The sequence below is a fragment of the Cyrtonyx montezumae genome, unplaced genomic scaffold (genome assembly GCF_038088225.1).
Source record: "Cyrtonyx montezumae isolate F1298 unplaced genomic scaffold, pur_monq_1.0 scaffold_23, whole genome shotgun sequence".
Classification (NCBI taxonomy): Eukaryota; Metazoa; Chordata; class Aves; order Galliformes; family Odontophoridae; genus Cyrtonyx; species Cyrtonyx montezumae.
The window spans coordinates 10,130,794-10,382,077 of record NW_027071970.1 but is presented as its reverse complement, the minus strand read 5'-3'; the positions used below and the strand labels follow the sequence as shown (position 1 = coordinate 10,382,077).

The following is a 251,284-nucleotide window of genomic DNA, read 5'->3' as shown; positions in this document are numbered from 1 at the left end:
GACGTGTCCCAAGGATGTGCAAGGCTGGAATCAGGCCAGATCAAGCCCTGCCGGGATGCGATTAACTCTGCAAAGGCATCAAAAGACTTGACATATAATGAGGTTACGCCGTAACTATTAAAAACCAAACATGGTCAGGATTTCTGGCCCCATGCTTCCGAGTCCTGAAGAACTAGGTTTTCTAACTTCTTACAGCAATGACTTCCCATAACTCATCTAACTGTTCAGCTCTGTAAGTAAGGTTTGTCACATCCTCAGATTTAGGTAAGTGCCACTGCCTCAAAGTATTCAATCACTGGTTTGGTTTACCAAGCTGCTCCTACAAAATGACATGAGTTGATCTTACCCTACTGAAGTACTTGGCTGACATTTCAAATGAGATAATTCCTAAAACATGAACTATATATTACAGAAAGATGACATGCCTATATATGGGCATTTACTCATATTAAGCTTTACATAAGCACAAGACTCTTTTTAGAAAATACTTTTATTCCATAACTCCACAAATAAAACTCCTTTTTTAGGATTTAGGAAAGGTTTATAAATACTTGGACAGGACTAGCAGAAAAACATCCTCCAATTCAGCTGAAAGTAGCTAACGAATTGGACTAATACATTTTAGGAGAAGCAATGAAAAATATTTTGAAACACTTCACAATCCAGGAACATTCTGTACTTATAAAAGAACTATGAACAGTAATATAGCTCACTACATTCTGTCATAAACTGTAATACAGCTCACTTTTCACTAGAAATGTTAGTTATCTTAAAGGCAAAACATCAAATAAATATGTTTGCGTAGTGGTGGATGTTTGGTTTCTTTAAGATACACAAGCAAGGTATTTTCTTCCTCTTTCCCAAAACTTGCTTCTTACTCATTCACGTGATCTTGAAAATACTCATCCACAAGTGCAGATTTATCCTCTTCATATTCCTGCCAAAAAGAAAACAAAAAATGTAAAACCTGACTTCTCTAGTGGCTATTGAACGTTGCCTGTTCTACGATGCTTTAATTTAGAAACAACGTCCAACTTGTTCTATAAAACAAGCAGCATAACTTTCTGAAAAGCAGCTTGTTTCTAGACCTATCAAAAATGTATACATCAAAATCTAGATGCAGTTATTCCACATATTCAGAGAGTAGAAAACTGAATTAAAAAAAAAACCACATTATAGATTACTGGTCTTATTCCTCAGGATTTATGAGCTGAATGATAAAACTAAACAGAGCTTTGAACTGATTTTAACCCAGTGATGTTCCGTCATGCATTTTACATGACAGATGTATGAGAGATATAAATTAGGAACAGTTTTACAACACATGGACTCAAAGCAGACATTTTTAGGGGAGGCCTGAACAGACATGCAGGTAGAGATCTCAGTAGTATATCATCATCTTTTCTGATCTTTAAAATTCAAAGAACATATTTATACTATGATTTGTATTATGGATTCTTTCTAATTTTTCATCTTCAGAAGAACCTTACCTTTGGTTCTTTAAATTCAAGATCTTCTCCATACTGGATGGTAGTGTCTATGTGCTGCAGAACTATGTTTATACTTTCCTCATCAGAGCGATCAAAAGGTAGAAATCGAACCATACCATAGTCATCAATCTACAGCGAGGATTCAAAAGACATCAGTAGGGAAATACGTTGTCTCACTGCACCACTGCTGCAACCTACACTCAGCACTCTGGACAAGGAAAATCTAAGGCTGCTTAAAGCCAAACTGCAAGCTAATGGCAATTCCCCACTCTGAACTCCTGCTTATCAGTCCAAAGTTCTACCCAGTCAATAAAGCTGTCCCCCAGAATTGCTAATAGAACATGAGTCACATGAATTTTACTGGCTACAGTCCCAATGGTAGTATCAAGAATCTTACACTAACCAGAAACATCAAAAGCAGGCAAAAAGTAAAATGTTCAAGTGCCCGATAATCTTTCAGATTTGGGCTTTGCTAATAAATCTGTGTGGCTTCCTGGGGCAGGAGGAGAATGTTATAGTACACACAGTATCTTCACAGCAATGAAGTCAGTAACCACACAGTATGGTTTACAAGTATGCAGCTGACTTTAAGAATACCAGTTAAAAAGAAGTACACATACCAATCCACATATGGACTTAGTCAGTTTTTTAAACCTTTTGCTTTTCAATATATTGGTAGAATCTTCAATCATAGAATACATATCTGGATCTAAGTACCTGGGAGAAACAAAGCCATTGTCAACAATGAAATACAGAACAAATGAGTCACTCTGCTTTTACACAGCTACCAGAACCACCCATCATTCCGTGACTTTGAGTTTACATCACGATATTACACTACAGAGTAAGTAATGTTTGGGAACTTACTTTTCTATTTCCTTCTTAGCTTTCTTGCTCAACAAATCCATTTTAGTCATGATGTTAATCTGTGGAATCTCTAAAGAGATCATTGCACTGAGTGCTGCCAGAATTCCAGATATAAACTTAAGGAATATGAAAAATGTAGTTAAGTACAGAAAAGCACAAAATCATCATACAGGACACTCTACCACAGACCAAGCCTAACTTATGTATATATTGCATACGGGCACGAGGAATCCTTATCTCTGTTGGAAAAGGGAGGTGCTAAGGTTCCTGTGAAGGTTCCTGAGCTGTGAAGCATGATCTCCCACTGAAAAGGACATTAAGAAAACTCAAAGCCCTTCTCAGAATTCTTATTGCTAGACAGGAAAAGAGTCATTCTCTCTCTAATCTAAGAAAGCTCTTACAGGATAACAGAACAATTTAGGCTGAAATAGACTTTCAGAGATTATCTGGTCTGAGGCATCTGAAGACAGCAATTGGATCTCCCCCCACTCAGCATTCCTTCTTCTGGACTAAACAAACCAAGCTCCCTTTCTTGTTCTATACCAATATGATTATAAAAGTTTCTAAGAATTCATAGATTTCAAACGGATACCTTAAAGGATTCCACCATGAACTGAGAATCAACGAGAAACACTCCACAGACACGGAATTCCCACTGCTGAAGCTGTTCCACCAGCTGTTTCATCACTGGCAAATGCGTATAGAGTTCGATCTGACCTACGACACACTTTGCGTATCAGTATGCAGAAATGTAAAGCTAACAGAAACAGCTCAGTTATTAGTTATAGAAATATTGGTATTAAGCTTAATATGAATAACAGCTGACAAAGAAAGCAGTCTCTTTTCTACTCTGCCTGTATTTGGATGGAATCATACTGTCAAACTGGAGAAAAAAAAAAAAGCTACGTTTTCCTCTCTTGATCTCCAGTTACCATTTATTAGCAGTTGTCATAGACTTCCCCCAATGTATGATGCTACCAAAAGTCTGTGCTGTCACCCAAGTTCAACTGGAGCCAAGTTCGCTTCTGAAACATCTGGAAGTGACTCTTGACAACCATTAATAATACAAGAAATGTGAAAATGAGGCTGAGACCTCACCACTCTCTAACATGAGGAAATGGCCTTAAGCTGCATAAAGCAAGGTTCAGACTGGATGTCAAGATGAATTCCTTCATGGAATTAGAAGCTAGACACTGGATTGGGCTGCCCTGGGAAGCAGTGCAGCTTTCACTCTGGGACTGAGGGAGCACAGAGGCAGCACTGTGTTCTGCTCTCTGGTAACAGTGACACAGCCTGAGGTAACTGCATGGCCTTGTGTTAGGGGAGAGTCATCAGGCTGGTTATTAGGGAAACATTCTGCACCAGAACCAGAGTGTGGTGGGCATGGAACAGCTCCCCAGAGCAGTGTGCACAGCCCCAGGTTCAAGAAGCATTTGGTTTAAACACTCTCAGACATGGTTTGGATTTCAGGTGGTGCTGTGAGGAGCTCAGGATTGGACGTGGCGATCCTTACGGGTCTCTTCCAGCAGAGGATATTCTATGATTTGGTATTTTGGGTCACGATTTTGTGTTGGAACCAGCAGCATTTTGTAGTGTTTGGACCTGACCGCTTCATGGCTCTTTTCCAACCTCTGCGAGTAAAGTGTGACATCAAAACACACACATCTGTTCACCTGGGCAGTCAAACAGTATATAATCATCTTCCACGTGCCCGAGGCTCTCCTCCAGCCAGTTGAAGTTATTGGCAAAGTACTCCATGCAGAACACCAGGCCGCCATTGGGTCCGAACCGTAAGGAATCATCTTCCATAACATCATCCACCTCTATGAGCTCCCGTATATCTGCAACAACATCATGTTTATGGACGCGGGTAGCTCAAGGCTGCCACGATAAGCTCCTATCCCCCCAGCTCTCTCCGAACTCCATGCTAGGGCAGAGGACGCTCACCTGCCATGACGGGATAGCTGAAGAGCTCAGCGGCCGGGTCCAGGTTAACCACCTGCACGGCGCGGCCCAGCGCCTCGCAGTGCTGCAGCATGGTGGAGCAATACGTGCTCTGCAAGGCACACACACGCTGTCAGCGCCCGCTCGCCGCCATTCCCCCCTCCTCTCCGACCCTTCTCACCTTGCCGCTGCCCGCCGGGCCCATCACCAGCTGCGCGTATCGCGGCATGCCGCCCTCCGCGCGATTGGCGGCGCTTGGCCCCTCCGCCGCTCCGTAGCACGAAGGCCCAGCGGGCGCCTCCCGACTACGGGGCGGCTGAGGGTTCAAAACGCGGAGCTTCCGGACGTCTCGCTGTTCTCGCGAGATTTCAGGGGCGGCGTCGTGAGTGCGCGCGTGCCGCGCGGTGCGTGCAGCTGCAGCCGCCGCCTGAGGAGGAGCCGCGGCCTGAGCGGCCGCCCGGGTAACGCCGCGCCGCTGCGGCCTCCCTGCCTCATTTCACCCCTCCCGCGCTCCTCATGGCACCCTTCTCCACCCCGCCTGTCGCCCCTCGGACCCCCTGCTCCCTCCCGCTCCTTGCCGGATCCCAGCAGGCTGCCTGCCCCCCTCGCTGCTCAGGGCCCATCGCCGCCTCTCGGGGGGTCCCTGCCCCTCCCCCGGCCTCGGTGTCCCGGGTCTGTCCTTTCGGGTTTGTCACGGCTCCTCGTGGCTCTGAGTCTTCCACAAACGCAGTCCTGGTGGTCCCGGGGTTCCCCCGTGCGCTGAGCCCCGCTGTTGGCTCCTGTTTTCAAACCCCCTTATCTGGACACGTGTGTGTCTATAAACCGCTGCTGAGGGTATCGGTTGAGTTTGGTTGGTTTGTGTTTTTGTTTTTGTTTCCAATTTTTTACCATTGTCCCGAGGTCAGGTCTGGACTTTTCTGATGCTGATTTAAATGACCTGTCTTGTTTCCAAGTGCATCCTTTCCACACTGTGCTGCTATTACTCATCTATCACATAAAATACCTCGCGTTTCGCTTAAGTTAATGTAGTCTGTAACTCTGTGTTGTTTATGTGTGTCTTCTTTCTTTTTACATTGGATTTTCTTCCAATTTTTTTCTCCTTTATGTACTACAGTTCCAGACTTCTTGATATCTTTTGCATCCTCTTACCCCTTTTCATTATTTCTTAGCACCTATTTTTTTACTCCTTGATTTCTTTTGCTCTTTCAGTTGCATCTCTTTTCTCTAGGCTTTGTAGTTTGGTCAGTCTCTGGGGGTTTGTTACGTAGAGAATGATGTAAATAACTGTAATACAAAACACAAGCCCATACTCTTTGATTTTGTGACCTCCAGACTCGTGACATGGCCACAGATGTAGCTGAGCCTGTGGTCCCTGACTGCAGAGGAGACATAAGGACTGGTGCCAGGTCGGATGCTGACTACCCTCTTCGGGTCCTCTACTGTGGAGGCAAGTTCTGAAAGGGCAGTTGCCTATGGCAGTTCTTACGGTGGGGTGTTAGTAAGGGCAACCAAGCAGAAAAAGGGAGACAGTTGGAGGTTTTCTTCTGGTCAGCTTTGAGTGAGATAAACCATGGTCAGGATGGCCTTATAATCTCTCTGAAGTAGTTTGTGTGTTCTATCTAAAGCATTTCTGATGAAATACAAGGGTCTTCCCTCTGAGAGATGGAGGTGCTAATGGCCTTCTGTATATGAAAGCTTTGTTAGAGGAGTGGCACTCAGGCTTTTTGAGCAAAGATTTGTTCCTGCAGAAAGCTTGTAAAACATTTATTGCAGAATATCCATCTGAATATTAGTATGATAACGGGCAATAAGGGAAGTAATTGATGCTGTGTTTGGAATTATGCTTTACTCATATTTGTAGTTGCGTGGCTGAATTTTTAGAAGGAAATAAATAATCTTGAGGTCTGTGCATTAGATAAGTATGTTATTTTGCACTGGGTTTGAGTATTGTTGTAGGATTCCTATTGTGAGTGAGTCTGTGTTGTTGGTTTGGGTGTGTCCTGTAGGATAAAGGCCACCCAAGAAGATGGGCATCTATTGTAGCTGCTGTTCTGATAGATTTATCTTAATGCACAGCTTGAAAGCAAATGACTGAGAGAGGAAAAAATACAGAATGGGTATTAGTTGTCATCTTTTTGAATCAGCATGTATTTATTACAAGATGATGTGATGAAAGAAAACTTCAAAATAGCAGTTTAAATAGAACACTTAGGCTGTAAGTTGAGAACTCAGTCATAATTTCTTTTCTTTTCCCCTTCTTCTCCAGTCTGTTCACTGCCAACAGAGGTGAGTTAGTTTGTTTTGTTTCTTCTTTCCATTGTATGACTTCCATGATGATTCTTCTGATCTTTTCTGGCTTTCAGTTGTGGTGATTCTGTGCTTTTATCCACAGTCATCTTTAGGATGGCATGTGTCTTCCTGTGTGCTGGTGAAGCATTGGTGTTTGCTCACCTTAAGGAGAAATGACTGAGCTAAATAAATAGCAAATGGATTTTGTTGTATTTGTCTGTGATGTGTCTTGTGATTACTTTGCTAACAGTGTTCTTGTGGTCTTTCTTGTCTAGTACTGTGAATATATGCCTGATGTGACTAAATGCAGACAGTGGTTAGAGAAGAATTTTCCGGATGAGTTTGCAAAACTTACAGTAGGTGAGAATCTTCCTTTAGTCCCTGGCGAATATGTGTACTTGGACATATTTGGAAATTTTTGAGCTTGTACATTTCTCATTTCTTCCATCTATGTCAGAATTTAATCAGAACTTAGCCTGCTTTTGGATGCTGTGAGAAGAAGTCTGATTCTGTCAGAATAAAAAAACAGGAATAATTTTTGGCCTGTGTTAAGGTTCTTGCTGTGTCCACTCATCCATGCAGTTGCTTCTCGTCCAAGTGAATGTATCCATTTTTATGTCTTTGCAGTTTGCTGGAGGACAGGTCATTAGTGCTATGGTACTTGTTGATTTGCAGTTGCAGTGTCAGTAATTTCTGTCTCTTTCTGGAAATTGCACAGAGACTATTAAAGCTGTAACTGTATCCTTGATCTGAAGGTCACGAGCCTAATTGGACCAAGGACTTTAAGGAAGATGTAATATGCATCAGTTAGGGAATGCTGCACTAGAGCAGGCTACTTAGGGATCTAGTGAAATGTCACTGTACCTGATTTCTGATTTCTTTAAGAGCGAGTGTTAGTCACTGCTGACTTTGTTCTTTTTTTTCCCTCTCATTGTTCCTCTCTGATGTGTTTAAGAAAATTCACCGAAACAAGAAGCTGGGGTTGGAGAAGGCCAAGGAAATGCAGGAGAAGAAGAAGAGAAGAAGAAGCAAAAGAGAGGCAAGGTCTAAATAATTGTTTGTGGTATTGATTTATAAGCTGCTGGGGGCATCTTTTCCTGATCTAGGGGCTTAGGCTGTGACTCAGCTTCCTTGCTTTTTTGTTTTAGTTATGCTTTGACTCTGCAGAAAAAGTACCAAGTAAGTTCCTTTCAGTTAGCAGGAGAGTTTGCACAGAGGTATATGCTAACAAAAGGAATGAATAGTAGTAGCAGTAAGTGAAAAGAGACCTACATCTTTTATGTGTTCCTGTCATTGCTGTGGCACTTATTCAGACTGTACTTATTCTCAACTTAAAATCAGCTGGTGTGCCTCTCAAAATGCTCATTTCTGCCACTCTGCAGCTGTTCGTAGGTTGTTTGCAGAGTAGAACAGATTGCTTTCCTCTCTTAATGCCCCATAACCCCACTCTTGCCTTTTTTTCCTTCTCTCTCTCCAGTATTCACATAACAGAATGTGGTTTTACACTTCAGTACTACAACCTGTGCATTAACAGCTATCTCTTCTAGACCTGTGCTCTATCGAAGCACGGAAATGGTTTTTCTATTGTTTGATTTATGATGGAAAACTATGTTAGTTAAAAACCTGAATACGGTGGTTGTTAATACATGTTTGCCTGTTCGTTGTCACTTGTACTGTAGTGCTTCATAAGTGATGGTTAGTAGCCCACTAAGGTTCAGATTTTAAGCCACATATTCCTGCAGTTATGTTTATCTTTGTCCATGGGATATGTGTACAGACAAAAGTAACTTTAAATTTTCTATCTTGGGTGCTTTTTTCCAGACACTTGAGAACATTTTCTTTAAACATTAATTTATTTGTGTGGCACACTGTGGGTAGTTTTCAGCTTGGTTTTGGTTAGAGAATGTGTTTAAAATATTTGTGGATGAAAATGGAAATCCAGAAATGGAATCTTAAGTTTTGTGATAATTTAAAGTATAATATAAAATAGGATGGTACAAGATTCTTAAGAGAGAGGATGAGGATGAAAAGAAAGCAAACAAGCAAAAACTTAGTGCAGGTACTGACTGAAGAAACTTTGAGATACAAATTTACCATCTTAAATTATTATGTACCAATTTATAGTAATGTAGAATTGAAAGTGCTGCATATTTGGGAGGGGCGGGGAGTCACAAGAGGGTAGTCTGCTTGAAGTAAATTCTTACAGTTTTCTTGGTGAGAAAGCTCTAAAACAGAACTTCAGTTACCCTGAGGTAACTTGATGAGTATATACAAAGTTAGCTGAGATCGTAATCTGATTTGAAGAATCCTAATGAGTGAAATAAATCTTCTGCATGCCTTACTCTGACTAATGTCTGCCTAATATGTAAAGCATTCCTTCAGGTTGATCTAGAAACAGACAGTAAATAAGAAATTAAATCATGTGCAAGTTTGGCAGCCAACTGCTGTAGCTGGCTTCTGTTTGAGGTGTGGTGTTTTGATGTATTTGGGTTTTTTTCCTGCTAGCCTTTATATAAATCTGTTTTGTACTGAAGTCCTGTGTTAAACAGCAGATGAAGTTTGAAGTGTCAACATAGCAGCCTAAGTAGGCAGGGCTTCTTACTCTTACTAAAGAGACAAAAGTAATTTTCTTTGCCTTGGACAAAAACAAGTAACAATTCATTCTTAAAATCAATACCAAAGAAAAATCCTTGAGAGAGGGGTTAAATGTAGACCAAATGCAGTGGTTAGTGAGATGTGGGAAACACACATCAGGGTTCTGATGTGTACTTTGATGCACATTTGACATGTGTATGTTGTTACTTCTTGTAACATTAAGTTTTGACCTGGGATCTTTATAAGAAAAAAAATAGTAAATTAAAAGGTTCTGAGTGGGAGATGACTGACATACAGAATACATTTTTGTTTGCCTACACAGACTGGGAGATCTTTGTTTACAGGACTGAAATGCAGTCTTACAGTCTTTCTTCCTTTAATGTCATTTAACTAATCATGTAATATATTCTCTCTTAAAGGTGGAAGAGGTCAGATAAAACAGAAAAAGAAGACTGTACCACAGAAAGTTACAATAGCTAAAATTCCCAGAGCAAAGAAAAAATATGTCACAAGAGTATGTGGCCTTGCAACGTTTGGTGAGTTGACTTTTGTTAGGTGCATTTTCAGATGTGCTTGCCCTTCACCTCACCTTACGTAGTCTTAGCTTGTTTAATGTGAGTAGAAAATGTAACCTCTAAGATATTTCTTCTGATTGTATTACCTTGGGTGGTTTGCAGAATGTCACTTTCAATGGAAATTGATAAAGTTTGAACTTTAAGGTACCAGTGGTTGAAACAGGATGTGAAGTTTAGTTTTAAACAGGAGTAAACCTGGTACAATGGTGACTGTGCTTGAACTGTCCACTTTCCCATACGCAGAAATCGATCTTAAGGAAGCACAAAGGTTTTTTGCTCAGAAATTTTCCTGCGGTGCCTCAGTAACAGGAGAAGATGAAATCATCATTCAGGGCGACTTCACAGATGACATTATTGATGTAATCCAGGAGAAGTGGCCTGAGGTAATCAGCAGTTTCTTTTGGAGCAGCTCTTGGTTTTCAGTAATAGTCTGCGACATTTCCAGTGTTTTCAGGAGCAGATGCACTCTTTGGCAGCACAGGCTGTTGTGAAAATTCAGTGGTTGTCCTCCTACCTATGAACAGTTAGGTTAAGGAGTGATTAAAGTTGAGTGCTGTGTCAACTGTCCAGAAAACACTGGCTCCCTGAATGCAGAGTGCTCTAAATGTCTCCGTTACATGTACAGTGATGAGACATGCAGGAAGACATATATTTAATACACTTTTGTTGGGTTTTTTTTTCCCCCTAGGTTGATGATGATAGCATTGAAGATCTTGGAGAAGTCAAGAAGTGATGGTTGAAGACTACCTTTATTTAATTATACGGTTGTAAATGACATAGCCAAAGTGAGGCTTCTAAACCCTTTGGTTCTGCAGTGGCACTGTGGAGAGCCCATATCCTTGGCATCTTCATTCTGTATAGGCTGCTTGGATTTCTTTTGTTGTGATATTTGCCAAAGTTAAACTGGGGTCTGTCATGCTTACGCATGAAGCAGGTTTAAATAAAAATTTTGTTCTTCACTGAACACTGTTTCTGTTTTCTGTGGAGTTGCTTTCAATCCCAATCTTACAGGGAAATAATTAAGTTTTCTGCTGAGTTATGTATTGTATTTAAAGCACACGTCTGAGGTACAGCAGCATGCTCCTCTGACTCAACAACATAATGTCTGAGAAATAGAGTGGGGCAAATGCTCTCAAGATTTGCTTGCAGGAAAATACATTTAAAAAGATCGCGTCTTTGACGAGACAATGAATCTCTGTAGCTGTTCCATTATAAAGCTGAGCGGGGCGGTTATTTCCATTCGCTGACCTCCAGTTGGATTCACACGTGCCCACTTAACGCTATTAATTGTGTTTTTCTCAGCAGCTCCCACGCCGTGACCTCCTGGCCGGCGCGGGATTCGAACCGGCGGTCCCTCCCGTGGGATGGGCGGGGTTTGTACCCAACAGGGGAGATCCCAGAGGGGGGGGGTCATGCTGACCCGGAGTTTATTATCAGCGGTGTCAGAGTGTGTTCTGCTTGTTGTCCTGTGTAGAAGGGTCGAGCCAGCCTCAGGAGCTGCAGAGGCAGTATGGTCAGCTTGAGGAGTGTGGCAGGAAGCTGAACGACGTGGTGGCTGTGCACCAGTGCCAGCTCCTGGAGTGGATCATTGACCGGCAAGAAATGCTGAACTGAACAGTAAGCACCGTGTGGAGAAGTGCAAAGCATCCTTCAAAGTTCCTCTGGGTGCTTAGAACCACGGGTAACAGCACTGTGTTGGAGATGAAGAGCTACTTCCTACGCTTTGGCCTTAATGTTTGGCTTACAGTTGGCTTTCTGAGATAGGAACTTGAACAGTGGTACTGAAATGGTCTGATCTTGAAGTGGACAAGATAACAAGCACAGTTTAACTGGAGTTTGTGAATGGCTTCTGTGGCTTCTTTAAAACAAAAACATTATTAATCTAGTAAAATAAATATCTAGGGAGAGAGCTGTGTGCCCTGAGGTTCCGTTGCAGAGCTTTGATGTCATCCATGGGCCACCTCAGCTGGTGACTCTGTATGGTTTTGCCTGACAGCTGTGCTACTGAGGTCATAACAGAATTTGTATTCCTGGAATCCTGATTCAGAGTATGATCATTCATTTCTGAATCACATGGTTTTAAATTACTGTCCATCCAGTCATTAAGATCTCAGACATATTTGAGCTGTTTCCTCACAAGTACCTTCTGTCTTTTTTTCAGATGAGCTGAAGGAGAAGTGTGAAGTTGAAAAATCCCTAATCCAAAAGTTAAAGCTCTTAGAATCTCAGAATAGTGACAGTAAGGCAGCACTTGAAAATGCACAACAGAACTTGGAAGAGCTGGCTCAGAAAGTAACATGTGCAACTCTCCACTGTCAGGGTGTGGAGTCGGAGTTAAATAATGGTCTGATTTTGCACGTGTGGAATATTAGCAGGAGTTATTTGTTGGTTTCACTGACGAATAAGCATTTCAGATTAATGCTCCTGAGTTGTGTTTGTCTTTCAGTGTAGTAATCTTAAAGATCTGATTCATTAAAATAAAAGCTTTCCTAAGCTAGCATTTGGTGTTCACTTTCTGCTTGCTTAGTTTTGGAGAACACTGCTCAGTGCTCCAACTTGCTTCCAGAAGACACAGTGACAGCAGAAGGCAGCAGTGGCCCCTAAGACTGCACTGGTATTTCTCAGGTAGTTCCAGAAAATATTTCTTACAGCACTGATTACTATTAAGAGCTCTTAAATGTTCTGTAACCGTTTTAAGATTATGAAAATAAGGGTTCTAGGATATTTTTGTTTGCTTGCTGTAAATGGTTTGGTGATGATGTGCTTACTGGGACAAAGTTTTCTCCTTTCATGATATTTTAAATAAAGTTATCCATCCACTTGCTGGAGAAATCGTAGCTTTGAATCACAGAATTAGTAGTTGACACTTTTATTTCTGTTCCCTAGGAGGAAAATCGAAGTCTGCACTCCTCCATTTTGGAATCATCTGCTAGAATAGACCAGCTGCAAGCTAGGGAACAGGAGCTGCTTACAAAGCTTAAGCTGAGGGTAACATCTGTTATCTGTGGTCAGAATGCAGTGCAGTTATTAGTAACTATACCACGGTGTTTTATTCTCTGTTGATTCCACTGCTCTGTAATTCTTAGGCTTGACTGAGAAGGAAAAAAGTGCTCAAAAAATAATAAATTAACTTATTTTCATTAAAAAAATAATAATCTTGTTTTCTGGCTTTGGCTTTTCCCCCTTCTCTCCTGCCTCCCCCCAAAAAAGAAGAAAATCTGTGAATTAGCTTTGTCTACTGCCATAACGTGTTCTATTTTATTGATATTCATAGATGAAGATAAAACAGTTATCAAGGATATGTTCTCTATTTAATATTTCAGGATGAGATTATGCTTGAAGCAGCGGATTACATTACTGAGTTTACATCTGAATTCATAAAGCTGGAGAATGCACTGCATGCATCCATGGCAGAAGAGCTCAGTCTCAACGAAGAAAAGAAAGACCTCACGCTGAGACTGAAAGAATTGATACTTGAAAGAAATAAGCTAAAAGGGAAATGTTTATACCAGGCACATAATTCAGTGTAAACCAACGTGATTTCCTTTCATTCTGGGAAATACTATGTTTTCTTTTAAAGATGACCTCTGTGAACAGAATAAAGAAAATAATAAGCAGCAAGAGGAAATCATCCACCTCAAACGAGAAAATGTCTCCTTGAAGAAAGAGCTTGCACTTAATGGTAAGTGTGGGCAGTTGGCTTCAAGCCTTAGCTTTCAGAGGATCAGAGCCTTCAGAAGGATCTGTGAAGGATTTGGTTTTGCTGCTTTTTTTTTTTGATGGAAAAAAGATCACAAGAAAATGCTTTTGTTTAGTTTTAGGTATTTAATTCTACTGCTATAGATGTGCATAAGCAAATGTACTTGATTTGTGTCAAGTGATTCGTTTCAAGTGAGTAATTTGAAAACTATATGATGTGTTTTGAAACAGTTGAGAGTTTAAACAGAAAAGATTGACTTCTTCAGCTTGTCAAGTCTACACAAGTACAGACTGACATAGAACTGTCAACCTTGCAACAGGTATGACCCTAATTGTGTTATGAAGGCATTTTTCAACTGTATTGGAATGGTATAAAAAAGTAGAACTGTCCGGTCTTAATTATGAAAAAAGTCTTTTTTTCTGTTGCTATCTTGTTAAGATCACTTCAGATTGATGATTTGTTTGTTATTAAAATTAAAACCCACAATCCTTGTTTACACATGCTTTTGTCCATTCCTGTATAATTGTATCTGCTTAGTTCTGAAGTGAGTAAGCATTACCCTCATGGCAATGAAGTGGGGCACCTTGATGAGGTAACAGTTTGTCAGTGCTTGTGTTTGAACAGAAAGTGCTGAGAAGTCATGTGAAAGGCAGCAGGAGTTGGGTACACTGGTGCACATGTGCCCAAGGTGACTTGTACAGAATAAAGGAGCATGGTATAAAACAAAAAGGTTTTCACGAGACTTCAAACGAGACTTTTGACCTGTGTTCGTTTGAGCTTTGCAAGACATGTTCAGTTTTCCTATTGCAAATAATTAGTATGTTATCTTTCATGTTATCTTTGTAAAATACTCAATTAGCATTCCTTGTTCTAGAGTTCTGCAACATTTGGAATGACATAATAACACTATGCTGAGCATCAAATAGAAATAATGATACTCTGGTTTTGGTTTGGGGTGGTTTGCTTTTAGAAGACCACTGCAGTCCTGTAATAGAAATCCTGTCTGTTGCTACCCAGTGTTTTCCTAAATACATGCAGAGGTGGCCTTGTAGATTTGGAAGCTTTGACTACAGTTAGACTGCAAACATATAAAACTAGTTATTTAGGGGAAAAAAACACCAAAACAATAACAACAACAAAAAAAACACATCAGTACAGGTACATAAAAGCAGTTTATAAGAGTATTTCAGTGATATTTCTGAAAGACAGGTAGTGTGTTAGTACCTGATGACATATTATTGCATTCCAGAATATGAAACAGCACCATAACTTGCAGCTTCTTCACGTCTGCTTGGAGAACCCTCAGGAATTAAGGCAAAAGCATAGAAAGGAGGCACATGAGAGGAGGTACAGAAGTCTGTCGTTTTGTTTTTACACTGATTTAGTCTCTTAGAGAGACTACTTTTCAGCCACAATTAGCTTTCTAGTGTAGGTGTGTGCTTTGTCAAGGTGGCTTTGCCGGATTCAACCACAAATTTCCACCGTGGTTGTCAAGTACCTTTTTAACATGAGCAGACCACTGTGAGCATCAGATGCAGAACAGAGCATCGTAGGGAGGTCAGGCAGTTTCTGATTTGTTTATCAATTTACCAGTTTTCTGGTGTTTAGGCTGTAAAATCTGGCCCACCACTTATCCTTTAAAAAACAAAGTTTAGTTTGTTTCCAGATTAGGAAATGGTTGCGCACCCTGGAGGTTCAAATAAATTTACCAAGTGAGATAAAACACAAAGGAGCTCTCAGACTGATGTTGCAAAATAATACTCAGGTATGTGCAAAATTCTGTTGGGTTTTGTTGGGATGCAGCCACCTGTTAACATATGGGCTTCTGTAGAGCCATGGCTACAGCCTCTAGTTAGTTTATAGCTTTTCCCAGGATAATTGTCTATGCTCTTTAAATACACTCTTTCTGATGGTTTCTTTGTCATGCTTTTTGTAGTGTGTGTATGGCATTCCCTGATAGTGAGACAGACTCAGTTAGGACTGAGGGCACCCACGGGATGTGTGAGGAACGTGGAACTGCACAGGTTCTGAAAAGTGGGGTAAGAATCACCTGTGAGGTGTGTGAAGTAGATAACACGCTGCTACTGGATGCATCAGACTTGGAGAAAACTACCTCAGCACACATACCTCAGTGTCAGAAAGTTGTGAAAGGCTTGGCTGGCTGTGTGGAAGAAGAAGAAAAGCAGGATGTTGCATCAAGTTCTGATGAGCTAGACAGCAAACTATTTAATGAGGCAAACAACACAAGGCCATTGAGAAACAGAGAGATATCTGAGAACAAAGAAGAAAGCAGAGACCAGCAAAGTTTCGAGTCATCTTCACCTGAACATTGGCTTAACATCAGTTACAGTGCAGATTTGCGAAATACCTTGGTCCAGAACAGCATCACATCTGACAAAACTGGTCATGAAAATAAAACCTGGGAAGAGAGGACTGGAACTCAGTTTAGCCAAAAAGTCAAAGAGACTCCTATTGCAACTCACAAATGTAATGCCATTAGTAATAACCGTAACGTGAATGAAGATGCAAGGTGGGAGGTAATATCAGATTCAGAATGGCTGAAGATTTTCAAACCCCAAAGGGGAAATGGAAATAAGTGGCAGAGAAATAAGTGCAACTCTTTCAAGACTGCAGAAGAGATGGAGAGTGCCAGTTCTAAAAGGTTATGTACTTGTTACGTTTAAGAAATAGGTACAAGCTAGAAACTAATGGGCACAAGTAATATTTCAAGGAATGTTTAGTGTAACTGCTGTATTAAGATTATAGACTACCAGGTTGAAAAGCAGTAAAGTTACAATAAGTTAAAATAGCTCTAAGGTATAATTATTCTGTTTATTCATTTAATCTGTTACCCACAGGAGCTGTGTGGGTAGGAAAAGCAGCAATGCTCTGTTACTTGCCAAGTAAACTAAGTGAAGAGAAAAATGCAGATTGTAAAAATCTTATGATTTTTGGAAATCTCGGATGTTGCTTATAAATCCAGTGGGTAATATCTATTCAAACCAGAGCTGGCCTTCTAGGTTTATGTCTTGCCTTACAGAAGCATCATCGTAGAAGTCCAATGATGTTTCTGTAATGCCAGAAAGAAGCCCAGATTTTGTGGGATGATGTAGTAGTGAGTGTTGAGAAATCACACTGTGGCTGGGTGAGAATGTAGGGCAGGGCTCTTTGCACACACTGCTTTCCTCACTCAGGGCAAGAAAATGAGAGGGCAAGATTTAAAGGGCAGCACTCTGTCCACTCCAGTGCATCTTTGTGGCTCTCTCCCTGTGTTTGGACTGGGGAAGGGAAGAGGGACACGTGGTCAGGGATGAGCAGAATGAGGTTTCTAATGTGAAGTAGTGTCAGAAAAATACTGAAGTGTCTCAGTGGTACTGGAAGGTGTTGGAAATGCAAATGCTGCTTCACATTTATAGAAGTTGTTTTTATGCCTGCACAAGCAAGGGCATTCAGAGCTGTGCCAGTTTCTGTGGATTTGTTGTGCTAGTTCCTCTTTGGTCCTGTTGAAAAATTGACTAGCTTTCCAGTTACCACCTCTATTTTAGAAGGATTTCTGGAGTTTTACAGAACAATTTCATGCTGTTCTGTATTTAGACAAAGAGGAGAAGAGATATCGTGATGGGTACAGTAAAGGCACAGCAGTTTAACCTGCTAAGAGTTGTGGAAGGGTGTACGAATGCTTTTGTTCTACATTGCTTTAAAAACAAAAATACACAGCACTGAGACAGACCTGTTCAGAAACAAGGTGAGTGGGCAGCCTTTGGCAAAAGAATGCTGTCCTGGCACATTTCCATGTGGCTCAGCTGAGCTTCACCTTGAACGTGGACTGTCTTTAGTTTCCACTGTCCCTAAGCCATGAAACAAGACTCCATTCCCCTTTCTTCCACCCTCACCTTTCTGTATCTGCTTCCTCCAGCAGCACAGATAACACACTACTTTCCCCCCCTAAATCTCTTTTGAGGTCAAATCATGAAAACTACTTTCATCTTTTGTCTTTTCCTTTGGGGAGTTTTAGAAGGGAAGGAAGACTCAGTGCAGGCAGAGCAGACACCTGCCAGCAAGGGAGGGCTGCTCTGCCCTTTTGGGGTTTGCTGAGCTATCAGGCTTTGTTCCTAGGAGCTCGACTAATTGGAAGTGGGTTGACTCAGTGCCTGACAGCTCCTCAGCCATTGGTGACTCTCCTTTGCCACTGAATACGTTCTCACCCTATAAATGGGACGGAGACTGTGGTATCACAGTGTGGGCATCTTGTTGGGCTACTGCCATTAATGCCTTAACACAACATTCCTCTGGGACTTGAATCTGGATCCTCCAGTTTTCCATTGCGGGCTTCATAGTGCTGATGTTGTATTTTGTGTGTGGGGAAGGGTGCTGGCACCTCCCTGTCAGCCCAGCAAATACCTTTGACACGAGCTCTTGAATTCTGAATCCACCAAGAAGGCTTTTCTCAAACTAACTAACTCTCAAACCCCTCACCCACTGCAGGAGCGATTGTGAAACGCAATAATGCAGGAATCATTTCTCCATGCTCCGACCTATGTGACTTCACTTGTGTTGGACCAACATTTACTGGCTTGGGATTTTGATCTCAGTTCTGTTTTTAAAGCTGGAGCGTCAGCAATTACTTGCTCAGCGTGCTCCTGCTGGGCCAGCTCCCTGCCTCAACATCAGACCTGTTCCTTCCCTCTCCCTCCCCTCTGTGTAATTCTCCAGACCTGGCAGTGCTCTCGTGCCCTGCTTCAGCTGCTGCAGTTTGTTCCTTCACATCTCGCAGTGCCTGCTCTTGTCAGCAGCTCACAAACGTGAGCTCCTCTCTGAAAAGCCTATTGTATCCTGCTGTTTTACAGGGGAGGAGAAATGGGACACAGCACAGTTCTCAGCTGCTATCTCTCACAAGGGCTTTTTCTTAGATTGAGTGTCATTTAAAAATAAACCTTTTTGTAACAGCCTTGCCAGGTTTGGAATGCAGTGTCCCGCTGAAATAAGTATCTAAAGAGTATGTAAGGAAGCATGGAGATTTGAACACTTCGTGATTTATATGTTATCTAACAGATACAGGCAGTGCAGGTAAATCTTCTGTTCAGAAGAGCAAGGAATAAAAAGATGTGTTTGGGGAGACAGCTGCCATTTTGTTTCTAGTACAAAGCAGAAATTAGCAGCTGACAGTGACATTCACTGCATAGCTTGAACCTGTGAGCAGAAAGCAGGGCACACCTTTTACAGCCTGCAGACTGCATGTAGTGCTGCAGGCACAGCAGATGTCAGGACAGGAGGGCTTACGTGCTCTTGGGTTCTGTACTGCTCGAGTAGATGGCCCGAGATAAAAGCTGTAGCACGTTAGCAATTATGAGCTCTAGGCTTAATCTGCAGTTGGTTGCTGCTGGAGCTGAGGGAGGGATGTGCTTTGTTTTGGTAAAATCCTCACTGAAGCAATTGAAATAGCTTTTTCTGAAGGGAAAGCTTTTGATATGAGAAAGATGTGAGGGAGAAGTTTCAGTTCCTTTGTACATATGAAGAGCTGAAGACCTTCTGTAGCAGAAGGTTATTTGTGACTGTTTGGACAGTAATAATGTGCTGGGCTTGATTTGTTGATTAGCTGTCATTTAAATAGCTTCTCAGATACTTCTGAATATGCTTGAGAGTACCCAGTGCTAATTAATATTTTGTTTTGCTTTAAAAGCCATGGGAGGACATATGCCAATAGATCATGTGCTTCAACTCCACACTGAAGCTGCAGTCAGACAGCTGAGTTCTGGGTTTAATCACAGTTGACTCAAACTTTGGATGTTCTGCTTGCTGATGTTTCAAAAATGAATAAGATAAAGCTTCTTTGGGAGAGCTCTCCTCTGATGTCCAAAGTGAGATAATAAATAAATACTAATACTAAATAAATACTCCAGTACACGGCAGTATCCCTGTTCTTGAAACTGGGTGAATGTCAGACCGTGGTCCTCAGAGGAGGAAGCTGGGAGAGTGAAGATGTTGAACGTGAGGACAGCTGTGAGGAGCAGAGCTATCTCAGATGCTTGATGGTCTTCTTGGCTCAGGGCCCAGAAGTATTGATGTTGCCCAGTGTGATTTTCTCTGAAAGCTTTAAAAAAAAAATAATAATGTTATCATTTCTGGCAATGTCTTAATTTTATTTCTTAACAGTGAAGAAAATGTGAATCTGAATTCTTTTCACTTGGATTCTCCCTGCTGTTTGACTTCCACCCACAAAGGAGACAGGCCTCAAAAATCTGAGAATTTCTCTGATGCACACTCCCCTCTGGATTCTGGTAACCTTTCAGTGATTGAGCCAAGGAATAGATGTTGAAATCCCACCGTCACCAAAGTCAGTACTTCATTGCAGAATGTGTTTTATTCATTATATGGAGAATTGTAACTGATGGTAGGAAGGTGAATTTCTGCTGCTGTTATGGAAGAACTAGGGACTCAGTGTTGAGACATTTAAATATGTTTCAAGGTATCTTGAACAGCATAAGGATAAATGGGTTTAGAAAAAAGGATAAAGAAGATGAGCTTTTGAAATGAAAGGCAGTAGTAGAAACTGACTGATCTGTGTTAATTCCAGTAAAACACAACATCTGAATATGCTTGGGCACAGCTATTAGAAGCTATTGGGCACTTCCTTTCTTGTTATGCCTGTTCTTCCCTCTTTCTTATGTCTTTGTTCGTTCTCCCCTTTAACACTGAAGAACTGCTGTTATGTGCTGTGCATAGGCATGTGGACAGAAAGATCACTTCCTAACTTTGGCTCACTTTCTGTCTCCTCCAGGATGCCAGTTCCCCTGTAAGTAAGCTGAGGTGTGCGTTGGCTGAATCTCAACAGATGGTTCCTGGCCTGAAGCTTAGAAATCACCACACGAGCTCTTGCTGCAGTCCAAACAGCAGCAGCATTAACATGGTATTTACAGCTTGTCTACAGCTAGGTCTAGGTGGCTGGGAAAGTTGTGAATGTGATGCTTGACCTGTGCAGTGACATTATGTACAATGCACTCTCCATGCTTTGCTGTAGAGAGTGTTTCTGCGTGGTTTAGCATGAAATACTTGAATATTTCTGTAGGATTCTTTATGGCACGTCAAGGTTGTGACAGGATTTGACTTCTTTGTGCAACCAAACAGATGGGAGGAAGAAGTCCTTTTAGAGCAAGCTGTAGGAGGTCTAGAAAAAAGTGAACACAAGTATGACTGTTGCTCAGAACTAGTTTATTATCTGGCTGTATTTGTGGAAAGAAGGACAGTGTGGGAAATGGTGGTATGTAGAAGAGTTTTCTATGAATTTAAGCCTTACTCTCTGTAAATCACCTTAGAATTTATGTGGGTTAATAGGTTCTTTCATTACAGGATCAGAGAACATACTGAAGGGGCAAAGAACCTGTGTATAGCTGTCATGGCAGTGCATATTATCAGTGTGAACTCTGATTGGGAGTTTCTATCCCGTACGTGTGGGCAATAGAAGTAATCTGAGAAAGTGGCACTTGTTTATTTTCATAAATATCCTCATGAATTTTGCTTTATTTGATGTTATTTGTAACCATTGTACCACTAGAAATGAGTAGACTAATACATATCACAAAGATAGGATTTGGGCTTTTGGTTTTAAGTCAGGCTCCTAAGTCAGGCTCGGGCTGAATCCTCAGCTCTGCTTTCCTCTGAAAGGTATTATTTCACCCTAAAAACGGTGCCCTCCTTATTGCCTTAGATGAACTTGAGCAGAACAATGTTACTGTAAGTACCAGGCAAACAAAAGCAACTCTGATAACATTCAGAACGAGAAAACCTTAGTTGTGCTGGGACTGACAGAGGGAGTGTAAAGATTGCGTGCCAGCATTTGCATAAACTGATGAAAGGATATTTTGTTCAGAAGTTCATCAGCAGGATTTCATGCAGTGTGAAAGAGCAGCAGCGTAGTGCTTTGCAAAGACTGTCTGGTGGGTTGGATTCCTGAAAAGCCCTCTGCAAAACAGAGGTTGCTTGTGGCTCTGGCCCAGCCCCATCAGATGCCTGGCTCCTGCTGGCTGGTGGGCACCTCACAGCTCAGCTCAGCACACTGCCAGAGCTCTACAACCTGATGCTGCAGTGGAAATGAGTTTCTCCTTCAGAATGGTTGTGTTAGCAGGTAGAAAATGAAGCACCCCTGTGTTTAATGGCAGGGGTAGCTTCTGAACCACATCTGTACAACTTTGATCTACTTTCAGAGCAGCTCTGGGTAGAAACTTGTCAAGCATGTTTTGGTTAATCTATGCAGGCTAACTAATCTCTGCTTAAATCCAACTCTACCTGCAGCTGTTTTAAACTCAGCTTTAAAACACAACGTGTATCAAAATTAACCCTTGCAATGTAATCAGTTAGGATTTGTACCTGGTGAATTCCCTGACCTATCTGGAAAAGGGAGGAGAAAAGCAAATTAAAAAGTGTGTCATTGCTGCCTGCCAGTTTGAACGGGGCAGCTCTGTAGTTCTTAATTGTCTGAGTTCATTCATTTCCATGTTTTTGCATTACAATACAGACAACAGAACATGTAGAAGCTCTTCACAGGATGCAGTTATCTGCTTCAGAAGATGCTGAGCTCCCGTGCTTTTCTCTCTGATGTTTTGTATGTTTGTTTGCTTTCCCTCTCGATTTTTTTGTGTGTTCCCTTTCTTATAAATGCATCTGCAGTATCAGTAGAAACCAATGGATTTCTGAGATGACCTCTCCGAATTCCAGGTGCCCTGCTCTGATTGCATTTCCAATAAAACTCCTGTTTGTTGTAACAGCAGATAGATACAAAAGCAGCCAGTAATGCCTTTAGTCCAACAACTAAACTTTTCTCAGTTCCTCGTGCTCCCTGCCCAGAGGAGGTGCGGCCAATCCCATCTTGCTGCTCTGTTCCTGAGCTGCAGTGCTTCTTGTACCTGCACACAGCTCATTGTAACTAGAGTCCTTCTGTGTGCTGCAGATAACACAGCTGAGGATACAAACATTGTTGGATATGAGATTGGTTGGGAAGTGTTTTTCAATGCCACTGCCAAGGGTTGTGTTAGCATATATTGTTCTGGGCCTCAGAGCTCCAAAAGTAGAATGTATTGAATAGAGCTGTTTCAGAAAGCAGCCTTGACCTTAGCAGATTGTTGGGTTTTTTTCTTTCTTATACATCCTGGAAGTTTCTCACTGATTATTTGCTCCACTAACATCTATGGGATGCTTGCAACAGGCACCATGTTGTCTGGGTTTGTGAACAAAGGGGTAACTACATGTGGGTAAAGTCCAGAAAACCACGTGAAATTGAATTAGAACCAGCAACAATGAGGGAAAAATTAACAGAAAGAAAATCTTCCACTGCTACCAGCACAACCCAAGAGTGTGTCTGCAAAGGGAAGTGGGTACACATTGTGCTGCAGTGCCAGGCTGTGTGGCACTCTCATGCTCGTTCTTCATGGGGACGCCAGGGATGCTTTTGTGCCACCTCAGAGCAGCAGGGAGCTGCTGCTGCTGTGTGAATCTCTGCAGTGGGGCTCAACCCTTGGTGCCCCTGGGAGTGGTGTTAGCTCACAGCCCTGCTCTGCTGCTGCTGCTGCAGATATGCATTGCATTACGTCCGGAGACGCTCGGTCTTCCTTCCAAATCAGTTGGGTTTGCTTAGGGCACACTAATGGGGTTCTGGAAGGAAATGGATGCTGAGTAGTCAGAATGCCATCCCTTACTTTGCTTTAAATACTCCTGTGTGGAGGTCTCTCCTTTCCCTGCAGAGATGAGCTCCAGGCCAAAAGAAGCAGGTTGTGTAGATCAAAACCAGTGCTGTGAATTGCATCCTGAAACCACTGACGTTTAAATGTTTCGGGAGCAAATCCCCAAAGTTGCTGAGCACCATGCTGATGCAGCACAGTGGTAAGCACACGCTTAGCCTACAGAAATAATCTCATTTGCCTCAAGTGAGAAAGAACTGATGGCACAACCACAACTCTGTAAATCCACGACGAGATTTAGTGGCTCTGGCTGCTGAGTAAAGTCTCAGTTTCTTCTCTTAACAATGGGTGCTGGATCAGCTGTGATCTGCTCAGTCATAGCAGGTGCAAAAGGAAGTATGTTTCAGACAGAAAAGTGATTGGTTTGTTATTGCTTTTAAGTCACTTGCTGGCAGGTGCAGTGACAAACACCGGGTTAATTGCCTACTGGTGGCCATGGAGCCACTTTAATTGGTCAATCATTTTTCCTTTAGAGAGAGATTGAGCTGGGGAGAGAGTGCTGATGATCCACACAAAGGAGAAAAGCAATGGGAAGAAAGGATCTGCTTGCTTTTGGGTGGCAAAGCATGTGCCACTGCTGTGAGCTGTGACTCAGGAGGTGGCCAAGGGCACAAAGATTGCTGGCTTGTGAAACAAACTGGGATGATTTTTGTTTTGTAACACACAAGTGGTGTCCCTGAGCTTGTCTGACTGCACAGTGCTTGGTCTGCCTGTCTCCTGTTTCTGTTTTTTGGTCTGTCTGCAGGGTGAAAATGTATAGTAAATGGACGTGGATGTCATTGCTTAATGTATTTTAGAGGAAATGTTCCTGTCTTTCCATACAGATCTTTAACTTTCTGGAGGGGATGAAGACATTTCCATTATAGAATTGTTCCTGAGTGCTGAAGATCATCAGCCCATCAGCTGCAATGGAAACTTACCTGATTTCTTCCAGAATGCTTGAAAGACTCTCAAGCAATAAAAGATGAGACTGTGCTGCAATACATTTCAACTTGAAATAAAACCCAGAATTACACCACGATAAGCAAAACTATTTTTATAGCGGAGAGAGCGGGTTAAACACTGCCTTATTTTTTTAAGACTCTTAAATGTGTAATTGTTACAACGTAGAACTAACTTTATTTTTTTACGGTGACACATAAATATTTTTAGGGTATGACACAGCCAAGCATTCATTTTTTGTTATTGTTTCTGTTCTGGACATCTTGCCACAGAGAGGGATGAATAATGTTTATAGGAAGTTCCCAATGAGTGCTGTGACCAGGAAATGCCTCCCACCATTGTTGGAAATGGACAGTGGTGGGCAGAGCTGCTCTTCCCCAGTCAGCAGCTATTTATTTTAACAAAAGCTTGCAGCCAGGTCAGGTGTTTGCAGGGGCTGTTTGAGGCCTGGATGGTGGCAGCCAAGCACAGTGTGAGCAGCTTTTGAGCACGGCCGTTCCCTGGTATGGGGCACCTCTGCATTTTTGCTGGGAGTGCAGCTGAGCACTCGTCCCAACTGCTGCCCTGAATTAATTGCAGTGAAATACAACACTTGCACCATGGTTTCACCTTGTTACCTCTTTCACATACGTTTCCACTTCCTCTTTAATTACCTCGTTGCCAGCCTGCGACTGGCCTCAAAACCAGGGGAATCATTTTGATCACAGCTGCTCAGAGGGAGTTTCTGCTTCTCGTGTGTTTCCAGGACACGATGGCTGCTCCCCACGATAACACTGATAACCTGAGGAGAGCATTCCCAGGCTCCGTCCACGCTGAAGTCCCGCAGGAGCAGAGCCTGCTGGTGGCACAGTGCTCACCTGCAGCCATCCCGGTGCCACCACCGCGTTCAACCGCGCTGTGCTTTCTGTGCCCCCCCTAAATTGCGAATTCACACCGGCGTTTGGATGGGGGTGCGAGAGCGCGCTCGGGTGCTGCCCGGGGTTCGTATTGCTGCGTCCTGGGGTGGAGTTTGTGGCTGCAGGAGGCGGAACCCCCCCCCCGCGGTGCCCTCCTGGCTCTGCTTTTGACCCATGGCGGTGGGGGGGCTGTGAAGCTCCGGACGGAGCCGCCCCGAGGCCGCAGGAGCGGGCGCTGCCGCCAGGGGGCGCTGCGGAGCGCGGCCGGGAGGAGCTGCGGGCGGCGCCGGAGCGTTCGGTGCCCGCGGTGCGCGTGGGGTGCGCGGCCATGAACAGCATCAAGAGCGTTCCCGCACGGGTGCTGAGCCGGCGGGCCGGGCACAGCCTGGAGGCGGAGAGGGAGCAGTTCGATAAGAACCAGGTGAGGGAGCGTTCCCACCCGGCTGCCGGTGGCGGCGGTGTTTGTCCCCGGGGAGCGGCCCGGGATCTCCCGCGTGGGGCCTTCCCCGGGGACGGAGCGCCGGGAAGCGGTTTCCTCGCGGGTCCCACCGGCGGGAGCGGGAGGGGAGAGTTGTACGGATGTGTCAACGAGAGCGCGGCCAAAACCCCGCGGTGCCCCGCGTGTCCGTTCCCCGCGTGTCCGCGCCGCGCGGTGGGAGCCGCTCCGCAGCCGTCGGGGATGCGCGGCTCAAAGACGCCTCTCCCCTGAGGGACGGCGATGCTGCCCACTCCGCTCCCTCCCTCCGCTCCGCCGCTCGTCGCCGGCAATGAGCCGCGCTGCCCCGCGGCTCCGCCGATCCCTCCCCGTCCCCTCGGCCGCCGTGGGCCCGCAGAGCCCCATCCGAGAGCCGGCCACGCCGTTCGGGGCTTGGTGCGGCCGCGGTGCCGGGTGGGAAGCGGAGCTGTCGGGTTTGGGGAGCAGCGCGAGGAAACCTGCAATTCCGGTTCCTTCGGGACGCGTCTCCTTCAGCCGTCCCGTCGGGCAGCGCCGGTGGGGAACCGCGGTGCGGAGAGCGCTGCCCCGGACGGGTGTGCGTCCCCTCCGCCCGTCCGTCCCTTCGGGCTTTGCCCCGTTCTGCCCGAAGCGGGAGAGCCGCGTTATAGGGCCGCGGTGCTCTCGTGCATTGCTGCAGATGTCCTAAAAGAGCTCCGTCCTAAGAGGAACCTTCCCGTGGGTCTGCCCCGCTGTGAGCCGCTGCTCGCGGGAGACGTGAGCTTTGGTCTGAACCGTTCGACGTCCGCGATGTAGTTTGCCTCAGAGTGCTTTTGGGGGTCACGTTGCGACAGTACCAGCGTGCCTCGTGGAGGTGAGACCCTGCTGTCCCCTCCGGGCCCTCGCTCTCTCAGTGTCACTGGTTTTGGTGCCCAACTTTTGCTTTTCTTGGATACGTCTGCCTGAAAGTTCAGACCCAACGCACCGAGCATCCCCCAGGAGCACGGCACAGTGTGTGCGCCGAGCAGTACTGCCGCGGTCCACACGGGGTGTCCTCATCACCCAGACCTGCTGGAGCACATCTGAGCACAGCCCCAGAAGTGATCCCAGGGATGGAGCACCTCCTGGGGCCGGGGGGGGCGGGGGGGGGCTGGGGGTGGAGAGGATCGTGCCCTAATTAGGGCGGCCTGGGAAGAAGGGGTGGATGTAGCCCGCACTCCTTCCTTTGGACGCTTTGATCCCGGTTTAGTCACCAGCCCGGTATGCTGGGGCTGTGAGTAAGGTGCTCCGGGCAGTGCCTGTGGTGGGTCTGTAGGTTTCGGGGTCTGACCTGCAGCCATTGGTGCTGGGGTGGTGCTGGGGAAACCATCTGCAGCTGTGTGGAGGGTTCAGCACCAGGATGTCCCCCTCCTCTGGATGTGTCCCCATTTATGCCCCTTTTTGGGGGGGATCCTTTTGGCTCGGGGTTTGGAGCCAGCCTGGTAGCGGGACCAGTGTTGGATATGACATCTCCCGTCACAGACGTAAAGTGGCTCAGATCAAACCTCAGCACTGAGTCGCCCCATAGGAAAGCACTCTCTGGAGCTCCCAGGCTGCATTTTGTCTGGAGAGGTTCATGGGCAATAAACACAGCGAAATCCCAAAGGGGATCACAGGTCTGTGGACGGGTCCCAGGCCGTGGTGCCCAGCAGCGGGGACGTGGGATAGGGTTTGCTTTGTCCCAGCCCCATGGGACTCACACTGGTGATTTGGGATGAGCACTCTGTCACTCCTGTGCCCATCAGGAGATGGCTCAGCCCTACTGCCCCTCACGGCAGTGCCATTTTCCGGGCACTTCAGGCTCATTAACCTTTGAGTTAAGAGGATTACAAGTCGCTGGCTTAACTGTGCTGCTGCTATACTGACCCACATGGCAGGGTAACACCAGCGCTTCCCTGAGTGCCCAAGAAGCAGAATCAGCACCCGCCAACCCACACAGCCTCCCTGGGGATGCACGGCCACGTGGGGCACCCACACCTCCAGCATCACCCCTTGGGCTGAGCAGCAGTGACATGAACTCAGCCTGTACCCGAGTCCTGGGGCTGCTCACCCCAAAACAATGCTGGGGACGAGGATCCCCATGTGGGACCAGCTCTGTGTGGTGAGTCCCTGCTCCTGGCTGATGCTCAGGGGCACAGCACTGTGTTGGGTTCCCCTCACCCTGGTGACACAAAACCGGTGCCGTGCGTGCTGCTCAGGACTTGGGCTCTGTGAGGTTTTACAACCTGTGTGCAGGGAGGGACCGTGTTTTTCTTCCGGCACGAGCGCTGGCAGCCTGGCTGCTTCCTGCCCTTCTGGTCCGCTGGTTTTTGCTCCACAAAAGGGCTCCCAGCTGTGGGCACGGCCCCAGTGCTTGTGCAAAGGTGAAGCAGCAAAGGGAAGTCCTCGTGGTCTCAGCAGCTCAAATGGAGAACTGGGGGAAGCAACTGGAAGCAAACTATTCCTGTTTTTGGAATAAAACCGTAATGAAATGCATTTATATACAGGTAATCCTCTTGATAAAGGCACTCATCTCTGTGAACTGCACTGCTGTGGATTGTGGCATCGTGGCCACTGCTCCCTCTGAGCTCAGGGGCCATTTTCCTCTGCCCCGTGTGCTGTTCTCACACAGGGACGCCTTCAAAGCCGTGGAAAAACACCCGGTTCAAAGGCTCCTTGTGATTGCACAAACAGCCCAGGAATGTGGCATCGCTGTGTGCCGCCGGCTCAGGCTGCAAAGTGCCACTTGTTCCATGGGACAGCGGGGGACATCCGTGGCTCCGAGGGCAGCCCGGCCCCGGCTGCTTTGTTCTGCATCAAAAAGCCTAATTTTGCAGTGCTGGTCTTTGGATAAATGGAAAATTCAGAATATTTTCCAAAAGCCCCCGAGTGCTTGGGTTGTTCCCAGCTGGCAGTGCTGGGTTGGGGATGGGGGCGGGGGGGGAAAGTGTGTCCCAGGGGTTGCAGCACTGCTGACGCCGCTGTCTTCCTCCCATAGGCCATCAGCATCAGCAAAGCCATCAACACTCAGGAGGCACCAGTGAAGGAGAAGCATGCACGCCGTATCCTTTCCCTCAGTCATCCAGGTGGTGCAGGAGCTCTGTCCTCACCTGCAGGGGAGATCTGGTGCCTGCGGGGCCGGGGAAGGATAGGGGATTTGGGATAGGGGAGAGCCTGACTGGGTTGGGTTTAGAATTACAATCCTAAGTTGGAAGGGACCCATAGGGATCATTGAATCCAGCTCCTGGCTGCATGCAGCACCATGCACTGGTGTAGGAGTGCACCAGGAAAAATAAATGGGGTTTTTGTCTGTGGGTTCGACTCCGTGCTCGTTGCTCACACCGGGTTGGCCTTGACTGCTGGGTAGGGATCATTCTGGGGACACACCACGAGAAGGGTGCCTTCACCTTCTGGTCCTATGCCATTGGACTGCCCCTGCCCAGCAGCTCCATCCTCAGCTGGAAGTTCTGCCATGTCCTGCACAAAGTCCTGCGTGACGGCCACCCCAACGTGAGTGTCCCCTCCCAGACGCTGTGTCCTTTCTGTAAGCTTTCAGATGGCACCGAATTGAGAGGAAGTATCGGTGTGACTGAGGGAAGGAGGGCCCTGCAAAGGGGATCTGTATAGGCTGGATCGATGGGCTAAGGCCAATGGGATGAGCTTCAACAAAACCAGGGAGGGAACGGGGCCACCGTCCCTGGAGGTGTTTGTGACCCATGGAGGTGCAGCACTGAGGGACGTGGGCAGTGGGCATGGTGGGGGTGGGTCAGTGGTTGGACTTGGTGGTCCTAGAGATCTTTTCCAGCCTTCGTGGTGCTGTGATTCCTAAAGCAGCCCGTTCTCTCACAACCTCAGAACCTCCCCCTGCACAGCCCCACGTTGGGGGCTGACCTGTCCCCTCGAGCTTCGAGGGGATGGGTCCCCACTGCCCTGTTGTGCCTGCAGGTCCTGCAGGACTGCCAGCGGTACCGCAGCAACATCCGCGAGGTGGGAGACCTGTGGGTAAGCATCTGGGGGAGCAGAGGTCGGTGCTGTGCTGGAGGTGGGGTTTCCCTGGGTGATGGGCATTGGGATTTCTGCAAAGCATTTCTGACATCGCTCTGGATTCAACATATTTCCCCCACGTCTCCTCCAGGGACACTTGCACGACCGCTACGGGCAGCTGGTGAGCATCTACACGCGGCTGCTCCTCACCAAGATCTCCTTCCATGCCAAGGTGAGACCCCGTGCTGCATCTGCCCCACCGAGACCTGTTGCACGAGCAGTTAGCAGCAGCTGCTGTTCTGCTTTCCTTTGGCACAGCACCCCGAGTTCCCTGCAGGCCTCGAGGTCTCGGATGAGGTCCTGGAAAAGACAGCAGGGACGGACGTGAATAACATGTGAGTGTCCTCATGGGGTGGGGAAAAAGGTCTCAACGTGGGGAAAAACGTCCAGGAAGAGCAGAGTCCCCCAGGGGCACGTGGAAGCAGTTGTCTGGAGCAGTGTGCTGATGGTGTTGATTTTTGGCAGCTTCCAGCTGACAGTGGAGCTCTTCGACTACCTGGACTGCGAGCTGAAGCTGTCGGAGTCAGGTGAGGAGTGGCAGCAGCTCCTTCCTGGCTGCCCCATGGCTCTTGAGCAATAGTTTCGCTCTTTGGTCAGGAGGAGAGTTTGTCTGCATCCTTCCTCCTCTTCCTCTTCCTCCTCCTTGGTTAAGGCGTGGAGTTTTTTGCTCTGTAGAAGTGGTTTTAGGACAGTGTTTAAAAACGTGGCTATTTTTAGCACACCTGAGCCGTGCAGGGCGTGTGGTGCTGCTCTGAAATGCCTTTTCATTTCTTTTCAGTGCATTACCCAAATCCTTTCCACCCACCGGGGGAGAGGATGGGGACTGTGCTACCGTATAAATATTCATTGCCCCATGTTGAAATACCTCTGGCAGCTGCCCCTGACCGTGTTTGCTTCCCTTGCCTCATTCTCTAGGAATTTCTCAATGGCTTAAAAACGTGCCATTCCTTTCCCTCTGCTGTCAGCCAAGAGTGCAGAGCTGCCCCTGGAAGTTGGGTGTGGGGAAGGGGCTCCGTTAGCCCACCCGCATCTCCTCCTGACCCGGTTGTACAGGGAACTGATATTGAGAGATACTTGAAAGCTGAGCAGGGAAGGAGTCAGCCGATGCACTGGCTGGATGCCTGCCCAGGGAAGGGATCTATTTCTGCACCGGGGCAGGTGAGGCTGGGGTGATCCTGTCCCAGCTCTTTGCAGGATTAAACAGACCAGAGCGAAAACCCGTTGCTTTTCCCATTTGCATCGTGTGCTGGCAGCTCTGGTTACACTCCTCCTGTTTGGGGTTGGGGTGCTCATGGCAGAGCTGAGCACCCTTGCTTGCAACGGCCCCAATGTCCTTTTAGGTGTTTTTCTTGCTCGGAGCGGGCTTGTTCCCAGCTCAGCGGGACCGGACGGTGTTTGGTAAAGCCACGTCTGTCCTGGTTAATGATCAAGCTGGCTTGGCTGCAGCTGGGCAGCTCTGCAAACACGTTCCTGGTGCTCAGTGCTCTCTCCCCTCCAGTTTTCCGGCAGCTCAACACCTCCATGGCGGTGTCGCAGATGTCGGCGGTGCAGTGCCGCCTGGCCCCCCTCATCCAGGTCATCCAGGACTGCAGCCACCTCTACCACTACGCCGTCAAGCTCATGTTCAAGCTGCACTCCTGTGAGTCCCCACTCTCTGCAATTCCACATAGGGATCACATAGGGATGCCCTGCTCCCAGCCCGGTCCCACCTTGAAGCTGGAGGGACGTGGGTGCACGGGGATAAATTTGGGGCTGAGTTTGCAGCCCGGCTCCATCCCTGCTGTCCCCATTGCCACAGGTCTGACGGCTGACACGCTGCAGGGCCACCGAGACCGCTTTCATGAGCAGTTCCGCAGGTACCCGGGGCTGACGCAGGGCAGGGGGATCTGCTCCATCCCCTCTGCCTCCTCTTTGAGCCATTTTTCTTCTCCCCTCCCCTCCAGCCTCAAAAACTTCTTTAAGAAGGCCTCTGACATGCTGTACTTCAAGCGGCTCATCCAGATCCCCCGACTGCCCGAGGTGTGTGATGCTTGGGGAGCCTGTGGCTTTGGGATACACGGAGGTGTCCCAGCAGCCAGGAGGGTCCAAAACCCATAGAGATGGGTTGCTGTGATGCTGTTGTCCCCACAGAGTCCCCCGAACTTCTTGCGGGCCTCGGCGCTGGCAGAGCACGTGAAACCCGTGGTTGTCATCCCCGAGGAGGCCCCCGAGGACGAGGAGCCAGAGAACCTCATTGAGATCAGCACAACCTCCACCACAGAGCCACAGGTAGAGACACAAGGATGGGACGGGGAGGAGACCTGTGGTGGGGGGGAGGACTCATCCTGGCACCCTCTGTCCTCCCCAGGTCACCTCGGATATCTTTGAGCAAACGTTCGGGCCGCCCAATGGCATTCGGGATGACAGGTAAGGGAGGGACAGTGGCAGTGGGAAGGGATGGGCACAGCGCGGTGCCAGCCTGCTGGCTCTGCAGGGATGCACAGATCGAGAGCCTGAAGAGGGAGGTGGACACGCTCCGTGCCGAGATGGAAAAGATCAAGCTGGAGGTAAGGCTGGGCACCATGCTGTAGAGCTATGTGGTGGAAATCCGGATGGGGCACAATGGAATTGGGGTGTGCAGAGGTGGTACACCATTTTGGGCCTGCTCCCAGTGTCAGCACCCAGCTCTTGAGGAAGGGTGGGGACACGTGAGACCCATCCCTTGGGGATCCAGCTGCCAGGGGGGTGCTTTCAGGGCATCTTGCCCCAATCACAGCCTGGGGGGTGGGGGTTTTGGGGGTCGCCCGCAGGCGCAGCGCTACATCACACAGCTCAAGGCACAGGTGAACAGCCTGGAGGGAGAAGTGGAGGAGCAGCGCAAGCAGAAGCAGAAGGCACTGGTGGACAACGAGCAGCTCCGGGATGAGCTGGAGAGGCTCCAGAGAGCAAAGCAGGACAGCGAGCGGTCCCTGCGGCTCTGTGCTGAGGCAGAAAGTGGGTGCCTGGCCCATTGGCCACATGAAGGCCGTGAGAAAGCCCCGTGGCCGTGGGAGGAAGGCACAGCATTGGGCACTGATGTGTTCTCATCCTGTCCAGAGAAAGCCAACGCCACTGAGATCCGCTACACAAAGCTGAAGGAGAAGCACAGTGAGCTCATCAACACTCACGCGGAGCTCCTGAGGAAGGTAATGCTGCCGTCAGAGCTTCACAGGTGATCCCTTTGTTCCCCCTGTCACCATTCCCAACCCCACACTGATCCATCCTCCTGCTCCCGGAGCCCCTCAGCATCCCTCACATCGATGTCAGCATTTTGGATGCATCTCCCACTCTGTCCCAGCCAGAATTTGGGCAGGAAGAGGGAGGGTGGAGTAGCACTGTGCTGAGGGTCACCTCTCTGCCATCCCCCTGAGCCTTCCATCCCTGTGCAGAACGCTGACACGGCCAAGCAGCTGACGGTGACACAGCAGAGCCAAGAGGAGGTGGCACGTGTCAAGGAGCAGCTGGCCTTTCAGGTTGAGCAGGTCAAGCGGGAAGCGGAGCTGAAGGTGAGCCCGCGGGTGGTGGCAGTCCCAACTCTGAGACCCCGAGTTTCCTGCAAACCGTGTCTGAGCTCACTCCTGCTGAGCCTGGGGGGGCGATGGCTTGCAGCTGGAGGACCAGAGCGTGCAGATGGAGCAGCTGCGGCAGGAGCTGGAGGCGAGGCGGGATGAGCTGGACCAGGCCCAGCGCTCGCTCGGCCATGCCAAGCAGGTACGCACCGCAGCCGGGGATACAAACCCCACTGAGCCCCGTGCTGAGCCTGCTGGGGTCCCTGCAGGCGGGGTTGGTGGGTGATGGGGGTTTCTGGCCCCGCTGGCAGGCAGGCACGGAGCTCAGCGCCCAGCTGGAGACCCTGCAGGCTGAGAAGGAGCAGCTGAGGAGGTCGGTGAGCGAGAAGGAGCGCGAGCTGCTCTCAGTGAACAGCCTCGTCCAGGAGAAGGAGCTGCAGCTGAGCCAGGAGGCTGACAGGGCCTCCAGGGAGATCTGCGAGCTGCAGGGCAGGCTGCTGGAGAAGGTGAGGGGCTTGTTCAGGGGAGGGGATGCTGAGCACTCCAGCTGTGTGCCTATGCCTCCTTCTCCTGTCCCGCAGAGCAACCAGGAGCAGAGCCTGCAGCAGAAGCTGCTGGATGAGCAGTTCAGCATCCTGCAGGAGACAGTACGGGAGGCCGAGGGCATCCTCCGCGACGCCACGGCCAAGCTGGACGACCCGCTGCACGTCCGCTGCACCAGCTCCCCAGGTATGCCCCCAGACTGAAAATATTGCATCTCCCACCAACCATCAAGCCTGAGTTCTGACTTCCAGGAGGTGAATTTCCACCTCTGGACTCAGCGTTGTTTTGCCGTAATGACACAGATTTTGGTGGGGCCATGAGGACAGATGTCTCAGCTGCCATTCAGGGGCATCTCATGGGGACAGCCCTTGTGCTTGTTCAGGTGCTTGGCAGCCTGACCCTGCTGATGTTGGGATATAAGGAGCAGGAACCCTTCCTGATGAGGGTGGGGAGGCACTGGCACAGTCTTCCTAGAGAAGCTGTGGATGCCCCATCCCTGGAGGCGTTCAGACATTGAACTGGGTGGGGTTTTAAGCACCCTGATCTGGTGGAAGATCTCCCTGCTCATTGCATTGTGGTCTTTAAAGGGTCCCTTTCAACTCAAACCATTCTGTAATCCTAATGAGGTGACATTTGTTGCAGATTACCTGCTCAGCCGGGCAGAGGCAGCGCTGGAGTCCACGGACGCCCTGGAGAGCGGGCACGCGCAGTACGTGGCCTCCATGGCAGGTACCTGGGGCTTGGGACCAGCAGAATTGCTGAAACACTGCAGTCATTTCTGTGTATCCAGCAGCCCCCAGAGGTCCTGGGGCTGTGCAGTGCCCGTAGGGGTGGGAGGACATGGACTGGAGTTGGTGTGTCCCCATCGTGCTCATTCCTGGAGCCACCTGCCAGCTGGAGGGGATGCTACCAAGCTGTTGGGTGTGTTTGGGGGCTGGTGATGCCCCGGGCTGTCTTTGCCTGACCGTGTTCCCCTGGCAGATGCTGCAGCACTGGTGGGGGCTCTGGCCCTCTTTGCTCACATGACTGCTGACACCATTGTCAACGGCAGTGCCACATCTCACCTGGCTCCCACCGACCACGCCGACCGTGAGTGAGCGCAGCGGGGGCTGGAGGGGATGGTGCTCAGTTTTGGGGCTGGATGTGGGGCAGGCCTTCCGTGGGGTCTTCAAGCTCCATTCCCTGTGGTAGCACTTCCTGGGCTAAGAGTGTTGCTTTGCTTCTTGGGCACCACGTGGTCTTCTGCAAGACATTTGCTGAGTGCCCGAGTTGAGGATGTCCCATCTCTGGAGGCATTCAAGGCCAGGTTGGATGGAGCCCTGGGCAGCCTGACCTAGTGGGGGACAACCAGCCCACAGCAGGGGTTTGAGCTTGGTGGTCTTTAAGATCACCTCCAACTTGCACCGTTTTATGGTATGATTCTATAATACGATCAGTTCCACAGCTGGGAGGAGGGTGACAAGGGTGGGACATGGGGCATCAGGGCCATGGGGCCCATTGCTGACCTGTCCTCTCTCCAGGGCTGACAGAGACGTGCCGGGACTGCGGGCAGCGCAGCCTGGACTACCTGGATGAGCTGAAGGACAAGCAGACCCTGGGGCACGCTGAGCTGGGGGACGTGCGGCGAGCGCTGCGGGGAGTCCTGGGACTGGCCCAGGTAGGAGCTGGGGCCCAGTGCTCCTTGGGGTTGGCAGGGCAGGTGGCTTCATAGGGATTTCCTAAGGGAAGTGTCATAGCGGGTGGTTAAGGCAGTAGGGTCCTTTCCAATTAAGTGCTGAGCATTCAGAGAATTCAGAGGCCACCAGCTGCCTGGAGCCCTGCCACGTTAGCTGTGCCAGAACTACACCTGTTGTTGAGTTTTGGTTTGGGACATTTCTCTGAGGTCCCTGTGCTGTGTTTGCTTCAAGGTGGTGACGTGTGCCTCTGCCCTTGCTGTCTTCATATACTGTCTTGCAACAGTATTAATATAGGGGAAAAAAAATAAGTAAAATGCCTTTTTTTGGGGGGGGGATGGGTTATTCATTATGAATACTTTCTTCTTTTGTCTGTTGAAAACCTTCTGTCTGCTGCTCCCTCCTCTGGCAGGAACTGAGGCCGAAAAGCTTGGACATCAAGCAGGAGGAGCTGGGGGACATGGTTGAGAAGGAGATGGCTTCCACCTCTGCAGCTATTGAAGACGCTGTCCGACGGATAGAGGTGAGGATGAAGCCATGGAAGGGGCCCTTAGGGCAGCAAACCTTTCATTTTCTCCTAGTTCTTCCTCCCCTCCTGCAGCCCCTGTGGCTGCAGCGTGGTGTCCCACCTCTCCTTTCCCATGTCCCAACAGGACATGATGAGCCGGGCCAGGAACGAAAGCTCCGGCATCAAACTCGAAGTGAACGAGCGGTGAGTGCTGGGGGTTCCCATTTGGGAACTGTAGCTGGGAGCTGCTGCAAAGCTCCACATGCACTCAGGAGGTGCATCTTTGTGATGTGGTGCATTTTCCTTGGAGGGTGGGCCTTTGTATCGTGCAGCTAAGCAAGAATTGGGTTCTGGAGGACACAACTAAGTCCAAAGAGGGCTGTCCTGGGTGCTGTGGCAGAGGATGCTCAGTGCTTTTTCTTGTTTCCCTACAGGATTCTGAACTCCTGCACAGACTTAATGAAGGTCAGTGCTGCAGGAGCTGAGCTTCTTTTAAGGGGGTCAGAAACCATGCAAAAATATCACTTAAAATCTCTGGCAAAATCAATCCCTCTGTTCTTCCTCATTCCAGGCTATTAGGCTTCTTGTATTGACATCCACGAACTTACAGAAGGAGATTGTCGAGAGTGGCCGGGTAAGTCCTCCCCTGCATTCATCTCTGTGCACCAGTGTGAAATATTTAATTGCCCACAATTTGTAGAAAGAACAGCTGAATGTTGCATTTTCCCATCTTAATGCCATGTTTGCAGTCCTGCTGGTTGGAGAGGGGCTGCTCAGCCCGCTGCTCTTTGCACACCTCGCTATTGCCTTTGTGCATTGAAAGATGATGACCCAAGTGTGGCTGTGTTGTACCCAGGCCATGTTGGGAGCACCAAGCCTGTAGTGTTTGGGTTTTAGCAGCTCAGTAAGAGCATCCTGAAGGGCACAGAGCCTTGACTTACGGGTATATGCATACATATACGGTGTTCTGTATTGTTATATGTGGGGTTTTTAATAGATTTTAATAGGAAGAATTGATGTTTTTATGATTCCAAAGCAGCATAGAATTGTTTGAACTGGAAAGGGCCCATAAAGGCCATCTAGTCCATCTCAGCTGCAAAAACCAGGGACACCTGCAGCTCGATTAGGGATGTATTATATGCTTCAGTAGTGGAAAGAAGCTGACGTAGGCCATAATATTCTCGTAACAACAGGGGGCAGCAACAACTCAGGAGTTTTATGCCAAGAACTCCCGCTGGACTGAAGGGCTGATCTCTGCCTCCAAAGCCGTGGGCTGGGGAGCCACACAGCTCGTGTAGGTACCTGGCATCGCACACAGGTAGTGCCTGGCCGGGGCTGCTGGGGTCAGGGCACAACATCCCTGAGCTGTGTGAGTGTGGAAAGTGTGGGGTTGGTTTGGAGGTCGGCATCTGAGCGCTGTCGGTTGATGTTGAATCAGTGCTGATTCAGTCAATCTGTGCTGATCTCTAAGGGCATAGCAGGAGGCAAATAACCCACACTTGTAGTGCATCTCTGATGTGAATCTCCCTTTTGACTGCAGGGAGTCTGCAGACAGAGTTGTCTTGCAGACAGGCAAATATGAGGAGCTGATCGTCTGCTCGCATGAAATTGCTGCCAGCACGGCCCAGCTGGTGGCTGCCTCCAAGGTGAGCTCAGCCCTTCTGTTCCCATGGTTGGTGAGCAGTGAGTGATGAGCTTTGGTCCTTAGCACCTTCCTGTTCATGGTGAAAGGGATGTGTGGAGGTTACAGCGAGCAGGGAGATGCAGGGTTGGAGGGAGGAGGGCCGAGGCTGTTTCTGATCCAGATGATGTTAACAGGAAAAGCTCTGGAAAACAATTCTGTCTGCCTGTTCCTGTGCTGCTGGTTCATCCTTGGCTCAGACAGGAGCAGAGGTGGTTTGGTGTCCCCAGGCTGAAGGGGGTCACCTTGTTCCTGATGGGCTCAGCAGATCTGTCCCTCTTTGCATCGTGCCCACAGGCTGCTCTGATGTGGTGTGATGTGTCCCTGCTCTGATGTGGTGTGATGTGTCCCTGCTCTGAGCCATTTTTTGGTGGTAATGGCCCGTCCCGTGGTGGGGACCTGCAGCCATCAGAGTGCTTGTTGCAGGTGAAAGCAGAGAAGAGCAGCAGGAACTTGGGCAAGCTGCAAGAGTGCTCCCGCAACGTCAATGAGATGGCGGCCAACGTGGTGGCCTCCACCAGGTCGGGGCAGGAGCAGATCGAGGAGAAAGGTGGGGTTTGGTAGAGAGGGAAGAGGAAAAAAGTAACCCCCCCCCCCCCCCCACCCGATTTCCTTTATGGCTTGGTGAATACTTTTTTCCACAGACACCATGGACTTCTCAGGCATGTCCCTCATCAAGCTGAAGAAGGAAGAAATGGAGACACAGGTAAGGCCTCACAGTATCGCTGAGGTTGGAAAAGAGCTCTGAGATCACAGAGCCCAGTGCAGCCCGCCCTCTGCATCCCTCAGTGCCTCGTGTCCCTGCGGCGGACCAGGGACGTGGGGACCCAGGCGGGCTCTTGTGGTGCAGGTGAAGGTGCTGGAGCTGGAGAAGCGCCTGGAGGGTGAGCGGGTGCGCCTGGGAGAGCTGAGGAAGCAGCACTACGCCTTGGCCGGGCCCTACGATGCAGCAGAGGATGAGGAGGCCAGGCCAGCACCGGCCCCCAGGAGAGGCATCCTCAAGAAGCCGGCCCTCGCCCAGAAACCCGGCTACGTCCCGGGGCCGGGGGGGGAGGTAGGGGCTGTGGGGTTCGGGTACGGCCCGGGGCCCAAAGCTGTGCCACAGGAGCTGTGAGATGTGTCCCCTCTCGTTGCAGTCCCAGCAAGATGCCAGCCTGCACCGGGCACACGCCGTCAACTTCTAGCAGGGACGGGGCCAGGCCCACGCCATCAGCACTCTTACGTCTGTGTTTTAAACAGATCGCCTTGCCTCTGGCGTGCCTTCCTGCGCGGGGGTCTCCTCCTCTCTCAGCCTGAGAAACTGGAATTATTTTTTTTCTTTTCAACCGAAAAAAAAAGATTTTTATTTTATTTTTTCCTCTTCGAAGAGCAGCTGGGCTCTCAGGCCCCACGGGATGCCAGCCCTGCAGCTCGCTTGGGTTAATTTAATTTGGGATTTATTCGGGTCGTTTTATTTTTGTTTTTTTTAACTTTATCAGCGCTAGTCGTCTTCAGTAAATGTAGCTCTACTGTACTGCTCGGACCCTTTTGAAGGATGGGAGATGGTTTTGAAGTAGGAAGCTGTTGAGCTTTTCTTCCACCTGTGTTTGTTTTAACTTCCCCTTCTTCAGGAATGTTTTGACCTCGTTTTTGGTGTGGGATCAGCGCTCAGCAAAGAGTGGAACGGCGCTTTAACAGCTTCAGAAGGGGAAAAGCAGTTACTGGCACACACTGGCAATAAGGATACAAGCATCTTTTTATTTCCTTTTCTATTTTTTATTACTGCAGCAACACCAGAGGAGCAGTTGCATTATGTTTTGTATTTAAGATGATTAGCAGAATTAAATCTCAATGCAGGAGCCCAGGGCCATTAGATGTGGCAAATTCTGCAGCAATAAGGAAACTGATGTGAGGCAACGTGGGGTGCAGAGGAAACGTAGCTGGCTTATCTTGTCTTTGAACTGCTACTGGATGTAGATTATTAAAGCAGCAATATTTGAACTGTGCACAGTGCTCGTTCAGCAGTGGGGGGGGTTGGCATTAACGGGTCGGGGCTTCAGAGTGAAGGCCTTTGGGAAGCATGGGAAGCTGCTGGGAGACAAGGGGGAGGGGAATGGTACGGTCAGTGAGGTTGGAAAAGAGCTCTGAGAAAACCATGCCCAACCCCAGTGTGCTCACTGACCACCACAGCCCTACAGTTCTTGAGCATCCCCAGGGCTGATGACACCACCTGCCTGGAAAAATGCACCTATGTAATATGTACTACGGAAGGATATACAGAGAGGGTGAGCACAGTGCCCAAGGCAGTGGGAGGGTCCCTTTAAAATAGCAATAATCATCATCATAATGCAGAATCAACATTGCCATCCTGTTCTCCACAGCACCACCGTGTTATGATCCTGATTCAGGCAAGCCCAAGTTAAAACAAACAAAAAAACCCACCCGTGACTCAGTTCCCACGGCCAACACAGGAGGCCATAAAGCTGTTGGTTAGAATCACAAGAATCACTTCTTATAAGGCATTTTATTATTTATTTCAGGCCCTCTCAGCCTCCTGGCAGGACAAGCCTTCTCAGTTCTGCACCACAAACCAGGATACAGGGTTATGAGCAACCACGGGGTGCCACGCACACGGCTCCGTTTCGTTTCTGAAACAACCTCTGCCCACGAGGAAATGCTTTCTGCAGCAGTTTGGTCTCTATTTATAGGCAGTGATAAAGGTGTATTTGCTGAGAGGTCGGCCCTGTGCTGACCTCTCAAGGCAGTATATTTCATCATGGAAATATTGATTAGCCACGAATGCTAACTTTTTAAAACCTCAGCACTGTGAGTCTACTTAGAGGTTGGAAAAAAACTGAATTAAGGGGAGAGGTGGATTTAAAACAGCACTTAAGGTGAGTGGCATTTTGAGGCACGCTGCTGCTTCATTCTGATTTACTGAAAGCAGTAATTAGGCTGCAGGTAAAGTAATCCACACAGGCACATCCAGCCTGAAAAAAAAAAATAATATGAAACCCAATGCCCAAAGGCCACTCTTTGAGCATCACCTATGCTCTGAAGTAACTTTCTAACAACTCAAGCTTGCTGTGCAGAGTAAGACTTCCTCAATTCCTGTGTTTTTTAGGAAAGTGTTTGTTTGCTTTTTGTAGCAGCCATTAAAAAATACACAGCAAACCATAGTGCAAAGGCGACTCCACCACAAGGCAGCCTGCTGTGCAGGGTCCAATTTGTTAATGACTTCTAAATGCCATTATTACACCTGTGGCAGGATGGAGATGATCCTTCTTAGAACCTACCGAGCAGAAATTGTACTCGGTGCCTGCAAGAAAAGTGGAAACATCACCAAAAGGAAGACCTGAAATATTGTATTCCCTCCCTTCAGCCAAGGTTGGGTCAGTGCAGTTTGTTTTGCCTGAAGCAGTTTTCCAGCAGCCTCTCCCCAGAGCCCTCCTCCCTCCCCACGCACCACTCGGGCTGCAGCCAACCCCCGTGTAACCACAAATTGCTTTGGACACGAGCACACAAAGCAGCTCTGAGTTCAACGCAGAGTGAAGTTTACAAAACACCCATCTCTCTGATCACTGGAAAGTGAAAAAAAAAAGGGGGCACTGAAATGGAGCACAGCCATAGGAAACAGATGCAAAGTGCCACCACCACATCTGATGCACCCTCGTTCAGTCACCTGTGCCTCAGCTGGCAGGCGGGTCCCTCCAGCATCACTTCTCCATTGGGGAAGGAGCGATCCCACCTCATCAGCAGCAGCACGGAGCTTCGTGAAGCTCAGGGCACTCCTCCCAGCCACGCAGTGCCGATCTTGCTGCCGATCCTTGGCAGAGCTGGGAAGGAGCAGTGGCTTTTACATAACAGCACCTCCCTCCCTCCCTGCCTCGCCCACCCGCACTGAGTCAGCACGCTTTGCTGTATCTGCCGTTTCCTATTTCGGCGTTAGCAGAAGGTTTGAGAGCCTCCGCAGCCACCACAAACGGAGCTCATCGAGAGACACATTTTGGAAGGGATTTTCTTCCATACGTTAACGTTCCTCTGCAGTCAGATTTCTGTTGCACACTGCTATCAAAGGGACAGGTAATACAGCAAATCACAGCGTGTTCCTGCTGCACTCTGACTCATACTCCTAAATAACTCTGGTTGACTCATGTCTCCTAACTTGCCTTGGCCGAGACCTAACTTCTTCCTCCGTTAACAAAAGCAGGCTTCCCCCTTTTCTCAGCTCTTCCAGGGCAAGAACTGAGATGCGTTCCCACCCTTGTAGGTAATGGTGGGAAAGAGAAATGCAGTGATTCCAAGTTTGCTGTGATGGAGATGTGCAGAAGCTGAGTACACCTGTCCTGTACCAGCAGCACGCTGAGTGGACTGGCTGCAAACAATTAACAACACGAGCAATGGATTTATTGTGAAGTTATGTTCCTGCTAATTTAAGTTCCAACAGGAGCTGCATCTCTGCCACAATTAAATGAAGCCACCATGGGAACGTGACACCAAGAGAGATACGATGTTTTATTTAAAATCAGACCACAGTAGATTACAGAAAGACTTATTATGCAAACAAAATCCACTGTACATTTCACAACTTGCTAGGCATATAAAACTGCCCCTTTATTTGACTGTCCAGGATTACAGAGAGGAACTGTTCAGGTGCAGGACAGCTCTGCCTCCTCTGAACTCAGCGTTTGCCAAGAAGCTCCCAATTGTCACTGTGAGCTCTACACCATTCCAGTTTGAGAGGGCAAAGAAGTCCAAAAGAGGTGGGAGACTGAGGTTAAGGAAGTGGGAACACCCATGGCCACCCATGAGTGGACTGTGCCCAGGGCCCTGCCTCCTGGAAAACACAAAGCTCTTATCCTAAATAGTCCCTCCAGGGTCACTGGTGCAGCTGTGACCCGCGTGGATCAGCTCAGACCCACCAGCTCCACTGCCTCTGAGAGACAGCGCAGAAGTGCAGAGAACTCCTCCTGGAGTTTGAGCCCTTCAAATGCTGATCAATGTTCAAAAGAACAAATCCAAACCAGAAAAAGCCCCCCCCCCCCCACCCCCCCAAACAAAAAACCAACCAACCAACAACCCCATCCGCATATAACTGAATCAGTCATAACTTACAAAACCTGCATACAAAAAGACTGGCAAAAGTGATGCCATCCACAGAGAGCATTTTCAATGCTACCGACACTCTAAAGCCGTGTTACACTTGTTTAAAAGATTCTTCTCCACTCCAATTGCTTTGGGGAAGTACATGCTATTTGCAGCAGACATTAAGAATCCTCGAGACAACATAATATATATTTTGGCAAGCATACTGAGCTACCCCCCCTCAAGTCTCTGCTTGCCTATGGCATTATAATCTATCTTACCAACAGTGCAAATTAGTACGATCCTAAACATCCTAGCCATAGCAGAACTGATTAGCTCTAACAGAACAGGAGAAGCTGTCAAAGGGCAACAGTTTGAAGCACTGACACACCTCTTGCCCAACTCAATCAGATTAGTGTTTCTGAAAGGTTTTAACAGCCTTCCACAATCATTTTTCTCCTATAATACCCTTAAACATCACCAGCAGTCAAGTATGTATTTACAGTTTGTGCGCATCCACACGCAATTAATGGCAAAACATCTTCTGTGAGCAGCTGGGTTTCAGTTATGGGATTATTATAACTGAAACATCACATTAGTTATATCACCTATGTTCAAACTAACCCATCAGTGAAGGCAACTATAAGCTTACAAATAGCAGATACAGGTTTGTTTTTAATAAAGTACAAGGGTGAGAGTTTTGTAGAAGAAAGTGCTCTCGAAGAGCCCTTAGATCAGTTAAGCAATGGCTATTCAGATGATAAAATATCCCAGTATTACAATCACAAGTAGTGATCCTAAGGCACTCAGCCACATGCATATGCAACAATGCATTGTTTTGCTCTCCCACAGGAAAACTGCATTAGCTTTGTCTGTATTCAGTTAGCACAAGAGTTTGTTTTTAGATAAAGTATCCCTGAAAGGTCTCGTTATCACAAAAGTTACCAAAAGACAGAAAATCTAACAAGTAGTAAAAATACTTTTGGACTACTAACACCAATAAAGTTAGGTACATAAAACGCAGTGCAAATTCACAGTACACTTACCAATCACCTCTGTTACTCCTGAGGGTCTGCAACTCTCAGAAAAAAAGTTGGCACAGGATAAGTGTAAAATATACCTGGCTGTTTCCATTCAGTGTTAGCAAAATTGATTGGAGAGTGTTTGAGAGTTTGTGTTGCAGGCTCAACGTATGGATTTCTGCATTCAGTCACCACCCTGGTAGCTCCCAGCCACCTTCCTTCTTCCTACGACACAAATCCTTGCCACAGCAGGTTCATGTTTAGCATTCAGACACAACAGTTGCCATCCAAATACCAGCACTAATAGCACAGCAAGATTACTTTGAAACATGTCATAATTAACCATGCTTACACAAAGCTTCAGTGATAAAATAATATCAAGAAAAGATGTCACACTATTTTAAAAAACACATCCTGTACCATCACTAGATTACAGAGAAAACACACTTTGCAAATAAATCCAACGCACATTGCTTCACAAATTCCCCCCTCTACAGAAACTTCCCAGATTTACACTCAGGAATGGGTTTAGATGCCAGAAACAGCAACCAGCCTTCTGCCCTTTGTCATCAGAAGGCAAAGCAAGCCAAACAACAGAATTTTCAGAACAGACAGCTTCCTGTTATGAGATTAATTTCAGATTAGTACCTGCTTGCAGCCACCACACTCCAGAGGAAATGATTAAGGGACAAACTAGGACCTTACATAAAAAAAAAAACCAAGATCAGATGTTCTATTTTGACTGAAATTGTTTGTAGTACGGTCTTCCAAAATATGCAGCACATTCCAGGACAATGATAAGAAAGTGTTTTAAATAATAGAGAAGATATATGAGTTCTGGATGATGCCTTCCTTAAACTACCAAGAAGCAGCTGAAGTTTTTTTCGTGGGAATAGCAATTAATTTGTGGACATATTCTGCACGAGCAACAAGTGCTGTGATCTGCCTCCCCTACTGCAGGATTCAATTAGCAGCATGCACCTGCACCTTACGCTTCAAGAGTCATACTGAGAATGAAATGCAACCTGCCCTAGGAAGCCACCCACTCTGGTGGCATAAAAAGCCAAGAACAGATTATGTAAGAGTCAAACAGCAACCACAGAACTCAAAAACCTTCTCTCTGTTTTGACTTCTTGCAGAGAAATATTAACTGCAAATTCCAAATAGATAAGCATGCCAAGAACTGCACAACGAAAATGTGGGCAACTACATGATCCAATACTTAATTAAGAAAATACCCTGCCTAGATTCCTGGAGTCACATGATATCAAAAGTTAAGCACTGGTTTAAAAACAAAACAAAAAAAACCACAAAACCCAATCACTTTCGTATGCAAGGTATGGAAGAGGAAAAAAAAAACAGGTAGAGAAATAAAAACACCTGGTAAAGTCTCTCATAAAACTCTAAACTGGCTGTAGAAACAATTTAGTCAAATTTCAAGAGAGCAGGACTCTCAGGATACCCAGCTATTCAGGAATGGAAAGAGCGTGTACTTTTATTAGGAAAGGTCTAAGGTAACAGCTGAAATGTAGAAATTAAACTCTTGCAGCTTTCAATATTTAAAAAACACAGAACTTTATCTGACAACAGTTTCACCTCAGTGAGCTCACTGTGCACCTGGTCAGAAATGCCACAGTCTGGGCACGCTGCAAAGGCTGCTGCTGAGGCCCATTAAAACTCTTCACCCAAATTCAGATATGGCTGTTACCACGCAAACACTGGCTCTGACAGAATTCTTTAGGGACATAAATAGCTCCTGGTTTGCCACATGCACATCCAGCTGTGACAGGAACACACCAGAACAGAACAGGACACTGATCTGCCATCACTAAAGAATTCAGAGAGATTTATACCATCAGGAAATCCACTGTGTACTGTTTCACATCTAGCCCTACCACCTTCCTAGAAATCCTCCTCGTCGCTGATATTTGAAAACAATCATTTTTACCAGACACGATTTCAAACCTCTGTGCCAGAGCTCAACTTTTATACTCCATTGTGCAAAAAACAGAGGCTTTCCACTGCCTACATTAAGTAAGTCTCTGACAGGGGGAGAAAAAGGAACTATAAGCACCAATACGTAAGTCAGGCGCACCGAAATATTCACTGGAGGATAAAACCAGGATGTGGTGGAAAGCGAGGAGGTCTCTGGGGAAGAGCTGGAGGGTACTGTGGTACAAACTGAGATGGGCATCCTGGCTGTGACAACGGGCTCGCAGCCTGAGCTCCAGCTCGAGGTGGGAGAGGAGGATACGGAGCACCTGGGTAAGAAACAGCTGGTCCTGAACTCACGGCTGCAGTAAACGGAGTAGGGAAGCGTCCTGCTGGGACCGAAGGCGGAGGGGGAGGTATTCGTCGGGGCACAGCTGAAGGAGGAGGGTTTGCATCTGAAGTGAAGGAATCTTGAGGTGCTGGAGCTGTGTCGCCTGCTCTGGGCTGAGGCTGCCCCGGTGGAAGTCTCTGTCCCTTCAGCACCATCTCCTGGAGCTTCTCAATTTTCACTCGCCGCAGGTGAGCCAGTTTACGCTTGCTCTGGTACTCATCAATGAAGGAATCCAGAGCTATTTCACCATCAAGAAATTTTTCCGCCATGTTCTGTCGGATACAGAATCATCTCTTAGAAACAGCACACTCCAAGACAACCTAAAGGGCTCGCAGCCTAAAAATAACATCTTGCCTGTGACTCTCCAGTTTGCGTGTGCACAATGATGAGCAGGCTAAGAATACTGAGCAGAACTTCGAAGCAATTACTCAGAAGCACTGGGAGTTAAATACTGTTGGTGCTGAAATTTATACAGAGGTAACAGCAGTAAGAACATCTGAATTTAGCTCTGAACATTCCCCTGATCATCAGAGACAGGGCTGAATCAAGTGCAACAGCTTTCCAGACTGCCAAGCAAAGCTGAATCACAGTTTAGAACTGCTTGCAATGCCAACAGAAACATGGAGAACTCAGTACAGGGAGGCAGATTATTGCTAAGCCAGGTTTAAGACTCATGGTTACTTAAGGCAAAGCAAACCTTGAGTAAATGATGCTTTAATAATTAAAAGAGATGAGCACACATGTAATCATGAAATTGAAAAAGATGTTCCCAGGACAAGTTGTAATCACAACTCAGGGCCAAGAGGCAGATCTTTTCCCCTGATGCTACGTAGTAACTGAGAATGTCCTACAGGCAGATCTGCAAATAAAACTAACCACTTCCATTGCTCTAAAAACAAACCACCCATCAAACACTTGTATCCCAGCAAGCAGTGACCACTGGCATCTAGACAGAGACACTGGAATCACAATGGAATATTCCACCAGAACTGCTGCAGTCAGCCCTCCCATCCTGCAAACCAGCACAGGCACAGTCTCTCATTAGGTTACTAATTGACATCTGTAATGGATTAATATGTACACCAGACAGACACCATTTCCACATTTGTACGTTATTAGTTTAAAGGCAATGCCAAGGAACTACAAGGATTTGGCTTTCTATCCTGAAAAACAGCACCTTCTTCATCTTCCCAGATCTCAAGAGTAAAAAAACCACTCAGGGAAATCAAACAACAGTTACTGACGTTCAAAGCACAGACCAGGTCACATTCTCAAACCCATCCCTTTAGATTACTACATGCTCAACCAAACTTCATCTGTGCACACCCAAAGTCTTCACCAGTGGTTATAAAGGGACAGAACCGTCGTACCTCTGTGTCTTCCTCGATCTTAGCCCCCTCAGTCTGAAGGAGAGCTAGCAGTGTCTCCAGTGAGGCATTACTGGATTGTCTGTCTGCAATGGCATGAAAAGAAGAATAAATGGCAGCTGTCTGTATGTGACTTCTAAACGAAGCTATCAGCCAGCATAAAAATCTTCTACGGCACGTATGTGCAAGCAGCATACCCTAATGTTTAAGGCAGGGTGATCTACAGTGAGAAAACACAACATTTAAGTAGTTTAAGAGTATAGGCACCATGCTACAAGCTGTGATTTAATTCTAATTTTATGTTTGTAATAATGAAAGAAACTGCTTTCAGAAGTACAGTATCAGATACACAATAAATCAGTACGGAATGAGAACACGAAGTACGTGAATGTTTGATCTATGGTTAATCACAGAGAATTCAAATTGTGTTTTGCTTTTTAGCAAGGTGGAATTTAGCAAATTTAGCAGTTTAGAGAACAATAGCTAGGTAATCACATTAGGAATAGGAAGAATCCACAGCATATGATTCTGGGTGTAACAGATACCTCAGCAAAGATCTAGCTCTGAACTATGTGAGAATGGCATTTCATTTGTTACCCTAACTTACAAAGCTAAAAATGAGAGTGTGCAAAAGTAACAAAGCGCACAACAGCTCTTACATTCACTCACAAAAACAGCAAATCATCGTGATCAACAGAGACATTACCTAATTTTGTTTTCTTTATCTGGTATGCTTCAAAAAGAACCTGCAGCTCTTGATATTTTTGAGTCAAAGTTGCTTTCAAAGACTCCAACTTTGGCTGGTACAGAAGATTGCCTTCTGCCAGACTGCGGTTGCTGGCAAGTGTCATGTCCTTGCTGTGCTGAACATTTTGGGCCTGGAAAAAAGAAAGGTGCATGAAATGACAGCACAAATAGTAAGGAAGATTAACAGTTACATTGACAAATGCAGAATTTCAAAACCCAAAGAGCAGAAGTAAGCTCTCTGTGAAGTCAGTGTACCTGCAACTAGAAAAGATGCCTTTGGACTTCTTGTAGAAACGTCTCTTGCTCTGCTGGTTATGGTCAGCTTCTTGAGCTCATTCCCCAAAATCTCTTTCTCTGCCATGCAAAACCTTTTACAAAAGTGTATTTTACTCACCTGAAGGTCTCTGAAGCAAAGAGCATGCTAAGGACACCTACAGACACAAATCCCTTCTGAGCAGCACAGTTCTCACCTTTCAGCCAGGAACCCCTGGGAATCAATGGCTCTGTGAGCAGGATTTAACACCAACCTGATGGCACTTCTTGCATGTTTTTCCCACACACAGCAGGCATTTCATCAAAGTTTTCCTCTCCAAGCAGGAAATGATAATTACTTCTATTCCAAATAGAGTATCCTTCATCCCCACCTCTACTGCCACAAATGCTGACAGGTAAAGCAGCAGTTGCTCTTTAAGAAAAAATAATCTTTGAACCCCAGCTTTAAGGTGTAATGAGCAGAAGGGTGTAATTCTGTATCTTACTAAAAGGCAAAAAAAAAACCCCACAAGACTGCATCATTACAGTATTTTTTCTCCAGCATACCCTTCCCAAACAACGTTAAATCAAACCTGGATTAGTGACAAAGTCTGTGTTTCAGCTTAACCCTTCTGCTTCATGTATTGTACCCAAAGACACTGTTCTTAAGGAACAAGGGACAATTCTCACCAACCTGCTGACAGCAGTTTGCTCATACCTACACACACAGGCAATTTTATCAAGCCAGCCCTCGTGAGCTTTGAGAAAGCCAAGAGTTTGGAGAATTCTGCTCAGTAGATTCATTAAAAGATTCAGACAACAAAAACAAACAGAATAAAAAGCAAGGGATCTGATTACAGTGTGACTCAACTGGGGGGATAATTTTCCCATGGCACAACAGACATTCCATTAATCCACCCTCAAAATGTTTGGTTCCCTTTTTGTAACCCCCTACGTTAATATGCTCCTCGTACAGGGCAGAACTGGAAAACACAGTGCCTTCCTCCTTTCACACTCACGGGCTGATAGTGCTGAGTGCCACACCTTTGAAAGAGGAAATAGGGGGAAACCTGAGTGAGCTATTGACAGTGAGAGGATCAGAATTCAGGTGTTCTTGGCACTCTGGGTACAAAGGTTAAGTGCAGTAGGTGAAAATATTTCCCAGGTGTACAACAGTGTCTTCAAAAGCACTTACTTTCTCTCGGAACATTTCTATGCTGCTTTAATCTGCTCACTTCAACTTCAGCTTACATACACCTTTGGCCCCAGGTACTAATATCAAAGTTTCACTTTCTTTTCCCCTATTCTCACTAAACAATTAGAAAAAAAAACCCACCAAAACACAAAGGATAATGCCGAGTCCTAAAGGCTGCATCAATCAAAACAAAATCCTGTCCCCAAGTTGTACAAATGAGAGAAGCTGTATTTGAAACACTTTTATCATCCGAGAATTCTCACATCAAGCTTCAGCAGCTTCCAATCCTCTGCCTGTGTTCAACTTGAGCACTTTCCAAGAATAAAAGAGAATTCTCTCTTCTCACTTTTGAATCCAATGCAAAGTAATATATATTAAACCAGTTCCTTTTGTTTGTTCCCACACGATCAACTCTGCTAGACTCGCTTTTCAGAAGCTGAAGTCCCTGTTTTACAGTATTTTCCTAACAATTATATGAACAGAACTAAAAAGCACACTATTTCACAGCTTCATGGGGGAGAACCCTGCTCCTTACCAAACTACCTCCCTCCACCACATGTTTTGTTAACGAGCTGCTTTCTGATCTGCCAAAGACTGCACTAAAAGATGAACATTTTCTGACGCAGCTCCTCTTTCAGCATTTTAATGAGCAAACAATTTCCTTCGAGCGACTCAGATCTGATCTTGTGATTGCATTTTCTCTGCTGGTAAGACTGACATTCTCATTTCAAAGCATCCGTGCAGTCAGCCTGGGAAGACCAGTTTTATGGGCAGACTTTGATCTGTCTTTGGGACGAAGATGATGTTGTGTAGAACTGACTAGAGGAAAAAAGAGTGGAATGAAAGACACACAAATCCACAAACACTTTAAGTACAACTCCCAGGGAAACGATATTGCTCAAATGGTGTGTCATAAAGGAGAGAAGAAAGGCAGAATAACAGAAGAAGCTTCCTGGAGTGAAATGAAGCTGAAGTAACTCTCAAGCACTCTGATGGAAGGCTCCTACCATCCCTCAGTGGGGCTGCAAAGGAGGAAACAAACACACAGCTTTCTACAGGGACTTCCTGAAGGACTTCCACGGCATGATGAAGCTGTAAAGATGAATAAATACTCTCATAATAGGATATATCTTGTAAATATAAGGAACAGTCAGTACCATGACAGCACTTGTAAAGACATATTTACCTGGCTCGATGGCAAACAAACCCAGGTGAGCCACCTAGGTGTAACACTGATTCCCTCTGCTATCCTTACTGCTGACATCTAACTCTGGTGGCCTAATGCACATTTAGGTGAGAGCCTAATAAGGGTTTGTCTGAAACAGAAGACAAGTTGACATAGTCTTAATTTTCTTGAAATTACGTAAGACCTAGTGACTCAGTGCTTTCCACATGCTTCTGAGAAGGGCACACTTTTCTGCAGAAGATGACTGAAACCAGGATTCATACGCCGTGATCAGGTGTCCTCACCTCCAGCATTAGACTCTGTCACATTTCTTTTCTAAAAAATGGACCGTTGAACAGATGAGACACTGATACAGCATCTTGCTCAAAACCATGAGAAGCAGCAAGCCTTCAATCACAAGGCAAACCAAACAGCAACTTCTTTCTAAAGCAAAGGTGAGGACCCATTCGCTTGTATGGGACATCTTAATGCTTCACCTCATAGAAAGAATGTCAAGTTAGTGGAGGGACCAAACTCTATTAATAACAAATAGAACAAATATAATCCCAAAGCAATACAACTTGAATACAATCACAATTAAAAGAAAAACAGAATCCTATCTGGCATGGATGTGGACTCAGTTTAATCAATTTTCCTGCTACACACAGGAGTTAATTCAAGGAATCTGAAAAGCAACCACTTCACTTAGCCTAATGCATGGACTGATTGAAAAACAAACAAGCACACAATTACAAAATAATCCAAGCATCGAAGGTGCAGCACAGCATGAACAGCCCATTAAGATCACCAGTGGAGCACATCCTATGTCCTCCACATTGCTTCACAGCTCCCACGAGCCCAGGACAACAGCTGCAACTGAAGAGGCAAGGAATAAATCCAACACGAGTTGATTTGCTGTCACACCTGTTGTGCAACAAAAGTTGGAATTAGAAGGGAACTGCTGCACTGCATCAGATGTTCACCTGCCCAGCGGAAGCAGAGAGATAACAGCACACAGCTAGCAGAACTGTTAACAAGACTTTGAGGTCACGAGCACTTCAGCAAGCAGGAAACCTTAATCTTCAAACAGGTGAAAAATACCACTCAGAATCATGGGACAGGATGATGTTACTACTTTTTTTTTTCTTCTCTTTTTTATTTTTACTGTTAAAGTCTCCCCACGAATCCTGAATGGGGCAAACAGGGCAGAGGGACTGAGTTGAGCACTCTGAGACCAAACTGCCTATTGATACCTTCAAAAATAAGTCTCATAAGGAGCTACTAATCAAGTAAAAAAACCCAACAAACCAAACAAGCAGTCAAACATTCTGATTGCTTTATAGATGGCATGCACCCACGCTTTACTTTTAGGTTTCTCTGTTGTTTTTTCCAAGCCTTTAACATTCCTGCATTCTTTCATTCATTTTTAGGGATAAAGTTTGCTGTCACACTGTGGAAATGCAACTGTGCATGTCTGGAGTACAAATTAACCCCTGAAATAGGAGCTAACAGGTGCAGAGGAGGAGAACAGACTTCTGGTACAGAAAATCTATGAGAGCTTTTCATCAAGCGTTGATGAATGATAATATGTCCTCTAATGGCATCTGCTTGGTAATAAATATTAACACGTAATCCAGAGTAATTAGATTGGCTAAATTTAGGTCTCCCAATTATGTGCGTACTAGTTTTAAAAATTAGGAAATAAAGGTTAAGGGGTGAGCTTCCATTCCACAGTGTTTGCTGCAGAGGAAAGCACTGCACAGAACTGCACTTGGTGCCACTGCACACAGGCAGGTTATCCTCTGGGTGCTTAGCTGGAATACAAGACATTGTCACCATGTCTAAATCCTAACTCTGGAGCTAAATTTCACGTTCAGCGAACAAGAACATAACCACTTACACAATGTGGTTTTAGGACAGGATGAAGAATCCAAGTCATCCGGGCACGCGTTCACATAGTCCGAACTCGGGACTTTCTGCACTGCCCTTGCTTTTTTAAACAGTTTTTTTGAGAATAGGATAACACTGAACACCCCTCTTGTGCCTGCCAGCATACTCTGAAATGCTGGAACGAGAGGAAGGCAAGACATTTTTGACGACTCCATTTCATATAATTAAGGTCTTGAAAAGCAAACAACTTCTGGCAGCAGAACTCGAGCATGCAGCAACACAATGCTGCACTGTTCCTAAAGCGATGCTCCAGCACAGGTCGAGAGAAAACCAATTCTCACCACAGAAATTCGTCGAAGCACCACCAGTATCACATCACAAACTTGCTTACCATGCTGAGACTCACTTTTATAAACAACGTGCTTTTCTTTCGTGAAGATGAATACTGCTGATGAACAACAGAGATTAACCTCAAAGGATTATCACAAAAACCCCTCCGTTTTAAAAGCCTGGGAGTACCAGACAATTGGCTTCCTTCCTCTTTCCAATAGACAAGATGTTCCTTGTTCAGGAGCTAAAAGCCCAGAGGCTTCAAAAACAACCTTACAGAAAGAAAAAGCAGCTTAGCTCTTTGATGCTCTGTTTTCACATACCTGAGGCTACAGTGCACAGGACAGTGTACGGGCATATTACCCAAGTGAAATATATATATGCACACTGCCACACAGAGATTTTATATATATATATGCATACACCCCCATGATGACACATACAAATACTGCACGCTCCCTTTAGGGCTGGGAAGGAGACTATTTTTAGCTATCAGCAAGAAAGCCAAGAGGTTTTCCAAATCCTCCTCCTTGCGAGCAAAATATCGCTTTTTTGAGCTGGGTTTCCCTTGCAGTAAGGAGTACAAAGGTTTCTTCAATTACGACATCATCAGCTTCAGCCAATTTTGCCACCGAAAATACAAGTGACCTAAGAGGAGTGACTCAGGAATCCCAGTTTAGATAGTTAGAGTCAGATTTAGTTAAGAGTGCCCCATTTAAGTTATTAATTTAAGGACATTGGAATGGCCCTACGACATAAGTACATACAGGCTGAAAATCCAATTTCTACACAAGCAGCAGTGAAGTCACCACAGCTCCTCCTTACTGCTCAGGATTTCCTTCTGTCCCTCTTCCTGCTGCATGCCTCACAGTGAAAAATCAGAACCCAGCAGCACAAAGGACTTCAGTGAAGGCAGAAACAGATGGAGCACTCAAAAATGGCCACTTCCAAGATGGACAAACACTTCTGAGTTGGACAGGCTCTACTAAAAGCCTCCGTGCACAATAAAAGAGGATTACAGCACACAGTAGTGTTGCTGTATTTCCACACAGCTCAAATACCTTCAAAACCTAGCCACACTTTCCAAACACCACAAAATATTCCCTCGGGCCCAGAGAACTTTACTCTACAATTTAGAAGCCTTCTGCTGCCAACTAAAGAGGAAAGCTGGAGGGTCACATTGTGACTGTGCTCTAACTCTGCAGTGAGAGAATTCTTTGCACTAAGGTCATGAGATCTGTTGCTGCTTCTGATCTAGTCTGAAGCATGTATTGACAACAAGCAGACCACTGAGCCACACCATCTACCAATGTACCTGGCCAGAGGTTACGTGAAATCAGTGATACTGCACCCACTGATATCACCACTGAGCTAAGCTCATTACAACCTGCTGACTTTCATTAAATATTTTGTCCTTACACAGAAAGCTTCTCCTGCCCCCCAGTAATCCAGTGACATCTCAAAGGGTCTTTCCACACTCTGCTCTTTTACAGCAGAATCACTTTCTTCAGCAGTTCCTTAAGTTTTCGCACAAGCTTGCATTTCAGGAAGCCGTTACGCTCAGCCCCATCTCTCAGATCTATTTATACAAAGGTCAGAAGACAGACAGGGTGCAGAGAGAACGTCCCTGCAATGCCATCCTGCCCCAGCCCAGCCCTGCAGGGTCTCCCCACCTGCATTTCCTCAGCAGTTTGGTTGGAGGTCACCCAGAACGATTTCCGTGGGAGCACCAAAAGGGCAGAGGTTGTGAGTTTCAGGATTTTTTTTCCCTGGGATTTCTTTACTTGAAAACAAAAGGAATTAATACAAGAGCCCGAGAAGCAAAGTACATTTCTTTCCAAATCTTCACGTAAGCAGCTTCGTTATTTGCTGCTGGCTGATCGCACTGAATCTTTTAGGAGTGTTTGCTAGAAGAAGCTCCTATCAGCACCGTAATACAGCGTCCAGAAGCACACCGAAAAACCCCATAAAGGAGGAGAGCAGCAGCACGAAGCACACAGGCGCCTATTTAACGCGAAGAAGCGCAGCCCCAGACGCATGGCTCGGAGCCTGACATACTGACAAAGACATTCCGAGAGCAGCAGGCCGGGCAGCCCCGCACAGAGCAGCTCTTCTCACGGTCCGAGGGCTGGGACCGAGCCCACAGCCGGGACACCCCGACAGAACCCTTCCTGCTGTCCCAGGCGTGAAAAAAGAGCTGTGATAAAACGGAGGAAATGGGGATAAACAGGAAAAAAAAGGGGGGGGGGAATAATAAAATAAAATAAAATAGGAGGGGGAAACCAAGGGGGGGGGGGGGGAAATACTGGAAGGGGGAAAAAAAAACAACAAAAAAGGCATAAACCCGGTGCCACCCTCACTCCGACAGTGGCTCCTCAGCAGCAGGCGGGCGCTGACAGCCCCCCCCCTACTCCCCGCCGGCTCCGCCGCTCTCACGGCCGCCACACAAAGGCCGGGAGGACGCAGGGGAGAAGGGGGGGAACCGGCGGCCGAGCCCCGGGGCGTCCCGAGAGGACACCGCATCCCGGCCGTGCGACCGCGCAGGGCTCCGCTCACCTCTTCCATCTCTCGGGCCATGCCCTGCAGCCGCTCCTCATCGTCCAGCAGAGCGCTGAGCTCCTGCAGGCTCAGCCCCTCCAGCCGCCCCGCGTCCAGCGCCATGGCGGCGCGGCCCCGCTCCCGCCGACCGGAAGTGCCGCGGCCCCGCCGCCACGGCCCCGCCGGGCACCGCCCTGGGCGCCCCCTGCTGGGGGGGAGGGGCGGTACCCGAAGGGCGGGAAGCGGCGCGGTGTGCGCGGTCGCTTCCGGTGTTCGAGGCCCTGTGCGCGGCCCTCGGGCCTGGTGTGGTGCGGTGCCTCAGGAGCGCGGTGTGGCACGGGGCGGTCTGTGCCGGTGTGCCTGACGGCAGCTGCAAGCGAGGGAGGGAAATCGGCGTGACTGCTGAACTTGACTTCCTCACCGGGCTGCGGCGCGGTCACGGTGAAGCGCGGGAGGGACTGCGTTATTGTTTGAGGCTGAATACCCATTCAAGATAAAAATAGCTAAGAATGGTTTCTTGCCCAGCGTTGGTCCTTTGTTCACTTTAAGCACTTTCTTCAAGCTTGAAGGTCAAGAAGTGATCCAAGGAAGGATCATGTTCAAAGCACAGTCTTATGGCTGTGCTTTGAACAAATATGTGTTTTATAAGAGATTTTTACAGGCTGAGTGCTGGGGCTGTGCGGCCTGGAGAAGAGAGGGCTCCAAGGAGAGCTGGGAGCGGCCTGGTGATGTGTGACAGGGCTGTGAGAATGAAGGGGTGGGCTCCTCAGCAGTGCTCGTTGCCCTAGGACAAGGGGAATGGCTTCAAACTAAAGGGATAAGGTTCAGACTGGGTATAAGGAAGTTTTTACACTGAGGGTGGTGAGGCAGTGGCACAAGGTGCACAGAGAGGTGGTGGTGCCCCATCCCTGCAGATAGCCACAGTCAGGACAGGGCTGTGAGCACTGCTGGAGCTGTGCGTGTCCCTGTGCACTGCGGGCAGTGGGACTACATGACCTTTAAAGGCCCCTTCCAACTCAAATGATCCCATGAATCTACAGCTGCAAAAATGCGTAGCACCGTCACTTCACTGCGTGCTCCGTGGTAACACTTGGGAGCAGCAGCTCTCCAATTACCGCTGATGATAGCATGGCTGATTCATACAATTATGCCTGGAAATAATTAATTGTGTTAGCATAGCTGAGATTGTATGCATCACTGGGCGCGCACCACCTCCCTCCCTGGTTCTGTGGCTGATTGTGGGTGTGGTGTTGGTTTCCGTGTGTGTGTGTGTGACTGCAGAGAGAACAAGAGCAAGCCAAAGCAGCAGGATAGGGAACGGCCACGTAGCATTATCCTTGGTGTCTGTCATTTTTGATCTGACTGATAAATCACACTGTGAACTGAATCAATCTCTGATGTGATCCCATCTAGTTATAATGACACGAGTCTCATTCAGATCCAGTGCTTCCTGATTGTATATTTGGGGTTTGTCCTGCAGCTAAACTCAGGTGTGTGTTATCCCACAGGTCCAAGGACCAGAGGTATGTCACAGTTCATTCACGTGTGTTGCAAGCAGAGTGCACCCAGGTGTAGGTAGGAAAGGTCCGTGCACCCAGCAGCTGCTCAGGGTGGGGAGAACACAATCAGCAATACAGGCCCGTGTCCTCTCCTCCTCTCCTCCACGTCAGTATGCCCATGTGGTGCTGTGCTCCTCCTCGTGTGGGCGCTTTGCTCAGGGCAAAGATGAGTAAGAAGCCATGCCCCTTGGTGGTGACACGGGTTTTCACAGCCTGACCTTGTTACTTAAAACCAGGAGATAGCTGCAATGCTGACACGATGTCATATAGTGTGTTTGCACATGCCCATCAAGAAGGCAGAGTTGCACCCTGATGTTACCCCACTCTGTAAATCTGTGTGCACATGCAAATACACATACACACACATACATCAAAAGGAATTAGTTGAGGGGTTAAAAGAGAGCCCTTTTTCCCAAGGATGATTTTAGCATAGCGTAGCTAGATAATTGGTATGGGGGAGAGTGTGGTTTAGAAGAGTCTGACTCAGCTTCATGTTGTAAGTCTAGTCTTACTGCTGCCTTCCTGTGTGATCCCGAATGCTCCCGGCTTCTCTCAACCACAGGCCTTTTGCTTAAAATGAAGATTAACAATAACTGCTCAGTTCTACACTGAGGGTGGAGAGGGGGAGCTCACACTGAGTAATGCTTATTGAGTGTGAGTTATCTCTGGGGAAGGGTACTGCTCTATTATCATTGTATTGTCAATATGTTGTCAGGAGAATTGGTTCTATATTACAGTGATCTTCTGAGGGCATCTTCTCTGTTGCTGCTTCTATGTTTTACTGCTCTAGTCATCAAGGAATGGGTTATTTGAATCTGTCAATAGCAAGTAGTACTAAATTAGTCTAAAGCCTCATCATGCAGAACAGGGAAGTCCTCACAAAATGTAGCACAAGGAAAACATAATATACTTGTGCTCAAGTACAACGTCTTGAAAATACCACATCTGCCTATGCAGGTAAGTTTGGGTTCTGGAGACATCACAGATGGGTGTCAGTATTAAACATCTGGTGCTTGTTAGTACTTTCATCAGCACCTCTGAGTTTGGCCAGAGAAGCAACTGAAGTTGAGAGACAAAATAAGGGTCAGCTGCTTTGGAATATGTCTTCTATTTGGGCATGTTGGAAGGTGCGACTCAGCAGCCTTCATTAAAGGCTTTGTGACAGCACATCACTTGGGCAGAACGTGAAGAGGAGAAGATAAAGTAGGATTTTTGGCTACAGGGATCATCAAATATTGGAGTACTACAATCTGAGATTTATCAGATTTATCCAAGCCCTGAATCCTCTTTGCTTTTGCTAAAATCCTTTCAAAAGTTGACAGTATTCACAGACATTAAAAATGAAAGCAGGCAAAGTACAGAAGTTGTTATTTCTTATTAGAGGAGAAGTAGAACACAAAACATTCAGAATGCTTCAGTGGAAGGCATGTCATGATGAATAAGGAGTCAGGCTTCAGTCATGGGGAGAACTGGCATTCAGCCCAGTTTAATTTAAATGTTATATATTTTTTAAACCTGATCCTGGATTTTGTTCTGTCATCTCATATTTTTTTACAGTCAGCAGCACTACATGTATGCATATTTATTATGTTTAGACATATTTTGCAAGTCACCTTCACAACAACTCCTTTCCTTTTCCTGGAAAAACTGGTTGGTTGTGTAGAGAATGAATTTGCAAGTCTAATCTTTGGAGTCTATTAACCCTTATTACTCTGGTTGCTTAATAGTTAGATAAGTTCTCAGGCTTATTTGCAATTTAATTTCCTTTTATTTTGAAGTCCACACTTCTGTCTAGATTTTAAGATGTAGACTCTTTCGCATATGAAAAAGACTTGCATATTCAGCGTCCTGGGAGAGAGTAGTTCTGCTGGGAAGAGCAAGAATTAACTGTCAGTGCTGTTTCCATTCAGGGAAACACCACAGGCATGAAAAGTGAGTTTTACACCTGCATCTGGATTCCTTAGGCTCACAGTGAAGCTAGAGCAGACAGGGCAGACCAAGATGCGACTCTGAACACGATCTGGAAGCACACTGTGTATTTGTTTGTGGTATTTCCAGGCCTGTTGTAGAACTAGAAAGCCCGGCCACTGAAATGCACACAACTGCATACTGAGGCAGAGTTTGGTGCACTGGGAGACAAGTTGCTGTAATAAACACAGCTATGTTTTTTCCATCACACTGTATTTCAATTTACAGGGTCAGTTAGCCGCACACCTTGCCTGTGCAAAGGTAGAAAGGTAAATATGTGTCTTTGGGGAATGGCTAAGAATATATGATCTACTACTGAACTTTGTCTTGGATAAGGTTCTTCAATATTTAAATCAAATAAAGCTCTGGTTATACCTATTACAGGATCTTCTCTTGAACTTTGTATTGGATAGGGGTTCTCCAATGCTTAAATCAAATAAAGCACTGGTTAGACCTGTAACAAAGAATGGTTTGAGCTTATTAGCAGTGAGGAAAACAGCCTATTATGGTGTATACAGTCAACCTTTGTAATCACGTGTGCTTTCAGGTGACTCATTGATTCCAGCTCTGCCATGAAGGTCTTCAAGATGCATTCCGCAAGCTGAGGTTTCAGATAAACCCACCCGAGCTCCCTTTGAGAAGAAACTTATCTGCATCACTGTCATCAGTAAATGCCTGAACAGTCTTTTTTTTTGTGTGTGTGTTCCCATGTAAACATCAGCTCTGGGCAAACCCACAGCCACAAAATACTACACTGCAGGCTCTCAGAGGGAACAGTGGCCTTGTTTCCAGTCTGTACAGACTGCCCACAGACAGTGTGGCCCAAGGACAAGCAGCAGTCAGGTTCCAGCACTGAAGGGACTACCACTGCTGCACCACAGTAAGCACATCCTCACTGCTGGGCTTAGCCTGGCTAGTAGGCGCTTCTGACCCCGGTTATCACATCACAGACACGCCCTGAAGTAGTGGCAGGAGGTAAGGTAGGGGAGACCCATCGTAAAAAGAAATCTGGCATGGTTTTGAAAAGCAGGATTTTCAGTATAGTCACAGGGTTTGTAATGGTTCGGATACTGGGCCAGCAGAAATGCCTGCATTAGATTAGTACTGCTGGATTGAAAACCTTCATGGCTTTGGCATGCAAGCAGATCCACTTGTCACGTGCCAACAGCACAATAAAATAACTTGTAAAGCTCAGGGGAAAAGCAGTCTTGAGTTATCTGGATGCAAAAGACAGAATTCAGCACCCATAGCAATGCACAAAATCAGTTCCTGTTATCAGCTTGGCCTGGAGCCACTAGCAGAGACAAGCTGCTCTTTCTGTGTGTCATTTCAGTTGAAGCTTTTGGGATTTTGGAGTACAATGCTGGGATTATTAGAACACCGGGCTTGGGAAGCAGGGATCCCTTCTCAAAAATTCCTGTAGCCTTTGCAATAAAACCAATCCCTGTGTATCCTCCAAATCTCCTTCTTGCAGCACTGCCTGGCAGGGCACACATGACAGGATCTTCCCTTTTCTGCCATCTTAGATAGTCACGAGTACTCTCCTAACAGCACTTTCCCAGGGTGCTGGCTTCCCTTGTTCCCAGGTTAGCTTTTTTTATTTCCAGTTTTTCAATTAAGCAGCTATCAATTCCACTTCTACAAACTGCTGGCCACATTCTGCTCACAGATATTGATAAGAACGCAGAATTAATTGCTTGCCCTCTGGTGCTGGGGGGAATCTCCAAACTCTTCATATCCACAATGAAGATTTTCATCAGGCAGAAACATACTGGCCATTTAGGGAAGTGATGAATGAGGAATGACTTTAATGAGGCTTCGGATTGTGATCCCCTCCTAAATTGAGGGAGATAAGCCAAAGAGAGCTCTCTTTCTGAGGCACAGCTTTTTATCATATTACAAAAGCAAGCAGCTAAAAAGACTCCAGTCACACAGCACTGTGCTTTGACAATGGGTTAGACTGCCTGTCCTTTTTGTGTGAGACTGACTATCAGATGGGATCTGGAAGGAAAGCAAGTTCTTGAACAGGTTATACTTAGTGCAATCGTTCCCAGCTGTTACACACCCAATTCTTGGTAGGAAGTTCTTGTTATTCCCCACGAGGGTGTCTGTCCATCACCCCAGATTAACGTTACCTTGAAGTCCCAGATATTCTGAATGCAAAAACACAGCCCCCACTGAGTTGGCTCAGTATTTTAGTGGCAGAGGTAGTATTTTATTTTTCTTTTGAGCATCCCTCCTCAAGGACACTATAGAGTTTGTAAAACATTACGGAGCGAAAACAAAACATTACCAACAACAAAACTGCCAAAAAGAAAAATACAGCAGCATTCAAATATCGGAAAACATGAGAGCTAAAGTGCTTGAGATCATTTCTTAACTATGCACATTCTGAGTCAATCATTTCCATATAAAATCCAATGCTATTTTTCAGTAGCACCTGCCTGCCTGCATAAGTTTCTCCACTAATCTATGGCAGGATAAGACTACAAAGCCAGAGCCGTTATGCAGAAGGGCTAGGAGCAACCGCTTTCTTTCTTTCACTCTTACTAAAAGTTAATAAATAGTATTCAAAGAAACACATTCTCAACTTCAGGCAGACGAAGTCTGACTTCAAGGAAAGTGACTGTATGAGTTTCCCATGCAGTGAAGTCACTAGGATTGCCTGAAGCTGATCATACCTTTAGTGGGATTTATAAAGTGCTGTCTTTTAGTATTTTATGCCTGTCTTTAGAAGTGTTTTTCAAACCAGCACCAGGGTTGTGAGATATAAAAAATACTGAAGTAACAGACTAAATTTGAGAGGATGCTGGAGCCAGACAGACATTGTGTAGTGCACGCAGAAATATATTAAGAAAAAAAAAAAACACACCCTAACCCAATTATGGTAAAACTCTTCATCCTTAAAAACAAAACCAAATACCCACCAAGCACCAAGAGCAAATCTAAATGCAACACCTGCCTCCTGGTCCCCTGGCTCATTCCAGAAAGGATGGTTACTACATGAAACAAGCTCAGCAGCAATGGTTGTGAACCTGAGCCTGCAGGCACTCAGTGCAAAACTCTCCTGGCGTTCAGCCCCAGGAGAGTGATCCAGTTTTCACTGAAGCCAAAGGGAGTTCCCTACAGACTTCAGACTGGCCCCACAGATTGACAGCAGGAGCAGGACCTTCTTTTCCAGTCGCTGCTTTTCTATCTGGCTACAAGAGCCACCCCCTGAAATTCCGGAGGGGAATTTCCCCTCCATGCATGCATTTTACATCCATTACAGTTAATAGCAGTTACACATGCAGATCAATGGAAGAAAAGTCCCAGTTCAGAGGAGTTACTGGTAGTAAGAAAAGAAACCCAGTAGAAATGCTGGGAATTGCTAAAGACCCAACTCCCAAATCTGTTTCCCTGTTTAACCAGCGGGCATCTGCCCCCTGGGCAGTAATGCAGGAAGCTCTATAGTGTGTGGCTGTGTGTGCACAGGTGTGTGGCGCACGCAGGATGAGTGACTGGGCACGTTGTGTGGTGCACCGGCCCGTCAGCAAGCCACGACCTGCTGCCACGACCCAGCATGCGTCTTGAGTGCCAGCCCTCGCTGCTCTCACTTATGAGTTGTGTTGTTGCAGTCATCCTGTGCCACAGCTGGGAGGGAATGGTCTATCCTGAACTCTCCCTCCGGCCCACCAGGCGCTTTTGCTGAATCCCCCCAGGCTGTGGGCTGGCGGCCGTCCGCGCCACCCGCCTCGAGCCCCAGGATCTGTCTCTGCACCAGCTTGGAATAAAGACCTCCTTCTTCCATGAGCTCCTTGTGTGAGCCCTGCTGCACCACGCGGCCCTTGTCCAGCACAATGATGTTGTGTGCCTTCTCAACAGTGCTCAGCCTGTGAGCTATGACAAGCACTGTGTGGTTCTGCAAGTCGCCATAAATCGCCTGCTGAATCTGTCGTGGGAAGAAAATGTGTTAGTACATGAGCATCACTGGCACCACGTTGGAAAGCAGCTTGGTGGCTCCGTGTTAAGCTCTGGACAGGACATTTGCTCTCCTCTGGTTATACAGGAGACACAAGGGCAGGGCCCCCTGTAGCCCTATGGCCATCCTGTCTCTTACTGTGGAGCCCCAAATTCTCTCAGTGCAGCCATCCTTTACATGGGGAGCGCACACCTCCACTGCTCGTAATGTGGTGGTGAAGGGACAGGCCTGATCTAGTAAGCTGAGGTCTTGCTAGAGCTGGGATGCAAAGCTGGAGGCCACGCAGTGCTGGCCCTGCTGAAGACCCTCACCCCATCCTGCAAACCCACAAACTGTCCTGAGATCAGACACTTGTGCAGTGCTCACCACAGGGAGGCCGGTCCTCATGCACTTTGCATCAGATTTTCCGGTGTTGATGAACCAGCCAGACCAAAGAAGACAACTGGTAAAGCTGTTGGTCATCACATCCCAGCCAGATCAACCATGGCTCAGCCTACAAGCATGGTTTGCTTGGTGCCTCAGTTCAGATTTTAGCTCAGGTGCTCCTATTTTCCCTACTCCATGTTTGTCTATGGACAGGAAATTGAAGCAGTAACCTTTCCTCCAAGCCCAGACTACTTCTTTGACCCAGAGACCTGAGTTACCCGCTCACCGCATGTTCGCTCTCTGCATCCAGTGCACTCGTGGCTTCATCCAGGATTAGGATGGGTGGGGTTCGGATCAAGGCCCTGGCAATAGCCACTCTCTGCTTCTGGCCACCTGATAGCTGAGCTCCTTTTTCACCTGCCTCTGTTGGATCAAGAGCGAGAAGCAGCAGCCAAAATAAAAAATAAAAAGTTGCCATCAAGTTCAGCACCCAGCCAACAACACCAGGACGGTGCCATGCTCTGAAGAAAGACTATTGTGTTAATGCTACTGTGTTTATTCACTTAACAGAGCAGTTTAAATGTACTAAACACCTTCAAGGCTGCAGCCCTTGCCTCCAGCAGAAAGTTCTCCACTGCTGTCCCCGTGTGCGAGGGACTGATGCTCACGGAAATAACCAGAGCAAGAAGTCACTGAGCCTGAGAGATCATCCAAGCCCCAGCTTCTCTCTTGCACTAACCCACATGGCATTAAGATGGGCTCTGAAGGCAGCGCGGCTGAAGCAGCAGCAAAGAGAAGCTACAGCCCTGGCCTTCTCACGGTTCCCTCAGTACAGAAAATGCTTTTGGTGCAAACAGAGGGATGTCAGTACCTGTGTGGTAGCCGTCCTGTAGCTCCGTGATGAAAGAGTGTGCGTTGGCCTTCTGGGCAGCCTGAACAACCGACTCAAAGGAGGCTGAAGGTAAGCCGTAAGAAATATTATCAGCAATAGAACGAGCAAACAGCACTGGCTCTTGGCTCACCAGAGAGATCTGCAGAAAGGAAGAGAAGAAGAGCTGGGAGTTGGGAGCGGAAGACATAATGGCTGACCAGCATCTCAGATTATCAGCATTTGTTTCCACTAAGTAAGGACCAAGGCACAGAAATGCCTCAACATGAGCTTCCACCAACGCTGCTAGGTGTCCAGTGGCAGTCCCAAGTCCACTTTATGTTGTCTGCTGGAAGCTATTGTGCAGAAAAGGAAATGCATGTGATGTTGGTATGTTGGCATCTGGGACGGGCTTTTCACTCCAGGTCCCTGCTGTGGTTTTGCTCTAGACTCAGAACTCCCAGAACTCCTTGCACTTTCCAGTATGGGAAGCCAGTTGCTCGGACAATGCAGGCTGGAGGGAGCTTTGCCCAGAGTCTTACTAATTTTCTGCTCGAGGCAAATTAGGAAGTCAAGAGCTGCTGTAATTCCTTAATAGCTTAGCAACAGCCTCCCTGTCCTACTGTACAGTCATTGCTCCACACTCTCGAATTCAGCCTGCTTTGTTAAACAGTCTATATTGAAATAAATTGAACCCTCCAAATTATTGCCTAGAACTGAACATGAAGAGAGCCAGCAGGATTCAGTCATATTTTAATTGACTTCTCCCCATGCTCCTAGCACGACACCAGGCTTGCTAAGCTGAAAGACTTGCTTGTCTTTTAATTTTCTCTAAGCACTGGCTGAGAATGTCAATTAGTCACACTGACTTTGGCTTTTCAGCCTGCTTCTGATCAATTGTTTTCAGGTTTTCCTGCTGACTTGCGAGGCCATTCACTCTGGGGCAAACAAAGTGGGCAGTTACTTGCAGAGGAGATGGAGGCTGATCTGTGCTGACAGACAGAGCCAAGGGGCCTGGACAAAGCACTCCTCTGCTGCTTCCAGGATTCCAAGTTTAACTCCTCATCATCTGAGAATAATTTTAAGATCTCAAGGTAAAACATTCTGGATGAATGCAAAACACTTTTTCCAAAACCACTTGAGACTATAATTAATCGAACAACCAAAACTGTACTCCTTTTGGGTTAGACAAAAAAATACAAAACCAAACACATTTCTTGTACTGTTTTCAGCAGATTTCCCCCTCCTCCCAGAGCCAGTCACCATCTCTTTCCCTTCCCCCCCCCCCCTCCCCCAAAATGATCTGAATTTGTTTCCTGGACCACCTCCAGCTTTTTTGGGCACTTCAGAGGTTTCCAGATCAAACCCATGTCCACATAAAACACTGCCATCATCCCCTCTGACCACAGCAAGTGATAGCTAGAATACACTTATCAGTCGCTCGTACCACTGAGTGCAGGTACTTGTGATCGTACATGTTAATGGGACGCCCGTCCAGCAGCACCTGCCCGTCTTGCAGAGGGTAGAAGTTCTCCAGGATGTTGACACAGGAACTCTTCCCACTCCCCGAGGGGCCCACCAGTGCCGTCACTTTGCCAGGGTGCAGGGTGAAGGACACGTTCTGCAACACGGATGGGAGAACACGCTCAGGTGCTGGCCTTCACCAGCTCCTGGAGCGGTGGCTTCAGTGCTTCACGGGAGAGGTGACCAAAAGGTGGCCAAGGAGATCCAACCTCTCTGCTGCTTCACCCTGTCCCATGACCTCAACCCCTCTCACATGGAAGCAGCCTGAGACAGCTTGGCAGAATGCCCTACACCATGCTGACGTGTTTAACGTCTGAGCTGGGAACAAGAGTGTTATTAATAAATCTAATTCTCTGTAAGGAAAGCCGGCCCTAAACACGTGCTGTTCACTATGATCTGCTTGCCAGCATGCTGCTGTGGCTGCCCTTATGCATCTCTAGAAGGGCAAACGACCTTCCCCACAGGTTGAGGATTGGTTATGGTCATTATGGAGGAACATCACAAGATGCCTCGTGCTGAGGAGTGCTCTGCACCGGGGGGGCTCACCTGGAGGACCTGCGTGGCGGAACGAGTGCGGTAAGAGAAGGTCACATTTCGGAACTCCACCTTCCCATCCACGTGGTCTGGGGCCAGCGACCCATCGTTGACCATTGTTGGCTTGCGGTCGATGAACTCAAACACCTTCTCAGCAGCACCCACTCCCTGCATCAGGCCGCTGTAGACAGAGCCCACAGACTGGAAGGGAAAAAGCAATGTCAAGGCCCTCCCATTACGGAAAGAGCAATTGGAGCCACTCATAAGGAGAACAGCTGAAGGGTTGTCTGATGTTAACTACGGTCATCAGGCAGAAAAAGAGAGCTCTTGCCCCTAGCTAAGGTAGAGGAAATCTCTCTAAAGGTGCATGGGTAAACGCAGAGGGGATCACAAATAGTTGGACTGGGAAGAGGTGTGCCAAGAGATGCATAATCCAGACTTCTTTCACCCATTTGCTCAAGACCGGCAGCTCCCCAGCTCAACAGTTGAATGCATCCACCCATGGCATTGCACCACACCAACCCGAGAGCAGCTGGCTTGCTCCCTAGCACACACGTTACAACTGGCAAGCAGCATCAAGCTGGATCTTTCCAGACTACCATTAGGCAGCTGATATGGCTGTTCCCCATAGTAATATCGTCCCAGTGGATCTACTGATCTACTCCCACTACAATTGCTACATGCTGACACGAGCTTTGCTGGAATAACCTCCAGCTTGCTGGCTAATCTTAAAGTTAAACCCAGAACTGATGAACAGCCTGTACTGTAAGTGGTTCAAACACACGCCAAAACTGCAGCCTGGAAACACCACCAGAGCCTGCAGCTATCAGCACAGATGGCGAGAGCTGGGTGAGCTGCCTCCAGCTCTGCTGTGCTGCCGCACGAAGGATGAAGCACCCCTGAAACCAAGCTTGGCTGCGAGGAAATCTGGACTTGCTAAATTCTTCCATTGGCCAGGCTTACATCTTTGCAATAGGAAAGCAGCCCTGAGTGGGCTCCCATCCCACTCACAATCCCAACTTGCTAATGCGCTGCCAATGCAGCAGCTAGCAGCCTATTCCAGGGAGAGTTAAAAAATGTAATGTAATTAAGCTCTTAATGAACTCTGAAATTGAACAGGCAGCCACGCAATCTCTGCATCCTACACACTAGAAAACATGCTTGGGAGGCAGCCAGGACTCTCCCCTTCAGCAAGGGCAGCCCAACCCCTTTAATACTGAGCGTCTTATCAGTGATGACGCTTTCAGGTGTCAAGGTGTTAGCAGTGGTTGTATTCACGAGGCCACAGTGGAAACTGAGTGGGAAGCACAGGGGAGAATCAGACTGCAGATGGGCAAAGCCACAGCAGGTGGTAGGGAAGGCAACACTGGTTCCAATCCTGGGACTGCAGGGGTTGAGATCATCTCAAAGATATGTGATATGGGGTCACCCGGAGGGATCAAACAAACTCACCTCCATGCAATCTCCTAAGACGAACTCATAAATGATGAAGGATATCAGGCTTCCACTCGTCATTTGTCCTGAGATCACAAGGTGCCCTCCGTAGTACAGGATGCTGACCTGGACCACCAGAAGGGTGAGCTGAAAGCAAGCAAACACCCCAAAATCAGCAGGGACAGACAACTATGGTGCAACTGCAGTTACTCGTGCAACAGACCACACTTCAGCAGCTGCTATTTATTCTTCGAGCCCCAAACCCAGTATCCCTGACAGCACACAGTATGGGTATGAGAAGAGAAAAACAACTTGGTTATCTGGGCTGACTGGTGGAATTCAACAAAATACATGTCTGGAATGGCAACAGTCAAGGAGGACAGATTTTTCTGAAATAACAGCATCTCATGGACATCTCTTAAACTAGCGTAACCCACACTCAAATTATCCAATGCATGAAGTCACTTCACTGCTAAAATAACCTCTGTGTTATGTGACATGTTTTAATTTAGAGCACAAAACCAAGCCAAGAGCTAATGCACAAAATCCTCCTTGCGTATGCAAGTCCCTGAAGGATAACCTCAACTCTTGCTTGAAATCATTGTATGGGGGCACCAACTAATGCAACCCTGACGTTCGCTCTGTGTAATGCCTGGTCCTCCATGTGACATTTGGCATGCAGGCTGCCTGACACAGGGTGACATGAGTGCCTGGAGTTTGCTGGGATCAAAGTCAGTGGGAAGGGCTGTTGGCTATGAGTTCACACAGAGGGAAAACACAGGGAAAAAGTTCCTCTTCTCTATCCCTGCCAAGATCTGACCTTAAGATCCTGTTTCCTCGGAGACAGACTCCACTATGGCTGTGCTATATCTGTGAGCTTCTTTTTACACAAGCCCCACAGGAGCAGTTTTGATCGGCTTTGCCTTTTCTGACTCAGTGGGATCTGTCCTGTCCCAGTTCCCACTGCTGGCTTCACCTGGATGCTTAGGAACAATGCTAAGAATGCTCAGAATTTGCTTTCAGCCTTGGGAACACATAAGCCTCTTGCTGCTGTATGAAGGCATAACTCACACAACTTTCAGCATCAGCTATTTGGATCCCTAATGCGCAGGGTTAAGGGCAGCCCCACGTGAGGGTTCTGCACAGCTTTAGCTAGCAGCAGATACAAAAGAAGCCCCAAACCATCTGGTCTCAGCAAAGAAAAAGCATTTTGCAAAAAAAACCCCTCAAAAACTAAACCAAACAACAAACCAACAGCCTCCCTTCACCACCGCCTACACGTAGAAAATCTCTGTTTCTGAGCAGAATCTCAACCAACACTGTGGCTGTTTTCCCAGCCGGAACCGCCGGAGATGAGCTGGCACAGGCACGCAATGCAGCAGCCTGAAAACATGGGGTTTTCCACGACCTTGAGCAGTTATCAGATACATTCCTATGTACAAGAGAAAACAGTCTGTTCAGCACCACACTACGATGCTGCCCTTAAGGGGGGATGGAATATATTTCTGACAGAGGGCAGCAAACATCAAGGCTGGGCTCATCCCACAAAGCTCCCTGAGAACAGCACATACACATCAATCCACATGCATTTTGTCACCCAAAGCCATATCCCCTGCCCTTCCCTGGTGTAGGGAACCTACCCCGCTGGACCAAACGTAGTAGGTGTAAGCCAGGGCCTCCCGCTTGTTGAGTTTGTACACCTGCTGCAGCTTCTGCCAGTACACATTTGCCTCCACCTCCTCATTGGCAAAGCTGCGGACGGTCTTCATGGCAGAGATGGTCTCCTCGGCGGTGTTGTTGGCCTTGGCCAGGGCATTCTGCACGTCCTTGGAGAGCTTCTGCAGGAAGCAGAAACAAAGGGTGCTCAGCACACACCCAGCTGCCCACGGCAGCTCTCCCACAGGCCCTGGGGAGAGCACAGTGACATCTTCCAAGGTCATGGGCACCAAAGTTGAGCGATGGGATAAAGCCCTGACCTTGGGACAGTGGGAAGCAGAGCTGTGCTTACTGAAAGCACCAACAACCAGCACAGGGAGCGTGTGGTGTGGAGCTTGCACAGTCCACAGGACACAGCATTGGACACAGGGGACAGCCCTTGGCATAGGGAGGAAGCATTGGGCTGGGTTTAACCCCAACTCAAGTCACTCCAAAGGGAGAGGAGAAGACAGACAGTATGGGAACAAGCAGGCACACACTGGACAGTGCAAGCTACCACGCTCTGAGACACTTCAGCTTCTGAGCCTGGAGGTGATAGCCAAGGTTGTGCCACCTGCCCATGCAGCTATAACGCTGACCTCGTGCCACTACTTGCAGGCACCAAAGCACTCGAGCATCAACCCAAACAACTCCAAAGCCATCTGTAACCCCCACAGTGGGGACAGCCCAGTACTGTGGCACGGCTTCACCAGCTGCTCCTGCCTACCTTGTAGTACTTGCCGTAGATGTCAGACACGAGCATGATGATGGGGAAGCCCATGAAGGTGACAAGCGAGAGCTTCCATGAGAGGCTGAACATGAAGAAGATCACCCCCGTGGCCTTCACCACGTTGCGCAGGAAGATGTTGATGTTCTGGGACACCAGGTCACTCACGATGGTTGTGTCCGACGTCAGGCGGGAGATGACATCCCCTGAAGGAACGAAGGGTTGGGGAAGGGGAGAGCAGGGACACGTCACTGCGGCAGGTCGTCACCTGTCTGTGTCCCACGTCCCGTCCCGCCGACTGTAGAGCAGTCTCCTGGCAGATGGAGCTCCTCATCCAACCCAGCCCCTTCCTGAGGTCTGCAGGGCAGCGTGGAAGAGGATGGCTGCTGTTGGGGACGTGAAGCAAAGCAGAGGAGCTCAAATTGCTGCATGCGCAGAAGACATGAAACCTGTCTGAAAGCAGGAACGACATCCTTGGGTCGCTCAGGCTGGCTGCAGGACAGCACAGGGGACTGGCCCTGCACTGTACCTGGAGGGCACCCATCTGGGTGCACCAGTGGGTGTTTGTTGAGCTGAACACAGCCTCTGGTTCATTTTTAAATGAAGCCAGGAGCCCTCCTCTAGCTGACTGCTGGCACCTCTCCCTGCTGTCCTCACAGGACCAGAAGCACGCCTAGCACAGCATGCCCTGCAGAGTGCCAGGCAGCTTCAGAGAGGGCAGCTTAGGTTTAGCTGTGTCTGCAGCCTGGAGAAAACCCAAGTGACCTGGAGGATGTGAGTGCAGCCACTATGAGCAAAGCTCAAGCAGTGAAGTCAAACACCATCTTGAATTTCTAAGCACTTGGCCTGTGTTCCAGTGCAGCCAGGGCAGAATTTCCATGTTTCTGCATAACTATTAGTCCAGGGTTACCCATATCCCACTTACAGTAACATATCCAGTGTCCTTAGCTAATAGGGCAACAGGCAGTGACAGCTAAATATGGCAACAGCCTCAAAACTAAAAATATTGCTGAGAAGAAATTAAGTAGTATGGGAAAAGTTGCAGTTGACTGGGACCACACCGGAACGACACAGACAGGGACAGGACTGCATGGCAAGGAGGGAAAGCCACAAGCACACACAGCGAGCTTTACACATCTAAGGTTTCCAGTGCCTGGAGCAGAGATGAAGGGCAGCTGATCAGTGGGAACTGGAAGAAATGCAGGAAGGGGGCTGGAAGTGTTTTGGGGATGAGATGACTGGAGACAAATACGCCAGCCCAGGGGCTGCTGGATATGAGGCTGCTTGGTGGCAAAGTGGCAATCCCAAGGTGCTGGGCAATCCTGACCCCATGCCAAGAAAGCAACCAAAAGGAAGGGCTTTCTGCTGCTGTATCTAAACACGAGCATTTGGGTGCCACCTCTAAAAGCCCCTGGAGGGAGAGAGGGCAAACCAAGGGGGAAAAATACCACGTGCTGGGATAGAGCAAACCCAGGGGAAAGAGGAACCCACCTGTGCGATTCTCATCAAAGAAACTCATCTCTTGAGACACCAGGGACCTGAAGAGGCAGTTGCGAAGGCGGATATTCAGTCTTGCAAATATGAGCGTAAAAACGCCGCCCCGGACACCTGCGGCAAATGAGCTAATTGCAGATAAGAAACGTTATAGACCAGTGGACACGAAACCCGCTCCTCAGCAACACAAACACATCAGTGCCCGTACCAAGGGCTTGGGCAATGCCGTGTTGGTATCACTTTCCACCCCAGGTAGGGATGGTTAAACCAGCCCACCCTCCCCTTGGGTGCTACCAGCATGGGGCACTGGTCCTAACCCCTGTAATGACAAGCTTCAGAGGGTCCGCCCTCTGACGTGGCCATCAGGGAACCCATCCCCTGTGCTTGCTTCCGCAGCACTGGCAGAAGGACATGGAAGACATCATGACTGCCACCACTGTAAGAGCACAGAGCAGTCGTAGCTCCTTGCTGGGCTCCAAGCCCTGTGCTTACCTTCCTATGGCGAGCAGCGACATGACCAGCACCGCCGTGGAGAAGCGGTCCATGCTCTTCTGCACCACGATGCCGTCAATGGCCAACCCTGTGTAGTAGGGCAGGAAGGTCTCTCCTGATGCAGAAGCACAGGACAAGGAGTTACAGATCCATCAGGTGAGACTGGCACAGGACCCAACCACAGGTTGGTATTCCCAACCGTGAAGGCCCACGGTCAACCCCCATCCCAACCACGGAGTGATTTGCCCATCGCATGAGATGTACCAGGAGGCAGGAACCTTGGCAACACGTTGAAAAATTTTATTTCCCGTGGCATTTTATCTTCCACTGTTTAATTTTTCCTTCAGCCCACCAGCAAGCCCCCAGCATGGATCCTCCCCTCTCAGTGAAGAGCAGAGCACCCCACAACCCCCTCCAGCCCCTTCACTTACCAAGTGCAGCCACGAGGAGGAAGAAGGAAGCGATGCCCAGGAAGAAGGCGTCTGGCTTGGTGTAGGACAGCAGCTTATGGATGGTGGGCCCTGCTGCCTCCTCTCGCTTGTCCCTTGGGGCATCGCAGCTCTCCTCCGCCTCGGTGCGGGACTCAGATCCGTGCCCCAGCGCCTCGCGGGAAGACGTGACACAGGCCAGCAGCTGCCACTGCCCAAAGGTGGCCACCAACGCCACGTAGGTCCAAGCAAAGAGCCCCCAGAACCAGGGGTCCCTGATGGTCCTCCGCACCTCGGAGTAGAGCAGCAGCTTCACCATCATGTAGATGCCCATGAGGAGGCAGACGACGGCGATGAAGGTCCGCGAGGCCCTGAGGCGCCGGGGGCCATAGGCCGTGTTGGTGGCCACCCCGATGGCGGCCCCCAGCAGCACACAGCTGCGGTAGAGACAGCCCCCCCAGATGTCCAGCAGCGAGTTGAAGATGTTGAAGTGCTGCAGGTCCTGAAGGATGTCCCGGCCACCCCGGCCGTGGGCATAGAGCAGCGTGGTGACCACCACGTCGGCCCCGCTCAGCACCAACGTGCTGGCCACTGCTTTCCAGGCACGCATCCTCAAGGTGGTGGGGGACAGGCCTAGTATGGTGAGAACATGGCCAGAGTCTCTGCACAGGGCAAGAAGAAGGGATGGGGTTGTTACTAACCGTGAGGAGTTAATGGGGTTGCAAATGCCATTGGGGAAAGCCACAACAGTCACCCACTGTCTTGATCCCAAACGCTGCTATCTGTTCCTTCATCCTCTCCTCTTCCCCCTCTATATACACTCCAGGATGTTTTACAAAGTCAAAAGCACAAATGAAGACAAACTCCACCCCTTCCAAGATGTCTCCATCTATCATGAATCTAAAACCTGCTTGTGCAGGCAGGTTGGGCTGGATGATCTCCAGAGGTCCCTTCCAACACCAACCATTCTGGGACTCTCGTGTCTCATCGGAAACCTCATTCTGGCTGGGTGACACTGGCACATGGGCACAGGACATCCACGCAGCCCTCGTGCCCCGTGCTATGGGGCTGCGGAGTTCCTGGGCTCAGATGTCTGTGATCTGAGGGTCCCTCCCTGATTTCCTGGGATGAAGCCAAAATCAAGCACTCAAACCCAGCGTGAAGGTACAGCAGAACATAAAGGAGAGCAGTTCTGCTTCGTAACAGATTCTCCTCTTTGAAAAACAGTACCTAATACCTAAATACAATCCAATAAATCCACAGCGGCCATATCACCCTTTAAAATATTAATTTGGAGCAGCGGTGTCAGCATGCAATAGGGTGGCACCCAATAAATATCCCAAGAGGAGATTACAAAGCAGCTCCGAGTGGGGACTCCGCCCTTGCTATCACGCGGGGGCAGCTCTTCCCCACGCAATGCTTCCCCCTCCCCCGCCCCCCAAACCCCTACCACCGTTCTCCTCTATTTGCCCAGAGGATTACGCAGCAAATCCTAAAGCCGGGAGGGAAAACCCACCCGGGACCTGCCCGCTTCTACCCACGCAGCGAGACGTGACCCCGCTCCTACCTGCAGCGGCTCCGGCCCGGTGCGACCGATGCGGCCGAAGGTCGGTGAGGGGCGGGGCTTCCGCCATGACCACGCCCCCTCACGTAGACCACGCCCCCGCGCTGCGGAGCGGTCCCGGCAGCGCCTCCGTGCGCTGGGAGCGGGGACGAGCGAAAGGGGACGGAGAGGGATCCGGGTCCCGCTGCACCCCAACCCTCAGGCTCCCCCCGCATTGCAAAATGCTGCGGAAGGCCCGAGGCTGCGGGTTTATTTCGTTGCTACAGCACTGGAGCAAGTGGGAAAAATCTTAAGTTGCTCTGAAGCAGCTCGATGGGGGTTTGAGATTAGCCTCTAAAGCAAGGAGTGCAGAGGACTTATTTTCAAGAAATCCAGCTTATACTTTTGTCTTCAAGTGCAGACAAGTGCACATCAACTCCAGAGGGATGGCAACGGGCAGCCCTGCTCAGCATCTGTGCACCGAGGTGGGCAGCACGCGTGACACCAGACCTGTGCTCTCAGATGGGTGACATGTGACACATGTGACACCAGGCTAGCCCAGGTCACCACTGCAACATTCAGGGTTCATCAGTGCTGGACTTCAGCCTCTACCACCCCTCCAGCACAGATCTACACTTCAACCCAGCTCTGGAGAGCAAAGAACAGTGATGCTACTAAGAAAGAAGTCATTTTTCTCTGCCTGGTTAAACAGAAAATAAAAATCTCACGTTCTGTAGTTGATTTTATTTTTGCTAATGAGTGGTTGCAACTAGAAAGCTCACATCGAGCCACCCCACGCCCACTGGGATGCAGACACACCTGGCATGGCTCTTCCCAAGTCGGGCTGACAGTGGGAAGGGCTGTTAGAAACCGTAGGAAACAGACTGCAACTTGGCTCATCTGAGTCTTGTTCCCAGTTCTTTCCTCACCTGCACCCAGAGCCCTCCCCAGCCCTCGATGCAATGACCCCCAGTGGGGCAGTTTCCAAGTCGTGTTCACGGTGGAGCTCTTGCCAAGACCGAGTCCCTTGCTGCCCAAGCATAATGAGGATGGTGCCACTTCACTGTGTTGTAGGGATGGTCCCAGCCTCGACTGGGGTGGGATGGAACAGACCCCACTGTCTGAACCTTCCGCTTCCTTGCCCCCCCTCACTGAGCAGGCTTAACTGTGCCTGGACCCCCAAACAGCAGGGACAAGAACCTCGGGAACAGTTCACACTACTGTCCCCAGCCCCATGGGACACCCAACAAAGCCCCAGAAGCTAGCTGGTTTTCTTCACCTCAGCCATACTCTGCTCATTCGGCAGGACAGTCTCGATTTGGAAGGACACAAACTGGCCCTTCTTCAGCTTCTTCAGGGAAGAGGCAGCGTTGCTCCCAAACACATTTTCTTCCATTTTGAATGCAAGAGAGGGCAGGACCCGATTTTTCCTTTTCATGGTCTTCCGCTCCCGCTTGTAGGCTGAGGTCATGTTGGCGATCACCTGCAAAGCAGATAGCTTCGGTTGGGCTTAAAAGAGAGGTAGCTTAAAGACCAGCTCAACCATGGAACTTCGTTTGCAAAAGCTGTGCCAAGGTCAGCACTGCCAGCTGCACCTCAGGGCAAGGGAGGGACCGAACAGGGACCTTCCAGCCTCATCTCACCAACCCCAAACTTTCAGAAGACCTTGTGTTAAGAAAGCGTTATTTAATGGCTGTGCTCAGAGTTGTCCATCAGTAGAGGGCAGAATGGGATCTAGGCTGAAGCTACTGGAAGCTCTCACCACCTGCTGTTAAACCACTGCTCTGCTTCTCCTGCGAGCAGCATCAGTGACCCAGCCAGGGCAGGACACCTGGGTGCTGCCTAAGCAGGGCTCTCACTGCCACCACGTGCTGCCCGCTGTGCCTGGCGATGGGAGAAAGCCCGCAGGCAAGAGGTTCCTGTGGGATGGCGTTTGTGGACAGATGGGGGACTTAGCTGCAAAACCCCTTCAAGGCACTGCAAGACTTACAATTTCTTTCACCGCATTCTGCTGCTCTTGAACTGCAGCTGTGAATGGTGGGAGGCCGTCTGCCTTAGCGGAGCTGACGCTCTGCTCTTTTGAGTCCTTGACAAAATCCACCTGCAAGGCACAGACACGTGGTTATTACCCTGCAGCAGCGCCAGTGGCAAACCTCACACACAACTCTGCCCCGCGGTGGAGTTACCTCGGACGACAGGCACACGTATCTGTTGAACATGAGGAAGAAAGGGGTGTACTTCGTGGCAGAGTTCACCGAGGTGCGGAAATCGAAGAGCACGGGGTCGAGGTGGGCATCCCATTCGCTGGGCTTCTCGTTCACCACGCTGCAGATGGAGGATTTGAGCACCTCAGCGCTGCGGTGATCCAGGCCCACGCAGTCCGTGGGGTTTGCAGGGGTGAGGATCTGAGAGATGTTCCAGCGCTCACACAGGTGTCGGCTGACCTGCAGAGGCAGGGGGCCATGCCCACAGGAGAACAAGGTGGGTTTGCACCGCAGCAGGGAGCAGCCTCCACAGCATGAGACAGCACTGCCCCACTGGGATGCAGCTGCAGAGTGCAGGAAACAAAGTACTGCTTGTAATGAAACAGACTGAAGCAGAAATCACGCTGGCAGCATGAGGATACTACAGGAGAGGGAGAAAGGTACTACTGGGCACGACAAACTCACTAGAGAAGTCAGAGCCTGAGAAAGTGTTGCAACAAATATTACTGTGCTTGTGGCTTTCCACACTACTGGCAAGCTGGGTTAATCCTGGGGCAGGGCAGAGAGCTCACAGCCATCATCTCACAGGATTTTCCTTCTGGGCAAAGAAGCTGCAGTGTGGCTGGATTCTTTGTAACACACAACCACAGCTTCAAATCCCGACAGCGTGAAAGCACTGGCAAAACATCTACTGCTGGCAACAGGGCTGGGGCAGGGAGTGGGCAGCTTCAGGTCCTTGCACCCCGTATATGGCATGCTGTAACTCTGCCCAAAAGCAAACACCCGAGATCATGCTGCTTCCCCCTGAAACAGCCAGCACCTGACCTACCTCCTCACAAAAGTCCCAGCTCTCACCAGCATAAATGTTCTTGGATGCTCCAAACCTGAACAAGAAGAGGACACACAACTTGTTTTACTCTGTTGGCCACAGGGCAGAGCCAGAGGCATTCAATCCACACAAGAAACAGGATACAAACGGGAGAGAGGCTCTCTAAAGGAGCTGGTGCTAAGGAGGCAAGCATGACCTCACCATCCCAAGAGCAGAGAGAGGTCTGTTGGCTGCATCTGTTTCAAAATAGGCAAGCCTGTTTGCTTTTGAATCACAAGGCATCAGAAGAAACAATCCAAGTTTCCTGCTCTGAATGCGAATTGTCTGCTGGCCACAAGAATTTCCCACAAGGTACAGCAGTGGCAGGCACCACATATCTCTACAAGGGATCAGAGTATGTTTTATAACTCCTGTAGAGAACTGGGGCACCAGCTCTCTTGACCTCAGAGCCACAAAGAGAACCACTTATGTCTCCTCCTTTCCACTGCTAACAAGAGAGTAACATGCTGTTCCCAAGGACTCTGTAAACAATGAGAGAGAGGCACTGCATGGCCTCTCCTGCAGAACAGTTCCTGCTCTTCTGGGGGTACTATCTTGTGGACACATATCTCAACACACTTCCTAGAACACCCCCATATCTCACTGCAGAGGTGCAATTTAATCAATAAGAGAAGAGCCCACCTGTAAAAAATGGTAGCTAGTGCTTTAGCTACTGACAAGGCATCTTTCTTCTGCAGAGGAACAGCCTCGATCCATTTAGTGAAGTAATCGGTCACAATGAGGACATGTGTATTGCTCTGGCTTGTCTCAGGAAAAGGTCCTGCATAAACAAGCATTTAAAAATAAATACATAAATAAATAAATTTAACATCAAATGTAACATCACCCAAACAGGGAAGGTAAAAACCAAGCCCAGAAAACAACTGCTTACAAAAGCCAAAAAAACTTTTAACTCTTTCCAGCTGTCATTTCGACAGTACAGTTCTGTGACCCTTGTTAGCAACAACACACCCATCACAGCCTCAATTCTGAGTAACTCACAGCCACAACTCCTATTGTGTGTGCAGTGGGAACTGTGCCAGTCAGGTCGCACCCTGGTGAGCTGCTACAGCTCCCTTGGCAGCTCTTCACCACAGAGGTAGGCGGCTGTCACTCACGTGTGACCGTAAATCTGCCACGCTCCCTGAGAGCAGGTGCAGAAACCTTGAAGAGCTTGTGAGACAACCACAAACACTCACCGTGAACAGCTAATCCCAGCACTTCCCAGGGGGACTCCACTTTAACAGGTCTGGCTTTCCGTGACATGTTCTTGTTGTGCTCTGCGTTCTGGCACGTTTCGCACATTTTGATCTGGAAAAGGAAAAATGGTATCAAAGGACTTTAAAATATGCTGACAAGCTATGTCAGATTCTGAACAAGTCATGAGTAAGTGGGACAGTACCTCTGTGCAGCTTCCTTCTACCCAATAAAAACAGAGGGACACAAGAAAAAGAGAACACAACAGGCTGACACAACCCATCTGGGACAAAACTCAACTGACAGCTTTCTCTGACACTATAACCAACTTTCTCAACGTGGCCTAAAGCAGTGACGTTTCTCATCCTGGTTTTGGGCAAATATTTATTGCATTTCTTTCCTAATGGCCAGAGAAATTATCAGCCCTAGGAAACCAGAGGGGTACTATCTGGACCACGTAGTGTAGCCACACTTCTCCAAAGCAGGTTGTGCTGCTCAGTCCTGCTGCAGGGGAATTTCAGCAATGCAATGAGGCCAAGCAGGCTGGGAGAGCTGGTGGAAACACAGTGCTCCTCTCTTTCCAGCAGTTCATGGAGCTGAGGAGCTCTGGCAGGAGTCCAGCCTGCTCACAGCCAGACTCAGCAATGCCCTGTCTCAACCAATCCCATCTTCCCACATTGGCCAAAACTGCCCTGCGTGAGGATGCCTACCTGTGCAGGTTTACTGACGCTCAGGGGAAAAGGCATCCAATCTATCCAGCTGCCTGAAGACGCTCCAGCAGTTTCGCCTGCAGAGTGGCCCAGTGCGTGGCCCCAAAGCAACAGCACTAGCAGCAACACCATCCCTGCACCAGGGCTCTGGCAGCTGCTCACTGGGGACTCCTGCCTCAACATCCCGGGAAAGCTGCTCCACACTTACCCAGTCCACCACATCCTTCACAATCCCCAGCCAGTAGTACCGGCTCTGAATGCGGTGCACCGTTTTCTTCTGGCCCAGGTGGTTCCCGATCTCGGTGAAGTGGCTCTCCAGGAAGACCTGCCGCCTGCGCTCGGGGTCCACGATCACCTCGCGTTTCTCCTCCTTCTTGGGCCCCACGTAGTACAGGCAGCCACCTGCGGGCGGGAGGGCTTTTGTTTCTCGCAGCGGTCTCGTTTCCCAACGGCAGCAGGGAGCTGCGAGCGGACCCCACTCGTGCAGCCAACCCTCCCCCAGCAGAGGGTCCCAGCCCGCCCCACGAGCGCCCCAAACCCCCACGTGACGCCCCAAAAGCGACGCCGATGGACCGCCGCTGTACCCCCCACCCCTCCCCCACCCCACAGCCGCTCCGACGGACGCGAGCCTCCCCCCCACCCCCCCTCCGGTTCCCACCATCAACGACGAATTTCTGGGCGTAGCGCTTGAGGTTTTTCCTCTTGATGGAGCAGAAGCTGGGCGGGAAGCAGCCCTCGGCCAGCAGCCGGTAAATGTCCTCGAATTTGCTGCTGGGGACGCACGGTTCGGCCGCCACCACCACCTCCTCTTCGGCCACTTGCAGCGACGACTCCATGACCGCCGCAGGGACCCGGGCCGGGCGCGTGCCCGACGACCGCGGGCCCGACCCCGAAGGGCGGGGAGAGGAGGCGCGGCCACGCGCGGCGCAGGGACCGTCTGCAAAGAGCCGCCCCGTCGGTGCGCGCGTGGAGGGCGCGGCCAGCTCCCTGCCGGGGGCACGGAGAGCGGCGGTGAAGGCGTTGAGATCGCAAGAAGCCGCGGAAAGCGGAGGGAAATAGCGCTCACCGCCGCCTCCTCTGCTCCGCTTTGTCCTCGGTTTGGAATTTTCCGACGGCCCCTCCCGCGCGCACCGGAAGCGCGGCGGCGGCGGCGGATCCGTTGTCGCTATCCCGCGGGAAGCATGGCGGCGGGGCGGCCTTTCCGGGGCTGCGCGTGTTTCTTCTCCTCCAACATCTTCGTGGGGAGCTGCGGGATGCACGTCCGCTACCGCGACGAGCGGCAGTTCCGGAGGGACTACGGGCGGGTAGCGGCGGGGCGGGGCTCGGCGGCGGGATCGGCGGCGGGCTCGGCCGCTGACGGCCGTGTCGTTGCAGGCGCTGATGGAGCGGGGCTGCGGCGGCGGGGAGCAGATGGCGGCAGTGCTGCGGGAGGTGAGCGCCGAGAGTGGGAACCGAGGGCTCCCGCTGCCTGTAAAAACCCGCTTTGGGGGGGGCACCGGAGCCCCCAGCGCGGCGGTGCTGGCGGTGCTGTCAGCCGGCCGTCCCATTTTTAGGGGTCCCTGAGGGTCCCGTCCAGCTCGGGACGCTCTGTGGGTCCGATCCCCGCGGGGTGAGGCGGACGGTGCCTGAACTCGTGGGGGGTGCTGAAGAGGAATTGCTGTGCGGTGATGGACGAGCCTGTCCCGACTCCGCTTAGCGCTAATCCCCGCCTGACGAGCCCCGTCTGCCTCCCAGGAAACGTCTTTATTGTGGACAAAGCTTTTCTTGTCAGGACGTAAGCCAGACCCAGAGCGATTCATGAGGTGTCAGAAATGCCCGAAAGGGCTGAAAACTCACAGTGACACATCCATGGAAAGACTAAAGTTATTTCTTAAGCCATCCATTGTGCAAATGTGTCTCAAATCCCTCTTAGGCATCTGGGTTTTTAAATATTTACTCAACTTGTCTTGACTATGAAAGAGCAAAAGCACACACTCGGGCTCCCAGAAGTGCCCTGAGCAAAAATAACTGCTTTAGAACAATGAGCAGATTCCTGGAATTGTTTTAGTTATCCTTTCTGATTCTCTAGCATGATGCTTTGTTGTTTATTCCTAGATTGAAGCAGAAGTGCAGAGAAGAAAACAGCTGGTTCATCAGTCAGCAGAGCGCAAAGCCATCATCTCACAGTGTTACAAACAAAAACACTCAGAAGTGTACACTCTTCAGGTAGATCCAGCCAGACTCCTTCCCACTGCACTAAGAATAAATTTGTCCAGTTATACTTAGAAATACTCATGAACTACAACAAGACAGAACTTACTGGTAACATTTCCTGCCAGAAAAGTAACACCAAGTGAGACTGTTAGCTTTGCTCCCTAGTCTCTACATGTTTTCCTGTGTGTTTGTGGAAGTCCATGTCCGTCTTGAGCTGTAAAAGACTGTGTAAGCTAATTGTGTTTCTGTTTACATTTATCATCCTTCCCTTGGCACCAGGATTCATTTCTGGCCCCAGATTTTCTAGAAATCGTTAGATACTGCACATCACCAGATGCTAACGTCCACGGCCTCCTGAGCTACACCGAGTCCTTCTCAGGTACAGAAAACAACCCATCATCAACAGAGAACACCCATGTGACCCTTCAGCTCCAGTGATGGCAGCTGTTTCCAAGCCCTGTGTTTGACAGCTCGGTTTTGATGCACAGCTGGGACAAGCAGGATGTTATTTTCTGCTTGATGAGAGTCTCTGGAGAGGCAGTATTGTGCAGCAGTTATGTTGTGGATAAGATCCTGTTTTCTGCTTTTCCAATCCCAGTCTGCTGATGTCTCATCAGAGGCTCTCACTGCAGCAGGGCTGGGGTTTTGTTTGTACCATAATGTCACAGGGGAGCCTGCTGAAGGAACACTGTTAGCTTGAGGGGCTTGGTTTTCCCTCCCCAGTGCTTTCCTGTTTCAGACAATTCCCTTTGGTTAGTCTGAGCTGAAATATTTTCAGTCCAATTTTCATCCTTTTAAAAAGTGACCTGGGCTTTCAGCTTCCCTGGTGGCAGTTTTGAAGATCCCTCCCTGCCAGAAAGACTGGTGAAATGTGGAAGGGGAGCTGCAAAGTTGCCTCTTAAGACAAAAAGAAAAGAGACAAACGTGTGTGTACAAGGCTCTTGTTGGTTATTTTCCCAAGAAGTAGTTTCCAGGCACATCACTTTCTCACAGTCTTTCTCACAGTTCCTATATCCTTAATATTGAGTTCCCCTTAGACCTTTAGGGCTCCCCCTACAGCCCGGCCGTCCCAGAAAGCTGGGCTGGACAAGTAAATTCCCCAACCTTGGAACAACCTTGAGTCCCTTTTTATCCACGGGGACTGCCAGTGATGAGCTGTTGATTTACTGCCCTCCCTCTGCAGCTTCTGGACCCTCTTAGAGCATTTCCTTGGCACCTACAGCAAGCACTTAAATTGGTGCTGGGTCTCACAACTGGATGGGGAAGCCTAGAAGCAAGGGGTCAACATGAAAAATCCATCCCAGAGCCGATCCTGAGGAGCAGTGCCAACTCCTTAACAGCCAGAGCACTGTGAAGTGTGGCTGCTGTGTTCCCCCCAACATAGTCTAGCTAGAAAACACAACAGCCAAGCAGACTTTCCTATTTTCCCCAGCAAACACTGTCTCCCTTTTCTTGACAGATAAGCGGATCTATCGACTCCCAGTGTTCACAGAGGAGTTCTGCCGATCCTTTATTGAGGAGCTGGAGAACTTTGAGCAGTCAGACATGCCTAAAGGCCGGCCCAACAGCATGAATAACTATGGGGTAGGACTCACCAGCTCTTGTGCTTTTCTAGGGGGAGTGTTCACAAACACTGTTTACCTCCTTGCTTCACAATCCTTGCCATTCCAAACTGTCTATCATTTGAGAGCAGATTCTTCAAAATGAAAGGGTGGAAGGAATGCAAGTTATTTGTCCAGAGGCAAAAGGATGGGCAAAAGCAGGGAGAAGGGGTGGGATCTGATATCTCAGAGCAACGAGCACCCTACAGTTAAGCCATGCATGTTTAAATCCAGGAGTCTGTTTTAAAGACGTTCAACTTTTGATCTTACTCTGTTAACCATCACTTTCTACCTTGATCCTCTTTCCTTTCCCTGTACCTGGTGTTTTTTGGTCCTTCCTTTAAGCAAGTAGCAGAGTTGGAAGAAAGCAAGACAGCTCAACAGCTGCTTTGCTGAAGCAGCAGATGTCAGCTGCTGGTCAGCTGTTCCCATCTCCTCTCTTTGGGACAGGTTTTGCTCAACGAGCTAGGGATGGATGAAAATTTCATCACACCTCTGCGTGAAAAATACCTGCGTCCCATCACAGCCCTGCTTTATCCAGACTTGGGAGGTGCCTGTCTGGACAGCCATAAGGCATTTGTTGTCAAGTACTCGCTGCACGAAGATCTGGATCTGGGCTCTCATTATGACAATGCAGAAGTCACCCTAAATGTTTCACTGGGAAAAGACTTCACGGAAGGCAATCTGTACTTCGGGGATTTCAGGCAGGTACTGAGCACATTCCTCATCTGGACCCTGCTCCCGTTCCACTCTGTCCCCCAGTTTCAGAGCACTAACTGTGTTCTAAAAAGCAGTTGCTCGCTTCTAACAGTCAAAACCAGTCCGTCCCTTCCCCTTTTCTAAAATGCAGTGGTTACTTAGGGACCTCTTCTGCTACAAGCAAGTTAGCTGGTTGCAGCTAATTCAAAGAGAGGACAGGCACAGCTATTGTAATAGCAGCTGGAGCAAAGCAAACCAACCCACCTTCCCACAAGGAAATAATGATCAGGGAGGTACTGAGAGGGAGAGACAGAAGTTACTGCAGATGAGATTTAATTGCATAGCTGCTATTATCAGGGGAGACAGAAAAACCCCCACAGTGGTGAAACAGGTTTGGGTTTTTTGATTGAAACTCTGCCTTTAAATTCCCACTGGACCTGGCACTGAAAATCACTTACAGTGGTTGAAGAAGAGGTTGAACTGTGGGTGAAGAAAATTCAACTCCTTGAACATAGTTCTTTTAGGGACTTTCTGGTGTAATGCCGTATCCACCTCCCTCTGTTCCAGGATCCTTCCCCTGTGCCAAAATACATAGAGGTGGAACATGTGGGAACCCAGGGGCTGCTGCACCGAGGAGGGCAGATCCACGGGGCGCTTCCCATCGCCTCAGGGGAACGCTGGAACCTCATCATTTGGCTGAGGTCATCAGCCATCCGCAACCAGCTGTGTCCCATGTGCGACCAGAAACCCCAGCTGGTGGAGGCAGAGGGCTTTGGGGATGGGTTCACAGAAACCAGCGAGGACGACGTGCCCGACACCGTGGATCTCTGCTCGGTGTGGTAGCAGGTGGTGGGGCACACGTCCTGCAGAACACACTGCCTCCAGCTGCTTTCTGCCTTCCCGAATCGCGCAGACAGACTTGGGCGGACGCTGAGTCATTTAAGAAGGAGCTGTCACCTTGGAAGGTGACACGAAACCTTTGGTCCTGCTGGGAAGCCAGCTGCTCCCGCTGCTGCTGGGGTTGGAGGGCGCACAGCCACAGCGGAGTGCTGGGGGAGCGCGGGGACGCGGGCTGACACACTGCACACACGGTTCAGGCGCAGAGGACCACACCCGGCGCTGCTTTTCCTTCGCAGATCCCTCTGTGCCGATGGGCGGTGCGTTCCCTCTGTACGCGGTGCAATAAATCGCCACGTGCACCACTCGGCGCTGTTCGCGGGAGCTCCTGTTTCTGACCGCGCGCTGCCGGCACCGTGAGCTCGCAGGGCCGCTCCTATCCGGCTGCGGACGTTTACCGGGGGGGGACGGCCACCGGAGGGGATCCGGGAGCCGAACCCCGGAACCATGGAGCGCGGCGCGGGACCCTGGCGGCGCCTTGTGAAGGAGGACCGGAAGTGAGCGGAGGAACCGGAAGTGAGCTCCGCTGGCGCGGTGCGGCGCTCTGTACGGACGCGGGAGGCCCGGGGATAACGGGGAGCGCGTGCGCGCGGAATGGCCGGTCAAGGGTCGGGGTGCGCGCTTAAAGGGCGCGCGCACCTCTTAAAGGGGCAGCGCGCCTCTTAGCTGCTCTTGGTATTTCCAGTCGGGGCGCGGCGCTGACCTCTCCCCGCAGGCCTCGGCGCACCATGGCCCGCGGGCGGTCCCGGAAGCGGTCCCGGAGCAGCAGCCGCAGCCCCTCCGGGAGCAGACGGGAGAAGCGAAGCGCGAGGAGCAGCGCGGCCTCCCCAGGGCCCCGGCCGAGCTCTGCTGCCGCCAGGGAAGGTAGGGAGAGCCCTGCTCCGCTTCCCCCCCTCCCCCCGCTTTTGGTGCTGTGCTGAGCCCCCGCTGTGCGTTACAGGAAAGAAGAAGGAGGGAAGGAAGAAAAAGAAGAGAAAGGCAAAAACTTCATCCTCTGACAGGTCTTCCTCCTCCCGCTCCTCGTCGTCCTCCTCCTCCACCTCTTCTAGTGACAGTGACACCAGAGCAAAGCGGCATGGCAGAAGGAAGCAAGGGAAACACAAAGACAAGAAGAAGAGGAAGAGAATAAAGAAGAAATCAAAGAAGAAGTCAAAAGAAAGAGTTAAGGAGGAGAAAGGTGTGGATGAGGTGCCTCCTGGCCCTTCGCTGGAGCTGTGGCAGAAGGAGCTGCAGGCAGACCCCGGGCCAGGTAACTCCGGGCTGAGGAATGGGCACTGTGCCCCTGGTGGGGTTGGGTACAGAGGGACACCTGGCTCTTCTCCCTCTGTGGCCCATGCTGTTAAGTGCAGGCAGCCACGCTTGTGAGTTCATTGATAAATTTCACTCTGATTTGTGGATGTGAGCTGAGAGCAACGATGCTGGATGAAAGGATGTTGTCCATCCGGGCTGCATGGGGCTGTGAGCAGCCTGGTCCAGTGGGAGGTGGCCCTGCCTATAGCAGGGGATTGGAACTACATGGTCTTAAAGGTCCCTTCTAACCCAGACCTTCTATGATAAAGCTGCTGCCTGCATTCATTCAGGACATGAAGCACACCCAGATCATCCTTCTTGTGGTTTATTGTTGAACCACCAGGTGCTGTGTTCCCATCTGCTCACTGCAGGCACAGTGCTGCAGCTGCTGGTCCTGCCAGCATGGCTCTGACTAATGGACATGTTCCAGTTTTGACAGATGAACAGAAGTCCCGGATCCAGGCTATGAAGCCAATGACAAAGGAGGAATGGGATGCAAGGCAGAGTGTCATCAGAAGAGTCGTGGATCCCGAAACAGGGAGAACCAGGTATGGTTGCTTTGGGCAGAAGGGAGGTGCTGGATCTGTCTGTCCCTATCCAGATTGTATAGGATGGAATCCTGGGAGACGAGCAGTACTGCCTAGAGTGATGTCCCCCTTAGTAGCAAGGTCTGCCCTGCAGGTCCTCTCCATCAAACCTGCTGTAACTTATCCTGAAAGTGGCAATTTTACATCGAGTGGAATAAAATTTTCACTGTTCAGAACTGCAAAGTGCCATTCCCAGCCACAGGTGCCTCAGCTCCAGATAGCATCCAGGTGTGAGTGGGGAGGGAGGGGGTCTGTCCCCCTTGGGGTTGCAGGCAACAGACTGAAGTTTGTTTAGCTGCCAATGGGAAATGACCCAGTTTGTAATAAGCTGCATCTTCCAGCAAACAGAAAACATCGCAGTGAGGAGAATTGGGTATGACAAGTCCGGTCTTAAAATAGAAGGCAGCCTGCAGGGCTTAGGGAGGTGTGGAACTAAGGTCAGTTCCCTGTAAAGCATGTAATGAAGACAATTAAATTCCTGTTCATGCCTGGGGGTGTGAGGTGCCTCTGATGCTGCAGGAAATATGCTTGGGTGAGGTGCTATGATCTGGCTGCCTTCCAGGCCAAAACTGGCTCCTGTTTGAATGGCCCTGCAGCTCCCTCAGGCAGTCGGGAGCAGACCTGAATTCAGTGGGGGAAAAAATAAAAGGTTGTGCAGAAGCTGAGTTCACTGCTGTTGACAGTGAAGTTTCTGCAGATGGTGGGGTGGGAGGAGATGTTTTCTATTGCAGATATTTTCTCCTTCAGCGTGCAAATGTGACTAGCTCAGCACATCACAGATGCAGGGCCCATAGCCTTGGACAGGACCACTTGGTCCTGCAGTGGGATGCTGCTTTCTGAGGGGACCACAGTGGTGCTGACTGCAGCTTGCTGATGCTTATCCCATACGAGCAAGGGAAAAACTTGCCTTGCTGTTGTAAGTTTGATATGGCCCAGAAGATGTGTTGTGGTTTAACCTGGAAGGTTGCTGAGCACCACACAGTTGTTCACTCATTTCCCTCCTTCCCAGCGGGAAGGGGGAGAGAATCAGGAAACAAAAAAAACGAAGTAGAACTTGTGGGTTGAGATAGAACTATTTACTAAGATAGAGAAAAGGTTAATAATTAATACATACATATGTATATAAAATATATATAACAAGTGATGCACAAGCAATTGCTCACCACTCCCTGACTGATGACCAGCTAGCCCCCATTAAGCAGTGAAAGAGAGAGAACTCCCATGCCCTTCAGAAGTCCTTCCCCTCGATGTCAGATGGTATGGAATATCCCTTCAGCCAGCTGTCCTAGTTCTGCTCCCTCCCAGCTCCTTGTGCCCTTTGCTGAGAATGGCCTTGGCTCTGTACGACACTGCTTAGCAGAGACTATAAACATCGGTGTGTTAGCACTGTTGTTCTCCTAGAACCAAAATGTAGCATTATACCAGACACTCAGGAAAAATCCATCCCAGATGAAACTCTTTTAAGATGCAGCTTCAGGGGTGGGGCAGTCACTGGGCTTTCACAGAGGTGCACCAGCCCAGCTCTTGGTCCTCGAGTGTCTGTCCCATACACTGCTGGAGCATTTCATTCAGTTTTGTTTTCCTTACACATACTGCATGGGGCAGGGGGGACCAGCGTGGGTCCTCACGCCTCGTGGTCCTGTGCTTGTCTTCCAGGCTTATTAAGGGAGATGGAGAAGTGCTGGAGGAGATTGTCAGCAAGGAGAGACACAAGGAGATTAACAAGGTACTGAGGCTGATGGCCACGTTGTTTTGCCTCTTGGGGGGGCTCCACCAGGGCAAGCTTAGTCCTGGCAGCCCTACAGAGGCCCCAGCCAGTGGGTGCTGTGCTCTTTTGTCCTGGGGAAGGCTGTGTTCTGAATGCTCATCTCTCCCCTTCCAGCAAGCCACCCGTGGGGATGGGCTGGCCTTCCAGGTGAGAACGGGGATGCTGCAGTGAGCCTGTGCTTCAGCTGTGCCAGGGACCTGTCCTGCTGTGGGCACAGCCCTGGTGTGCACCACCTGTGCACTGATGATCTGGACCAGCAGGCAGCGCCGCATTGGTACGCTTCCCCGGGGCAGCATCATTTACTCTGTAAGTTACTGACTGGGAAGGAGAGAGACCTTAATGGTTCATCTCCCTCTAAACAGTTTCTCTCCTTCCTCTCATGACTGGGGCCAGTGTGGCTGTAACACTGCTTGCCCTGGTGCCCCTTTAAGGCCTGAGGAGCTCAGTAGCACAGTGCTGCTGATGCCTTAACTCCGGGCTTTTGTTGGCAGGAGCTGGCAGAGGGTCTGCAGCAGGGCTGCAATGCTGGCAGCTGTGTCTTCCCTTCAGGGGCTGCTCCTGGCTCCTGTGCTCCTCCGTCTGCCCTATGCACTGAGGACCTGGTGGCAGGGGTTTTGTATCCCTTTGTGCAGAGAGGAGCCTTTGCCTTGCTCTCTTCCTGCCCTTCCCTGCAGTGCAGGCCCAGGAAGCAGCAAGGCTTGGAGGCAGCGTGGGCCCACGCCCACAGCAGCTGTGACACATGGCTGTTGTTCTTCCCCCACTGCCAAGTCCACACATCTACAAACCTTAAAGTAAAAAAAAAAAGTGGTTATAGGGCAGATGAGTGCTGCAGACTGCTCTGCACAGGTTTCCATGCTCTGTTTGTTGCTCTAACCCCCATTAAAGTAGCGCCTGCTCACGTCCTGAGCTTTGTGACTTCTGTTTCTAGAGCCTCCCCAATAAGCAGACAGAAACGAGCCTTCCCATTTCTTTAATCTGTGTAACTCACAATGATACTGTACACAAAGCACACCCAGGCATTGGGACGATGCACTAACAGCAAGGAGGAGAAGGAAGTTGTACAGAAGGTTTGTCACACACAAGCAAGTCGTCTGCACGACACCGCACACGCCGTGCCCTGCGGTGGTTCCCCACGCGCCCATCCGTCACCCCCCTTACCCCAGAGCAATTTTTTATAAATATAATTCACATCGTTGAATATAAAATCGAGGGTATCAACAGGCAGAGAGGGTGCCGAGGATGGGGAAGGGACCGTAAGGCTTCTAGAACTAACAGGAAATGCAGCAACGTGGCGATACCTGAAGAAGGGGCTGCTACAGCAAGCACGGCGGCTGCTGGGTGGAGCGGCGGCGGCGGTGACCCTTTGGCTAGTCCCTGCACTCTGCTCGTGGGTTGGACACTGTAAACGTTTTTGGTATGAGAATCTCACCTCGTCTGACGGAGCGAGCAGCCCAGGAAGATGACTCAGAGGGAATGAGCGGGTTATTCTTCTGGTTTTTTCTTTCTTGAAAAAGATTTTGAAGGGACAGCGTCAGGTAGAAAGTTTGGCCCAAGAGTTGAGGGATATACAGAGCTGACGGTTAGAAAAATCTGAGCTCTGCAGCAGAGTTTGGTTCCCATGGAAATGGTTGGGGAAAAAAAAAAAAGAGGAAAAGAAAAGAAAAAGAAAGAAGAGAGAAGCCTAAGGCAGCCTGTGCAGGGCGTGCTGTGTCACGTGAGTGCGAGAGCAACATGGACCAAGGGCTGACCAGACGACAGCCAGGAGGAGGAGGCCAAGGAGCTCTTCGTAATCTTTCATTTCAAAGCAAACAAGTTATTCATAACAGAAATAAATTAGATCTTCAACCTGACAGTGCCCCTTTAGTAAGGATCGAGTATACAGTCGCGTTTCCCTCCCTGCATCCAAATGGATCCTCTTCCAGACACGTGGAAAGGCATCGGGTCACATGCATCGCTCTCCAAAACAGCTCAGAACAAACAGGTTATAAACACAGAGTTAAACTATTGCTATTGTTCTTTGTGAGTAGCACGCTGATCTTTTATTTCGGAGAGATGAGTGCCAGATGGGGGTGGCCGAAGATAGACTGATGTCAACTGTGATGGACTGAATTGGTGGAGAAAACTCACTGGCATATTTCCTGGTAACTACACCCACGTCATCTGGTATTATTGCAGCAATAAAGGTCCTGCTCTACAATTGCTTCTCCATGTTGGATTTGCACAGTGGCAACAGATGGGGGACAAGGAAAGGACGTGGGGGATTTCAAGAACTGAACACAAAGGGTGAGGATGGAGCGCTATGATTGTCAGTCTAACTGGTCAGTAGCTGCTGGGTACATGAAGTGATGGAGAGGTGAGTATAATATTGCACTTCTGCATTCATTGACAGTTACATTAAAGTTGGTCCATGAAGTAATTGCTTTGTACATATAATGCCTGAAACAAAAAGCTACATTTTTAAATATTAATAAACCCTGAAGGCTCCAGTCCCTCCAGACATTACTTCCTCTACATAAATAAATAACTTTCAATTTTATATACCCCACTTTTTATGTTGAACATTTACATTCGCCTCTGTTTTACACTATCTACACGTAAGAGAACGCAAACACCTCATCAGCACTGGGCAGCGCACAGCCTGCACCTCGCCTCCGCTGTGGACTTCGAGGAGAGTGGAATTTTGCAAAGGCCACATCCAGATTCACAGAGATTATTTTGTGACGTGGTTTGGTGACTTCACAGAATGGATTGTGGCTTGGCTTCCTACTCGGATGGCAACGGATGGATCGAATGTTCGACTAGCAAAAAAGCTGGGACAATTCACATTGGTTTTAAACCCAGTAAGCTCCAGATGTACATTCGGAGGGAGCTCAGCTGAGTCCACAGAAAGGGAAGTCAGTTTTCGGTAATAAAAGTCATCGGATACATTCTGGTAATTGAAGAACTATCAAAGAGAAGTGGTGAAGCTGTCTGCAGTCAGGCTGCAGGACGGGGGGAGCTGCACTGTCCCTCGGTCGACCCAGAGTGCCACGAGCACGAGGTCTGCGGGTGCCTGACGCGAGATCTGCCCAGCGTGGCACGGGGCCAATGAGCAGAGCAGTGTTCACAGTGCTGCGTGTCTCAGTGAGGCCGTCCTGCACTTCGTATTGAAACAGATAATAAAATGAAGCAGCCAGTCTAAAAAATTTTGTTATAAATAAGATCGTCGGAAGTAGAAAGTGATATAAATACAAGAAGGTGCGGTGGGGGTTAAGCGGGGTTACACGCAGTCGGGGAGCTCAGTAGGACTATAAAATCTCCACGTGAAGAGGCCAACTGGAGCCTGTAAATGGGCCACGCAGGTGTGTGCAAGGAGGGAACCAGGCCCTGGGCCGGGGGCACGGGGCTCTGCCGAGCCCCCACACCGGGCACTGTTCTCACTGGCAGCACAGAGGGCAGCTCCCTCTGCCACGGATCAGCCCCGGCTCCAGCAGCGCAGCGACCGTCGGCTCAGGCACATCCACTGAGAGACACACCAGGAAAATTAAGATATGGCCTTTTCTTAAGCTTGCCCGACTCTGTTGGCACACTTCCTTCCAGTCTCCTTACTGCTGGAAAAAACTTCTGCACAGAATTATTGTCTTTAAATATATACACATACATATATATATAATGTGTGTGTGCGTATGTATATGCACATGTATATACATACATACACACACACCCTGGTAGCAATATTTAATTGTCATGCACTACAAACAGTTGGGTGTAGCTACATGAGATGGTAACAGGTTTCCATTCTAAAAATCATCAGTGCAAAAAACAATGAGGTTTTACAGTTCAGTTACTACAGGTCAAAGAAGCGAGTCTAGTTCCCACTGAAGCTGCTACTGAGCTTGGAGAGAACCCAGGAAGAAGAAAATGTCTCAGAGGTGGGAGTTGAGAGAGTCAGACCCTGCATCTGGATGAGAAGAACTGCTTGCAAATATATGGTGGTTAGTTTTGGAAATAATATATAGCAATAATATTTGGAGACTTCAACAGCAAATTAAGTGTCTGAGGCTTGCAACAGCTCAAACAGAATAGCTTGTGTTCTTCTTTTCAGAGGTCACTGCATTCAATTCCATTGGCTTCTAAAATGTCTCTTTAAAAAGTAATAGTAGTATCGACCCCGCCTGCTCGGGTGTGACTGCCAACATCCTGCCCCTACCAACAGCATCGACTCCGTTCTGCTTTGCCACTGCACATACTCCTGGAGAACGTGGCTGAACGTGAAGCTCTTGGTACAGGTAAAGCTCCATGCCAATCCCACACCTGGGGCTGTCCATGCTGACCCCAACCCCGGCCCTGCACCGGCACAGCCCCTCCGGCGGCTCCCGGGACAACCACGAGCAAGTTCCCCAACCTCACCCCCTGTTCTGTGGCTCTGAGGACAGCACTCGGTCACACACATCGGAGCGATGGCTAACAAGGTGAGGAGGCACGTATTTACAGTCACAATACCTGGATAAGAGAAGGAGGCAGGAAAGAGCACGATCTTGACCTGGAGACATCCCCCCCCACCCCCCCCAAGTTTCCAGCTGTTCCTTGAGCTCACAAACCCGACGCTCCCTCTTGCAAGGCCTGCACGTTCTGCGTGGGAAACATCCCATCTCTTCCCAGAATACCACGATGTTATGAGAGTAGCACCATATTTACCCTTCCACGTTAACGCCGGCCTCATCCCTCTTTCCTTTTGTTCTCTCCTCCGGTGGCTGCAGCCGACAGTGTCTGGCTCTGGCACGGCTACTTCTGCCCCAGGAGGCCAGACTCCAGGCGGGACGCCGCGCTGCGGCCCCAGCACCCCGTGGCGATGCTCATACTCCTTTGGCTGCGTTCCCTGTCCCTCTCCTTGTCACCATCAGACTGGCTCTGCGTGCGCTCCGGGCGGTGGCCGGCGCTGCCTCCAGCAGCGGAGGGCTGCGAGGAGATGGTCCTCAGCAGGTGATTTCTTTTGCGCAGGAACTCAGTCTGGCTGGGCAGGCCGAAGCTGCCCTTCCGCAGCGCCATGCGCGTGGTGTTCTTGGCGGGGCGCGAGCGGTGGTTGTACTCCAGCTGGGCCAGGTGGGCTGCGTACCCCTCCGTGATGAACTGCAAGGCAAAGAGGGACGGGGGCAAACGCCAAGTCAGAGACAGGTTTTTAGGGGGACCACAATTCCACTGCGTCCCCCCTCCCCACGGGAAGCCCGGGGCGTTTCGGGCAGCACCGGCGGGGCTCAGAGCAGCTGGCTCCTACCTGACACTGGCTCTGCAGCTTCTTGGTGGGTCGGCCAACAATGTAGATGTGTGTGGGTGGGAGGCTGATGGAGCTGTACACAGAGATGTCCTTGGTGGATCCATATGCCGCATGGATCCTCATGTGGAGCTGCGGAGAGAAAAAGCAGCACGCGGTCGGAACATATGGGCGCTCCATGCTGCTCAACAGGCAGGGTTTGTTGTTTTTTAATAGCATTTGTGGGAATCTTGGGTCAATAACTTATGTAAGTTCCCAGCTGGATAATGCATCGCTGAGCAAAGCATTAATTAACAGAGCTGAGGATGTTTACAGGCCAGGACAAGAGGAATAACGGCAACAGCAAAGCAGATCTGCCCTTGCTGCTTTTCACTGAGGTCCACAGGGGGCAAGGGATGGTGTGCACTTGGCTGCCTGCTTGTCACTGGCGGAGAGGAGAGCTTTGCAGCCCCCTGTGCAGCCATGATTAGCATGCTACGTTCCCCCTGGGCGGCCATGCTGCCACATGCAATACCCACTACTCATTGCTGCAAGACAGAGAAGGGACAGGCAGCAAAACTATACAGGTGGTGCGAGGCCACTCCCCATTCCCCTCTGCCCTCCAAAGGACACCTTGGAGCAGCAGGTTACACGATGTGCAGACAGAGAAGCTCTGAACAGGTGACTAAAGCACTTGAGGAGGGAAGGAGAGGCACTGCTCCCTCTGTTTCACTTGGCATTTAGTGTTGGAAGAACCTGCGATGAAATGGGACAGTGCAGAGCAGAAATGACACAATTTAACAGCACGGACACTCATGTAGAGCAATAAAAGGATGGAAATAAAATGAACAGAGATTAATCTTCCACTGCGGGCCGCATTGCTGCCAAGAGACCGGTGCTGACGGGGGCAATTGGATGAGCAGCAGTCTCAACCTGTGCTACGGTCGTATTTCAGCAGACACGGGCTTACGTCTGTGATGAGGGATTTCAGGAAGTTGGCCTTGTGCCGCAGCGGGTCGTGAACGAGCCCATCGCAGAACGAGACGATCCCATGGGGGAAGTTGTGCTGTGCTAACCACGCTACCACCCTCTGCTTCTGCATGTCGGGGCGGCCCGTGACGTAGATAATGAGGTAGCCAAGGTCTTGCCAGTGCCTAGAAGAAAATCCACAGATCCATGCATTACAGATCTAGTGCAATGCCACGGCCAAAACAAACGGACCGTCCCAGCCCCCGCTGCTCACCTTACAACGTCGACTGCTCCAGCACGGACTTTGGGGTCACTGCCCATGATGGACACACTGGCTGCGAAGGAGCCGTCGATGCTGAACACCACAAACTCTGTCCCCTTTGGCAGAACTGTGATGTAGCTGTCTGCATAAGTGTGGTCACCCCTGGAAGGGAAACGGGTGCTTCCAGTCCTCAACATACAGAAGTTCTGAGCAGCATCTGAACCCGTCCCAAAGCCTCCAAGAGCTATGCCACCCTCAGTTGCAGCAGTGATGGACACTGCAGGAAGGGCTGTGTGTCAGAATGTGGCTGGCAATTGTGCTCTGGAGCCCTACAGTCAGTATACTTCAGTGACTCAAAGTGGCTGCAACAGGAGCTCAGCTGGAACCTCTTGGGCTGTAAATAACACTGAGTACAGAGTTCTGTCCTTCAAGGACAAGTCTATGTAATTTAAAATACACTCAGTTGTGCAGTTTTGCAGGAGACAGCAAGGCCATGCCCCTGTGGCTGCAGAAGGCCTGCTCCTGCAACCAGAGCTCAATTACCATCCTACTGATGATACAAGAGGCAGAACAAAACACACGTCTTCCTCGTACAGCTGTAGAGTACAATTTTGTTCCTGTTGCTAGCAGACCAGGCTCTGATCACACTCAGTAATCAGAGCTGCCACACAAGGAGGGATCATATTCTAGTTATCAAATTTCTCTTCTGTTATGGGTAACAGAACAGGTCTACAGCTTTGTCATGCAAGTCCATGTGGCATGTTTACAGCCTATGGTCTCCTGTCACAAGCTAAGCCATGGCCACCCAGGGTACCTCACCTGACCACCATCTTGACGGGGTACACCCCAATGCCCAGGCGTCGATTCTCAGGGATGACATAAGAAATTCTGCCACTGCTGTTGCTGATCTCAGTGTCAAAGTAAACCCACTCCCCTGATGGTGGCTGAGTCATGATGTGAATGTCCACCTGGGAAGAGAGCGAGTCTGAGTCAAACACAGCACTGAAGACACAGACCAGCAGCAGTACAGCAAGCCAAGGGTGAGGACCTTCCATCCAAGCCCCTTTGGCCTGGGTCCTGCTTCCACCCTCTGTGCTTCACGAGATCTGAGCTGGGAAGCAACTGAACACTGCGATGTGGTAACAGAACCTGACCTCTATGCTCAGTTGAAGCAGGGGATCCTGGCCAAGGGCAGCAAACCCACGCAGGCAGTGACTGAGCACTGATCAGTGCTGCCTGTCCCTGTCCCCCTTTCTTTTCACCACGTGGTACACAGCCCCATAGCAGACAGTACCTTTTCTCCTGTGAGTGTGACCATATCTAATGGACCATACATAAACCTTCCAGTCAAGGTTTGAGGCCCATCTTCGTTAGCAATGGTGTCATTTATCCTGTGGTTGGCTGTGACATTCTGTACAAGTCAAGAAGAAAAAAAGAAACAAAAAGCAAAACCAGAGGGTCAGTCCTTCGAGTTCAGTGACGAAAAATCCCACAGGGGAATGCCAAACACAACCAGGCAAATTAGAGTGTGGGTTCCTCTGTGTCATTCCCCTCCAGTTCATCCACAACCCTCAGCCCCTCTCTCCATGAGGGTGCTCCCCACTGCTGCAGCCCCTTACCCGCAGCTTCACGTGCGTCCTCTTGCGCAGCCACTTCTCACGGGGCTTGGAGGGGGTGAAGACAGACACCTCCTTCCCATCCAGCTCCAACACACTTGAGTTCTCGTGCCTCATCACCTGTGGGAGGACGGAGATCACAAACAGATCACTCACTTGCACAGTGCCTCTTCTTCCCGTGCTCTCCTCATCTCCCCAGCCAGCCCTGCGTAAGGATAATGCCTGGACTGAGATGGCCTAAGTTTACCTGCTGGGCATTTGGTTCATCAGCTAGCAGGTTTTAGAAGTTCCTCCCACAAGCAAAGATCAAATTGTTCTCTTTTGAGCTAGCAAAGCCTGTGGCCACCACGGCCTTAATCCTAGCTGAGATGTAGGTAAAAAAGGGGGGTTATGTTATCAGGAGGTAGAAAACTGACTCAACCAGCAGGAAGAGCACTGAACACAGAGACCTGCCCTTCCTCCAGGCACTCACTAGTCCGACCCTAGCATGCTCTTACTCTCCCCTTTCCATTCCAGGGTGTAACACCACAGATCACAAAGTCTAAGAGGTATCTCAAAGACTGGGACCCTGCGAGAGAACTCCACAACTGCCAGTAGTCCTTAGTGATCCTGACCATCCAAAATAGTACAGAGATTCTTACGTGTGGGCTCTTTTACATAGCTAGTGTGGTCAGTAGCTCTACAGCTGGCGCAGGCTGCAGTGGTCTGGCACAAGACAGCTCGCTTTGCAGAGCTGAAGCTGTTTTAATTCCAGGGGAACAGAAAAAAAGACCCTAGGGAGGATGTGCTTGCTGGGAAGGGATTTCATGAAAATATGAGGTAAGCGGAATAACAAATTTTACTGGAAATTATTTAAATCAGGAACCTATTTTGAGTCCTATTTGGGCTTGTTTTAACAAGATTCAGTCATTGAAGGCTGAAACTATTCAACAGTTTTTTTCTGTGCATTGTCCAGAGATTAGAAACAAGTCCTTATTAGGGGGAGAAGTGGCTTGGTGCTCTGTAAGAACAGCAAGAGGACAAGGAACGTTAAAAATGACAGTTTCAAGGCAGAGATGAGTGAGCAGAGACAGGCACCAGAGGAGGAGGGGTGCCACACTACAGAGGCAGTCACCAGCAGGCTGAGAACGGATGGAGAGCTGCAGGATACGAAGTGCCACACTGTGCTACAGACCCTGGTTTGGGCTAAACCCAGTGGGGCATTTTGTGCATGACACTGTGATGACTGTTCCCACTTATGCACAATTACGGGTCTCTTGCTCTCTTCATCCCTGTGAGGATGAGCTCAATGTGAGGCTGTGGTTTCACAGCAGCTGATCCAGCGAGCAGAGATCTCTTGCTGGATTGGATACAGCCAGAGAAGAAAGGGTCTCCCTGGATTACTGCTGCTGCTCTGCTGCCTCCAGCACTGACATCTCTGTTGTTTATGGTTCCCACACAATTTTGAAAACAGCACTGAAAGAAAGTTTGCCAACAGAGTCATAATTAATTGAGAGCTGCAGTGAAGGAGGCTGAGAGAGCAGGGACAGCTTAACAGCTGAGCTAACACAAAGCAAGCCCAAGCACTGTAGTGGGCAACACACTGTTTTAGTTTTCTTTCTCCATTTCTATGCTCTTAAGTACCTTTCTTTGTGGGTGCTCTTACTTTGTAAGGCAAAAACCTCTCCCTCAGCTCCAAGGAACTGAAGAAAAAAATATCTGCTTTAGGAAAAACGTATTTTAAACAGTAAGTTGAAATCTCAGGCCAAATGTAGGTTGACAGAGTCTGAGGTGTCAGACTCCAGAAACCCATTTACCTAACCCCAGGAAAACTGCTTTGTATTGGAGAAATGAAAAATCCCCCACGGTAACTTAGAAAGCCAAAACTGAGAACCCAACCCTATCCATCAACTCATGTTAAATTCATACAAAACTTCTCCTTCAGTTTTACTATATTTGATGCTATTTATATTTACACACTGAAAAAGTTTAGTTTAAGATCAGACTAGAGATCCAAAGTCACAGACACACGACAGCTCCCTTGCAAGAGACAAGTGCCACCATCTTTTACCACTGGGATCTGATGGGAAACAACTCCAGGCTCACTCCAAGGCTCCTTGGTCAGACTGTCTAAAATCTGCTCTGATGACAAAACCTGGGCCCAAATTAAACAGGTGAAACAGCATATATCCAATGATTTTGCATGGCTCTGCTAGCAACACAGGTTAAAGACAAAAAGAAAGGGAAGAAGATGGACCTGAAGCAGCAAGAGTTACAGGTATGATGGTGGAAAAAACAAAGAAGCCCCCTCCCCTTTTTTTTTCCTTTCTTCCCAGAGCAGAAACAGGACCCAAGGGACAGCAGAGGTTAGAGGACCTGTCTCAGCAGGAAGGAGACGACGTCTGTGGACTCCCAGTAGCTGGCATGGAAGAGATGTGGCAAGGCGACCGTAGGGAAAGCTGTCAGAGCGTCGGGGCAGTACAGAGCGTAGTCGATCCTTTTGGTTCCCCACCACTTGGCAGCAACTAGAAGCAAAAGAGCTGTTTAGACAGAGCAGGTTCTGGTGCATGCACGGTCCCTGCTGCAGGGCTCTGGCTCCTGACTCCAGGTATGGGGAGGTTGCTCCCTGGCTGGTCACACTGGGAAGAGGCAGTGACCACCCCAGGGCTCAGTGCCTGCCCAAACCAAGGGAGGAACACGTGGGAGCAGCAGCACTCGAGCTCTCCTTATTTTAAGGAGATAGGAAGGCACCAGAGGGCAGGTATTAACTGGCCACTGTGGGAGAGACCCAAGGCTCCCATGCAGCCTTGTGTCAAAACAGAAGACAAAACACATCTCCTCTGGAGATAGGAGAGGAAGGACGTGTGAATGTTCTGCCCGTTGCAGCATGTGCCCAGATCATCTCCAGCCCTGCTTTAAACTCCTTCACCAAGGTGTGAAAGACTTGAGCATCCAGATTTTGGCCACATCGCACAGGATCAGAATACTGGGAGTCTGTAAGAGAAGTTAAGACCACCACAGGGTGGTACGGCACGCTGCCAGGACTGGCAATCCCCAGCAAGTCCTTGTTGCCCTCCCAGAAAGCATCCAGGTGCTCTGGTACTCCCCTGCACAGAGGACTGAAAAATGCAGTATTTGGGCTGGCATGGTTCAAGAAAATTTAGAAAAAAAGTTTCTTCTCCCAGAGTGAACAGCTCAGGCACAAGTGAGTGAGTGGCAGCTGCCATTCACAGGTGGGACCCCACCACACTTCAGCACTGCCCTGAACTCTGCCCACGTACGCATCCTTTCCAACTCCAAAACAAGCACATTTCAGCCCAAAGCCTGCAACCCTGATGGCAGTGAGGAGTCCTCGACTCCTGCACACTCCAGCCTGGAAGAACAGCCATGGAAAGAGAAGATGGATCTGGCAAAGACAGCAAGAGGAGGAGCCGCATTTGCATGCAGATTGCAAGCTGGGGCTTTGACAGCCTTCTTCCTCAAACTTGGGTTTTCTCTGTGACCAATTTTTATGGACTTCCAGGAAGGCTGCCAGGTATAAGGCACAATCCAACAAAACCCTCTTATTAAAGGAAAGCTAGCTGATGATGAACCCAGATGCTGAACTTAAATAATGGACCCACCAGCCCCTTCCAGAGACGTGCTACATCACAGCAAAGCGTAGAGACGGACAGCATCAGCACATCCCCACACCCAGCTCTGGTGTGCCAAATGCCCAAACCACCATGGGCCATCCTAACAGTCCCTGACTTTCTGAAGAAGCTCCTCCAGGAAGAGAAGGAGGGCACTGCTGGATCAGCATGGCTTTTCCAGATCACAGGGGCACCTCCTCGCAGCCACTTCTGGGCCCCTCTCTCTTCCCAGCTGGCAGCTCCTGGTCATGTCCATGCCTTTCCCTTCTCGTGCAAGCCCCCAGCATGGTAACTTCAGAGTCTTTGCACAAAGCAGAGAGGATTTACGTTTCCATGCTCAAAAGAAAGTATGAGGGCAGTGGAGGCAGAAGCGTTGCCCCAAAGCTCTGCCTAGAAAAGCTCCTGCTCCTGCCAGGTGTTAGCGGTGTTATAACTGTCCTCTGGAGCAAAGTGACAGAAGTTACTTGTTAAAATGCAACCAGAAATTTTAAGTGCCTCAGTGAAAGCAGATAAGATTTCTTGTGAAGTGTGACCACTGCGTGAGAGAGGAGGTTGGTTGGAGCAGGTCTCTCCAGAATACCTTTCTTGAGGTCCATGTCAGGTATCCGAAGAGCACAGTCTGCATCCTGACTCGATGGCCCTTTGCATTTTCTTCCCTTTGAAGGGACTTCGTGTTTATGCTGCCTGTGTCTCTTGGATGAGGTTTGGGTGGGGGATTTGTGAGGGAGTGCGAGTAAGGACAGAAGACTAAACCCTCTACAATGGTTAAGGTGGTGTTTGGTTTCTAAAAAGTAAAATAAATACAAAAACAAACAAAAAAATCAAAGCAGAAATCACACTTAATACGGCACATGTGCTGCAGGCAACACCAGCTCCATCCTCCAGAAGTTCCTGCTGTGAGGAACAAATCTTTGTGAAAGGACAGGTACTTTCTTCCTGCAAATGTCACCTCTAACAGTGCAGAAGCCTCTGCCTGGTGCCCACAGCCCCTCAGCAGCTCACACTTCCCTCGGGGAATGTTATTAAGCTCAGTAATTAATTATGAAGTAAGCTGTTCATAGCCCTGTAACCTAGTGTGTTGGGAATGGAGCATCTCTAAGTTTTCACCACTTTCTGGGATAAAAGTTCAGGCTGAAGTCAGTCTGATTTTTAAATCTGTTTGGTTTTCAGCGGTCCCTTAGGATACGTGCTGTTAATCTCACAGTCCAGCTGAAATAAGAACAGGCTGAACTGATAGCAAAAGCTGCATTCCTTATGGTATTTGCTAGAAAGTTATACAGGTTTTTGTTAAAAATCAAAACCCTTACTCTTCTCACTCTGCTCTGGGACACAGGTCAGAACTCGCTGATTCTTGGAGCTGCCCTCTAGGCTATAAAAGAGCTCAGTTCTCAATGCAGCGTGATAAACAACCTGATCCTTTTCCCCCTTTCAGCGTTACAGAAAGGCTGACTCGTCTCCTACTTCTGTGGATCACATTTACTGATCACCATTAAGCCACACACTACCCTGCATTATAGATCAGAACTGTGTGAGTCAGAAGGGACCACCGAGGGGCACCTGGTCCCACTGCCCTCAGTGCACAGGGACACCCACAGCTCCCTCAGTGCTCCTCTGACTGTGGCTGTCCCAAGGACAAAACATCACCACCTCCATGGGCACCCTGTGCCAGTGCCTCACTGCCCAGTTCTGCCAGACTCAGAACCACCCCTTTGGATTAACCCTCACCACACACAGCAGCCAAAACAGTGCTCAGAGTTATCAGTTATTATTCCTTTGAACCATCTACGCAGCAGCACAGTCCAACATGCATAAGGCAGCACCGGCCCCGGTATCACCGTCAGGTTCTTCCAGGGCAGACGATAACACGCAGCTCTGACTATGACAAAACCAGGTGAACAATTGTTGGTTATCAATGGAAAGCATACCCCAGACAGACAGACGGACGTGTGGACAGAAGCTGCGTGGCCCTGACCCGGCGCGGGCCAGCTCGGGCTGCGGTGCTGAGACAGCAGTATTGTCGGAGGGGGTGAAACACTTACTGTTGGCTATGTTGGAAGCAGTGTAACTGTCTGCCATTCCTGAGACCTGGCTGGCAATGCTGATCTCACTGGCTCTCCGGAAGCCCCTGAACTGAGGGGCTGAAATGGGGGTGGACAGGGACGCGCTTTCCATGAAGACGGCACCATGAGACTGAACAACATCTGCTACAAAGTTGAAACAGGGAAATCAAAATATTAGACCGACACACAGAGACTGGGCAAGATGAACTCGAGAGGAGGAAGGAGAGGAAAACAAGGCCCCATAGGTGCAAAAGCCTTTCGAAACCGATCTGAATGAAAAACATTTCATTGGAGCTCTAGTTTGGAAAGAAAGCAAACACCGCACCAAGCAAAGAGGCATGCGGCTGGGAGAGCAATCTTGGATCGACAGAAGCAAAATAATTAGCTCAAAAAAAAAAAACAACCAACAACCAAAAACCCAACCAAATCCAAAATGACAAAGAAAAAATCCAGGCAGACTTACTTAAGCAGCAATAACAGAAGCGTGTGTCATACATACAGATGTGAATATATATACAACTTATATATCCACAGAGACAAAATAATCAAGGGAAGGAGAACCATTAAAAACAACCTCTGAAAAGGGGTATTTCTTTTCTTGCAACATTTAAATAAACATCTCCAAGACAGAAGTGTTAATGCAAAAAGTATCAAGAAAACGTTTCATGCCTGGAAGGGATTAGGTCTGAACTTGTATTTTACTGCTAATTGATACAGCCAACACTGGTTAAACTGAAGTAAGGGCTATTGAGAGAAAGGAGTCCAGCACTGAAGCACTGAGCACTTACATCTTCAGTCGGTGTTGGTGAATGGGGGAGCACTCAGCCTCTGTGAAAACAGAGCTTCTTTTGAACAGCTTGCAAGCCTGGCTTTTAGACCCTAACCTGAGGTTTACCAAGTGTGGCTTAACCCTCTAGTGCATCAATACAGAGCAAAAGGATTTCAGGTCACGCCCATTCAAACTGTATATGTGTATCAGATGGAAATGGACCTAAAACGTTCAGGACTGGCACACCAAGAGATGAGGGAAGTCAAGGTGAAATCTCTGCGTTTCAGTTTTCCCCCTTCAGCAGTGGTACAAGCACCCACCCCTCTGCAGATGCAACGAGGCCAAATTCAGTGTCTCTGGGATATCCCTTGATCCTGCACTGCAGAGGATTTATTATGCCAGTACCAGGTGTACCCACAGCAGGCAGTGCAGGTGTGGCAGTAACATGCAAAAGCAAAGCTACTCACTACTACTTTAACATTGCCCATCTCTGCTGTACCCAAGTAGCAGCATCTGAACTTTGCAGACAGGGCACAGGTTGGTGCCCTCCTGGCTGGCAGATGCCACGGGGAGCACAATCTCATTCCTCCCCGACACCAACATCCTCCACCTATTTCAGCCACTCCAAACATCCCTGGATCTGATCCCAGCGTGTGATTGACAAAGGGTTTTTTTTTTTTTTTTTTTTTTGGTAACTGGTTTATTTTAACACAGATCTCTTTGCTTGGGGCTACTGATCTGCTTCCTCCAATCTTTCAGCTCACAGCAGCAGTGACTGTGCCCACACAAATCCTGCTGCAGCAGAGGGAAAGAGAACGTTCGAAGCAGAAACCGTGTACCTACATGTAGGTAAGAGAGTTCTGTTCTCTGCAGGGAAAATCAGGCCACAAGCTGCTCTGTGTAAAAGCCTCGTGGACAAGATGATCTGAGCCACAGTGGGAGCCTGCCCTGCTCACGTTGCACCTGAAAGGCCATTACCACCATCACTTCCTCAGCACTTTCCTCCTCTTTTCACCTTGCCTTGAGCTGCTGGCTGTCGAGGATGCTACCAGCACCCATGGGCAGCGTGGCTTCCTTACTGCAGGAAGCACCAGCATGAGGAGACAACTCAAGCACAGGCTGTACCTGGAGATCAAGAGCCAAGCCAGGGGCTGGCTGCATTCACCCACATAGGGCAAAGGGTCCAAACCCCACTGCTGGCATCTACTGGCTGTGTGACTCTGGGACAACCCTCTCAGCTCTCCAGGTTACCCCTTGCCTGTACAGACTGTGAGATTCTTCTGCAATTATCCTCTTCTAACACATCACATGGGTGCCCCAGCACAGCTGTCACACAGATGATAACCATCAACTTCCCTGAACTTGGTCAGACGTGACGAGAAGCTTGGCTTTGTCTGCACTAGGAAAAGTGCCAGGCTCTGGTTTCAGCCAGCACCTATCAGTGAAGCCTAAGCTTCTTTCCTTTCCCTTAGAAATAAACATCTGTGGCCTGAATTAGGAAGCAGCTGGAAGACACACTAAAGAGCAATACAACAATGCTACTCAGGAGGAAAGGCCGGGCCAAACAGGGGCTGCATGGGCTGATGGCAGCTCTAGCTCTGCTGGCATATCTTCACAAAAGAAAACCCAACTTGCACAGCCCCTCCAAACCAGCTAGCTAGTGTCATCACTGCACTGATTTTCACTCATGCAAAGATCCAATCTGTTTTAGTGTCTCTGAACTGCTCAACTCAGCACTGCACTGGAGGCAGGAGCCTGCCTGGCTCTGCAGTTTGCACTGCTCCCATGCTCAGCCTACCTGGGTTGCTTTCAAGTTTCTCCCTTCCTCTCACACTACGTACCTTCTGTCTTTGAAACAGTCAGTTTATGAGGAGAAGGAGGGCCAGGAAACACAGGGCAGGAAGCTGGGGCAGATTGCTGTCCCTGCAGCCAGGCTCCCTCAGCCCAAAGCTGCAGTGACAGTGACTTCCAGATGAAACACTGGGACATGACTCAGAGGAAAACAAACCAACAACAGAAACCTAACAACTTACTTCCTCAACTCTGCATTTTCTCTGTACCAGCTCCCTAGGGCCGCACTGTTCCTGCCTTTCAGGAACCACAGGGGTTCTCTTTGGGGAATACACGAGCAGAGTGAACTGAGATTTTACTGCACTTCCAGAAGGGGTGCCATAAGAAACAGAATGATTTTTTTTTCCCTGGCTACAGATCTTTAACACTCATTTCTGTGCCGTACTTTTTCATTTATGGACTCGTTTGTCAATGTCCTTAGTGATTGTTTTGCACTCAGCAAACGGCACCGGGCCATCCTCCTAATGTACTGCTGGCACGGATGAAGTCCTGGGGCTATCGGAGTGGCAGATTTCAGTACGTGCTATTTACTGTGCCACCAAAGCAGGGAATGCTGAAAGCGCTCAAAAATCTGTAAGGTCCAATCAAACACCAAAACCAACCAGCTGCTCAGCAGGGCCAGGCCCCTGTCTGCATGTCACCAGCCAGCACTAGGCACTGTGCAACTGCTACCCAGAGATCAAGAGCCACACAGAGTGCTGCTGTCCTCATGCTTTCATGGCTGTGGAGCTCCTGCAGACCAGTGGCCACACTTAACTACTGTCAAACCAAGCACTGCTCGGCCACATCGTGCTCCTGAAACACAGGGTAAAGAACCTGAAAACACTGTCCTGACAGCAGCATCTATCAGATGACAGCTAAATGGCACTTGATCAGTGACCTCCAAAGGGATTAATTAATTGTACCAGAACCCTTTCCTCTGCTTTGTTATGGAACATAACAGGCAATACAGCAACTGCACACCTACCATTCACCTACACCTTCAGAAGACACAGGAGAGTCTATCTGGAAGAGCCTGCAATGTTGCCCATCCTGTACGACCACATAACACACTGCACTGCTCATGAACAGCAATGGTCAGCTTGTTAAAAAGAAAATAAATAAATAAAATGACAGCAGAACTGGGTTCTCAATTGGAAATACAAGAAGAAAAAAGTGAGAATGGGCAAGTAACAACATGGGTAAGAAAAAACTGAAAGTCTCATTAAGATCACAGTTGTAGCACCAGCCGCCACCGGAATAAATGAGGCCATGCAGCATTTACCATGGTAGAACAAAGCAAAACAAATGTGCTGAACTTTGCTTTTAAGGCAGAAGTTGAGAAATTAATTTTAAAAAGCCAACACACAGCCACCTTGGGGTCTGAAAGCCTCATTCAGTGTACTCAGCAGAGCCACAAGGACTGTCCAAAAATATGGTCTGATGCAGCATTAATTGCTGGCCACAGCACAGTGTGGCTGAGTGCTGGGAGCTGCACACTGCAGCCAAGCCACTGCTGGGGGATCCTGCACACAAGCAAGGCACCCAGGACTCCATGCTGCTGTGCCAAAGCCTCTTCCAGCAGCACTGCCACTGCAGGAGGAAGAAATGAAGTATGTGCAGCAGCCTTCTCTTCCAAACTCAGCATTGTGGTTCCAACTCGTTCTTTTCCTGGTGGGTCTCCCAGACCCCAAATGGTTATCTCATGTGGCACAGCCTGAGACACAGCATGAAGGCTTCAGCTCCAGGAGGTGACAGAATGATCTCCAAAAAGCACCCCGAGTACCCAACACCATAGACAATACAAAAGTGTAGATTACACACACTCAGCAAAACCGGCACTTTTATTGGAAACATCTTGCCAATTCAGTACGGGAACAGGGATACTTGTTTCCATGAAGCTGTCCTGGTGCTGGGCAGCACCCACAGGGCTACTTTCCATGAGGAGGATGGGATTGTTCTGGATTGTCTCAACTAGAAGCAGATGGGGGAAAAAAATAAAATACAAAAGGACAAAGAACAACAGACACGTGGCCACACAGTGTTAACGTACAAACAATTATAACTGAGCACTTCAACTATGAGGCAAGGGTCTTGAATGAAAGGACAACCTTCAAATAGAGGAAAAGAAACAAAACATGGGTGACTTTCCAAACAGACCCACATCAGAGAGATTAGCTGGTAGCAGTGGAGAGCAAAATGATGGTATTTCAACACCAAAAGAAAAGGGTGCCTCTTCAGCAGCTTCTCCAAATGAGCTAAATCCACAAATAGCCAGCAGATCCAGAGAAGTCTTTTTACTACAAGGAAAAATAATACATGCTCTACGGGAAGATTTACTTGAATCAGACTCACAGCCTACACAGTGCAAAGCACAGGAGTATGCAGGGATGTGAACTGGATTTCACTCTGCGAGTTGGTTGCAATGAAACAGGGACTCAACATCTAGTACAGATGGCACAAGGAAAATGATAATGGAAAAAAGTCTAGGAGCCCCAGATGGGAAAAAAAAAAAGCCAGCTATCTGCACAAGGAAATACACACAAAGAGACATTATGGAACATTTTGTACATAACTAATTGTAATAATTGAGTTTTTGAGTTCCACGTGATCATCAAATCATATACCTTAATTATAGCAACAGTTAACTTTTCTGGAGCATCCTACAATGAACACTTCTGTGTTATTAATGGCTTTGCAAACCATGGTCAGAACAGCCCTTCTAGGTAATGCCTAAATCACAGCCATTTTTGGCTCTAATGGAAAGGAACAGCCTGTTACTTTATGATAAGCAAATGAAGAGGCTTTGTCTTCATCAATCAGAGAATTTAAAGTTGCTTTTTTGGTCAGTTTTATTCATCATGTCAGAGCAGCATCTCTTACAGTAACACAGCTCAAACCTGGGGAGAGTTTTGAAATCACTCTGCCTTCCCTACAGCTGAGCTAATGGCAGTTTAACTCCTCCCCAGTACATCACTTCCAAGTTTCCCTTTCAACTTACACAGCCAACCTAACAGAGGTGTAGGGAGGCACAGTAAATCAGTGAGATCACTGCTGTAGCACAGAATGATAACCAAAAATGCAGGTAGAGGATGTATTGATTTTTTTTTAAAGCTACTTGCAGCTGATACCTAGAATATACACCCCCACAGATTTGCTTTTCAAATTTCCACAGATTCCCCAAACTGTTGTAACTGGACTGAGTACAAATGCAGTTGTGGGTGGATCCATTTTTAAGAAGTGCTGCAGCAAGATCTCTGCTAAATTTGACAAGTGGGATCTGCAGAAAAGTATTTTATTCGCCTTGCTAAATATGGATTTTAGTTTATGCCCATTTAAACAAATCAGACTCCAGATTCAGCAATTAAAACAATCTTTCAAGATACAGATACACAGAAGACCGCTGCTTTCCATTTTCAACTTAAAAGTGATGCAGAGTATTTGCTCACCCCTAGATATATATTTCTCTTCATTTCATCATGCATGATTCAAGTATTTAATAAGTGAAAATTTACCAGAGTTTTAGAGGGGAAAAACAGAAAACCAAACACACAATCCCAGCCTTCCTAGATGGTGGCTTCTGCATTTGACTCCAGTTTGCCAGCATGATTTCTTGTATGCTGCTGAGCTAGTTTTCCACTAGCAACTCTGGGTAGTAGCTACTCTCTTGACTTTAAGTAGTCTTTGATTAAATGTCTCCTAACAAGGGAAAAACTACAGTGAAACTGTCCTTCTTGCTCCTAAGCCCTTACCCTGAAAGGAACTAAAGCTTTTAGAGTTGAAACAGAAAGGTCAAATTTAGTTTTGTGCAGTGGTTAAATTCCTGGAGAACTTGCAATGAGAGCTTGCACTGAAATGGCGACAGACCATGAGAGTCTAGGCACAGAAGTGAAGATGGTAGGAAATGTAACTCATTCTATTAGATCAACTGCAAGAGCACTGATGTAATGGGAGCTGAGGCAGGGCATGGTCAGGACACAACTTGTTTCAGATGAAACCCAGCCAGCCAAAAGGACATGCACACAGCTGTTTGAGACACTGTTACTGCTGCAATTGGGGTAGAGCAAGTGAAAAGGCCACTGCTGGCAGAGGAGTCCTAGGTAGACATAGTGTCTCACTGGCAAGGTGGAAAAGGCAAGGCATGGTCAGCAGCCCACCCATCTGAAGAAGCCAAGTCCCTTGGCTGGTCCATGAAAAAACAAAAGGGTACAATCAAGGAAATTATCTCATTCTCTCACTGTTGACTTTGCTCCTTCCAGTCTTCACTGGCCCCCTGAACAGCAAGGTCCTAAAGCTCAGCCAAGTTAATCACGTCAGTTCATCCCAACAACAAGCACTACCTCGGGTGTGAAACACGGACCTTCAAAGGGAGCTCACTAGATTTTGACTCTCAGCAGCTGACGGCCTCTGTGTGACAGATGACAGGCATCTGAGTCACAGGGCACTGGTTTTGTTGGAAAAAAACCCTACTTTTCTGATAAATCAGGAGTAAAGTTAACGTTACAGGGCCAATTCTCTCTCTTGTCATTCCCAATTGCTTTGATAACTTCACGTAAAGTCTGGAGAGCTGAACAGGGATCCAAAGTGACTTACCCAGGACAGCAGAATTGCCATCACCCAGCGGGAACCTCTGGTAACGGGGAACATTAAAGGGGGGCAAAAGGTAGAACTTCCTCTCCAGAAGGGGTTCGAGGCGCGAAGCAGACGGGTCTGCAGGGTGGAACAGGTTATAGACCTGCTGACAAGCTGGTCTGAGCTGAAAGACTAAAGAGACAGAGAAAAAAAATATTCAAGTATCATGCAGTTATTTGTCTATAAGACAGATAACTGGGTTTTTTTTGGTTTGTTTTTTAAAGTGCTGAAGATTTATTACCTCTTTCATATTTCATTTTAAGCAACTGAAATATTTTATCAGTCCATTTACAGATTCAATAATTTTCCCAGTATTTTTAACACTTGGAAGTATTTGACAAATAAATTGCATTATCAGTATCATCCAGAGCACATGGTGACCTTATTCCTTATGGTGCAATAAACATTTTCTTTAATAAACATTTGTTTTGTTTGTTTTTTTACTAGATTACTCAGGGAGCACAGCAGTTTACAACAGGACTTACTGTCAAGAGCTGGAATGACAGTTTTTCGCAGTGCAAGAACCAGACCCAGGGGAGAACCAAAGAGGAAGAAGTCAGTGATCTCAAATTCAAACTTGCCAATGTTTCCTCCATCCAGCATAGTGGAGCTGCTCGATCTCCTGGATCCTGGGTCGTTTCTCAGAACACTAGAATGTAAACTAGAACAAGACCAGAAAATAACATCAAAATTTCATCCATGCTATTTTGTCATAATTGAAGGCCAAATAAGTGATTGACAGTGAGTATAATTTCTGCCTCTCTAGCAAAGAACTATGCCAGTCAACCCACCATGCCTCTGTACTGTAGATCTACTATCCAGCAAAATGTGCCCCCCAAACAAAGACCCCATTTCATTGGTATACTTTAGACTGCACAAATCCAACCTTCCAAACCTTCATTAACACATTTCAATCACCTCAAAATGTAGGTTTTTTGAGGTGCCAAAACCTTGTCTGCTGCTAGTAAAACAGTCATTTGCAAGCTAAAATAACCAGCAAACCAAAGAACAACAGGGGAAAAAAAGTAGATTTACAGTGATTCACTCCATTACACACATCACTGCTGTGCTTTCTGGTTGTCAGCATTTGACTTCCTTCCATCACCTGACTCTCAAACGTTACAGAGAACTGTGCTTATCCATTTCTTCCTCGTAGAAGTAGATGGACAAACGTGAAAATGTGAGGGGAAAGAGAAAAAGAAAGATCACAATCTGCAGGATGGCTTCTAACATACTTGTGTACCAGGTTTGCACTACAGCTTCCACACGTGTGCACAGCACAAACTGGGAATGGTAATCTGGGGTAATTAACTCAGCGGCCATGATGTAAATTGCATTTATCATGTAACCAGGACTCTCTCACCTCTGTTTTTCCCTTCAGGTCACATATGCCAAGTTATTACCATCCAAATTGCCTCTCAACCTCATCCCAATAGCCCCAGGTAACTGTACTTAAGGCAGAGAAAGATACAGAATGTGTCTAGCTTTTTCCTTTTAGCTGTCAAATCTTGAAAAATTAACTTGTGTACAGTGCAGGCTGGCCAGTACAGAGGTTTACAAGACTTGATGTCACATATCCCTTGGACACTAAGGAAAGGGAAACAGGAATATTTTGACAGCAAGCTCAGGAATCCACCCCCATGGTAGGAAGCAGTCAAGGTCTGGGATAAAAGAGTGAAATGACACTAATAACCTGGTTCAGAAAAGGCTTTCTGGCATTCTTCTATCAGCAGCCTAAAGCAATATGCTTGAATTTCTTTTCCTCTCCATTTCCTACAAGATTCAGACTGCTGCCTTGCTGGGCTATCACCATTACAACTGTCTGCAGCTCTCCAGTTGCAGACTCCCAGCAGTGACTTAACAGGGTGTTTTCAAACACTTTAAAAAAGCATTAGAATGAGGTCTATAAAATATGTAGGATAAACGAATATCACAACAGACAGGCTGGATAATAGGTTTACTGGCCTGGAGTCAGGGATGATGTCAATGCAAGTCTCTACCCAGCCCCAGGACAAAGTCCCAGGTGGCCACCAGCACATGCCACAGCACTTGCTCATCAAGGCCACATCTGAAGGTAGCATGTCCAACTGGGCAGCAATGTCCCAGCACGGCAGTGCTCACAGAAATAGGGCCACTCTCTCCCCACCATCTGCAGACTTGGAACTTTGGCAAGCAGCACATTACCCCAAGGACAACATCTCTGCTGGGTGTCACTCCCAAAGGGTGCTCAATACCTTCTCCTTGTGCCCCACTGCTGTGTATTCTCTGCAGGTGCATTCACAGTGCTATTCTCCTGGTTACCATCCACAGGGAAATAACCAGCTTACTTACAGAGATCACAAAGTCAAAACAGTGATGTCAAAAGCGAGAGGAACAGGAGGTTACAGCAGTGACAGCTAAAATGAGTATGTTCCCATTCCTGTGATGTGAACAAGCCTCCCTGAGATCACACTGCTGGGGTGTGCGATGCTCCAACAGATTTAAAAACAAGCCACCTTCAGCAAAGCTACAGTTATTTTAGCTGTCAAGACTGCAACACATTAAGTTTGCTGCATGTAAGGAATATAAAGTTATTTAGAATAAGTTCAGCTCTGCTGAGGACAGGGCAGCAGCAGCTTGATTCAAACAGGCACACAAGAGAAAGGATCTGATGGCAGACGTGTTACAGCAGGGCAGGTACAAGGCTGTTTGCGTATACACTCATCTTCCCATGGCATCTCTTTGTGGGGAATGGAAGAGAATGAGAACAGTCATGCTGCTAAGCAATTTGGACAGCTCCTCTCATTTTACTGGAATCTTGATAGTCTTCTTCTGCAATCAAAAGAAATGAGAGCCAAGGGAAACTCTGAATCCGTCATGCTCCGAGCAACATACAGTGCCCTGTTCTCCCTTTAAAAAGCAGCAGATGTACTGTGTGCATTAATTAAACAAGAGCTTATGAATTTCAGAAGCAAATCAACTCATTTACAATAATACAAGTACAGCACAGCTAGAAATAATGTAGTTGTGCAGAAGGACTGAATTTAAAAATAAATGTGTGATTGTAATCTCCAGATGCTGCTCTGGCTTGCTGGGCATTATCCCAGAGAAGCGAGTTGGTCTGATATGTGAATAAAAAATTAGTGTCTTTGGCACAAGTTGAAACCTGCAATAGGCACAGAGAGAAAGGCCCCCTTATGCCAGGCTGCCAGAATGCTGCACCCATTAGGAAAACTTGGCTCTGCCCTGCCAGTCTCCTGCACACAGCCACATCAGAGCTTGGTTTTTCAGAGGGGAAGATCATTATTTAGTGACAGAGGGGGCACTGAGCCAATGGCTGGGCTGGTATGATGCCCTGCCAAGGGGAAGGGGTGAGCCCCCATGCCCAGGATCAGAGGGGGAGAGATGCAAATGGAGCTCATGCATTTTTCCTGAATGAATCTTGTTACTGAGCTTTGGGAGAGGCTCATTTTTGACCCAAAGTTTAAAGGTTGATTTTAAAAGATACAGGAACCCAAAAGAAGTAAATGTGCCCTAATCCATCAGCACACACTAAACACTGACAGCCCTTTCCAGGCTCCTCTCAAATGCATTCCAATGGGAGCAGGCACACTCCTTAAGAGATGGAGCAAGAAAGACTGGGACAAAGCTATCTGAAAAGACAGATGGCATTGCACCATCCCAGGCTCACTGCCTCTGCTAAACTAATGCAAAATGCATCAAGATGCCAACCCACTTTCCCTTGCTCAGCTCCTGCTCCTAAGGTCAAGAACATCGAAGAGAAAGCACATTTCTGCATGACTCCTGTAACACAGGAGGCTGTTTCAATAAGGTATGAACAACAGACTGATCATCTTTTATTAACCTGCTGGGAATAGCTGAGAAGCTTACTGTTCTGTTTTGTCTTTTGTACATGCAGTTATCTTTTTTGAATACAGAAACTCTGTGCTCCTATGAATCTTCTGCAAATGGGTCCCTGACATGGCAGAACAACACGAGCTCCTGTGCTGGAGGAACAGCTGCAAGTAACTAAGGGGAAGCAGAAGAGTGGGACAAGATTTCAGCTCAGCAGAGGGCAAAAGAACAGCACTGGACACAGTCACAATGCAGATAATGGTGTCTGCTCGGGCAGACGTTACTCTCCAGTGCTGGGGATGTGGAGGGAAGAGGGATTAAGAGTATGATGCAGTTCCTCTGGTCCCTTAGGAGACAGAGGTATGGGCTGTCCAGTTCCACAGGCTGAGGGAAATGATTCAGACAAAAAAAGGCTCCTGGCTTTCAGAAGTAACCCCCAAATGATCAGCAGCAATGGAAAGACCACTCTGAAAATTTTATCAGTTATGTTAACGGATCTGTTTGTGAAAGCCCATTTGAAGAAGCATTGCAATGTGATACTGAGAGCTTTGATAGCGAATAACAAATCTGAAATACAACCCAGGAACAGGGGAGCAGCTCTGGCAGAGAACAAAATCCAATTCCCTGCCCCTGCTTCATGTAATAGCATGGGTGACTTTGCCAAGTAGTCACACGGGACAGCAGAGATGGACCAAACCACACATGAGTGAGGGCTGCACCCTGAACCAACCAACCAGTGAAGGCTCAGGATGACTTATCCAAAGCATCTGACTGTCCCAGCAGCAGAAACGTGCTCCTGTGACAAGAAAGGGCACTGCAGTTCAATCTCACATTTGAAATAGGCTAAAAGTAAAGGGCACTCCACTCATGCCCATCTGTCCCAACAAGAGGTCAACTTCTGGAGATGCTTTGAAATTAAAACAACACCAGACTCCTAAAATTCTGCTTCACTCTCTTCACTCACACTGTTAATGTATTTGCTGTATGACCTTCATGCTGCCATTGCAGCCCAGAAAAAAGCAGTTACCTGACTGCTTGGGCTGTCAGAACAGGATAAAGAGCTGCTCCATTGTCAGAGTGATGCAGCAGAGCAGCTGGATTCTCACTGCTGAGTAAAGGTGCTGTTAGGTGTTGGGTATGCAACATACTCAATGAAATCTATACTCATCTCTTTCCTCCATCTTCCTTGACACAGGATGACAAAGCAACATTTGAGTTTTGCAGGTGCATTACCTCTGCTCCAGAACACTGCTGGCTTTGTTCCTTAGGAATCTTTACCTTGAAAGGAAGGCTTGATGCTGCTTTATCGTGTCCAGTTCGTAGGTTGACGAATCACTCCTCTTTCGTGGCAGCTGCTTCTTTGGATCCTCTCCGTTGGTACGGGGAATGTCAATGTTGCTCCTGCTGAGGTGCCTGCTGGCTTCCAGATTAGAGCCACTGGAGCAATAGCTGTTGTTCACTGCTATTCCAGGAGACAGCAGGTCGGTATCCTGGGATTTGAAATACTTAGACTTACCACTCTGACAACTGAATCATCCACATTATTATACCCTCCTCCTTCCATCCTCCTAAACCCATCTACATCAAGATCTCATTCAGAACAAAGCCCACCAAGTCCTAGGATACACACACACTAAGACACACCTGCTGGCCATCAATTATAAAGACAGACTTTGCTGCTCTGTGCAAAGATGCTCACTAAAACCAGGGGCTGTGGCCAGCAGACCCACTCCCAGCAGACAAAGGGAGCCAGCATTACCTGGACACTCACAACACTCCCTCTTCGACTGCTGTTTTGGCTCTCAGACACAGTTTGATTGCTGTAGCATAAGGCATCGAATCCCAGAATTCCTCCAACACAGTCTCCAACCAAGCAGACCTGAAAAAGGCAACAGAGGCGGGGCAGGGAAGAGCTCTTTGACTTCAGTTCAGAGATGACAGTTAAAAGGAGTCCTGGATTATACTTGGAAAAGCTGCTGTAACAGGATAACCAGTGCTTCTATCAGTAAGACTATTTTGTCAGAGATCATCCACTCACACCCTGCAGACTCTTGCTAGCTAACAGGCTCTGCCTGTTCCCATCCCATGCCAACCAGAGCAAGGTGAAAGCAACACAGAGACCATCATTGGCCCTAAGTCCAGGGTCAAAAATAAAAAAAGGCAAGATTGAATCCCTCCTCACCAGCTGTCCACACTACCTCGGGCAAGCTTCACTGTGCTTCTGTGTTCCCTGCTGGTGCTGTCAGGAGACAATGCTGTCCTGCCTCCAAGAGCATGCAGCAGGTAGGCACAACACAGCACTGAGACCCCTGAGCAGAAGGAGGCTTTCAGGGACCCTGGGGCTGAAAACAAGCCCAGGGTGGATAAATCCTACTGCATTGATGTGCACAGCCTATTCAATGGTTCAAATTTCACTTGGGCTAGAGAGTCACTTCGCTCACAGAGTGGTCAGTGATAGTATTTTACAGGACACAGGACTTGTGCCATCTCAAAAAAGAAACCCATATTTGTGACAGGCAACTCCAACGAGAGCTGCTGAAGGTCCTATTAAAAAGCAGAACACTCAAACATCCTTGGTTTGCAATGGGAGTAATGTAGTAACAACAGGAAAATTCTTGATTTAGAAAGGTGTGTCACACTGAAACTGATTATCTTCACAGCTTTGTAGCTTCATTTCTCTACACAAGCTCTGACTTTGCTTTGAATCCCAAAGGCTCAAGACAGAGCGCAAGCAATAATCTCTCTTTCAGAAAGAGATGGAAGCACACTTTCTTATTGCAGCTCAACTCTTCTGTGTTTCCATCCTTCCTGAAAGATTAATGGAAGGAGCTTGAGAAGGAAATTGCTTCACTTGCTCTTCCTTTTGCTGTGGCTATGAACAGCTGCTGGCTCACCTGGCCATTGAATGACGTGCCCTCCTGGGATCTGATGAACTCGCTGTAGGCCTGGTTGGCTCTGACAATCACCGTGGCTACTGCTTCTTGGTACTGAGGTGATGATGTTGCTAGCAGAGGGAGGGCAGCAAGGGGAATGTGATCCTGGCTGTTGGACAGGCAGCCTTCATCATAACTATATGGGCTGAGGCTGGACAGGGCAAGAGAGATTGGAAATACTAAGATGCAGAGTGGGGAAAACAGTTCAGGGGCAGTACAGTCAGTAGTGAGGATTGTTAAAAAAAATAAAGCCTCAAGACAGAACAGTCATTTACTCCAATGTGAATGCATAAGAAATTTAATAAATCTTTCCCTCCCATCAAACGTAAATCTTCAAGGACAACAGCCTTACATAGATAGAACAACCCTGAGACAAGGAACTAAAGCCTTAGTATTTATTGGATTAATTAGAGTAAATCAATCACAGAAGTCCTGCTGCATGATTCCTGTGTTCACTGCAGCTAAGTATGAAATCGAGATTGAATGCTTCTCTAATATATTAATAAGAGCACTCTTGAAGCGTGGTTGGAACTTTCAATGTACAGAACACTTCATGAATGCCACAGCAAAACAAAAACCAAAAGCAAGCATGAAATCTTACACGTCTGAAAAAAAGCAGCATCACCTTACCTGGACACCAGTGAAAAGGCTTCGGAGCAGATGGCTGGGCAAGGGACTAGCCTGATGGCAATGTGTCCAAGAGCAGCTGGGTAGTGTACCCTCATCACTGTGTCAAAGACAGTCGTGATGGTGTTGACATCCCCTTGCTTAGAGCTCTGATCACCACTTCCCGAGTCTAGGATGTTCCCTCCATGGAGTACTAAGAGGAGGACATGGATTTTACTTGGCTGCATTAATGGCTGCACTGATTCATCCTAGGTGGGAATGAACAGAGCAAAGTAGAAAGGTTGATTCTGCAAAGAAATTATATGTCTCCCACAAAGATTTTAAGGAAATTTCATCACCTTTTTTCCCCAAAGCTCATGCATGGTACCTATAATACACGCACTAGGTTAAATAAGCTTAAGACTTCAGATTTGCTTGTGCTGTTGGCAAAGAGGAACTGAAGAGAAAAAACTCCCCTGTAAAAAAGATCCCTATAGTCAAAGGGCTGGCCAACAAATGGCTGTGCAGCTGCCACACAGACACACCACGGGTTTTTATAGTGGCCATCCAGGTCATTTGCCTGTGATGTCAAATAAATTCCTTGCCTTAAAAGACGGGTTGCAGTTTGAACTCCAGAAAGGGTTATTGCTAAGTTTCCCACCAGAACAGCTCTACATCTGACCTTGATCCCCTAAAAGCAGATCCAAGAACATCCGTTTGTGTTGGTTACATGTTATAACACAATGGAGCACAAACTATTTTTGGTTATCTCTCCTCTATGAAGGCTCTCTGGGTTAACAGCTCCCTTGCAGACTCAAATCCCCATAACCCAAAACCTCTGACCCATGCAGAAGCAGGTACTGATCCTTTCACCTGTGCCTTACCCCATGAACTAGCAAGCAGAGGCAACCTGAGAGCATCCTGTCTCCTTCTCCAGGGGAAGGCAACTCCCTGCTGAGGCAGTGCAGAAGACACTGGGAGTGGGTGGGGAGAGGGGAGGAGGGGGCAGCAGGATTTTCCATTTGGCAATTTTTTCTCATTTTAACATCCTTAGTCACCCTGCTGCCTTCTGAGCAGTGATTGAGCCCCTGACAAACACACTGGTGGGAGGGAAGCATGCACAGGCACACATTAGCAACCTAACAGCTAGCTTGCATTTTTACCAGAGAACGTTAAAGCATGTGTTAATACGCAGCCCACCAGAAGCATTAAAATTCACATCCAAGTCTGTAATAAAGATTTTCCAGACCTCCTGCACAAGAACAGCCTTTAATTATTTAGCACCATTACATTATATTAACGTCTGCTCTTTAAACTTCCTCCAATTCCAGTTTACAGTGCTTGCAAGGTGAACTTTTCCCTGGCTGGAGGCATCAGAGGACCTCTCTGAGCACTGCTTTCAGACAAATGTTTTAAGTGCTCATTTGGAGAACAACATGAGTCACCAAGCTCAGGTCATCCGGAGGTTTATCAGTCATTTGGAGGCACCGTTCCCTTCCAGTTCATTAACCTCTGCTCTTAAAGGAAGTGGGGAACAAGCAGCTGCTGATTATTTTAGGGGTGGTGGTGGCTGTTTAGAACTTTCCTGTAAGGTCTGGATTCATGTAAGACAACTGAAATCTTGGGCTAGCTTTTGTTGAGGGAGGCTTTTAAGCTGGAAATCCCTGCCACGGTGGCTAGAAATTTCCAATTGTTTCAGTGGACTGTTTGTGAACAACTACAAGTAAAAGGCATTTTCATCTCACTTTCAAGTTTCTTTCTTTCCTAAAATAAAGCCTGAAATGAGAAAGACTTGAGACTATCTGAAGAAGACAGCAACTCCTCTGAACTGATTCAGCCTCTGCATGAAATCTTAGGGCTTTGAGCTGCAGATGGCTTACCTTGAGGTGGCTAGAACCACTCCATCTCCAGCCCCACACTCTCCTTCCCCATAGTCCTCGAGCTCTCAGTCTCTGCAGCAAGTCTTTAACTGCCCATAACGAGGGACTCTGTAAGCAGCAGCCACATCAGCTGTGCAGCACAGGCAGGCAGTGGCTGGGGGGGCAGGATGACTCTAAGAGTCATCTCAGTAGGGTGCTGACTTACACAAACCTGAATACTCCAAGGCTGGAAAACCAGGGGGGGTAATCATTTGTTATTTTATTCAGAGCTCTGATACAGGCTGTGCTATAACTGGTTTCCAAACAAGGCCCTGAGCAGCTCAAATGAGTGGGCTGCAGCACAGCTGTGTCAGTGGGACTATTGCAGCCTGCAGTTACACTGTGCTCCTGTTCCCACTAGCTCACTTGGCATTATCAGGGCAGCTCTACCAGCAATGCCTCAGGCAGCTGTTATCCCCACAGGATCGGTGTTTTTTTCCAGCTGGATACCTGACACTGCCTGCAAACGACAGAAATTTTTCTATCTGATGCTCAAAAGACAGGTGAAATAATCCCTTAAGCCTAGCCAGGGAGTATACAGCATAGCAGTGTGGCTTCAAAAGATACACAAAGACAAGACACCACTCGCAGAGAAGAGAGCAGTTTGCCCCGTTTACCCCACGCAGAGACTTTCCAGCAACAAGGGATCTTGTTATAAGAATCCAAAGTGCTTACTTCAATGATGCTGAGCCTCTCCACACTGGAGCCAACGTGGTACTCTGCTGATGTCTCATGGTACAAGTCACCTGCAAGCACAGAGGTTTAAAATGTCAGCACTGCATGACGCTTTGGCAAAGGCACTCTTTCACAGAGGCAGACTGTGCCAATGCCTCTCAGCCTTTTGCCTCAGATTGCCTTAATTATTTCAACAAATTGCCCTCCCCCCCCCATCCTTTGAGCTGAGAAGCCTGGGCAATGCCAGGTCACTTATATTCCAGCAATTTCTCATAACCTCAGTTAAGCACTTGAGGACACCAGCAACCTCTACAGGAACTCAAGCACCCTTACTGCATCAGGCATTGCAACAGTGGGAAACCTCTGCACAATTCTCAGAAATGATTAATGAGTGGGAAAGTAAAAGGAACCACTGCAACTATGCTGGGGGAGCAGAGATCTGAGGTGCTCTCATGTCTGTGTCTACACAGACAATGCTGTAACATAAAGCCTAAGTGTCATCTTCCACCATGTTGCTACATGAATTAAGTTAGATGAGGAGTCCACCTCCTTCCAAAGTTTGGTAAAGTTGAGCAGAAAAAAAGATTGAAAAAAAATAATTAATTGAGGTGGGTACAGATAAGAACAAAGGATGGAGCAACTGAAAAGAAAAGCCAGGAGAAATTGAAGTAATTGAAGACAGAGCTGGAATGTTTCATCATTAGGTGAATGAGTCCTGGCTGTCACACGAAGGAACCCAACCAACACGGGAAATGAAGAGAATCAAGAGCTTCCTTATCCCATCTCCCACCAGGCAACACTGGGCAGTCATTCCTATGCTCCATCTCAGCTTCTCCATTCATGAGATGAAGGTATCAAGTTTTGCATTCTTCAGAATGGGGCTGTGAAAGTGACCTGGAAAGACTGTGAAATATCACATGCAGTTTGGACTGAAATAAAAATAATAAATAAAAAAAAATTACCCTGGACATCATCACATTCAGGGGTTTCAATTTTATCCATCAGATCATTGGAACTCCATTTGGTTATTTCTTTCGGGAACATTTCCTCATTGTCAGACAAGTCCTCTTTAAAAAACAGATTTTTTTGAGTCACACACATACAATTATGTACACAGACAAGATCACAGAAGAGCATTTTAATCAAAAGACCCCATAGCTATAGGTAACCTTGAAACCATCCTCATGGTTTAAGTCATAATAAAACACAACACTTCATCAGCTTTTGTTATGTAGGAAAAAAAAAAGCCTATTTTGAGAAAGTTAAAAACATGCAGCTAAAAGGTTTTGTTGCCAAACAAAAACCATAAGGTGTGGAAAAAAAAAAAAACCAACACAGATTCTGAGAACAACCATTTGAAGTAGGAAGTTAAGACATTTTTCCTGCCATACTTTCTGCTTGGCATGACCCTGCATGGCTGCTTGGTGATGCTAGAGCAGCCAGCAGGTTCCAGCAGAGGAGAGGACAAAGCAACATTTGCTGCTGGGATCCTCCCTGAGTTATGTGAAAGCCAAGTGAGGTCTTTGGGGGAAGGAGTGATAAGGATCACTATTGTTACAAGAACCAAGTACCTAAAAAGGCAGAAGTAACAAAGGAAACGTGAACTCCTTGGGCTATCTTTGGCCTGATTTCCTTAGGAGACCGACCACATTGCCTCTGTGTCTGCCATTTCCCTCTGACCTCAAGAGCTTCTTCCTTGGCTAATTTCAGCTACAACTGGTAAAGAAGAAAGGTCCCCCAAACACTAAGTTCCTAGAAACGTAATGAAAAGGAAGAGGTATATGAAGGACAGTGCCTAAAAAACACTCCCCAGCAGCATCCAGGAAGGTTAGCAGGGCTCCGAATGAGCTCTCAGCAGGAGGTGTGGGGCCAGAGGGCTGCCAGGAAGGTGACAGGGACAGCAGGTTGTGCTTCATGGCATGTGCATGCAATGCCTCAGCAGACAGCAGTGAGAGTCCCCTTGCAGAGCACCCCACAGCCCCCACACTCAGTGCTTCACCAGGAGCAGAGCCCTAAGGCTGTGCCTGAACCCACAGTGAACAGCAGCAACTGAAGGCTTACAGCAGTGCTTTTCTTAGGAGTTGCTGGTCCCTTCTCTCTCTTTTTTTTTTACTCCTCTGTTAGGGATGTATCCTTTACTGTTACAGAGGTTAATTGGTTTCTAACTTATTTATTGCTCTGTGCTTAATATTCCTTTCCTGAAAATTTTGGTCTCATAAATTTAATAAAGAGATATAAACATAGTAATAACAGCAGCAATTACAGACGTCTTGATCTAAAATCTTTAGAGTCCCAGACGAGGGTTCTCCCTTTCTTGGTGCTGTGCAGTCACTAAGAAAATAATCAGCTAGAAGAATCCTAGGATCAGGAACAAAAAGATTATGACATTTATTATTCTTTTCAGCATATCTGGGCTGGTATCTCAGGTCTAAGCACAGAGCCGGGCAATGACCAAAGACCAATTATTTTTAGGAGTTTCTATTTACACATTGACCACAAAAAAGCAGCAACCTGGAAACTTCATACTGGCATGCCATTTCCTTTTTCAGCCATGGAAAAAACTGAGTAAATCCCCAGTGCCCTGCACAAGGGAGCATGGAGTACCTGTTCCCAGCAAGGGGAAGGATGCGTGTGCAGAACGTGTGCTGGCAGAGAATTAAGAAGATTGCACTCAAAGCTCCTTCAGCAACTTAAGCTTAATATTAAACTTATTTCCTTGAGAGGTTTAATTGCAGCCCTTATTGCTGCCTAAGTGATCACTGAAAGGGATATTACTCCTGTTATTAGCATTTATTACAGGATAGAAATCAGATATTACTGCACTTGTCACCACTTTAACCAGAATCAGTGAATGAGGATGAGTGGGAAGCCCAAGACAAGAAACCTCCCCGAGCTCAGGGTACACCCACTGCACAGGGAGGGAATGTGTGTGGCCATGGGAAGCACTGCTGAGGATCTCTGCTGGGTGCTGACTCGCACCCTGATCAGTTCCACTTCCCACAGCACCCACCCCACATCTCCCAGCAGGATGAGCTTTCCCCACTGCTGCTGGTGTTACTTCTCCCTGCCAGGCACCTTAGGAACACTCCTGGGATTCCCCGTGGGCCTGGATCCCAAACATCTATCTCAATCTATCTCCATTTTATCACTGAGTAATTAAAAAGAAAAAAAAAAAAAGGGGGTGGATAGCAGTGATGCCATTTCAATGACTCACTCCTCTTTCCTTGTTATGTATATTGCTATAATAAATCCCCTTCATAGTTTTTGTAGGTGCTACATAAGTTAACAAATTGAGACACTTCAAGTTCGCCTTTCTCTTTCCAAACAAGATGAATTCAGCACCTTGACTCGCAGGCATCCTGGCCACAATCTATCCCAGCATTTGGGATGCATGCAGAAATCCCTGACGTGGGAACTCCTCTGGTGTGAGATACTATCAGGTTTTTGAGACTGAAGTTTAGCTGAACATCACTGAAATTCTGCTTTTCAAAACTGGGGTGTGATCTTCTCACAACTCCAACTCAGAGAAAGGTCACCAACTCCATCAGCACACACTGCACATGTAACTTAGATTAGCATTACAAGCTGAGAGGACTCCATCTGTTGTCGGCAGAGACAGAGCCTCTCAGGCTCACATACATATTAAGTACAACGTATAAAATGAACGCAGTGGCACAAAGCTTCTTCGTATAGAGAGAAAAAGAAATAACACCAAAGCTTTCACCAAATGCAAGCAGTCAGAATTACTTTGGAAATTCTGGAATCAACACTGATTAATGTTGGCACATGAATTACCTTGTTGCGTTCATTTATTTCCAGGAACAGGAGGATAAGGAGTTAATAAAGGCAAACTTCAGTCTCTTCAGGCCCAGACAGAACAATTAATCATATCTTTTACTGATTAAAAAATGATTGCAACATCAGTCTTACTGAATCAGAATCATTAAGACACACCCACAGACCAGTAAGCATTGCTGAATTTTACCCACACGTTTGCACCAAATGAAATACAGGCTCCAAAAGGTTAAGACTGCTCAAGATCACGTCAGATAGATCACACTGAATCTGAAATGCTGCTGTGTTAAATAGAAGAGTCTGCTGGGTAGTGCTGGGAAGCTCGAAGAAGCTGCACTAACACTGCAGACAGCTTGGTTAGAAAGGAACAGACTTGAAACAAAGCAATGAAGTCTTCCTTCCTTCCCTGCTCACTCCCCACAGCTCGTGCTTTCTGCCCTCTTATCCCACCACTTCAGGTAACGAACAAAGGTGATTAAGGTTCCACATACCATGTGCATCAAAGAATTCATCATCTGAGCTGTCATCTGAATCCCTGGCAATGCTCTGCATCCTCCACTCCGAGATACTATGGCGTGAGGGACTTGCTGGAAGAAGCAGAAAAGCCTTATGCAAAATGCTACTTGGACAAGACAGAGGGTTCCCAACATGATCTCTGCTGGAGGAAGAGTCGTGTTTTCTCTGCAAAAATGCACTGCTGCAATATTAAAAACACAAAACCCTGATGATGCTGGCGTGATGTCAGTGTACCACTTCACGGATCCTGTTTGTTTACTGTTGTTATAACCTGCCAGCAAGATGCTACATTAAAGCAAGCTGTTTGTATCACTCTTATGCTATTTTGAATGGCAGCTATTTATAATTGTTAGTAGGACGTGCAAAATCAGCTGGGTTTTAAAGTTTGCAATTAGGAAGGAAGCAGGCTGATTGGAAGCTTTCTTCGTGCCTCTAATCAGCACACAAGCCATGCCTCTGCTTTGCTAACTTTTGGGTGGGTAGCTAAGCAGAGCAGCCTGGATAGAAATGATCTGTTTTCTGGAAGGAAATTGCTTCCACACAAATTGGATTAGAGATCTATTTAAACTTTAAACTTGAATGATTTAAACAACATGCTATCCAACTACTTCAGAGGGGAGCTGTTGGAGCAGCTGTCCTGCTGCAGCGAGAAGAAAACCCATCAGCCCTCTCAGTCCCTGTCCCTTTTCACCCTCCTTTTCCTCACACCTACCCGCTCCCCTTCTCTTTCCCCTCTAGAGTTCCCTACACTGTATGCAATTACATTACAGCACTATTTTTTCAGGTATATTTCAGCAGTGATGCAGCCTGAACTCATCACAGAAACGCAGCCCAATGAAGGGAACCACAGAAAGAATTAGTTACAGGGTTTTTCTCCTTTCAGTTTCCTCTTGCATGTCACAGAGGGGAGTGCAAACCTCACCTAGCACAGCAAAAACCTGAAGAGATGGGCAAATTCTCATTTAACACGTACAAAGGCACTGAAAGGCTCTGATTCCTGTGAGAGCTGCACGAGCTGCTTCATACTACTGCTGCAACAGCGTTAAACGTGTAAGTCAAACGCTTCCAATTCTAGTCCTGCTACCTGACTGACACATGCAGAGATGAAGGAGACCCAGTGCAGTCATCTAATTGCAGCCTAGCAGGGGTTTGGCAGCCCCCAGCTCCCCCCACCACCCACCCCTCTGGAGCTGGGAGCGAGGAGGTTGGCAGAGCGCAGCTAATTCACGCTGACATGACGTCAAGGCACTCGCATAATAGTTGCTAAAAATAGAGCATATAATAACATATGGGATGGAGACAAGGGTCCTGCTATCACCAGAGGTCTCACTCGCATGGTATAGAAAGGACTGAGATCTTTGGCAGAAAGGCATTGCTTTTTTCTGCTGGAGGGAGCGGTGCGTCGACACAGCCCTCCTTGCTTCCATATGTTAATATGCTGCCAGAAAGATGAAAATATCTGCATGACGTACTTCTCACCACATCACAATCCACTGCTTTTGTTACTTTTTTCCTGCAAAAGCTGAGGAAATCCGCAGTTCAAACGGATTCATGCTTTGCTATTAGTGAAAACCTCCAAGTAAAATCCTAAAGGGTCTGAAACCTACAGCTGCCAATGAACACATCAGCACAGGGGGGTTCATAACAAAGAGAGCAGTGAGAGATGGGCACATTGCTAAAAAAAAAAAACAAAAAACAACCCACCCTGGTGCAAGCAAAGGAGCTAGCATTTTTATCTCTGTACAACGATTTATGAAGCTTCTGCTAGGTTCTTCCCTGGGGCTCACTGGTGAGTCATTGCAAGGTAAAACTGCTGCTTGTATCTCATTCACCATGTGATGAAATCAGTGATGGAGTGGTAAATAAAAATTGGGAATCAACTCCAAGATTTAGTACATGTGAGAGATGGATAAGCTTCACTCACCCAGATGCCTCTCTTCCACTGTCCCTGAAAGAAACGCTGCTTCTTTGGGGTTTTCAGAAAAACCAAGGTTTTTGCCCTCCTGCTTAGAGAGCTATTACCCAGCTATCATCTGTGCTTGACTGAAAGGAGAGAGAGCTGTTGAGGATTCAAGTCCTGTCTCCTTGTAACTTGCATTGTACAGAATGGTCCAAGCAAAGAAAGAGTTTAACACAGCAAAGAAAACCCAGACTGACTGCTGATGGAGAGGTGAGGACTCGAAGCTGAGCCCTACACAGGGTATCCACAAGGGCTTTAAGAGCAAAAAGCCTGAAAGCTTGCTGAATGGTATTTAAATGGGAAGGTAACCATGATTCATGGTCTCAACTGGTTTCAAGCTAGCTATGAGTTCTGGTTCCCAAGCAGACACTGTTCACTACCACTAGTGAAAGGCAGCAAACACCAGCCCCTCATCCTTTCAGAGCACCTGCCTTAGCTCCTCCAGCAGCAGGTGGGGTCCTGGGCTTTGTCAGCTGCACATCATGCAGTACCATGTAACTGCAGCCAAGGGCACAAGGTGCCCATTGGTAATGGTTAACCACTGGGCACCGTGCCCCGGGGCCAGGCACACCACAGCATGCACACAGGGAACTTTGTTGAACGACAAAGGCACGTAAAAGCCACTGGTGGCTCTTGGGTCTCAGAGCCAAAGCCTGCTGCACTGCTTTGTTTGTCATCTCTGACACCCAACACTGCTACCCAGCTGTTTCCTGCTCTTCTACTGCTTTTCCTAATTCCTGTGCTTTTGAGAGTGGAATGAGAGAGCATGAATTCTGTCACATGCCCCTCTGAGGGTCACAGTTAGGGGATAATGATAAGCATTTCCAAACCCACAAGGGGCCACCTCAGAAGGCTGAGCCTGCAACACCAGCAGACATCTCTTAAGAGAGCTGAAAAGGCTCACAGGAGGAATAAGCACTGTCCCAAAGGTTCCAGCCACCATACTCCCCTAAAGCCCAGTCTCCTCCCAGTCCAGAGAAGCAGCACCTTACCTCCTCTCTTTGAAGACCGTGAGGACTTGGAAGAGGTGGACCACTGCTTGGTGAGCGATCTCCCAGAGGCTGTTTCACTGTTACCAGAGGCATCTTCTGGGTCAACAGGTGAAACCGTGTCGGCTTCAACATCCTTCTCACCAGGAGCATCTTTGACTCCATGCTGCTCGGGATCATTTTCGCCGCAGAACTGGGCCATCTTCTGTGCCAGCATCAGCTGTGCCTCTTTCTCCAGCTGCCTGATATCCTCAATGGTGAGCCCATACCATTCATCCTGCCAGCACCAGGCCTGCCGATGAGCACGGACCATCACCTTCCGCAAGCCTGCAAAACCAGAATGCCCCAGTCAGCACTGCTAGAGAACTGCAGGAGGAAGTGTGTCCCCTTTCCCAAAACCTCAAAACTCGGTGGCATTGACATTACAGAAGTGTTGACAATGTAATGACTCAAGCTGTAGAAAAGGATGTTCTTAGAGCAATCAAGGTTGGAAAAATCAGTCATTTCTATACTGAGCCTCCTCGGTTCTTGCTAAACAACCATCCACTGCCAAAGCAGCAGGTCTTCTGCAACTGCTTTTAACTTGGAAAAGCATTGCCTAATTTCAGACCCAAGACTTTGCTCTGCAACTCTGGAAAAGCACCAAATACAGACTTCAGAGATAATGGAATGGGAAGCAAAGAAAGAAAAGGAATAAAGAATACTTCACTTTGCAGATACTATCTTTCTTCCATAACATGAGAAAAATGAAGTGCACAAAGCCAATTTAAAACATTATTTCTATGTGTCACATAACTGAAATGAATAACTATCTCAATACCAACACACAGTGCTCACAACAAGGCAAAAGAAACTCTCCCCAAACTTGCAGATAATGGCTAACGTCACCACAACTTCTAGAACAGAGTGATCACTTTGGATTTTCAACCAATTTTACTCTCAAAGCTCATGTCAGGTCAAAGCTATATGTTACTGAAGGGAACACACAGCAGTGTGACCTCACTACTTCCATGCTTTCTGTGATCTTCTGCCCAATTACCCCCTTTGTTTTCAGCAATTAATTACTTTTTATTTTATTAAGCATATAAAAGCTTTTTATTTATTTATTTATTTCCAGGCCTGGGCACTTTATTTTCTGCTCTGCACTTCAGTTAGTCCTTCATGCCACAAGCTAATGCAAACCACCCTATCAGGAAGAAACAAGCACAGAGATCAGCAGCTAACAGGATGGATCAGCTCAACCTGAACTTCATTTGCACAGTAAGATTAAGCCTATCAGTATTTTATGTAGTTCTCTTCTTGACTTTCAGATGGGAGCTCCACTTAACAGGAGCACATTTGAACCAGCAGACTGTGACCTTCTAGGGGCTGAACAAGGGGCATTGGCCACATCATTCAATTCAACCTTAGCCAAGATTCAGTGTTACTTCCCCCACCAGGTTACTTTTTGTAGTACTGCAAGAGAACCTTTTAGCCTATTTTACCACCTGTTAAGATTGACAATCAGCAGAGCTTAAAAAGCAGAGATTAAACTCTCATCAAATCCAACAGAAGGCCAAGAAAACACTTCCCTTGCTATAGCCCACACCGCAGCCATCCTTTGGGCTCGCTTGCTCCCAGCCCAGCAGAACCCATGGACAACCCCACCAGCACAGTCAGGCTGACTAAACGTCCCAAATCACCCTTTCTCAAAACCTTCTGTTTTGAAAACAAGATGGCATGATTCATCATTTCAGATCAGTTATGAATCTGGAATTCCTAGCCTCTGGTCTTCACCTGGGACACACCAGCAATGCTGCTCTTCTCTTTCTCAAGCACAGTGAGAAGTTTGGAAGAGAGCAAGGCTGTCCAGGTACAGAAGAAACTGAAAAATACACACTGATGGGCCTCTACACAGCCATATGAATTCAAGATCCAGCTACAGATGACTGATGTCACATGTCTGAACAGGTGCAATGGAAAAATGTGAGTCTTACAGCTTTTTCTCAACATGTCAGAGAAAAACAGGCTTATCTGAAAAGTGAAAGGGAGGGCACAGATCAGGAAACAGCACGTAGTTGTGAAAAACTCTTCTTAACAGATCAGACATGCCCAACAGCACAGTGCTGAAGTCTTCCAATCTGAGCCATTCTAAGATTATTCTCCAGAACTGACAGATAACCCCACAGTTTAGGAGGCAAGCCATCCACTGAAGTCAGTCAGAATAACAAGATTTGTATAAGGATGCAGGTGGCAGTGGATTCCAGTAATATCAGCAGTTAACAAGACTTCATCATTTCTCTAGAGTACACAAAGCTCTGGTTAAAAAGCCAAAACAAAACGAACAAGGAAGCCACACATGCACACCGGTACACTTGCAAATTGAGTTCAGAAGTATTCATCATTTTTGTGTTGATTTAATTATAACATTTCCCACTGTGTTGTGCAGAAAGACGATCTGTGAAGAGTCTAGCAGGGTGAAAACATTTAAATCATTCGACTTTCAACTCACCACCTCAACAGCTCTGCCACAGAGACGGGCTGAATCCTTCAAGTGCTGGCTTTTATAAGTGATTTGCCTGCAGATTGTGGTCTTTAACTCAATTTCACAAAAGAAAGTGTAAATGAATACAAGATAAGCCAGGATAGCTGAACTTAGAAAGCATCTGTCTACAGTTTGGGTTTGCTTTTCAATTTGAATTTAAAAGTAGCAACTATAGCAATTAAAATAAGACAAATAAAGACTACCATCAAACCTTGCCCACCAAATCTCCCTCGACCATCTACACAAAGTAACTGGACAGACACCCATTGATTATGCACACAGCGGCAACATCCCAGAGCTTTTTAGAAAGCACTCCCACAGTCTCCTGGCAGCTGATAAAGGATGTCTGATTTTCTCCATGCAACATTATTTCCTTGATGGTCACAACAGAGTTGATAACCTTGTCAGTGCACTTCTGGCTGTCTGACTGTATCTGATCAAAGGTGACTGCAGCCATACTTGCTGACTCCCTACCCTTCCTTTGCTCAGATCTCTCACAAAGAGAGGTGTGTGGTCACACCTGCACAGTGCTAATCTCAACCCACCTTCCCTTCAACAGACCACAGCCCACCTGCAGGTACCAGTGGGTGCTGCCCATCTGGATAACCTTTTGTATTGGAGGGCTTAAATGAAGACGAAGTTCTGCAGAACAGCTTTCTAAAACCTCTTCCACTTCATTGCAGTACAATTTGGGCATATTTAGCCAAAGATAGAGTGGCTTACACAGAGCTCTGGTCTCTGGGATGGGAACACACTTTGCCACGGTGTGTAATCAATAACCCATACACAGTCAACACACTTGTTTAGCAACAAAAGAACTGTAGCTCACATGCACAATTAGGAAGCAAGTGGGAGCAGAACATTATGCAGTGCCAGTCCAATTAAACTTAAATGCCAGGGGAAAGGAGTAAAAAAGCATACAAATATTACAGCCAAGTAGACTAACAGCCCACAATTTTAGTCTGTGTCTCGGACTGTCAAAGCACTGAGTAACTGTCCAATTAGTCATCCAAAGAAAAAATAATGGTTACTGCACTTAGTAAGACTGAGAACATTTCAACACCATCCCCCAGAGTCACACCCTCTGTGCTCAGTAGCCTTTCCACAGATTACAACCCATCCATCTCTTAACTTAGAAGTTTCCTTCTCAATGGTCATTCTCCAGTTTTAGTTTGCACCACTGAAGGACTGCTCTCTGCCTTGGTTTTCTCTCCATTTTGACGGCCCTAGGAAGAGCTAATTCCCCAAGGAATGGATTTGCAGGAGCCAGGAGCAGAGGAACCAGTGAAGAAATGCCAAGGAGGGGCTGTAGGCAAACATCTCTGGCACCTGAGCAGCTCGGTCCACAGCCTAGTACACGAGCCTGGCCCATCTGTCATAGCTCACTTTCTCCCAATTTAAACAATTTAAAGCTCGGACACTTTTCCCACTCACAGAGAGCTCGTCCATGGCCATCCCATTCACAGGAAGGCTACACATCTGTAGACATCCAAAGCTTTTGCTTTCACTTTTACTCACTCAACTTTGTCTTGTCTTAAAGTCTTCTCTGATTTTATGCATCTTAACCACTCTGAAAAACAGTATTTGCCATCACTGTAACAGAGTGGAAAGGCTTTTGAAAGGCAGACAATGAGCTGGCTCGGCTCTCTGCAAAGCCTCAATCAAGAGGAAAATGGCAGGCAATCTTTTATGAAATACAAAAGAGACATTTCTAAGGGACCAGGGTTTAATCTATGCCAAACACCTCTGAACAACTAGAGGAGTCACATGCTTCTTTTTCATTTAGCAGATACAAAGGAGTTGTTATTCTGCCCCCATGTTTTGCAGCACACACTAAATTAACCCATGTCACTGAAGCACCAAGGGAGTTTGTTGCAGAGTACCACTTGTAATGCAGTCTATAGCAGGAAAAACTTCCATCTGCAGAAAAGTAAAACCAAACAAGCTCTAAGGATGGAAGCTGTGACTACTCAGAAATGGTGTGCAGCACTCTCCACTGCTCTATCAGTGTTTTCCACATTAGCTCTCAGGAGCATAGTTTAACTAAGAAGAGTTATAAAATGACTTGCTTCTCCTATCATCAGGTCCTTCAAAGAAGCTTTGCACATGGAAAGAGACTGATGTACAGGAGAACTCACTGCAGACAGAAGGCAGGAAGCATCCTTTACATGGTCTTCCTTGGGACAGCCACAGCTTAGCACTTCTTCTGGGATGGGAATGTTTCTTTAAAACATCCTTTAAGTTATCCACCCAGCCATTGAGTCTGTCTCCTGTGGCAAGGCTCAGAAACTCTATCAGTTGTGTTATAGATTTTCTGCAAGACCAAATTACTGTTGGTATTGCTACCATCTGCACAGTCCCCACTTAGTTTCTTCTGGAACACAAACAACAGGCTACCTCCTTAAAAGCACTGACCTAAGAATGATGCAGCAATCAAAGCAGCAGATTTACTCACAACTGAGAGCTGTCAATGCCCCATCGTGTGTTACAGCACAGTGAGGTGGGGAGTCCAGAACACCAAGATGTATGGCAACATAAAGACCCACCTGCCCCACCACAAGGCAGGTAGGAGCCAGGGATGATCCAAGGGATGGTTTTCTGGGACCAATTAGGACTCACAGTTGAAGCTCATTTCCTTGAGCTGCCCTTGAGGACGTTGTCCGAAATAAAGAAAAATGGCAGATTTTGAAAAGGATCCAGATTTACAGACAAAATCCTTATTTAAAAAATGGAATTAAAATCCTTTAAGTGGCTGCACGTGATTTGGATTCAATCATGCCATGACTATAAATAATATAACATTTTTCTGAATGGTCCAACAGCTCTGCAAAACAGCTATCAGGTCTGAGGATCTCTTCACAGACACATCCTAGGATATCATACACTGCACATACCTCACTATCGTATTTCAGTTCAGAAACAACATTAACGAGTCAACAGTGAACCCTGCAAGTCTATAAATGCTCACCAACATCATGGATAAACCGCTCGATTTTTGACTGCATCCCCCAGTATCTGAACTCGACTTTACAAAGTTTGTATGCACACATGATGGGGTATTTCCCAGGGTTGTTCTTGTACTCCTGAATCCAGTCTTCTGAAAGAGGGCCTCTTTTAGTCTTCACCGATTTATACAGCTTTGGATCCTCCTCAGCTTTGTATTCATGTGGAGGGATAGGATCTTTAACAATATCAATAGGATCTGTAGAAAAACAGAAAGACATTCTCTGAGTAAAAGATGTATTTTTCAGGAGTTATTTCTGTTTTAGTAAGTAGCAGAAGCATCACAGCAATTTAGTTTCTTTTTGACTTCCATGACTGATATTTAAACCGTTCACACACTGCTTCTGGGCAGCAATCAGCTCTGCCAGAGGAACTTGTATGCACAGATCCAGCATACCAAGGCTTTCCTCCAAAGCTTCCTGCCCATTCACTACAGGGCCACAGCAGATCTGCTCACTCCACCTTTCCAGCTCCAAAAAGATTTCTTTTTGCCATTCCATCTCATTCTCATGACTCACTGCAGTACAGCTCTGCTTAATCTGAGACTGTCAAACAACATCCCCCCTTTTATCTCTTTTAGTACTGTTACAGAAAAGGGGCTGCTGATGAATGTTGTATCTTTGAAACCTGTTAAGTGAGGTTACTGTTAACTCCTCAAACCTTATTGTTACACCAGATGTACTACAGAAGGTAGCAGGTACAATGCAAATCCCAACTGTCCTAATTAACACTTGAACAATGGAGAAGTGGAAATCAACATATGCTTGCTCCATTCCCATCACAAAGATCTGCAGCCCCCACCCCAAACCTCACCAGCGGGATCTCCCTTGGTAAGAAACAGCTCTTCCAACGCTGTGAGCACAGCAGCATAACTTAAACCTACGTGCTCAGGACTGAAAGCCCGATGAGACAGGCTTAGGAATTGCAAGCAATCAAATCAAAGTTTAACATGAAGCAGTTGAAATCGAGTAATGCTCAAGTCTAATAGCACAGGGTTACTGCCACGGTCAGCACGTCAAAGGAGCCTAAGGAGCCTAAGGAGCCAGAGCAGCCACTAGGTGTCCTTCCCCGGGGCTCCTGCTGGGCCAGCCTGAGCTCGGATCCCTCCTGCAGCCCCAGGGATGCCTCACATCTGTGGGGCTGAACGTGCCAGCACTCCCCAGCGGGCTCCAGCAGATGCTAGGCACCGTGGACAGCAGGACAGAGGGATGCTCTAACGCTTGCCATTTTCTGCCGTTGGACAAGATGTCCTTTTCTCTTGTTCAGCCCTTATAAATATAAAGCTTATTAACCCAATCTTCACACAGCTGTGAAGCTGAAGTGGTAACCTGCATAAGGGGAAGGGGAAGCAAAAGCAAAATGCACCTTCATTTTCCAGAAACACAGAAAGTTCTTCCTATACACGAAGGAGACACTCGTACAGCACTACTTTCTTCTTCAATGGTTATTTCTCTAAACATTATACGTGCAGCTGAGCTGCACAAATAAGACAGGAAAGCATTAGCTTCCTTGTGTAGACAGGAGGATTCAAATGATTTCTATGTGCTTTACATCAACCTTAGAACAGAACTGAGGTGCCCTCATACCACCTGATGTAACCCTGCCCAGCAGTCGTGCCACTGGTGGGTGTGCATTTCTGTGTTTAGGACAAGGAGATGGGACACACCAAGAAAAATCCTTTACACAGCAAAAAGCAGAATAAAGGAAAAAGTAAAAGAAAAAGGCTCTTCACCTAGAATGGTTTGTCTTTTTTCTGCAGGAGAAAGGTTGAAAACATTGACGTGCTCTCCTGGATCGGTTTTGTAGTATGTCTCAATATCAATAGAGAACTTCTCCACAAAAGGGCACGTATACCTGGAAGTGAGAACAACACAGTTAGAGGAAACTGTTCAGTTTGGCAAGCAGAGAAAATGCTTGCCTAAAATGTACAAAAATCAACTTCAAATCCAAGCCAGTCTTCACTCAGATTGTATTTCAGATACACTTAAAATAAGGACCATACAGATTAAAAAAGATTTTTCTTCAGTAACTTATGACACAAGCTTGCCTTGGAATTATGGCTTCATTGAAACTCCAAACCCAGAGCACAAAGGAGTGTGCTCCCCATGAGGCACTACATGGATTATGAATGAGAGGATTCCACACAGTTACTGATGATTGGGGAAACCAAAACTAAACTAGAAACATCTTCCCAGCCAGCAACAAGCAAATATTGGCAGGATAAAGCCTGAGAGGACCAGAGATGCTGACAAAAGCCTGTGAACTTGGGCAACAATGTCTCCTTCAGATTATTATAAAATCAGACCATATATGAAGGAGCAATTTTCATAAAGGAGGTAACTACTGAGTCTGATGTATCAACAGGTTTTAAATGCATCTCTAGCAAGAAAAACACAGAGTTTTTGCCTGGAATCTACAGCAGAATAAAATGTGGACTGGTTTGGCACGAGGTCAGGTTTCTTGGCCAGATGATTGACTTACAGGTGCTTCAAGAGGATGGATAAAAACAGATTGAAAGTGGATTTTAATCACTTCAAACAGCTCTATTACATTTAGTCACAAACAACTGCCCGTACACAGACGCTGACTCTTCACCTTTCCCAAAATTCACATTACTTGTGTCAAGGCCAGCTAAAACAGATCTATAAAACTTACCTAGATTTATGATAAACACCAGAAGACTCTAAAGCCTTTTTATTATGGAAGATGACAGAAACATCAGATGGAATAGAAGGAATGCTCTAAACGAGAGTAACTGGTACGACAGTTATTTATTCCAGGGTATCTGAAGTCTTCCCAGACAGAAACAGAGGACCCAGATGGCTCCACAGAGCCTCTGACTCTCTTTTCTTCTCAGAGAGAAAACCATAGGGTGTAAGTTTGTTATTTTCTAGCTTGATAACAGTAAGATAGCACCCAGAAAAGGAGTACTAAATTTATTATCAATTTTTAATGATTTTTTCTCTCCTCCCACTTTCTCTCCCAGAACAAGCAAATCCTGTTGTACTTGATAGTGTTCAGCATGACAACTTTCCCATCACTGTGTACATTTATAACTTCGCCGAGCTAGCAGATAACTGCAACAGTAAGTAGAACACACAGTGCAGGAGACCAGACTAAATAAAAACCATTTAAGATTTCCCACGCTTTGATGGACAAACAGCTCACATTTTAGAGCAACCAGCCACAAATTGTCAAGTACTTACGCAGCCAGCCCTGGCAACACTTAAGCTTCTGAGATTAAGCACTGTGTAAGACTTTCAGGACTTGGCACCTCATTTTCTCTGAAGGACATTACTGGAGATCTAAGAGATGCCACTGTCACAGAAAGCGATATCGAATCCTCTCTGTAAAGTAGGCACAGAACTCTGAACATTTTGGTAAATTTTACCTTGTCCTGGTATAAGGATATGCATTCCATGATTCCTCTTCAACTCGCAGAGCTGCCTTGGGCAGTATTGACCGAAACCAGCTGGGTATATGCATACCAATGTGGTATACTTTGTGAGTATACTGCCCGTTCCCTCCTGGCCCATCCATGTACGGCCTGTTCTCCAGGATCTCTACTCCACTGCCTTCCCCACATGTCTCTTCTCTGCTCTTTTTCTGAAAGGGAAAATATACCACAGAGTTAATCATTCCAACATATTGTATGCACCGAGGTCTCAAAGCACAGGAAGATTGGGGATGGTTTCTAGGGCTCCTATCGACCAGTTTCATATAGGCACCAGAACAGCAGCACCCTGGCAGTAAGAGTGCTAGAACTAGAGATTATAAATGAAAGATTTAGATATTCATCTGGTCAACACAGGAAGCAAGACATTATTTATTAAAGATCCAATAAAAACCTGGATGACATCTCTAAAGCTATGAGAGAATTTGAGCTTAAAACAAGTTATACATACTAACCCTTGGCTCCAGCTCTGAATCATCCAACAGCACAGAAAACTACAACATCGGGAGGTAACATGGTGAAGGAGAGCTGGTCTAACTTGCCAAATTCTTGCAGTGCTGTACCAGCACAGCACCTCAATACTAAAAACTATTTTATGACCCGAACCCATAGCATTTGGGGGCTTGCTACTTGTGGTCTGGCAGAGCAGCAGCTCTCCAAGAATAGCTTGGAGACTGAGCTCTGCTAATTAAGATATTTAGAAGAAATAACCCGAATTTGCCAGAATGCACACAGCACCCCCTGGCAGCCTTCACATTTTGGCTTATTTGTAGCAGTGCCCCTCATTGAGGGACCTGGCAGAATTTCCTTCAATCAGAAAATCACTAATTTCAGTGCTCCTAGGAAGAGCTTGAGGGAAACCCAAGCAGTTGTTCATCTATAACACATTTCAGCAGATCAGTTCATACATCACCTTCATCATTTCCAAACAACAGATTCACATTGTTAGAGTTTTGAGATGTTGAGTTTCTTGTTTGTATTTGAGAGGACGGTGCTTTGGAAATTAAGAAAAACATTGGAATTTTATACAAGAATCAACTGTGAAATCTAATACAATAACAACCTCTCACTTCTGGCATAGAAACAATTCAAAGGAAAACAAGGCTTAACAAAAACTGATGAATGAGATGCAAGGGATCAGCTTCTTGTCTTTTCAGGACAGGACGATAAGCCAACATAGCTATTTAAAAAGGGAACTTTGTATTCCTAAGTAACATTCACATGATTTAAAACAGCTGCAAGCAACAAACCCAAATAACTGGCAGTCTAAACAGTCAGTTTTTTTCCTACCCCACAAACTGCAAAGTGCTGAGAAAGAGGAGCACTTTTTTCAAGTCCATATCTAACATTCAGCTGGCAGTTCATTAAAACACACATCCTCTTAAAACAAATCACTGCATTTCAGTTCTTATATAAGCACTGACCAAGTCCTGTACAAATATTTATGACAATAACATTAAATAATCTTGATGACCCCAAAATCTGATTAATTCAAAGGTCTCGGGAAAGGCAGCAACCCAGCAGGCATAGCAAATGTGTCAGACAGAATAGTAGCACAGCATCTGCTCTGAGCAGTTGACACAAATTATGGAGATCTACAGCTTTTTTATAGGGCAGAAGCACGAGGAAATCACGAGCAGAGGAAACACAGATTCTCTTAGTGCCAAGTTATCACACGTGGAATCATAGATCTGCTGGATTTAAAGCTACTAGTCTAGATTGTGCAGTTATCAATGGTGCCAAATCAAACCTGCAGGTCCTTGGTTTGGATCAAAATACACACAGGAGTTTTTTCAATTTCAAAAGAAATCCACAGCACTGAGCTGCCTCAGCACCGCTAGGAGTGCGCAAAGCCACACCACAAGAGTGGTGTCCCCAGATGTACAACTGCTTGCACTGAAATGGAAAACCAAAACAGTGAAGATGTATGTTAATAGCCGAGGTTGAGACTGAAACAGGCTTTCTTTCTCAGAACATGGTTTGATGCTCTTCCTTTCAGAGCTCCTCCTGAGAGATGCCCTGTGCCTTGCTTTCCTCTCAGAGCTCTCCAGCTCTGAACTTCAACAGTCAGCACCTGGTGCTGCTGATTCCAACTCCACTCCCAACAAACAGAGCAGCAACAGGCAGGGATAGATGTCTCCTGCACTGTTTCCTCCTATCAAGGCACCTGGCATTCCCTCAGCAATACCACTTCACATTTTTAAGAGGAGATCAACCCAGTTCTTAATTACAATGCCAGCTTCCTCCTCCAGTCCTTCTAGACAGCCAACTCCAGTCCACAGCCTTTTTTGTCAATTGAAAACATTCAGCAACTCTGGGCCCTGCATGTTCCTCCTGCTTGTCACTTTTCTATGATGGGACAGCAAGAGCATTTTCTTAGATGAAAGTGAAGTAAGAGCTGCACTTTTGAATGACAAAGGGCAGAGCTGCAAAGTCTGCACCTCAATCTACCTTTTGAGCCAGGCCTTCAAGTATGGATAATTTACACTCAAAGCACAGCTTATCACTGGAACAGGGGTACAACCAAAGGAAAACTTGTCACGAGCCTCACAAGGCTGCTTCGCAGTACTGTACGCTCTCCCCTTCCCATTTTTTGTGTGGAGAAGGCTTAAAGCCACAGGGAGGTCAGGAAGGAGCAACCAGGCCAGGTTAGATGGCAAACAGAATGATCACCAACCAGTCATAGAGACAAAAGGAAAATACCTGTCTCAGACAATAAAATAAAGACGAAAGCAACACGCACTCGGTAGACCAGTAAGATGCTCTGAGCCTAAGTGGCACTGTGAAAGTACTTCTGGGAGTGAAGAGCAATCTGCTTTTCAACCACAGCCTCTCCGTGGCTACTGTGACTCAGCTACAGCATGGAGAGGGCTTATCACAAGGAAGTGGTCCGTAAACAACCATTTAGAAAATAACCACTGATGAGGAAAACATTTGGCTTGAAGAGCATTGGGCATCTCCTCTCCAAAGAATACCTATCTGCTGGAAGCCTCAGCTGTGCAGGCATTTGGGGTCAGCAATGGCTTCAGAGACCATGCTCCTACAAAAAGTAGAGATTTTACTTTTGCTACCAACTGACAACACCACCTTCCCTCTAGGTAAGTATCTGAGGAACAGTTCCCAACAATATCAAAGAGTACGGCCCCTGTGCAAGATACCTAAGCTGTAATCACAGTAAACCTTCTTATATTGTATTACAACAGGAAATCCAGTCATCCCTTTAGAAGTCCCTCTCTTCTGCTGATGACACTCAATGTTCTGCACAGCCCCATCAATAGCTTTCCAGGACAGATGGTGACACAGATCCCTTCTAGCTAAAGTAATAGCATTAAATTACTCATAACAGGGAACCCAGAGAAGCAGATGCACCATGATTAGTGAGAATGTCAGTTACTTAAAGGGTTCTATTAAAATAAATCTCTTGGCACAGCAGCATAGCATGGGACACAGCACATGACCTCACCGTAATAATCATAGCATGAATAACTCCAATGAATGTCAGTTAAACATCAGGTGAGCCTAACCCCACTATCATCTGTCCTTCACGATGGGAGACATGAGGCCATAAACAAAGACAGGCTGACCAGCTCCCTGATCCCAGCAAATGCCACGGAGTGTATCCTGAAATGCCACGCCGCAGCAGTCCTGGCCCAGTGGAGTGGGATGAAGTGATGAAGGCAGCCCAGGAGGTTTTTAGCAGGGTCTGCTCAGCAAAGGAACAACGGCTGCTGGCAACAGAACCCTCTGGGTTAAGGATTCAGCTTGTGGAATGTGTAAGTCAGGCTGGGGAAGCTAAACTTGCTTTCTAGGCTTTTGTACATGAACAGAAAAACTAATTCCACTCCTCTTAAGCACTCTGAACATCTCAGCTATTCTGGAGTGACTCAGATGCAGCCTGTCCCTGCAGGCCATGCTGCAGCACACCCAAGCTGTGCCTGTGCTCACAGGCTCCATGCACAATGGGAACACCATCAGGAGGTGTTACAGGTGCTGCATTCTGCAGCTACAGAAGAATCTGTTCCACAGATGGAGATCCACCAGTCAGCTTTTAGGAGGTGTGTGAAAGGTGAAGGAGGTGAAAGTCTATTGCCGAGGAGGCTTAGATTTGAAGAAGGCTGCATCCATTCATGGGCTAGTATCCACTTAGAGACCTGAGAGGGATTACACACACTGGAAAAAGCTTGACAAACATTTACAAAAGATTTTGAATCCAGGCTTTTGTGAACTCCTCCATGCTGAAAGCTGTCACAAATCTCTGCCATCCCCTGCACAGCATTATTTCACGGAGAGAAAATCTGCCTCATTAACTCTATATTGCATTTACTTTGATATTAATACACTCAGCGTGCTCTCAGTACTAATTGCACTGAGTACCACCAGAACATCATAGATCCCTTCTGCAGACTGCAGTGTGCTGCTCAGAGCACTCCACCCTGCACAGCTTGGGGGTCCCAGCCCCCAGAAGGATTATCTGTACCATCCTCTCTTTCTTTATAGTGCTAGCTCTGATAAGCAGCATCTTAGATACTATTTTGATAGTTGATAGGCTTTGAGTGCCTTTTGCACTAGGGTGATAACAGAACAATAACTCCTGGTGCTAAACACAGTAAGAGGAGTATTATCCTGAACTGTCAGGTTTCTGTTCATTGCATTTCACCTCCATGGTAAAGCACAGATGCGTACAAGCTCAGTCCATACACAGAATCTCTGTAAAGTCTTCAGTAGTGCTGCAAACAGTTAAGTGGCTTAATTTCTTCTAAAGTTCTGTTGTATTTTTTTTCCAATTTTAACTTACTACGTTGAACAACTGCAGAGAAGAGTACAGACAGTGCAGTGCATGGCATCAACAGGCACCCCAAGCATTGTTCCAGCTTTATCAAAATAAATTACAGCTATAATCTTACCTTGTTTACCACTGATTATTGTTTATAGTTCAGCTCCTCGATCTAAATAAGTCATACAGTGATTATGAAGAGCTGATATGTTTTAGCATCATGGTGAAGTCTCCTGCTGCTTTACAGCAATGTATTTACACAGTGCCAGTGGCTGACTTCGACGACCCATGACAGTTTTGATTTGAGATTATTCAAATTGCAAAGACTGACAGCGCTACACGGAGTATACCCACTGTCCATGAATAATGAAGACATAAACCATTGCCTGAAAACAAAAACCAGAAGATCTTTTCTCCCTTCCAGCTCCCATTAGGCAATAGGACATTTTGATTAACCAGTCAAATTCTCCTGGGAGAATCCATTAAAATAACACTGAAGTCTCAGCATTTCTCATCCCAGTTAGATACAGATACAAGAAGCTTATTGCTGGTAGATGGTTTCAACTGACAAGGATAGCAAACAAAGGCATCTATGCATCCACTGAAAAAGAACATGACAGCAGATTTCCCCAGAGGATCCTTCTAACATACTTGTATGCACTGTTGAGGCAAAAGAGGCTGAGATAACAATGACCAATTACTGGGTTTTCTTGTTTCAGATCCCAAGGCTACCACAAGTGCCAATGAAGACCCTAAAAACAGTCTGTTCCTTTGGGAAACAGAAAGCCTAAATTGCCTCATGCAACTCACCAGAAAACAAAATGCCCGAAGCTGCTGAGGATGGATGAATCTGGTCTGTCTTTGACAGCCTCTACGACCTGTTTTCTCTAATCACAACTGTTTGGGTGGGTTTTTCTGTTCAGTTATAGAAAGGAAATACAAGTGCTAGTAAGATGTAAAAGGTTGAGAAAAGCAAATAAGAACAAAACAAACAAGAACCCTCGAGAGAGCACACAAAAAGATCCCTCATGGGTTGGTTGGTTTTTTTTTTTTATTATTTTGTTGTTAGGACACAACATTCAAGTATTATGTTTTGGCAGGAAATGAAATTCTCCCCCCTTCACTTCTGTGCTTAAAAATTACCTTTTTTTTTCCCCCTCATCCTTGAGGTCAACAACCCTATCCAGAAATGCTGGGAGAGGTTAGAATCAATGCAGCCCATCAGTCTCAGCCACACATCTGTGCTCAGTGTGGCTATCCCAGCCATCAGGCACCAGAAATGAAAAACAGCATGACAAGAGATGCACAGTTTCAGCCCTAGCTGCTGCAAGCCAGAATTAAACTGCACCTAAAACTAGCAGGCCAATGATAGAGATGCTAGAAAATACCAAAAGGTCCTGAAACTAGCACATGATTTATTCTTAACACATTTTTCCAGAACAGGATTTTCCCACGTGGACAGCGTGCACATGGGTGGATCCTTTCTATCCTCAGCTGTCTCTTGCTGCGGTATGACTTAGCTCTGTGTTCTGTTAACCACTCCTTCTCGATCATCTGAACTGACATCAAATTCATTACGAGTAATCAGCTTTCACCAGCACCAACCTGCAGTCTGCTGGTAGATATCAGACACACCAGGCACTATTTGGGGTCAGTATTTCTGCAGGTAATCAAAACCTTGACTATAAAAATAAAATGCTGCTTTACCCTGAACATATACACTTCTCAAACCATTTTCCCCCAAAGTATAGATCATCAAAATCTTGTAATACTCACTTCAGATGTTATCACCTGATACCAGAGGGGAAAAAAAGAAGAGAGGGATGAAAATAGTACCTATTCTGCTCTTACAGAAGCCAAAGGGAGCTTGTGATCAGATCAAAACTGACATAATTTTTTTTATCAGTGCACAATGCAATCTGAGAGCAAACTGGAAGTTACAGGAACTAAATTAAAAATCACCCACAGTGTTATTAATACATTAGATTGCTAAAGTAGAACAGTAGGCAAAACTTCTGCTGTCAGACAAAGGGCTTTTGCTCTGCACTCCTGATAGCCAAGTGGTGTTAGAGCTGTGCATCAGAGAGCAGGGACTCAGAAAGAAGATCCCTTTTAGAGAGGGAGAAAGTAACCTGAAGAGAGAGATGCTGGCAGGGCTACGTGCAGGACACAGATCTTCCAAGCCCCATTTCAACAAATTATCTATGATGTGACAACCTTCACTGGGTTTGGGCAGGGACCTTAAACAAGATACAGCAAAACAGACTGCAGGCACTCCGCAGCCCCAAAGCAAGGAAGGCAGGTGAGCTTCTCCTGTTCTGCAGGATTTGAGCGTAAGAATAATGGCTATATAGGAAAGGCAGTATTAAAGGAGGCAGGACAGGAACCTCGTTCCTTCAGGGATGGGTTTTAATAGTACTTTTGAACCTGTGCTTTGTGAAGTACAAATCAGAAACAATCAGCATGAAGCAGGACTGACAGTCCTCCAAGAACATTGCTGGAGGACAGCACAGAACCTGTAAGTCGTGTTCGTGTTACTCACATCAAGGCTTACTGCACCTCCTCACACACAGGTTATTTGGCATGAGCTGAATAAGCCTAGCTGAACTGCAATGAGACTTCCCATTCTCTCCAGGTACACTCTTCACTCCTTTTAGAAGTCCTGGACACTGCAGGACCATGTTTTTGTTTACACCATGGGCATCACATTACAAATGCAGGCAACTTTAAGCTGCAACATCTGTTTCCATGGCAATGGGACTGCATCAGCAATCCACTGGGTTTAGTTTAGGCCATCTTCACTTTGGCTTCAGCACTGTGCACAAATCATTACTGTTAATAGCAAACCAAGTGATGTCACTAGTAACCATGGTGCCCACGGCTGAGGTTTCCATGTGCCCTTTGTGCTCCAACATGCATCCTTCACGCATGACAATTATTTTAACCCAATTAGTGCTTGTAAAAAAAAAATACACAAAGGGCCAGTGTCAATACTTATTTAGCAGAGGAAGGTTAGTTTGAGTCAACAAGACAGTGATCAGAACGTGAAGCTTTACACAGTGCCTGGACTTCTTACTGCACTGCACACATAGGAATGACATGAAACTCTTGACGGAGAAGGAAATCTGAATCTCATCAATGGCTTTATTAATGAAGGCAAAAGAGCAACTGCTTTAACCCATCCTCCTCCTAAGCTGGGAAAGGCACAGAGCTTCGTCTCACCTGGGCAATGCCTCTTACCCCAGTATGAAGCTTGTTCTAATGTGTTCCTACCACATATTCAAAAACAAAGGCAGCGCTTAAAGAAGAGAGTGAGCGGTAAAGAGCATGCATAGAGAAATGTGAAGGCAGCCCAGACAGGCAGAAACCAGGCAATAATACCACAGAACAGCACTATCATCTCTCAGGCTCCTGCAGGAGGTGACCACATAGGACAGGTGTGTCAACACGGGGACATCACACAAAGACAGCCTGACCATTAGCCCAGACTCCTCCAGATTCACTTCTTTACAGATCAACAGAGCACCTCCACAGATCCAATCCAACACTGGATTTGGAAGCCATGCTACTTCCTGACATCAGAAATCAGCAGCACTGACTGTCTCAGCAGAGGTGGATGTGCAGAAGGCCCTATCCTGAAGATAGGACCGTTCTCACCCAAGCTATAGCACAGGTTAGCTGTGCCTTCTCTCCCAGTACCATCACTCTGGGCTCCTTTTCTTCCAATGCAAAATATATTCCTAAGAAAAAAAATAAAAAAAATAAAAAATCACCGAAACCCTACAATTAAAGTCAGGACAGGTTGTCATCAGCAGACTCCTGCAAGACAGATCAGATATATATGCAGCATCAATTTGTACCAATACTGTATGCACTGTGTTATTTAGAATCAGGTCTAGAAATTAATGAAGCTGTTTGCACAATACCAGGATATTCTGGGGACAATCAATCGTGTAGGACTATAAATATTTCACAGCATTAAGAGAACTGTCCTCATGGCCACTCGTTAATCACTCCACCTTACAAAGATAGCCAGCCACACTCCTACAGAATCAAGGCTGTATGTGCCAGAGGCACACGAATTAGGAATCACTTTATTATGGAGAAACCTGAAACTTGTTTACCCCACAAGCTTCATCTTTCAAAATGTCTGCTACACTTCCAGCACAATATTTCATCTTACCTTGAGTATTTACTTCCCTGTCTTTGAATGGATTTTTCACCACATTAACTATTCCACAGACACCGTCCATGAGGATTACTGCCCTTACTTTTAATGGGGGGGAGAAAGCAAGCTGCAAGACGAAATTTCAACTCGGTATTCTGGATCAATTCTGATCCTCTGACTGCATCCCTTAGATTTGAGGGACCTAGTGAAACTATTCACTAATGGGCTATATGCTAAAATTACTGGGGGACTGTCTTCAAGGATACTCCTAATACCTAATTTGTAACTTGCCTCCAGGTTTTCCAAGTAAAGACCTAATCCAGATCAATCACCAAGATTGTGCTCACAAGTGGACAGGTCAGAAATTCTCTTTCTTAGGGATAAAAATGAAAAAAAAAAAGGAAAAAGGATTTTTGACAGCCCATACTTTAATAAAACTAGTACAAATCTGAAGTTTAAAATCATGTTTATGTTACATCCTTATCTCAGCATCACTGAGTTTTGTTACAGAGCACACTGTCAAGGCAACTTAGCTGATTACAATCAATCCTTTCTCCGCCAGGTACGGAATAACAGCCAATTTATGGATTCTTTCAAGACAATGGCTACAAAAGAAGAAGAAAAAAAAAGAAAAATAGATGTTTGCTATTTCAGTTGGTTCTTGTGAAATGCTCACCCATATGGGCATCACTGTCTACTTCTGAAAATTAGTCCAAGCCTGGTAGCACTGAACACACCCCTCCCTTATTCCAGAAGCTATGCAACTGTGAGCACGTCCACCTCCCCCTTCATAGGGATGAAAGCTCTGGTGGTCACAAAGAAAACTGGTTATGAAAACCAGAGCAGGAGCAAAGAATTTGAGAGTCACAGGTTTTGAACACTGCAGCATGGAAATTGGCAGACAAGCCTCAAACCAGGACCCTGCTTTTAGGAAACTACGCATCTCCCAAGGTCTCAGGAGCTGTCAGCAGTGTCACCTGCTTTTGAAACCGAAGCATACATGTCTGTCTATCCAGATGGCCAAAGCATCTGCAAACGAAACAAGAAATAATCAGCCATCCTGTTCTTCAGTGTCCAGAGATGAAGGGTTAGTTTGTTTTCACCCACTCAGTCAATCCTTCACCATCTGCTGAGCCTGCTGGCAACTGCTAGGCGTCACTAACAGTTTAAGGGACACGACTTTTGCACCTCACAAATTACCAAATGTGCTCAGTGATGGGGTCTATTCTCAACAGCACCGCCTGAGAGCTACATTCAAGGAGAGCCCAGGTTCATGCAGTGGTCTGAAGCAAGAGCTGGTGACAACATATTACTGTTATTAGTTTATAAGGATGACATAGCAGCTGAAAGTAACTCTCATCCTCAAAAGGCAATCCCTGGGTCCAAACGAGTATCTTTCAAGCTCATTGTCTTTGGAGGAAGGCCACAAACACTGAGAAAACTACTTGGAGCAAGAGAGAACTAAAGTTATTTATAACAGAAAAAGCAAGCTATATACACAAGTATAAAAATAAGATTTAATAACATGAGGGATTCTCTCATCTCATGCAAGAGTCAGAAGGGCAGTGGCCTCCTGGAATCCCATGCCATATGGAACCACAGTAATGAATGGTATTAAGATGACAAATGGGCTGACCTTTGGCTGATAACATGCTGATCTTTCCACAAATGCATATACATCTTGGAATACAAGCTTTTAGGAGACAGAGATTTAGCATTAAGATGCATGCTGTTTCTGGGGTAAGGGGGAGGCACACAGAAAGTACTTTCCCAAAGCATACAAGAAAAGGAAGCAAGGAAAGGACAGCTGCTGAGTCACAAATATGCAGGACACCCAGAAGAAGAAAAATGTAGATAAATCTTATTGAAGGGCCTCTTAAGCATCACAAAATAAAAACAGAACAGCCCTATCCTTCAGGTCCAATAGACTTCACAGTCCTTACACAGACAGAAATATTGCACATGCCATTGACGTGATGCACAGAGAAGACATCCATAGCAGAGTCCTTGGTTCATCATTTCTGCAGGAAGAAAGAAATCCCTGCAAATGCTTCAAGCTGTTCCTTCCATCAATGGCTTGTGCTTCATTTCAGGCCTCCACTGCCAGCACTTACCTCTCCAGTGACTTTCTGCTGACATGGGGATGCAGTTTGTCCAGGTCAGACTGCAGCTCTCCCAGGGACGTGGGCATGTCTGCAGGTCAGGGTTGTCTAGACACCTCTCATCTTTGGAAGCAGGAATGGGATTTTTTCATGTATGCACAGATTTTATGAACGAGGAGTATAAAACTATTGTCTAGAAAAGAGATCCTAATAATGATTTCATTGTTTTGAAGCATTTTGCCTTTTATGCTCCACAACAGCAGCTCTCAGCAGATAGAAAGATCACTGGTTCTGAGTTCAGATATAAGAATTACTATGTTTTAATTGGATAGCAAAAGAGAGAAAAGTGCAGTGAAAAAATGAAATAAAATAATGCACACAGAAGAGCTAAGACCCAGCAGTTCAGTGGCTATTGCAGCAAGGGCTCCCAGCCTGAACACAGTGACTACACTGCATGGGAGGCTACATGTGAAATCTCTGATATTGATAAGACTAAAATTTAATAGAGAAAAAACATTCCGTTCAAACCCACCAGGCTTCAAGCAACTCAAAGTTACATTCACTGCTGTAATGCAAAATTAACTCATTTATGGAAGAACCTAAGTGCTATACTTAAAGTACTGAAACCAGTGTCTCCATAGATAACATTTGAGAAGCTAGCAGTAAGCCAATCTTGAGAGACTTCTTGCTTCTCCCACCTCACTTCCCACAAAAGAAAACAAGGAAGTGGCAGGCCACTCTTCTCAGTTTTTACCAGCCAGGGGAACTTCAAGCATAATGCAATGTGGACACAGACACAATGATTCACTGCATGTCTCGCCTACCAAGTGCCACAGAGCACTAACTACAGATTATATACTGCACAATTTTAAATCTCTCATCCATTAAATACAGTAAATTTAAGTACAGTCTGTTCTGGCTTAATGGGAAGATCCTCTGCTGCCTGGGCTCAAACTGAGTCTGGTGGAAATTTTGTTGTGACTTTGAGTAAGATGGAGGAACTGCTCTCCTATGCAAGAAGATGAAAGGACTACCCATAGCACAGGCAAAAACCTGAACAGAATATAATTTAAATAGAGCCATAATACTACAGCCTGAATCTGAACATCCATGCCAACGTGGCTTGGAGGGACCAATTTCACAGAAAGGGTACCTGGGGCAGCTGCACAAGGCCAGCTGTTTCAAGCCTAAGTGAGAAGGTCTTTTTGGAAAATTTAGTTTGGAGGATGCTAAAATTCAGGACAATGATTTGACTGCTCTTGAAAGAGCAACTTTCTACCAATTGGTTTGGAGTTAATAGGGAGCTTCCCTCGTGGGCTTGAAATTAAATGAGCGATCAACTTCAAGTACATGCTTAAGATTGTATGAAACCCTTGAGGAATACTTCTGACATCTTTTAACACTGTTGGAAAAACAGCTTCTTGTACAGAACTGGGCTGATTGGTGACTCCAGCACTAATCACACTGCACCATACACAACACACATCTCCCAAATGAACTTTTTGCTCTTCAGAATCACTTATCTCCCCAGGAAATACCTTAAATCTGTATATTCTGCATGTTTCACCTAACAGTTTCTAAGGAATGCCTATACACTGCTGTTTTACACAGATATCTCTGCTTGTTCCCCTGAGGAAGTTCAATATACACAACTTGCTTTTCCTGTGGCCTCCCTACACATTTCAGAAGAAAAATAAAAGACAGGCATGAAGCATTTCCTCGTCCTCTGAGAAGAACACAAGTTGTGCTCCCCACTGCCCTCTCCCTGGCATCTGTCTCAAAGACAAAGCCTCCACTTTTAAATCACACTGAAGAAAAAAAGACATCTGATATCATGGTATAGGGAAAGCTCCCATTGAAGCCTGCAGGAACCTTTCCACCTATTTCAAGAAGAGTTGAAACAGATTCTCACCAAAAGCTAAAAAACAGAGCAAAAACTCCATATGCTACTAGAAGAGGGTTTTCTGTATTTGTTGTTTCTTTTAATCTGAGCTAAGACAAATGTAAAGCACAGCTAACAATCTCCCCTTGCACCATTTGTACACACAGCAGTAAAGTCATTTGCTCATTACTCACGTATCCAGTTCAGCTGCAGTGTCTAGGTGGAAGATCAGAGACCTGACATCACCTTCCAGTGCACCCACTACCACACCTGACCTAAGAGGAAACCTTATTTTGCTGCCTATCAAATGCACAAGAAAACGAGATCAGGTATACAGCAGGGCTGGATGGAAGTGCAGTTTCTCAAAATACTTTCCTGGGCCACTGCAGCCTTCATTGCTCATTCAGTCCATTGCCATTAAAATATGGCCAAATTCACACACATGTGAACAATGCAGAGTTCAGTGCCGTGCATCTACATTTTAATTATTAGTACCTGTTTCATAATGGCACGCGTGGAACAAAAAACTATTGCAGCTAGATGTCTTTTCCCTCAATTTGAAGATCTGTTCTTCTGCAGAGAATAAACAAGCATAAGCTTTGGGTCTGCAGCTGGAATTGGCCCAAGCTGGGAAGCAGAGGCTGTGCAAGCCCTACAGCCCTTTCCAGTAAGGTACCAGAGCCCCTGGGCTCAGTGCTTTCCTCCTTTGGAAAAGCATATTTGTTAGCCAATATTTTGCCAGGTCAACCAGAGCTTTTGCGTATTAAGGACAAAAGGAGGCAGATCTTCAGGACTTTAGAACTGAAAGTTCATAAAGAAAAGCAGGGGAGACAAGGAATATAAGTAACCAGAAAACCTCACATTCAAATGATCTCCTTCTGCAGCAAATAGTCCACTCTTACAAATGAATCCCTGTGTTAGCCCATGCCCAAAGATCCCAACTGAAACAGGACTGACCTGTATCATGTAGAGCTGTGCAATTCGATATTCTTCCACGCTCATCGGAAGAGGAATACGATACTCCTTTATAAGCATTTTGAATACAAAATCTTTTGTCCACTTAGAAACACAATCCAGAAGCTTTCAGTAAAGGCTCCTTAAATAACGGCAATGAAATGCATTGAGGATCCCTGAAAAAGAATGTGAAAGAGAAGCAGCAGTTATTTTCCATTCTTGTTGGAAAACATCCCATCAGGAAAAAAAAAAAAGCCCAAATGTTAATTTTTGTAATAGCAATAAGCTTAATAACAGAGACAAGAATCCCTGGAGTGTTACCAGACCCTTAATATCAAATTGAACAGAATCTTTCAGGGAAATTTTGATCTGCTTCATGGTATGCCATCAAAGCTATTACCCTCCCAACCTTTGCCACTGTATCAATCAGACTTTCCTATGCAACAGCATCTCCGTGGCAGAGATGTGACAAAAGCTCAAAATAGGCACTTTTTGTTGCTAGACAGTAACGTAGCTCTCCAATGTCAGCAACACACTAGAGATGCATCTACTCAAAGGTATCAGGTTTTGTCCTCTCACATTCATTCAGCTGCAAGAAAAGGCAGTAATTGGACATCTTCAACCCTCAGAAACACGGTGATGGAGAACGTCATTTGGATTCTAACAGTGAGGATGGCTAAAACACATTTTCCTTCCCATTTTCATTTGGGAATGCTGTCTTGGTAGGAGCCATTCTCTTTCACATCCAAGTAATCTACAGGCAAAATTCTCTTTTCACCTATGTCAATGCCAGACTCATTTTTACACTGCTGCTTAAGAATATAGCCAGAGGTCAAAGAGCAACAAAAAAAAATCCCATCAGACCCAGCCTTGAGGCAATTTAATAAAATTATTGCTTAAGAATACAGGGAGTAGAGCATTTACCACACCAGGGGTCAACACAGTAACTTTTCAAATACCTTTAAAATATCCCCACAGGATCTGGATAAAGGCAGGAAAATAATACAATGGAGGGGAGGGATACTAAGACTGAGGAAGAAGAGGTGACAAAAGAGGTGAAGTTTGCTGCTGTTGGCAAGGCAGCTTCAGGAGGACTTGATGGCCACTGTACCAGCACACAAAGCACTCATCTGGCTCCTTCTCATCACCAAACCTCACCTTTCTGCCTACTGAAAGCCTCCAGATACAGATGTTGCAGCAGATGCAGCCCCAAACCCTACAGCTGCGGAAAAGGTCCAACAATTAAGTGATGGATTAAAGTGGAGCCTGGGAACCAGGAACTCCCCCTGCTATCCATGCTTCTCACTGTTTGCACAGCTCTTCTCTGACTTCTCACAAGGCCTAGAGAGATGAAAACCCAACGCCTGTGATCACAGAGCAACCAGGAACAAAATTCAGTGCTGTAGTCCTGGTCTACTGACTTGGGATTGGCTCCAGCCTCTCTCTCTGCCTTACCTGGCCTGGTGCTGAGCTCACACTGTGGCACAGACCTCAGTGTCCCAGCTGCAGATTTCAACAACTTTGTCAAAAGTTGCTGTGCTCCTAATTCAGCTGCAAATCCAATCCATCCCAGAACAACTCTTCTGGAAGAAGCTATCCGTATGCTGCTGCACCACCTCAACAATTTATTTTCAAATTCAATTCTCTGCTTCATTTTATTGCTGTCAGAGTAATCTGTGTGTATGTATTGTGTGCAGGGAGGAAATAATAAAAAATAATAATGTATCTTTGCCATGCAAACCCTGTAGAAAGTAATTTCGGAGCAGCTGCCCTTCCTGACACTGCCATGCAGGAGTCTGCACGTCCACATGCACGTGCAGGATTTCCTCTAGCAAGTTAATTCTCCAGAACAGGTGGGGATAATCGCATTAGGTGTTTTTAATTAGTGTCATGGCAAAGAACAACGATAATTACCATAAGATGGATCTTAAACACCATCACCGATCTGCACTGGTGCAATGCTGGGATACGAACTCAAGGAGCTAATGGCAGTGGAAGATGTAGCAACATCCTGAGTGGTTTGTTAAACATCAGAGACCTTTGAAAACTGGGTTTAAAAGCTTCTCCCTCTCCCCCAAAATGCTCCAAAAGTGATTCTGCTTCCCCATAAGGACATCAGTCACATCTGCCTGTGCTGCTTGCTAAGAACAGGATATTTCCTATCGATTGGAAGAGATGAATAAAACAAAAATAGAACCTTAAAAGCAATAAAATGGCAGGAAACCAGTACCAACAAGGAAAAAATGTGTTTATAATGAAGTGCCAGAGAGGTAATAATTCAGATGGCCAAGACACAACAGAGACTATTTTATTACAGACTAAAATCCCAGCTGTGTTGGCCTGAAGCACGCACAGCAGCCATCTACAGCTGAGGTTTCTCTTTAGAGTTCCCCCTCCAGGTTTCTACTTTCCTGTGGTCAAGGATCAAAACCCAAGTTCTGGTCCAGCCTGCAAGTCCCCATGATGCACCAGGTCGCAGTGTTGTGCCTGAGGAAAGGCACTGCACCCCAAAGCTGCCCAAAACTCCTCAAAACTGACCACTGCAGCTCCTGCAACCAGCCCCAAACACCAGGTAGAGAACACCTTTTGAATCACACTGGCCAACAGCAAGAACCACATTTTGTAGAATCATAAAGGCTGGAAAAAAACATTAAGATCAAGTCCAACCATCACTTCATCACCACCAAATGATGAGCTGCAAAGCATCAGCTCTACCTTATACCCAAGCAGAGGAGTCCAGGTGGAAAACCACAAAAGATATATACCCAGCACCACACAGGGTCCTCCAGGGGTCCAACAGAGCCCCACAGGAGTGGAAACAGCCCATGGGCTTTGCAGACCCCAACCTGCAGTGCGCAGCCAGCGCTGGTGACGCAGGACACTGCTGTGCTCGCTGCTATTTCTGCCATGGGCAAGAAGCATGCTGGTGCAGGCTGTTATTCAATTCATACACAGAGCTGTAGTAACTGTGAGAGCCAGGCACGTAACTTCATACCTCGATTACTTTAGAATCAGGCTCTCCAAGCATCATCATCGTGCTGCAGAGTCAATATCCCGCCGAGATGAATCACGACCACCTCTGAGCTATTGTTTCAGTGGCCAACTTCTTAAGGAAGCACTTCTCCTTTAAGAGGGGCTCAGCATCAGGATCATCAGCATCTGCTGCAGCTGAGCAGGGAAATCTCTCAGCTCAGCTCAGCTCAGACCACGCGTGTGGTGTCCAGCAGTCACTGTGGGAGGTGAGTGCCAGTCTCATCTTAGTAAATGAGGGAGCAAAGGGCTGGTGACAACTGACAGCTTGTAATTAAGGAATAACAGTGTGCGAAGGGTATTTAAAGGGGAGGCCAAACCCCAGCCAGACTGACAGGCTGGCCATGAGGGGTACAGGAATTAATTATCAAAGCAAACTCCTGGCACTTCTGCATGGCCACAACACGCACTGTGCCAGGGCTGCTAGTTCCTGTGCTCTACAGGGAAGAAATAATGCCCCAGAAGCAGAGAGCCTCACACAGGAGGCTCATTTTACATTGTGATAAAGTTTAAGGACTCCCCTGAGGAAAAAAAGTCATCACAGAGGGTCACGCAGAGCTGTGGCAGAGGAAGGTCACAGCCCCAGGACTGCAGCACCAAGCTCTGCCTTGCACTCAGCAGCTCAGCAGAGAGCAAAAGGGAGAGCAAAGGTATTACCCTGTGATATCACCTACCTTCCCAAAGGCTTCCTTTAGGTTTTCTACATCTGTACCGTGGACAAAGTGCTATTTGTGAGATGTCAGCACTGATCCCACCTGGACAGCCTCTCCTCCTGCAAACACCCTGATGGAGAGAGCACAGTGCCCACCCAGGGCAGGAAGCACGGTGTCCACGCTGCTCTCTGATTTAATGATGCCATTAGAAAAAGCAGCAGAAACAACAAACAGATTCCTAGGACCTAAGTCAGCATTTTTTCAAGGCTGCCTCAACGCTCGCACCTTGATTAATGCAGCACCCTCCTTCCTGGCCCAGAAGCAGCCTCGCTCAGCCTTATCCATGCAGAGTGTCAGCACTGCACAGACCCTTAGCTAACTTTGCTCTCATCACCCCTCTTTCCAGGCACCCCTTTGCCTGAAGGTTAACAAACCCCAACGCTTCTGCTTGGGGCTAGCACTACTTGCTGTAACACTCACCACCGTGCCCCCACACGCATACGGAATATATAAACTGAAGAGACAGAATGAGATGGCTTTTTATAATCTGCAGTGCTCTGTTACTCCGGTCATACCCGCTGACTGACAGCTAGGCAGATTTAAAAATTCATCAGGCCTTGAAAAAAATAAATTAAAAGTTAAAAGTCCCTTCAAAGTTCACGCTATCACTGATGGAAGGATACGATGACAGTAAGTAATGCACTTTGTAATCCTTCATCTTAATCGCACATCTCAGCTGTCACATCTTTTTTTAAGCACAATCCTTATGCAGTGCTTACACACCCAAGTTTTTGGGCTGAGCTTAGAGTGCACCTGGCAGTGAAAGGAGAAAATATCTGTGCACATCCCCATGGCTGCAGCACACAGATGGGGAGCACCCACAGCCCTGGCTGCAGGCAGTGTGAAGGGGAAGGGGGGGATAAGTGACATAAAATGAGGATGGAAAATGCATGGAAAACAACTTTCCTCCTGTGCAAACCTCAGGGCAGGCTGATAGAGATATCTCCAATGCAGATAGCAAAGGGCTTAGGGACAAAGTGCTGCTCAGAAAGGAAGGCACGGAGCGAGCGAGTCGCACTCGCAGTACTTAAATCTTCTTTCCATTATTAGACACTACTTGACGTCACTTATAGAATTTAAGAGCTCACTGTAAAGCAGACGCTTATTACAACAGAAGGATGGAATCAGTCCACGTGCAATACAGCTACACTGGAGCTATTAAATCTTGTTATAGTTCACTGGGCAGCCAAATACCAGCCGCAAGCAACGGGAGGGAAAGAGAAAAAAAACCGTCACACCACATCTACACACCCCCTTTTCTCCTTAAATATTCCACAGCATGGTCCTGTTTCTTCACACTTCCCACTCCTGTTACTTCTTCAACATTTGGGGAGAAGCAATTGCAGCTCCCTCCTGCCCTCCAAGCGATGCTGCGGTGTGAGGCAGCCCACCTGTGCTCATCTCTCGTTTTAAGAGGACCAGGTGAGGTTCCATAGCTGAACTTGGGCTGGAAAATTAACACCTCAAGTCATGCCATGTCTGGAGGTTACATGGTAATGAATGAATAAAGGAGTCGTTAGAAGAACTAGCATGCTTAGTGAACTCACCAATGAGTTTGGAGGGAAAGACAGACCACTAATGTTTTTGCTGACAATGGGGATAGAGCTGAACATCAAAAAGAATGAGACAGAAATTAAAGGTTAAAAGTTTCTGGGCAGTCTCTGGGCTCTCTATTGTTTGGCCACAGAGCTGGTGGCCTCGCACAGACCCAAACGCAAATCCTGCACAGGAACGTGCTGCAAACAGGCTGAGACTGCACATGCACAAATACATAGAAATAAACACAAAGAGATGCATCATATTTTACATTTGTATGTATATAGACACACACGCGCGTGCTTACATACACACGGAAACAAAAAAAAGCATTGCTCATGTGGTAACTGCAGCATATTGGCTGAAAACAGCTTAAAATTGATGGGGATGGGATAAACTAGTGGGGAGGAAAACGTGTGCAATGCTGCAGGCACACAGTGATGGGCAGTGTTTCACTTTTATTTGGGGGATATCCGTTAGCTGAAGGCCAGCACCAAGCAGAAGCCTGCGTGCTCAACGGGCTGCAGCAGCCAGGAGAGGGATGATGGTCAAGTTAAACAGAAGAAACTAAATACTAAACATGCCTGATTTCTGAGAGTACTGCACTTACACTGTGTACTTTCCAGGTGCTAAAGTCATTCTTCCTAAAGGAATGAGGGAAGTGACCGGTGCATGTGGTACACCACCACTGGTCGTTGCTCAAGGCTTCCCTTGGAAGGAACAAACGAAAAGCCAACCAAGGTGCAATGTGACCATGCTCTCCATGGTCTCTGGCACAACCCTTTTACTTTGCTCACAGGAGTGCTGGCAGCAACAAGGCAGGGGAATTTAACCAGCAGCGTGACAAAAGGCAAACCAGAGTCAAGAGATGACCCCACCTGACCAACTCAAGGCACCTCTCCATCCATTTCTCTCCCCATCAGCTGTTGCATTAGAAACTGCATTAATAATACCAAATATCCTCCATTTCCCCTCCCTCCCTTCCTTCGGTTTTTATTACACTGACAAGAGCAGGAAGCCAAGATTACAGAGGAGGAGCTCTCTTATCAGTCACCAAGCACGGAAATAAGAAATTTCATGGGCAGGAAGTTTTGAGAGCATCAAGGCTGTGATGCAGGAGCTCTGTATCTGGGGTTGAGCAACAAACCTTCCACATCCAGACTTCCTTGGAAAACAAATGGTCCCACAGCTGAAGCTCAGGAACCAGGACCATTATAACAAATGAAAAAGACCAAAAAATCCGGGAACAATTCAAGGTGCAAAAGCATAATAACTCTCAGTCTGTATATTATTTGCAGATGCGAAAGACCATTGCTCTCTGACCTATGTTTCCCTCACACAGTCCAAGCCTCTCTTCTTGGGCTAGTCTCAGGAGAGGTGAACCACTCTTCTGCAATTCCCATTTTCCATATTCAAAATCGTTTGCCTTTCTCCCTTGTCTCCTAGACTATAAATCCTGATATGTTTTCTCTCAATTTCAAGGGTCACATTTAGCAGCCCTCTTTCAATCCTTGTTTCTTCATCCCTTCTCCCACTGATCCACCACCAAAGCAATCCTGAAGATAAAGGATAGCTTTGTGTCTCACTCATACTCCCCTGCATGCCATTTGTCACAGGCAGGAGGCAATCCATGGCCACTCAGCCCAGATCCCACTGTAGCCCCATCTCATCTCCTGCACAACGGCACCCACACCGCTCATTCCTCATGTTATAGTTTATCCATGGCTCTCATCACTCACCTTTACCAAATTATAGCTCATTTCAGACTTCTGCCCAAGGTTAGTTTGAATTTTCACCGTGTCCTCAAACACTTGTGAACCCACTGAAGCCGTTTTCGAGACACAAGATGGGTATTTCCTATTCTGAGATTTGAGTCAGCAATGGACAGACTCTGAACTGCTTCCTTAGTAGCACCCTATAAACTGAGACATCAGCTGTTACTCCACTTTTTCAGCAGTTTCAGTGTAGATGGAAATAAAATATTATTACCTCACGCAAGTATACGTGGAAAAGGAAACGAACACTCACATCTGGTTTTAAAAGACTTTCATAGAGGGAAGGAACACTGTACGACTCAAAGTCAATGTTATAGCACCATAATATTTCACACTGGCTTCATTAGGCTGAGATCTGCCTTGCCCAAAGGCAAGACAGATAGAGAAAAGTCCTATTCCATCAGAGGAAACCTGTAACGACAGCAGAAATTCTTGCATGGAAAACAAGACAAACACAGCAATGAAGGCTGATGAATAATGCTGCAATTAAGATAGAAAGTAAGAAGCCATTTTGCATGAGAGGTAAATGTTCAATACCCCCCTTGCTTCTTTCATCCATAACACCAACAGATTAACAACATCTCTCCGGCTGCATTAATCTCTTTGGAGTTTTGAGTTCGGAAATAATTACACCAAATATTTCATAAGTGCCTCTGAAAGTTTTCTGGTTAACAAACAATTGCTTGCAGCTCCCATATTGCAGCAGGATAATGAAAGTGCACAGATAATCAATAACCATTTTCAATTCATTATTCAGCACATTTTGGGCTGGTGCTATTTCTCTCCCTCCACCATTCTGCATCCCACACGCGGAGTGATGAAGCATTTTTAAACCATCCGACCTCACCACTTCTGCTAATTGTCCTCAGTGCTAACCAACACCCCAGCCTCTCATCATGTCTACGGAACTCATAGCTTTCCAGGGCACTTTCAGACTGGTGGAATTCCTCCTTTGGTGTGGATAACAAATTGCTGCATTTCTTCAGCAGCCCCCACGTGCACACCAGCTCAGCCTGGATCTTGCTTTAAGCTTCCTCTCAATTTGCGTAATTCCTGTTGCTCGTCTCTCTAGCTGAAAGGGCAAAGTTTCTGTTCTGCAGTCATTCCACGGGCACCTATATATAGCAAATATACCCAGTACACACTGAACTCATGTAGGCTGCTTGGGGCCATCGTGGGGTTGGGTCCTTCACCCCGCCCCAAATCCATCACCTGCTCTGGGCCCACACCCACAGCTTCAGCATCCTCTGGGCTTCTGAAAGCGCTTCCTGGGCCTAGGGCAATGTCTTCTAGGGAGAAGTTAGGGACCTTCTGGAAGCAGGAGAAAGTCGTGCCAAGAGGAGATCTCTGCCTCCCCATCAGAAAGCACACATTTGCAAAACAGAGGCTGAAGTGGTATTAAAGCCCTAAAGGAGGGCAGCTTTCCCCAAGGACTACACAACGCCGGTCACTGCGAAGTCCAAGCCTTGACTGCTAGCTGCAGCACTAAGAGTTATTTTCCATTACGCACCTTAGGAGCGATACACATCCAGGCAAGTTTCCCTGCAGAGCGTGCATAACGGCAGAGAGCAATTCCTGCTGCTAGCTCTCCCTGTCACAGCGTGGTGACTCACTGCTGGCTGCCAGCACATCGCCTGCAGTGCTGGTGGTGGCTGTCCCAGGCCCAGGGCCACTGTCCTGGAGACCCCCAAGGAGATGAGAAACCACAGGGCAAGGTCAAGTCCTCTATCTCCCTTCCCGCTAGCATGGCAAAGAAATGGAAGTGGACACTAATTGACACAATGCTGGAGGCAAACTGAACAGGTTCTTCGCTGGAGAGACAAAAGACAGAAACGTAGGATGTGCTGCCATATAGCACTGGGAAGGGAAAACATTAGCCACATATCTATTCCTTCGTTGCAAGCAAACTGTAGACATTAAATTTAAAAAGAACCCACACACAACAGATATCTGCAAAGCATCTGAAATGCTAGTTCAAGAAAAGCACAAACCTCACACCCATTTTCACCTATCTGCTAGGTTTTGCTTTTCCAGTCACCTCCCCAATCCCTTCCCTGACCCTGCCAGCCACCTGCTTACCTGCCCCAATGTTTCTCACCATTGCAGCCATCCACCTTCTGATCCCAGCAGCACAGATACATTCAGGAGCCTCAGGCAGAGGACACCTGCAGCAACGCTGCTCATTACAGAGCACGCGGGTGCTGAGACAGAATTGAACCAGAGGAGGCTGATGGCACTGCAGAGTGACACTGTCACTCCCAGGAGGGAAGCCAGCTACACCTCTGTATATTTAACTTCTGTACAAGCATTTCTGAGCACAAAGTACAGTGTGTTTCTAAAGAATACTTATAAACTCTTCTCCAGATTAAACTCGGGGTCAGCTACATCATCTTGTGTTTGTTTGGATTTCTTGAATTGCAATTCGGTTATGACTCCAAACATTTGTGCTGACTTGTGAAATAAAAAAATCACTGGGAAAGGAAATATGCTGTGAAAGGCATGTGAGCACCTGCAGCTTGTCAGGATCCACGGGCTGAGCTGCCCATCAGATTCCTCCTGTGGAGGAAAATGGGAGAAGGGGAGAAAAGCGAGGGACCCACTGCGAGCCTAGGACAGCAAGACCTGCTGTGGGGCTGAATGCAGCTATTAATATAAGTTCTGGCAAGAAAGAAGAGGAAACAATGCCATTCAACTGAGTCACCTAATCCAAGTGTGTGCATGCAGAGTGGAGTGGCAGCTTCAACTCCAAGCAGCAGCAGTGCCTGGTGCCCAGCTGTGCTCCTAGCAGCCACGCACAGCTCCTGGGAGATGCTTTGAAGCTCTGCCCTGGCCTCAGGAGCTAGAGCTAGTATAATTATCCCTCATTTGCTGGAGAAATTGTGGTACAGAGAGAAGTGATCTGGCCCAACATGCAAGACAGAATAAGCGACAGCATCAATTCAGTTTCCAGGTTCAGCTCTTGGCATAAAAACTTTTTTTTTTTCAGTCAAACAGAGAAGGGAGTTGGGGAGCTCAAAGAAATCCAAGTTTTGCTGATATCTGGCAAAATTCTGCAAGAATAAAGCAATCCCCATGCATCTCCCACCAGCATCTCAGGAATAAAGCCAGCTGTCAGCTACAAAATCAAAAGGAATTTTTCTTCTTGTTACCAACTGCCTTTGGAGCTATCAGTAACTCTGCAAAAAAATAAAAAATAAAACGAATCTTGGAAATTAGCACAGCTCATTGATTCCTCCATGCACCCAGGGGTTCTCTGCACACCCCATCTCAGCAGCACACAGGCATGCCCAGGCTGCACCTGGAAGCTTCAGAAGATTTTCCTTTTGAAGTCTCCAGCTCAAAAGCACAACCCACCGACTTGACAAAGGCACTTGGATGCAGCCTCACCCAGCGAGTGGCTTCATGGCTTCAGGACATGCATGGCCACAACCAAACGTGTATCTCCTGTGCATCTCCTGTGCGCTTCTACGAATGACACGGAACAAAAGCTGGGAGCAAAAGGTGGTCAGACCTTCACTTAAAGGAGCATCCTCACCGAGACTTGGGCAAATAATGTTATCAGATGTAATTAAGCTGTGCTCTGAACCCAACAGGGGCATTACCATCCTGGGAAACACAGAACACTGAAGCAGCTCCTGTCCCCTGCTTCAAGCTTTTATTCTGGCTTGATCAGCTGATGAACTCCCTGCAGCCTCTCCAGCTCCCTCGAGTTTCAAAAAACCCAAAGTCTGACTTTACTCAGACTTCTATGAAGGAAACAGTGCTATTTCCTAATGAGAATTTCTGGATGTAACAAAGCGTTCAACTGCCATAGACCACATGTTGTGGTTTCAGTACTACACTATCAGCAGCCTTCCCAAGGGCAGATTTCTCGTGCTCCTCGAGGATGTGTGTGGGATTCTGTTTGGTTTTATCCTTCAAATTAAATTTGACTTCAATTGTCTTCTCCAGCCAAAAAACAAACCTCATGAGTCAATTACAGTGCCCTAAACAAAGGGTCGTTCTGCACCAGGAGATAAAGGGAAGCTACTTAACAAGGACCAAAGCTAAAAATCTGCTTCCTGACCTAGAAGACCAGCTCAAAGGAGGTGTTTTTTTCCTCTGTTTCCCTGTCAAACATCCCATTTGTGTCTGGAATGTCCTCTTTTTAAAGAGTTCTTTATTAGAAAGCCTTACAAAAGCAAGTCCAGAAAAAACAAAGAGCAATTACACTAAATACTCCTTTTCATTAGATGTAGCATAGGATGGAAACGTTGCTCCTACCCACCAACAGTTGATGAGGCAGAGCACAGAGCAGAAAGTGCCAAATCCCATCAGTTCAGATTTCAGCCCTGAAGGCTTTGACCATAGTTGCACAGCTCCTGTGATCCTTAAAGCAGTGAGAACCCTGCCTGGCCCCACTGGGGCAGGTGCACTTCTCAGGTTGTCTCAGCTCCTGCCTCAGCTGTACAACTCTCAGCCCGCTCTGGCTACTGTTCTACATCCTGAGAATTGCTCCAACCTCACCACCGTGGCTCTGTGTGTCAGCTGTCAGACAGCAGGAGTGCCACGCAGCCTTTGCGAGAGCCACACATGCCCTTCATTAAAGGGCATTATGGCTGTATTTATATCTGACATAAATCTGCTTTGTAAACAGTGACCTGATTCGGGATCTGGACTTCCATAGACTATGACATCAGGAGTGCACGTGTGCTGGTCCCTAATGGCAGCATCAGCCATGCCTGGCTGCAGGAGGACACGCTGCTCACCCTCCTCCCTGGCTGATAATACGGTGGGATCAGAGTGGAGGAGCCAAAGGGCTTAAAGACTTCAGCTCTGATCACAACATGGCACAAAGAAAAAGGGAAAGAAAAGAGAGGATGATTACTGTACACGTGATCTACATTTTATTGATAGTGCAAGTGTTCAAGTGAACACCAAGTGTTCACACAGCAAGCACTGCCTCAGCCAAAACCAGAAATCAGTAGCTGAACTGAAAGTCACATCCAAGCTCTCACCCCGGGCACCAGATCATTTTCTCATCACATTTCTATTCACTGACAACTCAAAACACTATGACAAAAATGTCAGCTCATTAGATTTGTTCTTAGAAGTCTGAGGCTCTTGTATATGAATTTGGTGCTATCAACAGAGTCCATAAATTGCAGCAAAGTACATAAAGGAAGCAGGCATGACATAGCCCCAGTTTAATCTGGATGAAGTTGTTACACATTACAGACTTGTTGCAGTGCTTTCCAAAATGGCAATTAATTTTTGAAAGTATGCATGAAAGGGGGTTCTCATAATGGAATAAAGGAGACAGGCTGGAGAGGATTGACCATTTTGCTGATATAGCAACTTAATGGCTATTCAGTATGTATTAATTTTCTCATCAAAAGTCGCCTCCACCTTTTCCTAACAGCTTAGCTACCCATTGGTCAGACACAATACAGCCTCACCAGCCCAAAAGTTCAATTTCTGCATTTCTGCAGTTTATTCTGTTAGTAAGCTAAAATCCTGGATGACAGTGAAGTCCCAAAATCAATAACACAAACTCTGCATTTGTTTTCTGTGAGGTCTGGATGACACTTTGATGTCATGTCAGCAGCAGTCCCAGCTGCAGCAACACACAGGATCAGCTGGAGCAGGAGCCCCGTAGGAAACCCCTGGGTCTACCTACATAGTGCACAAGGCAAAGGCTTGTCCATAACCTCCAGCCCACCTGGAAGAGGACAACACACTGCATTTTCCAACCAAGGACTACCCATTAACACCTCACAGCCTGAACCAGAAGGTTCCCTTCCCATTAACTTGAATTTTCCGATTAAGGATGGTCTTCACATATGTTAACACACAGGCAGACACGTTCTGGGTAGTGATGTGAAGCAGCACTCTGCCTGCACTGAGGCTCCAGACCTCACACTGCAGGATGACTCCCACTGCTCAGAGCTCAGCACCATACACTCAGTGCCTTTAAATCTTTCATCTGTACCTAGATGTCCCATGAACAGAGACAGAAACACATCAGCAGAGAACAGCTCCTGCCTGGACAACCCTAAACTAAGTACAACCACGCACTGTGGCCTCGCTGCTGTGACCTAAGACCTCAGAGCAGAAAGAATCCATCTGCATGGATTTCACTGGACCAGAGCTCCAGGAAGTCCCCATGAAACATAACAAACCAAAAGAGGTTACAACTAAGGCTGATACTACTCAAAAGCTAAACAAAACAGAAATATTCCTGTCTACCAGTTTTATCTGCAAATGCTACTCAGCTGTGTTTAAGCCCATAACAGCCATATGCACAGGCTTCAATAAAAGGGACACCTTTCCCCCAGCTCCTGCTGTTGCAATTCTACAGAACAAATCTGACATCGGCAGAAGGGGAAGTTCAGGATATATACAGCATCGGTTTCCAAGAGAATGTTTCTCGTGTCACGTGAGAGCCAACTCGGCAGAAAATAGACAAGCCACAAAGCTAACCTAAAAATACCAGTCTTGCTAATTACAAGAAAGAAAAACAGAGCATAAGCAATGGCAGCACGAGCAATCCTTACTTTTAGAGACACCCTGCTAATAATTTTTTATTCCCCCTAAGTACGCAGAAGTTTCTGAAAGATTGTCTCTGTTGCTCAGGTGCATAAGTCACGTAACTGAGACAAGCTAAGCTCATTTCAGACTGATTACTTATGGCTTCATCTGTGTGATTTACTCGTGTTTGTCCTTTTCCATCATTCCTTAGCACGGTGCTAAGAAGCGTTCATATTCTGGAAGTCAAATGCACCCAAGAGGCAGCTGCGTAACGCTCCCAGGTATGAGCAGGGCACCAAGCCAACGTGGGATGAAGAAATCTTGGAGGAAGATCAAGAATAAACCAAAAATAAAAAAGACAAATTGTGCAATTTGTCCATTCTCCATGATCCATTTTACCTGGTGTGGTACCTGAGAGCAGCACAACACAGGCTTCAAAGGATGCCAACAGCTCACACAAGCGGTTACTTTATGGTCAATCCCTGTCTCCTCTGGCATAGGTTGATTTTTCTTTTTCCACCATGGCTAAAGAGGAAAAAAGGACACTGGCAGGCTTAGCAAATGGGCGAGCTGCCCCCAAAGCCATGTGTTTTCACCCAGAGCCGAGTGCTGCCTGGGCCCCCAGCACCATCCTGCTCACAGCAGCAACAACAGTCAAAGGTTTCACAAAGATCAAGGCATACAGGCAGGCTCATTAAGCCAGTGGTCACATTTAAGACAACCAGTGCTGCTTCTCAAAGTGCTGAAGTCAGCCAGAATCTTTATTTAGGACTGAAGTGCAGTAGCTTTCCTCTGAAGAGGAGATAACATGGAAACTATTCTTGTGGAGTTTATTTTGAGTTGAAAATATTTTCCAGTTTCACATTGACAAGATTGTAACCACGCTGCGTTACAAAGCGATGCCTGAATTTGCAAGGCCTGACACAGGGAGAAGCACAGAAAGCTGCATTTTCCACTTCACATTGCTTGTTACTGCAAGAATTTTTACACTTTCAAAATAATGTCATGTCATCCTTCAGCATAAAAGGGCCCCAAAACCCAGACCACGGCTACGCTGTCCATCATGCCAGGCAAGCTGTGGTAATAAGATTAGCCAAGCAGTCATAAACTGACCGTATCTGGAGAAGGAAGTAATTTCCTCCTATTCCTCTTCCTGGCAATCACCTCCAAGATTTTCCAAAGATCCGAGCAGCATCAGCCTCCTGAGCACTTCCCAGTGCCGAGCTCCTCTGGGATTTGAGGCAAATTCCTTCAGCCCTGCTGGCAGCGCTGGGTTAGCCTGTCACATTTACTGCTCATTAAAAACAAGGTGGTAAAAGGATGCATTGATGCCTCCTGTCCTATCCACACCTCCTGTGATGCTTTCAGAGAGCACATGGGTACAGGAACCCCCTGGGGAGGCCGCTCTGCACCTCAACCAAAGCAACTTGCTTTGGTGCAGCTCTGACTCAAGCTAAGGAGAGCTGAAAGAAATGCCATCCGTTTTTATTTTAAAATGCAATCAGCTCTGGGTAGAAAGATAGGAATGCTGCCCCAGCCCCCTCCAATGCTTCAGCATCAACCAGTTCTGCAAAAGGTGGCATGGACAAAAGGTAGAAATGCCCCTTCCTGGAGGCAGCACCCCAGTTTGCTTTCCCCTCCCACCCCCAAACCAACAGCCCTGGCACTGCTCTCAGCCTGCACTGTGCATGGCAACCACAGTGACCATCCCCAAATCTGCCCAGCTACGTTGGCTTTGGCCACTTCTTGCCTTCAGCTTCTCAGCTCCAGCGGAGGCAGCATCTGGATTGGGTTGCAGTTTCTGGAGCAGGCACCCCAGGACCTGTGGCTTTAGGCATCCTGAATGTCAAACACCCTCTGCCTCTTTCCCAAAACATGATTCAAGCAAATTTAGCACAAGCTAAGCAATATAAAGTGACTATGCTGCAGTCATGAGGGTTACAACACACCACCCAAACCCATGACATTTCCATAGAAACCACAGCGGGAAAGAGAAAAGCCTAAAAAAGCTGACAAGAGAAGACAACACTTGGTGAAGTAAGTGACTCTGAAGGGAAGTAACACGTGTGCAGGATCCCTCCAGCTCCTCAGCAGGTCAGTGTTCACAGGTAACCGTTCATGTCCAACCTCATGCCAACAAAACCTTGAGACCCACCTGCCCGCACTCCACACACACCCCTCATGAAGGGAGGTGATTAAGAGCAATGCCACGCTTTGTTCAGCATGCCACTCTCTTTCTACAGGCTTCAGTCCCTGAGGTTGTGTGATGGGAATAAGCATGCTTTGGCCCTGGGGATATCTCAGAGGACAATTTGTTAACTTGTTGTTACAAGCACCATTCCCTGCTACCTACTGGGATGTTCTCTGGTCATGCAGAGCCTTCCAGAATTCATTAAAGAAATAAACACTGGAATATGCAAGAGAAGCAAATCATTCTTTTGGTCAATCAACCTCCCTGCTCCACACTTGCCTGCTCCAGAGAAATGTTCAGTGACAAGGGAGAAAAAAGAAAGAAAAAAAAAAAGAAAAAAATCAGTCAAGAGTGCAACAGCTGTTAAATAATTCAGGATGCTCTGCTCTTGCTCTGGAAAACCAGTCACATTCCAGTGTGTGACAGAAGTGAGCTGGCTCTACTCAGAGTGATGCAAACGGGCACAAAGGAGGCTGCTTGCTCCAAAGGGAATCACTCGGTGAGGTACATCTCCAAAGCCCCTCCAGATAGAGGGGTGGCAGCCACTGCTTGCCTGGTGCTGAACTCAGCTGACAGCATGCCACGCAATGTGTGCTGGCATCGTGTGCTGCTCCCAAGCTGCTCTCCCTGCTCCCCTTCCCCAAGCCAACAAGTGGCATTGGTCATCCAACGGGAGCAGGAACGCGATGAGCGCATCTTGCTCTCCTGTTATGGCTGCAATGCTCCAAGCTGACTGCCCCTGCTTTTCCCTTCACTAAGCCAAAGCTTCACCATGGGCATCAGTCAGAGAGAGCAACACAGGACTTTCTGCTCCGGAAAAAAATGTGACTGCTTTTTGGGAGTTGAAAAATATCTCAGCCTGACAGATATGTATTTTCTGGAATAAGTTCCTAACAGTATAGTCCAGCTACCACTCCATCAGAAGCCGAGCGAGATACCAACAGCTCAATACATTAAATGGTCTACCTTGTTAGTGGTTTTACAGCTATTTAATAATGAGTTCTGGTAACTGTATGTTTATTATTGCAAGAGAGCCTTTAAAAAAAGATCTGTGTAATGGCACTACCTTTCCTTTCAGCTGCATAAAAACTCCATGCTCCAATCGATATCATCATCAGCAAGAAACTAAAAAAAACTCAGCAGAAGCTATAAAATACAGTGAATTATCCTCTGAGAACAGTTCTGCTGCCACCATATTTTACAGAAACACTAATTTTAAATTCACGCAAGAAAAAAAGATAATTAAGTACACACGAAAAAGCAGCTCCAGCCAGGAGACAGCAAATATGTTGTGTTCTCTGACAAGTGGGGTAATAAAAGCAGAATGGTAAACTACAACGTGACCTTTAAGGGTCAGTCACATTTTCCATGTGCTGTTAAATATCACTTGCAAGGGGGGGGGGGGGGGAAGGGTGAGAGGGGGGAAATCAACTCATAAAGAAAACAAAATAAAATCTGCTGTGTTTACAGCAGGGAATCACTGAGAAATTATTACGTCACAAATCAGAACAAACCTCCTAGGATTTAGCTGGGCAAGAAGAAAGGTTAGCAGAGCTCTGCAGATATTTGGTGCTTATAGGCTTTACATATCCCAGAGTTTGCACCCCAGAAATCAGCAAGGCACTTCCCCTGAACAAATAACATGCATTCCTCCCTCCCCGAGCACGGAGGCACTGAAGGGCACAGCAGCTGCGTTCACAGAGCACAAGAAGAGCGTAAGCACTGCTCCAGCCAAGAAAAACAAAACTCAAAACAAAAGCCACAGATACAAACCCAACCTGGACCACAAGCCTGCTGCTCCGGGAACAAGTTGTGTGTCCTTCAGTTTTACTCGTCTTCCTGAGCAAAAAAAGGCTTGAGGAGGTGCTGCTGCTGCAAGACCCCCAGCCCTTCCACACCTCATGCCAGGGGGAAATCCAACATTTATCAAGAACTTACAATTCCACCTTAAAATTCAGATACACTTACTACGGCTCTATTCAGCACCACGTGATATGCCAAAAAACAAGAGCAAACAAACAACAAAAAAAAAGGCTCTGCTTTTTCTGGCTGCTCACTTCGCACAAGCCTGGAACATCTGCAGGAGCTGCCTCGCCACGCACAGCTCAGCAGGGCACGCTTACTGCTCGTTCCCAGGCACATCCTGGAGCACCAACTCCACTTTTTCAGAGAGCTCCAGGCAGGTTGGGCAGGGAAGAGGGAAGGAGACAGCCATGGGAAGGGGTAATTGGGATGCTGGAATCCACGTCCTCAGGTTTGGTACTATTACTCTCAGCCTGGATGGATAGCAAGATGTTTCTAACCTACAGATGCTCTTTGATGGAAGAGCTTGGTATTTGATACCGGGAAAAACTTAACTTTATGCTTCACAAGCACTGCTTTCCATTCCCTCAGCCACGCCAGGTAAGATTACCTCTCCTGCACATTACCCTACACGAGTCAAAAATCAGAAGTATCCCTTATTTACAATCAAAATAGGGTTTTGAGACAAAACAGACGATGCTCCCTGTGCACACTAAATACAGCGGGACCGCACTTCTTTTTGATCAGTTGCCTTTTTCAGGATGGCTTTTCCAGGGATTTCTGTTTATCAGCATACATTTTTCTTGTTACCTTTCTGCCAGCTTCTCTAGAAGGAAGCAAGCCTCTGTGACTAATCCTTCGCTTTGCCAGCTGACAGAAACCATTACATTTACCACATCGTAGCTGAAAAAAATAAAATCAAAATGACAATTTATTCTGGGGAGGTGAAAACGTGAGAACGGGCAGCTCTTGCCTCTCTGCCCCCATTCCTGGCACCTTTGAGCTCAGGTTGCCCTGCAGGGCATGGTGATGCACAGGTGGTAGAAAGAGAGGGAGGTGTCTCTGTGCCATGCAGGTAAGCTGCTGTGGATAGAGGGGAACTGCTAAGTGCCCCGAGGTACCCGATGTCCAGATATCACAGCTAAACTAGAGGGACTATGGAAGCAAACAGATGTAAGTGCTCCCACAAACCTGAAGCTTCCAGACAAGAAATTGCCAGTAATTACTAATAATATGATTTCCATGCAGCACTCATTGTGAACCAGCTCTGTCCTCACAACAAAGAGGAACAACAAAAGCCACAAACAGTTACCAAATTAGCTTATTACCATCCCTGGGATTTTTTGAACCTTTGTAACCATCCAAATTGGTCTGAATGCACAAACATGATTACAGTAAAAAGGCACAGCTATTTTCTGGGCAGGGCATGTACATCATGGCACTGTTGGCAGCTGGCACGGCGGCTGCTGCTCACTCCAGCCACTCCACTCCACGAGCTTAGGGAGCTGATGCTGAAGCATCAGGTGCTTCCCCAGCAAAGCAAAGCGAGCCCCAAAGAGGAAAGAGGTGGCCTTCAACAGAACAGCACTTCTCACTGAGTCAGAGCACGTCTCATGAGCACGACCTCAGCAGCAAGAAAAGCATGATGTGGGCTGACTGCACAATTCTCTGCCACTCAGCAGTGCCCCTTTGAGCACAGGCCAAGTGTCTTAAAAGCAGGCTGCCCTCGAGTTCACGCTTTGTGGGCTGCATGCGTGCGTTTTGTCTTCTTCCCCCTCCACTTCTTTCAGGTAGTGATATGAATTGCAGTTTACCCTCCTGTACCAATTGCCAGTTGTGCTGCTGAGGAAGTCCTTGCACCAGAGCAACGCTCACCTCAAACTGAAGCGTGGACACAGGTACTGCTTTGAGCAGGAAGAGCTTCCAGCAGCTTCACCCTACACTAACCAGGTCTGGCACTGCCCAGTCACACTTACTTAAGGCATCTACACGCAGTGGAACAAGGGATTTTCCACCGTGACAGATACTCTGTACAGCTGTCCAACCTAAAATTCCCATCCGACAGTAGATTCAGCTCATCCAACATGAGCAAAACTCTCATGTTCTGAAAGGTTTGTTGTTCTTCTGTGTCCAAATGTTTGTTTCCAATGGAAGAGGGAGACACCCTGGGAGGAAGCAAGCTGTGTATGAAGAGCAGAATTTCTGGCAGATGGGTCAAGAGCAGCAGCTGTGTTCACAGAAACACATGCATCTTTACATACTTAGGGCTGCCATTTGGAAAACATCACAAAAACAGCAGTTTACAGCAAGGGGAAAAAGGGCCACTTGCACAACAGGTGTCAGAATATACTTCTCTCAAACCTCTCCTGTGGATGCTAGAGATGGATGGCCCCTTGGGCAGGAAAAAGGTCAGCATTATTAATGAAGCTCTACTCGTTCGTGACAGCACCAGAAATAGCATGTAGAGTCAAATACCTTAATTACAGCACGACCACCACATGTATGGGCTGTAAGTGATGTTCTCAAGTGGAACTGCTGCTCAGGACCTATGCTGTGCTCCCTGAGCACATCAGGAGTGTGTTTCTCCTCTCCCAGGGCAGAGCAGAATTTACCTACACAATAACAATGGCGAGTGAAAGCAGAGAACAAACAGTTTCCATTAATAAAAGAAGTGACAGGTTTGGTCTGCATCCTTGATGGGAAGCAGGTGGGATGACCAAGGAACACTGATGGCGAGGAGCTATAGACCAGCAAGACCTCAGTGCAAGGACTTGTGTTTAATCTACAAATCATCACAATTTACTGTGCACATTACACACCACTCTCTGCAGCAAAGTCAGAAAAATTGCAGCTCTGCAGAACTCTGTAAGGCAGGCAGGGTGGAGACAAAGGGCTGCTGCTGGATTACTGAACTGTGTCACGGAAAGAGCTACAGATGCCTTATCATCACTGAAATGTTACAGAGATAACACGTGTGTTAGCTGCCTCCTGGAAACACAGTTAAAGGCACTTTTGTGCTCATTCTGCACTGAAACCAGTGCATCACATTTTTTATGCTAACAAAATATTCAGGTGCCCAGAAGAAAATGAGATCTTCAGCATTACCAGCACCTATTTGGAAAGGGCCTGGCCTGAGCCAGCTCTCTCTAGCCCTTCTTTCAAGATGGTATGAATAGGTTATTTTCCCCAAGTAGGGCCAGAATTGTTACAAGCAGGACATAAGTAATGAGTTCACCAAATCCCTTATGCCACTGCCATTTAAAATGCTGCCCTAAACACACTGTTTGGTAACAGCAATTAAATAAGCAACAACATTGTACTCTGGTGACCTTTCAGTTGAAGGATTGGGATGTGCTCTGAGATGTCTTCACTGCACAGGTGCAGCTCGGTTCACATACCCATTTCCAGAGGAGCCCTGCACAGGTTAACAAGTGCTCCTGTCTTCTCCCTTACAGAATTACCATACTGTAGGGGTTGGAAGGGACCTCTAGAGATCACCTAGTCCAAACCCCTGCCAAAGCAGGCTCCTTAGACCAGGTTGCACTGGTAGGCATCCAGCTGGTCTCCACCACCTCTCTGGGCAGCCTGTTCCAGCTCAGAGGAACGTTAAGAGCAGTGCTGACATCTGGCACAGCAAACACATACAGGAGGGCTGCAGTAGGAGGAGAAAGGGTGTTAGAGAGAGGGTGTTAGAGGGAGCTGTGTCAAAGTCACAGCCAGTCCTGCAAAACTTCAGGAGCAATCCTTGGTGAGCCCACCTGTAAAAGGATTAGCCTTCTGCAAAGAAGCAAGCAGGGCAGCTGGAGGAAACATGGAGCATGAAGGAAAACAAATCACTGCTCTACTGCAGGTGTCCTAAGCCACATTTCTAAAGATGACCCTACTGAAAGGGCCTCTCCAGCCTTGAAAGAGCAGTGCTGTGCTCAGCTCTGCATGGCACACTGTAGAATCACCCCAGCCTGGGCCAGCAACGTTAAGAGCTGATAAGCAATGAAGATATTCTCCTCATCAAGCATTCAACAGGGTCAGCCCATCTTGATTGTTATTCCGAGGGCCTGGCCCTTCAACTACTTGCTATTTTTGCACATTGTTCGTCTGAACGCGCCTCATACTCGTAAGCATTCAATGGCTCCAGATAAGACTTGCTATATTAATAAACAGCAGAGCTCAAACAGAGAAAGATCTCAGCGTCAGTCAGAGCTATTGAGAGAAGGGAAATTAGATAGCAGGTACAGAGAGAAAGCCTGAGCATGTGTTCGACATATTAAAACGGAATCAACATTTCTTCAAAGCCCTGCTAGTTTTCTTTAATGGTCTGGAGGATTTCTTTGGCTTTGGTGTTTGATTTTACTCTCCAGAAGGCTGCAGTTCTTACCAAAAATGATCAAACTTGTCACAGTGGGGAAGGACTGGGATAGGGGAGAGATGCTGAATACCTCCTAAGCGATACCCAAGTGGAACAAGAGACAGTAAGGCTAACAGGAGTGGGAAAGTCAAACTAAAAGCAAAACTAAATAAAACCACACACAACGTAGAGAGGTCAGATACTTAATGTGTTGGCACAGGAGACAGATTGCCAAGAACAAAGCAAACACAGATGAGGGCCCACGGAGCGCGTGGTGGACGCACAGAGCAGTTCCCCAGCTGCAGGTGGGGAATGAGGGCCTGCTTGGCACTAAGGCAAGGGGTTTTTCTTTATGAACACAATGAATAATACATACACGGACTGCTCAAGAAATTTACTATTCTACCTTCTTAACTCCTTACCTCGTTAGCTCAGTTACAAACTAGCATTCTTCTCCTCCTCCTATTAAGATTTTTCCCTGGTAACCAGGCAATCCCATCCACTGCTGGCCCAGACTGAAAGCAGCCTCAGCTCAGCTTCTGCAACCCCCCCCCAACACAAACCGATCCACCGTTCTGCATCGTAGGCACTTTTCTTCCAAAACTGCCTACTCCCAATTTTCAACCCTTGTTTTATGTGGACACAATAACCTCTCTTCAGGCTAAAAACCACATCAAGCAGTTGCAGGTTGAAGAACATGCAGGAGCAGCAAAATGAAGCTAGCGTTTCTGACACGGTTGTGCTGGTGAGTCATCAATTAACTCCTGCTTGTCAGCTCCTGCAAAGGCCAAGGGCAGCTGGGGCTGGCGGACCATGGGCTGAGGAGGCAGCCATCCTGGGCCAAGGGGCTGAGACACAAACTCATTTTGTCCTTCTAACAAAAGCAGGAAGGGGTTGCAGGGGAATTTCAAGAGACAACATCCTTCCCTGCAGCCCCCCCCCCCCCCCCTCCAACCACAATTTTCACTGCAAATTCTGCTTCCAGCCCTCCAGGCAAGCAGCTCTTCCACCACGAGAAGCCAGGGCTGGCTGCTGTCCCTGGCAGAGGGTCCCACCGCAGTGCTGCTCTGTGCTCAGAGAAGCCCAGGGCTCATGCAGGAGATCAGAAGGTCCCACCGTGCAGACGCAGCTCGGAGGCAACACAAAAGGCAGCGTGCTTCACACTGGGGCACAAGCATTGTAAGGGACTTCTTCATTCCATTCACCCTTCATTAAAATCCTCCTGATCAGGATGCAGGGGAAAATGAGGGATGTATTTGCATTTAATGGCAGGGAGCACATAGTAATTTGCAGTCTCTATACCCAGTCGCACGAGTACAGCTTGTACTGAACGCGTGTTTCAGTTCTTTCATTGTTGCTTTGGAGTTTTTTCTTTCCTAAGGCGACTCACTGAGTCCTTCCCATGCTTTTGTCTTCTCCCCTACCACGAACTCTGTTTGAGTAAAGTTTAGCAGAATAGAAAAACCTGTCCCCCACTGCACCCAGCTAGATCAGACTACTTTCTCTAAAGGAAACAATTTAAATATAATAGCAATCTTTCACAAGTAGGAGCTAAGAAAGCTGGCAATCAACAATACAAAAAGAAGTCAGCAGGGACATTTCTCACAGCTAAAAACAGTTTGCACATGTCCCGTCATCTTGCAAATTGAGATCAGCCAAAAGAGATCCACCACACAGGGAACAGAGCTTGTTGCTTGGCCAGCACAGCTTCCTACGTGGGATCAATGCAAAGCATTCAAGGGTCCCTCTAAGAATGTAGCAGCCTTGGGATGTTTGAGTGACTTAATGCCTCTGGAAAACATCCCTGAATTCACTGGTGACCCAGTGTGCCACTGGAAAACTGTTTCCAGTGCTTAGAAGCTTGTGGCTCTAGGAAAATTTAAGTTACGGGACAGGTTTTGAGCAATAAAGCCTTGCACTGAGCAACCTGAATTTTCCCAAAGCTAATAATCAAAAGCCTATGTTGGCAAGGAGCACTACGTGCTTATCCAATGGATTCAATCAGAGATTGCTCATCTGTGCACATTCTGAAAGGGCACCCCCTTCTGCCTCGCCTGTCTTCTGTTATATTAAAATACATTAATATTTTAACCTTCTAAAAGCACAAGCAATTTATCTCTTCTTTAAAAATAAATAAGGTGGGGGATGCAATCGTTTTCAGAAAGCAGTAGCTAGAGAAGCATTTTAAATGCAGATAGACACACTCCAACAAACCCAAAGCACAGAGGGTCAGACCCAGAGGCACAGGGGACGAGCAGTTCCAGATGTCCAAACGAACACCCTTCAAAAGGAGCCCAACTTTATAGAGTTAAACCTGCAGCCAGCTCCTCAGTTCTTGAGAAGGCGGAGGAGCAAACTTCTATCACTTCCATGAAATATTTCCGTCCATGTTTTACAATAAAAGAGATAAATAATAATAATGATGATGAAAGAGACAGAAAGAGACAGACATCTGGGTTATGTTCTAGAAGTAATTAGAAGCCTGACAACGGGACAGAATAATGTCAAACAAATTACGAGCAATGTGTTTTCATTCACAGGGTGACAAGTCAACAGGCAGCCGGTTAATTTTAAGACTGATTATGTACCAACTCCTTAAATAAAATAAACACACTCACATACACGGAAAGCAACAGGGAGTCCAAACACACCATCGATTTCCCCTGGGGCAAGGCTGAACATCTCAGCTGTATCTGGGAAATAACGAGCGAGCATTGTAGGGGGTTGGTTTGTTCTGAAAGCAGTTGGCTTTGCTTTCAGGGTACCCAAGCCAACAGGCTTCGTGCACCAGGCCGGGAGCTGCTGAGAGCCCTCAGTATTCAAACACTCACAAGCTGCTCGCACAAAGACACCATGGCACCAACTCATGCTGAGTTCTGTCTGCAGGAACAGCTCTGGGGAGAAAAGCTGCACAACCCTTGCACATCTGGGGGATCCTCACAGCTGTCTGCATCCTTCGTTTCCCTGCTTTGGTTCCCCCCCCCCCCCCCCCAGCCCCTTCAATTCCCCTCTCCCAGCAGGGTGGGAGATGCAGCCCCTCCAGCAGAAGGGAACTGCTGGCTGAGAACTGCACACTTCTGAGCAGATTCACTGTCAAGCCAGGCAATGACAGTGGAAAGAATACTTCTGTCCTAAAGCAGATGGCTCTGACGAACAGCATGGCAGAGTAAACCAAGCTTCAGCACTCAGGATGTTGCCCGCACAGCGCAAAGGACAGAGCAGATGCAAAGGCAGCTCCAATAACTACACTGTACTCCCCTCCCTGAACCAGGGTGGTTCTGTCAGGTGTTAAGAGAACCTGAAAGTGACAGAAGTTCAACCCCAGGGCAAACCATGGTCTGTAATGATGGAGTGATGACTCCAGCCCCCACTGCAGTGCTAGGTCCCCTGTCCAAGGAGCCCACTCTGCTTTGTGCGTCAGCATCTGCAGGGAGCAATTCACACCACGCACCAACCCTGCACCTCCAAGGCACTTGTTCCATTTTTAAACAAACTTCATTTACCTAGCAGCAGAGAGGGAAGCTGTATAGTCGGGGAAGGAGCACTTGCAGAAGGCATCTTTTCATTGTCTTGCAGCAATAAGAGCTGTTTGAATGATGGTGGCTTCACGGGAACACCAGTGCAGAGCCAAAAGACGACAGCTTTGACGTAAGCAAAGGGAAAAGCAAACAGAGACTGTGCTAAGAGCAAAGGCAGCGATGGGACACGGTGGTGGAGACGCCAGGCTGCACAGAGAAACAATGCAGCAAGACAGAATGACAGATGAAGAAAAGAAAGCAGAACAGACTAGAAAGGCACTTATAGGATAATAATCCTTGCCTCTGTTTCTAATTAATATCTGTAATACTTAAAGCTGAAAGGATTTCAGGAGGCCAATTTACTTTTTGTCCTCTGTGCCATTTTCCGTTGGCGTTTGCCCCAAATGCCTGAAGACAAATGGTTAGACCAGCATCTGCTACCACGTGTGAGCAGCTGGGCTGAAGCTTCACAGGGAGCCCTATGAGTGAGAGGGCTGCAGCAGGGCTAGGCATGGCTCGGGCAGCACAGCAGGAAGCAAGCCTGGGCATAGCACTGCAAGGGGATCACTCAGGTTTGGCATCCCCAGCGTCTGAAACAACCTTGAGCTTTGTTGAGGACTTCACAAAATGAAAAGGTTTGTTAGTGGAAGGCAGGCAACAGCTTCCCATCACTCCAGCTCAACAGTCGAGTCTGGCTTGAGTTGCATTCTCTGATCAATAAAGCCTACAGGAAAGGGCTAAAAAAGTCCCCAGAGGGATTAGAAACCCTGCCAGAGGTACACCCATCCTCAAACCTACCCAGGGGATACAAAATCACTGCAGCAGCTCAGGGTGCCTTCTGGCAAAGGCCTTAAATCGGATAACCAAGGAACAGCATCACCTCAAAACCCTGTAAAAACATATAAACATATGTTTTTATACTACAGATGTTGTTTTGAACAGAACGTGCTGAAGTCTGGTGTGCCCAACAGGAACAACAGCCCCACAAAACCACACCCAGGCAGGAGAAGATGATTTGCTAATTTCTTTGCGCTCTCAAGCGGATCTCTCCACGTCACGCTGACTGACTGATGCATCTCCAAGCTTACAACTTCATTTAATTTAGATCCCTGAAGAAAGAGCTGGTTCAACCTACTGAAATGTAAAACAAACAGGAAATACTAGGTATCTGATTATCCACGTAGCTCTACAATTACAGCCCATATCTCTCTACCTCCAGGGTGCTCTGCTGGAAAGAAAGCCATACTCAGCCATCTCCTCAGGAGTAGGAGCACTTGGGTTTAATCCGGGGCGTTGTCGCTGTAAAGAGATGCAGCACTGGGAATTTTAACGCCATATGCTTCGAGTTCTTGACCCAAATTTCAGAACACTGAGGCCTCAACCAACAAGCAATCGGAACAAACTTCGTTAGCTGGAAGAAGCATTTACAATTTGGAACAGCACAAACTTAATGAAAAATGCAGCAGCGCTGCCAGTGCACTCTGAGAATTACCACTGCCATCTGAAGGGAAGCGGAGCATCACTCTGTTCACTGCCACTGCATGATTCACCTGCAGCTCTGCTAATCAGCATTCCCTGCCCACAAATAGTGGGAAGACTTTTGGAAAAGAAAAACAACACCAGAGATGTTGTTACAACAGTTCTGAATACTTCCAGTCAAGCTTGAGATGCTGTGGTGAGAGATCTAACCCAACAGCTTTTGGAAACAAGGCAGTAATATTTACCATCATCACCTTTCCCAGCTCAGTATGCTGAGAGCTGAGCAAAGAAAAAACAGATGGATTTGGAACAGTTAAATGTTTGGAGTTTTGTTTTATTCCTGATAACTCCTTCAAAACAGAAAAGCAGTCTGAGAAGCAGTCTCTGTGCAACGTACTAGACCTTGTCCCACAGTAAAGATAAACACACTTTTACAGAAGGACAAAACTGTTTCAACATACTGAGCGCACATTCTTGAGATTTCTAAAATTATCTTTCTGACTGCAGACTGAAGAGGCTGAATCCCATACCCAGAACAAACTACAGAGCCTGGGACTCACCTCCCTCCAATGCAAAGCAGGACCCCACCGTCCCCACGCTGGGTGTGGTATCTTGGGAACGTACCCACTCTTGGAATGGGTTCTTCTAAGTGCTCTTTTCTTACCCAGGAGCTGATGAACAAAGGCTTGAGCTCTCTGCCAGCAGTTGGACCCCGACCTGGGGGTGGCTGAGAGGCAGAGCCCTTACATGAAAGCAGAACAGAGAGGGGAGCTCTGAGCTGCTGCTCACAGTCGCAGTGAAAAGCTCTGGCACAACCACGCCGCTCTTGCAATTATTTCAAGCAATCAGCTTTAGAAAAACACTAATAAATAAGGTTCATTACTCCTTTCGCATAACAGTACAACTTGTACTTAACCTTCCTGTCACTAAAGAAATATTACATTTAAGAAAGCATCACAGTATCAATTTAACAACTGAGCAAACAATACCTTCAGGCTGTTTGCCTGTTGACCTTTGATTTACTGCTACATTTTTGTCAGGGTGCTTGTTCGTTTTTGTTTTTTTTGTTTTTAATTAAGATGCTCATATCCTAACGGGTAACAAAGTTCACTCTATTAAATTAACATCTGCTATAAATAATGCACTCTGAGGGAGTCGTTTGCAAAGCATCAAAGAAGACCATTACGAATGCTCATCAGCACCTGAAAACTGAACTCAGAGAGACCTGAGCAGGGCACAGGCTCTGCTGTGCTGACCTCAGTGGTAACGCAGAGTGCTAACACACAGACTGAGCTGCCAAGGCCTTTTTTACTAGAATAGTTTCCCAGAGTGGTCCTTCCCCTTCTCTGGACCCAGAGGGAGCTCTGCAAGAGGTTCCTGGAGACTAACACTGCTCTCCTTTCCTTTCCCCAAGGTGGGAGAATCGAGTTGAGCAGTTCCTCAATGCTGCACTGCTGTGGGCATTGGGTCACTCAGCGCCGGATCAGCAGGAGTGAAGAGCTCCATTTATTGCTGTGAATCCTTGTAGCTTACTGCTACCCTATGCGAGTACCCACCATCACTTCTGCACCACTTGAAAAGAGACAAAGGAAACAAAAGGAGAAATTACTCTCTAAAACAAGCCCTTTATATACACACACTAAGGCCTTCAGTGAAGAAATATAAAACACAATTGCAGTCAGAGCTTGGATTGCTGCTTCAGACTCTAATGGCTTCATAACTGTAATTAAGGCTTCTTTCTGACTTCATAACTGCCATAACACATTTACCAAAAGCGCATTACCACAATGGACACATTCTCTCTTCCTGCATTACTCCGACAGCTCCCTTCGGATGTTATCAGTAAATAAAATCTAACGTGGTCCAATTAAAGAAAGCACAAACTCATTTCTCTGTGGCTATTTCATTTGAATGCACTGCTATCACATTTTTTAAAAGGAAAATGTCTGTGAGTTTTGAATGATAGTAAGAAAAGCCCTCGCCAGAACAGCTCTGGGATGTGCAGCCTTTCTGCTGCTCAGAGCCACAGGAAGGAAGGAGCAGTGTTCCTCTGGAGCTTTGTTTTTGCACAAGAGGAGGAGAGGTTTTGACAGCAGAGAGACTACTGTCAAGTGCATTTGGACTCGCATCAAGCCTCTGCCTCGACAAATCAGACTGGGAGCCCTGGAAGTGTATGAGAGAACACAGCATTTCTCCACTCCAATGGAAAGTAGAAGGGAACTGCAGCTCTCCTCCATCCCATTGCTTCTGAGGGCTGCCAGGAGCATGACCCACGTGCATGCAGCATCCCAGCAGCCCCGGCCCACACCAGCCCCACTGCCTTACAGCACAGAGCACACGGTGCTGCTGCCAGCAGAGCTGCAGGGGAAGCACACATGTGCGGGGCTCACACTGTGTGACTGCTGCCAGCAGTTTAAATGCAGGTGGGGGAGTTCTGGCATGAGCTGTGCTGCATGGAGCGACAAGGAGGGCTGGCAATATGGAGAATCCATAATATCCTCTGCACCTGGGTAGCTCGGGGCACTCGAGCCCAAACGTGCTTTAACTGGAGGGAGAGGAAAATAGGGAAGATGCAAAATACCCATCACCCTCAGCACCACTGCATTCCCCCCCAGAGATTTTGCATTAGCCAGCCTGCAGACACGACAGCTTGAGATATTAGAACACATCACCTCCTTAAGCAAATGTAAGACAATTTAAACCAAATTCAGATCTAACAGCAATTCTTCGTCTTTGCCATATTCTTTTTGCCACACGCTTCTCCCCTGTCTCTTTACAGCTACCCCAGGAAAAAAAACTTGGCAGAATTATTACTACTTACAGAATTGTTATTACTATTAGGCAAGCACTCAGGGCAGAACAATAACCCCCCCCCCACACACACCTTACCCATTATGGTGCCAGTTGCTGCTGGGTGGGGGAACGTGCACACTGAGGAGCTCTGAGTGCTTCTCACTGCTGGCACATCTGCAGGCAGGATTCTCACCAGAGCTCTTCACAGCACAGTTCTCCTCCAATTTTAGTACCTTATGCAAAAATCACCACCAGATTTCCCTAATAACTTCTGAGAGATGCAGCAATGTGGCCGGGCAGCATGCAAAGCTGCTCTTGGGGTTTTGCCCCCCAGGTTGTAGGAGGGGGTTGGACACATCCAGAAGCCTTCTAGAGATTCTGGGCTGAGAGCACTAGGACTGGCTGCTGCAAATGGAAAGCATAATACAGACATGGATGTGCATTTCACCAAACTGTTCGGGAAGGAGCTGCACTGAACTCCACACAAATAAAAAAAAATCCTACATACAGTGTTATCCAGGGGCTGCTCCTGAGGCCACCATCCAGAAGCAGACTGACAGGCTTTCATGCAGTAAAGGCACTGCTGCAACAAAACCACCTCCTGGTGCCGATGGGCTCTTTTTAAATGGACAAACAACCTTTTTAAATGAGGAGGGAAAGTGCTTAGGAAGGCATTTCACTCAGATTTCCTCCCTCCAGTCGGCACTTCCCAATAGGAGCTGGTCTACAAATATGATCGGTGACTCCACCAGGGATACAGAAGAACAAAAGAATTTGGACCACACAAATATATCCTTCATCTTGGGAGGAAGTTGTGATGGGGCATCGTGCGTATGCTCCATTAACCGCCTGCAGAAGCGGAAAGGAACAAATGCTGAACACGTAAGGTGCACTCAGGGCTTTTAGCCCTCATTATTGATAGTAACAATTGTTTTATTTTGTTAGTTATATTTATACTAAGTATAACAGGCCCAAAGGCTCCTGGCAAAGCATGGCTGGGGCAGCTGCTTCTGCTGCCATCACGCTGTGCCAGGTATTCCCTTCCTGAATCGCCTACTCTTGGCATAGCCCAGGGGAAAAAAATAAAAAATAAAAGGAATAAAGATTCCTCTCATTTCCCTGAGCTCCTGACAGTTCCTAGCTACTCAGGCTGCTCCCTGCCAGCACCGTGTCGCTGCCAGCCCAGATTTCTTGGCCAGTGCCCTGCTCAGAGCATCTCTCCAGGCAGCCAACCTGCTTTCTAGCTCAGGCAGAGCAGAAACCCAGCAGAACCATCAGCAGCACTACTTAGGTTTCCACCCAGAGCTCAGAGCTCCCTGGGAGAACTCTAGGGAACAGGGAAGAGGCAACAGCAGCAGCACTGAGGTTGCACAAAGAGCAGGTAAGGCAGCAAACATGTTTTTTCCCAAGCAAAGCCCATCCCGAAAAAGCCTGACATTTTTTCCCCACTGCCTTTCGAATGCATAAGCTGATTCCTCATAAAAAGTACACCAAGAATAAAGGACCTAACTCTCCAATAAAGTTTTATTGCTTCCTACACGCAGCCCTCAGAGGAAGACCAGCAAAGCTCAGCAGGCAGCTGCAGAAGGGCTGGCATTTTGCTGCGCCCATCTGAAGGGCAAAACAAAATCCCTGCTGATATGCTGGCAACTGGAAGCATTAAACATAATCGAGATATGTTTAGCCCCAAAGCAGGAAAGCAAATACTTTATCTTGCTGGTAAGCTGGTCACACCCTTGAGCTCTCAGGAGCACCTAAAATCCTCAGGACTCACTGGAAGGAAAGCACAGGCTGCCCTGCAGTGTGGGTTTGCACAGGGAGGGAGGGAATTCCCAATGAACAACCATCCAGGGGTACACAGACAGCACAGCTCCATTTGAGGGCCAACACAAAGGAACAGAAATCAGGAGGGTTTCTGCCCCACATCCGCAAGATACTTTATGCAAAGGAAGGCAGAGCGCTTTACTTACACAGAAATTTTCTTTTCAGCAAGCACCACTTTGCTATCCATTATCAGCCCCAAACAACAGGGCACAGGAGACCACTCTAATGAACAGCACGAGCACGAAATACAGAGATGTGGAGCAAGATTTAAAGCACAAACGATTCAGGCACTTCTCTGTTTTACAGGAGGTCATTCCCTGGGTGTTTATACTTCATTTATCAAATTACAATTGAATTGGTGCAGTCATCCTGATTCGAGAAACCATCACACTTCTTTTCCCTTCAAAAGGGGGGAATAAACACTTGATTTTTTAAAGCAGTTTGTACCAGAGGCTCTCGGTGCCTCCCCAGGCCATGGAGGCAGCCAGCTGCTTGCCCACAGGCAGCCTTCGGCAGCCAGCGCCCAGCTCTGCGCCTTGCCAAGCCAATTACACCTTAACGAGGGGGATTTTATAGCCTGTATTTTTCTACTGCTTTCCCTGTCATCATAAACATCCCAGTGTTTGCTCACAAGTTGTTCCATTAAAAACAAATGGACAGCCCTCCACAGCAGAGGAATTTCTGCAGGAAAGCATCAAGAAGAGCAGTGCTGTCTTGCCAGCCACCTGCACACCTCCCCCTTTAATCCAAACCCAGAGGCACGTTACAATCACATTATTCCGACTAAATAAAATTATTCTCCCCTGTTCCAAGACATAAAACAACCGCATTATTATAGCCATAGACACCGTGATTTAATATTTGAACAAAAAAACACACGCAACGATGGGAGCATATTAAGCAGCAGAGCACTTCATTACAGCTGGAACCAGCATTTATGATCCCCCAAACCAAAGATGGTCCTGAGAATTATACGCCCAAGTGTGTCACTTTGAAACTACAACTTAATCATCTAACGTTCAGCACGGAGCTTTAAAACACACCGCTCACCCTTTGTTTTTTTCCAGGGCGAAGGAAAGCTCTGTGATAATAAATCATTTAAGGCACCGGTGGAAGTGGCTTCCTTAGGAAATGGGATTTGCAATGCAAAAAGTGAAACCTCAAACATCACCTTCATGCTCTGCCCTTCCTTGCACCGTGCATTGGCAGGTCCCCACCTGCCCAGTTTGCCCATGGCAGAGCAGCTCCTGGGAGAGCCACCAGGGCTGCAGGCCACAGCAAGAAGCTCATCTAGTAAAGTGCTCTGGGCACTCAGCTACAGCCCAAACCAGTTCTTCGCCAAGGCTGAGGACAATACGTTACTAACTGGAGCTTAATTATATCCACAAACATATTTCTAGCTGAGGCATACAACTGTGGCTCTGTAGGTTTGTTTGTTCTTCTAGCGGTCCCATTAAGAAATTAGTTCTGTGTTCACTTTCACAGCCCAGCACACACGCTTATCTGGTACTAAATTCACTCCTGCTTTGCTTCCACTGAAATTTTACTGGTTCCATATTAATTAAATTATGTCAGAAACAGACAGTGCTTCACAAAGGACCCTCTAATCAGCAGCTAACAAGAGCAGGCTGCAATACGGCGTTTATGTGAAATGGGGAAGACTGTGCTTTATCTTTTGAAAATAGTTTCAAAGAGCCAGCACCCCACCTATCAAGCATAATAATTAAGATCATCTTAATTTCTAAGTTCGTGATGCTTCAGATTAGGTGAGATTGACTTCCAGCAAGTCTCATTTCCCTATAGAAAGAACTGAGCTACTTGTAACATACAGACGACGTATTTTTCTTTTAGGAGAAAAGCTGCAGGGAGAATGAGTCAGCAGCAGATGCCCAGCCAGGTTCCCAATGCCAGCCCTGCCCAGGAGCTGCACCACCAGGGGAACCCTTATGGCTCTCAAAGACCCAAGCACAAGAAAAAAATAAAATAAAAATCATCCTGTGAGGTGATTTTTTTTCCAACACAGGAACCCAACCTGACCATGAACTCAGGTACCACAAGGCAATGCAAGTGGCTCTGAATGCTTGGCAGCCTCCAGTGCCCTGCCAAGAGCACGGGGCTGTGTGCCAGCAGTGCATGCACGCTGTTCCGATGGTGGGGGCAGAGCCCAATTAACGATGCCCACCCTCAACAGCCAGCAGACACTGCACAAACAGCTCATATGGGAAATTTCTCTTTCTGAGAGCTTCCACGCGCTCTAACAGTAACTACTGCAGGCATTCATTTATTAGTACAGAAGATTTATATTTGAGAGACCCGCAGTCAGCTTAAGCTCTGGAAGTGCAGCTCGATGTAGCTTAGCCCCTGGCCAGAGCTTCTCAGCTGCTGTTACATGGGGAAGCTGTGACCAGCAGCTCCAGGGCCAGCTCAGAGAAGTGTGGGTAACACATGGGCAGGGCTGGGTGCTGGGCTGCAATATGGGGGCCAGAAACACATCAGCTTAAGGTTGTTACCACATCCTGCTCCTCTGAGAGGGGAAGGCTGCCGTCCACAACGCAGGGCTTGCAGCTCCAGCACATCCTCAGTGCCCTGATGGGCACAATGCTTCCAGAGTTACCAGCAAGGGGAGGCTGGGCAGCAATAAAGCCACTTTATTCAAAGCAGCAGTGCTGTTAATACTTAAGATGTAAGCTAGCTTACTTACATCCACAAGAAAGGGAAAGACAGTACTCTGACCACTGCTGTTCATAAATATAAAAAGACCGGCTAAAGCTTTGCTAAACTTCTCACAGAAGTATTTATAACATCACCCCTCTATTTTTTTTTTTAGCAATAATCTAATTCATGCGCCTCTTATCTCAGCTATGAAACAGCATGTTAAATTCAAGATCACAGCTCATTTAGATAAGTGGAACTGGGCGCATCCAGCGAGTCACCCCCGCTGTGACACTGCTTGCTCTTGGCAGAGCTATTTCCAGGCTCGGCGTGGGCAGGGAGCTGGGAGGACTCACACACACCAGCACAGACCCAACCCCTCCATGAGGTCACACGGGAGCAGCCAAACTTCCCAAAGGAGGCTGAATGTACCTGGTGCAGCCACAGCTCCATCAGCATTTCAGCAGCCTTTGCCAGAATCAACCTCCAGCAGTTACCTAGGAGCATAATCCTCACCAAAATAAATTAGAAAAAAAAGATAACTTTATAATCAGTAGATTGCATTCGAGCTATAAACAAGAATTAGTGTACAAACAAGAACCACTGATCAAAGAAATAGCTCACGTTCATTTCAAGGTTATTTTCTTAGACGGTTCTCATAGAAGCACAGAGTGCTATCAGAAAGTTCCTCTCCCATCATCTTTACTTACTCTCCACCAGCTCTCAAGGACATAGCTGAACCCTGGAGGCTTAAAGCACCCAGGCCAAGCACCTAGTGAGCAATGAGCTGAAGTCAGCCTGTTGAGCTTAACACTCAGATCATCCAAAACGGGTTAAGAATTCCAGTCACACAAATGGGAACTTCTCCTCCAGCACTGGACCACTCTCCTTCCCTAGAGCTCTTTCTGCAAGCTCACTCCTGATCTGAATAAACACAGCCTTCAGACCACCCCTCCTTTTATTTATTTTTTTTAATCAAACGTGACTGCTGGGGTGGTTTGCTTCAGATACACACAGCTCCTGGTCTGCATTCTGAGTTTCGTTCATTCTTCCTAAATAAAAAGGACACAAGAGCTTGTCAGTCCATCTGCTGCTGCACCGCTCCTCCTGCCTGCAGGGCCCGGTGCCCAAGCACCCGTGTGCTGCAGAACCCATCACCTTCTGTTACAAGTGACACTTCGGGGCAGTTCCCACTTGTGTGTGTGCATGCACAAGTGCAGCACAGCTGCTGGCACTTACACACCTTCCTGGAAGTCGTGTTTTTTGCCAAATGAAACACCTGAGTGCTAAGGCAACACTAGGACTCATCCCAAGAAAGACTGCTTCCAAAACAAGAACTGCTGCGGACCAGATGAGAAGGCTTTAAGGACTTTTGCACCTCCTCCTCACCCTTTAACGGGGAGCTGTCTTACATCCAAGCCCATTCATGCTGCCTGACTGTCTGGTCAGAGGAGCCATGGCAGCTCCACCTCCCTCAGGTCCCAGGGCAGGTTCTGCTCAAACCCACCACCTTGTGCTTTGGGTCTCGGCAGGATACCACCCCAAACAGGTCCACTGGCAATAACATAAGGGAGCGTGGGAATGAATGGAAGAAAGCAGCACAAGAAAAAAGATGCTCAAAGCAGAACTGTCTCCTCAAATAAGGGCGTATTCTATGTAATAAAAAGTTAACATCACTTATCTGCATACCATCAAACATCTGCTTCCAAAGGTCCTGGAGGCAGCAGGATTTTCAGTCACCTTTCCCCCCCTCTCCCTTAGAAGCCTGCTGGCAGCATCACGAGCTCAGTACCCCACGACCCCATGACTCGTGGACCCCACGAGCTCAGTACTCCTTGTTTCTGACTCTTTCTCAGCTAGAAGGACATTTATCAGGTTAAGCCCAGATTTCCCTCCCCGTCTTACCAGCAGAGTTTTGGACTAATCAGAAAACTGAACATATTTTAAAGATCTAATTCTCCCTTCGCTATTTATACTAGCCAAAGTCACTCTGACACTATTCTGGCTTTCGTCTGCAAAAAACTTTCCAACTTAAAAATCCCTTAAAACAAACAGGCCCTTAAAGCAGACAAATGTGCTGTTCTCTCCATCTCCCCCCCCTCCCAAGCTAGCTTCAGCTGTCACCAAACTCACAGTAAGCATTTTCCTTCTTGGGAACTATATGTTCCTGCAGTTATATTCACTGGACCAGAAGAGCCTGGCATCAGAAAAATAACTGTCTGATTTTGTGGACTAGCTGCAAGAGAACCTGCCTCGGCCAGATACTAAACACCAAGAACAAAATTCAGCTGAGTAAGTTAAAGGTGCCCTCGGCAACAAATATTGGCATTGCAAACAGCCATCAAGCATTCATCCATTACAGATATGTCTTCGGGGCTACAACTGCTCTTCAAAGGTTGTTTCTTCCTGCAGTTATTTATAACTGTGAGCAAAACACTGACTTCAGGTTAGTGCAGAGCTCTGCAGAACTGCCACCCGCGAATCGCTGCACTTATTTTTGTGAAAAGAAACGTAGTCCGCTGCTTTCAAGAACTTATTAAACTCCTATCTGCTCTCAGTTTTTTCAATTCTGAAACTGCAGTTCAGCTTACACAGCACCGAGCATTACAGCTGTTTGAATTTATTATTTTGGCATAGTTTGTACTGCCTTCTTTCATGCACATTCGCTGTAATATCCACCGCTGTGTGATGAAGAGGGCAGGATGGCTGCAGAAGCAGCTGCACCAGAGAGCTGCTTTGAGATGCTGAGCCCAGGAGAGTCCCACACACCAGGGAAGGGAAACAGCAGATCTGCGGGTGCCAGCACTGGGATGGGACCAATGCTACCACTGGGCAGCAGCCAGGACAAAGAACAAACTGTAGGAGACAAAGCTGACACAAACAGCTGACACAAACCATCTTCCTGAAAATCTGCTCAGGGCAACAGTTTTCCCCAGACCATTTCAACCATATTTGCTTTTCCCCAAGAACTGCCCTTGCACGTTAGGAAAGCCCAAAGACAGAAACCACCTCTGAAAACTTCCAGGCAAGCGACGTCTCTACCCTGACCTGCCTCTAAGAGCCCTTCAGTTGCTTCATCAATGGTCCCTTTCCATCCCATTGGTAAGACATCACAAAAGCAAGTCCATGAGCACGTCTTGCCACCCCCTCAGGAAGGGTCCCATCCTATTTCACAGGGAGAGTGCCCATGGGAATTTTATCAGAAGTCACGGTGAATTACATAGCGTCTGCTCTACACTATGCTCAGGACAACCTCTACAGAGGTTTTCCACGAGGGGTTGTTCATCAGGTCTTATTTTTAAAGAATCTGGGCCAAGTCATCCCTGCTGTAGCTTTAATGACGTCAATGAGCTATGGCAAGGGTGAAACTGGGCCAGTGTTGGTTTTTTTTTCATGTCCACATGTCACGTGCCCGTTAAAGAAAAAACACAAAGGAAGACCAAGGAAGAAAAGTTACTCAGGCAAAAGATCATCTGCACAGAGATTAACACCTAGATAGGGAATGTTTCTCTTCTGTATAAATATAACAGCTTATGGAAGGAGAAATACCTCTTAGCATGAAGGTAAATGAGGACGCTGTAGCAGCAAATTATACACACATATTATATATCCTGTTTTGAAAAAGGTAGCAAAAAAAAAAATCTCTGCCAGGAAAAGGTCTCTTCAAAACTCAACAGAAATAGGTGACATGGTTGCCAGTAACTGCTTCCCCCCAGCAAGCCAACACGAATCACGTTGCATAGCACCAGTCGGTAACGAAGCCCACCAGACCTGGCTCTCAGCTCATTTCTCAGTAAATCCAAGACAGGATGCTGCAAGTACCAAAATCAAACGTGTGAAATAGAAGTTTAAACCTGAGCAGTGTTTTCTGTGAGCAACCAAAGCCTCGAACACCAACATGGAAAGAACCACAGCCGAGGAGATGAAGCCTGCCCGACACAGGGCATCAGCCACGACTAACAGCACTAACAGCCATCCCAGCACGGGACCGTGACCTGTGCCACTGCTCTGCACTGTGTGCTTCCCACCAACCATACCCCAGCTCCTGCCTGTCCTGGAAGTGGCAGCTCAGGGGCACTGAACCACGGGATGTATCTCAGCCTGCAAGACCCGCGTGCAGAGCTCAGCTCCACGTTTCAAAGCTCACTTCAGTGACATTTAGGCACATGAGTAACCGTATTAACGAGGCTCACTCATTATGAACGCCAGGTGAAATTACTCACCAGCGTGCTTACAGTCACATCAACATGTCTTTAAAGATCATTTTTCAGAAACCCTCAGGAACAGCACCAGATCACAGGAGCGCGGCGTTCAGAGCCTTCGCTTTGTAGATAGCTGCTCTGTCAAATCTTAATAGTGCGTTCCTGAGAAATCTCTGACTGTAATTCTCCAACTCTCAGCTTTAGTCAAAGACTAAGTCTTCTTTCCCCCCCCCAATTGTTTTTTAATTAGTATTTCCAAGCTGTTTTTCTTGCCATAAACCAGATCAGTTTGGGTTTTTTTGTTTATTTCTTTCTTTCCACCCCTCCCCCCCCCCAACCCATTCCAGCACTGGAATCAAAATAACTTGAGATGGAAAACGTGTGACCTCCCAAGCCTTTATTTACAGTATCACAAACCACAAGGGAAGGATCTGTCCAAGCTCTCCAGCTGGAATGGGGAGGGCAGGGAGAAACACGCTCTCATTTTTGCAGCTGTGATATTTAACACATCACAGGGAAGCAGGATGGGGAGGGGAAGGAGAATCAGAAGCATGCAGTGCTGGGTGAAGAGGTCTCAGTCACACAGGTAGGTTCATGCAATTACATCCCATCTCTCCAGAAACAAAGAAAGCTCTACACATGCAAATGTAATTACAAAAATCAATCTGCCACATGTTTAATGGCTTTGCTTCTCGACTTCTACATTTTACAAGATCAAGAGCTACAGAAGCCTTCTGGACTTCAACAGTCCTGAATTTTTATTAGATCTGTAATGATTTCTCTTCATGCCACCATCCTCAAACAGCTACAACAGAGATTGTCAAAATAAGCAGCCTTGAAGCAGTAGACTCTTCCACAGCTATTTAAACAGCTGCACAGACGCAACGAGTGAGGTTTAGATCTATAGAAAGTTACTTGCAGCAGGAAACCGTCAGTTTGTGGTTAGAGTCACAGCTCTTTCCTCCCACTTAAATACGTATGTCCAAACAGTTCCTCCACTGGTTGTCTAGTGTTTCTATTATAAAAAGGAAGAAAATGACCAAGAGAAAAACCCATCCATCCACACACCAGCAATTTCCTAACATCAAACTGCCTGGCCCCGTAACAAGTGCTATGCCGTTACATGCAGGTGTGGGAACACCACAGTTGTGCTGTCATGTTGCCTAGCAGGGCTGCCCTTCTTGCTGGTGCAACAGCAACCATCACCCACCTCTCTGAAGTGTTATCACCTCGATCTGACTCACTGCACAGTGCTTTGCACAGTGAAGGATCCAACACGACAACAGACGGCGCTGAATTCGGTTTCCTTTATACTATTTACAATAGGTACTATTCTCACATCAGGGTTGTGGAGCAAGTCCCCTGATAAGCCCAGAAAAAGTAAAATTCAGCCCTAGTTTGTGTCCACGTAGAAGGACACAAGGCTCTAGAAGTGGAAAGTTTATCACCTTATGCAACAGGGGCAGAAACACATCCGAGAGTTAGAGCAGTGTCCTGCAGGCAGGTGCTGCCAGCAAGGCAGGGAGTGCTAGGAGCACATCAGGAGCCAAATGCAATGCTAACCTGGGCTTCCACTTGACAGTACATCGATGGTTTACAGAGGTCAGACTTCCCCCAACACACTACAGATACATCAGCCTCCTGCCCAACCTCAGTCTCTGCTTCTTCTTAAAGAGAGGTGATCACTCGCTCCAACCCAGCACCTGCAGCTGCAGAGCAGAACTCAGAGGCAGCAGAGTGTCCCTGGACAGCCAGAAGCAAGGATGCTGAGGGACAGGGCAGCAGGTACCTCCTTATCTGCACCAGCATCACCCACCTCCCCCTGCCACACTGCTCCCACAAGCTGACTTCTTGCTGCGATCCCACAGTCGAGCTCGAGCATCACAGGCACTTACATATGCAACCCCCGTTGCCTGCTCTGCTTTCTGCTTGTGCCAGGGATTCAGGACACCTTCCTAGATTTCAAAATAATCCCATGGAGTAAATCCAGGTACAACTTTCAGAAGACCCTCCTCTCCTTATTCTTCCTTGGTTCAGAGGTCGTGCTGCAAAACCTCAGGGCTGCACAGGGATGCTGATAGGACACAGGAGGAAATTACTCAGTGCCTACAGCACTTCCCTGTGTTCTGGACATTGTTATTCAGCTCTTTGTTTTCGTGAGTGCTGCATTCCCTGACAAGGTTTAAAAGCCATTTTTCTCCCTATGTTCCTTACCTGCCAATCCAGGGACATTACTTGCTCTCCAGTGACGCAAGCTGCATGGATTCATTCTGCTGCAAACACAATACCAAGGCAGTTTCCCCTCACCTGCTCAGGCTCTTAATAACCACTCAGGCACCTCTTGCAGAGAGGAATGTCAGCCTTGAGGAGTGCCAAGTCCTTCAGGCAAGCAAAAAGAGCAGTCCCACAGCCTCAAAAAAGGAAACCCTAAACATGGCTAAGGACAACGCTTCTCTGCTGCTACCACTCAGACAAACTCCCTCTCCTTCATAAGAACACACAGGGAAGCGAGGGGACCTGGAGTGATCTATGGCAAAAGAGAGATGCAGCTTTTGAGACATAACGTTCTCCCTCAGCACAGGAGCACAAATTCTTACAGCAGCACCAATTCAAGAGAAGCTGCTGGGCTCTTCAGAGAAATCTGGGTGTCCCACCAAGGGACAGGCTGCAGCACAGCAAGCAGACTGCCTGAGCTGGCTCTGGGCTCTGCTGATGCTGAAGAGAGGCTTCAGAAAGGGAATCGGCACAGGGAATGGCAATTAATTCATCAGGAGTCAATCTGCTGACAAGAGATAATTAAGGTAGTCAAATAACCCTTAGTTTTCAAGGGCTTCTGGCATTGCACGTCGATACAAAGCTGGTGTCACTGTGGTTTCAGTATAACTACTGCAAGTTGAGCACAAGTCCAGAGGAACTGAAAATACATTTCAGTCTCACACACAAAGAGTTCATCCCCAAACTCATGTACTCTTTCTCTGGTCTTTGCAGCAGTCCATTTGCTCTTAAACCAAAAGGCAGCAATTCTGAGTTTCAGCATCAAACAGCAAAAAAAGAAGAAAAAAAAAGTAAAATTGCTGTATCACCATGTCAACACACAGTGAAACATTTGGTGGATCTAAGAGTTAAAAACACCCCTCTCGACTGGGGGAAAAAAGAAAAAATCAGAGGCAAGGAATATGCTGGAGAAAAACAAAAAAGATGCAAACCTACCCATGCAGGTAAAGGCTGCCATTCCATCTACTGAAAAATTCCAGTTTAGCCAGTAACTGTGTGCACAGAGACATATTTCTAGAACAGAAGAAATTCAGTGGAGCTGGAAAAGCACTCAGCAAACCCACAAGCCACACTCCACAAGCTAGAGCACAAGGGTACATAAAAGTCACAAAATCTCTTAAGATTTGCTTGTTAAAAAACCCACAGGGTGCTCCGTTCCCATCTATACACTTTGCTGTGGAAGTTTTGTGCCTCAATATTCTCTAAAACGTTAAGTAAGTTAGAAGTTCTGATAAGAAAATAAGGTAGAAACCAACAGCAATGTCACGGCAGTACCAGAATGTGCAGACTTGTTTATTTTGGTCCAAACACATTTTTCTGTGGGGGGGAAGGGGTGAGACCAACGGAAGATTTAAACAAAACATATGTTAACTGCACATCCTGTACAACCATTTCCCCTTTTGATTTATTTGAATTCTTTCAAATAGAAGAACACTGACCGAGCAGAAAAAGGTGTGGAGCGTGAGCTTTCTTTATGAAGAGCTCTGCTGCCAATCCACACCTATGCAACGTAAGCCAACCACGTCCTGTGCCTGCAAAGCCCTTCTCTAAGGCAACCCATAGGCCACTCTTTGTGACTCCACTCCATTCACCTTTCCCCTGAGTCTGTTGCAGGGGATCCCAAGCTAAGCTTGATCCCTTCTCTCATCAGCAGCATGCTAGTCTCCATCAAACTCATCACCGTTCTCCCTAGTAACATCTACATGCTTTTTTCTAGTACAGAAGGAAGAGAACAGCCATGCAGCTGAACTGCCAGAACCTACCTTCGGCAAGAAATCTCTCTAGATGCTTCTGAATGCGGGAGGGAGTAAAGACAGCATTGCTGAAGAAGGATGTCACTGTTGGTCCACATGTGTCAACAACCTAGGAAACGATAAAGCACAGCTGCTTAACTGCCTCGCCCGTGGGAAATCAACTGCAAGAATAAAGCTGCATTATTTTCACAGTTACACCATGCTAATGGCTCCTATGCAAACAGCGACGCCGTTTTATAATTGCACATCAGAGTTTCTCTGCAGACATCCCTCTGGTATGTCAGAAATCCAATACGTGATGGTAGGCGGCAGTGAGCACCTCAGGGATTTAAAGCACATCCCGAGCCATGAGTCATCACCATCTCTAACTCATGGAAATTTAAAAAAAAAAAAAGGAAAAAGGGAAAAAAACGGAGAGAAGAAAAACACACACACGCATCACACTGACCGCTCTCATGTGCTCTCGCTGTGTGACAGAACAGCTTCCCCCTAAAGCATTTCCCTTTTAAATACAGTGCTGAAGGATTGCCATGAAGGAGAAACTGCTGCAGACCTCGTTCCACACCAAAATGAATTTAAAAAATAAAATAAAATAAAATAGCAAAAAAAACCAACCAAAAACCCAGCACCTCCTTCCAAAGAGCCCCGGGGACAGCAGCATGGCACGCTGCAGGAGCAGAGCTGCCCTCGGCCCCCCTCGAGCCCCTTGCCACCTGCAGAAGGGCACCAGAAACACTTGGAAGGATGCTTCTGCAGCACCTGGTGAGCATTTCAGGCCACACCTGTGCTCCCCTCCCTGAGCTCCTCCCAAGGATACCCAGGTTCCTTCAGTCTCTTTAATCCCTTGGCCTTTATTTCAGGGGGTGGCCGATGCGGCCACTGAGCAGCGCCTGCAGCCAAAGGCTCACAGGAAAACAGCAACAGAGCTCCCATCTATGCTGTTTCCTGCACCGAAGTGAAAAGATCGGATACTTCCAGCTGGGATACCCTGCTTCAGTGAACAGATAGAGGCCTCACCAAAAAATTTTAAGGACTGGAAGAAAACAAGTGTGATTGCTCTTTATTCTTGTCCCTTCTTGCACAGGCTGATGCATCCTGGAGGAACAGCAAGCCTCGGTAACGTTTCAGGACCATTAATCTCCAAGATCTTGCCAAGAGCAAGCAGCCAGGCAGCTTAAAAATATATTTAGTTCACAAATGCTTATTAACGTCATTTGCTGATTCACAGCTGAGCCAGTTGCATGGAGCCCAAGTGCCACTTCTGCTTCACCAGCCTGGGTGAAAGACCATCACAACAGCTGGACATCAGGTGGCTGAGCCCACCTCAGAGCCAGCCACGATACAGCCAGGACCTGTCAGTTCTGAAGCAAAGCATTGTGTAACACGAAGAATAGCAAGGCTTGCTCAGATGTGTGCTGGGCTATGATGGGCTCAGCCCAACAGATGTCCATTCCACGTTTCTTTTCACAAGGTAGATGCAGACGCTGGCTGTGCTAGGCAAAGGAATGTGAATCACACTCAGATACATAAACCCTTGGAAATGGAGTGAGCACAGAGCTCCATCTCCTCTCGCCAGGCAGGGACTCGAGGGCTCAGAGAAAGCGTCAACGTTCAGCTGAGCCATCATGGGGGGACCTCAAAGGTTTTATGTACTGATATCACCATGCAAGGTAGACACGAAGCCTCTTCAGTCTCTGAGGAGAGCCATCTTTCTACCTGCTTCAGGTATCAGGGCTGGGTTTTCCTTTTTTGTTGACTGGAGAAAGATGACAAACTTTCTTATCGTCAGCGACAGCAAGTCTGAAATGATTATTCCAAATATGATGGGTCTCTATCTGCTTGCTAGTCAGACTGAAATCAAAAGCAATTAAAGGCTGCTGCTTTTATGAGCAACAGAAACTGAAAGTACTCCCATCGGAAAAATGTAAAGACCAGCATTTTCTGTGTGGTAAGCAGCAGGTAATGAACACAGCCCAGGACACTGACACGTTTATACAACCTGTTTGCTGCAGTACCACACAATTCACCTTTGCTGTGTGCCCAGCTCAGCACATCACTGCAGTCTGCAGAGGTCTCATTGATGCCACGGTTGCTTTTATTGATAGCTCTCAGAACAGCTTATCAGTTCTAAATTTAAACTTCAGTATTGTGTTCCAATCCTAAGTATCAAAATAAAAATTAAATCTGTTTCAGAGTAATAATAACTAACCCTTCAAGTATGTTTTATGGTAAGTGGTAATCAAACACACAGTTACCACTGCTAGTTCTGTAACTGCATTGCTGAAACCTGGGGGAACGTTTGTCCAAAGCAAACCACCAGGACAAATCAACCCAACAAAAACAATTATAAATTCTGAGTTAATGCAAGAATTCCCAGAGGAGCACTTTTATAATGGGTCATTAGCAGGTGCTGCACTTCAGCTATCAGCCCTCCCTCCCAGGAGGGCATTTACAGCCCCCATTAAGGCACTTCCCACCGGCAGGACAGGCAGAGCTCCCACCTAGCTGCACCCTGAGCACGCACCATGGTGACAGCCACAAAGCAGCACACAGTAGCCCTGCACCCAAGAGCAGAGCCCTACATAACCCAGATGCATCCACATGCACACCAGGTCCCGTCCTAGGAAACACCCAGGCTCAAAATTGTTCCTAGCAAGCACCACAGATGTTTCAGCTCAGCACACTGCACTAAGTACTCAGCCCTGACAAGTCTCAGCTGCAGTCACACACTCGTGCCCTGGTCTGTAGGCATCAGCTTCAGCCTCCAGGTAGTCACACAAGTCCTCCATCCTCAGGGAAGGTGTTTTCCATTCCCACAACAGTTGCTCGCCCTAAAACAATAAGGGGATATAAATGAGCAACTAAAAAGCAACGAACCAGAGAGAAATAATATCAGAACCCTGAATAGCTCTGCAATCAATTGAAAAGGCTCCAGGATGTGCCAGGCAGCAGAGGGAATTAATGAACACAAGATAAACAGAGCAGTTAACGAGAAAATCGGATCGGCTCAGGAAGGCACCTGGATAAATCTGGCCCTGCCTGATGCTACAGCACCTGAACCTCCGGAGCACCTCTGCTCCCTGAGGAGCACTGGGTCTGGGGCTCACTGCAAGGAGGCCACTTCCATCAGTGGGTACAGAAGCAAAGGAGGAGAAAAGGCCTCTCCTGGTGGGTTCAGCACTTATTTATGCTGAAGGCACTGCATGTTTAATACACAAGAATGCTACCACCCCTGTAAAACGTTTCTAAGCGACTCAGCCAGATTCAAACCTCTACAGCCTGCTTTCAGGAGGACCTTCCCCCCCAAAAAAATATATTTTAATTCAACCAATCTCATTTCTATTACTTCCCTTATCAACGTGGTAGTTAACCAAGCAAAGTCCATCGCCTATGCAGCATTTCACCTTAAATAAAACAGCTCAAGAAATAATATACCACTTAATCCATACTTGACAGCCAGAAAAGAAACCGCATCAGTAACACGCTTCAAGAGGGTTCAAAATCCATTCTGCAGACCTTGATGGAAGGCTGTCCTTGTCAATGAAGCCCACAATCCATAATAATTCTCAGCATCGTGCTTTTATCCTCCGTTTTATGAGAGCTCATCTGCTGATCAATGAGGAGCCCCATGGAATAGCACTTTGAATTTCAATGTCAACACAGCAGTACTGTGGTAATGATTGAAAATATTTACATATTGCCTCATTGATCGCGGGGAGCTCTTTTCCAACCATCTGGCTACTGGGCACTCTCGTTTTTATTTTTTTTTTCCAGGGTTTTAAATTGTTATCTGAACATCTCCAGAGCTCGCATCCAGCATCCCACCTGAACCACGTTCTCCTGTCATTTTTAAGATGCGGCATTAGGGATAGTGATAATCAATTTAACTGCATGTCAAGGAGGGAAGGGGATTCTCTTACCAAGGACAAAAAAAAAGCAACCAGCAGACACCTGCTCCACTGCCACCAGAGCCATGTGCCAATCCAGCCACAAGGTCTCGCATTAAATGTGACTCAAGGGTGTCACCGTTCTGACAGCAGATGAGTCGAATGGAGACGTGTCACTCACTCATTGCTCTCTGCCTGCCTCCAGATGAAGCAACCCATAAGGGCTGTTTTTTCCCCCTCCACATGGAGTACCTTCTGATAGCTGCAGTGCCATCCCCTGGGCTCCGCGCTGCGTGCCTGTGTTTGTTCTGCCTTCACTAACTGCTCGGGGGAGGCAAGGCAGGAGGGCAGCTCGGACCAGCTGCCGCTGAATGGGCTGTGGGGACGCAGCCTCCCTCATCTGCATCTCCTCCAAAGTTGGATGGCAAGTTAAATAAAGCAGGCAGGAACAACCTAGGACTCTGCTGCAGGAGGCCTCCGCAGCGTACCTGCCAGGAATCCCAACGAGCTGCTTCACAAACGGTGGCTGAGCTGATTTCAAGGCTTTTTTTGGATGGCCCCGAGCCTCATTATCAGAAGGTGCCTCTCGGAGCCGCTGGTGCCATATGCTTCATTTAGGAAGAATGGGGGATGTAAAGACAAACGACACTCCTGCCTTTAAAGCTGGAATAGAAATAGTCTCTCCAAACAGCTTAGCTGATGATTTTGGTCATGTTGTTAAAGATAAAACATTTTTATGTCTATTCCATTCTACGGTGCTAGAAAGGAGTGAAATACAAATTCTGCCAACAAACGAAAACACGGACTATGTGGGAGAGAGCAGAGCAAAGCACACTGACTCACCTGCCCCTGGGGTGCAGCTCTGTGTCCTGCCCCTCTCTCCTTCTCATGGGGGCAGTGGCACAAAGGAGCAGGACAGAAGGCTCTGCTCACACATCCCCCCCTGCCCACGCAGCCCAGATGCTGTGCAGATGTGATGCAGCAGCTCTGGCACTTGACCTGACGAGCTCCACTGAAGGCACAGGAGGAAAAGCTCCTATGAAACACAGGGAGGAGTTCTTACAGCACTGCATAAATCCTTACTGCTGCGAGAAGCCACTTTGTAGGATGCTATCACCGGGAGGTTTCACCACCCAGTCTTCCCCCCATCATTTCCAATACTGATATCTCCAAGCAGAGCATCACGTGGGGATCCCAAGGTGCACAGCCCTGGTGAAGCAAACACTGCTGCTCTCCTCAGCAGAGTGAGATTGGAACTGGGAAGCTGGAGCAACACAGCTGCACTACAAAGGTTAACACTTCAAGTAGGCTTGCCCGAATACACGCTTCCCCGTGACAGCAATAGTGCATGAGATGAATGTGCCTTATTGAAAAGCCTATTTATAGGAATTGAACGTAAGCAAAAGACAGCATTAAAAACAGTTCTGTAGCCCTCCAGCAGATAGAGGACACGTGGTGTCAGTGCCATTCTCCCCCTCCTGCTATTTTTCACAAAATCTCTCTGTTATTTACACAGCCGTGTCCTGAACTCCCCCTCCACGTTCCCAGCTTGCTGCTAACTGTGCTGCCAGAGATGACATGTGTTTGGCTCTTGGTGTGTCGAGGTGGGAAGGTCCCACTGGGGCAGCACACGAAGGAGAAGCAGGAGCTCCATCCCTCTGCCACGCACCCGAACCGACCCACGAGGGGAAGAGGGTGACTGAGCAGCTTGGGGACGCCTACCATTGCTTCCCCACCTCGGGTCCAGAAAAAAAAAAAAGATGTAAATATTTAGATTTCGATTTCGACTGATATGGTAAATATAAAACGCCTATTTTCTTCTTAAAAAAAAATATATATATATAGCATGAAAGTGGGTAAACCACCCACACAGAGAAGATTCTGCAGTGCTTCTACCTTTAGGAGGGGGTTAGCTAAGTCACACTACGACCTAGAAAGGAACTGCAGTCACAAGTCATACCCACCGTGCGGACTTCTGGTGTGCACATTAGCACAAAAGGACCGTCCTCCTTCCGCCCAGCCCAGCCCTCAGCACCAGTGTGCTCCCTCAGCCCTGTGCTGCCCGCCAAGCCCTGGCCCAGGGGGCTCTGGAAGCTCCAAGCCGTGCAGCCAACCCCGCCAGGAGCACCACGCAGAGCTCCCCCAGCCCTGCTCGAAGACCCCGGGTGGAGTGTCCTAAAGCAGGCGGGCGCCTAAAGCACATAATGGAATCACGGCCCCGCCACGCTGCCAGGTTAACAGTCGTGCAAACATCAAACTTTACCAGAGCAGGAGATAACGAGGCCTCACCCTGAAACACTGATACTGCAGAGCACTCGGCGTGCTGACGCGATTACGCATTCCCACCTTCCGAATTGGTGCTCGCAGACGAGAAACGCCTTTGCGGGTCACTGCTCCACGGGTTAAGCCAGCTCATATGCTCCAATTCGCAGCCCGTGCTCGGCTGTCCTCACGCGAGTGCCAGCAGTCCAAACCCACCCCACTCACTGCCCTGCCCCTCACCAGGAGCAGCACTGCATCGGCACAGCACAGCCCCAGCACGCAGCTGAGCGCACACCCCTCGGGCCCAGCACAACGCTGTGGCACTTGGATTTCCTCCAGCATCCAGGAAACAAAAGTTAAAAATAAAAGTGTTTTATTTATCCCCTCCCTCCCACTCGTTAATTACTCCATTTGCACTCACGCTGAGCACTTTGGGATATTTTCGTTTATACAACGCTTTCAGGCTCAAAATTAAATTCAGACTTATCTCGCTCATTCGGGGCTGAACAGAAATATTAACAAACTGCATATCTGTATCAGCCAATGTCAGAGTTAGATTTGAAACTGGCTACTGAGAAAGCCATGTTTTCCTCACATTGCTTTTTCCTTCTAGGAAAATTAAAATAAAGGTGAGAGAGGAAGAGCTGTTCAAACCTCCCCTCTCCCTGGAGAGGGTCACATCTCATAGAAAGAGCCTAGAGAAAAACATAAAGACTGAGCCACAAAGAACATTTCCCAACAGGTCGTGCTGGGCCTGGAATGGATCAGCACCGTGAACGTGCAAGGATGGCACAAGTCAAGCTGTGCTCGGGAGGAAGGATCAGCCCTATGGGCCGTGTTCTGAAGCCTTCCAGTTGGGCTGCCAAGACTCCTGCTCAGGTGCAGGGGGAGATCAGTGCAGGTTTGGACTAAATGGAGGCATCTTCTTCACATTACCTTGCTCTGTTTGGTCTACCTGCAGGATCAGTAACACATCTTGAATCGAGACGGTTCACCTAAATTCAAAGCCCCCTTAGCACTGCTGTCAGTTGTAAGCTTTGAGTATTTCCTTCAGTAACAGTAATAACAACCAGGACAAGAGCTTCGCAAAGCGGTTGCTGTCAACTAAGATGAGAAGTTGGATCAAACTCCCACGTGGCAGCTGGTAAATCACAACAAACGCTCGGGCTGTTAGATGCACAACAGGCAAATACACCACTCACACAAGGGGCATTTCAGCATTTCATCGTTCTGGGAGCAGCTCTGGGGAAACAGAAGTCCCACACTGAGGACTTCATCTCTGCACATGTAACAGACAATGACCAGAGCAGAGTTATGTCCAGCTGCCATCAGCACGGCCTCGGACTTCACCATTCAGACATCATTTATGACCCTCCTGCCAAGTTGCTTACAAAATATTGCTACAGGATACCGGAGAATTGTTTACTCAAACCATTACTGCTTCCTGAACGCAGATGCAAGAAAAAGTTATATTAAGAAGATAAACAGCTGCTACTGTATGCTGTTTAAATGGTAACAAAAGCATCTAAGGGCCATAAAGGGAATAGTAAGGGAATTAAAACGCATTTTTATGCATGGAGATGGCTAACATCCGTGCATTCATTAAAGTGGTATCAACCATGCTTTTAATTAAAAGTTGGTGACAGAAACTTAAATATGATGGATGCAGTCCAAGAGCTTACCAGCAGCCCGCTCCATCCGGAGCGCAGCGAGCTCCGCTTCAGGCCCCGCTCATTTCCTTCGTTTCCCACTCACGGAGGCCACAAAACAGAGCACGCCGCAGGGACTCAGCATTCCTCCCATAAACAGCAAGCTGGGACACGCCTGCGAGCTTTCCCGCTGGGTCACGCCTCGTTTTGTGTGACCCGAAGGCGGTGTGCGGGTGACGGTGCCGGGTACCTGCCCGAGCCAGCGGCAGCTGGGGCACGGGGTCAGGAAGGGCCATCCACCAGCAGCCGGCCTGCTGCTCACAGCACGGGGATTTGATCCAGGGCTGGAGCTGAACTCAGCAGCACCGTCAGTCCTCCCAACGCACCGCGCCGTGAAGAGGCAGCAAGAGCAGAAAGACGGCAGAGGGGCAGGGCAGGGAGAGCCCTGCAGACCGCGTGTGCCACCAAAGCCTGCCCGCCTGAGCTCTGACACCTGCAGAGGTTCATCGTTACCGCTGCGCAGAGCGGCTGCAAACGATGCCTCCAAAGAGCGGAGGCATTTCTCAGCACCGCGTCGCGGGATCCCAGAACCACCACCCACCTTGCTGCTCCGGGCCACGCAGGAGATGCAAGTTCTCTCTTCAGAGCGGTTGCGAACGAAACGAGAAGCTTTTGTCCCTTTCGCACCATCTACATCAGCTTCACCTGAGCCGCGGCGACGCGAAGCAAAACCATGCAGGGCCGGGAGGGCACCGAGCCAGGAGAGAGCCGGGCCCCTGGGGACGGAGGAGCGGGGATGGAGGAGCGGGGCTCAGCCCGGCGGCTGTGCGGGACACGGGCGCGCCGGGCAGCCGTCCCGCAGCCGCTCTCTCTCCCGGTGCAGCAGCTCTCAGGGCTCGGCCGCTCTCTGCCCGCGGCGCCGAGGCCCGAAACGACCCCGGCGGGTCTCCCCCAGCCGTACCCCGCAGGCGCTGCTCCGCGCGGCGCTCCGGGCGGTTCCTCCGCGCTGTCCCCGGGGCGGGGCGGAGATCGCCGCGCCCGGACCGCTCCCCCCACGGCGCCGCGAAAACGAAATCGAGGTCAATCCCGGCCCGAGCGACGGGGACGCGGCGGTAACGGCGCTCAGAGCGGCCGGGCGCGCCCTCGCGGGTGCTGGGAGCGAAGGGCGGTCCCGGCAGGGGGGGGCGCGGCGCCCCGCACTCGGCCCCGGGCAGCGCGGCGGTACTGCGGTGCGGGATCGCCCAGGCGCAGCGCTGCGACGGCGGAGCGGAGGACGCGCCGCTCCCATCGCGGACCGCTCCGCTCGGGGAAACTTTCACCCCGCGGCCCCCGGGCCGGCCGAGGCCCCGGGAGATTCCCGCATCGCCCCGGGCCCGCGCCGTTCCGCCCCGCCTCTCCCCCACGCACCGGCTGCTCCCGGCTCCCGCCGCCGCCGCCTCCACCGAGCCGCTGCCCGCCGACGTGCCCGCTCTCCGCTGGCATAATCCCCGGCGCAGGTGGGGCCGGGTGCGGGGCAGCTCCTCGCCCGCCGGCTCCGCGCTGCCCCGCTCGGCGGATGGCTTTATCCCCGGGGCCGAGCCGTGCCCCGCGCTGCGGGGAACCGCCGCTTCCTTCCCCGCGCCGCGCCGGCCCGGCGCTCCCGCACGGCGGCGGTCCCCGGCGTTATGGCGCCGCCTGGCGGCCACGCGGAGCAGCGCCACGACGGAGCGGGCGGACCCGGCGCGGGGGCCGCGTTTTCCAAACGTGCCCCACTTTGGCTTTTTAAACAGTCTGTGATGCTAAAGACGAAACGTTCGGGCCTCCCACTGCTCTCCCCTGGAGCTGCAGCCCCCCACCAAAAGGTCGGCCTGGAAGTTCACGAAGAGCAACACCCGACGCTTATTTTTATTCCCCCCCCTCCTTTCGGTGTTAGAAAAGCACAGAAATGGCCTGAAGAGCTCCGGCAGATGGAGGAGGGCTTTTGATTAAAAAATAAATCCTGACTCACGCTTCTGGAGGTAATAAAAAAAAGTACATGAATACCAACAGCGCTGGAGAGAATGGGAAGGAAGTAAAGGGAGGTGATAAGGAAAGGCACCAGAGAGCTGAATTGATTTACCTGCTCGTTTCAACTGCCTGTCAGGAAAATTGTGCCCGTTTCTGCAGCAGCAGAGATGAAAGAAAACAAGGCCATTAAAGGGAGCCACGTTAGGTTTAGTGCCGATGGAGTCCCTGCAGGAAATCCTGCTGCCTCAACGCTGCTTCAGAATGGTACTTTTATGCACTACCTGCTCATAACTGAAAGTGGTGGAGAGAAACTTCCTCAGCTAAATTGGCAGAGCTGCGTGGGGAAGGAGAGAGCCTTCTTTTTTTCCCCCCCTCCTCTCAAGTAAGAATATGAAATACCATCAAAATTAAGCATCTAATATGAAATACCATCAAAATTAAGCATCTAATATGAAATACCATCAAAATTAAGCATCTGCTCCCAGAGCCTGCACGCCTATCCAAGCACGTCACTGCCAAGCATTCCAGCCCAGTGCAGCATTTCAGAGCAGAAGGGAAAATGAGTAACTCAGAGCCTTGACTGCTCTGGTCGTGCATTAAAACAACCCCCAGGGCAGGAGGAGATGCACAAAGCACTTGATAAATAGATGAATCTTCTAAGAAAAAAGTACTGTGCATTCTTCATTAAATATCTTTACAAAACAGCACTCTAATTTTAGAATTAGTCCTTCACAACAGCTATTCTGGCCTTCCCACTGCAAAATAATCACATCATTAGTGGCTAAACATCTTGAACAAGGACAGGACTTGAAACACACAATATGATTAAAACCTACATTATTGCTGATGCAACATCCCAGATCCTATTATTGTTCTTGGGCTGAGAGAAATAATCTAATTAAACATTTATTTAATATTAAAATACAAACTGAAATATCAATGTTGAGCAGTAATTCAACAATATGCCGACGAGCAAATACATATTTTTCACCAAGAAAAATGCATGTCTGTTCACAAAGACAGCTCAGATCTCACTTGGAAGTGCGTGCTCTGAACACTGGCATGGCACAAAACCCACCCTGACTTAAAGCAGCACCTGGAGGTGGTGAGCTGCATCCTGCAGTGCCAGCTGCACTTGAGTGGCTCACTGAGAGCAAAGCTGGTGCTGCCAGCTGCACGAATCCCAGCCCCAAGGGCACCAGAACACTACTATTGCTTGTAGGTTTGTCACCATGACAAATACCCATCAGATGAAAATGAAAAGGATTTGCTACATCACAGGAGTTATCTAACACTGGTAACTCATGCTGCCTTCTGTACTAAAATCCAAGGCTTCTTATTTGCCAGTACTCACAACGTGCCATAGATACTTAGAAAATGGTGACGAAAACAAGTGCAAAACACAACAGCTTCTGGAAAACAAGCTGCCTTTTAGTTTCTTATATAAATTGAGTATCACTATTTAAAAATAATATTTCTAAAAATATTACAATTCAGGATAAACATTGCTTTCTCAAGGGTAACAAAAATACGTTGAAAATCTAGGTGGCTGTTGGAAGTACAAAATATTGCTGCGTGTAAAGGGGAACGTGGCTGTAAAACTACTATTGAGGGCTTATAAAAATACAAAACATTTGCATTTACCGAGTGCATAACTATATATTAGTGCAAAAAAAAAAAAAAAAAGGAAAAGCATATTTGAATTCAAGAGAGAATTGTCAAAGGTTTGCAGAGGTGCGGAGGACGTGGAATCTTTTCAGGGTCATTCGTATCAATCCCAAATTTCTGTTAATCCTTTCCAAACGATCTTCCAGGGCTTCCTAAAAAGAAGGAGTTAACAAAAAAGGGGAAAAAAAAGATTTAATAACATACAACAAAACCCAATGATCCTCATTTTAAAGCCAACGCTGCGTGTATTCCTGCTCAGCCTGTATCCTTCCCATGCACTCTGTTAGCACCCAAAACCAAGAGCCAGACCTGCAGGCTTCTTGCATTATTTTTATGTATGTGTGTGCATTTGTGGGCTGTCAGTTTTTATTTTTTGGCATGGGCTTCCAAGAGTCAGATCAACAAAAACACTATGAATTATATATTTTTTTTTTCCCTGAATCACTATAAATCATCCAATCTTACACATTTTTACAAAGCAATGCACACTATGATTGAGGTAGATTCCCTGTTATCTTGTAGTGCTGTGAAGTCCAGAGCCTACTTTCCACGTAGACTCAAACTTTAGCCATGTTCAGGAAGTAACAGCTCTCAGTGGCATGGTAAAATTCCTGCAGAATTGTATTTATACTCATTTCAAAAGCTTGAACTTTCATCTAAACTATGTATCCTCAAATTCTGGAGGAGTGACTTGAAGAGAACAGTTGGTAGAAGATTTTTCACCTGATTTAATCTTGCTTGCAAGGTCATTCTTCCACCAGAACAAGGTATTCGACTCAAAGCAGCCTCAATCTAGCAACAGAAAATACTTCAGCTGTAAATGATAGTTACAAGTGCCAACATAAGCCCTTCCTAACTGATCTTACAGAGCAAGAGGTGAGGTGAATAGAGAACAGACACATGCCCAGCATTGTTCTTAGACACTAACTTTTGTTACTGTAATACTATGCCACACGAGTATGGATTTAACATATATGAGCAGCCATTCTCACAGATCGTTTTGAAGAGAACAAAAATAGCCTTTTTTGTTTGAAGGACTGATTTAAAGACATTTTCCACTAAGGAAGAAGGTGTATTTACTCCAAACTTTCTGACCATGCTGTGCTCACGTTAAAGTGACCCTCCTTTAACAACATAAGGGACAGGAAAGGACTCTAGTTTCAGAACAGGAATGGTAATGCCACATTCCTATGTTAACTCTGGAAATTAGACATGAACTTCAGCCAGGTGCTGTGCAGGAATACACCCCTCACCTCTCATACAATAACTGTGCTCAGTTACAACTTTAAAATAAACATTATTTTTGCCTGTTGCTTTTCTTGAGTCAGCTCATCAAAAAGCCTCTCTGTTTCAGCCAGAGTCTGAATCCTCGGTGTGTATGGGAAGTCCCCCTCACAAGGTGATGGCACTGGCTCACAGTTCTGTGCTATGCTCCTCTCGTCCCAAGCTGTTGCTTTCTTCATTCCAGTGCTGACAGATTCAGCACAAGAGCTGTGTCTGACACCTGAACACTGCCTTCCTATCAAAAAGAACAACATTCCTTTTATTTGTTTTGTAATGGCCTATTAAATTATTAGCTAAGACAGAAAAAGAAACAACAAGAAAAGCAGCACAATCTCTGAGGTATATCAACTGAGGACAGTGAGCAGCAAAGCCTCCTTAGCTTTCCTTCAGCACATTTTCCAGAAGAATGCATAGCACTTGAACAGGTCATCTTTCAAACCATCTTTTTAACACAGCATATTTTGTGGTTAACAGCCTCACGGAGCGTGCTCATTAAGAATGACTTGCACTGGTAGAGCATTTCTAAATATCACCTTGTAGGCTAGTTGTCATGAAAACACTAGTCTAAATAAATACATCCATAAAAGCAAAAGCAGAACATTGTGACAAGAATGACAGAAGTGAGAAAGATTTGGTTCAATCATTGTGGAAAAAAAAATCTCAAACAACTGGCTTTATTATATTTACTCTTTCTATTGCTAAACATTGCATTACAGAAAGGAATTTTATTAGTTTGACTGAGTATGCACATCTTAATACAGGCCCCTGTGAGATATGCATTGTATAACTGAGTTAAGCAGAGGAGAATATATTGCCCTTCTTTCTCAATTCGATTATTTTTTGTTTTTCTATTGTGTTTGTGCACACACAGATACATAAAAATAAAAATGTATGAATAGTATTTCTCAATTTACAGTAATAAGACAAGATATGGATGGTTTTCAGAAATTGGACTCCACAGAACAATGTGCCAGCTTTCTGCATTATAGTAAAAACTGTTTCATCTGGGAGGTTAAAGTACATTTTATAAACTTAAAGAAACATACAAGGAACAGTTTTTTCCTCCTTTAGGGGATTACCTTCTGTACCATCAAGTGAAAGAAACTGGAGTCTTTTTCTTGGATTACTGTGCTGTAAAGTAGATGGAGGAGCAGTTTCCAGGTCATCTAGAAGTATATCAAATCTACAGAACAGCCAGTACACAACAATTAATTGCTGGAAATAATTTATTGCCTGACACAGTACTTCCTACCTTGGCTAAATAAGTTATTTATAAAACTATTTCTATCCCACAGGAATTCCAGGTCTTCTCAGTAGTGCTAGTGGCACCATACCCTGATGCACTCCTGTTTGTGCATTCATATGAGATTCTCCTGGAAGAGCCAAGCCACCCCTCAGGAACTGAAGCAGTGCAACACATTCCTTCTTTGTGCACGTGTCACACACTTCAGTCGTGTAACTAAGCACAGTCACTGAAACTCTCCAAGCCTTGCCAAGCAAAAATCTCTATAGGAACCATAGTACCTTGTTTCAGTTACCAGAAATCTTAAGCTCATACATGTTTTAAAGTGTTTGTAAATGACATGGAAGGTAGATGCTACTTTCAACACTGACTTGCATTCCCTGATAAGCTGGGTGTGAATATGGACTTACTCCTACAAAACCTTCTCCAACTTTTGTCACTGATCAGTGTCACATCAGGATGTATAACAAATATATCTCGCCTTACTGAGCTCTAAATAAGAGTAATGACTCGAGTTTCTCTTGCTGTGTTTTAAAAACTAAAACTTCACTTAGTACATAGAAATCTCCAGGTGACTCACTTTTTCCACGACTTTTTACGTGAACAAGAAACAGCAGGAACAGTCTGAAACCTGCATAAACACACTGCTGCTATTACAGCTGTCAGAACACAACTGCGTTCATAAAATTCATACCTGGTCACTGTGTTTTCATTTTTGCTAAGTAAATGGCTAAATCCAGGAGAGAGATTTTCTTTTGGAGATCGTTTTGGGCTGTATGTCACAGACACTGGCGCCAGCATGATCTCTCGCCTTGCTGTGAGAGACAAAGTGTGTTTGAGTACTGCACAGGGAGAAACTTTAGGTATCCCCTACTTACATGACCTGATGCTTACACCTTTAAGGAATGCTTTTCAAAGCATTTTTTATCTTTATTTTTATTATTATTTACTATTATTTTACTTTTATTGTTTTATTACTTATATGAAAAGTACATTGCGACACAAAAATGAGATTCTCATGTTTTCTATGATTTTAGGGGAGGTTTTGTATTAAGCTAATAGATAATATGGGGAAAAACAGACAACATACCGTATCTATTTTTCTTCTAGAACAGATTCCTATTATTCACATACCCTAACTTACATTTTCTTTTTGTGCAATGCAAACTAAACTTCAGAAAAGCACTTACTGGGAGTATTTGATTTCCTGTTTGATGGGGGAAGAGATGAGGACCTCTGGCCACAAGGGGAGCTGTATCGTTTGGGTCTCTGCTGGTCTCTGCCTTTCTCTGGGGATCGGTTGGCAATAAGAGAAGTTTCTACAAACCCAACAGTTGGACGTCGACTTGATGTTTCTAATTAAAAAATGAAAAAAGTGATTCTTTGATACATGAATCCATAAATATTGTCAGCTTTCACAACAACCACACGTAGGACTGCCTTTTGCAAACACGTTTGTGCTGCTCTGCAGAAGACTCACACCTGCTCATTGTTATCATGAAGGTGATAATTTAACTTATCAACGAGGATTTTTTGCAGCACGTAAGGGGCAAATGAAGTTAAATAGTTGTTTAAATGAACAGACAACAGAATGTTGCACAGAAGCATCTTTTGATTAAGAAGGCTGGTATACCTGCCTCAACCATAACCATTTCAGACAGACAACCTTCTCTAGTTACAAGGCTTCCCAAATCAACACAGTTAGATTGGTCCAGTGCAGTACCACAACACACATGCCAGCACTCATAATAACATACTGATACAGCACTATGAGAACACTAAAAGGGATTTATATATTTAACCAGCTAGAACTTTATAAAGACTCCACTGTTTATAAATACTGAGATAGTCTTCGAAAGAGGACATCAACCTAACAGCAACCACTGAAGTTTTAAACAAGTCCCTTAGCTGTATCATTTTGAATTGTCTCAGGGAGACTCCAGAAATCTGCATGCTAAAAAAAAAAAAAGCATGCATTTTACTCCAACACTGAAGTTTGAGGGCCATTATGCTGAGAACAACAAAACCAAGATGCATGCAAACAAAGAAAAGTCAGTAAGTTTAGGAATATTAAAAAAAATAAAAAAAATTTGAAAAGAAAACATTACTGGCTGATGCATCTTCTTTTTCTGTCTGTGTACCCCAATCTTTAAAAGCTTTTATTTCTTCAAGTTCTTTAAAGGCTTTTATAATTGGTGCTTCTGACATCTCATGGTCCTTCTTTTCAATTGCATTTGTTGAAGACTCTTCTTGGGAGGAATCTTTTTCAGGAGGAGAATGATACCTTAAAGAATGAGCAGAGGGAGATATCAAGTTTTTCAGCTTTATTTCAGCTATCCAAATGCAAGCTGAACAGATTAAAAAGTAATAATAATAATTTTGATTTTCATAGCTGCCAAAGCAAGATTTTTTAAGAGTTGGTCTTAATTTCAGTAGAACCTCAGATGACAGCATTACAGCGAATCCAAGAATCCTGAGTATGAGTTAGGTTTGGTGATCTGACATTCTGCAAACCACATACATACTGAAAGCTACTGTTGTTTCCTTCATACTAGAAAGGATATTGCTTTGTTTTTAAGGATCTACAACACTTAGAGGGTTTTTGTTTTGTTTTTTAACAACTCTACTTAACATCCTCACAATCTGGAAATATGATTCTGTTCAATTTGGAATAAAATTATGTTTTAGAGTTGTTTGGCTTTAAATCATAGTGGGAACTGAAGGAAACCAGCTCACCTTGAAGGAATATAGGCTTCTTCTAGTCTGTTATCTCTGGGACTCTCTGGGACTTCCAGAGGCTGGCCAGTAAAGATTGAATACTCTGCTCCTGGTATCAACCACTTTCTCCTGCTGACATCAGGAGCAGCCAACTTGCTGTGGAACCAAAAAGAAAATCCAAGTTTTGAATGATTTTATAATTATATTTGTTTAATGAAATAAGAGTATTAATTATTTATTCAAGGTAGACAGAAACAGATCTGCAATAAATCTGTAAAGAACTACTTTATAAGCATGTTTCTAAAGGTAAAAAAAAAAAAATTAGCTAAAAGATCACTAAAAGATTAAGAAGCAACAAATCAACTTCCAAATACATACTGGCTCTCATTCCCTCCTCCTCCTTGATAAAAACCATCTTCCACATTCTGTTTTTGTTTCCCTCCTTCTCCCCCCCTCCCCTTCAGAATCTAGTTCATAAATACTGAAATAGCTCTGAACAGAAATCTGTGCTTGCCAGTTACTAATAAATAAATTGCTTAGGTCAACATACTTCTGTTCAATATATACACATTAACATCTCTGAAACGCATTATTTTGTCTTCTTGGATTTCAGTTCTGACCTGGGACAGACATCCAAGGGGTCATAGCAAAGTACTAAAAACAAAGGGGGCCAAAGCTATTCAGGTCATTAAGATATAGCAGCATCAAGAGAGTTCAACTTCTGATGTTTTCTAACATGAGTTCACAATCCAAACTCCATTATGCATTTTAACTGAGCTTCCACACTTTTCTCAGCATAACTGTAGAAATTACATTTAGAATCACAAGAAGCAGTAATTGGCCTTTCAAAAATCAAAGACAAAGGTACAAAGAAAATCTCTTTTGTCTAATTGGACAACTTGTTTTAAAACTATTTGTGCTGAGCTCTACCCAGCTGAGCAACTGAGACCAAATGCATGCAGAAAGACTAGAGACAGTTTGCCAAAGCACATGTTATCTGTTTGTTATTTTTTAAATCATTTATTGGCATACGAAGTCTGGATTACATCACGTGTCAATCTGTGGGTTAAACTGAATTAAACACATCTTGAACCACATTTAGCCAAAGAACATTAAAAACACTGCAGAGCATGTGACCTGTTTTCATATTATTGGCATATTCACTTACTTGGCACAAGAGCTTCTTAAACGACTTTCAGTAACGTGACGAAGCTTCAACATATTTTCATGCTCTACCTGCTTGAGCTGAGCTTCAAGTTTTGAAATTGTCCTAACATAGAAGTAGCAAAGATGCAAAATAAGATTATTTAAAAGCCATATTACCTGGAGCTTACTTGTTTTTTATTCGCATATCCTGAGTGAAGCAGAAGAACAAGAGTAACTAACTTGCTTTCTATGTATCTATAAATACATATACAAACATGCATTTGAACTCTGAGTAAGTCAGGCAGCCTAGCTAGAAAGAAGACAACTGCAGCAGTAAAAACATGAAATGCTTCACACTATTCAACTAGAATTACAGATCTACAGCCTTTATCATCTAAGTTTGGGCCACAGCCTGTTATGCCATGCTTTTGAAGCAGTAGTAACACGTTGACCTTTACCTTTTCAGATCGGAAATCTGGGTGTTTGCATCAAGCAGTTTGTTTTCAGTTGCATTTAATGTATCCTACAAAGTACACAAGTGAAAAAGTAACAAGTCTGGAAACTACACAAAGGTATGCAGAAGAAAAAAAAAGTAACTTCAAACTGAAAAGTAATACGTTAAACACGCCTTCCTCTTGGAAATGAAGTCTCACTGCATGTCCTTGACTTTACAGTTTTTGCTGTCTGTGAATGGAATGTAATAAACTTAAACTCCCTCTTCTTCCCTCTCAGGGGCTCTGAAGACAGTCAGAAGCTTTCAGAAAAACAAGTGTAGATCATTCTGTTTGATCTTTTTTCTAAATACTTAATTCAGTTCATTCTAAGCCATATTTTGACAGACCTTACCTGCCTGCTTTTTTTCTTTTTAAGTAACAGAGCAGACTTACCTTTACCCTTTCATGTTCTTTTCCAAGAGAATCATATTCTCCTAAAAGCTACAACAAAAAAACATAAGGAGAGTAAATAGAAAGAACAGTTTTGCTGAGCACTGTAAAACCATCTAAAATTTATTATCTAATGCATGTATAAGCATTATGGGATATACAGAGTATTTTCACATTATTTGTTACATTCCAGTATCTTCTATTCAGAATAAAGGACAGGAGCTAATACAATACTTATAATTGTCAAACAAATTATCTTTAAAGGAACTGGTAACTGATGAAGCTGAACACACCAGCAGAATTAATCACTGGCTTTGAAGCTGATGTTGTACTTTGAAATTGTAACTGGTACAAAGGAAAAAAGTTTGCACGTCAAATACCTTTTCCCCTTAATAATCATTTTTCCCAAAACAAACCAGTTTAGACATTCCATAAAGTTATTACTAAAGAATCAGAGAATAACTCTTAATTCAGACTAAGATTAAACAAAATTAACAGCTTGAGCAAGTTGTGCTGACTTAAGAAAGAAATTCAGTTCATTAAAAAAGAGAAAACTTGTTTAAATTTCCTATAGTACCTCTAAAATTAAGATACATTAAAAGCACAAAGTAATAAGATACCTGAGAAAGACTGCTTGATGTTAGCACATCAAGTGCATAACTGCTGCTTTAAGTAACTGTTTAAATGCATCTATCAGGTCTGCAGCATCACCTAATGGGTCACCTAGGAAGAGGTGAACCAGGTATTTCTGCTCCTCCAGATGTGCATTAAGATTCTGTGGGATTACACCTCAAGTGGTTTTCCAGAACACTCCGGACGTGCTGCATTCATAAGATGAAATATAACTGTAAATACACTTTTTTTTAAACTTACATTTTGAAACATTTTATTTTCTTCTTTTAACCTCGTATTTTTATTATCAGATAACTTATAAGCTTTTTCAAATGCTTCCTCTAGATCTTTAAGCCTTGATTTTAGTCTACTGATGGTATTATCCTTCTCTTTATTGCTCGTGCGCATTTCTTCAATACGTTCCTGCAAAACTTTGGAGGTATTGCTAACTCCATAAAAGCGTTCTCTCCAATCTGCCTGTGAAAAATAAAAGCAAGATAATTAAAATGCTGACCTAGAAGAATTTGATTTCTGAATCTGAAATCATCTAAATAAAACAAAAGCGTACATCTGTTGGTGAACTATGCAAGAGTTGCCTCATTTTGTTATGGAGAAAGAGCTGAAATGAAGACTATGCTTCCCAACATAGGAAAATGTCTAAAAGGTAAAACAGATTACCTTCCATGCATCTAACTTCCATCAGAACAGGACACAACATACTGTTCTCTGAGCAATAAATGTAACTATGCTGTCATAAAGTGGACCTAGCCAGGAGGACTTACACAGATAATACTTCTGCCCCAGTGCAGAAGGGGTTTGCTTTTAAGCTTTAATGAGTAATCAAACAGGAAATGATGAGACTTTTTTATTTTTAATTAGTCCTGTTTCAGAGAGATTATCAGACAGTGTTTTACTATTAAACATCATTTGGCCACTGGAAAGATTGAATATAGGCAAACATTATTATGATTCAATAAAGGAGCATTAAGAAACACAGCTAGGAAAGTCACCCACGTAACATTTGGGCTGATGTTGTAGTAAGGAGAAAGGCTGAAAATAACATATAGGAATACAGATCAGCCTAACAGTGATCAGGTGCATTTCCTTATCCTCTTAGTTAAAAAGCAACTTGAATTCACTAGGAACACATACTTACCACTTGCTTTTCTAGCATACTATTCTTATTTTCCAGGGTTTTTATACGAGCACTTGCTTCATTCAGGGCTGCATCTAACTGGTCACACCTATTTGGAAGATAAATATTTCCATCATCTCCTGAAGTTTTCAAGTAATAAAACCACATTTTACAGCTGCCTTTCTTTCCTCAAGCATCCCTGCTGCTTCTGGTGCCTGGGCTGTAAGCTCCTAGCACAGAACCCAGCTGCTGCACCCAGCACCTCTGCAGGGAAGGGCTGCAGTGCCCGTGCCAGGCAAGCAGTGCACAGGGAGCACGTGCAGATACTCCAGATGGCTCTGAGCTCCACAGCCAAAAGCAGCTGAGGCATCAGCTCCACTTGAGCTAATTAACGATGCTGCGTGATAATTAATGACTGAAATCGTATCACAAGCTTCTTGTAACTCAGTAAATGACTGCTCAGAAGTCACTTTTAATAGATGGAACCCACTAGTGCTAGAAGATGAGTACAAAAGAGTCCCAGCTACCCACACGCTTTTTCAATTATTCTGAAGGCCATAAATTTTGTGGAGCATTTTAACCATCTAAATGTCTAACATATATTTTGACTGACAATAATGAGATAAAATCACACTGAACTTCTACAGTAATCACTCAGGCTACACCAAACAGAATACACAGGTGAGGCACACAGCCTCCAGCAGTAATATCCAGTCAAGGAGCACTGCCTGGCAAATTGGCTTTATAAAGCCACCAATGAATTTCAGACTTCCCCTGTAAGAAAGATGAAGAGGTATGATGCTCACCAGCATGACAGGCAAACACCATCTCATGACAGCAATCCTTCCTTCCATTATAAATTGCTTAGGACTACCCTCAGCCTGCCAGCTTTTGTTAAGCAAAACTTCCTCTGCCTTCAGCAAAAATTAGGTTCAACAAAGCCTCAGGTCAAAACATCACACTTGCTGCCTAACAACAATTTTAAACTCCTCTTAAACCAGTGCATTAAGTAACACAAAATACACGTTTAATAGTAAAATACCAGCATCACAGACGTATGATACATTCAGAATTAAGAGATGACAAACATTTCAAAATATTCTAAACAAGCACACATAGCTTTCAAGGTAGAAATAAATATCCCATAACTGAAGCAGAAGAAACAGTACCTGTCAGCAAGATTTTGATTGATTTTCTTCAGGTCTTCAGAAGCAGCAGTTGTATGGCTTGCCTCTAGCTCCTGTTTCAAGCTATGTATCTCTGCATCGTAGTAAGCTCGTAGATCAGCTATGTGTCGAGCATGTTTTTCCCTCAAGTTCTGCCTAATCCTATATTCAAAGATAAGAACAAAAATTCCAAGCTATCAACACAGCCAGGAGTTGCCAGCTGTACTCATTCAGACAAACTCAGCACATAAATATGTCTTACAGAGCTTTGCCACAGTCAAGTTAAAGCAAAAAAAGCTTAGTCATCTGAAACAGTGGTGCAGGCAGCTAAGGCTTGCATGGAAGTATTCACATTCATAATACAAAGCTTGAGTATCTCTTCTCTTCTGCTCTCTAGAAAATATGAGCATAAAATCAAATACTCAAACTCACAAATTAACTGCCTTAAAATCATGACCCACTGCATAAGCCTCTGAACAGATATAGCACATCTGCTTGTCTGTGTGTAAATCAACAGCTTCAATAGTGATTGGTAATTGTTTTTCCCAAGCACAGTAATTCTGTGCTTCTCTTGCCATATCACTCTAAATACATTCAAAACCATACTCGCCACAGAAATATGAAATTCTCTACCTAAATTAACTCCCTCACGCAGCCTGAGGAGCAAGCATGTACTTTTACTTCTATACATAAACAGAAATAATAAAAGCATTAAAACAGAAAACTGTTTTGCTTTCCAGGTAAGGCTCTGACACCCATGGGGCTCAAGACAGACAGTACACGCACTGTGCCTCAGATTAAATAGTAGGTCTCAAAAACATTTACAAGAACTGGAAAATGACTATACCATCCCAGAGCCAACTCCCTGTACTTCAGGGAGAAAGGAAAGGGGACAGAGGGGAAAGCAATGCACAGCTATGTTCAAAGCTTTGAACTCTCCAACTTTTTAAAAAGGAAAATACAAACAAAACAAGAACTTACCTTGACATTACCACAGGATCTTCAGTAGATGTCACTGAAAGACCACGGTCTGGCAAACTCTTGTCACCACACTGAGTAACAGAGGATGGAGTCAGAGTCAATGTTTCTTCCTCCTCAGTGTTTACTAAAATATCACTGTTAGCATCAGTATATGCCACTGGAAAGGGAGTGCTGCCTTTGTCTTCATTTTGGATTGGATGATTTCTCCAGAAGTCCAAATGCACAGCTCTGCTGCTGGCAGGATATTTTGGAGGATCATCAAACTGAGACAAACTGCTTGTCTGTGAAAATGAGTCTGTGTCACAGTGACTTGAAAATCCAGGATCCACCATAGAGTCTGGAGAAAAAGGAGTACTCTCTTCATGAATATTGAAAAAACAGTGTCCTGGATTCTGTTGACCTGGTTTCATATGCAGGGTTGGGTCCAATGTCAAGATCTAGGAAATAAGTTATAATGCTAAAAAAACCCACGTGCTTGTTATGGTTTCATAACAAAACCATAACAGTGCTTTAACTTCTGTTCTCGCAAATGGAGTTACTCTGAAGGCATTAGTCATCCACATAATACATTGCAGGAATTATACTGAATATTACTACAATTATTCGATACTGACAAGCAACTGCAGAGGAGATCTGTAACAGCTTAGAAGATGACATACATACTCAAAAGTTTGCCACTTGTTTCTGAGTTTCCAACAGCAATAAAAGACAAATCTAGCATCTGCAGCTGTCCAGAAAACTTTTGAAATTTCAGTTCTATATATAAAGGAATTAGGATGTCTGCTTGCAGGCTGAAACAATAACTTTATACAGTTAAAACTGATTCATGGATTACATAAACAAGACAGCCACACTGTAGCAAACATTACACATTCAAGCAAAGACTGGAAACTGTATCCTGGAAGTGGGTGTAGAAATGGATTCCTTATAGTTCTACAGCCTGTGCCTATTCAGGTTCATGGGTAGAAGGAACTTGTTTTCTTATTGCTACCTATGAGACACTGCTTCTGCAGCTGCAGTTCCACGTGCATTTCATCAGCTACAGCAGATTTGCCCTTGCACCATCGTCAAGGTTGTGCTGCAAAGATGCTTGTTCACTCATAGAGTGTTCTTAGAGGTTCTTTTCAGCTGGATCACTTCCCAATCTCGTTCATCACACAGCTGCAAAAATTGCTGTTCCAGCATAACACCGGAGGTGGCAGCAGGTGCCAGTTAATAGGTTATGGCTGCTTTCCCATCTTATCTTCAAACTGAGATACGAAATGTAGATAACAACATTACCTCTGGTGGGTGACTTGTCTGGGAAGAAGGAATAAAACTCATGTCTGGCAGCTGGTTGTTCTCCCTTTGTCTTTTCTGATAAATATCCTTCAGTGATGATGGCTTCATTTCATCACCAGAAGACAACTTAACAGGCAAAATTTATATATTAGTCTTTCTATCCTCCATCCACAATTAGATAAGAGAAGTAACTTCTTTCTTCAGTGGGGGAAGGGGGGGGGAAGGGAGGGGCTAATGAAACAGTTCAGAATGGAGAAAGGTTCTATCCACTGCATCTAATTTAAATAAGTGTTTTAATGAGGCAAATACACCTTTAATATACTAGTCATCCTCTTTTTGTCTCTTACACCATTTCTTTTAGATGAAAGAAGGTCAGTAAATTCTAAATGAAGGTAGCTGGGGAAAATGAATAATGAAGAAAGAGAATATGAAACAGTGAGAAAACAAAGGGGGTTTCACAGAAAACTTCACTTCAGAGGGGCTGATTCCATTGTAGAGAAGAGTAATGATGAGAAACAACTATTAAGACAACTCCTAAAACATGTGCAAAGTTTACCTGATCTGGTGATACTTTAGAGGAGAAATCAGCAAAGTCACTTCTGAAGTTCTCCGGTAAAGAGTGATACATCTCCTTCACATCTAGTTTCCAGTATGAAAGTCCTGATGAAAAGAATCATTGGGGAAACAAATTTCAAGCTCACAGATCAGGAATCCCAAAAATATTAGTAAGATGTTACCCTGCCAGCTAACAGAACAATGTTCTAGTTACGTGCACCCATTGCTTAAAGATTTTATAAAGAGAATATAAAGAGAAGTTACAAAAGTCTCAAACCAAAGCACAAGCAGTATACATAACCAGTATTATAATACACTAACCTAAGGTATAAATTAGTGAAAATACCTGGATATGCTCTTTGGTGCTCAAGATTATCCTCATTTACCATAAATTGCCATATTTCTAACAGCTCCAGCATAGCACATAAAACTTACATTACCCAAGGATTAATTCTAGACAGACATTTGATGTTACAGACTCTTCTGTTTGGAGTTCAACTGCACTCCACATTATGAAAAGAGGCTGACCACCAGGACTGGGAGATGTCTTTATTCACACAGCTACTGAATCATGCCCTTGGCTTACAGGAATTCTGCTTCTGTTACCATGCATTCCTGTGATAGCTAAACAAATGATATTAATATCTTAAAAGGTTGTTTTGTCTCCCACCATGACTGTAACACAAGTTACATTATAAAACAGTGTTAAATACAAAACTCAGCCCTGGAACACCAAGCAATTTGAAAAAAAAAACTGTCCCATGTCCTAAATGTGGCAGCAGCAATGCACAGTTTGAAACAAGACTAAGAGCAGCAGAATTATACTACACCAAAAATGATCAGCTTCTCCATGCTCCTACCTTAATTGCCATCCTCTCCCCATAATTATTGGAGGTGAGCTCCAGTGAGAGTTCTAAAAACAAAGAATTTAACAGAAAAGGAACTTCAAGTACAAGATATTGACTATACCTGAAGTTTCAGACACTACAGAATTCGAGCTTTCTGTTGGCTGATTGAGGTAAAAAGTGTAAGGTGGCAAAGCAGCATCAGTAGAGTCTGTCTGAAATTAAAAAGGAAAAAAGTTTATAACAGAAACCACACAGCAAAGAAAAAAGATAAAAATGGTGTAATTGCTAAAAAAAAAAAAAAGAATGTAAATGTCATCAGACCTTTTAAAAAAATGGGATTACATTTAATTATACATCATAATCCAAACCTGTGCACTTGATATCAGGAGCAATAGGCACCGAGAGGGGAAGGAGCAAAGCCACACCATTAAAGAACACTGATATTTCCCAGTTCACATGCCACACCACTTCAGAGCATTCCTAGGTTGAAATTTACACATTTAAAGTTCACATCTAAACCTCCCTGCTCCTTAAGAGGCACAAGTCCATAGAGGGATGACTTACAATAAAGTATTACTCTTTCCTCATGCTAAGACTGGAATTTCTTCCAGTCAGCTGTTATGACTCTGCCCACCACAAAGCAGGAGGTAAATACTGTCTTTCATCCCAGACAGACAAAGTATTACATCCCCCCATCTAAGATAGCGCGTATCCTCCTTCTCATCACTCCACATTTCCTAAGTTATCCCCCCAGACAGTTATAGAAGCAGTTTTGACAAAGTTGGGAACAATACATGGGGAAAAAAATGTACACAATTAAAAATCTGCTATAACTCTCCTTTTCCTTAGGCCAAGGAGGAAATGTCCCCATACAAGCTGATACAAAAGCAACTAAGGTACCTGGATTTAAAATGCTCATCTCACACTGCTCTTTCCTACCCTACCTCAGGCTTTTTGTTCCATCACAGCAGCTCAGAAGTCTTAAGACCTGGCAAATTCATACAGCTCAGAGAACTAAAGTAGGATTGTAACCGTTGAGTTAATGAAATTAAATACATTAAAAAAAAGCCTAAAGCTTTTCATTGTTTTCCATGAAGTAGATTTTCACCTCAAGGCTATTTTGTCCCTTTTAGTGCTTTTATTCTCCTTTGCCTAAGGAGGGAGAAAGAAAAACGTAAGAATTTGATTGGTTCCCCTTCAAAGGAACAAAAAGATAAAGGTTTATTCAAGATCTGACTTCCTGGCAGTAATTTCCTTAGGCAAGCTCCTGAAGCCAAGGCAGAAAAAGAGACAATCCACAGCAGTAATTAAACTCCTGGATTGAAATATCCCCTTAGAGGAACATCGGATTTCCAGTGACAACTGAAGCAGACTAGAAAGCAAATCTAAACAGCTACTCTTACCCTTTCTGGATCACCCTCAAAGTGACCACTGGAAGGAAAACAAACCCTGTCTTGAATAAACTATTCGTATTTTCTAGTTCTCCCATTCTCTTGTGGGTGGAGCCACTCACAATTTCAGGAATTATTTCCTTAAAAATAGTATAAGGAGAAAGGTTTGTGACAATTAATACACTCTAAGTAAACCCAGAACCTCACAGTTATGTCTGTGATGACTGTTTGTACTATCATGCTGCATCATATCCTTTAAGGTCAGAAACGTGATTAAACTTCCCTCCCCAAAATAATGAGATTTGTGAATACACAGAAAGAAATAGTCAGGGAAGAGGAGAAGGGACAAAACAAACTGGAACTCCTCAACTTGGGGGGCACCATAAGTTACCATGACCCAAAGATTCAGTTGAGAATGTGACTACTACTACCTCTGTCAGGAAATAACATCTGCCACCAACACAAGCTAAGAAAAAGACAACACAAGGAATAAAGTCAGTCAAAGCAACAACATTAGTAAGCAAAGGATGATCCAAGAAGTAGATTCTGCCCACAAGAACTTTATATGTGAATGAGAACACCACTACTCAAATGCTTAAAACCAAGTATGAAAGCATACAGTGAATCACAACACACAACTAAATATATATCTGAACAACAAGAGCAAAATTAAAAACTAAAAAAGACTTACATTCTCAAGTGGTGATTTCTTTGCTTGCTCATTTCCTTGCATAGAGTTCACTCGTACTTCTTCTGTATTTAGTCTTTTTGGTTGGTTTTGTTTCAACTTTTGGGCCCAAGATGTTAAAGATTTACTAGATGGCAAGCAACACACATACATACCATAAATATATATTCCCCTTTGTAATAGAGGAATAATCCCTCCAGAAATCAATTTCAATAGAAAGGAAGAGAAAGTATACAACTCAATGGCATTACCATCTACGCTGTACATTGAGATAGCACACCTCCAAACCCAATCCTCCAAAAGCAGGATCTGTTCCATTACATATTACCAGAACACAAGTTCACCTTCACCACTCTATTCCTCCAACAGTGAGGAAGTTTTACCTCCATAAACGTAGGGCTATCAGGGATTCACAGGCACCATGCTGTCCATGCAAACTGATACTGCTCATGGCCATATGAAGCCACTGTCTTTTAAAGAACTGTATTTGTCTGCCAAGCACAGAGCTTGGGGGCACTTTTGTGCAGATTCTTCTTTTAATTCCTCATACCATTAATAAGTTCCATTGATTTCTTAAGTCTTTCTAGTTACCAACAATAGGGACTGTACAACAAATCAGTAAATTCAGAAAGTTTACTACTTACCTGTTTTTTTTCCTGCACTGAGCTTCCTTCACCTTATGTTCAAATTCAGCAGTGTCATTCCTTCCTGATGAACAGTCCTCCTCTGTTTTTTTTGACAGAAGTTCTCTTGTATGTTGAATGCTGGCTACAGCTGCATTACTCTGTCCTTGTGAAGTGTTGTCCATGCAGTCTGGGCCCTTGATAACATCATTAGATTTGCCAGCATCCAGTTCAGAGGCAGACAGGGTCCCGTACCCACTATTCATGGAAGCATCATTTGTAAGACATTCCTGATATGGATCAGATGCATCTGGCTGAGCTTCGATTTCATTAGACCTCAGCTGATTGAGGATGCATTCATTTCCTTCAGAGACTTCAGAATGCATCCCCATTTGACTTCCTAGTGATGAGAAAGCATCTGTAGACTGCCCAGGCAAACTTCTGCTCTTGCCATTGTCCAGGTTGCTGGTCTGGAATTTGACTAACTGCCTTATTTCATTCTGAATCAGCTAAAGAAAAACAAAAGAGCATGATCTCATGGGAATTTTCACCTAAGTCACATTTATATTTTGATGCAACCTCAATTCACATTCCTAGTGAGATGATTAAAGTACTTATTTCAAACAATTCCTATTTTTCAATGCATAGAAATCTCATGCATGTAGTAGACAGTATGCATACTGTGCATAACAGTAAAAGGGGAATGGTAACAGTTCCCAACTCCAAGCAGTAAGTTACAGCAGTCATTTATCAATACAAAAAAAAAAGGTACATGCAGGTATTGGCTACATGCCTTAAGAACAACAGTTATCCACTGGCCACCTAAAGAAATCCAAGTTAACTATATCGTGAGAAGCAGGTGAAGTCTTTGACTAGATTTAAGTCTAAAAGAATTTATAATTCAGATTCACATATTTAAAGACTGCAAGGATGCCTTAATGGAAGTACAAACCATTACTCTGTTACACAAATAGGAATAATGTACCTCTGTAAGATTACTTACATAAAACTTGGCTTCAAAATAAATCACCGAGTCAGCATCTGATAGAGTGGAGCAAACCTATAACTAGATCACTTCAAGAGATCTAACAGGTAATTTGATGTGCAACACCTACAAAATTATTTCAGTGTATAAGATGAGTTGTGTGTGTATGGGGTTTTGTTTTGTTTGCTTTACACATGCAGTGTTATACTGAAACAACTAAATTTTTGTCAAGGGCTACAAAAAACCTTCACGTCAGCATCCATGGCCATGGAGCTGCACTGCTGCAGAGCAGTACTGCCATTACTGAACTCTGTGAGCACACAACTCATTACCAGACCAGAGTACACTGCTGCTTTCAAGAACACATTTCAAACCATATTTCCCCCTGGGAAAAAAAATGTGACTTTCAGTAATTTGAAGAATGTGGAACCACGTCACTGTTTTATTCACAGAAATACAGTACAATACTCACATATGAATAGCAAGTGCAAAACAAAAATTGAATAAATATTATTTATTCTTTGAAAGCAAGAAATAATAAAAAGGCTTAATTTCAGAGAAACCTACTTGCATTACAACTAACTCAATTTCAACTCAGTCTTACAATGCCAAAAAAAAAGAAAAAAAACAGGGATGAAGTTTCTGCCATAGAAAAGTTCTCTGGCAATTTCAATCATGACTGAAGGAGTCATTTGTGACTTAATTCTGTAATTAACTCTGTCCAAAAAAGTTGGGAAGGGAGAATAAAAGGGTTAGAAACAGAGTTGTTGGGGGAAAAAATGATTAGATTCTCTGCTGACATTTAATGTTTGTCAATAAGGGTTATTAATTTTGTCTATTATTCTTATGAGAACGTGTTGAATTTCCTGTTTTTCACTAGGTCACCTGCATAGCAGTTTAAGTGTGGAATGGCTCCCTCTAGTTCATCATACAACTGAAATTAAGTTATGGTCACTGATCTTTGTATTTGGTGTGGCAATTCACACAGCTACTACGTCCCTGCTGATACCAAAATCTAAACTCTTCCAGAGGTATGCTTTCCTATTAACAAAGACAAACAGCAAAGCCAACACAACAGATTAGTCAAGACTACCATAAGCAAGTAGTGAATCAAACCACTACATTAAGAGGAAAGAAATACGAGGTGAGGAAACACTGGTGAAACAAAAGCAACAGAGTGGGAGAGGAAAGGAAAAAAAGGCAGAAGGGGAAAAACAGGAGACAGGATAAAAGGACAGTACCTCTTGTTAACTCACTTCAGGAACTGTTGGTTACTACTAGTGTAGAGGGCATAAGGGGAGGGAAAAACAGCAACCAAAATGATGAAGACATTAAATATTACGTATTTATAGAATACTGTCTCTTATACATACATACACATTTCTTCTGTTTTAACTGATAATTATGTTTCTGCAAAAATGTGAACCATCATGTAGAAAGTTCTTCATTCTCAGGAAGGAGAATGTTCAACTAAAAGGTGAAATAGGTGTTCAGCTATTACAGCAAATGCTTTTTCCTATGCTATATATTGTCTAGATGAGGAAATTTCCTTTTCTGATGAGAAGAAAACTGCACTGCCTCAAGATTCAAAATGATACAATACATAAAAACAGCTTGTGCCTACAAAGTCCAGTTATCATGAGGGCACACACTTGTGAATACAGAGAAATGAGGCAAGAAATTTCACTGCTGAAATGGTTCCCACCAGTTACATTCTTAATTAGCCACAACTACCTCAAATATTCATCCTGTAAACTGTCAATCCAGACATCCACTACCGCCCTGAATTACAGCCCCAGCACTCTCATGAGGAAGAGTTGGAAATGCCAGAGGCCATGCTGCATTTTTTTCCTCCATGGCACCATGGAAAGAAGGACAGAAAAAGAAACATTCAGCCTAACCTATCCACGCAAATAAGTCATTACTTACTTGGATTTGATGGTGGAACTGTTCCTGCTGGGCAACTATTTGTTCCTGGCATTGTTTTTCTACTACTCTCAACAGCTCCAGCCACCTTGCCTATCAAATCACAAAGTAAAATAATTAAAGCATGATCATGCTGCTCCTCGTGCCTTTCACTCAAACTATGCAACAGTTTTGCAATATTATACTTCTTGTTGGACATCACACAAACCTTTTCTAACAGCACTGTGCCCATGTGCCCCGCAGTACATGCAGGCCCCTATGGCCTCAATCAGACAAGAGTGTTCACACATCCCCAGAAAGAAAAAGATCATGTCTACAGTTAAGTGTGATTTTTAAAGAAGTGGATAAGAGAAATAAGTTATTCTACTTCTGTACAGAAATTCCTCCCTTCAACAACCAAGCCAAAGTAAAGACACACGACTCTTTTCACTAAAGCTAATAAAAAACAAGCACATAACATTGATGTCCCTAATGCACAGAACTAGTTCTTAACATTCAGAGTTTACTATGCTAATGCTTACAGAGCCTGAGACTTGAAGCCTACGACACAGAACACAGACATCTATATTCTTTCCTTGGATCTGTTAAAGAGCACCAAATTAAGCATCTGTCAGAAGGCATTTGATTGGACCACAGCCAGAAAGCTCAAAAATTCTGCAAGAACAAGCCCATGGTGTGGAAACTTGACGTTCCACAGGGAGGATAAAAATAATGATAAAACAACAAATAAAAGAGGGCAAAACACTTAAAAAGGGCTTGAGCAAATCAGCTTACTGTGCATGAATTATTACTTCCATGTTGTTCCTAATCTAAAAAGCTAACAACCTGCACCTCCTTACAAACTGAATAACTACAGGGGAAACAGTCATTTTTAGAAGGAAAAAAAGCAACTGACTTCCAGGAGGACTTCAGCCCTCAGCTTGAAGTGCTGCAGTTTTAAAGGTTTCAAGTTTTTAGTTCAAAAAACTTGGAACCCTAATCTCAACAGTGGAGAAACCATTTGCACCAGTACTGTTATATAAAACACTCTTACATGGGAAGAAAATTCACAACAAAATCCATCTATACTAGTAGTTCACAGCATAGTAAATGGACTTGCCCCATTAAAGAATGAACATTTATATACTGCTAAACAACACCACCATTAGATCTTCCCAAATGCAAAGCTGATACATTAATGCATTTATTTCTATATATAAACCTTAACAAGTACCTCACAGTTCTTCACAGCTTCAGAGTCAGCATTCCCACTGTTGTGGATATCTCGCATGTAGGAGGTGAGCAGCTCAACAGAACCAGCTATAAATGAGGACCTGTTATTCCCTGAGTAACCAGAAACTCTGCTGGGATTGGATGAGGGGCTCCTAGTGAAACACGAGGAAAAACATCTCAATTATTTACTGTGCCAGCTGTTCAACATAGTGGCCAAACGATGCTATACAACCATAAGAGAATTACATGCTTCATTTACATTGTGACCCTAATCACACTGAAAAATAGAAGTGATACACTCATAAGAATGAAGATGAAGAAAACATCAAGCTTCTGTGAAATGAGTTACAAAGTTCAAGACTCCAGCCTCGTCTGGAGAAGATGCACAAGTAAGCAACTTGAAATTCTTATAGCAAGCCACAGAGATCACTGATCTGACAGGTGGGCCATACTTACACTTCTTATTCAGTGGAAATAACCTGGGCACTGAATGGAAAACCAATTCCCTTTTTCTAAGCCACTGTACTCTACAAACGACTTAAAGTACTACATGGTCTTCACAAAGAATAACCCCTTCTAACTTGACCAAGAGCATTTCCCCACTTCTCCACTCAGGGAGACAGGAGGCAGTGGAAGTTAATAAGCTTTTCAGGAAGATTTAACTTCTCTTTCAGTGAGGTTTTTCTCATCAAGCATTTCATCTGCAATTATAAAACAAAACTGGAATATATTGCAGTGTCACCTTGGTAACAATGTTAGCAAGCATACCATCTGCTCAAAGCAAAAATACTGAAAAGATGTTAGGAATTCCTCCATCATAGCATTACCTGTTACAATTCAAGTTACCCACAACTCTGTCTGTATTCCTGACATCAGAATCTGCAGAAGACGAAGAAATTTCTTGCACAGCATTCACCAAGCCATGACTTTCCATATCTTAGATCCAAGTAGAATTATACCCTGCAAATACAAAGAATTAAAATATCACTCTCCTATTAAAAATAAATAAATAAATAAATAAATAACTTGCAATTTGGTGAAACTGAATTTGACTGAAGAGGCAGTTCTTTGTGTCAAACCAGCCCAGGACATGCTAGCATTCCAAGAAAAACTCTCCATTGCCCCAAACTACATTTGCAAACCACTGCTATTTGGTCAGCACTGTACTTGCTGTGATTCTCAGAAGTCTAGAGTAGGCTCCCACCACACACTGAGCCTGGGCTAAAAGGGGATGTCTGAACCCAAAATACTGCAGGGAAAGCACAGGTGTGGGTTTTGTTGGTTTCAAATCTGGGGCTTCACAGTCTTTGAGACTTCTGTGGAGCACAACTAGAAAGTAATGGCCCATTGTCAAACCATTAGAATTGGTGGAAGAGGCTCCATGCCCTCCAAAAAAAAAAAAAATCAAGAACTACTGAGCTAGACTGCAGCTGCCCAGATCTAACATAGCTGCTTGTGTTCTTTGATATAAGAAACACCTTTTTTCCCCTCCACTCAGAACACTTATTTTATTATTATCACATAACACTAATTGAAAAAGCATTACAACTGTTCTGAGATTTTTTTCAGCAATTAAGTGCAAACCAAAATTCCACATCATAAATACATATATAAAAAACTACTTGTGCATTGGTCTTGCAGCACTCAAAGCTGCAATTGACAAGAATGGCAGCATTAAGTATGCTTCTAGCTTCCGTATGTTCCTCAAGAACAAAAAACCCCTTGAAATACATACATCAATCAGTTTTTCTACAAGGCTTACTTCAGCATCTTCTATGCCCTAGTGAAGCCACCCCGCGCTCTAACACTGCAGAAAAACCTTATGATCATTTTGTAGAAGGAGAACATTAAGAAACATCCCCCTAGCAGCCCGTGGTAATACAGAGAATAAATCCCCACTGCCTTGCAGCAGCCCAAAGCCTTCAGAGCACAGCCATTCTTTACAGGGTTTACAAGGACACACTGCTGACTTTCACAGATTTAAGCTTGCATTATTTGTGAGTACACTGGCATGTCTCACACTGATAGGTTTAAGTGTAAAAACTCATTTCTACCAGAAGGGCAGAAATGTCCAATTAATCTCCATTTTACTGCTGTGAAGCAGGCTGTAGTAAGATGCTTTGCGAGCAGCGAGCTACCTGAACTCCTCAGAGCAGGGCTCAAAAGGAAGGAACTGGAAGGAAGTTAGCACAGACACACACATCCCTTTGACACAGCTTCCTGGGATTAAGTGGAAGAAAGGGGGAAAACATCTTTTTGTCTTTCTGCCATGGCCACGGAAGACACGAAGCGGGTGGCAGGGTAGCAGGTGGTGGCGGGGCCTCTCTCAGACACCCCAGGATGAAACCATTTGTGGCCTCTGTCAGCAGACGGGTGGGCCTGAGCCGCGACACTAACACGTTTCATAACCTCATTAGAAGTCTGCCCGCATTAAATGCGTATAAACAGAAAGGGAGTTCTAGCGTGGCTGAGGAGCAGCTCAGCTGTCACCTGCTGCTCCCGCAGCACAACACGAGCCCTCATTCTGCCAAACCCCCGCACGGAGGAACAGGATTAAATGAGCCGCGAGGAATTAACTCACCAGCACAGCTCCAGGTGCCAGCACAGCTCCAGGTGCCAGCACAGCTCCAGGTGCCAGCACAGCCCCGCGCACCGCGGCCCCGCCCCACGTCCCCCTCGCAGTGGCCCCTCTCTCTGACCCCTCCGGGTCCCGCATTATCTCTCACCGCCCAATAAGTGCTTCTCTGCCTCCGGCGCGGCCCCATCACCGCTTCCCCCCACACCCTCACCCGCCGCGCCCGAGCACCCCCACCCCGCCACCACTCCGCCTCCCTCACGCCGAAGCCCCACCCCCGTGCTGCCATTGGCTAGCGCCGCTCGCGTTCCGGGATGTTGACGGCGTCGCAGCTTCCGATTGGCTGCAAGCGCTGCCAGTCGGCAAAGAAGGGGCGGAGCGGTGCAGGCGGCCTCGCGGCGATGAGGCGCGGTGAAGCGCGCCGCCGCTGCCGGACTCTCGCCCCGCCGGCCGCCCTCAACACTCACCGGTGCCTACCCGCATTGCTGGGAGCCCTCCGGGAGACGTCCGGGAGCGGCTTGCTCAGCGACCGTTCAGCGGTAAACAAGCGGGGCTCCCTCCTCCTTCCCAGCCATTGGCGGCCCACTTTCGAACGCGCTGGGGCGGGGAGGGGCCCTGCGGCGTGGAGAAAGCACGCTGATTGGATGCCTTGTGCGCGCTCCAGGACGCGCCTTTCGCTCGGATTGGCCGAGAGGGAAAGGACGCGCGTCGCCGCGAGGGGATTGGCTATTGCGACTACGCGCCGGACGGTTCCCAGAACCTGATTGGTACAGAGTGCACGGGGCGTGCATAAGGACTCTGCACAGCGATTGGCTTTGAGGAACGCCAATCAGCCGGGCCGCGTCCCCGCCTCCAAGTGCTGCGCATGCGTAGATGCGATAGGAGGTGCGCGTAGAGCCGTGTGCGCAGGCAAATGCGCATGCGCAGTATGGCGCCCGGCGCGGTATCGCGGTGCCGTTTGTTTTGACCGTTCTGCATGAACGCTCCGAGCTTATGGGGTTCCGCGCTCCTGCTCAGGGAGGGCCGCGCGGCCGCGTGGAGGCCGTGGGCGTGGGGGGCACTGCAGCTGGCCCTGAGCAGGGGACCCGTGGTGCAGGCAGCCGGGAAGAGCAGCTCCTTGCGCCTCGTGCAGCTCAGCGAGGCGGAGCTCAGGGAGCAGTTCGTGAGAGGCGACGGCCCCGGAGGTCAGGCCACGAATAAGACGAGCAACTGCGTTGTCTTGAAGCACGTACCGTCCGGGATTGTAGTGAAGGTAATTGCGTTCTGCTTTTCTAGTCGGTTGTAATCTCAGTGTAGACATCACAGAAGAGTTTACATATACGTAAAGAGCCTCAGTAAGAAGCAAGTTTGTTTAACAGATGGATAAACTGGGGCTGTCTGGATGTGAAGTTTTAGCAGGAAAATATAAATAAATGGGTGGAAGTTGTGATAAAGATGTCCTGCTGTATTTCTTCAGTGCCATCAAACGAGATCAGTGGAGAAGAACCGAAAGATAGCCAGAGAAATCCTGCAGGAAAAGGTTGACCTCTTCTACAAGGGAGAAGAAAGTGATGTTTTTAAAGAGAAGAAAGCATCAGAGAAGAAGAAGCAAGAGAAAAAAAGAAGAGCAAAGGAAAACCTAGAAAGAAAAAAGCATTTTAAAGAGATGCTACAATCAGAGGAAATAAAATAATAACTGGCTCTTGTAGGGTAAGTTTGTCATACCTATGCACGGTTTTCTGACTGACATATAATGTAGGGCTTCATAGGCACAATTGAAATAGTGAGTAGTGACCTGACCTGCTATTACAGTAAAACTGAAGAGTTAAAGCACTACGTATTCTTACTTCTGTCTGCCATCATCTCATTACTCGTATTTGGGAATCTTCTTTCTGATGAGTTTCTGCCTGGTATGATACCTTATGCTACTTCATAGGAGTTCCAGTGCGTACAGAGAACATCCCTTACAGGTTTTAACGTTGCACTCTTACTCAGACAGTGACTACACTGACAGAAATCCTTCATAAAGCAACCAGGGGTAGATGAGAAGTGAAAAAGGTGCTCTGTGCTACTCTGATCAAGTACACAGACTTGAGACAAAGCATCACCAGATGTCTCCTTCAGATCTGTTAGTTGAACTTCCTGTGCAAGTGCTCCAGCCCACTCAGTTCTGAAAGAATTTTAAACAACAGCTTTAACAGCTCTTACCTGAAGTGGTGATGAGTGCTGGAGGAGGGGGGAAGGCAGGCATTCCTGCGAGGGCTTGTCAGGCCTTCTCAGAGGTAGTATTAGGTCTTACAGATAAAGAACAATGTTTATTAGGAGCTTCCTGCCAGGACAACAAAGTCCAGTTCATCTGAGCTGTGAAGTAATTAGTTTTTCTTATTACAGTAGTCACTTGGAGTATTCTTAGCTCCATATGTATTAATAATTCAGATATCTCATCTTCCTTTGTATTTAGATTTGACTGTACTATTATATTAAGCTCGATTATTTTGCTATCCTCACTCATTTTGGTAGCTTCCCATTTCATGCAACTACATGCAGCTGCTTTTCCTTTGTTAGTGTTATTTTGGAGCCATCAGTGAAGTATGCTCTCCTATTTTAATACTGCTAAGTCACTGATTGCTTAACCAGAATTTCTCTTAATTTTCAGCAGGACCCTCGCAGGATGCTGACTGCATTCTGACCTCTGAAGGTGAAGGCAGAGAGCTTCAAGCTGTGGTGTGCATTTTGAAAGCAAGGTGCACTGCTAGCAACAATGCCATCTTACTGAAACTGACTGCACCAGGACTGTACCTTCAATGGAAACTGACCAAAAATTGGAGGCCCATTCCCTTGTCTCCCTGAATTTGAGCCCCCTGCATGAAGGTTAAATCTTTGCTTTTCGTACGTGGAGTGTGAATCTGATCAAAGTGAGAAAGATAGTTTTAATACAAACTGTTAATGAAAATAAGCTTTATTACATCAAGTAATAAATACATACAAAGATGCAAATAAGTTTTAGTAATTTATCCAGAATTTTTTTTTTGCAAACTTAAAACTGAAATCTCCAGCCTTAATGTAGAAATTAGCTTTCCAGAACCTTGTTATTATTTAATAGGCTTCCCTATTTTCCATATAATTCATGCACTTTAAATGGACTTCAAAGCACTAATAGTCATGCAAATGTTTATGCAAAATGAACAAAAAAGGAAAAGTAAGAGGAGGGGATGGTTATTATTTCTAAGCAGGGTCTATGCTGTATGGCAAATTGTGGCATAGCAGACTACTAAGTACAGCATGCTATTCTGCATTTATTAACAAAAAAAGTCCTTAGAGTCAAGCTTTGTCAAACTTTTGAGTGACTGACAATGTGTGGTTAAGTGAATATAGTGAAAGGATAAAAAAACAAACAAACAGTGGGACTGTGGCTGGATAGGAAGAGAACTGAAATATAGCCTAGGAGAGAGAGCATTCCTCTGCATGCAGTTCAGTTTTCATGTTTTAGAAACGTTTTAGGGAGTTTTAGTGTCTTTACAAAATGCCAGCCCTCAGCAAGTTGAAAAATCCTTGTTCTGTCATTCTTAACTATACATTTTTAAGGGCAAAAAGAAAGAAAGGTAAAACCTTCAAAATAAAGGAATTTGTCAGAATGTTTCAAGAGTCAAAATGAGTAGGCATTACTTCTTCATTAAGAGGTGGAAAATCTTGTAACTGCATTAGTGGGCTAGGATCTTGCATTTCGTTCAGTCTCAGCCAAGCATTCCCGAACTAATCCTCTAGCATGAATAATGCCTGCAAAAGAATTGAACATATTTTAAATTATCTCATTCAGGTGACATTTGCAATGACAGTTCTCAGAAGGGTTTATGTGTTTCTGCCCTGAGTCACCAAGAAAATGGAGAGAGCCCTCTCTGCCCTAACAGCCTCAGCTGAAGAAGTTTGCTTTCCCAAACTGGTGTTACGAATTGAAAATGGACCAAACAAGGAAAATGAGAGCATTATGAGTATTGAGCATCCTAACTGGCTCAGCTCCCAATATAAATCATCACTGCTTTACTTGCTGCCCTATCTGCTCTGATAGACATTATGTGGAATTTTCCACTAAGAGTCCTGCTGCCTTGAGCTCTAGCAATATGGACCTCGAGTCTTAATCCTGGCACTGAATCTAGATTCATGATCACAGAGCTCAATTTAGACTTCTACGATGGGAGACAGATTTTTCTGCAACTAACAATGTTCTATCAATAATACAACAAAAATCATAAAACCATAACAACTTTACAATCAGGAAAAGATAGGAGGTGATTTCTCTGCTCAGTCATGCTCCTTAACAAGGTGGAAAAATGACAATATGGCAATAGAAGAGATTTAATCTCTTTTTAGAGGTAATGGATTCTGCCACTAGAAGGCTGCTAGCCCAGATCACAGCAATAGCCTCTACATGCAAGGAGTAGGGACTGGGGACGTGATGGGTGCTTTGCACAAGGTTAAATCAATGTGGACAAGTAAAGTTGCATGCTCCTACAGCTGTCAAGAGGCAGAAATACATACTCAAAGCAGTACACTAGACCTGGATCTGGTGGCAGGATGCCCAGTTTATGCAGCAGAACTACCCTGAATTATGTAGAACACTGGGAGTTTGGCCAGTTTTAGAGGTCAGTATCCTCTGTCCGTAGGAGCAGATGGAGCAGGGGACAGGGACTTTATTCAGCAGTAACCTCCACGTGGCCAAGGAGGCTGCTGTCACGTGGCTACCCTCACTCACTTCTGCTCTTGCACTTGCACATGCTCCTTAGGCTTTATGGCTTCTAAAATGCAGAGGTATCTTTGTGACCAAAAGATGGCAGCAAAAAGTATTTATTGTGGATTTCTTGCATCGTTTGCGAGTCAGTCACAGTGGCAGCACTGAATCTTAAGCCTGCATTAACTAACAAATCAACGCTCGGTGCAAGAAATAGCAAAACAGTGTTTCTTTGCCCAACTGAACTATTCAGAGGACGTTTGCATTTCTCCCACTCTCTCAAGTTGTCCCCATTAGCTTATTGCCATTCATGATCTATTAATACTGACTCCAGCAATGCAATAAAGAGAGGCTCCAGCAACATTGATTTTAGCTGGGCCAGATTCCACTTACCACTCATCAGCAGACTTTATTGCATCCTTTCCCAGAACAGCTACTAGTCATTTTATTGCATGTCATGGCAGATATATTACTCTCCCATAATGGTTGAGCCTTAAATAAAGCTTTGTAGTCTTGGGTGAGTGTAAGAGGGATGTGCAAGGTGGTGAGATGTTGGGCTGTTACAGTAACATTCCCATTCAGGTTTGAATGCGCGAGCTAAACTCAGCACAAGGACTAAGGAAAGGGAGGAAGAGGTAACTACATATGTTGGCAAAGGACAGAAATGCCAGCACGTCCACTGTAGGTGGCATTCAGGGTCACTTTAGGAGCAATGGAATGTCCCACTGCTCCTTCAGAAATATCCCTTGCACGTCCCTTGTAGAGGACAATGTCAAGCTGACGTAAGCAGCAGGGCATGCGGGGGTTTCTTTTACACTGCAAAGGAAAGGGCATTTATGTGACCTCTTTTAGCTGACTAAGCAAAGCTGAAGAGACCTCATCAGCCAGACCTAAAAGCTTCAGTATCCCTCAGTAGCAGAATCCTAACGACATCCACTTGAAACAGGTAATGGAGTCTAAGTGGCCCAACACCATGCAGAGGAAGAGCATGTGTTTGACATCCCTCTCTCAACAGCCTTCACTGACAAGGCCCTTTGTTTTTTTCCCCAGCCATTCACCCCACCAGCCTCAGTGCAGCTTACCACAAAGTTAATATTTCCTTCGGCCTTTCAGTAAGGGCTCTTGGGCCAAGGAGGTGGGAGATGTTTATCAGAGGATGAAAACAATGTTTGGTTGTGTATTTTGGACATTAAGGAGAAAGAACAGTTGAAGGGGCAAGCAAGTCACCAAGAACCTAGCAGAACACGTCCAGTTGACAACTTAAGGATTCTAAAACAAGGTTTGACTTATTAACTGAAAATCCCCCTGCACACAGGAAACACATTTGGCCATTATTAAATTCAGCAAGAATTGAGTATACCAGAGCTCTAGCTGCTCATTAATACACTCAGTTTAACAACAAGCTCAATACAGCTGTCTCCACTCAAGGGAAACCATTGTTAGGAAGCTGCCCACAAGCAGCCAGGACACAAAGAACACGGGATCCTTCAAACAATGTCTACTTGAAGCATTACCTCGTTTTAGCCTCTCCATGGCACTTTTACTCCCAGCATACGTAGGTCTGATCTCTTTTCCTAATTCTTCAATGATAGCTAGAAGTTCTGCGTATTTGCTTTGTGGTACTTGACTGCTGCTGGTACCCTGCAGTTGGAAGTAGATTAATCTCATTTAAACGCTACTAAAACCAAAGCAATTAGAACAAACTGCACCTGGAAATTCGCTGAATACCCCCAGGAAGCCACTTTTAAAAAAAATAAATGTTCAGGTTTGCTATATAAACATTATTTTCTTTTTGCCTTTGCTGCTACAGCTGGACATAATGCCACGTGCCCTTCAAAAAGTGGAGTCGGGTAGGAGGATGCAGCTACATGAGTGCAGCCTGAGATGAAACAGAAGTTAGAACAGTCCTACAAAAGCAGCAAACAGAACTACTTGCTGAACTCTCTGCTTTTATCGGTGTTCAGCTGTGTATTTTGTGGAGGAGACAGAAGGAGAAGCAGATAAAACCAGACTGCCCATTCAGTAGGGGAAGTCCTGCTTTTTAAGATTTCACAGCAAGTTTACCAGCTGCGTTCCCGAAGCAGCCCGTGGGTATGACTGCCACACACTTCAGGAGACTGTCAATCTTAAACTGGCAGTTAGTCCAAGGAAAACAGTTAAAGGTGTAGGACTATAACTTTTCTAATGATTTAAAAGCACATAGCAGCCCCTGCTACCAGAACATAACTCAAGACACGGTTCACTTACTCAGAAGGGAAGGGACTAACAGTTAATTAGTAACTAATCTCACTCAGCACTCTGCTTAGTCTAATTTGATCTCAAGACATGTGTGATGAATCAGTTTGCCATTTGGGTTTGATTTCAGACCTTGGTGAGAGGGAGGAACACCTCAGATTACAGGCCACAATCCACGATACCGTGCAAGCCTGGGGTCAGTGATCTGGTTAAAGAAAAACCAACAAGCAGAGCTGTACCTGTATCCCTTGTGTATATCCTAGTGATGGGGGCCCGTAGTCATTTATAAGCTGTCTGTACTGCGCAGACGTTGCCATACTCGTGGAGGGAGAGTGAACAGTTCCAGCTGTAGAGAAAAAAGAGAAAAAAACATTTGTTGCTATCTACAGATGGATCAGCAGGTTGCACGGGGACAGGTTTTAGATGGCTTTCCTCGTTTCTAAAGCTGGGAACTCTCCCCTTACTCTGAGCCAGCTCATGCCACAACCACCCTGTTTCCTACAAGGAGATAAATTAGTGCTTCCCTAGTGTTTGCCGTACTAAATAGCACGGCCTGCAACCTTATCAGTGCAAATTGTTTGTCTAAAAGTGAAGCAGTGTAACATGACAAGTTGTTCTGCCTAGACAAACTAAATCTTAAGGAGCCCTATTTTTGCATATATACATTCCACACAGATGAGTCGAACGCCCCGTGCTATTTTTACATTTTCAGTGCAAGTTATCTGAAAGCAACTTTGCAACTCAAAGTGCCATCACATGGTCAGTGCGAGTTATCCTCAGTACTATTTTCAGCTGATGCCAAAACTATTCATAGACAACACTCAGTGGAGGTCTGTTGGATCTCCTGCTCATTGTATGACATCAGAGGTGAAGACTGCTCGCCTTATTCCTCTTCGTGAGGTATCAAACAACTTTTGTCTCATGAACTGCACTACGTAAGTACATCAAAGGCAAAAAAATACCCATCTCTGGATTATGGTTCAGCGAAAAGAAACAGACCCTCCCCATCCAACCACTGATGGACTACTTCAGAAACAAGGAACCAAGACACTTCACTACCCCACTACGGTAAGGATTTGTTGCTGAGAAATAATATTAAGGTTTCTTTTGGAGGGCTTAATTTTGCTGCCTGTTTTACAACAGCTTTAATGGACTGGTGAGAACTGCACACTCAGGGCTAAGGCAGCGTTTGACCCAGCTGCTCTTTTTCACTCTTGCAGTTAACCCCCCCCCACCTCACCCCCACCAAGGGTGCTGCTGTCCTTGCCTGCAGGCACAGATGCAGACCTCCTGCTGCCTGAAGATTCCCTTTATGCAATTCCTTGCTACAAATGCCCAACTGCCCTTCATTTGAGGAAGGGATCTTATTCACCAGCTTTCATGTGAACCTAAATTAAACTGTTGATGAAAGTCATTGTGGCTCAGAACCACGTCAATCACCAGCTTTGTTCAGAACTTGCAAGAGATTTCATTCCCCGTTTCTCTTCACTAAGAAGCAGAAAGACAGCAGTTACGTTGTGAAAAGCTGGGCTGAACACAGCCCAACAGACTCCTCCTGGGTTGGGAACTCTTCACACTTCAGAAGGTATCACAGGTCAGCACTGTGGTGGTGTCTTTGTTCTAAGTCTACGTTCTCATTTCTGTCTAGTTAACTGGATGTGAAATCCTCACGAAGGTAAACTGGGCTGGTCGCTAGGTCCATCTGAAAAAAGGAAGCTTAAGATAAAGACAAACCTGCTACATTTCATGGCCCTGCAATCCACGTGTCTACTGCTAAGGGTTTGTGTGGAGCTAACAGTCACATCCTGATGAAGTACAGTAAGAACAACAAAAAAAAACAAAAATTAAAACATACCCACAGAGTGCAGCTCCTGCACTGCGGAGGGGCACTGCAGCTGTGAGCTGTGTCAGCCCTTCCCTCTCCACGTGCACAGCAGCAAGGTTCCCATACCTACAACTCAGCCAATATTTCAAGTCCAGATGACTTGAAATTTCAACACTTATCAAACGTGACACAACAGCAAACAGCATCTTTCCTCCAGTGATTTCAAAACGCTTCAAAAACATTAATGAACCCTTTGTGCTGCAAGGTAGAGAGATTTAATTACCTCAATTAAGCAAAGACAGACTCCAGCGATTTTTGCTCCCACAGAATAAAACAAAAGATGCATCCTGTAAAGACTTGTTCCCGGGCTGCTCCTGCAAGCACCACGCACACAGGACCTGGAAGCTCCAAAGTGGCTCTGAGCAAGGACTCGGATGGCCTCAGGAATCCCACTTTGGCCACTCACACCTCACCAACAGCTCATCCTACAGCTGCAGCCCACGCAGGTCAGAAAACAGGATCCTTTTCACCAGCATGTTATTGGCTAGTGATAAAACAGCACAGATAATCAGTGATTGTTTGAGGTTATGCGAATTCAAATGAAGTGAGCTTCACCTGTATGAAATAACACAGCGGGGCACGTCCGGATAAGAGAACGCTCCACCAGAAACACCATGGGCCAAGATAAAGCAGCGAGGCCGGGCCCAACCATGCTCTGCACACCTCAGGTGCTGCAGGGGACAGCAGCAGGACTCAGCACAGGAGCTGCACTACACAAAGAAGAACTTTCAGCAGGGAGTGATGCGGGGGAACCCAGCGCTGGAGCCGGGACATCGCTGCTGCCTGCCATCAGCAGTCAGGGCCCTACCTGGTGCTGCTCCACAGCTGGGTGCTCATTGTCTGCTGTACCCACGCTATGCAGAGCTGTGCAGCAGACACTAGAGGCCATTGCTGAGTACGGCGTGCCCTGCCAAGTGACAGATCGTGGTAACCATGGTGAGTTTACCCGTTTCTTTGCAGTCTGCATCAAAAATGTAATAAGACATAATGCCATGCGCCGACCACTTTATCAGCAGCAGCAGGCCCTGAGAACAAAGGAAGGGATTTTGGCTTGGCCATGGCACCAGCTCCACACGCCCAGGCCAGAAGTTGTGCCAGCCAAACTCTGCCGGAGGGAAGAAAAACAAAATATCCTGGATTTCACCTCAATTTAAGATGATGCAATCATGAAAATGAAATTAATTGCGGGGGTATTATTATCTCATGGGGCAATGGACCTTAGGCTTTTTGACCTATCACTTTGTATGTTAATCTCAAAGAGAAGCCCTGGGTCTCAGATGACTATTAGTCAATTAACCCGAAATACATCTGCATGCCTGAACATCCTATATGTCACAGATTAAAAAAAATAATAATAACAATTAAAAAAAAATCACCAGCTATTGCTATTACAGTAAGGAAGAAAAATTAGGCCAGCAAGTCTCAGAGCCAAGACCCAGTCAAAAATCCGTTTGATGATTAGGTATTCACTAGAGAGGAAAAAAAGGAGGGGGGATCTAAATTGAGGCTTGCTCTCTCCTGTTAAAGTAACAATGGAGACAAGACAGTTAGGAATTGACAGAACCAAAAAGGGAGTGTGCTTGTTCTGAATTCGAGTGACACTGTGCAGCACCTCCCAGATTGCCTTAGTGCTTGCTGCTGCGTTAAACCTAAATTAATGTACACACTTTCCTGCCTCCACTTTCCTAATTAAACGTATACAAAACCTTTCATATACTCATTTATTCTTGTGCCAACAACGTCCTTCATTTCTGTGTTCGCACAGAAGACTGACAGAGGCATTTTTTTTTCCCCCACAGAAATACAGTGAGTTCCTTGCTAATCAACGTTATTCTTTATTAATTAGGAAGAGGTGTTACAATACAGCAAACAGAAAAGAGATCTTTGGGGGTCAAAATCTCTCCCTTCCAGTGATCACCCTGCAAGACAAAGGATCAAGAACCAACCTTTGTTTCCCCGGACTCCCTCTGACCAGGAATCTCTCCATCAATTTCCGACAGGTTTGTAGAGATCCATCCAGTTTCCTCTCTACTGTCTCCAAGCCTGAGCAGCAATGTCAATTCTTAACTCTACTGCTGTTGCTTGCTAGAAAGCTAACTGGAAAAGCAGCTCACCACGCACCCCACAAGGAAGCAGTGGGGCAGGAACGCCGGTGTGCTCCCACCTGATCCACTCACAGCAGATGCCCACAGGGACACCTCTGTGGTGGCCACAGCACTCAGCTGCCACTCTGCTTCATTCTCACAGATGCAGCAAAGGAAAATCAGAAACACTCACCTCGCCCAGTTACTCATGTAGAACTGACTTAAGAATTAAGAGCTAATCCCACTGGATGTGTGTTTCTCTGTAACTCCGCACGCTGCAAGGTCCTATAAAATGGAATGCATAAGCTCCTGCCATTTTACAAACTCTTGGTACTCAGGAATATGACAGTGTGTAAGAAGAGACCCCTGCAGGTACACAGTCTGAGACAACCAGGCTGGAATATTTTAACCGAGAGGATGTTAACTTCTCTGCCCTAAAGAGGCCAAGTTTGCACCAAAACAGATTGAGAAATGTTCTGAGCTGCATGGACAACGTACATTGCAAGGCAAGGATCTTCCAGCACAGGGTGGGAGGCAGCACCTAACTACAGCCATCTCTGCAGTATCTGCACACAGCCCGAACCACAGCTGCAGAGTTCTGGCTGACTACAGGAGTATTTGATTCCTTAACCCTCTGCACAATTTGGCTTAAGCTCAACCAGAACTCCCTGCCATCCATGGGACACCACACGCATGTCTATGCAAGCAGACCTACTGCACAGCCAAGCAACACATGGAGCAGTGTGAAGATGCCAACCCACAGCAGAAATGCTGTCAGCCCCCATTTCCCCCAACCTCCCAACTATTTATTTATTTCTTTATTTTAAAATAACGGACCCAGTTCTCATCTGCACAAAACGTCCCTTATAGGACCGGCTGCGAAAAGTTTTATTTTCACCCACTATTTCCCACCTCAAACAGCCTGTGTGGCAGAAACAGACCTTTCTTTGAATAAAACTATTTCACTTGAAAAGAAAAAAAAATTCAGCACACACGCACATATAAATATGTTCTCAAGAACTAGGACATTCTTTTTCGTTAACAGCCAGAGGCCTTGCTCTTTTGATCCATCACACTCAGGGCCTTTCCTCTAGTACTCCCGTTCCACTTAATTTTCCCATGTGGATAACAGTCATGTTTTATGTCTTCTCTTTCCACCTCCTCCCCCCTTTTTTTTTTTTATTAATCAGAAAAACAGAAGACAGTCCCTCTACCTCCCCACTGTTCTTCCATTCTAGCTGAAGACAGGACATGTTTTGGCACAATGAGAATGGATCAGAAGATCAAAGCCTTTGGCGCGTGTATACTGCACATAGCTGGGGTGAGGGGGCAGGACTGAAGTCTGGAATTTAGTCTGATCCCCCAGACTGGGTGCCTACATCATGAGCAGGGTTCAAAGCTGTCCAGCCTTCAGTTTGGGCTCCTAAGTTCCCCTAAAGGATAGAGCACCAGTTGCATAACTGGATCACAGCTTCTGGTTTACTTTTATGCAAGAGGAATGAAGCTAGCACGAACCAAAACCACCCTGCAACTCAACCAACTGGTGGGTGGGGATGACGCAGAGATGTGCTGGTTGTGAAAACCATGCCAGTCACTGCTTTGAACCCAAATGCTCTGGCAGACAAAGCCAAAACCAGCATTTTCCTAAATGTCCGAACAAGTCCACTGAAAAGTTGTTCATTCTGAAACACACTCAGCGAGTTTCTTTTCTGTTCATAACTTCACGTGGGAACACGAAACTTTCAGTCTGCATCTTGGGGGCTTTGGGAGTGGAACACCACCTACATTTCCTAACAAATATCCCCTCTGCTAAACACGAACACTTCGCTCTTTGCGTTGTTTGTAACCGTGTTCTTCCCAGTACTCTCATCCCAAAAAATAAAATAAAAAAAAAGCACCAACCCCTCACCACACTGTGAAACCTAAGCTGTCTGTAAAGGGGAACAAGCAAGCCATTTGCTCACACAAGTTTGCACTGCAGCCTCAGTAAGAAATAAGCTAACACGCTGAGCATCACATCTCAGGACTGAACAATATCGGATTCCCCAACTGCAAGCTGCAGCCCCAGTGATGGAAATTCCTTTCAGCAAGAACTTGCATTTTTGACCACAAAGCCTCTGCAAGGTGAGGCTGCCAGCCCTGCTGCTCCTCAGCATGGCAGCACCGCTGTGCAGCTCAGTGCCTGCTGACCAGGGGCTGAGGCACAGTCCCTTCTTTTGACAAAGACTGCTGGAATTTGCTTCTCCAGATCCTAAACACAGAAGTTTTCAAGCTTTATTGCAGGAACAGGCTTTGTCTTGAAACGTGGTATTATTTCTTGTTGAAATTACAGAGGAACATTCCAAGCTCCTTCTGCTGGCTTCTGGATGTTTAAACTACTGCTCTCGAACCCGTGCCTGAGCAGAACAGGAATGCTGGTGGATATCCACAGCAAATGCCCAGGAACAGGGAAAACCACAGAACCACTGAATGGTTTGGGTTGAAAGCACCATTAAGCTCACCTAGCCACAGACCACAAGACCTTCACCTCCCACCAGACCAGGCTGCCCCCAGCCCATCCAGCCCAGCCTCGAGCACCTCCAGCGCTCACCACACCACGCAGCTCTGGGTCACTGGCAAACTCAATCCCAATGCACACGTCATCAGGAATGTTCAATCAACACCAGTCCCGCTGCTTGTCCCTGATCTTCACCTGGACCTCGAGACAGTGACTGCCACTGAACGTCAGGTCATCGAACACAACTGGACGTCGAGCCACTGACCACAACTCTTTGAATGCGACCATCCGAGCATGAATGTGACCACTCAGTCAAAAGACAAACTACAGACCTGCCCACAGCCGGTGCAAATCCCTCTGCTTCCACTGAAGGTGGTGGAGATGTTCCACTTCAGCTTAGTGCAGTGGTTGGTCCTCTTACAGAGAACAGAATTAAACAATACGAGGTATAACACAGGTGAGGATGAAGGAGTACTGCCTTGAAAGATTCAGTACAGCACACAAGAAAATCAAAACAAATAAAAATAGTATGTTAAGAAGGGTAACAGAGGTGCCTGGGGACACAGTGGGGTCAGGTGAGGATGAGAAGACACAGCATCCTGGATCCCTAACAGAGCTCCTGTGCAGAGATTGGATTAAATGTGGATTAAATGGGGCTCTTCCAGCACAGAGTGTGGGACCCACAAAGGGAATGGACAATTCAGGCAAACGCTGCCTCGTGGGCAGGAGGAACAGGCACCAAATCCTGCTCTGACAACACGACCCCCTTCCCACAGCCCGGTGTAAAGCAAAGAGTGAGCAGCCCCACTTTCCACACCTGCAGGCATCCCCAGGCCTGTCACTGCCTCACAGTGCCCCATCCCAAGCCAGCCCCTCCCTCAGGGCTTCAGCCCAGGTGTGCATGTCCCAAACACGTTTCTGTACCCATCCAAGCCGGGCCACTCACTGAGCAAATCAATTTTGCAGCGGCCACTCAGCCCAAACTTGAGAGGACTTCTCTCTGCAGAAAGGACAGAGCTCCAGGAGCTGAGCTGACACCGTTCCAACGGCCCTGCACCAAAACCCTGCACTGCAGGGCAGCAGCATTACCTCCCAGAGGAAAATCCCTGCGAGATCCACTGCTGGCCAGAGCCCTCGGTCTGCTGAGACCACAACGCTCAGCATTCACACGGAGAGGCTTCTGCAGGGCTGATCTCGGGCCAAAAGGGACAGATTTCCTGTTTTCCTCTCCTCTGCAGGACGGGGGAGGGGGGTTCCTTCGCCCCAGGTTTGGAAGCAAACCTCGGGTTTCTCCTCCTGGCTGGGGGCATCGATGTCAGCACAATAGAGAAGCAATCTCCTTCTCATCGGAATTAAGCTCCAGAAAGGAGGGGGCCATCTGCAGTCCTATCACTCCGAACGCGATATGTGTGACTGCAAGGACTGCTTTGTCTAACTCCCTTGGCCTTAGGCCACGGTGCTGGCAATACCACGAGCGAGAGGAAGAGCTGGTGCGTGAGGATAATGGCAGAAGGCAGGGAGGGAGGAGAGAGCCCATTTTGGATTCAGAGGAGGACATTCTTTCATTGCAAAGATTCCGGGGGTGTCGGGGGCGATCCCAACTCAGGAGAGAGGACAACTTAGAGAAGAATAGTTCCAGCATGACAGCAAACTTGCAGCTACGTGGTAGGGAAGGAAAAAAAATAAAATAAAATAAAGGAGAAGGAGGTAGGAAAGATAAAATGCGTGAAAAATGTAAATCTAAATTGCAGCAGGAGCAGCGGAAAGCACACGGGCAGAGCACCGGCGGCACAAACTTCCCCACTCAGCCCCACTGCCAGGCACCAGGACCGGGTCCCCCCACAGTGACCCTCACCCACCCCACCCCGCCCCACCACCTTTGTTCCCCTGCAGTTTTGCAGAGAGCAAGGCACAGGTTCCCCTGGGAGCCGGCAGCGGAATGGTTTCCCTCGCCGGGCTTTGCTTTGTTTCTCTTTTTTTTTTTCTTTTTTTTCCTCCCTCTCTCCCCTCCGGTGACACTTCTGCTTTTTGTCAGAGATCCTCAGCACATCCCGTGCTCGTGGGCCCCCCCACCGTGCAGGACCCGCACAGAGCGGACGGCAGTTGTCACCCGCTGGCGGCTGCAGGGCCGGACTGCGGCTCTCAGGGCAGCCAGGACAGAGCGCATCCTTCAATCCCACACCGATATCCCAAGGGAACCGCGCTGTAAAACCACCGGAGCAGATCTCCCTCGGCGCAAACCCAAGCAGCCAAACTTGTCAAGAATAAAACGAATTTCGGCATCAGCCCGCGCTCGGTGCGATGCCAGCAGCCCTGCAGCAGGGAACGGACGGGGGAAGAAGGCTCCATCAGAACCAACTTCTCCATTTTGGTTCCGCTCAGCGCGGGCACAGATCCCCTCCAGAACCCCCGCGGGTGCGGACGGAGCCCCATAGCAGCAGCGGGGGAGGGAAGGGTGAAAAAACAAAAAAGAAAAAAAAAAGAAAAAAAGCCAGAAAGTTATCTCATCGGGGAAACTTTTCAGAGAGGAAAGTTGGTAAAGCTCCCGTAGAGATCCACTGCGGGAGGAACTGGGGGAGAGGGGGGGTGGGGTGAGGGGGGGGAATAATAGTAAGAATTTTTAAATAAAGAAATAAAAGATAAAGGTGGTGTCGGAGGGATAAAAGAACCGTTTCTAAACCTCCTCCAGAACGAAAGCGAGGAGGAGGAGGGCCGCTGCGGGGCGGTGGGACGGAGCCCGGCGCTGCGGGCGGAGGACGCGGGGCCGCGGTGGTCCCGGGCGGCCGCGGCGGACGAGGAGAGCGCCCGACGGCACTTGCGGCGTCCCGCCAGCAGCGGTCCTCGCTGAGGCGCCGGCGGAATATTCCTGATCCAGATCAATCAGCCGCCCCGGGGAGCCGGGCATGGAGGAAAGCCGGCGGACGGAGCCCCGGCGGCGGCGCGGGGTCGGCCCGCGGGGCTCCGCGTCCCCCTCAGAGGAGCGGCGCGGGGCGGGCGGGCGGCGGTAATGGCGGCGCGGGCTGCCCCGCCATCGCGGAGCGGGGACGACCGCAGCCCGGAGCTGCCCCAGGTGCCGCGCGGCCCCGCCGCCCTCCTCCCAAACTTGTGCCCGGTTCCCGGCGAGCACTTACCCGGGCCGAGGGGAGTCCCGGGGATGTGGGCGTTCAAGTTGGGTTTGTACGACATTCCCAGCGCCATGGCCAGCGGGAGGAGGACGGGCGGTCCTGATGGAATTCAGCGAAGCGTCTCCGCGTCTCCCAGACACTTTGGGGTTGTTTACGGCAGGAGCGGCACCGGCAAATATGGCCGTCAGTTATATTGACACCCACAATGCAATATATCATCCATACATCACGAGGAGACGCCGATCCCGAAACTTTGGCGGAGAGGAGGCGGCCGCCCGCCCGGCGCCCCGCGCACCTCGGCGCGGAGTGGGGGTGGGGATGGGGGGGAGAGGGGGAGGGTGGGGGCGGGGGGGGCACGGCCGCCATCCCCTCGCAGACAATGGAGCGCCCCTCGGGGCCGCCGCCGCCGCCGGAGGAGCGGGCGGGGAGGGGCGGGGGGAGCCGGGGGGGGCGGGGGGGGGAGCGATGCGCTCAACTTCGCAAAGTTTGGGCTCAACTTCTGCTCCCCATCGGGGTGTGGGGGGGGGATCCCCCGAGGAGAAGGGCTGAGGAGGAGCTCGGGGCGGCCCCGCTGCTTTCTATGGAAAATACCTGTTGATTATTTTACAATAAAAGATCCCCCACCCCACCCTCCCCCCGTTACCACTGCCACCACCTCTCGTGCTTCCAAGGAAAAAAAATAAAATCTGCCTTTCCCTTCGCCTTCCCGTTACTTATTTATTATTATGATTAGTTTTTGCCTTTTGAACCGCTCTCTGCCCATCCCGGAGGGAAAAGGTTAACGTACGTCGCAGCTGCTGAGGGATTAACAAATAAATACAGACCCTGCTGATCATTGGCTCATTTTCTGTTTGCAAGCAGCTGTACAGCTTCCCCAACAAATATAGTATCTTTTCTCCCTCACTCGGTTTTTAGGATAAGTCATAAAGCGTTTTAGCCCACATCTGCCACTCAGAACCCAGCTCCTCCATCCCCAGTTGTCCTTCAGTTGATTATACCAACACAGCTACTCAGGACCTGGATACCCCCTCCCAGGGCACTCAGCTCCACCTGAGACCCTCATGGAGAGATCCCCGAGGGACATCCCACGGAGGGACCACACAGAGTGACCCCACGGAGTGACACCAAGGAGAGACCCCATGGAGAGCCCACATCTGCCTTACCAGGAGCACTCCGGGACCGCTGAGCGGGGCGGCACAAGGCAGTGTCTGCCCAATGCTATCTGCTGCTTTTAGTGCCAGTGACGGGGAGGGCAGGGAGCCCAATCCTGCTCCTTGGAAGTCAGGGGTGAATTCCTTTGAGGTGACGCGGGCTGGGCCCTGTAGCATCTCTGGTGGTGGAGTGCTGCGCAAAGGGAGGAGGAGAGCATCCACTGCAGGGCCATGGGGTGGGCAGTGGGCATGGGGGCAGCTCCAGCACAGGGAATGGGGGCAGAGCAGGGGCGAGCCAGCTGCTGAGCTCTAACAACTGCACGCTGCATCTGCGGAGTAGGGCTGGTACCAGATAAAGCACATGAATTCGTCACGGTGTTGTATTTTATCTCCAGTCCAAATGCATGACTGCAGCTATTGTGGTGGAGCCCAGAGAGGCACAGGCAGCTCTTCCGACGACAGATCCATGCTTTTCTCTTAGCGAGGGGACCTGAGAGCCTCAGGCACACGATTACACGCTCAGTGGCAGTATTTTCACACCGGTGCACGAGGCTTTAACTGTGTAATTCTCATTAGAGTCCTGAAAGATGGTGTGGGTAAACCCACAGACCCAGCACGGTGTCGTTTCCACATCCCTCAGATTTCACTGCCAGGTTTATAACTCACTGCCTTTCTGCTGGAAGGGCAGTGGAGTCCTGCAGGAGAGCTGGGAATGCCGCGTTGGGATTTTTCCATTGCTGTGCAGTTGTTTACAGTCACACCAAGTGAGTGAGAAATGGGAGCGTTCCGAGCTCACGGTGTTTTTAACAGCTTTGCATCACCGTGAAGAACAAGTTCCCCTGTGTTTTGCTTGTTTTTGTAATGACAGCTTAAAATTATACGATATTCTGGGACAGGGTTGAGGTGGAATAAGGAAACAATCCCGTAAAGATTATCCTTCCTTCAGCACAGGATGCTGCTAGATTCGGAGCAAAACGTAACCTGGTTTGAGACGGTGGTGGCTTTTAGGGCCAGGGTATTTGTACTTTGAGTGAGAATCCAGCAATACAGTAGCACTGTATTTTGTGCCTGCTGTGCCATTCTTTGGGCACAGGCAGTAGTGGCAGCATCATAGAGTCATTATGGTTGGAAAAAGCCACTGAGGTCACCAAATCCAACCCCAGCCCACCACCCACGTCCCTCTGTGCCACATCTGCATGGGTCCTGAACACCTCCAGGGGCAGTGACCCCCTCCACCACGCTGGGCAGCCTGTGCAAATGCAGAAAGAGTGGCAATGAGATGAAATTTTTCCTAATATCCATCCTGAAACATGTGAGACAAAGACTCTGGTAAATGACAACCTTGGTTGGCCTCTGAAGCCATGCAAGCTCTGTCTGACTTTGCTAGCTGCCTCTAGATTTCTGCAGATAGTGCTGACACTGTCTTGGACAGGAAGCATGAATGAGTTTTTCCTATCTACCATGTAGTCTGTGGATTTACTGAAGTTATTTTGAACTAGCTGTGGCCACAAGAATAAAACCACTGCTGTGCTTGGGAGCCAGGCTGGCAGTTTAGTAAGGTGACCACAGATTCGAGCTGCCTTGGGGGACCTGCAAGCAGTTTGAAACAGCAAAGGAAGTTGAGAGTTGTGTTCTGCTCATACGTGCCATGTACCACATGTTAACAGCTATGGTTCCAGCAGCATGCATGCACCAGGCTGATTACAGCAAGCTACAGGCCTGTGTTAGCAGAGCGATGGCATAGCCTCATTTACTGACAGCAAAAGCAGCACTTAATCACCAAGTGGTCAAGTCACAAAGAGAGAAATACAGCAGAGCCATTTTGTCATGCATGTGACACCTTCAAACCTTCTTCACACTGAGAGGTAATTTAAAAAAGAATGTTCTTATGTTTTTCAGCAAAGGGAGATGGTCAGAAAGAGGTGCCTGTCCCTGCAGTCATCTGCAAGTAGTGCTTGCTGCCACAAAAGCTCTCATTTTTTTCCAAGTATAGCTACCTTATTCTTACTGTTAAAATCTGAAACTTTCACTCTGTCACCTCCTCCTTTTTTCCTTCGTATTCTCTCTGTTCCCTCTCCTGGTTCAACTTTCTTACCTCTGCTCCTCCCAAGCCACTGAGAATACTCAGCAGACAGGGTTTCTGCAGTGAGCCTTCCAGCTCCAGCTCAGCCCAATTCTGGCTGACACCAAGGAGGTTTTCCCTTCCCAAAGCTCTGCGGGGTTGGATGCTGTACCCCTCTGGCAAGGGTGTAGGGAATGTGTATGCAAAGCGTGATGTTGGAAGGCAGGGCAGATTGGCAGGACGCCTCTGAGCCAGAGCCTTGGCCTGTGCTTTAAGACAAACTCATTTGCCCCCTTGCATCTGGAAGTAAAACTAAACAGCCATCAGCACCTGCAGTGCTGTGCTGCACACACAGACCTGCAAATATATTGTTTCTTCTTGGATTAAGATAAAAATGAGGAGAATAAAAGATGGCACAGAAGGACCCTGGTGTTTGGTTTTTTTTTCCTGATCTCTAATTTAATCTGCAAATCTCCAGATTGCTCTTTTGTGCTAAAACTAAGTTGAGAATCCAAAACAAAGTGAAAAGTCTCTGACCTGCCCAGGTTGAAAACACAGCTTTTGAATTCTTCAATTTAACTTCCTTGAGAAGAGCACAAGTGGTTGATGCACATGCCCAGGCTCCATCCAAACCAGTTGGGCTGCAGGCTGGGAATATGCAGTAACTGCAGCAGGATTTACCCAGTCATTGGACAAAGACATGCAAAGCAGCTTCCTGCAGTGCTGCTTATTTTGGAGGACACATCCCTGCAGCTCCACGGTCTCAGCACCCAGTTCAGCCCAGGCCTGTGCTGCACTGCACGTCCTGCTTGGGCTTCAGGCCTGTGTTGTGCATTTCTGTGTCTGCAGGATGACCCTGGCCAGCTCACAGCAGAGGAACACACAGGCAAGTCCCACTGAATCGCAGAGATTACACCACCCACATGGCCTTGCATTTATCTAGAAGTTCTCATGTGAGCATCCTTTCCATTTGACAGCAGAAATGATGACCAGAGTTGTTCTCCTTCAACAAGAGTCTTTCAATAATGTCCAATAAATGGTCTCTTTCCACAGACAGGGGCTGCCTGGCATGGCACACCAATCAGAGGACCACTCAATCCAGGTTTCCTGCATCTGAAGGGGTGTAAAATTATCTGTACTATTTTCTCTTCCTTTGTAGCGTTAGCTCTAGCAAATAGTATTTTAAAGTGTACTTTACAGAGCCAAGCACCTTTCTTATAGGATCATAATGAGTCACTGCCTCCTGGCACAGAGCACCTCCTGCCCCAGGCCCTGCTCCTGGGGCCACCTGGGACACTGGCAGTTCGTGGGCAAATTGTGCCTCTTATTCTTTTTGGCTCCATTGTTACTCCCTTATCAGCTTGCCACAGCTCCTCACACTGCTGTCACTGCTCCCTACAACTGCACCCTCCTAATGGTACAAGGTTTCCTTCCTGCTCAATTTGCTCCTGAGAGAAAGCTGACAGCCGCTGGTGTGTCCCTCTGCTGTAATCTGCTTTCTGGCTGACATTAGCTGCTTACTGCCCCATCTTCATGAAAATGGGCAAGGAAAGCTCAATCCCAAGCAGAAATCCAGATTCCGTAAGTTCTACCCCGACATATTTTCTCCTCACACCTCAGAATAGCCCTGAAGGGTCTGGATTGCTCCTGCAGTGGGAAGCAGCCCTCTGAGACCCTCAGCGATGCAGGCTGCAATGCAATGCAACAGAGCCAAGAATGCCACTGCAGCAGCAAGCCAGGCCCCAAGAAATCCTCTTCCAACACCTGGCCCCCATCAGCAGACAGTCTCGCTATGATTTTGGATGCAAGTTTGGACTCCCATTCCAGACCGACTCTCTCCATAAATTCTCCCAGACAAACTTTTTTTCCCCAGCCTTGCCCTGCTCCCCACTTTCAGATGGTTCCTCCCAGGCCAGATGCTGTATTATCTGGAGCGACTTTCCCTCCCAGCCTTGTTTTCCTCCTACTCCTGCGTCCTTTGTCTGGCTGCCAAGAGGAGCAGCCCTGCCAGGCAGACAGCTGCTCGCCATCGCTGCGTGGGTGCTGCCCCGTGGGCCGGGGAGCCGCTTCCAGGCTCATTCCATCTTTGAGGGGGATGCTCTGCCTTGGAAATGGCATGCACGGGAAGGAGGGAAAAAAATAGCACCTGTGAAGGTGTCAGAAGGGACTGGAAATGTTTAAGAGAAGGCAGCCTCAATGCTTCTCTGGTTTTACCTCAGAGGCAGTGTGAGAAGCGAGCCTGCTCGCTCCTGCTCTGGCTGGAGCTCTCCCTGGAGGACCAGGGATCGACAGCAAGAAGTTTCCAAGCCCTCAGCCACAAAAGCACAGGCCTGGAATCTCTGTAATGAGTTTCCCTCCTTGCCAGGCAAACAAGGAGCAGGCATCAATATCAAAACCAACCGGATTCCAATGAAAACCAGCAAAGAAAAATAAGAACAGAAAGCAAATCATCTCACTGGTCACAAAGAGGCAAGTAACGCTGCGGAGCCGCAGCCAGCAGGGCAGCCCTGCCACGCAGCATCCTGTGTTACCACGGGGATGGGTCCCACAGTGCCTGCATCGCCCTTCCTCATGGGGGACTGCTTCTCCCCCCCCTCCCCCCCGATGCCTTCGGTTTGCCTGCCAGGACCTTGCTGCCTTGCCCTGCAGGATGGGCTCCTGCTTCCCTCCCACTGCTGATCCTTGGAGGCCGCGCCAAGGCGGGCAGCCCGGGGCGCGCTCAGCCGGCTGCACCGCTCTGCCTCCGTGCGGCTGCGGGCCCAGGCGGGATCACCCCGCCCTTTGGCTGGGGCAGGCAGGCCCCGAGCCATGCTTTCATCCCTGTGCTGTCTGCAAAATCTCCCGAACCTGCCCTGAGTCCGGGAGTGGAGGAATGCACAGCGGAGCTGTGGTATTATGGTAAATATGGTGTGGTATTGTGGTAATATGGGTAAACTCACCGCTGTCCAGCACCCGCACACCGTGATGGGACCGCGTGCCCCCGCGGTGTGTGAGGAATGGTGTCACTCTGTGGGAGGATGCTTTGGGGTTAACGAAGCTTTTGGCTTTTGTGACCTCACAGAATGCTTTCCCAAGTAGAAAATAAGCGTCCTCAGATGCTTAAAACAAGGAATTGGGAGGCACAAACTCCACTGTTCTCGTTGCCTCGTTACAATACGGACCTTAAAGCCTGACAAGAGTATCCCGGATCGTTCTGTGACTGGTCTTCAGAGCGAGGGAAGCAGAGGAGAGAGTGGAAGCAAAGCCCAGGGCTGGAAAATGGAAATGACTGTGAGGAAAGGAATGTGGAGCTTCACAACGGCTGCAGGGAGAGGAGAGCAGAGCAGGGAGGAGGAGGAAAGCCAGGGGTCAACGGCTGCTGTTACAGGTTCTCAGTGTGACCGGAGCAGCACACGGTGGTCAGAGAAGGGCTGCAGCCTCTGGTCAGACTGCATGGCCCTCAGCAAACCTGACAGCTTTTGCCAGGACGTGACACCCCGTGCTCCTGCCAACGGAGAGCACAGAGCCCTGTAACACTGGCCAGCACTGCCTGCAGACCCCTTCTTCCCCCCGTTCTGAAGCAGGGAGGAGGCTGAGGGCACTCTGGAGCAGAGATGCCAGGTGCTCTCCCCACGGAGCTGCCTGCCAGCCCAACAGCAGCCGTACACAGCAGCCCAGCCAGGCTCTGCTCGCTGCGTGGAGGGCTGCTAGCAGGCTGTACCTGCAGCTGCTGCATCACGTGCTCTAAATGTGAACCTCATCAGTACAAAGTAGCAGTCAAGGGACACTGAAGAAGAAGAAACCCCACGCTTCGTTTCCTTCATTCCCCATCAGCTCAAAGCAGGACCTTTCCCTCCCTACTTCCAGCACTCCCACAGTACAGATACAGCACTAGCATTCCACACTTGGCTTTGCCCTCTGCTGTCAGAGCTATCTGTGCTTTGTACGTCGCACACACACTTTCAGATGGTGATTTTTGTGAAGTACATCTGTGTTCCACACAACACAATATTGCAATCCCAACCATATAGTTTACATGACAAAACAAATCTTCTTTTCCTCCCCTTGAGAACGTTTTCCTTAAGGGCAGCACTGCACGTTACCTCCTCACTGCCCTTCTCCCATCCGCCCTTTAGAGCCCTTTTCTCCCTAAAGCTTTTAACAGCATCTAATGCAAGGAACAAACTGCTACCAAATAAAAACAACCTCACAAAACCAGCGCCAGGCATCTACAGGAGGGTATGGTGAGCAGTTCTGCAGCTTGAGGGCTGACTTCCCTTCGCTGATGTCAGCCTTTGAGATGTTACCATGCTGATGCATTGGGAACTCAGCACCGAGGAGCTGATGGCAAGCAGAACGGGCACAGAGCAGCAAGTGGGGGAAACCAATTGCTGGAATAGGAACCTTTCTTACACATCTTCAAGTACTGTTTTATTTTTTCCTCCAGGGAACACAGCTATGAGGGATTTAAGATTAAAATCCGGAAATGTTGTCGATGCAGATAATGCCCATTTAGGATCAGCTCAGCCACCAAAGCTCACACAGAGCTGACAAGAGCACTTAGGAACTGAAGTGCACGTAAATAACCCCCAGCTCCAAGAACTGCCCTTTTCACAGCATCCCGCTGTCTGGGTCGCAGGGGACCTTTGAGGATGCAGTCCCTGCCCTGGAGGGGCCGTACACCTCGGGCTGTGCCGCCCCATTTTCCTGAGGATTGGGATGGGAGTACTGTTTCACCATCTGAAAGGACTCACATTCCTGCACTGAGTGAAGCCCGCACAGCTCGCTGCCACGAGCAGCTTGCCTCACTACCTGTGGCAATAGTCATCTGCCAACGTAACCTCCACAAAATCCCACTGCCCTCCTGGAGTGGGCGCCAGACAGACACGAACACCCTCCCCCACACCGTGGGCTGGTTGTCCAACACAATCCACTCCTGCTGATATCACAGCACTCAGACAAGCTTCACCAGCACAGGACAGCACCCGCCAAGACACACCCAGCACCTGCGCTGCACACAGCTACCCAAAGCAGCAGGTGCCACAGCCACAGCGATTCTGGATCTGTATGCTCAGCTCGTCACAGTGCACTGTTCTGCACAGGGCAGGAGGAGGGGAAGCACACGGGGCTCAGCTGAAGTTCCTGCAGAGCGAGGCACCAGCGCGCTCAGCGCGGCCGGCACACGCCACGTCTTGTCACATTCCAGCTGCACAGCCTTGTTAGTTTTCGTGGAACACAGTGGTTGTCTAAACAAGACTCCACTTCTTGTTAGTACAATAACTTTTATTTGACATCTACAAGATCATTATCTTGTAGTTTGGACAGGTTTATACAATCTCAATTTTTCAATAGTGCAACCTGTGCAAGCAAGAAATGACAAACATTGTCCTTCACTTTCTTATAAACATCTACTATTATAGGCAAAACAAAACTT

At 46.8% G+C, this 251,284-nt stretch overlaps 11 protein-coding genes across 18 annotated transcripts; 5 read left to right on the top strand and 6 right to left on the bottom strand.

Moving 5' to 3' along the window:
• Positions 1-474: 474 nt before the first annotated feature.
• On the bottom strand, positions 475-4,570 carry GPN3 (GPN-loop GTPase 3). Its single transcript, XM_065739178.1, has 8 exons — positions 4,483-4,570; positions 4,305-4,413; positions 4,031-4,198; positions 2,950-3,074; positions 2,358-2,473; positions 2,111-2,207; positions 1,491-1,619; positions 475-937 (listed from the first exon to the last, which is right to left on the bottom strand). The coding sequence occupies exons 1-8, from the start codon at positions 4,528-4,530 to the stop codon at positions 875-877; spliced, it is 855 nt and encodes a 284-aa protein (XP_065595250.1). The 5' UTR covers positions 4,531-4,570; the 3' UTR covers positions 475-874.
• Positions 4,571-4,676: 106 nt separating this feature from the next.
• On the top strand, positions 4,677-10,721 carry DENR (density regulated re-initiation and release factor). The gene is made up of 8 exons (XM_065739177.1): positions 4,677-4,762; positions 5,634-5,748; positions 6,568-6,587; positions 6,866-6,950; positions 7,546-7,629; positions 9,605-9,721; positions 10,004-10,143; positions 10,449-10,721. Exons 2-8 carry the CDS (start codon positions 5,643-5,645, stop codon positions 10,491-10,493), a joined length of 597 nt encoding a protein of 198 aa, XP_065595249.1. The 5' UTR covers positions 4,677-4,762; positions 5,634-5,642; the 3' UTR covers positions 10,494-10,721.
• A 14,599-nt stretch (positions 10,722-25,320) lies between these two features.
• Positions 25,321-38,774, top strand: HIP1R (huntingtin interacting protein 1 related). Of its 2 annotated transcripts, XM_065739175.1 has the most exons (32): positions 25,321-25,450; positions 28,479-28,542; positions 28,848-28,990; positions 29,426-29,482; positions 29,616-29,696; positions 29,783-29,859; positions 29,990-30,051; positions 31,023-31,163; positions 31,323-31,380; positions 31,468-31,543; positions 31,655-31,792; positions 31,872-31,930; positions 31,998-32,070; positions 32,314-32,497; positions 32,600-32,688; positions 32,932-33,048; positions 33,152-33,253; positions 33,363-33,557; positions 33,633-33,780; positions 34,237-34,323; positions 34,576-34,683; positions 35,115-35,251; positions 35,680-35,790; positions 35,921-35,979; positions 36,210-36,240; positions 36,347-36,409; positions 36,969-37,069; positions 37,316-37,421; positions 37,883-38,006; positions 38,101-38,162; positions 38,307-38,510; positions 38,593-38,774. In XM_065739175.1, the coding sequence occupies exons 1-32, from the start codon at positions 25,358-25,360 to the stop codon at positions 38,638-38,640; spliced, it is 3,198 nt and encodes a 1,065-aa protein (XP_065595247.1). In that variant the 5' UTR covers positions 25,321-25,357; the 3' UTR covers positions 38,641-38,774. The 2 variants fall into 2 exon arrangements, with proteins under 2 accessions (XP_065595247.1, XP_065595248.1); XM_065739176.1 differs by lacking the exons at positions 37,883-38,006; positions 38,101-38,162; positions 38,307-38,510; positions 38,593-38,774 and having other exon boundaries at positions 36,969-37,073; positions 37,316-37,404.
• Positions 38,775-44,739: 5,965 nt separating this feature from the next.
• On the bottom strand, positions 44,740-55,498 carry VPS37B (VPS37B subunit of ESCRT-I). Its single transcript, XM_065739174.1, has 4 exons — positions 55,368-55,498; positions 47,939-48,110; positions 47,236-47,318; positions 44,740-46,137 (listed from the first exon to the last, which is right to left on the bottom strand). The coding sequence occupies exons 1-4, from the start codon at positions 55,470-55,472 to the stop codon at positions 45,646-45,648; spliced, it is 852 nt and encodes a 283-aa protein (XP_065595246.1). The 5' UTR covers positions 55,473-55,498; the 3' UTR covers positions 44,740-45,645.
• A 5,571-nt stretch (positions 55,499-61,069) lies between these two features.
• On the bottom strand, positions 61,070-73,979 carry ABCB9 (ATP binding cassette subfamily B member 9). Of its 2 annotated transcripts, XM_065739172.1 has the most exons (13): positions 73,967-73,979; positions 72,403-73,061; positions 71,972-72,086; positions 71,477-71,607; positions 69,986-70,191; positions 69,204-69,401; positions 68,815-68,946; positions 67,582-67,710; positions 66,142-66,330; positions 65,519-65,692; positions 64,075-64,234; positions 63,490-63,626; positions 61,070-62,807 (listed from the first exon to the last, which is right to left on the bottom strand). In XM_065739172.1, exons 2-13 carry the CDS (start codon positions 73,007-73,009, stop codon positions 62,469-62,471), a joined length of 2,517 nt encoding a protein of 838 aa, XP_065595244.1. In that variant the 5' UTR covers positions 73,010-73,061; positions 73,967-73,979; the 3' UTR covers positions 61,070-62,468. The 2 variants fall into 2 exon arrangements, with proteins under 2 accessions (XP_065595244.1, XP_065595243.1); XM_065739171.1 differs by lacking the exon at positions 68,815-68,946.
• Positions 73,980-80,095: 6,116 nt separating this feature from the next.
• On the top strand, positions 80,096-84,258 carry OGFOD2 (2-oxoglutarate and iron dependent oxygenase domain containing 2). Of its 2 annotated transcripts, none has more exons than XM_065738680.1 (7): positions 80,096-80,225; positions 80,296-80,352; positions 81,016-81,126; positions 81,394-81,493; positions 82,574-82,698; positions 83,166-83,423; positions 83,982-84,258. In XM_065738680.1, the coding sequence occupies exons 1-7, from the start codon at positions 80,103-80,105 to the stop codon at positions 84,255-84,257; spliced, it is 1,050 nt and encodes a 349-aa protein (XP_065594752.1). In that variant the 5' UTR covers positions 80,096-80,102; the 3' UTR covers position 84,258. The 2 variants fall into 2 exon arrangements, with proteins under 2 accessions (XP_065594752.1, XP_065594753.1); XM_065738681.1 differs by having other exon boundaries at positions 80,162-80,221.
• Positions 84,259-85,011: 753 nt separating this feature from the next.
• Positions 85,012-88,854, top strand: ARL6IP4 (ADP ribosylation factor like GTPase 6 interacting protein 4). The gene is made up of 5 exons (XM_065739170.1): positions 85,012-85,175; positions 85,252-85,560; positions 86,032-86,149; positions 87,845-87,914; positions 88,071-88,854. The coding sequence occupies exons 1-5, from the start codon at positions 85,040-85,042 to the stop codon at positions 88,125-88,127; spliced, it is 690 nt and encodes a 229-aa protein (XP_065595242.1). The 5' UTR covers positions 85,012-85,039; the 3' UTR covers positions 88,128-88,854.
• A 3,421-nt stretch (positions 88,855-92,275) lies between these two features.
• Positions 92,276-200,694, bottom strand: PITPNM2 (phosphatidylinositol transfer protein membrane associated 2). Of its 4 annotated transcripts, XM_065739158.1 has the most exons (27): positions 200,628-200,694; positions 191,432-191,531; positions 149,027-149,199; positions 135,081-135,295; positions 133,422-133,543; positions 131,655-131,888; positions 126,166-126,489; positions 123,189-123,284; positions 119,865-119,969; positions 118,903-118,973; positions 116,333-116,577; positions 115,664-115,853; positions 114,529-114,648; positions 114,048-114,259; positions 109,421-109,596; positions 108,897-109,067; positions 106,128-106,277; positions 101,684-101,848; positions 100,225-100,428; positions 98,389-98,537; positions 96,037-96,153; positions 95,712-95,828; positions 95,237-95,385; positions 94,430-94,579; positions 94,157-94,340; positions 93,211-93,339; positions 92,276-93,065 (listed from the first exon to the last, which is right to left on the bottom strand). In XM_065739158.1, exons 3-27 carry the CDS (start codon positions 149,102-149,104, stop codon positions 92,721-92,723), a joined length of 4,218 nt encoding a protein of 1,405 aa, XP_065595230.1. In that variant the 5' UTR covers positions 149,105-149,199; positions 191,432-191,531; positions 200,628-200,694; the 3' UTR covers positions 92,276-92,720. The 4 variants fall into 4 exon arrangements, with proteins under 4 accessions (XP_065595230.1, XP_065595231.1, XP_065595232.1 ...); XM_065739159.1 differs by lacking the exon at positions 100,225-100,428; XM_065739160.1 differs by lacking the exons at positions 100,225-100,428; positions 106,128-106,277 and having other exon boundaries at positions 200,628-200,692.
• A 1,684-nt stretch (positions 200,695-202,378) lies between these two features.
• Positions 202,379-224,502, bottom strand: MPHOSPH9 (M-phase phosphoprotein 9). Its single transcript, XM_065739162.1, has 23 exons — positions 224,380-224,502; positions 223,554-223,704; positions 222,344-222,433; positions 219,451-219,938; positions 218,810-218,933; positions 216,849-216,939; positions 215,881-215,984; positions 215,325-215,450; positions 214,044-214,480; positions 213,066-213,224; positions 211,918-212,005; positions 211,023-211,238; positions 210,153-210,200; positions 209,724-209,788; positions 209,288-209,389; positions 208,138-208,275; positions 207,510-207,685; positions 206,592-206,756; positions 206,096-206,216; positions 205,238-205,341; positions 204,182-204,393; positions 203,598-203,666; positions 202,379-203,026 (listed from the first exon to the last, which is right to left on the bottom strand). The coding sequence occupies exons 1-23, from the start codon at positions 224,484-224,486 to the stop codon at positions 202,925-202,927; spliced, it is 3,483 nt and encodes a 1,160-aa protein (XP_065595234.1). The 5' UTR covers positions 224,487-224,502; the 3' UTR covers positions 202,379-202,924.
• A 2,601-nt stretch (positions 224,503-227,103) lies between these two features.
• Positions 227,104-227,799, top strand: MTRFR (mitochondrial translation release factor in rescue). Its single transcript, XM_065738723.1, has 2 exons — positions 227,104-227,379; positions 227,584-227,799. The coding sequence occupies exons 1-2, from the start codon at positions 227,104-227,106 to the stop codon at positions 227,797-227,799; spliced, it is 492 nt and encodes a 163-aa protein (XP_065594795.1).
• A 1,659-nt stretch (positions 227,800-229,458) lies between these two features.
• CDK2AP1 (cyclin dependent kinase 2 associated protein 1) lies at positions 229,459-243,888 on the bottom strand. Of its 2 annotated transcripts, XM_065739157.1 has the most exons (5): positions 243,822-243,888; positions 242,665-242,797; positions 233,307-233,413; positions 232,347-232,473; positions 229,459-229,883 (listed from the first exon to the last, which is right to left on the bottom strand). In XM_065739157.1, exons 2-5 carry the CDS (start codon positions 242,729-242,731, stop codon positions 229,816-229,818), a joined length of 369 nt encoding a protein of 122 aa, XP_065595229.1. In that variant the 5' UTR covers positions 242,732-242,797; positions 243,822-243,888; the 3' UTR covers positions 229,459-229,815. The 2 variants fall into 2 exon arrangements, with proteins under 2 accessions (XP_065595229.1, XP_065595228.1); XM_065739156.1 differs by lacking the exon at positions 243,822-243,888 and having other exon boundaries at positions 242,665-242,922.
• Positions 243,889-251,284: the final 7,396 nt, after the last annotated feature.

Coding starts and splice junctions, on each gene's coding strand:
- GPN3 (XM_065739178.1), bottom strand. CDS start 4,530: ATGCCGCGATACGCGCAGCTGGTGATGGGCCCGGCGGGCAGCGGCAAG. Junction 4,199..4,304: donor CAGCTATCCCGTCATGGCAG/GTGAGCGTCCTC, acceptor ATGTTGTTGCAG/ATATACGGGAGCTCATAGAG. Junction 2,208..2,357: donor GCTAAGAAGGAAATAGAAAA/GTAAGTTCCCAA, acceptor TGTTTCTCCCAG/GTACTTAGATCCAGATATGT.
- DENR (XM_065739177.1), top strand. CDS start 5,643: ATGGCCACAGATGTAGCTGAGCCTGTGGTCCCTGACTGCAGAGGAGAC. Junction 5,749..6,567: donor TCGGGTCCTCTACTGTGGAG/GCAAGTTCTGAA, acceptor CTTCTTCTCCAG/TCTGTTCACTGCCAACAGAG. Junction 6,951..7,545: donor GTTTGCAAAACTTACAGTAG/GTGAGAATCTTC, acceptor GATGTGTTTAAG/AAAATTCACCGAAACAAGAA.
- HIP1R (XM_065739175.1), top strand. CDS start 25,358: ATGAACAGCATCAAGAGCGTTCCCGCACGGGTGCTGAGCCGGCGGGCC. Junction 33,254..33,362: donor CGCTCGGCCATGCCAAGCAG/GTACGCACCGCA, acceptor CCCCGCTGGCAG/GCAGGCACGGAGCTCAGCGC. Junction 36,410..36,968: donor AGATTGTCGAGAGTGGCCGG/GTAAGTCCTCCC, acceptor TCGTAACAACAG/GGGGCAGCAACAACTCAGGA.
- VPS37B (XM_065739174.1), bottom strand. CDS start 55,472: ATGGCGCTGGACGCGGGGCGGCTGGAGGGGCTGAGCCTGCAGGAGCTC. Junction 48,111..55,367: donor TGGCCCGAGAGATGGAAGAG/GTGAGCGGAGCC, acceptor TCTTTTTTCCAG/GCCCAAAATGTTCAGCACAG. Junction 46,138..47,235: donor AGATCGAGGAAGACACAGAG/GTACGACGGTTC, acceptor TGTATCCGACAG/AACATGGCGGAAAAATTTCT.
- ABCB9 (XM_065739172.1), bottom strand. CDS start 73,009: ATGCGTGCCTGGAAAGCAGTGGCCAGCACGTTGGTGCTGAGCGGGGCC. Junction 69,402..69,985: donor TCTACGGCAAGTACTACAAG/GTAGGCAGGAGC, acceptor TGCTTCCTGCAG/AAGCTCTCCAAGGACGTGCA. Junction 68,947..69,203: donor ACTACGTTTGGTCCAGCGGG/GTAGGTTCCCTA, acceptor CCATGTTTTCAG/GCTGCTGCATTGCGTGCCTG.
- OGFOD2 (XM_065738680.1), top strand. CDS start 80,103: ATGGCGGCGGGGCGGCCTTTCCGGGGCTGCGCGTGTTTCTTCTCCTCC. Junction 80,353..81,015: donor TGGCGGCAGTGCTGCGGGAG/GTGAGCGCCGAG, acceptor GTTTATTCCTAG/ATTGAAGCAGAAGTGCAGAG. Junction 81,127..81,393: donor CAGAAGTGTACACTCTTCAG/GTAGATCCAGCC, acceptor CCTTGGCACCAG/GATTCATTTCTGGCCCCAGA.
- ARL6IP4 (XM_065739170.1), top strand. CDS start 85,040: ATGGCCCGCGGGCGGTCCCGGAAGCGGTCCCGGAGCAGCAGCCGCAGC. Junction 86,150..87,844: donor CCCGAAACAGGGAGAACCAG/GTATGGTTGCTT, acceptor CTTGTCTTCCAG/GCTTATTAAGGGAGATGGAG. Junction 87,915..88,070: donor GACACAAGGAGATTAACAAG/GTACTGAGGCTG, acceptor CTCCCCTTCCAG/CAAGCCACCCGTGGGGATGG.
- PITPNM2 (XM_065739158.1), bottom strand. CDS start 149,104: ATGCTTATAAAGGAGTATCGTATTCCTCTTCCGATGAGCGTGGAAGAA. Junction 114,260..114,528: donor GGAGTGTTGTGAGTGTCCAG/GTAATGCTGGCT, acceptor TTCAAATCCCAG/GATACCGACCTGCTGTCTCC. Junction 109,597..114,047: donor CATCAAGCCTTCCTTTCAAG/GTAAAGATTCCT, acceptor GTCTTGTTCTAG/TTTACATTCTAGTGTTCTGA.
- MPHOSPH9 (XM_065739162.1), bottom strand. CDS start 224,486: ATGGAAAGTCATGGCTTGGTGAATGCTGTGCAAGAAATTTCTTCGTCT. Junction 215,451..215,880: donor CTAAAGTATCACCAGATCAG/GTAAACTTTGCA, acceptor TTGCCTGTTAAG/TTGTCTTCTGGTGATGAAAT. Junction 213,225..214,043: donor GATCCTGTGGTAATGTCAAG/GTAAGTTCTTGT, acceptor CTTTGAATATAG/GATTAGGCAGAACTTGAGGG.
- MTRFR (XM_065738723.1), top strand. CDS start 227,104: ATGAACGCTCCGAGCTTATGGGGTTCCGCGCTCCTGCTCAGGGAGGGC. Junction 227,380..227,583: donor CGTCCGGGATTGTAGTGAAG/GTAATTGCGTTC, acceptor GTATTTCTTCAG/TGCCATCAAACGAGATCAGT.
- CDK2AP1 (XM_065739157.1), bottom strand. CDS start 242,731: ATGGCGCTGGGAATGTCGTACAAACCCAACTTGAACGCCCACATCCCC. Junction 233,414..242,664: donor CGGGACTCCCCTCGGCCCGG/GTAAGTGCTCGC, acceptor TTTTCTCTACAG/CTGGAACTGTTCACTCTCCC. Junction 229,884..232,346: donor CATGGAGAGGCTAAAACGAG/GTAATGCTTCAA, acceptor ATTCTTTTGCAG/GCATTATTCATGCTAGAGGA.